The sequence below is a fragment of the Phodopus roborovskii genome, unplaced genomic scaffold (genome assembly GCF_943737965.1).
Source record: "Phodopus roborovskii unplaced genomic scaffold, PHOROB, whole genome shotgun sequence".
NCBI classification, from domain to species: domain Eukaryota; kingdom Metazoa; phylum Chordata; class Mammalia; order Rodentia; family Cricetidae; genus Phodopus; species Phodopus roborovskii.
This window is the reverse complement of record NW_026126459.1, coordinates 6,861,684-7,132,073: the sequence shown is the minus strand read 5'-3', so window position 1 is coordinate 7,132,073 and position 270,390 is coordinate 6,861,684. Positions and strand designations below refer to the sequence as shown.

The window sequence follows — 270,390 nt, the reverse complement described above, 5'->3', positions numbered from 1 at the left end:
TCACAGTCACTGTCACAGGACTATAGTGGGTGGTCTCTGCTTAGGGCAGCCTTAGTTCTTTGGCTACTAGCTCTCACTAACCTGAAATCAAGTTACAGGCAAAACCTGCTCTTTTTTCCCCCTCCTCCATCTAATTTAAAGGCCATGTTCTAGCCTAAGGATGCCTGTGGGATTTCAGGGATGGATTTTTATGTAGTTCAATAGTTTTTTTGGCACACAGCTCTTCCGGGAGAGGTGGGCCATTGCCTCCGCCCAGCCAAGCTGAATGGCATCAATCTGTCCCTCCTAAATGCCTGTGGATGTCATTTGCCCCCTTTGAAAGGGCTTCAGCCCTCAATTGAGACTCTGGAGTCGTCAACATGAGGCTCTGTGAACCTCTGCAGGCTCCTCCTTGAACTGTGGCTATAATTATGGCCCGGAGCCTTGATTGAGCGCTGGCTAAGTGCTGCTTTCTGTGCTTGGCGTTGAATTTTCACTCTGCATATAAGTAGGTGACACAGACACAGAGTGTGGTAAAACAATTCAATTCCAGCAAGGTGAAATTTGCTCTGATGCACCTGTCACCTCCCTGCCCCTCCCTAGAGATTACAACCAGGCTATTGGGAAGGCCTTTCTCCCTTGCTGTTGTTTTTTTTTTTTTTTTTTTTTTTAACCGCATTTACATATTTGGATGGATGAAGTAGAGGGTTCTGAAGAGCTTGTGCAGTCATTCTGTAGGTGTTTGCATTGGCTTTGCTCACAAAGCCCCACGTGGGTGTCTGCCCAAGACAGTGTGTGGATGCTGCCAGACTCTAATTACAGCAGTAGACTCAGAAGGATGGCCCTAATTTAATCAGGCCCCTATCAATGGCCTCTTCAGCTGTTTACAATTTTTCAACTTCTGTGTAAGGTATTGCAGGGAACATCCTCCCATCTACCACCTGGACTACACCTGCTGAACCTTCTCTGTGGGAAATGATAAAAAGAGATTCCTGGGGCTCCCAGTGTGAAGGTTTACTGTTTCAACAGCCAGCAGCAGCCAGCAGGCATGAAGGTTGTAGTGGCTTTTTTTTTTTTTTTTTTTTTTTTTGTATTTGGACTTTTTATCTGCAACATCTCATTTAATTATGAAAATAGACCTGCAAGTCAGGTTGTGTAGGGGTGTGTGTAGGAGGGTGAGGGGTGGGGTGGGATGGGGTTGCTGATCTCTGTTTTACCAAAGCAGAAACTACGTTGAGAGAAGCTGACAAGACAAGCCCAGAAGGGCTAGGGCAACTCTGGGCTGGTTCCAAATGTGAGCATGACTCCATGGGTCAGGCCAAGGAGTGATATCATGGGGAGGGATGGAATAGAAAGAGTTATCAAGGGACCTGATGCTAGGGAAGCCCACCCAAACTCTCTGCAGAGATGGTCCATATTTAAATTCTCTCCCTCCTGTCTTCCTCTCTTCCTCCTCCCACTCTGTGTGCTGTGGGGGTGTGGGGGGGTAGTCCAACCTCCTGGTGGTCTATATCCTTGGTGAAATAGAGGCAGGTCACTGCAGGTTCTGGAGTTATATTTGTCTAGCAGTCTGTACCTGGTAACTTGGACACTGGGATCTCAGGTGACCCCTAGAAATTCCCAGGCCCAGCATGCTTGGAAGCCTGAGCGGCCTCTCAGGAGCTTCATAATCTGGGATAATGCAGCTGTAATTGGCACCCTCTCATTGCCTGAAAACTTACTTTGCAAGTAGCTATGTCTGGAGTGGATATATCTTACCACTCTGTGGACCTTTGGGGGCCCAGCAAAGCTTTTGCTCTGTGGCCTGCCTCCTTTAAAGTCCTTAGGCTCTATGGACAAGATTGTGACTAAACCCCTTGCCTTAGATGAGAACACAGTCATTCTATCATGGGCCTGGAATAATCTGGGGACTGGTTTTCTCCTCAGACCCCTGTCTTCTTTAGCCTCTTCTCCTTCAGACTTTCCCAATTCTGCACCAAATCAATATTTCTATAGCAGTACTTCATGGCCAAATTCATTGTAACAAAGGGGACAAATTCCTTCAATGGGTTAGAATGCTCTTTTTAACAATTGATCCTGGGAGAAATGGGCATCGACATAGCCAACGGTGAGTTACAACGTCACAGTGACCTCTGCTATGTGCAAGATTGAGGCTTGATTCATTTGCCAGCACTCGGGCCTCTTTCCACCCATCAATCTTTCAACACTTGTCAGACCTTTTGCAGAGGATGGGGTAAGAATAGATGGTCCTGGGCTGGGAGATAGCTCATTTGGAAGAGTACACGCCTCAGATGTACAAAGCTCTGGGTTTGATTCCTGGTACATGATGACACATATCTGGCATCGCAGCACTCAGGAATCAGAGGTAGGGGGATCAGAAGTTCCAGATCAGAGCCAATGAGATGGCTCAATGAGTAAAGATGCTTTCAGTCAAGGCTGATGATGTGAATTTCCTGAGACCCACCCACATCAGGGAAGGAGAAAACTGATCCCCTCCCCAATTGTTCTCTAACTTCCACATATGCACATGTTCAGTCACACATACAATTAATATGATTTTAAAAATTTCAAAGTCATTCAAGTTCTTCTATTTCATAGTGATTTCAAGCCTGCCTAGCTATATACAACTCTGCTGGGGTGGTGGTGGTGGTGGGGTGTTCCTGACAGATCATCTGTCTTTGACCTAAAGTCACTTCAAGTCTGACCTGTGGCTGCTGGTCAAAGATGCCCAAGGCCACACCTCTGTGTGCCCCCACCCACCGCCAAGGCCCCTCATCCTATTTTTGGTTGAAGAGGAGGATGTACAGATACCCTTTTCCAGGGAAGCTTCCCTAAGCCCCTCCCCACACCAGGTGGTTTATTTGTATTCAATCAGTTCACACACTCAGGGGCTCCCCCAGGAGGCTCTGAGCTTCCCAGTGCAGAGGAACCTTGTTTGCGTCTCTTTGTCTGGACCCTGACTTATGCTCCAGGCTCAAGAGTCATTTGTTTAAAGAGTAAATGAATCCTTTCCTTTGCTTGCCTCTCAGTGCCTGTTCTTGCTGAAAAGGGAGAATCTTTTTTCCCGGTTTCCAGAAAGTGGAAATTGAATTCATGAAACGTAACCCACTTTACACACATGAGAATTGAGATGGGCATGTTAGGGCATTCACACCCAAAAGAGTCCCTATAGAACATAGGGATTCTGGAGGCTGTACCACCTGCCTGGTAGCTCTAGGTCCAGCCACAGAGGACAGGCCAGCAGTGCTCAAAACTGCCAGCTCACAAGAGGCTCTGTGTCATCTGGCACATCAGATCAGGGGCTCCTAGAAGCTCGTTACTGCCAGGGGCAGCCTCAGATGGCTCAGCAATGTCCTGCACTCTCACTTCACCAGACAGCCTGTCTTCCTGCCTATAGGTGAGGTCAGGCACCCTTGGCATAAAGGGCCTGGGGGCGGGCAGCGGCAGGGCAGAGGATGGTGACACTGAAGAGAAACCCTTCTGAAGTCCCTGTGTTCTGGTAGAACCATAGCCATCCCAGGGTGACTGAAACAGTGTGGGAGGCACAGTGCAGGATCAGCCATGCCCCGCCCCCTCCTGTAGAAGCCCCTCAGCTGTGACTCTGATATCTCCTGTACTTCAGTGGAGCCAGGAAGGCTGCTGGCTTCTCTGATGAACAGCTGAGTCCTAGAGAAATGGGCATGCTCCAGAGCTGGGGCACCAGATACAGAAAGAAAAGTGGTAAATATGGGACTGGGAAGTGCCCTGTGCTTGATCCCCAGCACTGCATACACCAGGAGGGGCAGGCTGAACATGACTACTGCCAGCATGTGGGCCTCCCCTTAGTCCTGTATGTTGGTGTGGTAGGTTATCTTTGTCTCAAAGGACAAAGTGAGGAAGCCGGGTGTGGCAGGGAGGGAATTACCCACTGCAGGCTAGTCTAGCCCAAAGGCTGAATTACTAACTCACACTGCAGAGCTCAGGCTGCTCTGTCTTCCTAGGTCTAGGTCCATAGAGACCTTTAGGCAGTTCCAGTCTATACTACCCTGCTTCAAGGGATGCCTGGTAAGTGTGGGATCTCTTTATAGGCTCATGAGAACTTTCTAGAAATGATCTAGCAGTGGTATTTATACAGCCTTGTGTTGTATGCTGAAGACCACTGAGTTGTATACCCAGAGAGAATGAAGCTTATGTTAAGTGAATAAGACTTCAACACAGCTGGGTGGGCGTTGATGGCAGCACAGGCCTTTAATCCCAGCACAAGGAAAGCAGAGGCAGACAGATCTCTGTGAGTTCAAGGCCGGCCTGGTCTACAGGAAAGGCTCCAAAGCCACACAGAGGAACCCTGTCTCAAAAAACAAACAAAAAGACTTCACTGCAATGACACAAATCCAAACCTGTTTAGACACATTCTATGTCTTCTGTTGTCACTCCCAGAACAGAATTTGTTCATGCATGTAAGGTGAGAGCACACTCCTCCTTTGAAGCTGATGATGTCCCTCTTCACTCCAGCCTGCCCTTCCCTGCCTCCTCTTCTGTCCTTCCTCAGAAGGACCTCTCTTAGCCTCTATTCTGGTAGGAAGTACCCGCTACCTCACAGTTAATTTTGTCATCAGGTAACAAACACTGATCCCATTTTACAGGTGAGGAAGCTGAGGCTTCAAGAGATAAAAGAACTTACCCAAGGCAGCCTAACCAGTGGGTGTTGCAAAGGAGACTCGAGCCTCAGCATGGCTTCAGAACCCATGGCACAGACCACTTTGCTGAATGGACTTCTGTGCCCTCCCAAGATGTCCCCATCCTAATCCTGAGAGCCTGCGATGCTCCTTACATAGCAGATGGGATTAAGTCTCTTGAGATGTAGAGACAATCCTGGATTTTGAGAGTCACAAATGTCCTTATAAAAAGTGTACACGGGCTGATTATAGCTCAGGGAGGCCATGAGGTGAGCAAAGTGAAGAGGGAGGGTAGAAGATGCTTTGTGATGGGTCTGAGGATGGAGGAAGGGGCCATGGCCAGGGAAGGTGACTCTCAAAGGCAACATGGGTTCCCCTTAAAGCCCCAAGAGGAGTATGACTATGCACACCATTTGGTTTCTTTGCATTGATGAGGCTTTAAGCCATATTTGCAGTAATTGGTCACAACAGCCATGGAAAGCAAATGTGCTTTCCCTTCTGGTTGAAGCTCATCTGCTTTTCTCAACCAAGGTGGATGGTGTGCCTGGCTCCGCTACGTAGTCATGTTCCCTGCTAAGCTCTGGATTTGCAGCTCATCTCTGCCACCACTTCTGCTCACCCTGACCTTGGGCCTCTACTCTTACTCCTTTCTTCACCAGATGCTTAAATACAGGCTGGTGCCTGGGACATCACAGCGAGGGAAACTGAGATAGGAATAGTTCAGTGCCCCAGTTCCTCCAGGTGGGGAAGAACAAGGCACTCCCACTAAAACAGCCCCCAGATACCAACCCCAGCACACATCTGAGCTCCTGGAGAGTTGGAATCTCTCTGGAGGGCTTTGGCTTTAGGGAAATGTGAGAGCAAATTCAAAACCTATAAGAGCAAATAAATGAAGGATGATTACTGACAATAGGAGAGGGGACACAGTGGGATGCCTCCAAATAGCATCTCTTCCAGTGCGGTTTAAGTGCTTTGTAGGTCATTAACTACTTGACAGGGAGAGCCTGACACTTAAAGCAACGAATTTGGCGCCTCTGCCAGGGAAAATCAATCAGAAATGAAGAAGGAGCATCAGCAGCCTTAAGATGTACTGGGTGGGCAAACGGGATTCGATTTGCACATATTTTTAAAGGCCTTTCCATTGTGTAAATTGAGGCACACTGGTATTTGAGGTCATTTATAAATCTGGAACTAGAGTTTACAAATACTTAACCTTCCCCTGAGTGAGCTCCCCCTCATCATTAATGAAATATTTTGAAGATGTGGAAATGCACAAGGATAAACGTTTAGGCTCACCGCCTAACTATGTCAAATAAACATTTTGGCTATGGTGGAAGCATCCATTCTAAAATATATCACTTGTTTTTCCTCATGCCTAGCTGGCTCCACCTTCTCAGGGAGACAGACCTAAGCCCACCACCCATTTCCTGCCCAAGACATCATTCCCACCTGAAACAGGAGTGCAATTACTGCCTCTTTAATTAACTTGGTGATTAATCACCAGCTGCTTGTGAAATAGCTTTAATTGTCCTTGTCCATTGGGTTAGGGTGGGGGTAGGGAGGAGGCAGTGGGGGTGGGTGGGAGGATGGGCCAGCAGGAGGACCTTCTCAGAGCACCACATGCACACAGTTGGTTGGAACGTCTGAGAAGCCCTGGTATTCAGAGGGCAGCCTCTCTTCTGGGCTTTGGATAGGCAGTAGCCACCAGGTTCCAGGATCAGAAATGAGCTAGAGAGAGAGCAGTGGACAGCTGGGAAGGGACTGTGTCCCCTGAAGCCTCGGAGCTTCTGCTCTTGCTGTTCACAGATCCAAAGGAAAGGTACAAATGATCCTGGTTTGGAAATCAGGTCTTCACAGATATAATTGACCCAAGATGAGGTTACGCTGGATTAGGGTGGGTCCTAAATCCAACAACTGATGTTTTTATAAGAAGGCCATGTGGGGTCACAGACACAAGAACTCATTCATCAGTCACCAAGCCAGCTTTTCTGTGTGCTGGACTCTGAGTTCACATTATACAGGAAACAGACTCCATTAACCCATCGTGATCCAACACCAGGAGCAGCTCTACACACTCCTTTATCAGGGAAGCCCTTTCCCAATCTCATCTCAAAAACCACTCCTCAATCAAAAAGACCTTTTAGGGAGTCTCCAAGGACATCCCCACCAAAGATCAGCATCCGGGCTCCTCAATTTGCCCATGGTTTGTTCATTCTTGTGGCTTTCCCTTAGCACAGGGCACCATGCCCAAACTGTCAGAGACTGACAACACAGACTGGGTTGAACAGGTAGATTCCCATGGAGGAAAAGGGCTCAACAGTTACTAGCATGTTAGCATGGAGGCAGGAACTACACCATTTAGCTGCCAAGTGCAGCGCTAGGGACAGGGCATTCCTTGAAATAACTCACAGTTTTAGTCCAACCCTCGACACATGAGAAGTAGGTTTTGATACCCCACAAGCTATTGCTGGCTACAAAGCTGGAGCCTACATATAACCATATGTGTAGCCACAATCAGCCCTGTCGCTCCCTCTCTTAGGCGACTGCATTTCTCTATAACTCCGTTTCTTTCCCTCTAAGACTGTTACCAGCACTAAAGATAGCTCCAAAAAACTCATGTGCTCATTTCCTATTAATGTAATCAAATGTGTTTGGCACACCTACTATGAGGCAGGCATTGGGGATACACTACTGGGCAGCAGAAACTTCGAGTCCTGACCTCAAGGAACCATTTGGTAGGGAAGGACAAAGAAATGCAGTTGTCATTCGGGGCGGCATTAAGCGTTATGATTGGGAGCACAGAGGCAGAGAGGAGAGGACTGCAGAGTTCAGGAGGGACCCACAGAGCAGCGACCACCTCAGAGAAGAAAAAGGCAAAGAATAAAATCTACATACCACCACTACGTCTGAGCCTTCTTCGTCTCAACCAATTAGGCATCAGCATCGCATGCCGACCAATCATAAGCTTGGAACAGGAGCCTCGGTCGCCGGCCACGGTTTACAGGCGGAGGGAGGGCCGGACAAGAGACTCCGCCTCGCCCGCCCAGGCCACACCCTTTCTCCGCCCAGGGACACGCCCCCGAGGCCAGCTGTGTCTGCTTGGAGTCCCGCGGCCAGCGGCCGTTGAGGCCGAGTATTGTCCTGAAAGAAGAAAACAAAAAAACAAAAACAAAAAACAAAAACAGAGAAAGGGGTTGGGGCAAACAGCCTCGTGGCTTCAGGAGGATTACAAGATTTCCTTTTTCCAATGACAAGATTGCAAAATGTGTGAACCAGAAGACATAGCCAGGACAGGAGCGTGAGCACGCGAGCAAGGTAGGCACTGGGATAAGGCATCGGGTGAATCTTGAGGGCATCTTTCATGTGCTGGGCAGTGTTGACCTGGAGACTGCCGAAGCTGTGTAGACGCAACCGACCTAAGGGCCCCCGAGGCGATGTAGATGAGCGCAGGTGGTGCGGAGGAGGCTCCGGGGAGGTCTGGAGCGCGGCCAGACTGATCCCCAAGGCTGAGATTCTCAGTGGCTGGAGAGTGTGTGGTGGTGCCGACTTGGGACTCAGGGAACCTCCAGCGACCCAGGAGCAGGGCAGGTTGTGGTCGCGCGCTGATGGTTTGTGGAGCCTCAAAGCCGCGAGCAGGTGTGGACGCCGCTGGAAAGTTTGCTGGAGTGCACTGAGCAGCTCACGGCTGGGAAGGGGCAGCTCGCTCACACGCACAGACCCCTCCGCGTCCCTGGGAGCGCAGGCTTTCCATCACGGCACAGCTGCCTTGCCCCAGCGAAGGCGACTTGTGCTGGAAGGAGCCCTGAGCATTAAGTCCAGCAGTTCCCTTTACCCTAGATCAGCAAGACCAGGGAAGCTGATGAGTTGATGCAGCCGATCTGTCCTTTCGTGCTTGTTGGCTGCATCCGAAGTGTTTGTCTCTTCTGTGAGGAATCTGAGGGCAAGAGAATAAATAACGTGTCCCATCACATTTTGGGAGTCGGAAGAGAGGACTAACACCAAGTGTTCTGGCTGCTTTTCTCTTCCCACTCAGCTTCAGTGAGGAGAAACGCCAGGCTTTTTTTTTTTGGGGGGGGGGATGTAGATGGGACAGAGGGATAGTGTTCGGGTCGGGACTCTGGTTTTGTTTGTCATTACCTCTATTGCTCAGGTGGCCCTGTAGCCTGGATAAAGGGAAGAATGGAGGCTAGTGGCAGAGTTCTGAAGGGAACGCTAATGTTTGCTTTATTCTTCCTCAAAGGTACTGAGCCCGAGGCAGACGAAATGGGGTAGATTAGTGATACTCTTCTATAAGGGAAGAAAGTCACTTTGACCCAGGGGAGAACGGAAGGGAGTCTACTAGAGAAGAGATACAGATACCGACTTGATTTTGGGGGAGGCTCAGGCTCATTTTTTATCACCTTCTTCTGAACCTTTTGTCCCTATGGGACCTTTGTATGTATTGTTTATTCTTCTTTAAAAAAAAGATTTATTGCTAGGCGTGGTGGCATATGTCTTTAATACCAGCATTCAAGATATAGAAGCAGGCAGATCTCTGTGAATTTGAGATCAGCTTGGTCTGCCTACTTAGTTCCAGGACAGTTAGGAAGAACATGGGTCAAAAACCATTACATATTGTTTTAATTTATGTATCTGTGTGTGTGTATGTGTGTGTGTGTATGCGCACACACACGCACACACACACACTAGCGCAGGTGGCTTTATGAGTTTCTGGGCACAGTGTGCAAGCAGGTGACCATACAGGCCAGAAGGCATCAGATACCTAGGAATGGGAGTTACAGGAAGTTGTGAGCCACCTGATGTGGGTGCCTGGAACTGAACCTAGGCCTCCTCCTTCTCCTCTTCCTCCTCTTTTTTAACCCTTGCTGGGATTGAACTCCTGGTCCTTGTGCTGGCTGCAAACACTTTTTACCTGCTGAGCCATCCTGACAGCCCTGTTTATTCTGTCGATTAAAACCAAACAAAACATCTACCATGGGTTAGGCAGCGGCTAAGATACATCTAGTCTCATTCCTCACAGGGATTCCAGACAGTTGTAGAGACACAATGACAAACAACACACAGGAAGGGAATGGGGCACAGGGAGGGAAGGCAGCTTGGGTGGCTGTCAAAGAGGGCCTCCCCTGTTGGCCGGAGAGAAAGAGGTATCATGCTCCTCATCTATCCTAGGCCCCAAGGACCATCGTCACCACCTCCAGGAAGGCTTCTCTGACTTGATAGTTCATGCTGGGAGACTCCTGTAATCTGAGATGACTCCCTATATAGACAATATGGTTAATGTTTGTCATCACCATTAAGCAGAAGCGGGGTGAAGAAAGAAGCCAAATCTCTACTGGGTGAAAACAAAGTGGCTAGTGGGCAGCTAACAGCTCCCAAGGAAAATGGGGCTGTTCAGCCAGATGGGCCTGTGGGAATTTTCTCCTTTCTCCTGGCTGAAGGCCTGGGCTCCATCACCCCACATCATGTTCACAGAAATAAAGTAAAAGAAGCCAGCAAAACCTGGTGAGGGAAAGAGCAGGAGAAGCAGGCACAGATTTAGGGATGAGGCACCTCACCAGGGGAGGTCAGGGAACTCCTGTCCCAGCCCCTGGGCTCAGGCCAGCCCCTCCTTTGCTCCTGCTTCCTGCATGCAGTTCCCTTTAGCACTGCTCTGAGAGAAGGCAGTGACCAGTGAGGGCCCCAAACAGCTTCCCATACCCAGAGTCAGTCAGACCCCTAAATAGTAACTCATAGATCACTGAAACTCTTGGCTGCAAAGTAGGAATCCTGCTTGGAAGAACTGGCTGTAATTTGATTTTTCATGGCTCCTGTGTCCAGCAGACCTGTACTCCTGGCACCTTCTCCATGGCAGGTTGTCGGATTCATGCAGATGCCTGATGAAGCTTTTACAGACTGTCCCTCCAGCCCACCCCACTTCAGGTTTGAGCAGGCACACATGGCAAGAGTCTACATACTTTATTCAGGGTCTGCCAGGGACAGAATCAAAGCAGACTCCCACCCTCCTCCCTGGCCAGCCAACCCTCCTGCCTAGATTAGCTTTAAAAAAAAAAAATTAATTTGCTGTGATTTACTCCCTTCTGTTCTGTGGGGATCACCAGCATTTTAAACGTGTATTTAAATCATTCACTACTCCCAGCTAAACCTCAACTACCTCCTCCTGTCCAGCAGCAAGCACTGGATTCAGAATCAAAAGTTCAGGCCAAATTCTGTTAATGAGGAGCTGTGTAACCTTGGGCAAATGACTTAACCTCTCTCTGCTCCTCTATTGGCTCTTGTAGACACAGAGGTTGATGGTAATCCCCCTCCCCCCTCAAAGGCTGTTGTGAGGATTAAATTAGATAGCATTCAGGAAGAACTGTGCAGTGGCAGACTTGTGGTATTGGCTGTCCCCTTAATTAGCTGGGTGACCTTGGGCAGGCCACTCAACCTCCTTTCCTCATCTGCAGAACATATGGGCTGTTATAGTGGGCACAAAACCCCACCTCTATCCCTGAGCCCCAGCTGGCTCCCTTCTGCTTTCTGCCGGCCACTGCCCCCTTGGCCACCCTTTGGCTTGTCATCTGAGGACTCTGGTTTAATTGGAGTTGCATCCCTCCACAGCTGCCTGTCCTCAGCATTTCTGTGGAAGTCCCTGGGCTGTGGCCCTGAGGGGCCTGCAGTTCCTGGCTCATTTACAGAAGCAATTAGCTGTGATGTCACAGATCTGGGAGGTGACCTCAGTGGGGCACGTGGCCAGGCCACCAGGAGTCCACAACCTGCCCTGTCTGAAGCCTGTCCTGCTGCAGTGGTAGGGAGGCAGTTTCTTTGGCCAAGCTGATTCTATTCCCATATTTTATGACTCCTGGAAGCCCTAGTTGGAGTGTAAATTAGTTCTACCCTGTGCTTTTGTTGGCAACTGTCGGTGCCTTGAAAGCAAGGGCTTTGTCAGGAAGAACAAAGCTGTTGGTGTGTTTTTCTGATTTGGGGGAGGTATGCTCCTGGGGGAGGCTCCTCTGTTCTCAGTGTCAGCCTGAGTCCTTGTTCACAGCCTCCTGGTTTTGTTTTGGGTTTTAAGTCCTATGGCTTGAGTCACATATGGTGTGTGTGTGTGTGTGTGTGTGTGTGTGTGTGTGTGTGTGTGTGTGTGTGTTGGCTGAGGGATTTCCCCCCTCCTTTTGGCTTACACAGTGTACTCTCTGGAAGCTAATTCCAAGGACTGAACTTTTCAAATCACAGCTTCAACAGCTTTTAAAAACCTGGACCTGGTTACCCCTACCATCCCTGTGTAAAAATGTTGAAGGAAAGAAAAAATTCCACCCCTGAGAGTGGGTGAAGGGAGGGTACAGGATGCCCAGCTCCTGGCAGTGAGAAGTCACTGCCGACCTGAGGTCAAAGCTGAAATGCCGAGGGCCTCCTGGGATGGTATATAGTCTGTTCCTTGCCAGACATCTGGATATTAGAAAAACATCTGGATGGCTGGGCTTTCCAGGTTCTGTTTGACATTTACTATCACAAACATTGAGCTTGCCTCTCTTCTCTCCCTGCAGCCAGGCTCCTCCAAACACACCATCCCCCCATCCCCCACTCCCACTCCCCTTCTTGACAGGGAAGAAACATCCATTCTTTCCAATTCCCCAGTGTTTTCTCCCTACCGGAAATCTGATGGGCTTATGACATCATGGCTGGCTGCTGAGCGATGGAGTGGATGCCACAAAGAAATCCGACATATCCGATGGATTCAGAAACCACTTTCCCTCCTGCGGCTGGAGGAACAGGCATGTGCAGGCAGGAGAACCTGAGCTTTGTTTGAAAAATTATTTTTAAAAAAAGAAACAAAAGCAACCAAACCAAGTCTTGCCTGACATTAAAGGCAATTTTCTTAAAGACAAGCAAAGCATTTGGCCATCGTCTTTTAATAAAAATGCTGGATTTTATGAGACAAAGTGGTTAATAAATTGGGCCCACAGCCTCCTGTGAGTTTCTGTTGACTGTGTGTCCTGGTTTACCAATAAAAGGGCAACTAGGAATCTCTCTCTCTCTCCTTCTCTCTCTCTTGTTAATAAAATGAGAGCTTTCCTTTTTTTTTTTTAAGGGCAATAACATTCACAAGGTAAATAGCTGGTTTATGTTTTTGTAGGAATTCATTTTTACGGAGTGACTTCGGACCTGCCCCCATCTGCAAACACTGTAGTTCCTTCTACTGGGTTTCCTTGCCCTGGAGCCCTGAAAAGGTCATGGGTCTGCTTTACTGTCCCAGCTGGGCTCAAGGGTAGAACAGTGGATCGGCAGGGCAGGGCAGGACCTATGGCAGGACACTTCTGAATGAAACACTGCTTTGGAAAGAGTCAGGAGAACAGAGGTAGAGGATCTGTGACTGGAGCTTGAGGGCCCCTGGCAGGGGCATCCATTTCTTCCCCCTCCAAAGGGAGGAAAAAGCAGAATGAATAAACTCCAGGTTGAGGAGCCCCTAGCCCCTGAAATAGGCTCAGATTAAGGAAGTTCAAGAGAAGGCATGGTGCCTGGGAACCCCCAGCTCAGGCTTTTGGCATCCGAGACCTGAATTAGTGTCTTAGGTGAGGGCAAGCTTTGGGGTTCAGGGTTAGTGTCTCTTCCTCTTACTTTCTTCCTCTGTAAGCAGGGTTGGGGGTGGATGCATTGATCCTTCTTTGACAGCTAGAGTAGCCCCAGTATCTGATGCCTGGCAGGGGGACTAGCCTCTCTTGTGGGCAGAGAGCAGGCTCAGCTAAAGAGGCCAATGCAGATTTTTAGAGACAGGTCTACAGTCTGGGCTTCCACCCCAGCTCTGCCTTCTGCTAGCTGCATGATGTGGTTCTGTGCCTTATATTCCTCATTTGACAAATCCAAAAAGTAATAGGACCCACCTCAGTTAGGGAGTGCTGGGAAAATGACATCAGAGGTCAGGGAAGTAGTCGGTGTTCCTCACACGTGTTAGCAGTCCTAACATGTTCCCCTGAGTCCAGCGGCAGGCACTCAGTAGGCCTGGACTGGGAAAGCCCTGTCAAACTGAGTGGAGCACAGTGGAGTTGCAAGCCTCTCACCTGTGCCCAGAAGGTCCCTTGGTTCCCCATTGCTCAATGGGAATAAACTCCCATCATTAGCTGGGCTTCCAGGTGCCTGGTGCTGGCAAGTCTGCATCTACTGTGCCTCCCCTTGCCATGTTTTTCCTGTGTGGTAGTCAGGCTTCACTCCTCCAGGCTCTCCCTGCTTCTTCTCAACCCCTGGAGCCTGTTCTTCACACGGTCACCAAAGCTTAAGTCCGAACTTTCATTCTTCTGCCCAGAGCCTGTAATGGTCACAGTAAAGTCCTGCCTACGGCTTGTTGCACCCTCCACCAGGCCGCTCTCTGTCTCTCTCTCTCTCTCTCTCTCTCTCTCTCTCTCTGTCTCTCTCTCTCTCTCTCTCTCACCTTGCTGATGTCCATGAGTCTTCTCACCTCAGGCCTTTTGCTCTCGCTTTCCTTCTCCCCAGGACACTCTTCCCTGTGATGTCACATCACTTTGTCTCTTCCTTCCTGGAGAGCTCTGACCACAGAGAGACCCTCCCACCCTGCCCTTCCTCACCCTTTTCTGCTCCACTGCTCTTTATAGCACTTATTGTCACTTGACCTCTCTATGCAATAGCATATTTGTTACTACCAGGCACCAGCATCAGAGCAGGGCAGGGCCTGTTTTCTCCCTGCTGTATCCTGGGTCCCAGACACAGGGCTCCATAAACATGACTTTTAAAAAAGTTATTGTCGCCTTTAATTCCAGCATTTGGAAGGCAGACACATCTCTATGAGTTTATCTACATAGTTGAGTTCCAGGGTAGTGAAGTGTTATGTAGAGAGACATACATATACGTGTGTGTGTGTGTGTGTGTGTGTGTGTGTGTGTGTGTGTGTGTGTAAGTATGTGGAGGTCAGAGGATTGAGCCCAGGTCACCAGGCTTACACAGCAAGGCCTTTACCTACCAAGCCTTCTTGCTGTAAAACACGCCCCACCCTCAGGGCCTCCCTCACATTAGGTGTAGTGGAAAGCAGTAGCTAGGAAATGCTCTAGCCAGTTGGTGGGTGCCTAAGAAGTGGGTATATGTGAGGTGGCCTGTTAGGTGAAGAGTTGCTGCTGAAGACTTGGAGGGCAGGAGGATTGTGAAGGGCTGAGCGTGGGCTGGGCCAGTAGGATCCAGGCCAGTGGAGAAAAGGGTGGGTGTTGAGGCTGGGGCTATGGTGTAAATGAAGGAAGGCTCCAAGGAAGGGAAGTACATCTTCTCCTAGCTGCCTCACGTTTCCTCTCTGAGGCTCAGTTTCTCCATCTGTGAACTTTTGACTATGTGCTTTTCCTGCCACACTGTCCTGCCTCCCAGAGGCTGAGGTAAGTTTGGCATGGTGAAGGGTAGAGCTAACTCTGTGGGGGAAGAGTGCTGAGGACCTGGCTTTTTCCCCAGCCACGGCTCTCCCATCCTTCTCTGACTGCAGCCATCCCTGAGAGGAGGGTAGCATGGCTGTTGCCATCTCTGAGGGGGACTGGGCTCTGCCTTAGAAGGTTCCCTGCTTAGGTCTCATGCTGCTGAGCTCTACAGCTCTGACAGACAAGCTTTTCCTGGAGAAGTCAAGGCTCAGACCAGACAGACGATTGACAGCTATATTTACCACAAAGCTGAGAAATGGCAGATGAAGGGCTTGACTCAGACATTTCTGGCCTGGTGCCCTGGTGCCCTTAGCAAGGCTGAGACTTATCAGGGTTGTGGCAGCACAGACCTGTCCCTTTCAGTACTTTGGAGGCCAAGACTGGAGGATCAGGAGTTCAAGGACAGTCTTGACTACATAGATAGGCCAAGTGAACTTGCCAGGCCAGGTCTGGAAAAGCCAGATGGTACAGGTTAGACACCTGTTCCTGGTGCCCCTCAGCAAGGTTGCCCTCATCATAGTATTGTGGACTTTTTTGTTTCCTTCTGATGGGAGAGTGTATTGGGAATCTGGAAAACCCTCAAGCCTTTCCCCAGTGGCTTCTTTGACTTTCAAAGTCTCAGTTCTCATATCTGTGAGGTAGTTATAGAGAGCATTGTCTCCTGCAGAGCACCTGTGGGCCTAACTGCCTCTTCAACATTAGAGGTGAGTGTCCAGACCATGGACAACTATCTCCAGGGCTTACCTTGGCTGCCACATGGTAGAAACAAGTAGCCAGGAATTCTAACATGAGCCTGATGAAAGCAGAGCTTTGCAGCAGACATTGGCCTTGAACTCCCTGGAGAGGCAGAACTCTTTGTGTCTGTGTGTGTTCACCAGTCCATGCATTTGTGTGTGTATACCACAGTGTGCACTGAAGGTCAGAGGGTAAGTTTTAGGAGTCTGGTCCCTTTTCTACCTTTATATGGGTTCTGGAAATCACAGTCAAGTTACCAGGCTTGCAGGCAAGCACCTTTACTCACTGAGCCACATTGCCAGATCTCAATCTCCAATATTACTTTTTCAAGTAGTGTTTCTCTGTGCAGCCCTGACTGTCCTGGAACTCTCTCTGTGGACCAGGCTAGCCTCAAACTCAGATTTACCTGCCTCCACCTCCTGAGTGCTGGGATTAAAAGCTTGTGCCACAACCAGCTGGCAAACATTTATTTATTTGTTTGTTTGTTTGTTTTTTTTATTTATTTCTGTAGTGCTAGAGATGGAATCTAGGGCCTTATCCTTGTTAGGCAAGTGCTCTAACATCAAGCCAAAGGGGGGAATTTTTTTGTTTGAGGCAGGGGTCTTATGTAGTCTAGGCTGGCCTCAAATTAGTTATATAGCCAAGGCTGACCTTGAACTCTTGATCCTACTGCCTCCAATTTTGAAATGCTGGGATTACAGGTATGTACCACCATATCCAGTTTACTTGGTGCTTGGGATGAAACCCAGGGTTTTGTGCATGCTAGGCAAGCACTTGACCCACTGAGCTAATTTCTAGTTGAATAATTCTTAAGGTATGACCTCATTTCCTGAGACAGAAAGCCAAGGTTTGGGAAGAAAGAGAAGCTTGGCTGGAGTGATACCAGAGCCAGTGTTTCAGTCCATAGCTGGAGGACTTCAAAGCCAGTAAGTCCCAAAGGCAGTGGACATTCTCCATCGGGCAGGGCAGTGGACATTCTCCATCGGGCAGGGCAGTGGACAGAGAGCAGGCTTTGGAGCCCTGGGGAATTCCAATCCTGACTCTGTTCTTTGCCCATTCTGTTTCTACTACCACTACTTACCATGCTTTTTTTCCCCCACAAATAAACCAAAACATGTATATATGGGTATCATTTTGAGTGGAGGTCAGAGGACATATTTTGGGAGTAGGTTTTCTCCGTCTGCCTTGTTGAGCTTGCTGAGGCAGGGTCCCTTGTTTCTTCTGCTCAGTGCACTCCAGCCTCTTGACTCACCACAGGAATGCTGAGATCTCGGAGCACACCACTGCATCTGGCTTATTATGTGTGGTCCTGTGCAGACTGTCAGGTTTAAGCAACTAGCACCTGGAGCCATCTCCCTCGGCTGTTTCCCTGGCTGACTCAGTCTAGATTCCCTGTCTCAAGCTTAAGTCTCTCCTGAGGCAAGGCAGTACAGTAAGAAGGGCCGGTGAGTAGGACTCCAGCAGGTCTGTTACTGCCAAGCCTAGAGAGAGCACAGGAACAACATGCAAGATGGCTAGGTGGTGGTTGGGAAGGGGGAGGGGCAGGGAAGGACGATGGCAGAAACTGCAGAGGGGAAGTGGTGAGGGGCAGATACAAGAACCTTCTGGAGCTTCATGAGTTAGAAGGGCAGAGGTGAAGCAGGTCAGAAGTGCAGAAGTAGGACCTGAGCTGCCCTTTCTTCACTTTGGGGCTTCAGCCACGCTGTGCTCATCATTTTACCTATACTTCCTCTTCCAAATTTCTGGGCCCTACTAAGGGTTTGCTTTTTGGTGTTTCCTGAGGGCCTTATTCTGAACCACAGATCCCACAGTCCCATGTACAGCCTGGATCTGAGCAGTTGGTCTCCAGCATACCATCCTAAATGGCAGTGTCGCCGCTGTTTCTGAATGAAGCTCTAGCTGTGTCCATTGCCTGCTGGGTGACCCTGGGTGTGTAACTTCACCTCCCTGTTTCTTCATCTGCTGATGGACAATAGCAGTTCTACTTATAGGACTCCCCAGGGTATTAAATGAGGTGGCAGATTCTAAAGCAGCAAGCCACAATGCCTCAAAGAACCTGCCAGCCAGGACATACACCATCATGCCCATCATTATTGTGATGTGTGAATCCTGGGGGGTGGTAGGAGGCCTCTAGAATGAACATTCAGCCCTTCTGATAAAATCAATAATAATCTAAATAGAGCATTCAATGGGTGATCATAGCTATTCTGACCACCCTGAAACATGCACATTATTAGACCTCCTTCGCTCAGACTACAAATGGGACTGTGTGAGAAGTGGCTGCCTGTCAGGAGAGTCCTTGCATGTTGGGGGTGGAGAATCCTGATTCCAGCCCCCTGGACCATCAGACATACCCTTTGCTCCCTGCTGGAGCCCCTTTACATTCCCAGACTATTTCCTGGGATGCTGGGGAGGCAGGGTGTGGATATAGTCTGTCAATTATTTTGTAAATCCCAGGTCCTGTAATTTGCACACACATGTGAGTGTGCACATAAGTGCACATGTGTGCTCCAGATCTCCACAGCTGCCATGTTCCACTGAGTCTACAGAGGCAAGTCTGACTGTCAGAACACCTTCACCACTGTGAACCTGCAGAAGCCCCTGCTCTGTTGGGTGGGGGCTGTCCCTGTTCTGTTGGGGTGGGGAACCATCACTCTCATTGATTTCTTGGTCTTATTCATGTGGCTGTCAGCACCGAGCAGTATGGGGCTGGGAAACCCCCACCCATTCAGTGACCAGGCACAGTGAACTGGCAGAGGGAGAACCAGCATTGACATTGGGTATTGTCCACGGCGGTACTTGGGGACAGGGACAGCCCATGCCCTCTAAGTTTGTGGCAGCTGTGTCTTCTAGTTTGTTTCTCATTCCATCAGCACCCTACCATCCCTCCCACCCACTCCTGGAAGCTCCTGGAGGAAAATGAGTGAAGAGGATGGAAGGCAGAGAGGGGAAGAAATGTATCGTGGGGGGGCAGGGAGAAAAGCAGCATGGGCCTCAGGGTACATCCTGATGAGCCTGTGGCTGGAGTGTGCCAGCTTGAGAAGGAGCTGTTGGGGTAGCTATGGCCTGGATTATCTGCCATCTGCAGTTGCGCTATGTCAGTGTCTAAGGAGGGGGCATGTAGCTCTTGGATTGGGGCAGTTCCCTATGGGATGGGATCAGGAGAGACCAGAGATCCAGGTAGTCATGGGACAGGTTAACTTGGGGCTCAGGGTAGCCCAGCCCAGTCCAGAACCAAGCCTGGACGTTGGGGAGGTTCGTTTACTCAGTCATTTATTCACTCATTCATTCATTCTACATAGAGATTCACCTCCCTCTGACTCCCCAGTGCTGGGATTAAAGGCTTGGGCTACCACACCTGGCCCATTCCAAACTCATTAGAGAGTACCTCATCAGTGTCCTGCAGGCCCCAGTCCAGTACTGGACACATAGCAGTGAGCAGATGATGTCAAAACCCTTCTTCCTGGACATTCAAAGGCAGACAAACTAAAAGAAAAAAACATCAAAAACAGGGGGGAAACCCAACATAATAAGAAGGGAACATATGTTGTTATCAAGAGTGTTAAGTGCCAGAGAGAAAAATAAAGCAGAGAAGGAATATGGGTGCATATTGTGTTTTTCATTTATAAATAGGTGTCCATGGAAGGTCTAATTTCGAAAGTGTCATCTAAGCAAAGACGGAGGGAGGTGGTACCTCTGCAAGAAGAGCCATTCCAGGTAGCGATTAAATCCAAGAGCCAAAATCCAGAGTGGGATCTGGCCTGGCACAGTCAAGAGGCAGTGTAGCACTGGCATGGCAGGAGGAAGGGCAACAGCCAGGTGGTAGCTGATGAGCTCCAGGAGGCAGTGAGGCCAGATGGTGAGGCCCCTGGATGTACCATTTGGAAGGATCCCACTGGCTGCTAAGGTAGACAGGATTTGGGGAGGGGCCAGGCAGAAGCAGGGAGCTAAGGCAGCTGCTGAAGAGAATCTAACAGGCTCTGTCTGCTGAATGATAGAGAGCATTGAGGGTGTTGGTGTTGCTAAGATGTCTGGTTGGACCCTAAGGGAGGCTGGAGACCTAAGGATGGGCTGGGACAAGGACCAGCATGGTGTAGGGGGTGCTTGTGACCCCAGCCATCCACCATAAGAGGCAGGCTCTAGCATGGCAGCCCATGGTAGATTACAGCTGGGGGTTTTTGTTTCTGTGACTTAGGCGTTCTGAGTCCCATCCCTGGGGATTTCTCTGCTCTGGATGGAGGCTGGAGGCTTAGTGTTGCTCACTGGTTTATATGGATATTCTCCTCCCTCCCACTTATCTGAGCATCTGAACATCTTCCCACCTCCTGTCCCTCCCTCCCTCTCCTTCCTTTCCTGTCCCCACTGTCATCCTCTCATCCATCTTGCTCCACCTCAGCACCAGTTTCCCATGAACTCTACAGCCCAGGTCCTTGCTCTCCTGCACTTGACAGTCACTTATTTGGGCCCAGATCACCTTTATGCAAGGTTGAGACAGGGTTTCTCTGTAACTTTGGAGCCTGCTCTGGAACTCTGTAAATCAGGCTGGCCTCAAACTCACAAAGATCCATCTGCCTCTGCCTCGAGAGTGCTGGGATCAAAGGTATGTGATACCAGTGCCTGGCTAAGGACTATGTTTTATAAAAAACCTTCATTGAAATACAATTTACACACAGTAACATTCTTTCACTTTTTCTAATTTTATTTATTTATTTTCTAATTTTTTTCTTTGACTAATAGTTTTATATATATTCCATTATATTGTTACTGTGATGACATCATGTTCTTTAACAATTACATACCCAGATACAATTAACTCAGGCTGGTCTTGAATTCCAAATCCTTGCCTCAGTCTCCCAAGTGCTGGGATTACAGATGTGTGATAACACTTCTGTTTCTAAATCTTTAGAGTGTGTGATTGTGGCTTTTTAATATATATGCAGAGTTGTACAACCACCAGTACTGTTTACTTCCAGAATATTTTAATCCCCCCCAAGAAACCCTGACCTATTAACAATCATTCCTATTCCTTCCTTCCCTAGCTCATGGCTTGGCCACCTCTAATTTACTAATTTACTTTCTGTCTCTATGATTTTGACAATCTTGATTTAAAAAAAAATACAGAAAAGAAGCAGACAGTCTGTGCCCTCTTGCGGCTGCCTTCTCCTGGGTAGCATAGCATGCTTTCAAGGTTTATCCCTTTCCATAGCTGAGTAATAATCCAAGGATGGACTTATCACCATTTGCTGGAAGTGAACACCTAGCTGTTTTAGTTTTCTCACTGCTGTGAATGATGCTGGTCTTACTGTTCCTGCACAAATTATAATATGGAATATAAAATTATAATATGTCTTCCCCCAGCTCCCATCTCTCCCTGCCTCCTTTCCGACTTTATGTGTGTGTGTGTGTGTGTGTGTGTGTGCGCGCGCGCGCGTGTGCGCTCGCACACACACGTGGAAGTCAGGGATTGGCATCGTCTTCCTCAATAGTGCTTCACCTTGAGAAAAAATTGAGTATGTATTCATATGTGCAACTACATGCATGCCAGGGCACATATGTGAAGCATAGAGGAAGATCCTGGATGTTGATCTTCATCTCTCCTTGTTGAGATGGGCTCTTTGTTGCTGGCCACTGTGTAGGTCAGGTTAGCTGGCCTGGCAGCTTCTAAAGGGTCCTCCTCTCTCTACCCTCCATGTCATCACAGCAGGGCAGGGATTTCAGATGCATGCTGTTGCAGACTGCACTGGGGTTTTGAATTCAAGTCATCATGCTTATGGTAGAAGGGTCTCACTGTGTAGCCCTGATCCCCCGTCCTGGTGCTGTGGTGGTAGATGTGTGCTACATGCCTCATTACACTTTTACTTCTTTTGGGTGTGTATAACTAGGTGTGGCATTGTTAGAGGATATAGTGTTAGAGGATATAGTTAGAGGATTGCACCATTTTTACACTCCCAGCAGCAATGCACAAAGATTCTGGTTTCTCCATATGTCCACCATACTTATCACTTTTGTCTTTCTGAGACAGGGTTTCTCTGTGTATTCCTGGCTGTGCTGGAACTTGCTCTGTAGACCAGGCTGGACTCAAACCCACAGAAATCTTCCTGCCTCTTCCTCTGCCTCCTGAGTGCTAGGATTGAAGGTGCCCAGCAACCAGCACTTATTTCCTATCTTTTAAAAATGATGTGTTTATTATGTGCATTGATGTTTGCCTGCATGTCTGAAAGTATGAGGGTGTCATATCTGGAACTGGAGTTACAGACAGGTGTGAGCTGCTATGTAGTTCTGGGAATTGAACTGGGGTCCTCTGGAAGAGCAGCCAGTGCTCTTAACTACTGAGCTGTCTCTCAGACCCTTCTATCTTGATAACAGCCATCCCAGTGGATATGAGATGATATTTGTTTGTGTTTTGACCAATCACTGATGATGTTTATTGACTGTTTGTATACCTTCTTTTTAAAAATCAGTGTCAAGTAGCCCAGGTTGGCCTCCAACTTGATATGTAGCTAAGGATGACCTTGACTTTTTATTTAAGTTCTTACTATATTTATTTATTTTGTGTCTGTGTGTGGGTGCTACAACCCCCTGTGTGGAGGTCAGAGGACAACTTGAGCTTATAGGAATTGGTTCTCATCTTCTGCCATGTGGGTCTAGGGGCTTGAACCTAGGTTGTCAGGCTTGTTGGCAAGTGCCTTACCCAAGGAGCCAAGTTGACATGACCTTGAACTTTCAATCCTCCTGCCTCTACCTGCTGAGTGTTGGGATGACAGGTGTGCATCTGCCACACTACTGAGGATCCCACCCAGGGCTTTGAACACATTAGGCCAACACTTTACCTACTGAGCTACATTGCCAGAACCCATTTGTATGCCTTCGTTGGAGAAATATCTATATAGACTCTTTGCTCGTTATGAAAGTGGGTTGCTTGTCCTTTTACAACAGCTATAGGGGTTTTGTATAGTTGATATTTCTGGATATAAGTTCTTACCAGGAGAAAGGAGCTGGGATGCCAGGGCCAAGCAACCAGGCTGTCAAAACTGGTACTTGAGCTGGTAGGTGTGGACTCAGTGGTCTTTTCTGGGAACATGGACTATTACCCCACAAACCTCCTGTCTCTGGCTTCCTGCTCCTCTGTCTCAGATACCTCTGGGCTAAAACTTGTGGAGTCTGGGATGGGAGACCTGCCTCCCTTCAGGATGCCTCAGAGAGGATGCCACCTGCTCCCTGTCTGCTATGCCACCACAGCTCTCCTCTGTTAGGTCTGCTGCCTCTGCAGACCACAAGTCAAGGCCAAGGCCTCCAAGGAGGTGACCAACAACAGGAGAGCCACCAGGGCAGTGGCTGCCCCTCCTTGGTCCCCCTCCCTACAACCCCATCATGGCCAGGCTCTCCCTCTCCCATTTAGTTAAACTTTTCTGAACTTTCTACAATTTGTACGCTGAGCTTTTATATCTTTGAGAACCAAGGGAAATATAAGAACCCCCCCAAAACAAACAACAACAACAACAAAACCCCAAAAACAAACCTGATCACAGTCACTGGCTGATTCTACTCATGCATTTGGGAGATTTTCTTTTTTTCTTCTCTGTGGCTACACCCAGCTGTAAATACAGGAGCTTACTGACTCTGTCGTGTGGGTTGTCTCAGTTTGGGCTGACTGTCCCCATGCACTGTGGCTGTGATTGTATTGCTCATCAGTAGGTATCCCTTCTGTGTTCTGGATTCTCTGAGTCACCTCACAGGGGGATGACAGAGTTGCCACCCTTTGGCACAAGGAACTAAGTGGAAAAGGGACTTGATTCGATCAGAGGGTACTCAGAAGAAGCTGGGGGTCCAAGGAACTACCTCTGGATTCTGGGAAGGAGTCTACACTATAAGGGAGCTCTGAATTTTTCTTCAAGGAAAGCTGGGAGTTAAGACAGCAGGGACATTCCAGACAGCAAATAGAATGGAAGGGGGCTTTCATCACTGGAGAGATCTTCTGAGGAGACTCTACAGCCAGCCACCGTATCACAGTTATCTGGATGTGGAAAAAGTAGAGGATGAGAGAAGAGCTGAGGCTGACAAATCCTGGCCGCCAACAGAACAATCTTTATGGTTCCACTACATTTCTTTGAAGACATCCCTAAGTATTAACTAAGCCTCCAGGTCCCCTGTAGTGTTTCCTGGTCCCTTGTCCACCAGCCTCTGCCATCAAGATCTTGTGGCTGCTGGCCCCTCTCCCAATAAAGCTTCTGGGTTGAGACAGCACATTCTGCTTTTGTAGAATTGGGCCTCAGGCTTGCTCCTCTCTCGCGCAGCGCCCCAGCTGGGCCTGCCACCCGCCACCTGCCACCCGCCCACGTGGATCCCTCTCTGCCCCTGCTGGCGCCGAGGCGGCTTTGGCAGGCTCTGGGCCCAGAGGCCTCTCTGCTCAGTGATTAGGCAGCAGCCGGTGGGCTCCAGAGCCAGAGCGAGAGATTTATTGTGGTTTTTAGGGGGCGTTTAGGAGCCGACGTGATAATGTCTGTGAACGCACTTTGTAAACTGTAACGGGGGAGTGCCATGTGCACGAGAGGGGCGGGGAGCTCTGCCCCCACACGACATCCTGGGGCTTAGCTGAGAAGCCCCTCCAGTTCGGAGGGTGAGTAGGCTGGAGAAGTCCGACTGGGCTCTAGAGGGGGGATTCAGGGCTGTAGCTGAGGGAGCCTTAGGCTTCCAGGAGCCTCTAAGGCAGCTATGGAATGAACAGTGAATCAGAAAAGTACCCAAGAAGGCCTGTTGCACTGAGGAGTGACTTCCTGGCAAGGACTCCCCTGTGGTCCCCCTCCCCAGTTCTGCTGCTCTAGGGCTTTAACAGCTCAAGGGGGGCTGTCTCCTAGGAAGGGGGGGGACTGCATACAGGCAGTGGGAGGGACATCACTGACCCATTTGTAGGACTTAATGTCACCACCTGGGGATTGTTTTGAGTTTCTCATTTTTTAGTGTGTGTGTGTGTGTGTGTGTGTGTGTGTGTTTGTGTGTGTGTGTGCACGCGCACGAATGCGCGAGGGTGTCAGGAGTCCCAGAGCTGGAGTTATAGGCAGTTGTGAGCTGCACAGTGCTAGGACTTGAATCCCAGTCCTCTGCAAGTGCTCTTCACCGCTGAGCCCTCTCTCCAGCCCCATCTGAAGATTCTTATTCCATTGCAAGTATTCACTGAGCACCTACTATGTGCTTGGCACTGGCCTGCATGCTTGAGGGTACAGTAAATACAGCAGGGATCAAGATATACTGAAGCCAGGGAGGTGGTCCACCTTTGTAATTCCAGCACTTGGAAGGCAGAAGCAGGAGGATTAGGAGTTCAAAGCCATCTTTGACTACAGAGTAGGTTCAAGGCCAACCTGGGAGACATGAAACTCTGTCTCAAACGAACTCCAAACAACAACAAAAAGAAAGGTAGATCTGAACCCTTGCACTCCTGGATTTTGGGGGAAAGGAGGCAAAGGCTGCTAACAGACAGTTCAGTAAAATGTTAATAAATAATTATTACTACAGAGACAGTAAAACTGGAGAGTTGTGGACAATGCACCCAGAGGGGTCAGGAGAGCCCTCTATGGAGTTTCTGCTTTCCTCTTTCCAGGTGGGACCTCTTCTATGGTCTCTGGGACAACTCTGAGACTTTAGGGGCCCAGCTCGTCTCCCAGTCACCAGCCAATACCCACTACCAAGATCTGTAGCCTAGACAGCCTTGGGTACTCCCACCAGAGGGATTGTTCAGGTGGTTCAAGGCTTGACAAGAGAGATCTGTCTGCAGCTGCTCCAGCATCTCCTCCAGTGCCAACCTGGATGTTTCTGTTGGTCCAGTCCTACTCTGAAACAGAGGATCTGCACCTTCTGGACACTGCATGACTAGGGGTCCCACTGTGGGAATGAGAGCTGTGTGCCCTGAAATGGAAGCTCAGGAAGGGTGGGGAGGGCAGAGGCGGGGGGGGGGGGGGACACTGGGCAGCATTGGAGGTGTCAGCCTCTGCTCTCTGCTCATGTGTCCTAGCTGGAGACTCCGATGTGCAAGTGTAGAATTTGAACATAGGTCTATCTCATTATATTCTAATTTCAAAGCAAAGCCTTATGGTTCCCTGGGGACAGTAAGAAATTCTCATTGAAGTTGGGACTGAGTAACAATGGCATGTTAGTGGGTGTTATTAGTACCATGTGCTATTCTAAACACAGAACCTGAATTACCAGAATTTAATTTCTACACCACCTGGTAAGATGGGGACCATCACCAATAACCTCATTTACAGACAGGATCATTGAAACCCAGTGAATCAGTAACTTACCCAAGGCCATATTGGCTGGTGCAGGGGGCGGCTGGGCTGGGCAACCTCACTGGACTGTGCTTTTAACTGTTCTTGTCCCCAAGTCTTGAGCTTAACTACTGAGTTGTGTTGAACACTCTCCACGCATTGTCCCATGACAGGTTCACTACAATCACTTAAGTAAATTGGGCTTATGGTTGGCACCTACACATTTTAAAAGAAGGCAACTGAGGCAGTGAGCCAGTAAGTCATGGCTGGGAAGTTGGAAAATCAGTGTCTAAGTCCTAGGTGGCCCATCTGTGAGACTCAGCATTTCACTTCCTAAACCTCTCCTCCTTCCTGGCAGCCCACTGTCTTGCTTGATGGTCCTAAAGCTCACATAAGTATATTCTCTCTGAGTCCTTGTTCCCCAAGGCACAGTCACACTGAGGCTCTGTATGAGGTTTTCTGGGCTCTGCCCAACTGTGGCTTGCTTTCTGGTGCTTTCATGAAGGAAGACACCCACAGAGCTGCTGTGTCCAGGGGGTTGTTGAGGAGGTGGTGACAGAGTCTTGGGCATTTGCCTGGGTTGTGCATGGATGGCTCCACATTTGAGACCTGCCTGGGACCAGCTCCTGGTGCAGGTTCCCACCTGTCCATCATCACAGACAGTCTCAATCTCGTGGATGTTGCTCTAGAGCCAGTGGGCAGGGAGGTCTCACTTCCTTGGCTGGTTGAACACTCTGGTGCGAGGTGGGAGTGCAGCTTCCTGGTTTAGTGTTCTGCCAGCCTTGTGATCCTGAGAGTACCTTCCTTGTCTCACCTGTTTTATTTCTGCAAAATGAGATCCTTGTGATGGTGGGTTTACAACATATTTTTCAAAAACTTGTCTCTGGTGGCTGGAAAGGGGCATAGGCTCTTTGCTACTCCTCTGCTCAAAAGTGGTGGAATAAAGGGCCCTAAGATACCTGCCTCAGGAACTCAGAGAGGCTGTGCTGCTCTGAACCGCTATGCTCAAGCTATTTAATTTTCTCCAGACACAGCAGCTAGTGCTCCGCTGAGCCCTTGTGGTTCTGAGGCCTGGGAATGACCTCATACAGACCAGGATAGCACAGCTGGGCCTTCCCAGATGTCCCTGTACATTCCCCAGGTGGGTTGTATCTTCTGGGAGAGACTGGATGCTAGTCTGAGGGCAGTGGCAGTGGTGGCACAGAAGCTTTGGCAGTGGAATTAAGGTGGAGAAAAAAAAGATGAAGCGTGGAAATCATTAGCTTTCTTGGTTGGTGAGAGCCACCCCGAACGAACATTTGGGGTTTTAAAAATGAACATCAGCTGCAGGGACTGGTGCCCTGAGCGTGCAAAGGCCCAGGCAGCCTCCTGGAATCCCAATCCCTGCCATTCTTCAGTTGTGGCTCAGCCAACACTTACTGAGTGCCTACTGTGGGTTAGGCCTGGAGCCAGGATGGAGGTAAAATCCAGCCAGAGAGCAGCAGCCCTGCGGTGACAGGCAGCCACAGATACATTGATGCCAGCCTGTGAGAAAGCAGGCAGGCCAGGCAGCCACCACTAACTCCTGGGGGGTTGTGGGCACTGGGAGGGGGAGTCATCAGTGTGGAGTCTTTACAGAAGGCCTTAAGCGAGGTGGGCATCCTACAGAGAGGGTCTGCAAGGGCTCAGGGACTTGCAGGTTGACAGTGTGGGGGTAAGGGACCTGCCAGTGGGCCTGGTGGGGGCTGAGGACAGTTGCAGACCAGTGTTGTCTGCCCAGACCTCTGCCAAGAGACACTGCAGAATGGGGAGGCATCTGCCCTAGTGTTTTTTCTAAACTACGTGGATATGTGGATTTTTATGAGAAAAGCTCCCGTTTTTAAATCATGGGAATTAATTCTAATAAAACAACAACAACAACAACAACAACAAAAAAAAAAACCCAAAAAACAAAAAACAATCAACACCACTGCATCTAACCAAGCATGGCTTCAGGCTGGATTTGGTACTTGGGCCAAGAGTTTCTGCTCTCTGGTTGCGGTGGTGATGGGGGCACCGGGTGGAGCTGCCCTGTGGAAGGTGGGGCACTGTAGGGGGGCGGGTCCCCCCTCCGGCGGCGTCGGCGCGGGGGGGGGGAGCTGGGCGCGGGTGGGCGGGGGTGGAGCGGCCCCCCCATCCCAGCCCTGCGCTTCGCGGCCGCCCGCCGCCTCCATCCGGGCCTCTCCCCACCTCCCGCCCGCCCCCGCCCGCGCCCCTCCCCCGCCGGCGCACGGCTCCCGCCGCCCCTCCTCCGCCCGCCCTCCGCCCGCTCTCCCCGGCTCCCTCCCGGTCTCTCTTAAGTGCCATCGAGGGGCGCCGGGAATTGCAGCCAGTAAATCGCGCCCCACCACTCAGCCGCGGGGCCACCGCAGCGGCGCCGCCCGCGTCCCGCCGGGAGCCCCGCGCCGCCCGCTCGGGCGCCTCTCCAGGGCCCGCGAGGCCCGCCCCCACCCGCGCGGCGCTGCGCAGGGCCTGCCCCCGGGCCGGCCGGGGCGCGCGGGGGACCGCGCTGGAGGCGAGGACGCGGCGGCCGCGGGGCGCACGGCCCGGAGCGCGCGGCCCGCGGCCCCGCGCGCCCTGCCCGCGCCCGCGGCCCGCGCTCCGGAGCCCGGCCCCGTTGCCCGGGCTCTCCTGCGGGACCGATGCCGGCCCTCCGGCCGCCAGGGTAAGCGGGCAGCGGGGCGCGGCGGGGAGGCGGGAGGGGGGCGCCCGGCGCTCACCCAGTGTCTGAGTCTGGCACGTGGGGGCGTCCCGAGTTCCCTCTGGAGGCTGGACAGGTGGCGACGACGCAGGGGTGTGATGCTCCAAGGCTGGCACTTAGCTGCGTGCCTACTGTGCGCACGATGGGCTGCAGTGAGGGGCGTTCATCCCCATTGTACGGATGAGAAAACAGAGGCCAAAAGGGCAGATGGCTGGCCCTTGGTCTCCAGTTAGGAGCTGGACGAGCCAGGATTTGACTCCATGGTTGCTTGACACCAGAGCTACAGCAGCTCCCTCCAGGCACACACAGACAACAGAGTGAGCATATGAATATTTCATTGTTGCAAAGAAGGGAAAAAAAATATCATCCATTGTCCTGCCACCATAATGCAGGCACTGTAAGCATCTGGGCTCTTTATTTAGGCCGTATTCTTCCTTTTACATGACAGCCTTGGGGTCAGTGGAATCCTGGTTCCTTCTGACTGTGCTTAACCTGAGGCCTGAATCTTCATCCTAGGGAAAAGGGATGCTTCCAGGGTTGCAGAGGGTTAGATGAAGGGGTTGGGGAGGTGGGGAGGAGGGCCTGTGGAAAAGAGACATTCAGTGGGCCTAGTAAGGGCAGGGCGGGTGCCAGCCTAAGGGACTGGGAGCTGGGACAGCCAGGTCTTGTGCCTCTCACAGCTTTGGACATCTGGGCCCACGCATGCCCTTGCCAGGCTCTCACTATTCCTCTACAGAATCTCACCCCCCCCTCACCTTCCCCCAGTTTCCTCCCTGCCTGGGAAATGATCTACTCCAAGAGCAGAAGTCCAGTGCTGTTCACAGTTGGACCAGGAGTCAATATTGAGGGCCTGCTGGAAGCTTCTTCACAGCCCCAACTCCTTGCCCATTCCACCCCTTCTCCACCCAGACTAGAGACTCCAGGCCTCTACTTACCAGATACCCCAGGACCTGCTTGTCCATGCAGTCCTCTGTGCAGTTCTGCTCTGCCTCAAGACATCTGTCCTTCTTTTTCCCCATGACCCAGACATACCTACCACTCCTCCCTGCATGACTGCCAGCCTGGGACACCATTACCAAGCTGTCTTTTAAAAATGCAGCTCTGAGCAGGCCGGCTGAACTCAGCTGTCCATAGATCTAAACTAGGCCAAACTCCTGAGAGTCCCCTGAGGCTGGGCTTCTCAGCTTCTGCCTACTACCAACGCAATGCCTTATGAGCCCGTTGTCCACTGTTCTTGGGTCTTCCCTGCCTAAGATAGTCTGCTTCCCTGACCCCACCCTTGTTCAGCCTCAGCACCCTGCTGTGTCTGCCCCCCCCCCCATCCCTCTTCCATCAGACAGGTGGAGTGAGTGCACCTTCCCAAGGGTACTCCTGGCTTTTGACAACTCCTTTCAGATCTGTCTCCACCAGCAGCCTGCTTGGAGAGAGCAGGTTGATGGGTCTCCAGGGGCCAGTCAGAACAAACTCGAGTGACCAGTTCATAGTCTTTGAGGAATGTACTTGAGTAAGAGCAGAGGTTCTCACGCTTTTGGAGTACCAGCGAAGTGCAGAAAGCCTGCCTTTTTTAGGGTGTATGGCTCCTGTTGTGGAGGGTGCCCAACTAACTGAGGAGCCAGGATTTGTCTGATTGGGCTGCCAGTCACCTTCAGCCCTCGTCAGGTGCCTTGAGTTTTTTTTTCTCTGCCACCTGTATTTGCTGAGGGTGGTAATGGTGGATGCTTAGACTGAAGTCCTCTTCCAGGGACCACCAGCCTATCAAAGCCCACCCCTGATGTCCTCCTCAGGAGCAGGGAGAGTTATGTCAGGCCCTCTGGCTGGGCGCCAGGGCTCCCCATGGAACTATAAATTGACCTGTCGGGAGAGGGAAGAGATTAATGTCGGCCATCTTCATTAGCGCATCCCCCAGGGTGATGGCGTCTGCCCTGAGCTGGCTGATTGGAGAGTGTGAGAGGTGGGGGCTAGCCCCCCCCAACAAAAAGGCAAGAGGGCAGAGGCCAGGGCCTGCCAGAGAGGCTTGGCCTCTTCCCACAGCTGGAAGGGCTGTCCCTGTGGCCTCTGCCTCTGGCAGCAGGCACACGCTTTGATGGAGGACCTGTGTGCTAATTGGGGGCAGAGATGCACTGCCCGAAGCTCCGCGGGGCTGCCAGGCTGACACCGTCAGCTCAGCGGCATCGAAGGGCCTTCATTAGAGGCTTTTCCCCTGACCAGAAAGGAGCCCGCTGCGGGCTGTGGGGGGCTCCCCTCCTTCCCTTTCCCCTCCACTTTTCACTCCCCTCCCCCTTCCTTCTTTATTGCGTTGATGATGGGGGAGGAGGCGGCTTTGGCGTGGGGAAGAGATGATGAGGGATTGGAGGAGCTGTTTGAGTTTGAGACCTTGTATGTTCTGATGACTCTGACCTTGGTCTTCAGTGCTCTGCACTTGAGGGTCCTTGTCTGAGGCCAGAGCATGGTTGTCCCCCTGGGTGTAGTGGGGGATGGGAATCAGATGAGAGCGCTTGCCTTACAAAATGTGGATGGAGCAGACAGAGCCTGAGACCCAGACTGTGTGGGTTTGAATCCTGTGAGGCCAGGGTCCTCTAAGCCTCAGTTTCTGGCTTGATAATGGCTAAGAACTGGGATTACTTTCTTGTAGTAAGAGGTCTTTTCAACAGACAGAAGAAGCTGAGTCTGCTCCTTGAACGGACTGCCCTAGGGCAGTCTCTCTCTCTCTCTCTCTCTCTCTCTCTCTCTCTCTCTCTCTGTCCTCCCTCCCTCCCTCCCTCCCTCCCTCCCTTCCTCCCTCCCTCCCTCTCTCTCTCTCTCTCTCTCTCTCTCTCTCTCTCTCTCTCTCTCTCTCTCTCTCCCTGGAACTCACTTGTCCTGAAGGAGCTTCTGTCCCAGCAGGGTCTTATCCTCACAGTGGTGGCCTTACATTTTGACACTCATCTGGAGACAGATCCAGGAACCAGGCTGGGCATCCCACAGAGCACCTCCCTAGGCTGTCTGGAAGGTTCTGAAGGCTCTACTGAGGCAGGAATGGCATGGCTTTCTCACACAGACCTTGTTTGGATCAGACTCTGAAATGGGGATACGAGCCTGCGTGGCCCCCAGAGCATGCACAGATAGGGAGAGCCCACCCCTTGCCCAGTGTCTTGCAGTCCTAAGCTGGGGTCACTGACCTCAGGTTTGTGCCTTGTTGGTTCTTAAGGATGTAGGTGAATCCCAGAGGGAACATTTCTTGTAGGACGGAAGGGCTTCCACCAGAGAAGGACACTTACATTTTACATATTTATTTATTTATTTATTTACTTTTTGAGATGTAGTCTCATGTAGCTCAGGCTACCTTGATACTATATAGTAGTGTGGATTTGAACCCCTTCCTGATCCCCCTGCCTCCATGGGATTATAAGTGTGCGTGTCCATGCTCAGCTTCTGAGGGTCACTTCTCAAAGCCTGTAGCTTTGTTTCTTCAAGCCTCTGTTCTCTACTTAGGGCAGAGTAGAGCAGACGCTGTTTTGTTATGTTTTGTTTTATTTTTTTGTGGTCATTGCTGGCTTTAGGCTGCCTCCCCAGTGACAGTGGCTCCTGGCAACCTTTGCAATTTACAGCACCCTGGATAAGTGGGGAGAAGTGTGTCTGAACCTTTGTGTCTCTCCAGCTGCTAGCCAAGGGATACTTAGCACTCACTGCACCCTGTGGAATGTTTGAAATAAAGTCCATTCTTTGAAGATCTGAAACACTGGCACTGCAGCCATCCTTGGCCATACCACTTGACATCTCTGTGCCTCTTTTCTTGTCTGAAGACCTGAGATGTCATAGACTGAAATCTACAATGCAGGTCACATTGGCTGTTAAATGTACATCTTGAGGAAAGAGAACCCCAAGAAGAACCCTTACCCAGGGGACTTTGCTATGTGACTTTGGTCTTGACTCTTTGGGGACATCTTTGGGACTGTGTTGTCCTCCTATCCCTACAGAGCTTTCTGAGAATACAAATATATGGGAGTGGTGAGAAAGGCTTAGGGGGCTGGGTGATTTCTGGAACCTTCCTGGCTTCTTATGAGGACCTCCAGGGTTCTCAGTTTCCTATCTGAAAAATGGGACCAGATACCCAATTCTCATCAGCCCTTGGTTGTCTAGTTTTGTTTGACCCGAAGTGTTCCTAATGTGTCTAAATGGAATCCAGCCTGATTTCATGGATGTCGGAGTAGACTGTCATTTCAGTTGTAATATATTAAGATTGCCCTTTAAAAGTCACATGTTGAAAGACTGTGATGTAGAGGTGCCTATTGTTGCTATCTGTGCGTGCCCAGCAAGTCCTGCCTGACAGCCTCCTTGCAAGAGCTGGCAACATGGCTGTCTGCCTCCGCCTTTCTGAGCAGGCAGGAATCACTAACGCGTTAGCAGTTTCATTAAGCCTCTCGCCAGCCTCCCCACCTCCCTCCCAGCCTCCTTGGTAATTATTTCCCCAACCCTTCCACTTGAAGCTCTCTGGGATTGGCCGAGTAGCCCTGCAGCTGGGCTGTTGGGGCTGTGCTGTGCCCAGGAGCCCCCTGGGTACCCCCCTTCTGACTCCCCATGTTGCCTGCCTTGCCATGTCAGCTTTGTGTTCCCCTGAGGCCTCCTCCGTGAGAATGCAGATCTGCTGCCTCACTGGGGTGCCAGTTAACCCATTAGGGCACTCCACATGTGCAGGCCTCCTCTGCACAGCAGACCTCCTCTAAATCAGTGGTCGCAATCTTTGTCCTGGGATTGTCATAGAGTGGGCACTGAGGACCCAGCTGTGGGAGAGATGTACTTACTTGAGGCTTGGTGGGTCATACAGACAGGGCATGTGTGGAGACAGAGTGTGTGCAACATGAACCCAGGTATGGAACATCCTGAGGGCCTGTTTCACAACCAGCAGTATGAACATGAGACACAACCCTTTGGCCTCAGTGACTGACTGGGAAATGGGCACATTTCCCTTCTTTGCTAGTCTAATCACAGGCTTTTCTGTACTTTCCTGTATTTTCCCTTAGATCTGAGTGTGCAGGGACCTGCCACCTGGCACACTGTGCCTTTGATTTGCCAGTGCTTGCCAAAGCTGGTGAGTGTGACAGTGAAGCCGCCTGCCATCCTCTCCCACAACTACTTTGAGGCTGGAGAACCTGGGAGAAGTGTAGGCAGAGCTGGGGCAGAAAGTAGAGGCCATTATTCAGGCCTCTACATTCAGTGGCACCTGAAGCTACCACCATTGTCAGTTATATAAACTAACAAGTTCCCTTTCTTACTGCAGCTGTTTTATTCTCTTATTGCTGTTGCAGGAGAAAAATAAGGAATGGTTTTACAAAAATGATGACATTTCAGAATTGGGTTTTGAAGGATAAACAAGAGTTTGTCCATTAAGAAAGGAGAATTGAGAATTTAGGTTGAGAAACCAGCTGGAGTAGAGGATTGGTGGTGTCAAAGTACAAGGGGACAACAGGTACTGGCTGTGGGATTGTGGCCATGGGACCTGGACTTATGAGCAGAAGCAACAAGGAGGGAGGTGTGGTGTGAGAGCTGATGCCAAGGGAAAGAGCAGTGAGGAGCACTGTGGGAAGGATTGGTGGCAGGAACAGGTAGGTCAGAGGAAGTGTTGGGAAAGGAGAGCATGGTACAGGGACCTAGAGGAGGCTGCAGGCAGGCCAGTGCTTGAGAAGTGGCCAGGGCCAGAGCTCAGGGGCCATCGTTTTAAGGCTGTGACATGTCTGGGGGAGGCCCAGAGTTCCTGAATGGTCAGATCTAACTGCAGCATGGAGACTGGTTGGTTGACACTCTCAGCATTAGTCAGGTTTTGGAGCACCTTCTGTGTCTCAGGTCCTGTGACTGCAGCACTGAGGGGTTCACACACAGCAGCAAGGAGGAAGGCACACGGGAGACAGCCATGTGATACATGCTACTCTGGGCATGTAGCTACCACTAGCTGGGATTCTCTGGAGAGGCCTTTCCAAGGGAAGGCATTTGACCTAGGGCCTCAAGTGCCTACCTAGTGTGGAAATAGAGAGATGGGGGAGGGGTAAGAATCCCGAGACAGAGGCAGTAACAAAGGTCCTGTGGTGGACTGAGCTGTATCTGTCAGGAGACAGAAAGGCCATTGTGCCTAGAGTTTGGTGTTCACAGATGTATAGGTGTGTCAGATCATGTAGGTTGTAGTCCTGGAAGATCTTATAAAGGGTTTGTCAGGGCAGAGAGAAGGAGAAGGAGGAAGATCACATTGGGGCTGGATCTAGGATTGTCCATGAGGTATGGGGAAGCAGGAGAATGCCTGCCAGATTTCCTGAAAGTCGGTGACACCAGCCTGGAGCAGGTCTGAGTTGGGTGGGAGCTCATTGGACATCTAGACCTAGTGGCTAAAGCTGAGATATTCCAACAGAGGGTCTGGAAACCAAGAGTGCCTATCTATGTGGCCTTTCCCACCCAGCCACCTGAACCCTGAAGCCAGCTTTGCCAGCTGGATGCAGCATGGTGTGGGATGGTTATCTGCTGCTACTCTGGTCACAAACAGTTCTTGTACTCGACCAGGTCCTGGCTGGGGTATGTTTGCTACAGCTTTTGGCAGTGGCCCTGCCACTCTGCAGCAGGGCACTCACCCAAGCTTCTCTGTCTTTTTGGCCCATCTGTTTGGCTCAGCTAGAAGGTTCCCCAAGCAGACTAAGGTCACATAGCCTATATGGATGGGAGGCTACCTCCTAGGGCTATGGGTAGGCACAGATAGGAAAGGAAAGTGGTAACTAGTCCTCTGATACTTAATTGCCATCAAGGGCAGCTTGGCTGGGTTATGTGTCACAGGGGAGGTGGACTGGGAGATAGTCTGAGTTCTGGGAACTTTCCCTTCAGGGCCAGAACCCCAATCCTGCCCTCTGCCAGCCCTTCCCCGCCTTGACTGCACTGAGACCTACCAAGCTCCTACAGCCCACTTCTCACCAGGCCTCTCTTCTGTGGAATTCTTCCCCTCTTTCCATTTGACTCTTGCTCAGGGACAGGCTGCCACACTCTGTCCCCACAGTTTCTTGCCAGGCAGCCTTGGATTAGCCAATTCACTCACTTCACAGGGATACTGAGGCCCCATTTTGTACCATCTGTGTGCTGGCATTTGTGAACAGAGCAGATGCAGCCCTGGTCCTCAGGGAGCTCCTGTGACAGTACGAAGGGCCAGTGGAAGGCTAGCAAGCACATACAAGTGTGCCTTGGGTTGTGAGCATAGCTGTATAGGGAAGCTGGGGAGTGTTGGAGAAATCGTGTTTGTTGGAGGGACACTGCTGGAGGCTTCTCTCTGAGAGGAAGGAGTATGTGTCAGTCACAGATGTGAGGGGACAACATACAAAGTGGGGCAATCTACTCTCCTAGCTGTCTCCCTTATTCCTCAAGGCCATCACAGAGCCAGCATCTCTAGGGTTGATGTGATGTGAGCAGAGCCATGGGAGTGGCCGTCACCTCCAACCTCTCCATGGAGCCCATAATCTAGGAGCATAGACAAGAGCAAAGTGAGTTATAAGCTTGTAGGGTACCTCCAGGTACTGTGCCAGCCATGAAGCAGGGGACAGTATGGAGTCCAGGTTCATTTTGCAGCTCTGTAAGGTCCCTCTGTTCAGGTGAGCAGGAAGGGTCTGTGAGGAGGAGGATAACTACCCAAACTGCCGCCAACAGGTCCAACTCAACCTTGCAGCCCCTAGTATGAGTCAGAATCTAGAACCAACAGCTAACCCCCTGTGAGGCTGCTGGGAGGGTTGAACAAGCTGGCATTTCAGTGCAACAACTGGCACCTACAGGCCCTACACTTGTAGTCACAATACTGTTGTGGTTCTCGGCACTGCTGTGTAAGTGGCCATCTTTGGTAAGGGTTCCTCATCCCTGCAGCCATGGTCACCACTCCATGCCCAGCTCCACTACTGCTTGCAGTATACAGTGGGTGTTTGTTGGCTGAGTGATCCCAGGTGGTGGGGAGAACAACACAGAGCATATCAGTGTCCCATCAGGGGGCTTGAGCTGTGCCCCATAGTAACCATGGTGGGGGGATTTCAGCCATCTAATTATTTTCTGGCTCCTCACTGAAGAGTCCTAGGACATTAGGCCTTTTGAAGCCTCAGTTTCTTGCTGTGTCACATGGAGCTAATGATCCTGATACCAAGGCCCCCCTATCCACGAGGCTCTGAAAACCGGGCCCCATTAGAATGCTGGTGTAGTCACCATCTAACTTCCCAAGGCCTTCAAGTGCTTGGGGGTGAGTAAGATGTCCCAGGTATGGCTGAGGGCTGAGTCTCTCAGTGCCTTCAAGCTATCCATGGCAGCTGGCTCAGGGCCTGTCGGAGGCTTCTTTCCCGAGGTTAACTGTAGCACCTGCCCAGGCAGGGTACACATCTTGGCTGCATTCCCAAATCTTCCCATTGAAAAGCTGTCATTTCAGGTTACTGCACCTCCTGTAGGGGACTCTCAGGTTGGTCCTAGCACAGAGTAGGTGAACAGGATGGGCATTCTTCAGAGTGATTCTTGGAGGCCTGGGTCTGACCTGCTGGTGTGTGGCATTGGCAGTGAGTTTCTATTCCAGGACCTACCTTATTTAGAACCAGGAGAGACATTCGACAGCTGTATGTTCCATTCCTTTAGTCCTTCTCAGGTCTATGACCTGGGGCAGGAGGGATGCTGGGGTGTGTGTGACCTCTGAGGCAAGTGGTGATCACTGGACCCTAACAGATCGGGAAACTGGGGGCCTAAGAAGGCCAGAGTATGGGAAAACACATGCTTCATTTTCTTTGTCCTTTTTGGGGGTGGGATGGGGGCCGGTGTACCCATAGCTGGGCTAGAACTGCCTATGAGGATGACCTTGAACTCCTGATTCTCCTGCTTCTAGCTCCTGAGTGCTGGGATTACAGGTGTGGGCCACCCAGTACTCTGCATGCTAAGCAAGCATTCTGCCACTGGGCTATGTCCCCAGCTAGGTAAGCACTGTGTTACTGAGCCTTGCCCCTAGTTGTACCAGATGCTTCTGTGTGACCTGTGTTCGCTCTAAGCCCTGTGCACTGCCTGGTAGTCCTTGACACTGTCCCCATTCTGCAAATGCAAAACCAGAGACAGAGAGATACAGGGATGGAGCCAGGCTTTTGTTCTTAACTCTCTGGAGGCCTAACTCAACACAGGAAGATACGTACACCTGAAGAACAAGGCTGTAAACATTTATGTGCAGATCCAGACCTGCAGTGTTGTCAGTGCCAGGAAGTACCCCCATACCTCCACCAGTCACCACTCACCTGCTGCCCTCAACATCCTGGCGTCTTACCAATAGAAGCTGACTTTACCCATCTGTGCCACATATGCATGGATTCCTAGGATTCCCCCTTCTGAGAAAGCACACTGGCTGTCCTAGTTGTCCAAAGATCAGAAGGCAATGAAGTTAGGATTCAAACCAGCCACTAGTCCTGCTTCAAACCCTCCTGAGGCTCCTGCCACCCTTATGATGAAGACCCAGGTCTGCTCCTGGTCTAGCCAAGTCTTTCACACCCAGAACTACTCTCCAGCCATATAGATGGAGCTCTGTCCTCCAAAGCCCCAAGCTTCTTCTGACCTTTGGGCCTTTGCACGTGCTGTATGCCTTCCATCCCTACCTACCCTGTCTGCCTTCAGCTTTTCTTTGAAGTTTCCAGCTAGCATGTCCCCTCCCTCAGAGAGCCTGCTGGACCTTTCTGGAGTAGGCAGTGGCCCTCCTGGTGGCTGTTTTCTAGCTAGTTTGTTGCCTGTGTCATTTGTAATTAATTATCTGTTGCTTGGCTGTTCCCACTAGACAGACTCCAGGAGGCAGGGTGAGTGTCTGCTGAGTTCACGGCTGAGTCCCTAGCACCAGGCAGCCATTCATGCTCTCAGCCTTGCAGGCATCTGTTCATTCAGCAAGTACTGAGTACCCAATGCAAAGCTCCCATTGTCGTGTGAACTGATGGATGAATGAGTGAATGTGTGAATGAATGACGGTCCTCTGTCTCAACAGCCCATACTTTTTGCTATCTACCATTACCTCTGACCCCCCCCACACCCCCCCCCCCCCCGCTGAACTTTGATTTCCCCATCTGTCAAATAAAGGGACCAGATATGTCATTCTGGCCTGGCTCTGATTGTGGGTAGCTGCCCAGGGGCCACCCAGCTGAGCGGGACACACACACACACACACACACACACACACACACACACACACACACACACACGCTCGCGCGCTGACACTCACGGAACCTGTCCTCACAGCTGTGCCTGCTTGAACACTGACCCCATTACTTGTCAAACTGCTTCCCACATCTCTGTCACCAGAGTCCCCAAGTTTCTGTTGGGGTACAGGGCTAAAGGGTCTTCCGGAGCCCACCAAGCTGTCCCCAGGCCTTAGTGTATCTCAGGGGGAAAGGCAATGGGGAAAAGACCCGGGTTTGTGTCTGGCATTACCCCTCCCTCGGAATGGCCTTGTCACCTATTTCTGGCTGTGACAAAAGAAGTGGTGGTTAGACTAGCTCCACTGACAGCTCTGAGGCTCTCAGGGTCCCAGGGAGTGTGCAGCAGGACTCCCAGGCTGTGTGTCTCCAGGGCCCAGCCCTGCTGCCACCTCCGAGTGAGCCATGCTGCTCAAAGTGGCTCTGCAGCTTAGCGGCTTGTCAGCCAGGCGGGTGGGTGTCCTGGGGCCGGGTTTGATTAGTTCAGGTTGACAGTCGCGCTCGGCGGCGCTGCCGGGAGGGGAGCCCGTGATTACCCTAATGAAGCTTGAACACAGTTTGTCATCCAAACAGCTGGTTTGGAGCTGCGCTGCTGCCAGCTGCCTGGCTCAGCACATTCGGGCACCCAGTGATACTCCAGTCTTCAGCCACCTGCCCACAGGGTGATCCACAGGACCAAGAAGCCTAAAGGTGGACTATGGGGCTGTTCCAGGGAGAGGGATGCCCCCCCCAGGTGTGGGAAACCTGGCAGAGCCTGGAACTGATGGAACAGGGCTGTTTCTCTAACAGTTGTAGGGCAGCCTTTAGCTCTAGTTTTCTCATCTGCAAAGTGGGTGCTGGGGACTTCGTAGCTTTAAGCTTCTGATATTAGACTCGGGATCACTTTCTTTTGGAACACTTCCCATACTGCGTAGATTGAATCAGTGGTTTCCATGGACATATGTGGCTCTCAAGGCAGCTTCCTCACCCTTCATGTTTCCTGTAGTGGAGACATGAGACATTGAGTTCATCTGGGGTCTCAAGAGGGCTTCCTAGAGGAATGGCAGCTAAGCCCAGAACAGCCATAGATGGGGATGGGAGAGGCCACAAAGAATGTTCCAGGCAGGAAGAATGTCTGTGTGCTAAGGCCCTGGGTAGAGGGGAAAGGTGTGAAGAACATGGAGACAGAGAAGGTAGCAGTACTTCCTGAGGAAGGCATGGGGTTCATGGCCTGTGCTGGGAAAGAACATTCCAACACTCTGATCTTTAACATTTCTTTCCACTCTGGGAAGAGGGGGGTACATTTTTTACATGGTGTAGATGGGGAACCTTGAGTCCATAGCATGGGAAGTTGGTGCCCCTGGAGGCTATAGCATGCCTGGTAGCTTCAGAGTCCCGGGCCAGGGGCTGCCTGCTCTGCTGGGGCAGATGAGAAGGAGCAGAGCTGGGATCTGGACCCCATCTGGGGCTTAGGCTTGGCCCTGTGGTGAAAAAGGACAGGACAGAGGCCAGCAGACAACCAGGGTCTTCTGGGCAGTTTGTGAGTCTTCCGTCATCCCAGTCCACAACCTGTATTTGAACCTGGTAGCCTGAATCCGCATTCCTCTACCACTTTGCTAAGCTCCCAACCAATGAACGTGGTTTGGCTTGGAGACAGGGCAAGCAGGGGGATGAAGACGACTTGTATGTTGGGACTGAGTGTTGCTTCCGGCTTTACCCTGGCTCTAGCCCTGAACTGCCTCCCTATTGCTGGGTACCATTTTACCGTCTCAACCTGCATATTCCCATGATGGTCTCCAACATTGCTTTCCATGATGTGTCTGCTGTGGCCAGCCCATTCTCACAAGCCCTCTGCTTCATCACTTTCTCTCTCCTCTAATAGCCATGGCTCCATTTCCATGGCAGAGACCATGTTCAGGCTTTCCAGTCCAAAACTCCCTGGCACACACAGCCTGCATGTCCTTACTTGGCTTCTGAGGAATCACAAATCCATTTGCCCTAAAGAGGGAAGTTTGGAGGCCCAGCCCCCCCCCCATCTTATGACTGTTTTTCCTAGGTGTATATCTTCAGGCTGGGTGCCAGACTGGGCCAGGCTTACCCTGATGGAGCAGTTGGGAGCATCCCTCAGAAGCCTGGGATGCTGGGATGAAGGATGGGTTTATAGCTTCCATTAGGAAGAGAGGAATTCCCAGCACTAGCTAGCTGCCTTTGGTTCCCTCATATCTAAGTTGTGACTGTTCCCTAGGGAGGTGGTGATTCTGGCAAGGAGGTGGCTTATCACATCTCTCACCTCCTGGCTCTGTCTCACTGGGGTGGGGATAAAGCTGCCAAGCAGAGATGTAGAGTTGGGTGATAGAAGGCCCGTGTGGATGCATGGTGGGCATCAGATGGGTGGGGGTGAGGACCCGGCTGGACCAGCTTCAGTGAGAGCACCAGGGCACAGTGGTTTGTTTGCCTCTGCCTGAGGCTGGCTGCCTTCCTCTGGGGCCTGACTTCCCTGAAGGAGTGAGAGTGAAGCTGTGAAAGGTGTGACAGCTCCTGTTGTTTCTGAGACTCTGAATAGGATACTATGTGTGTTATCCTTTAGACCCCACTCACAACCCCAGGAAGTGTCATGGTCTGGTCTTTCTTATTTTACAGTTGAAAACCTGAGGTACACAGAGACTCAGCTACTTACTTACCCAAGGATGCCCAAGGATGGGCTGGAGCTTGATCCTGAGAATTTGAAGTCAGAGACAGGAACTTGTGACCAAGACAAAGGAGGAGTAAGGGGACTAGAAAGATAACCAGACCAGGCTCAAAGGTATGGGTGGAGCCATATTTGAGAATTAGCCTTCACCCATGGACTTGGGTGCTGTTGGAGTGAAATGTTTGCCCCTCAACAGGTCTAGTTCTCAGATATTTGCACTGTGCTGTTAGACACCTGGATTGTGAAGGTACACACCCTTTCCCACCTTTCCCCAAGCTGTCCTTCAGGGTGTCTGAGTAGGTTCACTTGTTCTGGGGGCTGGAGAGATTGCTCAGTGGTTAAGAGCACTGACTGCTCTTCCAGAGGACCCTGGTTCAATTCCCAGCACCCACATGGTAGCTCACAACTGTCTAACTCCAAGATCTGGCACCCTCACACAGACACACATGCAGGAAAAAACAGCAATGCACGTAAAGTAAATGATTTTTGTTAAAAATAAGGAAATATGTTCTGGAACTGGGTATTATGGTGAATGTTATTAATCCCAGTACTGAGGAGGTAGTCAGGTAAATTTCTGGCCAGCCTGGTCTACACAGAGTTCTGGACCACCCAAGGCTACATAATGAGCCTCGAAAATAAATAAATTATAAATAAATAAATAAAATAAAGAAATGAAAAAGAAAGGGAGTATGTTCAGGAGAGTTGGGCACTACAGAGCTATGTATGGCCTGATTGAAATCGCCATATGGTTCAAGGGGCCAGGGAAGGGATCTGAATAGGAGCAGCTAGAAGCCACCCTTGGCTGCATTTAGGAGGGAGGAAATACAGGACCTGGATCACTGACCTTAATGGCTCATCAGACAAATGAGCCTGACATTGTGACCAAGTGACATTGTGGCAGGATAAAGACTTAAAAGAGGAGAGAAGCTGGGGAGACTTTCTGAAGGAGGGGTTCAGAATAGCAATGACTAATTGAGTTAGCAATTAAATAATGCAATCAGGCAACAGTGGCCAAGCCAAAGGAGAGTGTAAAGGCTCTGGGAAGGGAGAACATGTGTTTGAGGAAGTGGAAGAATGTGGTGTGTGATTGGAGCAAGATGATTTGAGGGTAGGGCTGTGGAACCTGATGAGAGGGAACTTCCTGAGAGTGATCCAGTCAGATATCAAATATGGACATCTGGAATTGTTGATTCAGAGTGCCTCTGACCCTGCCAGGATTCACAGACCATGTCCTCCTCTTTCTCTGCCTGCTGTTGTGAATAGAAATAGTACTATTTGTTTGCTTCTTTCCCCCATATGTAAAGTGGGCTAGCTGACCCTTCCATCAGAGTGGGAATGCATATGAATGCCCTTGTGAGGTGCCCCTGCTGAAGGCCCCACCCAAGAGATGTGTGAGTTGCCCATTTTCTAGAATTCTGCTTACCATCTTGGCAAGCGGTAGGTTGATGAGGGAATCCTGCACTTTCTTCAAGTTTGGGGATGGGGAGTTCATGGCCAAGATCAGAGGTGCCTTCCTGAGATGGGGTGTTATGGGGGCATACAGCAAATACTCTGACTACCCCTGTACCTTCTACCAAAGTATCCCCACTGAAGGAGTCAGAGAAAGCCACATTTAACGATGTTGTCTGAGACTGAGCTGCACCACAGCAATGACAGTCTGTAGTCAGATCTGGAGAGACCCAGGCTCAGCATCCCATCCCAGACTCAGACAGCAGAAAGGGCTGCCTTTCCCCTACAGGGAAGTAACAAAGCGAGCACTACAGAGCTACTGACCACAGAGACAGGGGATTGTCACCTGTGGGCTCCTCTGGAAGCACTGTCCCAGAGGAGCCCGAGTGGGTAGATGGCAACCTCTTCCAGATGAGGGTATGGTAAGGACCCCAAGATCCAGAAAGCTGAAGAGCCATATAGGGTGGGGATGTCATAGCCCACCCCCAGAATGGCACCCTTCAGGAAAGAAAGGCAGGGAGTTTGTTGCTCTCTGCAAAGTCTGAGGTGCAAACAAAAACCAAGCAGAGGTAGAGATTCCACGCCACCTCCATCTGCAGCTCACTCACAGTGGCATTGTGACTGGTTGGTTTTTGCTAGTCTGACTGCAGGGTGGGAGAGCCTTGTAGGAAGAGGGTGTTAGAAAGGACACCATGGGGTGAGGAGTGGTATCAATAGGGCCACCCAGCCTCTGGAGCTGTTCACACCAAGCCAGAGGCCAGCATCTCACCCTGCCTTGACTGGTTGGTCACTATTACAGCTGTCCCTGGGGACAGAACACTGAGAGAAGCTTTTGCAAGCCTGGAAGCTGGGGTTCTGGGTGGGATGTGGCTGCCCTGGTATCACAGGCAAAATCAGATGTGTAAAGGGGCAGGCTTCATCTCTGTGCATTGAATCTGTGCTAACCCTGTATCCAATGTGCACCTGGAGGGAAGGCATGGCCCTTCACATTCTGCCTCTTGACCCTCAACCTCATCTCCTGCATTTAGAGATGCCAGGCCTTTTGCTGGAGTGCCATCTCCCTCCTGCTCATGACATCAAGCTCCCTGTACCCACAGCTTCTCCTGGAAACCCAGGCAGGCCAGCGAACCCTGACCACACACCCTCAGGGGCTCTCTGCTTGAGACTACCCAGCTTTGACCCTGCTTTTGATAAGAGCTCCTTGAGGTTCAGGAGTTGGCCCTCTTTGGTCCCCTACCCACAGGGGTCACCTGGCAGGATGCCCAGCTCCCGGCTGCTGCACAGAGATGTCAGATAAAATGAAATCTCAGACCCTGCCCCTCCCTCAGGCTGAGCAGATGGTCCTGGCTGATGGTAGCCTTGCTTTACAGCAATATCTTTGGGGACACACAAAGCACTACCTTTGGGGAAACAAACAAGATTTTCTGGGCAGGACATGTAGAGTTGCTGTGACAGTGAAGTGGACCTGGCACAGAGGCCCCACATGCCAAATGGCAGGAGGAGGTTGATGAGAGGCCAACAGGTGGAAGGGAACCATTTAAGGATGCCTTTCTTTGAAGCCATTGTCACCCAAGCCAGCCTAGGGGCACTGTTGATCTCCTGGAGAGATACATTCCCCCACACATGGCCCAGTTCTAGAACAGCCAGGGACACATGAAGGTGCTGGGAGCGCTGAGTGTCTGGGGCCAGTGAGCTGCATGGGTCCTGGGGAAGCATGGAGTTACTAATGAGGTCTGTGTGCTATCCTCCCTCCCTCCCTCCCTCCCTCCCTCCCTCCCTCCCTCCCTCCCTCCCTCCCTCCATCCATCCTTTCCTTAGCTCTAGCCCTGTGGTGCAAGGTTATGGCTACTTGGCTCCTGCACTGTGAGCCTCAGCCTGGGAATTTTCTGGTGTCTTGTCTTACAAGCTAGAAATTATGTCTATCTCTGGGTGACAGAAAAAGATGTCAGCAAGCCACACTATTCCAAGCAAGCAGACGAGGGGATGGATCTTCTTGTGCTGTCATTGCTTCTGCTTTCTACTGTAATCCCTTCTCCCGACTCAGTGGGCCTATGGAGGTAATTTGTGTTGCCTGGTTGCCATTGTGGGTATGTTGGGCTCCATCCCTTCTAGTAATGGCAGTAGCAGCTCAGGTTCCCATGGTACCTGCCTGGATTCCCAGCGATAGGCTTAGCCTCACAGTCCCTTTGAGCATTGGTTATAGATGTCACTGCCCCCCCTTTCCAGATGAGAAATTTGAGGTTCCATGCTGGTATTCAAACATGGACCTTTGGCATTAACTGGTGACAGGCTCATCTTTGCCATGTTCTTGTCATGTTGCCTGGCTGCCTCTCTCCTGCTGTTCCATTATGCTGGGCTTGACCCAGCTTCCAGGCTTTTGCACCTGCAGTTCCCTGGAATACCCTTGCCCAGGACCATGCATTGCATAGTTCAATGTCACCTCCTCTGAGATGCCACTGCCAACCAACCAGGAATAGGACTCCCTACACTGTCATCCTAATCCCTCTAGCTGAACACATGCCTCCTCTCCATGATGCTAGTCACTTTAACCAGGTGATCTGAGAGCCTCCAGCTGCATCATTCTCAGAAGGCAGGTCTTGCTGGAGTGATTCCCCTGCATGCCGACACCCCTGCCCCACCCCCAGGCCTCTCTGTCTTGCTGCTCTAGGCAGCCTACCACAGGGCTCAGACCCTGCCAGATACAGGACCTGGAAGGAGTTTTTCCACAAGGGCTTTAGTCCGGAAAGACCAAGCCAATTGAATGACTCAACCTGGGTCTGAATATGGAGAGTCCTATCGCTTTGAGCCATTCCCAGTCACCACACCAGCACTCTTCTGTGGCTCAGGCTGCTACAGTGGTTTCTTCAGTTGTGTAAGAATCCTGCTGGCCATGTGCTCCAGGTTCAGGAAAGCCACCTCAACCTCAGGGACAAGCCTCTGACTCACTTCTCCCAAGTGCTTCTTCCCAGGGTTGTCCTCTCCCTACTCCCCCCCCCACCCCCCCCCACCCCCCGGAGAGCCTAACTCATTACTGCCTTTGATCTCAGCATCCAGTCAGCAAGGGAAGGGCTCTCTTGTCACTCTTTCAGCCAGCCTTAGAGATCAGGAAATGGCCTCCATATGTGCTTGGCCATGGTCCCACTCAGCCTGGCATCCAAGAATTAGCTCTTTATTCCCAGCCACCCGTCTAGGCTCAGCCATCCCTCACAGATGCTCTCCCTCACAGAGTTTCCCTCACACAGGTGCCTTCCTCTGTGTTTTGTGTTTTATGGTTCTTGGCTGAGGAAGGAAAACAGTAGTGACAGCACTGAGGGTGGTGGTGACTGTCACTGCAGCTCAAGTCTGCTAAGCATGAGTATTAATTCATCTGAGGTAGGAGTCAACATGTCTGTCATACATGGGGATACTGAGGCACCAACTGAACTAGTGACTCGCTCAAGACTGTAAGTATAAGTCCGGTGGTGCTGGCCTATGCCCATCCCAGCACTGGGGTGGGGGGGCAGAGGCAGGCTGATCTCTGAGTTCAAGGCCAGCCTGGTCTAAAGAGCAAATTCCAGGACAGCCAGGACTATCCAGAGAAACCCTATCTCGAAAACAAAAAACCAAAACCAAAAGATTGTATTGTGAACTCAGCAGGGTCTGGGCCTGCGTTTTCTTCTTTTTCTTTTATATTATTTTACTTTAAATTTATTTTACATTCCAACTGCAGTTTTCCCTCCTTCCTCTCCTCCCATCCCTCCCCCTTTTTTTCTTTTTACAAATATTTATTTATTTAATGTACTTTGGTGTTTTGCCTGCACATATGGCTGTATGAGGGTGTCAGGTCCCCTGGAACTGTAATTAAGACAGTTATTAACTGCCATGTGGTTGCTGGGAATTGAACCCTAGTCCTTTGGAAGTGCTCTTAAACACTTGAGCCATCTCTCCAGTCCTTCTTTTTAAAATTATTATTTTATGTGTATATGTTTTACCTACATGTATGTTTGTGTACCACATGGTGCCTTGTGTTCATGGAGTCCAGAACTCTAGAACTGGAGTTACAGGCAGTTGTTAGCTGTCATGTGGGTGCTGGGAATTGAATCCCAGTCTCCTGTAAGAGCAGCTGGTGCTTTTAACCACTAAGCTATCTCTCTACCCTAAGCCTGCTTTCTTGAATCCATTATTTGAGGCAGGAAGAGGGGACCCCATTATTTGGACAGGACAGAGACACGTGCAGAGTGTTGAGCCCTTAGAGTGGCTAGCTATGGAGCCAGGATCAGGAGTGGGAACAAATGGAGATGCAGCTGACAGGATCATGGGTTAGGGTCCTAGAGCTCCTGCTGGTAGCTCCTTAGTGTCTCCAAAGGAGTGTGTCCAATGAGCCACATGATCTGGGTAGCTAGTCCCTCATGTCAGTGCTAGAAGGACCAATCTGTCTGAGAGGTCAGGGTGCAGCCACTGGGGTCTGCCAGTGGCCGAGAAGGCCTTAAATCCACTCCTGCCTTTGCTCCTGAATTGCTTGTGTGGTTTTTACAGTTGCTTGGGGAACCGTAAGTCTGTGTTGCCTGACTCCTGTGTATTTAAATTCTCAGCTATAATGTTATATTAACTCATTTTTTGCAGTTTCCTGGGAGGCTGTGTGTACATTACTGGGGCAGTGAGGGAGGCAGGCAGCCGAGGTGTGGACAAACACAGCTGTGAGTGCTCAGGGCTCCTGAAGCTGACCATAGCTGTCACTTCTGCAGGCCATTCATCGTGTGAGTGTTTAGTCCTCAGCTCTTTCCACTTCTTGCAGATGTAAAAGATGTTGTCCTGTACTAGGGAGCGGGGAGGAGGGGGCTCTCTCAGTTTAGGATGGATTGGTGCTGTGGTAAGGCCTGCAGGCTCATGTCTTGTTTATTTCTGTGATAACAGGCATTGTCCGAGCTGTCATCCATCCCCACAAACATACTACTACTGTGTGTTCAACCTGGAGATGCAGCAGGACTGTTCACTTTCCATACCTTCGCTTCCCAAATGATTGACATGCCTGAGAGTTGGGGAATTAACTAGATAGACAAATAAATGCATAATAGCCTTAGATTCCTTTCCTGTTGCTGTGATAAAATACTCTAAAAAAGCAATTTAGAGGAGAAAGGCTTTTTCTCTGGCTCACAGATCAAGGCATAGTCCATTACGGTGGGGAAATCAAGGCAGCAGGAGTTTGAAGCAGTCATTTGTGTCCTATCAACAGTCTCAGGAAATGGGGTGAATTCATACTGCTACTCCTCTGGCTTTCTCTGTTTTGTATAGTCAAGGATCCCCTGCCCAGAGAATGGTCCCACCCACAGTCAAGATGGGCCTCCCTGTATCAGTGGATGCCATCAAGACCCCATCCCCAGTCTGGCCATGCCCAGAGGCCTGTTTTCAAGATGATTCTAGATTCTGTCATGTTGACAGTAGCAACTACATCACAGTAGTGCATTCAGGGGCTGGCAGCTGGGGTTGAGTTGAGGGGTGGGGGTTGCATATGGGACATCAACTCTAAGAGTGGTTGTAGTTATAGTAGCTGACTGGCTGCCACACACCAAGCTCTGCTCTGTTTACACCAACTCAGTTAGCTTTGACAAAGCTATGATGCCGATCTCACAAATAGCACACAGGGTCCTGTACCAGCAGGGCTGTGATGAGGTAGAAGGAAAATGGGAAGTAGGGTAAAGCAGAACCTTGGGTTCTGGTAGGGTTGGGGCTGGAAGAGACCAGGAATTGAGGTGGGAAGGAGAACCTGACTTGCTGAGGGGAACAAGGGCAGCACAAGAGAGGCAACTGGCCTTAGTGCTGTAGTCGCTACTGAATGTCCTCTTCCTCCCTGACTACCTCTGACAGTCATATACTTACAGATGTCCTTGCAGCCCCCTCTCCTGCAGCCAGCCAAGGGGCTCCCTGCGTTAAGGTCTGTGCCTGAGCCCTCCTGTGTTCCCAGTACCCCTCACAGGGACAGCACAGAACAAGTGTCTAAATACTGCCTGTAGCCTGAGCTTCAGTAAGGCAAGTGCCACCTTTGACTGACTGTATAGCCTTTGGCCTCAGCCAACCTGTAGGTCTATCATGGGAATACCGTACACCCAGCCTGGCAGTAGCGGGTGGCCTCTATATTTGGCAGCAGGCCCTGACATCTGTGCCCAAACTGTGCCAGCTGAATTAGTAGTGGATTCATAAGCCTTGGAACTTGGAAGAACCAGGCAGGTCCTTCTTGAGAAGTTGAAGCTCCTGATGAAGGCTTACCTGACAGCACTGGGCTGCCACAGGGCAGAGGGCTCTGTGCCTCCTCTGGCTAAGCCTTTGTTTCTCCCAAGTGACAAGCTCCCTTCTTAAGGAGGGAAGCTATCTCCCCACTGCCATCCCCCTTTTCCAAAAATGCTTTTACCATTCTGCTGTGTGACTCTCCTCCCCTCTTCCTCCCTTTGACTCCAAGGGAAGTGGAGGGGGTTATTGTATATTTTAGCTGATTGTTCCCCATATGCCCCAATCTCTTTGGGGTGGGGCTGGGGGGGGTGGGGGAGTAAGTAAATTATATATTGAACTCCTAACTGAAACTGAGGCCTTATGGTTCCCATGGCAACCAGGCTGGAAATAGCTTGGTGTGACATCAGCACGGTACAGGTATAGCCAGATTCAGCCAAGCTGGCTCTAAAGGGAGCAAGGGATGTGTCTAATTAGCATATGCAAAATAGGCTAGACAAACAGGGTGGGGCCTAGGGTGTCCTAGCTGGGCCTGTGGCCATAGCTAGGGCCTGTGACAGGTAAATGCACTGGAGTGCTTGCGGGGTCAGGACCCAGTCCATCCTGGCATACAGCCCTGTACTGGAACTTGCTGGGGCCTCCTGTGAGGGTCTTTGCTGCTTGGGCCTTCCTATTCCATAGGGCTCTGGGAACTTGTCCAACTGGGTTACCCAGGGCTAGGCTGGCACACATGGGGAGAAGCCATGATGATTCCCTGCTTAGGCTCCAGCAGGATCTGGCTCATCTTAGCTCATTGGTGTCTTTGAAGCCATATGCCTAATTGGGTCCTGCTGGCTTGCTGCTGTTTCTCTCATCAGGCCTGTGAGGGTGGATCACCCTGGGCCCCTGCAACTTCCTTTTGCTACCCTTCTCATCCTGCATGTGAGAAGGCTAGAGAACTCCTGCACTCCAGCAGCTCTGCTGCTCTATCCCACCCACGATACCACCTACCCGAGTAGGAAGGACAGGCACAGTGATGCCAGCCTGACATACAGGGGCCTCTGTGGGGCCATCATTTGGCTTTTGTGAGCCAGTGTCCACCTCTGTGAAATGGAGGGGCTTTTCTTGTATCCCCTCTATAATGGTGAAGAGACCCAGGGGAGCATGGTGGGTCCTGTATAGTTGGAGGTTTCCTATCATGTGTGTTTAAACCAAAGCTCACCATCCAGTGCCCCACTCCCCAACCACACACAAATGCTTGCTCCATGGAGCCGCCAGCATTCACAGCACATTTCTAGGTGAGGTGAAATATTGTCACCTTCAGTGTGGTGGTTTCCACGCGAGAGCTCTTGGCTGAATTGCCAACACTCAAGCCAGGCGTGCTCTGTGGCTAAATGAGGTAATTTATTCGTTCCAGCAAGTGTTGAGGGTGTGTGGGGTGAGTCAGCCAGCCTGGCATGCGGAGCACTCTGTCTGCAGCAGAGGCAGACATGTACTGTGGTTGGTGCTCTCTGGGGTGCTCCAAGGGCCTGCGAAGATTGCCAAGGCCATGAGACTTTTGAGCCGTGCCTTTGGGGCACACTTTCTACTTGGCAATGAAGGGGCTCAGGGAAGGAGTATTCCAGGGAGAGAAGCTGTGGGCACAGAGGCAGGAAAGGACATTTTTGGGGTAGGGTGACTTTTGGCTGAGGTTTTGGGAATGAGACCATAAAGTGCTGCTGATGCCAGCATCAGGGTCTGGAAGCCAAGTGTTCTGGCTGTGATTCAGGAGGCAGTGAGAGCTTTTGATGGCACTAGAGCAGGGGAGTGATGTGTTCCATGTCAACTTCAGGAAGAAAAGGACTAGAGAGGCCTAGGAGTGAGGTGGTGGTGATGACAGTGGTGTTAGTGGCATGAAAACAGTTCCATCCCTCTGGAGACCCAGTGTGTTCCTCCCATGGACAGAGGAGGAAGAAGGACCTCTGGCCTCCGCTTCTGCAGCTCATGTGATGATAGCATGACGTTGTGGAGTTACAGTATGTGAGTGTTTGTTCTCCTGGGAGTGGTGGATAGGTGTGGGAGGAAAGAGCTGCTGCCCCAGATATGAGGAGTTTTCTGCTAGGGCCTCTTGTTTTCTGGCCCTGGGTGGGTTGTGGCCTTCTATACATAAAGGGGAGAATTGCCCCTGGCCTCCCTGAGGCTCCTGATTGGGTGTCAATGTTTACATCTCAGTTGCCTTCTAGAGATGAGCCTAGCAGCCTGGAAATGAAGATGGGGGTCTGGCACCAGGCTGTGTCCTCATAATAGATAATATTCGGGGACTATGAGGTTGGGACAGGGCTACTTAGGGTGCAGGGAGCCTTGTGTGGCAACTGATCTTTCTGCAGTCTCTGGATCTTCTTTGAACCTTGTGAATGGGACCAAGCTGATGGGACCAATGGATGAGGGAGATGCTGAGGCCCTTGCTGTATCCTCTGTGTTGGTTCTTGCCTGGTGATCCTTAGAAGTTCCTGGAACAGAACTTGCTTGCTCCCAAAAGGCCTTAGAAGTCATGTCTCCCTCTCCCATGACCCCTACTTTCTTATCACTCACCATGAGGATACTGGGCACTGTTGATGACACTGTGTGGTCCTGTCCTCAAAGGATTCACTGCTAGATCTGGTGGTGTGTATGGGAACCCTGAGAGCCCCTTAGTATTGGTGCTGGAATGGGGTCAGTACTGGGGTCTGTGGGGATTCTGGGAGGTCCTGCCCTTCATTTGGTTAGGCTTCCTGAGTCTTGAGAAACTAGTGTAGTAGTTAGGAGACAGCAGCAGCAGCACCAAGGACAATGAACATGATATCCTCAGCCCCATAGATCCAGGGGACTGAGATGAGCAGAGAATCCTATATTCTTGTGCACTTCTAGATGCCACATCCTCACAGGATATTTCCTTGTCATCACTCAGACTATATTTGTCTCTTATTTCCCATTGGCCCCAGTGCCCAAACACTATTTCATTTCACTGCCCATTCCTGGAAGCACTGGCTCCTGTTGTGCACACTCCCGTGAGCCTATGGGGCTGCCTTCAAGGATGTGAGAATCTCACTCAGTTTTGATCCCAGAGCCAGCTCAGGACCTTGACAAGGAATAAAGTCAGTGAGTGTTTGAATGGATAAATGAGAATTTTTATTTTGTCTGCCTCTGTACCCATTTTATCCAGTAGGTAACATGTCCTTCTCCATCTCTGTGTACCTGGCCTGGATGTGCCAATCTCTCAGTATGCCTACCCTCTGTGCCTTTCTCACTTCAGCCCCCCCCTCACCCATTCCCTGCTTTCTCAAGGCAGAGCCCTAGTGTGTGGATCCTTGGCTTGGCACAGTGCCCTAAAGCTCCAGCTGGCTACTCTCCTGTTAGATGGCTGGTGAGTGCTGAAGCACTGAACTTCTCTGGTCCTTCCTTCACAGGCTGGACCGTGTCCTGTGGTAGTCTTGCTGTGACTTCAGCCTGTCCTCTACCCTGGGCCTCAGGCATCAGCTGGGTGGTTTGAAAGAATTATGTGACAAGTCACTGGTTTTGTGTGTTCTGGGTCAGTTCCCTGCCACCTCTTACCTATGGAAGAAGGTACAGACAGAATGTATGCTGCAGTGTGAGCTGGGGACACTGGTTTGGGTTGGGGAGGTGCTGCTGGCCCAGACTGAAGTGACTAGGTAATGGCACCCAGACCATCATGCTGCTTCTTACCTTCTGGTCTACTTAGAGATCCTGTCTGTCAGAGGCCTTTCAGCACTTCTAAATTATTTATTGGTCCGTCCGTCTGTCCATTCATCTATCCTACTTTGTGGATGCTTGTGCCTCATGAGCAGAAGGAAGGGAACATGGAGTAGTTTCTGTCTTCCTGCTGGTTCTCTGCTCTGCCTCCCACCTCCTGGGTACAGGCCTGTGGGCTCCTCTCCCTGCTAATTGCTCCCTCCTCCCCCTGGGCCCTGGGAAGCAGCTGAGCCAGGTGTGGGCTGCCTGGCTGCTCGCCTGGCCCCCTGCCTGGCTGGCTGCCCACCCTCTGCCACAGGAGGCATTGCTGCCTGGGATTTGAGCTCCTCTGAGGGCCTGTGACGCGGCCGTGGGGAAATCACTTTCTGACAGCGGCCATCAATTTTGCTGAGAGCCCATCGGCGCTCTGGCAGCCTGTCCTTCGGCAGCAGCAGCTGGTCTGTGTCAAGCCCCTTCGTGTCCTGATGACAGAAGTGATTCGCATTAGGCATCTGCCCTGAGCACAAGCACACATCCAGAGAGACAGATTCAGCCAGTTGTAGATGCATACATCACCTCTAAGTTCATCGTGAGGTTTCTGAGCTGGGGCCCTATAGGATAGCCCCCATCAGGATCCAGGGCCCTCAGTAACAAGGCTCTCTCTGCTCCCTGGACCCACTGTGTACAGACTCTGTCCAGACACTGGGCACAGCAGACGGAGTCCTGTTGTAGCTCAGGAAAGTGACACACAGCAAGGAGTCAAACATGCCCAGAGCTTGGGGAAGGACATTCTGGGCAGAGAAGAGTCTTTACAAAGGTCTTTGCTGTACTGATAGAACAGAAAGAGGCTGTTTAGGTTGTTTTGAGCCAGGCTTAGGTGGGTAGGCCAGAGAGAGTTCTAATAGAACTCCAGAGCCATCCTGGGGAAGACAAGATGGATGCTGGCAGGTGATTTGAAAAGCCTTGGAGGAGTTGTGTGGGGTGATGGATAGGAGCTATGAAGAATTAGAAATGGGAGTCTCCCAGGAGGCAGGAATAGTAGAGAGGTTAAGCACCAGGGAGCTTGCCCCCTTGGTTGGGTAGGGCTGCACCTATCACTGACACATGGAGGGTACCGCTTTGGGTTAGGTGAGCTCAGGCCCCATGGGGCCTATAAAGTCAGCACACATAGGGATAAAAGTTGTGCTGTATGCCAGAGAGTTTATTAGGTCCCAGCTGCTGTTTCTGCCCCCTGCAGGCCTACTAAGTATCACCACTGACACGTTTCCTGACTTGGCTTCCAGGTAGGCATTAGCACCTGCCTTCCCAGACAGTGAAGATGAGGCCTAGGGATGTTGTATGGCTTGTCTGGCCATGCCCATCAATCCCTTATCCATAAGGGCAAGTCCAACCCTTACTCCTTTCTGGTGGCTGCATAGTGTGGTGATGGTATGGGCCTTGACAAGGGAGCCCAGACTGGGAAGGTTGGGAGCATTTGAGTTGACACAAAGTGGCCTGAGTAGAGAATATGTGCCTTCCTGACTATTATACCCCTTGCCTGGACCCAGCTGATCTTCTCTAGATATTTTTTCTAGGGCTGTATAGACATGTAGTCCCTAGAAAAGGCACAGGGCCTGGTGAGGTTTCAGGACAGAGGCTAGGCACCCTGCACTCTCAGACTCAGGAGAGAGATGCTTGGAACTTCAGAGATCTGCAGCATGCCTCTTCATGAAGGAATGTTTGGTGCCACCTTTCAAAAGAGGAACCCAAGGCTCAGCAGAGATGGCTAGGTCAGGGTAGCCACTGGTTGGGATAGGAGATGGTTGTGGTGGCTGAGAATGAGGGCTTTGGTCCCAGTGACTATCTTCAGGAGGTGTGGGTTGTCTCAGTTCCTGAATCTGAGCTCTCCAGCACTCATCTTCCCGTATACATATTTTAGCCTCCTCTATGGGTTCTTCTGTGGACTGAGTCTTATCTGGTTAGGCCCATCAAGCCCCCATCCACAAGGGAAAGCCTAGCCATAGAGCTCCTGGCGTACCTATGTCCACCCAGAAAGATTACATTTCAGCCTCCACTCACATCAGGCAGGCTGAGCCATGACTATGTGAGTTTCCCAGGTACCTTTCTGACCAAAGGGAAAACAACTAGGAGGGGTCAGTAATGAAGTCCTTGAGGCTCCCTTCCTACCTCCTCCCAGTGGTTTGTTTTGTCCCTCCCTCCCTCCTCCCTCCTCCCCCCTCTTTCATTCATGATGACACTTTTGAGGCTTCAGAGATTTCCTTTGCTCTATGGTCCCTTTGTTCAGTGTGCTGACCGTATAGTACACTCCTTACCAACCCTCCCTGTGTGTGCTCAGTCTTTGTTACTGTGACAGAAAGAGCGTTTGTTTGGGCTTATAGTTTTGAGTGTGTTACATGCGTGATTCCTCCTATTGCTTTTGGGCCTGTGTCAAGGCAGGACATCATGACAGGAGTGTGGAGTGCTTACCTCGTGGCCAGGAATCAGAGAGAAGAGATTGGTGTCCTACAGCTTCCTCAGAGGGCATGTCATAATGACCTGAAGACTTCCATCTGCCATGCCCTTAAACTTTCCATCACCTCCCAATAGCATCAAGTCAAATGCTCATAAAGCCTTTGGGGAACATTCGAGATCCAAAAGTAACACTGGCCATCTCTGCAAGGTGACTTCAAAGTCCCTCTCTCATCCTCTGTTTCCTTCCTTTCCCTACCATTAGCATTTCTTTTTTTCTTCATTTTTCTCTCCTTTCCTTATATCTGTGAGGCTGCCCTTAAATTCATAATCTTCCTGCCCAAGTCTCTGGAGTGTTAGGATTATAGATAGGTAGCATGGCTGATCCTTCCTTCCATCCCTCCTCCCTCTTCCTCTTTTTCTTTCTTCTTTTTCTCTCTCCCTTCCTTCCAAATTGTGACAAGAGCTTATGGAGTCCAGGCTGGCCTTTAACTTACTATGTTGCTGATGTTGTGTTACATAGTTAACATATGTTACTAAATTGGCTTTGAACTCCTAACCCTGTGTGCCATGGTATTCAGCCAGTTGTTCCATTTCTTCAGCATTACTGTTGTCCTGTCCAGGTTCTCTTAAAAAACTGAACCCAGCAGATGCACTATAAAATCCATCCCATATAGAGTCAGTTTAAGCTTTCCCCCTCTATGAAGAAATGCCCCCATTTCTCTAATAAAGGAAACCAAGGCATGGTGAACACTTCACACACACACACACACACACACACACACACCACACACACACACAGAGGGGGGGAGGGAGGGAGAGAGGGAGAGGGAGAGGGAGAGGGAGAGAGAGAGAGAGAGAGAGAGAGAGAGAGAGAGAGAGAGAGAGAGAGAGAGAGACTGGGAAAGGTCTCTGTCTTGCCCAGGCTTATTACAGGAGGTAAAGCCCCAAACAGCCCCATGTGCTTCCCTGACTATGTGTCCCATCATAGGATAATAGCTCAGCTGACTGTAAGGCCTGGTAGGTGGCAGGCTGTGTGTGGGCAGCAGCTTGGTGGCCCAGTCCCCACCTGTGCCATGCTACTATTCCTGGACCTTTGTGCCCATTTTCTGAGTGCAGTGATCAGTAGACACTATGCTGTTCATCCTCAGCCTGTGGAGCTGTTCCTAATTGGTCTTCCTCCAGGCCATATTTTCTCTAGTATTGATGAGCCTTTGTCACCAGGATGCAGCCAGAAGCTGAGCTAAACTCAAGATGGATTGAGCCTGGGCCTCATCAATCTGTTTGTGCCACTCTGCTGGGGAAGGCATTGAGTGCCTGTGCACATGGCTGTGCTCAGGGCTCCCAGAGGGTTCCTTGAAGGCCACAGATCTACCTGTCTGGTGTTTATTTCCCTGCCTTGGAACATGCAAGGTCATGGGGTTCCAAAACCTTCCAATCTGGGGCTCCTGGCCTAGCTTTCCTGTTGCCTGGAGATGAGTGCACACTGCTAGGCTCAGCCTCAAGACCCAGGCCACTCCAGGTTTTTCTGCCCCAAGGCCACTACTTCTCCAAATCATATCCTTTTCTTCCTCCAGGCTTTGCCTAGAATGTTCTCTTCAAGTCTTGATATTTGGGTCTGGATGAACCACAGTTACTCTTGTGTGTGCACACACACATGCGTGGGAACGCGCGCACGCACACACACACACACACACACACACACAGGTGAATACACACAGAGAGACAGACACACAGACAGCCAGACAGTGGACCCCTGCCATTTGTAATCTCTGCACCTCCTCGCTCCTGCTGACCCTCCAGACATCTGGAATCAATGTGTCATTTATGACATCCCCATAACTGCTTGCCTGTCCTAGAGATGTTATGGGAATGTAGATTTTGTGTCCCCAGGACCCATTCATATTCTCACTGAACCAGTACTTGCTGGCTTATAGCCCCTCAGCATGTGTTTGATGCATGAGTAGCATATGACTGTCGCTGCCTTAAAACTCCTGAGCTTCCATCAGAGTCTGAATAGATGTATGCCACCTTCCCAAGGAAGCTGAATAGATGTATACCACCTTCGCGGCTTCCCCAAGCAGAGTAGATGGTTCTGCCCTGTGGCTCAGCCACTACAGGGCACAGGGAGCCAGGGCTGGGAGGGTTGGGGGTTGGGACCTAGGTAGAGTTAGCCAAGAGAACAGCAACTTCAGAGCATGCTGATATGCTGAGTTTACATGTGTGTTTTATTCATTGCTGTCTTCACAGGTGAGGACAGCAGGGCTCAGAGAGGTGACAGGTCTTGCTGTTCAGTTCCTGAAAAGTTAACCTTAAGTTCATGAGGAGTTCCATCCCAGGCATGGGGGCAGGGAAGACATGGGGAGCATCTCAGAGACTCTAGAGCAAGAGCCACCTCTTCTGTGATAAGAGGGAGCAGAAGGGCACTCACTGCTGGCAGCAGAGCTGTGTGGGTAAGGGGGGTGCTGTAGACTGCTGTGTGTGTGTGTGTGTGTGTGTGTGTGTGTGTGTGTGTGTGTGAAGGTGTGAATGGGAGGGAAGGAGGCTGCAGTGCTCAGGGAAGAAGAGGGGTGGTTAGGACAGAGGCTGAGGAGGTGGCCAGATCTGAGTGGGGGGGAAACCCAGGGCAGGAGTGCCAGCAGGGCTTGGCTGCTGAATGGAACTCCCTGGCACACACTCTTACTGTGGTCCTGGTATAGCGGCTCTGGCTTTTGGCAGCTTCCAGGCTCTTTAGTCCTTTGTTGTTGTCTATTCCCTTAGCAGGTCTCCTCAGGGCTGCCAGGGCAGGCTAGGAGAAAGGAGGATACAGGTGTCTGTCCCTGTGGATCATTGGCTGCATAAAAGTCCTTACCAGGGCAATCATGAGAAATGTGAGGGGCCCGGTAAGTGCCACCCTTCCATGGCAGCATGTGTCACTGCCTTTTCTGATCCTTAGCTACAGCTCCCTCTGGTCTTCCATTGGCTTTCCCAGCATGGGACTGGGCCAGCCTGCTCTACCCATGCATTTTATCAGCCTTCTACTCTCTGCAGGCACCAGACATCTGGCCTGGGGTTCAGTGCTCCTATACCTTCAGTAAGTGTCACTCCCAGGCCTTTGTGGACACACTGTGCAGCTCTCATGGCTGTGGACAGAACTAGTCTGTTTGTTGTCATTGAGGCTCAGAGAGCTGGCTGGGATTAGACAATACCAAACTTTGGACTAGGTCTGACTAATTCCTTACCTGGCTCCCATAGGGCATCAGCATCTGCTTAGCCCCTACCTCCTCCCTGCTTATCATCAGAGGGATCAAATTCAGCTCAGAATGTGTGGAGACTCTCTCTCTCTCTCTCTCTCTCTCTCTCTCTCTCTCTCTCTCTCTCTCTCTCTGTGTGTGTGTTTATTCATTCAGTCATTCATTTGTTTATTCTTAGATGTTTTGTACCTACCCAACACTGTAGAGATCTTTGGGATATTCTATAGAAGTTGAAATTTAAGTCCAGTGAAAGGGCTTGGTAAGTAAAGGTACTTGCCCCCAAGCCTGACAATCTGAGTGTGGTCCCTAGGGCCCACAAGGTGAAGGAGAGGACCGATTACTCTAATTCCTCTGATTCTCACCTGCACTGTGGCACATGTGCACCCACACATACAAAATAAATAACCACAATGAACTTTTTAAAGAAGCTCAAGTCTAGGCTATGAGGTTTGATTTTTGCATTTACCCAGGATCCTCCAGTAAATTACCTTAAGAGTCAGTTTCTTCACTTGGGGTTAGAGGTGGGCAGGGACATCAGCATAACCTGAGTGGCTGGAAGGATAGAGCCCATGGATGTAAGTGCATAACTAAGTCTGAATACAGTAAACCTTACACTCTGAGGTGCTGCTGTCTCTATCTTCAGTCCTCACTGCTCTCCAGGAAGCAACACCTTGACAATGGATCTTACCCTGCTCTGAGCCATCTCATATGGCCTCTGGTTTCAGGAGCAGGGCCTGAAGGTCAGATGGTCCTGGCCAGATTCTAGACACCCTATGGCCCTCTAGCCCACCCCAGCTACCACACCAGGGCTCTGCACATAATAGACACTTAATACATGTTTATGGAATTGAATTAACGATAAAACGAGATAATGGCCTGGAAGAAGCCTGAGTTGTTAGGAGGGAATGCACAGCATAAAAACCAGGCATATTTTTTTAAGCAGATTAATCTGGTCTTAACTCATTCTAATAGCTTGAGCCCCTATTGGCCAAGGCCATTATTATAATATATGGCCAGGGCTAGGGAGCTGGAAGATAGCGGTGCCGCAAAGTTCACTTCCCGGAGGACACCACAGTATGCTGCTTCCTGGCTGACCTAGCAGTGGCTCAGACAGCCTTGGCCCTGCCTAGATGGGCAGGGGAGAGCCAGAAGAGAGTAGGCTTGGAGGCCTTTGGCTTACTGATGAACAGTAGCTGAGCTAAGAGCTGGCCTGGACTTCTGCTGCTGTTGGTGGCATTTTCTGTGCCTGGTGCCGGCAGTGCCAGAGCTGCTAGGTTCCCATCTCCATGGCTGTCTATTCAGTCCCTCGCTCCTGTGGTCCACTGTCCAGAGTAAAAAGTGGAGCCCAGTGTTTCAGAACGCACAGACCCTAGAGAAGGAGGTATGAGGCTGATAGCAATTCTACAGGCTTCGTTCGAAATTTACATTCTAGTAAGGGCTGGGATCTGAGAGACCCGGAGGTCAATGGAGAAAGGAAGAAGTGGTCCAGCTCCAGTGTGAATAGATGGAGCAGATTCCTCAAGCAGTGGTTTGGCCATCACTGTTCTCACACGTCCTCTGTTCAAATCCTGAGTATGGATAGAAGCTGGAAATTAGTTTTTTTTTGTTTGTTTGTTTTTTTGTTTTGTTTTTTATTTTTCCTGTTGCCATGATAAATACTCTGACAAAAGCTATTTAAGAAAGAAAGGGTTTGTGCTGGCTCCCAGGTCAAGGTATACAGCCTCTCATAAGGGGGAACAGGAGCCTGAACTACCTGGGCATATTCTGTCCCTAGTCAGGAGACAGGGATATGAATACTTAGCTGCCTTTCTCCTTTTTATCCAGTCTCCTGACCAGGGAATGGTCCCAGCCACAGCAAAAATGGGTTTTCCCTACCAGTTAACTTAATCAAGATATCTCCCAACAGGCATGCCCAGAAGCTGGTCTTAGGTGATTCTAGATTTTGGCAAGGTGACAGTTAACACTACCACCCATCACAGAAATCTTGGCTGGACTGGGGAAGGAGAATCTTAGGTAGTGACCAGAGGAAGTTCTATCTTTGTCATCCAGGGTCGGAGTGGCTGGGATCCACAATTGTGTGTTACTGGCCACATGATGTAGGTCATAGCTGTGGCAGAGACAGTGCTATGTAACTGTCCTGCAGCTTTACAGAGGCTATCCTGTGCTGTCACCAAGGCCCACTGTTGCCACCAGGATGATTCCAGTTGTGGTTTTCCTCATTTGAAACAAGGACCTCCCTCCTGTACCTCCTTGCCCTGATTAGGAGGCTAGCAACCATGGCCAGTGTGCCTGGTACAGCCTTAGGCACAAGGGATGTTTTCTCCATTGGTGCCATCTCCCTGTTTGTCCCATTTGTCTCCTGTCCCATAATCCATGGGGTACCAAAGGTTACCAAGACAACCTGTGAACCATTCACCTTTAGAGTGATGAGGGGAGAAGGGTGTTTCACTTGGCTGGAGGCCTCCCTCTTCAGAGTTCCCTGGAAGAGGCTGCCTGAGCCTGGGACCCCCTAGTAGTCACCCTTGCTGCTTCACACCTGCCTCTTTAGCAGGCTGCTGGCCCAGCCTGGCAGGACAGCTGCTACTTTTATCAGCCATGGTGCCACTCTCCTTGGAGGGAGAAATTGCAGGGGGCAATTCGTAATTTCCCAGGCTTCTCCCCCTCCATTAATTTCTCCCTGCAAAATGGAGGCTTTCTGCTGAGCCGGGAATTGGCAGCCAAGTGCATCGACTCTGGCCCGCCAGCTACGCTCTCTGCTCCAAGTCGGGGTGGCACCAGTTAGTATGCTCACACTGCTTGCTATGCCCCCTTGCAGAGGTCAGAGGTTTATTCTGTGTTCAAATTGGCTTGCTGAGCCCCACTAGGTCTGGAAGATTGCTTGGTTCACCCTGTGCTTACTGCTCTATCTCTGATGGTAAGAGGAGGCAGGCTCAGTTGTTGGTGAACTGTGAAGGGAGCAGACATCTCTGAGTGCCCAGAATCCCCCTCCCCTCTGTACCTCCATTTCTGCTGTTGTGGGTTTCAGGGATGTTTGTCCCTCACTCTCAAGGGGCTCTTCTGCCTTCCAGTACTTAGGGCCTGCAGGGGAGTAAGCAGAAGAAAGGCAGATAGTGCCCTGATGACCGGCTAGAGGGTAGAGAGAGCAGAGGTCCAGTAACTTTGGAGGCCAGAGTCTGGGAGGATGGACTCATGGTGGTTGCAAAGAGGTCCTACTCCAGGGACAGCCATGGAACAGACAGTCTGATGTCATTAATCCCACAGATGTCAGGTCCTAAGACGAGGGGCTTACAGTGTGAGCCAAGAGGTCCAGAGGAAGAGTTTGATCTTCCTTGGGGACTGAGAAATCCTTGGTCAGATGGGCAGTTTAGAGACACCTGTGGATGACCAGTGTGGAAAGTGAAAACCTTGAAGAATGCTGGGAGCTGAGATTTTTCAGGTGAGCCACTGTGGGAAGGAACAGAGCTAGGGAGGAAAGAGGAAGGCGACTGTCCTTCACAAGAGGAAGTAGTCCCTGCCCAGTATGAATTAGGGAATTGGAGCATCTGGTTCATTCATTCCCACCAGTAGCCTTGAGGACCAAGAGAGCCCTGGAGAGGTGATGTGTGCTTTGCCTGCACTTTGTAAACTGCATGAGGGGGACCTGGATGTATTCAGCCTAAGTCCTGCTGTCTCTTCCCCATGGGTGATCAGGGAGAATTCTGCTATGTGTCCAGGCTGTGTTCTCCACATCTCTGAGCCTCTCTGAATCTGGTTTCTAGTTTGGAAAAGGCACCGATTATGCAGGTAAACAGTTCTCAGGGAACAGGCTGCTGGTGGAAAGTGTGTGTACTCCATAAGCCAAAACCTGTAGCCTCTCAACATGGAGTCAGACACTGTGCTACTATGTTCCTCAGTTTCCCCACCTGTAAATAAGGCACCAAGAACCCATGCTGAGGGCCTCATGCCAGGATGTATGCAACTCTTCTTGGACCTGTAGGGCACCCCACTCCTGCTGGCTCTTGATGACCAGTGCCATACCCCCTCCCTTTAGGCACTACCATGTTGGGTTTTATCTGCCTCTCCCCAAGTCTGCAGTCTATTTATGGAGTTCCTAGGAGAGAATCTAGTGCAGCCTTGATCTTTTCAGAGGAATGGGCAGCTGATGCCGGGAGGGATCTGGCTGTATATTTTTTCCCTTAATGGAGTATTAAGTAGACAGCCCAGATGGGGATCTCCTGGCAGGCAGGCAGGAGGGGGTGGGGCACTGCCTGCTTCAGATCAGCCTGAAATATGGCCAGATCACCGCCAAACCTCAAAGGATGCTACCTTTGGGCTGGCTGGGAACCAGCTCTGATGTTCTTGCCATGAAGGGACTGGGCAGATCTTCCAGTGCTTTGGCCCCAGCTGTAGTCTGCCAGACACCAGGGAGAGGGGGGTTGTCGGTCTGCCACGTGGTCCTCTCCAGCCCTTCCCTTTCATGCCCTTTCTTTTTCTTTGCATTTTTCTCACACTTCTCTGTGTAGTCCTCTCCTTTCACTTCCCTTCTTCCTCTTCCTCCATCCTCCTCCTTTTGGCCAGAGGCATTTCCACCCATAATATCGCTCCTGTTTCAGAACCATCTCTCATCCATAAGGGTCCTCTAGGTGGATGTGTGGGAAAGAGCACTAGTTGTTTTGACCAGCCCTAGTATTAATGAAACGTTTCTCTCCTTTCCTGGTTGGCTGGGTTGGGGAAGGTGATTAGCCGTAGGGCCAGACAGCTTGGAGGAGTCTCAGCCATAGTGCTCATGATCAGATTTGAGAATTCAGTTCTCCATGCTTGTGCACATGTCTGGCCTGGAGAACTGAGATGTGGTTGTCTCACCTGCTGATGAGTTAAATGTGTGAATACTCTTATGCCCTGAGATTCCTGCCCCTCACTGGAGTAATAGTCTTGGGTTGGGGCTTGGCCTCATTGAGCCTCAATTTATCCTTAGAATCACAGTGTGCATAACTTCAAGGGTGAGGGTGGGGAGGATGAAGCCAGAGCCTACCTACATTTCAGGATTTGGCACAAGGAGCACCCAGTAAATGGTTGAGATTTCCTGCCCTATCCTAAACTCAGCTCTGTCAAGGCTGGAGGCTAGGCTTCAGCCAGCTGCCCTTAGCTGGAAATCAGCTGTATCATGTGGGTGAGGCACACATTCGGAGAGTCTGAGCTTCAGGGTGGGAGGGCACCACATGGTCTATGACTTGAGTGAGAAGGGGGTCACCATCTTCCTTTCCTCAGCTCCATATGAAACATCCAGGAATCCTGCCCGCATAGACCTGAGAAGCCGGTGGCCCATCTTTGGTCTCTGCCCCTCATGGACTGGTGATCTTTGCAGAGATTGGTGAGTGGAGTAGGAGTCCATGAGGGATAGAGGATCATTTGGGGAGCTTTTCACCCCTACCCCAAATCCACATGCTTCAGGGAAGAGTATAGGAGGGTACTAGTTTAAAGCTGCTTCTCTGCCCTCAGCCTTCCCCATCCTCCTACCTCTACCTTTCTTCCACCCCTCCATTCCCCCCTCGCCACCTCTCCCACCTCCATCCCCCCACCCCTGACCAGGATAGAGAGGACTCTGTGCCCTCCTTCCAATCACCTTGGTTTCCTTGCAAAATAGCCTTCCCCTTGGTCTGGCCATTCTTCCTCACCTCCAACAGGTGCCCACCCTGGCTGCCCTGACAGCCCTGGTCTCCTGATCTGGAAATGGGGCTCCTGGCATCTGATGGGCCGTCGTTAGTCACTTCTGGGCGATGTGTGTGGGCGATGGCCCCTCAGTTCTGTAAACATGACTCTGCCTGGTGCGGCTTCAGCTGTCCTTCTCTTGTAGACTGGAGGACTTATAGAGACCCTTCATGGGGTTCTCCTTTGTTCCAGGCTCCACATGCCCTTCAAAAGCGCACTTTCTCCAGGATCTCCAGTTGTGGAACTTATCCTGAGTTTGAGGGCCCAGGACTTGGGATTTAGGCCTGCCATCCCAAAATGTGTGTGTAGTAAGTGGTCTCTGGTGGCCTATGAGGCCACCTAGACAGGAGGCTTTATTTCTAAGACTAGACCTTGGTGGAAACACACGTCAGTCAGCCTTGGGGATGGCTGCCAGTGTGCTGGGTTCTGTTCCATAGGAAATCCCAGTGACAGAGAACTAACAGGTATGGTGTACCTGTCTTCACCCTCACCTCAGACCCTTCCTTAGAATGCCCTTGAGACAGGGTCTGGAAGCTCGGCTTCCTCTGTCATGGCTTGTCCACCCCTGCCTGCTGATTACCACACTTAGGGAGACCCTGCTGTCCCTTGCCTCATGCCCTCTGCAGAGAACAGTCTTCTCTCCTGCCAAGGAGTTCTTTGGAGGGCCTGTCACCCACCTGTTGCAACTTGGCTCCCTCACAGACCCCCCCCCCCAGTGTCATCACTTTTGCCCCACCATTACCACAGAGGAAATGCTAGGTAAATATTTAGTGAAGAATGACTTAAAGAAAGAACAGATTTCTTCCAGCCCTGTGTCCTGATCATCCCCACCCCCCACCCCCAGCAAGGATCTAAGCTGATCTCTCTTCTGCTCAAACTCCTCCAAGGGCTCCCCAGTGCCCTGGAAAATAACATCCAAACTTTGGTGTCAGATTTCTGTCCACTGCCCCTGCCCACTGTGCCATGCCTGTGCCTGTTGAGTGCAGATTCTGTGGTTTCTATCTCCCCTGCCAGCGCACTGGGACAGCTGTCTCCTCCATGGAGGGTCGCTGCCAGTTGTGGTGTAGTCCTGCCCTGTCCTGGTCCTCCTGCAGCTGATGGTGGGGTGCTGTTCCAGGCTGGGGTCCCAGGAAGCAAAGGCAGCCAGGACTGGGCAGGGCCCATGTGAGAGAGGTGGTTGGAGGGGCAGTCATGAGGAGTTACTGAGGACTGCATAAGGCCATGCGTGGGGTAGAGGTTGGGGTTGGGTTCCTAAGAACTGTTGCCACCAGCCTCCAAACACTTCTATTCCCCCACAGTCCCTGGGTCTTTGGAACCTCAGACCAACCCGCCTATAGGTGGCCCCAGGCCTAGGAATCCTGAATTCTAATCTTCTCCTTCATGTGATCTTGAGCAAGCCTCTACCCCTCTACAAATGAAACAGGAGGTTGGGGCCTCCATCCCAGCTAAGACCCTGGGGCCTGGTTGGGGCCTGCTGTATTTGGCTCACATGGTGGATTTAAAAAAAAAAAAAGGTCTTTTTTTTTTTTTTCTTCCCCTTTTAAATTTTAAAAGGAGGAAGCTTTTTAAATGAAAGCCACATTTCCAGCTTCTCTCAACCAGGCTGGGCTGGCCAGAAGCTCCATCCACTAGAGGAGTTGGGTGGTCCTTGCCCTTGGCCCCCTACCCAGCCACTGAGCAGGGACCCTTTAGGCTCATGCTGCTTCAGGGGACAGGTTTCCAAACCTGCCGCCTCATCCCGTTCTTAAAACGCCATTCATCCCCTCCACCCCCATACCCCTACCCCCATTCTAGACAATCTGCCTCGTTTTAAAATTCCTTCTGCAGCCCCAGGCCCAGCAGCGTCTCCCAGCTAAGGAACGCAAGGAACGCGGTTGCACGTGACTGTGCTCTGCCGCGGCTGGGAAGGCTTTGATGTTGCAGTGATTGTAGACCGCCCTTCCCCCACAGGTCCCTCCCTCCCTGTCCCCCTTTTCCCTCTCCTCCCTTTCTTTCTTCCACAGCTCTTTCCCTCCCACCCGCCCCCCTCCACTTTTCCCTCCTACCCCTCTTTTTTCCCCACCTCCCTCTCCCCTCCACTTCCTCCTCCTCTTTCCCACCTCCCTCTCCCCTCCACTTCCTCCTCCTCTTTCCCACCTCCCTCTCCCCTGCATTTCCTCCTCCTCTGCTATTCTCTCTACTCTCCCGCTCCAGGTATCAGCTAATTTCCTGGCTCCTGCCCAGCTAGATCTAGATGGGGGGAGGGGACCCCACCATTGGGGAGAAGTACAGAGGTTGGCCAGTTGATGCCTGGGAGAAAAATGGACTGGTTACTTGACTTGGAGTGGGCTCTGAGGAGGAATGGCATCTCTCTACCCTGTAACCCACCTAGTACCATTGAGTTCCAGAGTGACCCACTCTGCCAATCTGCAGTTATTCTGCGAGGATGTGAAGCATGGGTTCTGCCTCGGTTCAGGGCTGTACCCTTTTTATTCCTGTGGGAACAGGCTCCAGGGCCTTGAAAGCTCACCCCAGGAGGATGAGTGAGAGAGGTGTGGGGTATGGGGTGCAAGTGCAGGGTTGATGGGGGAAAGAAGAAAAGACTAAAGATGAGGCTGGGGGAAGGCCTGTGTAGGTGCAACCTCAGGAGGACCACACCCCTGCTTTGCCTTGCTGCTGCCCTCCCGTGAGTGATGAATAACGAGGAATAACATCCTCAGATTTTCTGGGACTTCATGATGTCTGCCTACTACCCAGCACCCTTAGTCCTCTCAGGTCCTCTCAAGGCTTCTCTGGTAAATCCTCCCAGTCCCAGGAGGTGGGATATAGAAACCCTTAAGTGTCTGTTCACTGCTGTTGTTCCCAGAATGGGATTCTGCAGCACCATAGCCTTGTCTGTACTGGCATCATGCGGGGCCTCCCTGTTCTTTCCCATCAGTTCTACCTTCACCAGCTGCAAGGATGGTCCCCAGGCACATAGGAGGTTGTCTCATTCTTGGGAGAAGGGCCCACACCATCCTGGCCCCAGACTCTAGCATAACTCCCCTTCTTTTTCTATGGTTGAATCTGTCCTTCTGTAGGGCAAGCTCTGGAAAGACAAGTGCAGAGATAAGCGATTAGGGCCAAGCTGGCATCTTACCAGCTGGCAAGAGTGCTATGCACCTGGCCATTCACAGGGGGACAGGAGGGTATTATCTGGCCTGCCCTCCCTAGCGCTGACACCACAGGATGAGAGAGGTGCCAAGATTCCTCAAGCATGTCAGTCCTCTGCTGAGGGGGGAGGGCAGGGGGTAGTCTGCTCAGGATGGACTTCTGTGGAGCCTAAGTCCCTCCCCACATGGGGTCACCAGAAGCACCTTTCTTTGGTGACCCTTCCTTGCTCTCTGGAGTGATGCTGGACTGCACCTGCCTCCTCTAGGGTGACGTCTTAGCAGCCACTGTCATGGTCCACAGTGGCCCAGCTGTAGATGAAACCCTCTCCTGAGTCTGTCCTGCATCCCAGCTCTCCCTTAGTCTCCTAGGTTATGTAACTTTGGGAGCCAAGTATCGAGGCCCTGGGCCTTCCTGTAAGATGGGGAATCTGATGGGAGGAATGCTAGGAGCCCTGGCTTGCACCTCATTTATGTAGCTGTGGGTGAGTCACTCGCTCACCTTGGGCATGTAGAAAAGGAGCCTATGGTAGTACCATTTGATTGAATGAGATGAAAAGCTCCCAGTGCTCTTTTTTTTTTTTAAGAAAATGTTTTTATTTTTAATTATTTTGTATATATGTGAGGGACTTGAGTATGCGTTTGTGCATGCGAATGCAGTGCCCCAGGAAGCCTGAAGAGGGTGTCATTTCCCTTAGCTGGAGTCACAGGTGACTGTAAGCTGGAACTCAGGTCCTGTGGAAGAGCAATATGTGCTCTTAACCTCTAGGCTATCACTCCAACGCCCCCCTCAGTGCTTTGACTAGGTATGAGCACCTGGGCTGAGTGTTCATCTCGGCACCCCCATGTCCAGTCTTGAACTCCACACTCAAGGGTACATGAAGCTCTGCCCTATCCAGGTACCTAGGCCTGCTTAAGCCAGTGGAGTGCCAGGGTTGAGGTACAGGTTCCAGTCTCAGCCTATTTTGCAGTGTGCTGTGTGGCTGTAGGTGAGTTATTGCCCCTTTCTGAGCTCAGCTGCTGCATTGGATAGTAATGGCATCCTTCCTCCCAGAGGAGTCTGTGCAGTGGCACTGGGTGCAGAGTAAGTGCTTGCTCAATGTCAGCTGTAGTTGTTGCTGTTTTTATTATTATTTGACTTGAAAATCTCCTGCTCCACGTGCTGCTTCCACAACAGTTGTTGTTTATGAAAAGCTGAGCTGAATAAATAGGGACCCAGCAAGATTATGTCCCTGCTCCCTGCTTAGAGCTGGCATTGATAGGGCCCCCGTGAATGTCTGGTGGGAGGAGGAACTTGGCCCCATCCTGGTAGCCTGGCCAGGGCCCTGTTCAGGGGCAGGGGGTCTCAGCCCTGCCTGGCTTGCTTCCCAGGCACTGTGAGCTGGCTGCCAGCCAAGTTGCTTCCTGTCCCAGCTGGCTGCCATCCAGGGCCTGATGCCAAAGGGCCGGCTGGTGGGCAGCAGCTCCATCATAGTAGGGCTGTGATCCCAGCCAGAAGACTCCAGTCAGGGCTGGGTGTTGGGGTCTTCCCGCCACCCCTTAAAGCCCCTGGAGAGCTGAGCACAACTGCCCTGGCTCTCAGCACTGCCCCTCAAGTGATATCTCTGCAGAACTGACAAGAGCAGATCTGAGGAAGACACAGTGAAGACACCTTGGGCAGAGGGGCTATGGAGCAATATGGAACATCCTGCAGCCTCTGTGTCCACATCCAGAAAATGGAGCCAGTTTAAGCTTTGTGGCCTGTCTCATGGGTAGTTCAGCATGTCCTTATGTTCAGGGCTGTTCTGGGAGCACAGAATGAAGCATCCTGGTAACTGATACCCAGATAGAGAAAGACAGGCTACTACTGAAGATGAAGATGATGATGGTTGCCTGGCAACCCCAGGCACTTACTAGGTACTATGCTGAATCTTAACAAATATAAATTCAGTAGCCCTCAAAACCTGAATCTGAGTTAGGGACTATTCTTGCCCCCCCCCCCCGTGTATATAAAGAAATATACCCACTTACAGCTAGTTCAGGGTCAAGGCAAGCTTGGAATCCCAGCAGGCTGGCTAAGAGCCTGTAGCCTGGGTCTGAGAATGGGTACTGGTCATTCTGTCTGGGTGCACAGGAGTACTGCTGGAGGTTGTTACTGATGGGCAGGAGATGACTTTTGACCTAGAAGTTCAAGGTGAGGATTCCCAGAAAGGTTTGTCTAGAGCCTGTCATCTGTCCCAGTGAAGAATAAATGCCAGAATGACTGAGTGAACAAAGAGTATTCAATGGAAGATCTGGCTGGCTCACAGAGCGGCTGTAGTAAGAGAGGAGTATGGTGTTGTGGTAGGGTAAATGCAGATATGTGTTTCTCTTTGGAAGTTATCTTTGCTCTTGGCTATAGTTATGGGGGTTTGTATGACACTCCTACCTTCTCAGTCCTGCCCCCCAAGTTATCTCCTCATGACAATAAGAAATAATTATTTGGTCTCTTGAATATCTGTGGTGGGTGATGTTTTAGATTCACCCTCCTTAGGCCTTTTGGGAAGCCTTGGTCCTACCTATGCTAGGCTGTGTCCCAAGCACATCACTCTGCCCAAGGCTACAGTTAACACATGGGACATTATTTTTGACAGCCACCTTTGCACACGGCTCCTTCATTCCATATCACAGGTCTGTATTTTCCCTGTGGGCTGCCAGACCCTGTCTGACACCTTGTAAAACTGGACAGTCCAGGCTTGCTGTTGACTGCAAGCTCGGTGCCTTCTCTTCAGTGTGGCTCTGTCCACTGTGTGGTTGGCCATAAAGCTCAAAGATAAAATCACCAAAGTCTGCCAGGAGCCTAACTGGGCCTCCATCAGTGGCTGCTTTGCCTGTAGAAATTCCAAGTCCTGAGGCTACTGGGTCCAGCACCCTGGACAGCACTGGCCTGGCCCTGCCCTCTCCCAAGTCGGAGGGAGGGCCCTTCACCAGCCCGGTGGAGCTTCTGCCACGCCCACCCCAATCAGCCTCCCTAGGCCTCCCTCCCGCTCCTGGAGTCTTTAGTCTTCGGCACAGTCTGGTAATTAAAAACCTTCAAGGGGGACTTTATTGAGTTAGCATTAGTTATTTTGTCAGGCTGGGAGAGCAAGAGAATTATCTATCCTCCGGGAGAGGGGGGCTGGGCGGAGGCCGTGGGCTGAGATTGGCAGGTGCCTGCCTATGTGCATGAATGTGCAAGCCGCGCTGGGGCCAGGCGGCTGCACCTAACCGCAGGCTGGAGGGGAGTGGGCTGGGGGCTTTTCTCTACCCAGAGGCTTACTTTGCCGCATGTGCCCACTGCCTAGGCCCTTCTTGGCTTTTGGATGTAAAAAACAAGCAAATACCACCCCCCCCCCAACAACAAAACAAAAAGCGCTATTCCAGATCCAAGATGACTGCAGGCAATGGAGGGAATGGAGTAAGGGATTCTTCATAGGCTGTTGGCTGTGGGCTAGGCCTCTTGCCTCTACAGTCCAAGGCTTCATTCTGGGACTAGCCAGTGGGTTGGTTTGAGGTGCCCCTGACCCCTCTGTCCATTACTTTCCATAGCTGAAGAATACCTTTTACAACTAGGAAATGTCCACCTGGGGTGAATGTAGCTTTGATCTTGGGCCAGCCCCTTACCTTTCTGCCTTCAGATTCTCACTTGTGAATATAGGGCAGCAGCCCCTTCCTCTCCAGGGTTGTCAGGATCAGTAAAGGAAATAGAGTGTGTGGTCTCCTGTGCAGGACAGCTCAGTTTTTATTTCCCAGGAGATGTCCAGCACCAGGGATGGAACCAACCTATGTCCCTTCTGCCTGTCATTCACTTTATGCAATCACTTTATGACTAGTCACTCCTGGTGTAGTCAGCCCATATTTCAGATGAACAAACTGAGGTTTAGAGCAATAGAGTGGTTTGCTGAGTCAGCCAGGAGTAGGAGGTCAGAGTCATATCTGCATCTTTCCTTTGGCCCAGTGGCCAGAGGGCCAACAGTCTAAACGATGGGATCTTCTGGGAAAACCACTAAGGGAGAAAAATAGCAGTCAGCCTGCTGCAGATCTTGGGCCTGACCAGGAGGTTCCTTCCTGGAGATTGGACTCTTCTACTCAGGCTGTGTCCTGCCCCTGCCTTGCTCCATAGCTAAGTCTGAATCCCTGTCCTCTACTCCTAACGCCTGCAACCCTGCCATTTCTTGAGCACCTGGCTGAAGGGGATAGGAGATCTGGAGCCAGGATTAAGGAGAGTGGAAGGCATGAGGGAACTATGTGTCTGTGCTGTTCATGGTAGAGCTCTGGTGGCACTGGACCTGCTGTGGTTGAACTCAGAAGCACACGCAGCAGGCATGCAAAGCCAGAGGCATAGAGGCACTGGCCCGAGAGTAGGAGGCCTGAGAGTCTCATGGTGGCCTTGCCTTCTCCCATGTCTCCTGCGTGATACTTTGAAACTTGAATAGGCCTCATAATCTTCTAGTTTCCTACCCAAACTGTCCTCCTTTGGGAAGCCTTATGGGACTTGCCATTCACTGCCTGGGATCCTATTACCCACTGTGGTTGCAGGTGACAGGCTTGGGTGCTCCCTTCTAGAAGGCAGGGAAAAGCCCTCGTTGTGCCATCAGCCTCAAAGTGTGTGCTGGGTTGCCAGCTGAGTCTCATCTCTGCTCCATATTCCTTGAGTTCAAAGCAGAGAGATCACAGGACAAGATGAGGGCACAAAGGTCATTTTACTCCCTTGCTCCCCTCCTCCTCGAGCACCAGGGTCTTGGGTGGAGCGGGGCAGACACACATAGGTCTGGACCTGGAAACTATATGGTATTGCCGCCTTCTACCTGTGGAACCTGGATGAGCTCCTACTTGGGAATTGAGGGTATTTACCTAGACCCTGTGAAGCTATGGCCTCCAGCATGTGAGAGGAGCCCACGTATGCTCCTTTGTTTCTGAGCCTCAGTTTTCTTATCTGAGAAATGGAGAAAAACCTTTTGGCTTTCTTGTGTTCATGAGATATGTGTATGGTAGCATGTGAGAGGTGCCAGACATCTCAGGCCCACAGGGTCAGGGGTCAGATGCTGTCCTCAGCTGGGCCTTTACTGGATGTTCAGGGTGGAGCCTCAGCACCCAGGGCTTGCCTGAAGGTCTGCCGTGTATGTTTCAAACTTCAGTTCTGATCTGTACTGGAAAGGAACTGAGTTGAGTCTCTAGATCCTCAAGCAGCCCCCATTTCTGGCTTCTTTTGAACTGGTCCACATTCTTGTGTTCTTACAGGCTCTGCCTCTCATTTCCAGTCCTGGGCCAGAGTTATGACAAGGTTCAAGATGCTTCTCTATGCAGTGGACCCAAGGCTCTGACTTCATCTGGCCTGGTCTAGCCCAGGCTATGGAAAGCATGTGCCGGCTCAGATGACCTGGGTCTGTGGATATCCTGGGCCTCCCTCCACTGACACCTGCCCAGGCTTTCCTGTGCACCATTCTGCTACTGGTCACATTTGATTCCCCAAGAGGATGTATTCATGGCTCTCTTGGCAGGTGCCATCACCCATAGGTGGCACTAGCATTGAGTAGACTGTCCAAACCATGCTGCTAAGGGAATCTGGCCAGTTTGCCAAGACATGTGATCCCCTGAAGCCTTAATACACTCATCTATCTACTGTGGTCCAGATTGTACTATGGCAGTCTCTGCCTGATCTGCACAAATTTCACCACCTCCTGGAAGCCCTTCCTGACTCCCAGGCTGTTGAGAGGGGACCCTGACCCTGTACCTCAGGCTGTATGATGGGGTTCAGTTTACTTTTCTTCTCAGCAGACCGAGTTAAGGAACATGCATTTCTGGATTCCTGGGCTAGACACACAGTAGGCAATCAAGACATTCTTGTACTTGTTTGATAGTCATATGGGAGCTTGACAGACCTTAACGATTATTTCAGAGGGAAGGAAATGGAGTCGCAGAACCAGCTGAAGAGGAGAACCTGAATTCAACTTCTCGTGGCTTGACGGACGGCCTGATTAGGACACTGCCTCATGTCTATTTCCTTAAATGGATGTCTTGAAGCTGCCTCCCATGGTGATTTGTGATTAAACACCTGAAAATGTGGCGTTTCCATGCCATGCTATGGGTGGGAAGGAGGTCTGCCTAGTATCCTCGGGCCCCCTAGGAGGCTGAATCCTACTTTAGATCACCAGGTTTACCAGGAGCTCTTTAAAGACAGGCCAGGGTCTCAGACTGAGAAAAGGATGCATAGCGGTCAGCCTTGGACAGGCAGGTTCCTTAGGGACCTTTCAGCTGCTTCACCTTCTGCTCCAGTCCCTCATTCTTCAGCCTGTGGCATTACCAGTTACACGTAGCCTTGAACTAGCAAGGGCCAGCAGCAGAGCCTGGCTTCTATGGATCCAGCCTGCCCCCTCCAGGTCTGGGTTAGCCCCACAGTGGAAACATCACCAGAGTCTCTTCTGCCACCCATGCTTTTGTATTTCAAGCAGATGAAAGAGTTTTTATTCCTTTTTGTGTGTGTGCTTCTCCCTTCTTGCCCTCCTCCCCTCAGATTAGCTGGTTCATGGCTGCCCATTTGTCAAAGCATTGCTGTGTTGACAGGACATCAGAGAACTTATGATGTGTCGCTTCTTAGGGGCCCTGAACTTACTGCAGGTTCTGGGGCAGGAGGTTTTGGGGTAAAGACTAAGGGGAAAGAGGCAGTATTGGGAGGAAACCTTATCACAGGCAGGAGCCCCCATTACTCCAGCATTAAGACCTTGACTAGGTTTTGGATCACTGGTTCTTGCTTGGCCAGCCTGGTTTCCAGGGAGGGATGAGGTCTGGCCCATCTTCCTATAGGCTCCTGTCCCCCTGGCCAGGCCTGCTCCCCTACCAGCAGCCAGCAGTGCAGGGGGCGCATGCGTGCAGCGGGAGTGAGCCGGCTGTGGAGAATTAATATTCCTAGAACATCGCCCCGGCCGCCTGCACACGCCGAGGAGAATATTACGGCGATTAGCGGTGGGAGTTCGGCCTGCACGCAATATCTGGATGGAGAATTCGGTGTGATTAATCTGGCGCTAAGTAGCAGCCTCCGGGGTCCACGGGGCTCTGGCATGTTTGGAATGGGAAAAAAGCTCTGGAGTGCAGAGATTCTTTGGGGGGCTTTTTAGGGGTCTGCCAAGGTAGCAGCTGTGCCCAGGGAAGGCTGCAGGCTCCTGATGGCCCTGAGTGAGCAGAACACCCCTTGTTTGTGGTTCTTGGCAGGCTGCCAGCCCACAGAATCGTGCCATTCAAATTTGCAGCCCACTGACATCCCAGCCTTTCTCTTACTCTTATGTTGTGGGTCACAAATCCTGAGTCTCAGCTTAGCTGCACACTTTAGGTCACCCTTTCTGGCTTCAATTTTCTCATCTGCAAAATGGGGCTACATGCTTCCTTTTAAGAACTGTTCTTTTCACATTTTATGGAGGAAGAAACCAGTGGTGAGCATCCCTCCCCCCGCCCAGGAATGGTGTTATGCTGTCCAGATGTTGGAGAGCATGGTTAATAACACTACAAAGAACCTACCTGACTGTAACAGCCATCCATTCTTCTTAAGGCAATGACAAGTCTGTTGCAGGAACCTTGGGAGAGCGTACTGATTATCTTATAGATCATGATCTATGACCTCATCTGCAAAATGGGCATAAAATAATTGCCTCCCTGAAATGGAGGCCCAAGTCAGGACATTGATTATTGTTTTATATGCTTCATTCTGGACAGTTTTACAGTCTAATCTTGGGCACTGGTAGGGACAGGATTGAAGCTGGAGGGGTAAGGGTCAGGAAGGAGAAGCTGGCTGGACTCAGTGAGTGCTAAGGCTGTTTTTCTTCAGTGCTCACTTTAGAGGCAAGGAAAGTAGAGATGAAATGTTTGTCCAAGGTTAAGCCAAATCTTTGGTGTTGAGGATCCCAATCTTTGGAGCCAGCCAGACCTGTGTTGACCTCAGACAAGTCTTCCTTCCTCTGAGCCTCAGTTTCTTTGTTTGCAAAAAGGGGTAGTCATGCCAGCCTTTTGGAGTAGAACAGCACAATAGGCCTGGATCACAGTAGGTGCTCAGCCCTTAGGAAGAAAGGTTTTTGAGCTCCAAAACCCAGTGTATACAGTTGGCCTGCTTCCTCTTTCCCAGAGAACTTCTTGCTAAAAGCTCTTGTGGTGGCAGAACTCAGATGTTAATCTCTTTTCATTCAATTGCTTCAAGCCCCTTGGACTGAACATTTCCAAATATGTCTTTTTTTTTTCCTTTTCTTTTTGTTAGTGAGACTATAGACCTCCAAACAACTCATCATTCTGTTCAGAAGTGGATACTGGATCAATTGTCTTTATTCTCCTTTTCCCATGCAAGCAATGTAATGGCCTTTGAAAAGGGGTTGGTTTGTGGTTTCCCAGCAGCAGAGTGCTCTGTGGTCTTGAGCAGCTAAATTTGAAGCCAGGCTTTTCAGGAGGAAGATTTTTAGCAAGCTCTGAAGAAGCTGGGTAGCTGGGTACAGTGCAGAGCTCTATGGGGTTGGCGCTGAATGCACTGTTGACATCTCAGTGTCTGGAACAGCAGGAGCTCAAATAAGCACTACTTGAATGCATGAATGCATGTATGTGTGATCTGATGGATAGGTGCATGTGTGTATGATATGATGGAAGGGTGTATACATGCCAAGTGGGATGGATGGGTGCACACCTGTGATGGTTTGGACAGGTGCAAGCATGCATGCATGATGATTTAGATTGGAGCATGCATGCATGATGGAATGGATGGGTGTACATGTGCAATGGAATGGGTGAGTATATGGATGCCTGATGGAAGCGATCATGCATGGAGGATGGGATAGATGGGTACTTGCATGCATTATTGGATTGGTGGATATGTACATATGTGATAGGATAGATGGATGTGTGGAAGCATAGTGGAATAGATAGCTACCTGAATAGAGGGTGGAGTGGATGGGTACACACATGCAGGACGAATGTGTGCATACAGCATAGAGTGGATGTATATTCTGATGAGAAGCAGTAGAGTACATAGGTTAAAAACACTAATTCTGGTGGCTGGAGAGATGGCTCAGTAGCTCTTGCAGAGGACCAGGGTTCAATTCTCAGCATTCAATTGTCATTAACTCCAGTTCCAGGGGATCTGATATCCTCACACAGGCATACATGCAGGCAAAACATCAATTCACTGAAATAAAATTAAATAAAAAAAAAAACAAACTAGAAAACTAACTCTGGATTTAGCTTTGAGTGGAATTCTGGCTCTGTTGTTATTAACTGTGTGAGTTGGGGTGATGTAGTTCAGCCTTGATTTGGGCCTTGATTTGCTTATCTTTAAAATGGTTGGACAAGATTATTCTAGTAACCTTCTCAACTCAGTTCTTGTTTCTGTGATATTGGCCTTGATCATCAAAAGGATGCCCAGGATGGAAGCTTGGTGCTCTCCAAATCTCCTAGTTCAGACACCGTATTTTCCCAAATCCAAAACTCCAAAATGAGTGAGGTTGGATCTGTCCACCTAAGTGCACCTGGGAGTTGCCACCTTAGAAATGAGCTTTGCCTTTTGGGTTGGGTAGACCCACCATGCCCATGAATTTGCTCCCACCTCCCTTTCCTGAATAGGGTGTCCCACCCAGCTTACTCACTCTCTTCCAGGAAGCCTTTTCTGGTGTCCATTCCATTGTGTTCCCTTCTAAGTTCTTTCTCTGTGTTTCTGCTTTTGCTTGTGACCTCACTCTTGCTGGGTGCTCATGGAGTTATAATTGCACACATACACATGCCCATGCTTTGGAGGACTACAGAGTCCCCACATTTCTTGCATTTCTACTTAGTGCTAGCCATGTGTCTGTAGACTTTTTTTTTTTTTTTTTTCTCAGAAACCAGAGTCTCAGGAAAGTAGAGGGTTACCCTGCTTCAAAAAAAGGAAAACAAGGCATGGTACAGTTAGGTGGAAGCCCCGTCTGTGTGTCTTTCTCATGTCACACCTTTTCTACAGCCCTTTTGCAGAGGCACCTTGTTGGCTCTAATGAGAAAATAACAAAGACAGCTAACCTTGGTCTGGCTCCAGCTAAGAGTCTGAACCCTTCTGAACATTTTGCATCCCTTATCTCATGCCATCTCACAACCTTAAAAGGGAAGCTCTGTTCTTCCTCCCATTTTACAGGTGGGGCCTGTGTGGCTCAGAGAAGTTAAGTAACTCACCTTAGATCTCATAGGAAGGAAGTATAAAAGCCAAGGTTTAAAGCCAGATAGTCTAATGTAGGTGCCTGCCAAAATAGAACTACAAGTCTTCAATCCTTGCCTAGGTTCCTCAGTGTATATTTTTCTTTCTTTTTCTTCTTCTTTTATTTGGAGACAGGGTCTCACTATATAGCCTTGGTTGGCCTGGAACTCCATATGTAGACTCAGACTTACAGATATCCACCTGTTAAAGTGCTGGGATTAAAGGTGAGTGTCCATTTTTTTGTAGGCACTCTGGCAGTGGTCAGAAGACAAAACCATGGCTGAATTTGAAGCTTCATTGGGGGTAAACAGGCAGCTGAACAGACAGACAGGGTCAGCCCTCACTGGGACCTTCCAGTGTACACTGCTGTTATTGTTCCCATCTTCACATAGGATGAATTGGATTCAGGGGAGCCAACTGGCTTATCTGTGGTCACAGTGAATTGCGGCCTGTGCATAGTAGCTTTCTTTTCAGAGCTAGCACCCCTACTTACACACTGAGGGACAGAGCTGTAGTTCCAGGACATATTTCCCTTTACTGCCACCCCTTTACTGCTTGAAACTACTCTCTCCTGCCACTGAAGCCAGCGTGCTTTTGTGTGTGTGTGTGTGTGTGTGTGTGTGCGCGCGCGCGCGCGCGTTGTTCTAGGTATGCCCCCAGTGGCCTCATCTAGCTGCTGTTTAGCCACTGTGACTCCTGGCTCTAAGTAAGGCCATCTTCCTACTGTGTAGCCTCAGGAAGGCTCTTCCCTCTCTGAGCTCACCAGCTTTCATGGAATCAGTCCTCTTTGGCCTTTGTGATCACCATCCAAGGTGCAGGTGCCAGTTCCCAGCACACAGTAGGGATGCTGTGAGTGGACACTCTTGCCTTTACCCCTTGTTCTAAGCTTTGATTCCCCACCTGCCGTGGGCATTAGCCCCTTTTAAGCCATCCACTCTGGGGCCAATTATGAATAGACACATAATCACTCTTATAGAGATAAAATGTATTCTTTGGAGATGAGCCACATGTCCCTCCCCCCCCCCCCCAATGCTGGCATATGCTCTTCGCGGTTGAGGGCGATGGAGGGATGTGGTACTCCTCTCCCTCCTCCATCTACCCATGCCTCCTCCCTGCTGCTCCTCCATTTCCACCCTGCAGAGGTGTGATCCAGCAGGGGCTGTGATGTCAGAGGCTCCGCTGATGTCACCGCCCCAGCCCTGTGACTTCACTTGCTTGCTTGGGCAGGAGGAGCTGTGAAGAGGCTGAGACTGAGAGGAGAAACTGCCCCCTTTCCTTTTTCTTCTGGGTTTCTCGCTTTCTCTTCCTCCCTGCCTCTGCGGGGGGTTGTTTTTCTGCCGGCCTGCGTGCTGTGGGCTGTCAGGGGGTCTGGGGCAAGTGCCAGGGGAGGATGCAGCTGCAAAGGTAACGGCGTGCGCGGGGCTTCTCCCACGGTCGCGAAAGTTTGCTCTGGCGTGTGAGGCGTGCCCGCTGGGTGCTGCACCGCGCCGGCCCTAGGTTCCCCGGGGGCGTGCAGGGGCCAGTGGGCCAGGAACGGGCCAGGCAGGGGCTTCCTGGGCGGCCTTCACTGCCTTTTCCCCATCAAAGGCCGCAGCTGCTCGAGTGGCGACTGCAGCTTTGAAACTGCCATAAAGAGCGATGGAGGGAGGGGAGCGCGGGGGATGCTCAGTGCAGTGCCCAGGAGGGCGGCCGCGAGAGGAGGGGTGGTCGGGGCTGCTGGCCGAGTGCAGCCGCAGCAGCAAGGGGCGTGAAGGGCAAGGCCCCGGGTCAGGGTCTCAGGGGCCAGATCCTCATTACTGTCCCTGTCCCCTCTGGTACAGCCGCCCTCTGTGGCCGGGACCCCAGCAGTGAGGTGCAGAAGCTTTAGAAGGAGGCAGGGGCTGCCCCCCCCCCATTATTTCCTGACATATTCTTTTACCTCCAGCAGGCCATTTGTCAGTGATAATGTGGTACAAAGGAGGGGGCAGTGGGTGGTCTGATGCGAGTTGGACGATGGGCACAGAGCACAGGCCGAAGAGAAACGACAACAATTAGGAGGCAGATTCAGAGCTTTGCTCATTCAGTCTGTCGAGGGAGCCGTCATTTTGTGTTAGCGTGTGTGTCTGAGGTGGGAGGAGGCAGAGTGGGGATAATGACAGGAGGATTATGACATTGTGTTGTCTCTGTTTGTGGTAAATGCAAATTTGGCACCAGTGTTTTCCTGGGAAAAGCAGAGGCAAGTGACCCAGGCCAAGGCCTTGGCCCAGACCCACCAAGGGAGCTGGTGGGCGGTGGTTTGGGATTTTATTTGTTCCTCCCTTTTTTTTCTGTCTGGCGTGTGCTTCTTCCATTTATTTTACAGTGAAGAGCTGGAGATAGACAGGCCCGACATGGGCGGGAGGAGTCCCTCTTCTCTGGTTTTCCTGTACTCCTCATTCTGTAGGTGGTTCAGACACCTTTCTTGCCTCCCAAGTCCTTGCCCCAGGTCATCTGCTTTTCTTTTCGGTCCCTTGCCACAGACCAGGGTCATACTTTGTTCCTTCTTTAGCCTGGATGGCCTGAGATTTCTGAAGGCTACTTCTGCCCACAGCTACTTTCAGATTGTGACCAGAGACAGCACTGGACCAAGACTGATGGGACTGTGACCCCTTCATGCCCACTCCCTGGTTGCAGTGCTGGCCTGGCCTACCAGGGTATGTTGGCAAAATGTCCTAGGACCTTGACTCTTCCCATAGGCCTTGGGGGCAGGGAGTGTGAGCCTTCTCTAGGTCAGGAGGCACCTACAGCTCTCAAGGTTCTGGGCTGCCACAGGGTCAGCAGGTACAGTGATATGGGCACCGTATCATTCTGCTTGGAGCATGCTCTTAGAGAATGCATGGAGTGGGTTTTAAAGGGCTAGGCTGTGCTCAGGTTCTATTTGGCTGAGATTAAGCCAAGAATCCTTTACAGTGGAGGGTCAGGGGAAGGGTGTCACATTCAGAATCTCTTTCTGTGGCCCCTGTGCTAGTTCTGCTTCCTCTAGAGTTTATCCCACTCTGGACCTTACTACTTCCCTTTTAGCTGTTTAAGTCCTCCAGACTCAGTTTCTTCTCTAGGGCTTGGGTCTGTTCCCTCTTACAGCTTTGATCACACTGGTGATCTGTCTCAGTCCTGTGGGTGCACAGCCTAGGTAGGTGGTCTTGAGTGCAGGGACTTTAAGGGCAACTCTTGTAAATAAATTCCTGACACCTACTCAAGGCTGAGCATGGAGACTTGTGCCTGTAGTTCAAGGTAGCAGAGCAACTTAGAGATCCCTAATGAAGTAGGACCACCAAGATGTAACACCTATCCCTAATTCTGTCCTGGACAGTATGATAGGCCTACTTCTTTTGTCAAAGCCACCCAGAGGGGAACTTTCCCAATGGAGCTCAGTATGCCAAGATTGCAGCCTTGGTAATGAAGGAAGACACTAACTGTAAGCTGGGGCAACAGCAGCTGGATGGACAATGCCCAGTTGTACAGCTTCGGACTTGGGGCTTGGCCACCTGATGGCCTGCAGTACTCTAGTGGTTTGTGGAACTGTGTGTCAGATGGAAAAGGAAAGGGGGTGTGGATGGGCTCTCCCCAAAACTGTGGTGTTAGGTCCATTCCAGTCTGTAGGCTCTAGAGCATTATGACCAGGGATGCTCAGAGCACTGGGCTGGCCCCTGGTCCCTGCTAGTCCTCTTTACCTTGCTTAATTCCACAGATGGCCTGTTTGTTCACTTACAGCTGGCATGGAAGCCTCTTCCTCCGTACCTCCATTTGGACCAAGATAGGCTGGAACAGTAGCCTCTCTGGTCCTGTCATTTAACACAAGCTGTAGCCATGTGACCTTAAGCAAGCCTCAGAGCCTTAGAAGGCCTGGGAGCAGTGATCTCCTGTAGACTTGCCACAGGGATTAAAGAAGATGGCAGGCACAGAGCAGGTGTTCAGCTAGTGGCAGGTGTGGCTATTAAAGGTGCCAGAAACTGGGGGGGCAAGATAACGCCAACAAAAAACAAAATGGACACAGCTTCCCTTTGTACCTTGTTAGTTTCAACAGGACAATCAAGAGAGGCTTCACAGGGAAGGTGGCTTCTTAAGATTTTGAAGGGTGAGTAGGAGTCTGTCAGACTAAGGCAGAAGAGAGTACCTGGTGAAGGGAAGGAAGGGAACAGAGCTTCCACAGGCCGAGGCATCTGGAGGCAGGGCAAGCTGGGCCTGTTGGCAGACTGAGCAGGGTACCCATAAATATATCATTGAAACTCATCCTCAGATATGTTTGTCTTACCACTCTCCAGAATCTTGCCAGCTTCTCCGGTCAGGCCTGTCAGGGTGCCTTGGGATATGGGTTCCACACTTGAATTTAAAGACTGGTGTGCATTTTCTGACTTTCCACTCCTTTTCTTTTTCCTGTTGAGCATTGAACCCAGGCCCTGTGCTGCGTTCCTGGGCCAGACAGACCACATTCTGAGCTGGAGGCAACATTGCTGAGGGAAATGATTTGGAGGATTTGGAGACAGGTTCTTGGAGCCATATCTCCAGGCTGGATCCTGGGGTGACCTGAAGCTCCTGCAAAGGCTGGGTAGCTAGTTCCCAGTCCTAGGTTTTACTAAAGTGGGAACATAGAAGGTGGCCAAAGACTCAAGGCCAGGCTTCTTGGATTTAGTCTATGTGTAGCATTCAGACAGGTTACCTGCCTTGAGTCTTGGTGTCCTGGGATAGTAGTGATCCCCAGGTCACAGGGCTGTGATGAAGGTTACAGGACTTAAATGTCTCTCTCAGATCAACCAGTGTAGAGCCAGGCTCTTCAGGGTAGGAGCCACTTGATACCTGTTGGCTTGAAGCTCAGCACCTGGTTATCTGTATATCAACTGCATAATCCCCCCAACCTCAGTTTCTCTAGCTATGAAATGGGGGTGGTTATCATGCTGTCCGATTGTCTACTTTAATAGTCTCTGCCTGCCCTGAGCTCTATTAAGTTCTAGAGACTTGGCCTTTTCTTGATGAGGCTGGCCAGTGTCTCTGGTTATTGTGGGCAAGATTGGAGGGAAGTAGACTGCTAGAGTGTGAGGCCTGAAGATCAGCAAGGACCCACCCACCACTGCAAATGAGCCATTGGTTGGACATATGGCAGAGCCACTGTTAAACTGAAGCACCTTGAGCATGGGACATCACCATCCTAAGCCTCAGCTTCCCTTTCTGTGGAGGAGAACTAAGGCCTGCTTAGGTTTCCTGCTTCTCCAAAGGGCTCTGATTTTCCTGTTGCTGATTTTCTTGGCTAGTTTCCATGTAGGCTGTGCCTTGGGCAATATCATCTGCCCACTGTTTTTTCCAGAAAGGATGCTTTTCTCTTTCAGTCTGCAAGCAGCCTATAGATGGGCTACCTCTGCCTGGTTGCCTACTCCTCCTCTCCACTAGCACTGTACCTAGGTTAAGGGAAAGCCCCAAGGGCTGAGCAACGGAGCAGCATCCAGGAGATGCTTGAAAGAACAGGGCTACCTAGCACCTTGGCCTGTACCACAGGAGTACTTCCAGGTATTGGTACTGTGGGGTTTGGGAGCTGAACACAGCTGGCTCTGGGAGGTGACAGACTGCCATGGAGCATCCCAGAGATCATGAGTGCACCCCTAACCCCCCCCCCCCAGCCACCTGCAAGCATAAGCTTTAGAACCAGCCACTCAGCTCCACTGAGTCTGTTGAAATTGCATGTGAGGCATCCCTCTGAAGTGAGCAATAATCTCCCTGGGATGAATAAGCTGAGGGCCCCAGAGTTTAGGGACTGCGCTGAAGGTTCTTATACCTATTTGCTACCAAAAGAGAGGAGAGGCAGATTATAATTTCGGGAGTCCAGAGACCACTGACAGGATATTCAGGAGACACAAAACTTGGGAAGGGTTTGCTACCATGCAAGTCTGCCACCACTTGCTGCAGGGGATATACTGACATTGGGTATGTAGGAAGAAGGAGTGCTTCATAAGACTGACTTTTCAGGAACATTCATTCCCTCTGCCCAAGGTACACATTCATACACATGGGGTTAAGTGTATTACAAGGGTTCCTGTCTCAGCCACTTACTAGTTTCCTTTTGCCTCTGTTTCTACCCACCAGTGGAAACTAGTATTGGACCTGGATCACAGTATCACAGCGAGAATGTTGTGGGGTTAACACAGGTAATACGCAGAGCATGGAGGCTAGTACATGTGAAAGCTTCAGGCATATTTTCCTTTGTTATTTCAAGTCAGCTCAGATATGTCTGTTTGCTCAGTGTTGACTGAGTACCCTCCACATGCTAGGCCCAAGTGTCTCAGCCTGGGAGCCTGGGAGCTGAGTATACAGTTCTGATGCAGAGGGGTAGAGCATCTGAGAATTGGTGTGCTGGCTCCCACTGCTGGTGTGAATGATGACATCCTGATGAAATATGTCAGTTGGAAACAGTTGTGAAAGAAATGTCTGGAAAGTCTATCAGCCCTAGAGGAGGACCACAGGGAGTCTGAACTTAGGTCAGTGTTGTCTTTCCGGGGGAGAGGGGGAAAGGGGGGTTGTCCTCCTTTCCAGGGCCTTAATTTCCTCATCAAAAATCAGGGCAATAACCAACCTCACATTAGAGGTTGACTGTGGGATTACTTATGTGGAATGTGCATTGTAAGCAGCTGTGACACATCTTTCACTTTTGTTTCTGGTTCTTTGCATGATGACCACAGGTAGATCCTGTGTATGCTCTGCTCTCAAGGACTTCTGGAGTTCTAGCTTCATTGAAAGCTTTGGACTCTGTAACTTGCAGAGAATGAGGCAGGCCCCTCAGGCAGCCTCGTCCCTACAGGGGATATGTGGTCACCTAGGTCAAGCAACAGAGGTTTCTGGACAGCTCCTCATCCTGGGCACTGGGTCAGCAAAATGGGGATGAAACTAAATGATCAGAAGTCAACATTGCCCTTGAGCTCAGCCCAGGAGAAAAGATGTGAAAAACTATCTCCAAAGATCAGAGACAGGGATGGGAGCACTTACAAGGCTCCACCTTTTAAGAAGAGGCTCAGCCACAGCTGAAAAGGTGGGTTAGAGGTGAGCATTCTGCTAGGAATTTGTGACTCCTTTTACCTTGGGATAAAGTCCCAAAGCCTGTGGCCTGCATCTCCCTGTACCTGTACCTGTACCTCCACTCTCTCCTTTGACTTGCACTGTGCCGCCTCCTCCCCACTTTTGCTCTCTTTGCTTCCTCCTACCTCAGGGCCTTTGTCCTTGCACCGTTTCCCTGGAACGTATCCAGCCTCAACATGAAGCCCCATAGGACCACTAACGACATGACAAGGACCCTTTATTCAATGCTTGGCCCATGATAAAGACTCAATCAGTGCTGAGTGAATGAATGAATGAATGGTTAAGGTAGAGCTTTGTGAAGGAGGCAGCATTTGACTCAGACCCAAAAAAGCAAGGTATAATTCAGTGTGTGCAAAGCAAGAAGCACAGGCACCTCTGCCTCTGGGAATAGGCCAGCAGAGGACAGGGACATAACTTGTTTGGTTTGGAAGACACAATGAAACAAGGGCGTAGAGGTTGGCAATGCACTAAGCCAAGAGAGGGCTTTGTATCCATGAGGGTAGGACTTCGGAAACCACCCAGCAGCCACTGTACACACTGTCAAGCCAGGGAAAGGTGCTCATGGGACTGTAGTAAGTTGGTGGTAGGGATGAGAGTAGCTCACGAGAAAAGAGGCTGGAGTCAAGGACTATTTGTGAGTAGGAGAATTCACAGCTCCTACTGCTTTCGGTTCCCAAGGCATTACCCATGTGCTCTGGCAGTTGTCCTTGAGAGCTATCAGGGAGTTAGAAGCAAGGTAGCAATGAAGCTTGTCACACGATGTCTCTTTTTCTGGAAGACAATTGGCTTGGTGCCAGGGCAGCCATTCCCAAGTCACGAGAAGGGAAGTGAGCCATCCTCGATGAGAAGGGAGTTCCTAGCTCTCCACCCCTTGGATCCTAGTGCAACGTGGTGAGACAAGCCCAGGGTGGAATATGAGCAGGGACATTATGCCATTATCCTTTTACAAGGCAGACACTGTAGTCAAGAGTGAGAGTTTGAGGGGAAGGACTTGAGGGTAGCTCCTGGGTCCACCACTTAGTGGCTGTGCACCTTTGAGCACCTTTCTAGTTATTTTGGGCCTCTTTAGCAATGAACGGAGTGAGGATATGATATGGCCTTATGAAGGCTGAGTTAAATGACAGAAACTAGGAAGCCCAAGAACAGTGTGGCTTAGGAAGCAGTGGCTGTCATCATGGCTGCATTTTTCTCCACCGTTTGCATTCTTAGCAGGAAACTTGGGTTTCAGGCTTAAAAATGAAGAGCTTGTCAACAAAACAGGATGGAACAAAGTCTTTTCCCAGCATGCCTCAGCATGTGGCACTGCCTTCCTGTGGTGCCCAAACAATGTGTGGCTAAAAGTCTTGAGCTTTCAAGCAGAAATAATCCCAATGGAAAGGAACCTCCCATTGTTAATGCATGATGAAGCGATGCAGGGGTTTGGCAGCCCTACTCGCCTGGGTCTGTGTTTTAGCTCAGACCCTGCCTAACTGCTATGCCTCAGTTTCCTTACCTGAAAAGGAAGACACTATCCACTTCACAGGTTTGCTGTGAGGATTACACGAGTTAATGCTTAGGCTGTGCCTCCCTTAGTACTACAGCCAGATCATTTATCTTTAACTCTGTAGCAGTCTGAGTGACTTATGAAGCTCTGAAGCCAGAAGGCTGGGAAATAGTCACTCCCTTCTCTGTGTGCTTATTTTCTGCTCAGTATCACGAAGGTGGTACCGGTGATTGGTTCCTCACAGGCTTATAGTGAGGAGTGCACAGCATTACCCAGGAAAGGGACCTTCATTTCCAGGAAGAAGGAAGAACACGTGCTCCCCGTGACCCAAATCTCAATTTATAGATAAAGAAGTTGAGACTCTAAGTCATTAGATGATTTGCTGAAGAATACACACCAGTGAGACCAGACTAGTCCTCAGTTTTATGACCTGGTTTGGTATTGCCATGCAGGTGGCTACTCAGGAAGAGTCCAGCCCACAGGTACAGAGGATTTCAAGCTGGGTGGAAAGCTAATGCCCCCTACTACCACCTGGTTTCAGAGTCCTCCTTCCTTGTTCATCTGTGGGAAAATGAATGCTGCTAGGCGTGAATTCCCCAGACTGTCGCCAGGGCCTCAGCGTACCTGTGGGGAGAAGCTGTTGCTGAGTCCTTTGTTCTCCATGATGTCTTTTCCTGGTCACTTGTAGACTGGACCTAGCCAGCTTTCTGGCCCCCTTTCTAGTAGTCACTGAACACTAGGAAGCTGGATAGTTAGAAGTAGTCTCTGGGGGTCTAGGACCAAATTCCAGCTCTGCCTCTTTCAAGCTGAACGACTGAAGACAAGTTATTGAAATTCCCCTGCATCTCAGAGGCTGCATTTGTAAAGTGGGATATGACATTAATATCAACCTCATCATGTTGTTTCAGACATTAATTAGGGTGATAAAATAAAGTCTGCCAGTGCCAGGTAATTTTTGTGGACACATTGCCTTTTCTTGCATAGTGTGCCAGATACCAAAGGGAGGTGGAAATGTCCAGTGACAAATACAGACATACAAACAGCCCAGTAGGGCCAATGGGAACCATGAGTTTGATCTTCCAGGGCAGAGTGGAGGGGCAAGCTGGTGAGCAGAGGCTACTATGAGACTGTACCAGTCCTGTCAAACCCTTCACAAGATGTACAAGGCCCTGCAGGGCTCCCATCCCAGTCTCCTCTCTTTCTACTGCTCCAGGCAGAGGTCTCCTGTGCACAGCAGCAGGAGTTCCTTCCACCCCCCCACTCCTAGTTTCATAGCTTTCCTTCACCTTGCCTAAGAAAAGAACTGTTCATGGCTTAGAGCCTCAAAAACAGGTGCTCCTGTGAGAGTATGTCCAAAGCATCAAGCTGTGCCTGTGCATGATCAGTATCTCCACCCTTTGCCTGGGGAAGTTACCCGGCTTGGGACAGGCATGGCATAATGTTGGGAGGAATTTCCTCTCCTGTCAACCACTGACTGTAAGCTGCCTCCTGGAAGTCTAGAGGTGAAGACCCAGGCTTATGAGAAGGGTTTTAGGCTCCCTCTTGGTGTTTTAGGGTTGCTAGCAGGTGGCCCCTCCCAAGAGGAAAGAGAGTAGGGGACCGTTGAAGGATAAAGGTGAGGGCTGTTTGTATGCTAGAGAAAGTCAGCCAGTGGTGGGAAGAATACTACTAGCCTGCAGTTGAAGGCAGACACTGTGGCTCAGTTCTCACAAGTCACTGATCTGTCGAGCAGGGCCAGTATCCTCAATCAATCCATGCTGACAGATGGTGGCAGAATCAGTGACCTAGAGGCAGAAGACTCCATTTGTAATCCTAGAGTGGCCCAGGTTCCTGGAGGAGGGCTAAGGAATTTGTAATAAAAGGAGTGACATGGGGTTTCCAAAAGCCATCTTTGAGCCAGAGGAGGAGAGAAAAAGGATTAATTTTGCCTCTGGATTGATACACAGTGATTCTATCAATAAGTATTTTGAAGTGGACTGTGTTAGAAGAGATGGGGGAAAAGAAACAGCTTATTTACTCTGCTTTCCTTAAAAGGCCACAAAAGTGGAGAAGGAAAACTGAGATGGATACATTTGAGACAAGTAGGGGTACAAAGGTTGGGGCAAGCTGGGTGTAGTATTGTCAGAGCTGTGATCTCAACACTCCAGAGGCTGATGCAGGAGGAGAACCATGATGTGAGGCCAGCCTTGGGTACACAGTGAGTCCCTGTCTCAGAATAAAATAACTACCCTAATGGGGTTCTGAGTTGTAGTACTTTGGGCAGTAAATGAATTTGCCTGAGCTTCATCTGCTCAGCTGTTGTAGTGGCCTCAAATTTACAGTACTCTGATTTTAGCCTCCTAAGTGCTGGGATTATGGATGTGCACCACTGTTGTCCTGCAGGGTGGCGAGAGTCAACTGTCTGGTACTGCATGAATTCTTTATGCAGCTATCTTTAGATTCCCGGTAATACCTCTAAGCCAGGTAACGTTAGGGGCTCGGGTCTGGCACTCAGAGAGGTGAAAGGACTTTGGCCATGGCCACACACAGCACAAGAGTACGAATACCTGTCTGCTTGTCACAATTCCAGTGAATGTCTTCCCTCTGTGTGATACTACAAAGGCACATGGTAGGTCGTCAGGGACTAAAAGGGCCCTGGTAGACCTGACTAGAAAATGGGGCAAGTTTCCATGTAGTGATCACCCATACAGTATTCTGTTAAGAGCTGCAAAAGTAGGGAGGTTACCTCAGGAAAGGAGCCAGGGGCTGAGCCCAGTGTCTCTGCATTCTTTTCCTACTGAGATCCGTTCTAGTTTGTTTCTGTCCCCTGTCCCCTTGAGACAAAGTGAAACCTAGAAAGAAGGGAGAAATGGTGGCAGAAGTATGAGGAAGTGGGTGTCCCTTTTCTTCATGAATTGTCTCAAGAAGCTGGGGATGCCCTCAGTATTTACTCTCCAAGAAACACATCTATATTCTCCTTTTTTTTTTTTTTTTTTTTTTTTTTTTTTAAAAATACAGAAAACTTTGGGTTTATCTAGAGTACCTCCCACCTTTCTGCAGTCCTGATAAGAGCTGAAACCAGGCTTTGGTTTCTTAAAAGCCTAAGTGCTCAAGAATTTGAAAATGAAACTCACAGTTAGAACAATGGGAGCAGCCAGAGGGTAGGGCCTGTTGGACTATTCAGCTTTGCTCAGGAAGGCCTTGGCACCTTGCCTGGCATGCAAGAGGTGTGGGGGAATCAAATCCCCAGGAGTAGTCACAACCTGCATTGGAATCAGCCCCCACTTGGTGAGATGGGACAGAAGCCAGGAGAACCCATTCCCTTCAACACATCCTCCTGCCAGGGGCCCCAGAGCCACTCAGGCCTTGCCTGGGATCCCCAGACCCTCTGTGGGTGGCCCGAGGCAAGTGAAAGCATTAAGTGCTCTGGGTAGGTAGAATGAAAGGTGAAAGGGTAAAACCCTGGCCAGATGTATGATCTGGTCCCTAGACTACAACTGATTCCCGTCAGCCACCATTTTAAACCCAAAGCACATTTTGGATCCCAGTTTATTCTCAATTTAGGCTGCTTTAGGAGGGAGAAGCCACATACTCCCTCAACGTCTAGGGCAGATTTGGGCTTAATAATCAGTAGTTTTAGGGACACCTAACCCATAATCTCCTCCTTCCTCTTGTATCTATGGGAAACCGAGGTCCATAGTGGAGAGGTCTTTGGTTTGCCAGAAGCTGAATGTTAACACTCCAAACTTATCCAATCCTTACTGGCCTCACTTTGCATAGCAGTGGGGTGAGCATATGGTACCCACCATGTACGGGACAGTGGTTCTACATGAGATTTTCTTGAGGAAAAAGAAATTTAGTCCCTTGCTCTGTAAAGACACCAGGGCTGGGTGGTGGTGGCCTTTAGTCCCAGCACTCAGGAGGCAGAGACAGGTGGATCTCTGAGTCCGAGGCCAGCCTGGTCTACAGAGTGAATTCCAGGACAGTCTCCAAAGTTACAGAGAAACCCTGTCTGGGGTGTGGGTGGGGAGAAGACATCATGGATACAAGGGCTGGTTAGGGCTTGAGGCATGGCCCTGGAAACCTCAGTTCTGGTCTTGCTATCCAGGAGTGCAGAATCTGAGTGCCACTGCAGTTTACTGGCACAGGCGTTTTTTATTTTAAATGCGAGGTAGGTTGGCTTCTTTCCTTTTTATATCGGAGGAGACTGAATCTCAGAGACTTAAGTTGTTCATTCAGGAACACCCACTAGGCACCAAGGGCATTGACAGCAGGCGCTGGCCTGGCGGGACTCACCAGGCCCGGTGGACTTGGCAAAACAGGAACTATGCTGGAGACCGCTCAACTAACTACATAAATTGCCATGGGCTTCTCTGCCTGCCAAAGCCGCGACTCCGGCTTTGGAGGCTCAGGGAGAACTTCAGAAATCCCAGTGGAAGGTTCTATGCCACCAACTCCCCGGAAAGTTGTCTTAAGGGTACCCTATAAGGTAGCCTCAGGCGCAGGGCTGGAAGTAGCACGGGGCGCATGGTCCCGGACCACCGAGTAGTGTCCCCTCGCTGAGCCTCTTCGACACTGCCGCACGCGGGTGGGCACGCGCGCCGCCCCGCCTCCGGCCCCGCCCCCTCCAGGCGCCCCGCCCCACGCCCTCCCGCCCGCGCGCGCGCCGGGGCCCAGAGCCGCCTCATTGGCTGCGCGCTGTCACCTGACGCTCTGTTATTTCCTGTGTGTTGGGAGAATGGAGAGAAAAAACCCGGAGCCGAGCCGCCTTCGGCCCCTGCGAGGCGGCCACGGCCTCAGCCGGGGGAGTCCTCCCTAAGGCGCGCCAGAGCGAGGAGTAGTCGAGCGAGCGCGCGGGCCGGAGCGAGCCTCTAGGGCCCGCGGCCCCGGCCCGCCCCGCCGACGGCCTGGGCGTCCGCGCTGGAGGCGGTGGAGGCACCCCCACCCCCACCCCGAGCCGCGCCGCCGCCCCCTCCCCTCCCAGCGCCGGCGGAGGCTGAGGGACGGGCCGGGGGGCTCCTGCAGGTAACTGCCGCCCGGCCTGAGGAAAGGGACGGCCTGAGGGGCCCGGGAGCGGGCCGCGCGCCCTGGCGGCTGGGAGCACAGGTCGTGGCCCGGCGCTCCTAGCGAGTGCTGAGCCTCGAGAGTCGCTGAGGGGACCGGCGTGGGCCACCGAGGGGGTCAACGGCCCGGCCCGACGTCAAGGCTTGAGGGGGCCGGGAGTGCTTGGGCTGCGGGCGGAGATACCTGCACGTTGCGGCCTGGGGTGCAGAGGGGTCCGTGCTCCTGGCAGCCCCGCGGGGACCGGTGTGGCTGGCCTCTTGGCTGCGTGCTGGAGGCGAGGCAGGCGCGTTGGAGGGCCGGGCTTGGAGCGGGCCGGGGAGAGACCGCGCGAACACCTGAGGCCATGTGGATGCGGCTGCCGGTCGCCTTCAGGCGACCCAGGGCAGATACCCGGTGGCGGGGCGCGAGCTCGGGGCGCAGGATGTACTTCCTGTGTGGGGCGCTCTCCCCTCCCCCGCTGTAGTGAGTGAAGCAGGGCGTGGGGTCCCGCGGAGGAGCTCTTTATCCGCGGCTAGGAGCGGGTGGGAAGGCAAGGCTCTGAGTTTCTCTTTTCCTAATTTCTCGGGAAAGTGGTGGTTTAAAGGAGAGTTGGCTATCCGTCCTGTGGCGGGAGGTGGAATGTCTAGAGCGCGCCGGTATGGGAGTGGAATTCAGTGTTTTGGGGCTAATGATGCTGAGGATTTCTTCACGGTTTGTGGGTGCAGACACCAGCGTTGCTTGCTTGTTTTGTATTCAACCCCTCTGAGGACGAAACAGAATTAGGAATTTCTCTCCTTTTTCTGCGTTCTTACTCCAGAGATTAGATGACTCTGGTAAATGCCATAAAATGGATGGAATTTTTGAGCTATTATCTAACTGGCTGATCTTTGAATGATAATTGGACCCTTATGCTAACAGCCTTAGTGAAGAGTTTTATAAAATGTTTTACACGGGATGGCATTGGCGGCTGGGGAAACTGCTAAATTCCAGTCTAGGAGGTCAGGAATGCACTTCCAGCTTGGCCACCAAATAAACTGTAGCCCTGGGCAAGTTACCTACACACTCAGTGCCTCAATTACACTTCTGTTAAAGACTCCCTTGCAGGCCAGACATTTCGAAGGATTGTTTGAGTTTGGTTTGGTGGTTCTTTAATTACTGTTTCGTACTCTCATTTTGATCTATGCAACTTTTCTGAGAAATGCAAGATGTACCTCACTGAATTAAAAGTAACTTGGTCCAGGTAGTTTCCCCCTCAAATTTACAGTGCTTTAATGTGCTTCTGAAGAGAAAATGCACACTATTAATAGCAGTCTAGCTTATGTTGAGTGCACATTTCTGTATTTCTTTCTGGAAGCTTTCAGAAAAAAAGATTTTGGACACTGGCTACTTGGGAAATATGAATAAGGTAATTGGGTCTGTTTTTATTGGGAGCCTTTTCCATGTTGGGAAGGGCTGCTATTTCAGGTTCTTTTAGATGGCACTTGGGTAACTTGAAATTTATAATTTTGGTCTTCGGGTAGGGATGACATACAATTTCATGATGTGAGGTAGTATGCTAGTAGAATGAATTATAGCCCACCTCAGGATGCAGTAATTATTTGCATCCCCTGTTTATTCCTTAATGATAGTAGGATGTCTCCTGGCAGATGGTGAAGCATCCCAATTAGTTTCACTGATTTTTCTGGTTTGTGAGGGCCGTGGGTCATATGCTTTTGAATGGTAAGTTCTTGTAAATCAACCTTAGATTTTTGCTCTTGTTTGTCTTAGACTTTTAACATTGTAATATTTGAAGGACATATTCTTAATTTGGTATCCTGTGCCTTTAAATTTTTTTATTTATTTTTATTTTTTTGGTTATTTAGTCCTGGCTGGCCTTGAACTTTCAGTGATCCTTTTGCATCCCATATATATATATATATATATATATATATATATATATATATATATATATATATACACACACACACACACACACACATTCATGTGCACCACACACAGTTCATTATGCCTTTCTTAGATCACCTTTTTATTTTTTCTACACAATTTAAAAATGGTCTTAACATGGATGGGGGAATGGGCTCATAATGTCAGTCTTGTAATAGAGGTTTTCTTTTATATTAACATCAGTCCTATCACAGATGAATTATTTGGAAATTTTTCAAAATAAATAATTCTGTTAGGATTTGAATCATGACCTTGTGTTCAGTGTATGATTTGAAAAGCTCCAGCTATTCAAATTGGAAGCACCTATCACATGCCAGTGAACATTAATTATGCCTGTTTTATAGCTTATGAAGAACATTTACTATAGAGCTTCATTGAGGTGGTTTGTGCATGTATGTATCTGAGAGAAGACTTGATATTGGTAAGATACTAGATTTGCCTTTTTGTTTTAAAATATTTTAGCAGAATGCTTTTTCTTAAACTATATAAAATGAAGTGGTATGTAGTTGAAATGGTCACATCTATTTTGGCCAAGAAGTTAGAATTGGTCTTTTATGAAGTTTTACTTTTCCTTAGAGATAGGAAAGGATGCTAACATTTGCATTAAAAATAAAATAAAAAAAAAACCACAAAAAAACAAAAAACCAATCTGTATTTTCTGACCAAGGATTCTAAACTGTCTTAAAATGTCTACCCAGTAGACCTGAGAGTTGTTTATCATTACTTTTCCTTAGAGTATGTAGAGCTAGTGAGAAGAGGGGCTTCAATATAATTCTCCTCTACTAGACCCCAAAGTGGTTGATGTGACCCTAAAATCTATATCTTTCTGCTGTCATTCCACCCTCCTGGCTTTTATGTGCACATATAACCCCAAAGCCAACAAAACCTATGGTGAATATGAAGTCTGGACTTGGGTAAAATACTGGGAAGTGGTTTTTGTGACCCTTCAAGGTGTTTCTGAACTTTCAGTTTGCCCATGCTTGATCAACTTTGCTAGCATGCCTAAGATTTAATCTGTAAGAGGTTTCTCTTTCATACCTAGTTCCTGCCATTCTCTCTTGAGCTGGAAATATGTATCATCTGAAAGAGCAATATAAGACATAAAGGTTGTCTTTTTGTTGCCTGTGTTACTGGTTTATGGTGTTCAGAAATCATGTGATTGCTGTCACTTTGGCAAAATGAGACTGTTAATTAACATACATTTATGTAAAACAGAACTTTCCCCAGTATTCCTTAAGCACTACTTCCTCTTGGGGGTAGTATTTATTTATTTTTAGTTTTATTTTGTAAGCCCTTGAAAATCTTGTGGAGGTGATACTGGGGATTGATACCAGAGCCTGAATGTTGCTAGGCAGGTACCTCTGCCAACTGAGCTGTATCCTTTACCCTCTCCAGAATCTTGTGACCATGATACCCATAGTATAGGTGAAAAAAATTGTTGTGATTACAAATAAAATCCAGAGTTTCCTGTATTAGGGCCACACTTTGCAGGTAATACACAGGACCAGCAGGATGATTCCTACATAACACATTGGTGGTAAACTGAGGCCTCACCTGGTGGTTATGTGGATTTAAGAACATAGGGTTGAGTGGTGGTGACCATGTCTTCAGTCAGGCAGATCTTTGAGTTCAAGGCCAGCCTAGTCTACAGAGGTAGTTCAGGACAGCCAGGGCTAAACAGAGAAACCCTGTCTGGGAAAACAAACAAACAAACCCAAATAAATAAAAACACAGGGCTGGGTGTGGTGGTATATGCTTGCAGTCTCAGCACACTCAGAGCTAGGCAGGTCTCTGTGACTTTGAGGTTAGCCTGGACCACATAGGGTTCCAGGCTGATGGAAGCTGTAGGAGGCCCTGTCTCAAGAACAACAAAAAGATGGGCTGGAGAGATGGCTCAGTAGTTAAGAGCACTTGCTGCTCTTCAAGAGGACCAGGATTTAATTCCCAGCAGCCACATGACAGCTTCTACCTGTCTGTAACTCCAGTTCCAGGGCTTCAGACACCCTCACACAGACAAAATGCAGGCAAAACAATGAACACAAAATAAAAATAAATTAAAAGAAAAAAAATGAAAAAGAATGAGACTATAATAGCTACTAGGGAAAATATCCCCATTATAAACTGTTCTGTAGGCTAGGGACACAATCATCACGATATGAAGATGATTTCTTTGTTTAAACATCACATCCCTGAATGTTGATTAAGATCCTGTCTATGTCTTGTAATTTGCAATAACAGGTGTTTATAGGCTGCTCTAAGCATGGGCGATGCAGTGGTGAGCCAGATAGAGAAGGAGCCACTCTGAAAACAGAATGTAAACAACAGATAAGTAAGAATGTTATTTAGTAATAGTTACAAATAGAGTAGAAATATGTAGGTGGATATGGTGCCTTCTTATAATCCTGGAACTCATGAGGCAGAAGCAGGGTTGTGAGTTTAAGGCCAGCTTGAACTACATAGTGAGTAAGCTTGTCTGGAAAAGAAAGCTCAACTTGACAGTGACATGGAGTGGCTTTAAAGGTGGTCCCTGTTCTCTTGACATTCTGTCAGAGTAATCTGTAGGGCAAGTAAAAAGGAATGTTAAATAATTTACGTTGGCCTTGAATCTCTGAAAAAAAAAAAAATATCCAAAGCCATCAATAGGAAGTGATGTGCCTTTCTCATAGTCTGCTACCAACATTAAATGTGCTTTCCATAACAAATATGCTTCCCCCCCCCAAAAAAAAAAAGCAAAATAACACACAGAGTATGTCCCAAATTTTATCTGGCCAGCCATGGTAGCAATCAGTTAATTACTTGGGGTACTACACCTGTTTGTTTTGTGCCAAACCCCCAGGCCCCATATGCAGTCCAGGCTGGCCCATCCTCACTATTCACTTGAGGATCATCCTGAATGCCTGATCCTCCTGCTTCTACCTCCCACGTGCTAGGATCAGGTATGAGATATTTGCCATGACAATAATAACCTCTCCCCCCCTTTTTTGGAGGGGGTGTTATTTTTTTATTTTAAAAAAGCATTGCATTGAAATTAAGTGGTTAATCCAAATACAACCACTATACTGTAAAGTGCACATGTAATTGTAGATACATATGTATGATCTTGCAACAGTCATTAACTTCTACTTTCATCAGGTACAGTGAATAGGTTTTTTTTTTTTTTTTGGCTTCCAAAGTAATGGTTCATACTTTGATCATAGAAGTGCTGGCTTGTAACTGAGGTGGGAGCTGAAGAACTCAATGCTGTTGGAAACTTCATTCTTGAATCCTAGAGCCTAATTTTAGCCACACATCAAAAGTTATCCCCACATCTAAGAGACCTCTTTAAACTGAACAGTTGATGATAAACATAATTAAGGGGGAACATTTCTCCATATTTTACTTTATGGACCAGGCATAACAAGATCAGAAGCCAGTTGGGCAGGGTTCATTTTTGTGAAAAGTAACAGTAATAGTTTTTGCTTACAGCTTTATATTGATACTGTGTTTCTTCATTTAAGACTTCCCAGCATAGAGTTTTTGTTTGTTTGTAGATCAGGTTTCTCTTTGTAGCATTGGACTCTTCATAGACCATGCTGCCAGAACTCACAGAAATTCACCTCCCTCTGTTTCCTAGGTGTTAGAATTAAAAGCATGCAAACCCTATCACCCCCTACCCCCTGGTGATGCCTTTTTTTTTTTAAATTGGAATATTTTACAATTCAGAGATGTCTGTGTATTTGTATGTGTGTATATGCAGGTGCACATGCACCTGTTTCAGTGGAGTACAGCTATGTGCCCAGTACTGGGGGGGGGGGGGTCACATCAGAGGCTTGCATGGCAAACACTTTGCCTGGCTGGCAAAGAGCTGGGCCCCATCTTTGACTTTTATCAGTGTACAGTTACCGTTCTTTCAGTTTTTCCTGAGCTACAAATTCAAAGGGTTAAACTAGATTATTCTTTTCAAAAAGATAATATTACTTATTTGTATGTGTAGTTGTGGGTACCTGTGGAGGCTAGAAGAGAGTGCCAGATCCCAGAGAGCTGGAAGTACAGGTGGCGTTATAGCTGCCTGGTGTGGGTGTTGAGGACCCAACTTAGGTCCTAGGGAAAAGCAGCAGGTACTTGTAACTGCTGAGCCATTTCTCCAGTTCCCGCTGCTTGGTCTCCTCTCCCCCAAAATTCTGTAAACATAGATGAAAAGGGAAGCAAAAAGTAGATTAGATAAGTTAGCTGGGAAAGAAGAAGAACTTCTAACTGAAAGCAAGGCCTGTCTCATAGCTACTGTGTCATTCCTGGCCAGAGCCTCTTCTAGCTGCCCTTGCTTTTCTCAACCATCTTTATACCCTAATTCCACTTGGTCATTTGGGACTCTTTTTGAAGCAATACCTAGCAAGATACCAGACATACAAAAGCCACTAGTGTTTACCACCATATCTGAAGCTTTAAATATAAAATACCAAAGGATGTTTTCTGCAATAGGACATTTACCTTTTTTGTTTTGTTTGTTTTTTGAAACAGGGTCTCACTCTTGAATCCCAGGCAGTCTGTGAACTTGATGATGATTCTCCTGAGTGTTAGGCATAATCCACTATACTTAGGTCTTTGCAGTTTTTATTAGAGCAATTAGAAACAGATATTTTTCCTTTTTGAAGCCTTTACAGGGTACCACAAATGATCTCTCCTAAGTTCTTCTGACTAGCACCTAACCACACTGGCTATCCACAGTGCATAAAAACAAAAAGACATCATCATTCTGTTCTCATAACTTTTTCCACAGGTCTCAGGCTCTTTCCCCAATGGTATCACTACTTTCCAAGTTTCCTAAGTCACAGTGTTATTACCAAGTTACTGTCAATATCATTTCCATAATATAACTTTCTTTTTTAAAAATTGTTTTTAGTTTTATGTGTGTGGGTGTATGTCTGTGCACCATTTGTGTGCCTGGTACTTGCAGAGGCCAGAAGAGGGTGTCAGATTGCCTGGAATGAGTTCTAGATGATTGTGAACTGCACTGTGGGTACTAGAAATCTAACTCAGGTTCCCTGGATGAGCAGTCAGTGCTGTCTACTGTGAAGTCATCTCTGTATCCCTGTAATATAACTCACGCAATGACATTTCTTTCATCCTGTTCTCACTACCTGCAGTGCAGTACTCATATTTAGTGAATACTGGTGGCCTTTTAACATGGCCTCCTATTTCTATTCATACCTCCCTTTATCCCATCTTGCCTAGAGCTTAAGAGTCACTTTTCTTTCCTGATTAAAATACTTTAATTGTTTCCCATAGCACCCTCTAGAGAAAACAGACTCCTGCCTGGCTCAGGCTACCTCTCTGACTGTTTATCTTGATGTTTTTGCTGTTTTCCAGCTATATTAACTCTTCAGTTCCTTGAAGATATTACTTTATTTATCCAGAACACTGACTAGCCTAGCCTTTTCTCATCCTATATGGTATTTGTGAAATGAATAAATATCAGAAAATAATCAGTGTAGAAAGTGGAGTAAGACGAAAAAGTGTTCTTGGTATACAGCTACAAAGTTCTTAAAATAGTAGAACTGTCTTTGGGTACCTAAAAGAAAGCTAGTTTGGTTGTATCATAGGTAGAGTTTCTCAGACAGTATATCTAGGAGTGTGATACACTGTTGGTGGGTGTGTAAAATGATGTAACCATTTTGGAAACTTAAATTCTTAGAAAGTTGAACACGTATGTTTTGTGACCAAGCAGTTTCATTTTTATGTATTTATTCAGAAGAAACAAAAATTTCCACAACTAAGCTGAATGCAGGAATGCTTATAGCAGTTAATCTTACAAATCATACCTTGGAAATAGTCCAGGTGTCTGTCCATCAGCAAGATAAACTATTATATTCATATAATGGAAGGCAGTTCAACAATAAAAAGTAACAATCCACTGTTAGTGTAATAAAGATGAGTCTCACAGATATGCTGAGTGAAAAGTTAGAAAATGGATCATCTTATTTATAAGCAAAAACTAACCTGTGATATTAGGAACAGTATTGATAATGCTTTTTTTTGGGGGGGTTGTTTTTTGTTTTTGTTTTCCTATGAGGTCTCATGTAGCCCATGCTGGCCTCAAACTTGTTATGTGGCTGAGGGTGGCTTGAACTTCTGAACTTCCTGCCTTCACCTTCCAAATGTTGGGATTGCAGGTCTTTGTCACAGTGTCTGACTTTGATTTTTTTGCCCTTTGGGTGGATGAGGATTGATTAGGAAGGGAACATAAGTTTCTAGAGCAATGGTTCTCTACTTTTCTAATGCTGTGACTCTTTAATACATTTCCTCAAGTGGCAACCTTCAACCATAAAATAATCATTGCTACTTCATAACTGTAATTTTGCTACTGTTATGAATTATAATGTAAATATATGATGTGCAAGATATCTGGAAAGTGACCCAAAATTGCGCCCCCCCCAAGGTGAAAGGGTCATTGAACCCCTAAGGGTTGAGATCCACAGGTTGAGAATCACTTTTCTGGAGCAATGGAAATGTTCTGCATCTTGATAGACAGCGAACCTGATTAGATCTTGTATTGTTTACAATCTTATTATAAGCAAATTATACTTGAAAACAACTTGGGAATTAAACTAGATTCCAGAATTAATTCTGAATCTCTTTTAACTTGAAGTATCAACATCATCTTTTTTATTTTAATGCTTTTATTTTTCATTGGTTTTCCTACTGTTTGTTTTAGTATCTATGGGTTCTAAAAAGTCAGGAAGCAGAGGTAGGCAGATCTCTGTGAGTTGGAGGTCAGCCTGGTCTATAAAATGAGTTCCAGATCCATCAAGACTACACAGTGAGACTCTCAACAAAATGAAACAAACAAAACAGGCATTGTAGTTTAGACCTGGAATCTCAGTGGTGAGGAGACAGGAATATTCCTGGGGCCTAGCTTGTCAGCCAATTTGACTGAATCAGTATTTCATTAAGGGAGCCTGTCTCAAAAAATAAAGTGGAGAGCAATTGAAAATATCCAGTGTAATTCGCTGGCCTCTAGGCAATCTCATGTTTATACATGAACATGAATACACAACATATACCAAAAGCAAAACAAAATATGAGTTGGGTCTGGAGAGATGGGTCAGTTGATAATGCACTTGCCTCACAAATGTGAGGACCTGAGTTTGAATGGCCAGAAACCAACTTGCTGACCAGCTGTCTTACTCTGCTTGACAAGGTTCCAGAACAATTAATTGGAGACCCTTGTCTCAAGCAAAATGTGGGAGGTACCCGAGTACCCATACCCAAGCTTATCCTCTGACTCTCATATGCCGCCTGCACAAATGTACATGAAACTGCACACAAAAATAAAATATCAAAGCTCAGTTGTCTTTAACCCCAGCATTCTAGAGGCAGAGGCAGAGGCAGGCTGATCTCTGATAGTTGGAGGCTAGGCTGATCTACACAGTAAGTTCTAGGACAGCCAGGTTCAAATAGAAAGTCCCTGTCTCAAAACAAACCAAACAAAGTGAAAATAAAACACCAGAGTGAGACAGGAAACATACCTTGGTTGCTGGACCGTCCAAGCTCTGCAGAAGTGACACAGATGAGGGATTGGGGGGGGGGTGGGAGTGAGGTTCATTCTGCCCCAGCCCCAGCAGAGCAACTCTTCTGTTATCTCTTGGATCCCTACATGAAATTTTTGTTTAAAGGAAAAAAGACTTGAGAAATATTTTCAAAAAGCACTTTACTGGACTCTATGGGCCTAGTTAGAGCCACTTATATTTATATAGGTTTGACAGTGAAAGTACTGTTTTGCTTATGATTCATGTTCTATTGTGACACCCTCACACAGATACACATGCAGCAAAAAACAGCAGTGCACCATGTGGGTGCTGGGAATTGAACCTGGGTCCTCTGGAAAAGCAGTCAGTGCTCTTAACCACTGAACCATCTCTTCAGCCCTGATTTTCATCTTTTGATTGAACAAGATTTTGTGTAAATGGAATTGAGTTCTAGTATATTCCATAGGAGAAATCTGAGTTGGAATGGAAAGATATAAATTGGTATCATTAAGTGTTTCTGTGAAAGCTATAGAGGAGGAGACATTGAATGGATCTTAGAGGACAGATAGGAGAGAGGGCTGTGTGGGAGCAGTGGAGAAGGAACATTTCAAGGACAAGTTTGACTGAGGTTAAAGTGGGCTCTGGAACATGGTCTGGGGTTGACACGGTAGGTGGTCAAGAACCAAGTGGGTCCCAAGCAGCCCAAGACTGAGATGATGAACCTTGAACTTGCATACTTGATTCACATAAATAGAAGAAGGTGTAGTGTATTATTGAGCAGCTTTTTTTTTTTTTTTTTTTTTTCACTACAAAGAAGGTTGGGGGTGGAAAGATGGTGGGAGGGTTGGAGCCAAGAAATGAATTGGTGAGTTTTGACTCCTCCTCTTCTGGTTTTCGCCATGCCCAAAGCCTAAGCCTCATAAGAGGAAGCAGGAACAATAGCATCTGGTTTAATTAAAATGAACTTGTAGGAAATCCTGGCACTAATCTTCTTTAACATCAAAAGTGACCAAAAACTCATTATAAATAACATATTTTTTACATAATAGATTCTAATAAGAGCTAGACATTTTAAATGCTTGACAAATGTTGACTTACTTAATTCTTAGAAAAATTGGGAGGTAATGATAATTCCTATTTTCTGGATGAGCAAAGTGAATCTTGGAAGAATTGAGTAACTTGACCAAGGTCACCTAACTAGTACATAGTAGAGCCAGCTTTTGATGTTCAGCACTGAGGCTCTTAACTTGGCTCTTAACTATATTTGGTGTCTATCTGTATTTAATTTGAATGACTGGGAAACAACTTGGCAAGTAAGTAACTGATACCTTGGAAGAAGAAAGATTGGGTTTTGGGTTGTAGGAAAAGCAAAATGGAAAATTGCCTTTCTGGGACCTATCTGTGAGAGGATAAGGACTGTACAGTCACTATTGCATTCCTAACATGCAAAGTAGTACATGGTATATATTGTTTGTGCTTGGCAAATACTTTTGAGTGAATCAATAAGTAAAATAGAGTTTTGCTGCTAGCTCTCCTAAGAAATATGCTATCAGAAGGGTTGATCCTTTCTGAATTAATAGGTTCCATCAGTTTGTTACTTGCTTATTTTTGTTTTATTTGCTTTATTTTATACATTTCAGTATCTAACTCGTTTCAAAGAGTGATACTCAGTCAATTGTTTCCTAGATTTAAGAAGTCAACTTATTTTCACCATAAAATGTTAGGCTTTATAATTTAGCCAAAATCTATGTACTCAAGTTCTTATAATTTTGTTTTGTCACATTACCTGTATGTAAGATGGACATCTTGAAAAGTTATTATGGAGTGGGAGGGTTAGGGAGATGACTTAGTTGGTAAAGTGCCTGCTGCATAAGCATTGAGGACTGAGTTCACATTTCTAAAACATACATGAAAATGCAGTAGTGCCTGTAACCCTAACTCTGGAGAGGCATATGCAGAAGGAACCCTGGAGCTTGCTGGCCATCTAGTCTTGCCAAACCAGTGAGCTCCAGGTCCAGTGAGAGAACCCCATCATGCTCTCCCCTGAGCATACTCCCCACCCCAAGTGAAAATAGCTGTCATCAACCTCTGACCCCACAAATGTGCACACAGATGCTTGTGCAATAACAACCACATGGACACATACACATGCATACATCACATGGAAAAATTGAGTTGAGATTGAATTCTTGTGATAGTAGCTAAAGTATTTAATCCTTTTTAGAGAAGCTTAGTAAATATCTCTCAACAGACAAAGCATTATCTCCACCCTCCCTCTTTTCATTTTCTTATGAATATTCATAATAATTTGACATTTGCCCATCTGTACATGCTGAAGAGACTTGCTTGTGTTTTATTAGGAAACATTTTTCCAGGAACCTAGTGATAATTCAACTCAAGGAGTGTCTTTGCTGGTGTGAAATCATAGCATTGATCATGTAAAGTTATATATCTGAGCTCATTAACAAATTAATAACTGATACAGAGTTCAGGGGAAGAATAATGTTTTACCTTTGCTTTACTTCATATTAAATTAAGTCATTTGAGAAGAGGAAAAGGGGAAGTTTTGTCTTTCATTTATAAGTGAATCAAGACAATTCTGTAGCCAGCCAATTTATTTGTTGGCTTAATTCAGTGTTTTTGCCTATTAAAATGTACATCTTGTGATATTTTTTCTATTTAAAAATAAGATTTAACTACTAAATAATACAAAAAGTAATCTTAGAATAGTATACTTTTATTCTAGTTAAAGTGGTTATATGAAAATAGTTATTTTTATTGAAATAAGTTATGTATGGAAATAATATGTTAAAGAAAAAAATGCCAAGATTGTTAACCTTATATATATATTTTAACTAAAATAGCTTTTAGAAGTGTTTTTGTGACTGGAAGTGATTATGGTATTTAATGAAATAGTGTTCTATTTCTAGAACAGAAGACTCAAGTTTGATCCTTGTATCTGTGGTTTCTACATCCACTGATTGAGTCAAATGTAAATAAAAATAAAAATTTTTGTTTTTATCATTATTTTGTCAATCATACAGTATAACTATTTTGATAGATTTTGTATAGTATTGATTATGTTAAGTACTCTAGATTTAAAAATTATATGAGGTTATTTTTGTAGGTTATAAAAATGAACCATTTTATGTAGGAACTTGAGCATCTACATGATGTCCATGGAAATTCTGGAAGTGGGTCTTAATCACTACTGAGGGAAACCATATTTATTTCAGACAATTTAGGCTAAATTGTGTATAGTTTTTAGGGCCAGGTGTAATGGTACATGCCCTTAATCCCAGCATTTGGGAGGTACGGGCAGGTAGATGTGTGAGTTTGAGGCCAATCTGTGTCAAAACAAAGAAGCAAAGAGTTGGTTTGTTTTTTTTTTTTTTTTTGATATAGAAGTTAGGGAAGTAGGTATATATAAATGTTGTACTTACTGGTCATGTTTTCTATATATCTAAAACTACTCTATGACTTTTAATAAAAAAATGAAAGGATCAGAGAGATGACTGAATGGTTAAGAGTACTTGCTGCTCTTACAGAGAATTTGAACTCCGTTCTCAGCACCACATGCAGCTCTTAATTGTCTATAACTCTAGTTCCAGGGGATTTAATGCCCTTTTCTGTCCTCCACAGGCACCAGGCATGCCTGGCATATATGCCTGGCACAGGCATATATGAAGGCAAAATACTCATATGTAGTGCAGGGAGTGGTGGCACATGACTTTAATCTCAGTAAAGGCAGGCAGAGTTTGAGACCAGCCTGGTCTACAAGGCATTTGCCAGGACAGCCAGGGCTGTTATAGAGAGACCCTGTTTGGAAAAAGAAACAAAAATCACTCATACACACATAAATAAATATCTTTAAAAAGCCAGAAAGGAGGGAATCAAATCCTACACTTTCCCTCTGACTTCCACAAGCACGCCATGGCATGTGTACATTCACCCATAACATAGTACATAAGTACTGTAATAAAAAACAACTTAAGGGAAAAGGAAAGAGCAAATAATGTCCAAGTAAGGGGGGATATAGATGTGGCAAAGGGCTTGTCTAAATATATGCAAGGCCCCAAGTTCTATCGCCAACACAGGAAACAAAAATTACAAACTGAAGAGATGACTAGTTAAAGAAATGTGATCTTTCACAGAAGAAAGGACATTTGAAAAGTGCCTTGAAATATAACAGCCTCATAAAATGGTTATGGTAAAAAAAATATGGACATGCAACTGAGAATGGAGGCATTTCTGCACACAGAGTAACATGAGGAAGCTCAGAGTTGGGACAACAAAGACAGAGATGTGTCTACACATGATCCACACACAAATAGATATGGCAAGAGCTGTATTTGGAAGGCTTTCTGGCAGGAGATAAGAAGACACTGGGAAAGGAGTTATTTTCAGGGGGCTGGAGAAGTAACTTAGGCAGGTCTTCCTTTATGCCCACTTAACCCACTTCCAACTCCCTGCTGCAGAGGGATTCTAAGCACCACAGCAGGGTACCTTTAACTCCCACACTTTAAACAGATGTCTAGAAAGAAAATAATCATTATTCCTACAAAAATCAGTTATAAGCCAGTATCAGAGGGATATAACCTTAAGGTACATATTCCAATCAATATGTGAACCCATACTACTCTAAAGCACAGGGATGAAGATATTCCTATCCCATGGAGCTCATATTAGAGGAAACAGACGAGGTAATACGTCAGATAATGCCTTGAGAAAACAGAGCAAAAAAAGGAGGCTGTATTATCTCTGGGTAGGAATGGAAGGTCTTCTGCATACAGAGGAAGAAGCAGCACATGGTATGAAATTTTTATAACACATCTTACATAAAAAGAGAAATATTTTGGAGCCACATAAAGCCTGGCCCTGGCTCTATCACACAGTGACTAAATAACTGCTCTTAAATTACAGCTATCTTAAATCTATTTCTTTTATCCTCATTTTACTGATAAAATACTAACCTTGTTATACTGCTATTTTATAAGAAAGTAATGAATATAAACACTGTAATTGATACTTGGTACAAGATCTGAAAGTGCTCATCAGTGATTTATTATATCTGTGGTTGTTATAAGATATTTCACAAACAGTATATATTAATTTTCCTTGCTGTTTTAAAAATTAAGTTGTGTTTTATATAGATGTATATATTACAGAGTCATTTTAACAATTTTTAAGTGTACAGTTAAGTGGCACTAATTACATTCACAGTGTTGTGCAACCATTATCACCGTCTCCAAAAACATTTTCATTACTACAAACAGAAACTCCAGGCATTAAGCAATAACTCTTCATTTCCTGCTCTTCCAGGCCCTTGTAACCTCCAATCTTCTAATCTGTTTCTGAATTTGCATGTTCTAGTTATCTGATATATATAGAATCATGTTTGTCCTTTTGTCTCTGGCTTACTTTACTAGCTTTGTTTTCAAGGTTTGTCCTTGTACAGTGTACCAGAACATCAGTTCTTTTATGACTGAGTAATGCTGCATTGTAAGTATACTGTAGACCCTTTTGTCCATTATCTATTGATGTGTATTTGTGTTCTTTTCACTTTTGGCCTATTTTGAATAATGTGGCAATAAACATTAGCATTTAGTATCTTCTTAGGGTTAGAAATGTAGCCCAGTTTGTAAAGTGTTTACTTAGCTCATGAAGCCTTTATTCAGGCTAGTGTCCCTTAAACCAAATGTGGCGCTACATACTTGTAATCCACAGCACTAGGAAGGTGGGGTCAGGAGGATCAGGAATTTCAGGGTCATCCTTAGCTACATAGTTCAGTTGAGGCCATGCTAGAATACATGTTTTAAAGAAGTGTCTGTTCTGTAGAATTGCTGGTGATATGTTAACTCTGTAGTATTTCAGGAGCTGTGTTCTGTTTCAAAGTAGATAATCTATTTTATGTTCCCATCACAACGTATCCTGTATTTTTTTTTCTTATTTTTGTGTCCTTCCTTCCTTCCTTCCTTCCTTCCTTCCTTCCTTCCTTCCTTCCTTCCTTCCTTCCTTCCTTCCTTCCTTTTTTTTGTTCGAGACAGGGTTTCTCTGTGTAGCTTTGGTGTCCTGGAACTTGCTTTGTAAACCAGGCTGGCCTCAAACTCATAGAGATCCACCTGCCTCCACCTCCCAAGTGCTGGGATTAAAGTCATGTGCCACCACCGCCCAGCTGTTTTTTGAGATACAGTTTCTCTGTGTAGCCCTGGGTGTCCTGGGAACTTGAGGCCAGCTCTATAGTTCTTGAACCCAGAGATTTGCCTGCCTGCCTGCCTCTGCCTCCCAAGTGCTGGGATTAAAGGTGTGTGCCACCACTTCCCAGCTTCAGTAGATAATTTTGGTGGATATGAAGTGGTTTTGACTTGATTTCCATAATGACTATGATGTTGAAGATTCTTTTAATATGCTTGTTGGCCATTTGTGTTTCTTCCTCAGAAATGTCTACAAGTCCTTTGATTATTCACCCTTTTTATTTATCTTTTAATTTTATTTGTTTGTTTTTATTTATTTATTGGTGTGAGTGCATGTTTGTGGAGTACATGTACATTTCCCAGTAGTTATATGTAGAAATCAAAAAGTTAACCTCAGGTGTTGTCCCTTAGATGCCTTCCACCTTGTTTTTGAGGCAGTCTCTGAGAGTAGGCTGGCTGACCACCAAGTCCTAGGGATCTGCCTCTGCCCTGGAATTACAAGTACATGACATGATGCCTGGCTTTTTTCCCATAGGTTATTTAAAAAATTCAGTTGTTTTTGTTTTGGGGTTATAAGAGTTTTGTATATTAAGTATCACGTACTATATGATTAGTGTTGTCTAGGAATTTGGTATTCTTTCTGCTAGTGTCTTTTGTATAAGTTAGTTTAAACATGTGTGAGTGTGTGCATGCATTCCTATGAAGACACATGATGGAGGTCAAAGAACAGCTTTTGGGAATTGGTTCTCGTGTTTGCTGGGGCAGGGTCTTGTCGTTCTGTCATTTACTCTAGGTCAGTGGTTCTCAACTTTCCTAATGCTGAAATCCTTTAAACTATTTCTCATATTGTGGTGAGTCACCCCCAACCATAAAATTATTTTCATTGCTACTTTTTAAACTAATTATGCTACTGTTACAAATCATAATGTATAATATATGATGTGTAGGCAATCTTTTATAATACCTGTGAAAAGTTCATTTGACTCCAAGGGACTCCAGACCCACAGGTTGAGAACCACTACTCTGGGCTAACTGGCCTGCAAGCTTCTGCCTAATTCTTTCTCGCTTATTGTAAGAGTATTGGGATTACAGATGTGTTGGTAACATTTGGCTTTTGGATGGATCCTGGGTGGAGATTAAATTCAGTTATCAGTTTTGCTTAGCAAATGCTGATACTATTGAGCCATCTTGGGCCCCCATGAATAGGTCCTCTGCAGGTTTGGACAACAGTAGAATTTTTGAGGTAGAAGAAATTTAAATGATTTTGAAATCTATTCAGTTATCTATATTTTTAGTGCATTTCTTTCAGGTCTCTTTAAAACCTGTATAGCTCACAGAACTGTGAAATCTGGAAAAGTAAAAGGTTTGAGAGTCAGTTTCAGCATGAGCAAAAATTTGTAAGTTAACTTTATTCACAAGGGAGAGACATTTAGAGTTATATATTGATTATATATAGATTATACCTGTCATGTTTTAGTTTGCAAGTAACATTCCATGCCTAGAACTTAGGGACAGTTCTAAATGGCAGGCAGTCTATCTTGAGAGAGAAACTCTGCTTCTAAAACATGTTGTTAGATGTGTGTCCCCTGTTTCCTTCTGTGAGGATGGATATGCTGATGCTCACCTCAGCAGGTCCTCTCCTACCTGAGTGTATACCTAGCATCTTGTATTGGTACTGAAGAGTATTGGAGTGGTAACAACAGAATCCATTTTACAAGGTAAGTTTTTAAGTGGCTGAAGAATTCCCTGTTTTCCCATAGGTCTTCCTCTGCTCCCCATTGAGCGCTTTCCTCTCACTAATACCTGGTAGAATTCATTTTCCTTATTTAACCTAAGGCTCAGGTTCTTCAGACTGGCTTAAATAATAGAGGAAAAGGTACTCAGGATTATTTATGTTATCTTGAATACTGATTAAGAATTACCTGTTGGGATTTATCTTTTCTGGCTATCTTTTATGGAAGCCAGTGCCCGTATTCTTAGGTGTGTCTTTTTTCTCTGAGCACCTCTCCTTCTCTCTTAATTCCAGTGCTTTCATTAAGTATCTTTATTAAGTCCTCCCACAAAATATTTTTTTTTTAATCTTTCCTTATTAAAAGATTGTTCCTTGAGTTTTTCATGCCCAAGATCTGGGGTATGAGGTATACAAATAGTGGCATGGAGTTTGGAATGTTGGCTAACAGTATAGTGTATTCTTGTCAGTGGTTGACAGGTGTCTGTCAGTTTCCACCTTTATTCCCTTAAAAACCACCTCCATGTGGGCTGGAGAGGTGGCTCAGCAGTTAAGAGCACTGGCTCTTCCAGAAGCTAGGGGTTCAATTCCCAGCTCCCACATAGCAGTGTACAACTGATTGCAAATCCAGTTTCAGGGGATCCAATGATTTCATCTGACCTCTGAAGATACCATGAGTGCATGTGGTACCTAGACATGAATGCAGGCCCAACATCTGTACAACAACAACAACAACAACAACAATAATAATAATAATAATAATCTGTACAACAACAATAAACTTGAGAGTTTTGCTCCCTAGCATTTTGTTCTTGTCATTTTGCTTGATAGTACATAGATGGTGGGATTGTTCGAATTCAACATGCCAGGGCTGGAGAGATGGCTCAGCTCTTTTAAGAGCACTGGTTGTTCTTCCAATAGGACCAGGTTAAATCCCAGCACCCATGTGGCAGCTCACAACTGTCTGTAACTCTAGTTCCAAGGGATCTGACACCCTCACACAGACATACATGCAAGCAAAACACTAATGTACAAAAAAAAAAAAAAAAAAAAAAAAAATTCAACATGCCTTCAAATGCTCATTAATCCAGGCTCCTCATGTGCTCAATCTCTATGCATATACTCCATGTATTCACCATCTTTAGTCTGTGGCTTGGGGTCCCTTATTCTGGAAAAATTTCTGGTGATTCTTTTTACACACTGCCTTGCTGCACTCTCTTGGGCTTTCTTACTGTATCCTTTCTATCACCCTTTCTAGTTTAATTTTTGGTAGTTTATTTTGATCAATCTTTCAATTAGCCAAATTATTTAATCTGCTTTATTTTTCTTTTGGGTTTTTCAGGACAAGGTTTCTATGTGTAGCCTGGCTGTCCTGGACTTGCTCTGTAGACCAGGCTGGCCTTGAATAAGTGATCTGTTTATCTCTGCTGGGATTAAAGGCATGTGCCACCACACCTGGCTCTTTAATGGGCCTTTAATTGGGATTAAGAACACAATTGGTGTTTTACTGGACTTTTCAGTTTGGCCTTTTAAAAATTGTCTATTATATGCTTTTGGATTTCTGTTCTGTACTAAAGTTTTCCAGTGTGGCTTTTATTTCCTAGACAACAGTAAATGTAAGTAATGATGCACTCAGTACATCTCCTCACTCAAGAGATTGTTTTTATTTTATGTGTCTGAGTGTTTAATATGTATGTATGTATGTGCACCATGTGTGGGCAGTGGCTCTAGAGACCAAAAGAGGGCATTGGATCCTCAGGAACAGATGGTTGTGAGCCACCATGTGGGTGCTGACGGTTGGCCCAGGGTCCTCTGGAAGAACAGCCATTGCTGTTGATGAGCCATCTTTTCAGTTCTGGTTGGTTGCCTAATTTTTAAAATCATTATCTCTGTCATTTTTTTTCACAGTATACCCCACAGCAAGTGACTTAACTATTTGGTGTGTTTTTCTTTTTTCCCTAGAAAAATGGAAATAGGGCTGGAAGAATGGTTCAGAGGTTAAGAGCATTGGATGCTCTTCCAAAGGTCCTGAGTTCAGTTCCCGGCAACCACATGGTGGCTCACAGCCATCGGTAATGAGATCTGGTGCTGTCATGTGGTGTGCAGGCATATATGGAGGTATAATGTTGTACACATAATAAATCTTAAAAAATGGAAATAATTGTACTTCATATGGTGATTGTGCTGATTAAGTTAGTAACTAGGTCCTTTAGAATATTGCCTGACTTGGGGTAATGACTCCATATATTTTTAGCTATTCCTTTAACTACATGGAAAATTGTGAACTATTTCATTAAACTTTTTTTTCTCCTTTCTTTTTGGTTTTGCAGATAGGGTCACTGTCACTCTTGTAAGGATTCAGGTATTATGCTGGCCTGCCCCTGTCACCTGGCAGTACCCTGGTCAGTTCAGGGTTCCAAGGCTAAGCAGTCTGCATGCAGTTGCAAAGGACCCCACCTTCACCGGCCCACTTTCTCTCTTTTCCTCTGTTCCCCTGGGGCAGATAGCATTTTTTCTGTGTCCATCTTCTCTTCTGTCCTGCCTTTCTTACCTCTTTTCTCCCCCCCCCCCCTTTTCTTTTCTAATAAAACTTCTCACTAAACTCTGCCTGTCAAGTTTGTCCCCCACCTCGGTCACCCTCAGCCAGACATGGAATCTGTGAACGTTCACCACGCTTTATTCCTAACAACCCTGGCTGGCCTGGGACACTATGTATATCAGATTGGCCTTGAATTTGCAGCACAATCCTTCTGCCTTTCTTTGCCTCCCAATTTCTGTGAATACAGGTGTGTGTTTCTACACTTAGCCTTTCTCCTCATTTTTCATAAAATATCTTTTATGGTTATCTTATTTTCGACTTTTGCTTTGGGTGTGTGTTGGCCTCTAGTTAGCTATTTGTTCTCTGGACATATTTTAGAATGACTTGAAGTTCAGGTGTTTGCTAGTGTTATGCCAATGATTAGGCAAGGAAGAGAAATTCTTGCACCTAAGAGGCCATCTTTTTCTAAGTGTGGGGTTCTGATAGCCAGGTAGTGTCCCTAGGTAGGAAGATTAGCAAATAGGCATGTGGCTTGTGGTTCCTACAGTGTAGAGTGAGATGACCCTTAGCATTCTTAACTGAATTAGAGGATTGATAAGGACTTAATCCCAACATGTTTTTATGATCGGGCTGTAGAGCTCAGTTCATAATGAGGGACCTTTCCTCATTTTGACAATGATATGGAAATTAACTGCTGCTAAGTAGTCTTTGGTATATATTATTTGTAGGGTTGGCTTTTGTTTGATTTGTGGTTAATCTTTTATATTCTCTTATTGCTTATCTCTTAACTTTTTTTTTTTTTTTTTTTTTCTAGACAGGGTTTCTCTGTATTGCTTTGGAGACTGTCCTGGAACTAGGCAGGCCTTGAACTCACAGAGATCTGCCTGCTGGGACCAAAGGCGTATGCCACCAATACCTGGCTAACCTTTTATTTTATTTATTTTATTTTATATTGGCTCAAAAGTTGACTTCAAAGAGGGCTAAGATTAGGGTGGGGATACTATGATGATAATTTACATAATCGTAGCTCTTTACTGGGAGATATCAGTTATTCCATGTTACAAAGGAGGAAAGTAGTATGGGTGGGTTTTACAAGAGATAAAACTAGATAATGTTTAAACTTAGGTTTCTTGATTCTAATTATAGTACTTTCTCCAATGTATTATTCAGAAGAAGCAATAGCACATAAGTTTAATAGGGAAGTAGTCATACCTTGCTAAAATAAAAGTATGTTTTCTCATTCTTCTTACCTGAAATACAGTTCTATTTCTAGATTTTTGTTTGTTTTTGAGACTGTTTCTTTGTGTAGCCCTGACAGTCTGGGAAAGCTTTGTAGATCAGGCTGTCCTCCAACTCACAGAGATCCACCTGTCTCTGTCTGTACCACACCCAGCTTTTAGATTTATTGTTTTGGTTTTTCAAGACAGGGTCCGTCCGTCCGTCTCTATCCACCACCCCTCCCGTGTAGCTCTGGCTGTCCTGGAACTTGATTTGTAGACCAGACTGGCCTTGAACTCACAGAGATACAAATGCCTCTGCCTCCCCAGTGCTGCCACCACTGCCTGGCTTTTTTTTTTTTTTTTTTTTTGGGGGGGGGGGCTCTTTCTTCATTTCTTCTGACAGCAGGTAAGAAAGTAGTGCTCATCCCTGCTTATCCCATGATGGACATGACTGTTCTGCCTAGTAGTGCCATCATATCAGCGAGATTGTTAGTTGAGGGGGTGCTAGGTTTTATGCTCACTGCTTCTCAGATCTCTGGGAGGAGACAGTTAATGGTTACCAGGAATTTTCCTTCATCTCATTGTCTATTATGTTTGCACTCTTCTTGTCCCATTTCTTTAGTAATAACAACAGATTCTAAAATGTGTGTATTGGGAAAGATGGGTCAGAAAAAACTTGCTGATTTTTGGGGATCAATATCAGTCATGGGTCATGTCTTAGTGGCAGACACTTTTACAAGATGAGTCATCCATCTTGTTGGTTCCTTTTGTGTTTCTTTGTGACCTTCTAACTCTAAACTAACCTGCTATTTATTTTTAAAAGTATTTCTTTTAAATTGTAATATTTTAAATGTCCATGTGAGTACTACCTGGAGCTGCTGTTATAGACAGTTGTGAGGTCACCTTCTCCCATACATAGGCTCAGGGACCAAACTTGGTCCTCTACAAGAACACTAGGAACTCAACTGCTTAGCCATCTCTGTCCTCCAAAATGTCAATAGTTAGCATTCTTCTTGGATACTGCAAAGAAACTATTTCTTCTTAATAGGTGTGGACTTTTGTGGGCTTGATTTCATTTTATACAGAGGAAAATTCAATGTTGTTGAAGTACCTTTAGCTTATTGATGCTCATACAAGAGCTGAAGGCTGGGGTAGGGGTGGGGTAGCTTAGTCAGTAAAGCACTTGTCTTGTGAGCATGAGGACCATAGTTTGATACCCTGAATTCATGGTGAAGTTTCTCATGCTTGTAATCCCAGTACTGGTGAGATAGAGACAGAGGATCTTTGGAGTTTACTGGCCATCCACTGTAGCCTAATTAGTGTGCTCTAGTCTAAAGGAAGTCGATATTTCTGAGAATGACATCCAAGATTGTTCTGGCATCCACATGCAAGTCATACATGTACACATATATGTAGGTTCTTGCATACATGGGAACACATACACAATTTAAAAAATAAATTAGATTGAGAGCTAACACATTGTTTTGGAGTTGTGGTGACTGTGTGGCAACAGTGGAATTTTACAATTAGCTACTCATCTCTACTTTTTCCATCTTTTGCATTGTTGGGTTTTTCTGATACTGGTTTTGATGGGTAGTGTTCTACCCCTTAGGATGGTTGAAAGTGAGGGCTGTAAGCCTTTGGAATCAGGGCTGAGCCGCCGCCTTGCTGAGCAAATGATTAGGTTATAGGGTGAATGCACCAGACTTGTTTCAGGAAGGATGCTGGAATGTTAAACTGAAGGGAAGGCTGCCCCCCCTTTTTTTTTTAATGTTGATTATATGCTCTTTTCTAAAATATTTGTGTGTGTGTGTGTGATGTACACACACACACACACACACACAGGTGGTTCTGAATCTTCTGATATGTATGTGCCTTGGGAACTGAACTCAGGTCCTCTGGAAGAGCAGTACTTGATTTTTAACCTGTTATTTGTCATCTCCAGTCTTTTAAGGGAAGTCTTATTATAGCAGACCAACAAGTATTTACTTTGCTTGGCTGCTATAGTGGAAAAGTAGGAAAGGAAGGACAATTAGAAGACCAGGCACCACATAATGGTGTATGGACTAGGGGGAACCTTGTCACATTTAGGTGAGTAGGCAGGATCACTAAGCTGAGTTTTCTAGAGACTTCAGGAAAGAGATCAGATAGTCTTAAAAGAATGACTGCAACTTTTGGAGGAGGAACTCCCCACAAATTTCAGGAGTGCAGACATGGAGTACATTGTTTATAGATAGTCGTGGACTCGGATTGGTCAGTTAGGATAGGAAAGGAAAATGCTATTTCTTTGGCTAAACCTGTTATATACATACTTTGATATGACTGTGATGTCATTATATTACAATTCTTTCTTTTGTAGATGTGAGCTTTTTCAGGACAGGACACTGCCTTAGTTTTTTCCAAGTCCAACTGGTGTTTATTTTATGTATTATTTCAAGGTTGACTACTTGGTAATGGATAATCAATTAGGGGCTCATCCCTGGGGATGATTATTTCTTCTCCCAGCATTCCTTGATTGTTTGTAGTTCTTTTTCTAGAGGTGTAGGTAGTCTATGAGATTTCCCCTTTTCCATGTTACCGTATCTATTGGTGGTATGCCTTTTCAGGTATTGTATAGGCAGCTGTGTTGTTGAGATAGGGTGGGTGAAGGTTCCATGTTGTTTATAAGAAGCACATTCTCACAGCAGATTTCCTGGCCTTTTAGCTCTTAACACTTCTTCTATCCCAGCCCTCGTCCATGATGTTCCCTAAACCTTAGGCGTGGAAGTTATGCTGTAGATGGATTCATTGTGGCTGGGCACCCCATGAATACTTGTTCTCTGTATTTTGATCAATTGTGGTTTTCTGTAATGGTCTCATTGTTGCAAAGTTGTTTCTTTGATGGAGAGCTACTCTTACCTTTGAGGTGTATAAAGGCAAATATTTAGAATACAGTTAGTAATTTTGCAGGTTTAACCAAGTGTTAGAAATAGGTTCTTCTCTAAAAATCTAAAACCTCACTTATTCTATGTAGTTAGCTAGGTTTCAAATGATAGGCATGGTTTTCCTATTGAGTGGGCCTTCACTCCAATTAGATAGTTGTTACCACTGAAATAATGTGTGCCACTATTGTACCCTTAAAGTTATTGTGCTATGCTGATCATTGTTGTGGTTCGTAGGTTTTGCAGTAGGAAAGATCTGTTGGTTGCTTTCCTTACTTGGAAGCTAGCTGTCTTAGTTTGGGTTTCTATTGCTGTGAAAAAGAGACCATGACCATGAATAAGGAAAACATTTAATTGGGGCTGACTTACAGGTTCAGAGGTTTAGTCCATTATCATCATGGCAGGAAGCATGGCAGCATGCAGGCAGACATGGTGTTGGAGAGGTAGTTGAGAATTCTACATCCCAATCAGCAGGCAGGAGGAAGGGAGAGAGACTGGGCCTGGCTTGAGCATTTTACATCTCAATGTCCACCCCTAGTGACACACTTCCAACAAGTCCACTCCTATTCCAACAAGGCCATACCTTCTGATAGTGCCACTCCTATAAGCCTGTGTAGGGGTGGTGTGTGGGGTGGGTCATTATTCAAACCACCACAAACACACACATAGCACCTTCCTGTACTGTAAAAACTAGTCTTCAGAAAAATACTTTCAGGTTAGATCTTCTGGGTCCTGTGTCTGAAGTGCATGGTGCCTTTGTCAAAAAAGGACTTTAAGTTTCTGAATGGTTGACTAAGAGCAACAATAGTAGCCTATATTGTTTTGGAAGTCTCTTAAATTACCCTGAATGACAATTTGAAAGGTAATTTTGATGCCTGGCTTTGTTTTTGTTAGTGTTTTACCTTTTTCCTTTCCTCCCTATGTCCCTTCTGTATTGGCTTCCTTTTCCCTTCCCCATTAAAGAATCCTCTGTTCCCCCCAATTTCCCTCTTCAAACCACTTAAAGATTTTTTTTTTTTTTACTGTTTTTAATTTTATTATATGTGTGCTTTGAGAGGTCACAGCATCAGACCCTCCCTTGTAGTCAGTTGTGGCTTATGTGTTAGGAATTGAACTTGGGTCCTGTAAGAACAATGCATGCTCCTAACCACTGAGCTGTCTCTAATTTTGTATACACATCTTACTCTGAACCATCAATTCTGTTTTCTTATTTCCCTCCTTCCTTCCCTCCCTCCCTTTTTCTTTTTTCCCTTCCTTTCTTTTTCTCTTCTCCTCTCTGTCTCTGTCTCTCTCTCCCCCCTCTCTTTTTCTCTCTTTCCTTTTTTTTTTTTTTTTAAGGTATGTTTAAGATCCTCTAAATTGATTTTACAACCTACTTTAAGTGGTCTCATTTATTCCTGTGGCTTTGAATTCTCTGTGCTGTTGACTTTACCTTTACCCCATTCCCACCTTAGATCCAGTCATACCAGCTGTCTATCTGGTATTTCTCCACTCAGATGTCCAGTGGGAATCTCAAAGGTGGCATGTCAGGTGAAACATCATTCCTGTTGTAATTTCTACAGTGGTGCCCATTTTTGCAGTTTATTGTAGGAGATGGTACTGGAGTACTGCTATACAGGCTCACTGCTAGGGCTCAGATCTGATAACTAGTCAGCTATTTAATCTCTCTGCTCTATTGTCTTCATTTTAATAAAGTGAGTCTGTCAGCTGTGCCCACCTGGCATGATCGTACAGACTTGAGCTTTTACCTGTAAAGGATGTAAAGCACTAGTGTTCAGCTAGTATTGGTATGCAGTTTGTGTCCCTCACATTTACTTCTGATAAACTAGCAATTTCTGTTGGCCCTGAATTTAGAATATGTTCTTTATTTGACCACACCACTTCCATCAACACCATATTCATCTGTGCAGCCAACATCCCCTACCCAAATTACTAAAATAGCTTCTTTACAGAATCTGCTTCTGCTCTGCACCTCCCCTACTTGCTTTCCACAAAACAGTCAAGATATTTGAAAATAGAAACCAGAGTGTGTCCCCAACTCCCAGGGGACTTCTAATAGATTTCCAGTTGTGGCTCTTACTTCCTCAAGACCTTTCATCAGTCTTTGTTAAACAGTACCACACATGTGCCTGATGAGCTGGTTGACATACAGAATATGATTCTTTAGGGCTTTGGTGCCTGAGATCCTGCCCTGAGATTCCAGAACAACAATGCTTCCCCCATCCATGTACTTCACAGTTGTGGTCCACAGAGTGATGGAGTATATCATTTGTTTTATCAATGTCAGACCAGAGGGTCATTTCTGTTCTGTGCTCGAATAAACTGAGACTTAAAGTACATAATACATTGAATATTTAGTAATAGTAAGCTGCAGAACTGAGTTCAGACTGTATTTGTCTAATTCTGAGTCTATGATGCCTGGAATTATAGGGCTGGCAGAAGTGATTAGCTCACTGAAAGACAACTCTTTAAGGGTTCGAGCAGGAGACCTGGTTAGTCAGACTGAACATGGAAGGGAACTGGTATTCAAGACATGGGAGTAGCATGGACATGGCCTACAGGTCTGACACTCGAATATGAAAGACAGACCATGAGAGATGAATGTGGAAATTTTGTTGATGGCAGAAGCTAAAAAAATCTTTTGAGTTACATAAATTTTGCTATTTTAAACAATTGTGTCAAACATACTAGAAAAAAAGTCTTTAATACCTCAATACCTCAATAATACTCTCAAAGGTAGCATGTTATCACCACACTTATGAACCTAACAAATGTTACTATTGTGTCCTGAATACCTTTTTTCTTCCTTTCAAATACCAGGTCCCCTTTCATTTGAATTGCCACTGAGATTTGGCTGGATAGATCCCATTGTTAATCAACCTGTTATAATATTATAAATGAATACACACACACACACACACACACACACACACACACACAAACACGCCTGGTTCTATAGAATGATGATCGTTTCAGGACACTTGTTGGCTTCTTCTCAATCAGGTGGAAAGCATATTCTATGTTTATGGCAGAGTGAAGTGTTACCTACCTTGTATTTTGCCTAAGAAATCTAAACTCTGTTTGATAAGACACAATAGTGAGAAATCTGAAAATGGCTTGTGCTTTTATGAATTTCATGAATCTGAGCCAGAAAGATCATAAGTTAGAGATTACCTGGGCTACTTTGCAAGACCTTTTTATCAAAAAACAAACCTAAGACTGACTGGGCTGCGGGTGGCATATGCTTTTAATCCTAGCACTTGGGAGGCAGAGGCAAGTGGCTCTCTGGGAGTTTGAGGTCAGCCTGATCTACAGAGTGAGTTTCAGGATGTCCAGGGCTACATAGAGAAACCCTGTCTTGAAAAACCAAATGAACAAAACTGAGAAAGTTAGTTTGATCCTAAAGACTAAATGTTTTTGTATTTTCTATTAATTTTTTTTAAAAAGATGATGTTTAGCTTTTAAATTTACCTGCTTTTTATGGATTTTGTAAGGTGAGGTCTATCAGTTATTTTTTTCCTCCCAAAGTGGCATTTTAATTATTTTATTTATGTTAATTATACTTAAGTTTTGATATATGGTTAGGGTAAATATTTCTCACCTTTTTATAGTTTTCTATTTTTTCTTTACATACTTACTGTCTTAGGGTTTCTTTTGCTGTGAAGAGACACCATGACCACATCAACTCTTATGAAAGAAGATATTTAATTGTGGTTCACTTACAGTTCAGAGGTGTAATCTATTGTTGTCATGGTGGGAAGCAAGGCAGCATGCAGGCAGACATGATGCTGGGGAAGGGCTTTTTCTTGCTGCTACATGTTGATATGCAGGCAACAGGAAGACTGTTTTACTGGCTGTCGCCTAAACATAGGAGACCTCAAAGCTCTCCTCCATTGTGACACACTTCTCCAGCAAGGCCATACCTACTCCCAACAAAGCCACACCCACTCCTTTTGTGTGTGTGTGTGTGTGTGTGTGTGTGTGTGTGTGTCATTTTCTTTCAAACCACCACATACATTGTTTAGGTTTTTCTTTAGATGAATTTTGGAATTAATTTATTAAACTATAATGGAAGTGTGCCTCATAGGTAGTGGAAATTCCATGGCTGGAGAGGTAGTAGGAGCAGGGTGCAAAGGATGAGACAAATTCTTGGGAGATGGCTATCTTGAGCAAAAGAGGTAAAACTGTGAGTATGCATTTGTTAAAGATTATGGGTTCTAGGTTTCTTGTTGTCAAGAAAGGAACTAACAAGCATGGAAAGATGAAAGTAACTCATGTTGGGCTGGAATTGGATTAATAAGTATGGTCTTTAACATAACTACATGTGTAGAGATCATTACAAGAATGGTAACTATGCATAGCACTTTCTAGTTAGAAGTATTGACATCTTAATTTCAGTCCTAGCAGCTAAATCATCTTCCTTGAATAGAAATTGTTTTTGAAGAAGTGGGTACTTCTAGAAGTTAGAGCAGGGAAAATACCAGATGAATTTGAAGCTTCTTTTGCCAGGAAATGGGCAAGTTGTTCAAAGATCAGAAAGTGGATGAAGAAGCAATGCTTTTCCTGTTGACAAATGTAGAAGGAATGATGGCTAGAGTATCACTACTGGCAGGCATCATAGAGATGGGGATCAACCTTTTTTTTTTTTTTTTTTTTTTTTTTGGGAGACAGGTTTTTTCTGTAGCTTTTGAGCCTGTCCTGGAATTCACTCTGTAGACCAGGCTGCTCTCGAACTCACAGAGATCCGCCTGTTCTGCCTCCCAAGTGCTGGGATTAAAGGCCTCCACCACCTGGCAAGATTGGGATGCTTACAGTGAGTTGACATTTGACAAAGAACAAGTTATTGACAGACCTTTACAATTGCTCCAGCAAAGTGATTGTTTTGTTTTGAAGAAGAAAGTGTTACAACTTTGGAAGAACCTGCTAGACATTGGATTGACCAGATGGTTAACATCAGCAATGTAGCGAATAATTGCTATTGGTTCTGTTTTATGCTATGTGTTCTGTGTTGCTACCGTCTCTCCATGAGGAAATGAAGACCAGTCTGAGACTGAGGGGTGACCCCATGGAATGAAAGGACCCAGCAGGGACATATAAGTCAGCAAAAGAATGAGGGACTAATTCAGATCAATGACATTAATAGAGACATGACACATGGATGAAATGTTGGACCAGTTGGGGAAAATGTGGCCATTGCCATAACTGAGGTAGGGCCTGTGGGCTGGATTGTAATGTAGTAGTAGTGTTGGCTTCCTAATGAGGAAGCTGTGTGCTGGCTCTAAAGAAGAGTAAGTGCCTTTTTTGTCTTTTAGATTTTCCCAAAATGATCAGAAAGAGACTTGTAGCTTGGAATATATATAGAAAACTTAGCAGATGAGGTAAAGCACTGAGTTGGGTAATCTTGCTAAAAGGTGTATGTAAGCACTTAGAACTTGTGTTTGAAACTATTTCAAAGTGAAACTAATTGTTATTTTATTAAACTAATCTGTTAGTCTTGACTTCTGACACTGGCCCTTTTCATCTAGTTATGCTGTGTGTTCTTCCAGTTCATTCAGTTTTGTTTTTAACTTTTTGGTGCTTCTCAAAAAAGTTCATAGTTTTCCTTATACAGCTTTTGCCCACGTCTGTTTTGAATTAGCCTTTTCACTCTTAATTCAGAATTATATTGAAAGAATTATAGAGACACACTGCTTTTAAGTGGCAGCACTGATTGCTGTTTGTAATCCTTTTATCTATACTGTACTGTATTATTAACATTTAAATAGAACTTTTCATTACCATCCCAAAGTCTTGGGCTTCAATAGGTGACAAAACACTTGAGAGGGAGACCTAGTTAACCCAAGGTGCCACTGGTCCTACTTTCCTGTCCTCTTTCTGATAACTGTTGAGCCATCATGCTCTCCCATGCAGCTATTTGAATCGACTTTGGGATGCCCCTATGTGAAAGATAGACAGCAATGGAGCTAGGATGTGAGCTGCAGGCACACCTCCAGGAGCTTCATTCTGTATAGGTAATTGATGGGATGCTTTGTCTGGGCTCTTGGGGATTATCTCTAAAAATAGCCCTGCCCATTTGTGTATGTAATGTCTAGTGAGGAATCAGGAAGTTGAGCTGTTTTTGAGACTTATCTTTTGATTTGTGTGTGTGTTTGTTTGTTTTTGAGATAGTGTCTCTCTAGATAGCCCCAGCTGTCCTGGAACCCATTATGTAGATCAGGCTGGCCTTGAACTCACAGAAATCCATCCACCTCTGCCTCCTGAGTGCTGGGATTAAAGGCGGGGCATCATCATGCCTAGCTTTCAGACCCGTTTCTTACTAAAAAAAAAAAAAAAACAAAAACAAAAGTAAAACAAAAACAAATCTTTGGGCCAGTGATGTGCATGCATACCTGCTTGGGCACTGTAGTGTGTGTAAGGTATATAGTGTGTTGACTTTGAGTTCCAGGGGCAGGGCATGTCTGTCATCCCTGGTCATCCCCTATGCATCGGGGCTTGTGGAGTGTCTTGTGTCTCTTTCCCTTGGGCAGAGAAATACTTTGCTGTCAGCTGAGATGATGTAAAGTTGAATAATATAAATTTTATTATTTGTATGTGAGGGCATATGAATCCTGCCACTGTAGATGGTCAAAAGCTTTTCATTTATCCACATCATATTTTTTGTCCTCCATATGATGTCTAATTTCCAAATGTAATTGTAGCACAGGTATGCAAATTGTAGGCATACAATTTGCTGGTTTATATGCTATTAATCATTTTCAAGTGATAAAAGGACATAGTTTGTTGGCATTTTTTTCTTACCAGATCCCGCTGGAGCAGTCTTTTTTTTTTTTTTAATTACCCATTTATATGTTTAGAAATTTGTAAGAATGTATGCTGCTTTTGTTGTATTTGTACTGCCCTCAGCTTAATTCACCAGATGGCATACGACCTCTTAGTTTGTTATTGAGACAGGGTCTTACTATGTAGCCCTGGATGGTCTGGAGCTCCACTGTAGACCAGGTTGGCCTTTTAACTCACAGACCTATGCCTACCTGCTCTACCTCCCTGGGTGCTCAGATTAAAGGTGTGTGCCACCATGCTTGGCTCCTTAAATTGTTTTGGAAAAAAACTTGGGGTGGGCTTTTTTGATATGAAGTCTTCTGTGTAGTTCAGTCTCCTGTGTTGACCTCAGTTAGTGATGATCTTCCTTCCTCAGCGGCTGTGATTAGAGGGGAATAGCACTATACCTGGCTTTAGTTTTTAAAAATTTAAAAGCTATAGATTAGTCCCTTCTTTTGGGACCTGCATATATTTCATCATGGTTGCAGGTAAATACTTTTTCATAGCTTTTACAGTTGATATTGTGTGTATTTTTGACCCCGAAAGAGCCAATTTCTTTTTGCCTACAGCATCCTAGTAGGTTTCTTTTTCCCGAGATAACCAAAAAGCTTGTGAGTTTGACTGATTTGGTTCCTTAAGATTTCAGCAGGAGAGATGGCTCAGTGGGTAAGTGCACTTGCTGCTCTTCCAAAGGACCCAGATTCAATCCCAGGCACTCACATGACAGCTCACAACTGTCTGTAACTCCAAGATCTGACAACCTCACATAGACATATATGCAGGCAAAACACCAATGTACATAAAATAAGTAAATTTAGAAAAAAAGATGTTTTTAGAGTTCTTTTTTGGGATTCCCTTGCCAGAGAGCTACCAGTGGCATCAGCATTAATTGTACTGAGGTTCTTGTCAGTCCCCAAGGACAAGCTAGAGTCTGTGTAAACTGGACACAAAATAAGGGGGGGGGGGAATCAAATCACTAGACAGATACACATTCCTAATCTGCTTAGTTTACATGAACATAAAGCAGATGAAACAGATGCTGCTTCCAGGCTTAAGACAGAGAACTCAATATGGCAAACTTGAAGGTTCCTTTCTGTTTCTCCTGTCTTAATATAGCACCATTGTCTTGCTGCTGGTTTGGGTGTTTTTTTTTGGGGGGGGGGGCCAGAAGTGTAGACTGAATTCTGGGGTTGTTTCATATCCTGTCTTTCTGTTTATGAGACACATGATTTATTTATGTAACTTCTAAGCCTTGGTTTATAAAAGGGAATATTAGCACATTATAGATATGGTAAGGAGAGAGTATATTAGTATTTATTTAAAGTGCTTAGTAGTGTGTATAGCATGTGTTAGGCATGCAGTAAATTAGCAATAGCCATTGTTAATCCAGATCTGACCCAAGTTTTGGTCAGAATTCTCAAAAAGTAAATGTGGATTTGGGATGTTTCTTGCTTAATGTATGGTATAGTAAAAGGATCATGAGTTTTAGAATCAAAAGAATTTGAGTTAAAGCATATCAATTCCCAGCGTGTTTTAGAACAGTGTCATAATTCATCAGTGTTCTCTCCCCCGTGTCTATGTATACACATATGAAAACCGGACAGCTGGAATTTGCGTAGTATATAGTCATTATTTTAGTGTTAGTAGCACATTCCTTAGATAATACTAATATTCTTTAGTATTTAATTTAATATTCTTTAGATACAGGTTAAAAGGTAAACACACTTTACTGTTCAGTTCCATTAAATGAAGCAAACCACAAATTCTTTGCTTTAAGGATAGCTTGTAGAGAAGATCAAATTTTAGCAACTCCTGAGATTCTGGGGCCCATGTGACCTGATAGGGTAGGAAAGCATTTCTGGACCTAAGTCAGAGAGCTGAGAAGGGTGATGGCTCAAGGGCACTTCTGAACAAGATTATTGGACAGAAACAGCAGAAACCATCTGGAAGATACCATTGACCATCCGTGACTGTGGGGAATATGATATTGTTGTCAAAATAGTAAGTGGAGGAAAGCTTATTCTTTTGTTCCTATGACTGGTGCTGGAACATAGAACTTTGTGAGAATTTCTTTTCAGATCAGGAAGATGGAAGTTGCCACATCAGAACCAGAGGATAGGACAAATACAAAAGAACAGGTTTGTGATTAAGCAATGCCTTGTAAGGGGGTTGGGGGAGATGAGTTGGATAAGATGTTTAGGTGGTCAGGTAAAGAACAGCATTCATTAACTTTGCTGTTGAAAATAAATTGAGCCATGTGTGGTGGCACAAACTGATGTCTTAGTACTCGGCTGAGGCAGAAGGATTGTTGTGAATTTCAGGCTAGTCTGGGCAATGAGTGAGACCTGTTTCAAAAAGAAAGGAAGGAAGGAAAAAAAAATTATGATTTCCTAAGAATAAATACAAGTCAACTTTGTAGAAATCATTCCCACTATAAATGGCACTACCTACCATCATTACATGAGAACCCTGGCCATAATGCCTAATAGAATCCTGCAGACCTTATGTTCAGATTCATAGCCTACCTCTGGATTGCTACTCTTGAACCTTGCATGTTTTTGCAGTGTTGCTATGTACTTTGTCTGACATCTCTAAGTGTTTTGTTTTTAGTCCCTGCTGTTTACCATATTATATGAAATAGAGGTCTCTCACTCCCCAAGTGATAATAGGGTACTCTGAAATTCTGGGAATTAGAGAACTTTATCATTCAGGTTCCCGAAAGAAAACAGATGGCATATTTAAACTGGTAACTTGAGTGGCATTTAATTGTACCATTTAGACTTCATTCAGGAAAAGCAAAGCTTTGTATTCTATGAAGACTCTAGGATGAGGAATTTTGATACAAGAATTAAGGATTATAGCCAGGGCTTGGTGGCACACACCTTTGAGCCTAGCACTTAGGAGACAGAAGCAGGTCGATCTCTGTGTGGTCTAGACCAGCCTGATCTACAAAATGAGTTCTGGGATGGCCAAGACTATTACACAGAAAAATCCTGTCTTGGAAAACCAAAATAAAGGGGGGGGGGCGTGCAAAAAGAAGAATTAAGGATTAGGCTAACATGAGAAGAACTGGAATTGGGAAAGCCTGGCAGGCTGTTCATAATGACCAGGAACTGAAACATGATATTCTTGGAAGTTTGTGGAAGAACTGCCAGGAGTCCGTAACTATTGCAGTTGCCTCCAGGCAGTATCAGCCACTCTTTTTCCTGTCTTCTTAATCTCCCTTGGGCTTGTGTTTGTACATTTTAACCCTGCTGGAAAAGTCTCCACCGTAAAGTAGCACCATCACCATCCCAGCTCTAGGTCCTGATCTGCTGAGAACGTGGAAAGGGATGTGGACAGCAATACAGAAGAATAACCAAATTGGGAAAGTGATATCTTCTGGCCTGGCATTTGTGGGGAGCTGTTGTGCCTCCTGAGCTCAAGGGCAAGAAGTAGTTTGTGAGCTCAGAAAAAATGGCTAAATGTTTTGGTTGCCAGATAGCTGACAGATTCATCCCTGTTTGTAGAAAGACTTTACTAGCCTCAGTAATTGTTTAGTCAAGGCCAGAAGAATGAATCTCTTTCACTGTCTACAAACCTAGACCAGAAGTCAGAGGGTGATAGAGCCTGTCCATTGTCTCTGGTGTCCCTCCTAGGTTGTAAACTAGTTTTGGGTGAAGAGTGAGTCTGGAGGGCAGATCATATATCCTCACATGGGATCATGAGATTTAAATATAATTATTATCTTAAGGACTGACTTTTTCTTTCTTTCTTTTTTTGGCCTTTGTTTTAAAGCAAGGAACATTCTGTTATTTTAGCAATGGAAGCATTAGTTAAATGTCTTTGGAAGATGCTTGAGAGGACTTAGGGGAGAAAAGAATAGATTGGGGAGTGTAATTCTCTTAGCTGTTGACAGAAAGACAACAAAAGTTAATACTAGTTTTTAATAAAATGGTGAGGTAACCAGCTTTCCACTAGGCTGGAGTTACAGCTGGGATAGTCTGGAATGTATAGGCTCAAAGTCCTGCACCTCCCTGGTATACCTCTGCCTATCTAAAATGTGAAAAGTTAGGAATATGGAGAAAATGAGGAAAGGAAGGGGAAGAAAAGTTTGTTGGTAAATCTCTTTCAGATATGCATGAAAATTCCTCATTGACTTACTTTGGGTATTTCTTTAGTTCATATTCATGTATATATTAATGGTAGAACCATTGAGATAATTTATATTATTAGCTTGTGTTATATGCTGATGGCAGGTTGCAAATACTTCAGGTTTATATTTTGGTTTGCTGACATTTTGCCTTTCCTAATTGCTTTACTTGAAACTTCTACAAAGGATAAACTTGGAGCATATTTGGTAATCATACTTCATGTGCACCAAGAATATGTAGGTACTCTGTAGGAGATAATGGCTATCATATTTTTGCTTTTTCCTTTCAAGTCTATAAACTTTTACTGTAAGAAAAGAGGGATCATTCATGGTAAAGGAATATTCAATGCAATGCTTTGAACAAGACCACAGAGGAATTGTTTCATGTCTGTTCTCTCTGTAGAGATAGGGTTTGAAGTAACCAGGCAGCCCCAGGCCATATTGCTGATGTCTAAAGTGATCTCTTGATAGCAAATGGCATGAGTAGTTAAATATTCAAACCTTCAGAAGCTAGTTTTATTACAGAATAGTTAACTAAACAACATAGATATTATCTCTGAAGGCAACTTTTTCATACCTTCCATTAACTGCTAATTTTAATGTTTTGTTCAATTTATCCCCCTCAGCCACTTAGAACTAAGTCTAAGAACTACAAGCATGCTAGAAACAAGGGAAGTTTAGGTGTTGATGGAATTGTTCTTGACAGTCCTAAAGATTGGAGGAAGCAGAGAACCAGCTAGAACAGCATTGGAGGAGTAGCACTGAAGGGGGGTATGTGCTTTGACCTGAAAGACCCGCGGAGGGCATGGACCCTCACGCCCCGACTCAGGAAAGGCGTCCCCCCCCCCCAAATCACTCATGAGAAGGGGTCTTGATGCAAAAGCATGAGGTCTTTTATATTCCAGTGCACTGGGGTTCACAGCCATACTCCACGTGGGATAGAGGACTGGGAACCCTGGGTACAGGGTTTAGACAGCTTTTATAGGGTTACAACAAAGCCCCGCGCATCACAAACCAATCATCTCATAGCATCCAGTGTGGACCAATCAATTTGAACTATCCAAGCCCGCGCTTAGCCCAGGAAGTCTGCTTTCGTTAGGGCTTCTGGGTAGTGTGGCTCATTTCCTGTTTTCATTCACTCACAGGTGCTGTAGGTAAACCGCCCTGTCCTAAACAGTCAAGAATGATCTTTTGCCTACTCACTGCTAGAGGGCAGAGTCTAGGGAAAATTAGGCTAAATTTTTCCATCCTTACAGACCTTGTTAAAAAAAAAAAAAGTTATGCATAATGTAGTATGACAAATGTGACCTGTGGGGCTCTAATGAAGTTGATAAATTTTGTGCCTCAGTTTCATCATCTGTAAAATTAGGGTTTTGTGAGGATAGAGTTAGTTTGTGTAATTGGTGGAACAGGGTCAAATATTGTATTAAACACATAAATAGATGTTCATGGTTGCCTAGCAGACTCGGAAGAAATGGTGGCTGTTGTAGAGGCATTTGAAGGTGATGAGAAATGGTCCTGACTTTTTTTTTTTTTAATAACATTTAAAAGGATAGCTTTGAGTCATGTGACTATATGTAATCGGACTTAGTCTCATATCTAGCTGTTTTAGTTATAAAGTATTTTAGAAATGGGTCAGGAACCAGGCATGGTGGTAGCACATGCCTCCTTAATCCCTGTACTGAGGAGGCAGAGGCAGAAGGATCTTTGTGCTGAGGCAAGCCTGGTCTTTATATTGAGTTCCAGGACAGCCAGGTCTAAATAGAGAGACCCTGTCTCAAAAACAGAGCAAGTATTCATATCTTGGGGCTAGAGAGATGACTCAGCAGTTAATGTTTGTTGCTATTCCAAAAGACCTGAGTTGGGTTCTCAGTACCCATTTTAGGCAGCTCACAACTGCCTACAACTCTAGCTGGCCTCCAGGGGTACCCTCACACATATAGCATACACTTACACAGATATATACACACAATAAATCTTAAAAAAAAAAATGGGTCGATGGGTGGTGGTGGAACACATGCCTTTAATCCCAGCACTTGGGAGACAGAGGAAAGTGGTCTCTGAGATTGAGGCCAACCTGATCTACAGAGAGCTAGAATATCCAGGGTTGAGTGGGTGGGTGGGTGAGTGGGGTGGCGATGATGGGTCTAGCTTTCAGTTTAGGGTTGATGCTCATCTGCTGTGATCATGTTTACTTTTGAAGTGTTCCCTTATATTTCTCATGTGCACCCAAGTTAAGTGGATTTTTCCATAGAACTGGACCCAAAGGATTTTACAGGTAGCTTTTGAATGTCTTCCTACTCTACTTTTATATTGACAATACTTTCTCTCTATTACTTCCTTAGCACTATTCTCTGAATATGTGAGCACTATTTCTAAGACCTAGTTTTAAAAATCATTTCATTGTTCATTCAGATTTTCTGCTTTTGTTCCTTACTGTTTGAATGACATGAAGATTATAGCAAGGAACAGCAGTCTCTGCCCTTTAGGAACATTTTAGGTTGAAGGGAGAGATAAGACAGTAAACATTCCCTTGCTTTAATTTATTAGGTTATACTGCAGCTGTATTGGGAGTGAGGGAACAGAGTAGGGGAGAATGGAGGAACAAAGGTGTGAGGTAGCTGTTTTAAATGGGATGTCCAGCAGGAGGCCTTGCTAACTGGTAATGTCTGCTGGGAGACTGAAAAAAGGTGAAAAGGACAAGCCTTGTGGTTGACATGAAGGGGGTGGTGTTTGTGTGAAAGAGAGCTTGGTAAGACTAACCAAGTGTTGGGGTCCTGGCCCAGAGCAAGGAGATGGTGAATGTGATTAGTTGACTACAGGCAACTCCATTTTAATTTCCTTTAAGGGAGACTAAGAAATGAACTTCATAGACCATTGTGGGAAAGTATATTTCATAAACTTTTGTAACTTTTTTTTTTAAACAGTTTGCTTTTAAAGTCCTTTGAAGAAGTTTGACCTTATTTTACCTAGTCTTCTCTGATTCTAAGGAAACAAGCCTAAGCAAAGGCAAAAATAAAATCAATTTAGGAGGCTGGAAAGATGATTAAGAGCGCATACTGTTCTTCCATTCCCAGCACCCACTTCTGTTGACTCAATAACCACCTGTGACACTCCAGCTCTAAGGTTTTCAACATCCTCTTCTGGACTCAACAGGCCCCTGCACTCAAATGCACTTATCCATATACACATACTAAAATATTGGAAAAATCCATTTAAGTAAGAGAGTGATAATATTAGTACAGATGCAGAAGTGGCAGCTCAGTCAGATAACACGTGCACACACACATACACATTTTTGTGTATGTATTATATGAATTGTTGATCAGTTTCATATTTATTTTACATATAAGAATGTTTTGCCTATGTGTATATTTCTGCACAATGTGTGGACTTGGTACCTTCAGAGGTCAGAAAAGGTCATCAGATGCCCTGCAACAGGAGTTATAGATAATTGTGAGCCACCATGTTGGTGTTGAGAATCAAACCCAGGTTCTCTGTGCAAGAACAACAAATGTTCTCTGTAGATATGTGTACTACACGTCTGACTACACCCAAGGAGATCAGCACAGGGTATCAGATCTCCTGGAACTGGAGTTACACATGGTTATAAGTCAGTCACTAAACCCAGGTACTTTGAACCTCTGAACCATCTCTCTAGCCCTGGATATTCTTTTCAACTCGTATTTTTTGTTGTTCTCTACCACAGGAATAATAGTAATAACTGAATATTAGATGGCAAATGAAAAGCCACATGGAAAATAGAGGTACTGAAACCTCTCAAAACGCCCCCCCCAAAAAAAACAAGTTTGAAAGACTAGTAATTGCTATTATCTGGGCTATAACTAGCACTTAATACCTGGAAATTGAGGGTTGGTGGTCAAGAGTGCTACTTTGAACACAATTTTATGTCAAGAAGAGGTCAGATCTAATGTTTATATGGGTGGCTACAATATAAGGAATCCGTAGTAGTAAGGAATTGAATGTCTCAGAGAATAGTCATCATAGGCAGTTGGTAATTACAGTCAACTTGAAGTGGTATGCATTTGAATCTGAGGAACTAGCTTGGTCTTAGGATAGTTTTGTTTCTCAGTCAGTGCGTGGACAGCCCCTGAAACAACTGCCTCATCATTATTCGAGTTAGTTTAATAAATGAAAATAAAGAGATGAAAGATGAAAGTGGTTTTTGTCACCTTTCCCCACTGTAACTGAAATGTGTTTTTGTTGTTTGTAATAACATCCCAATATTTACCTCAGTTGGATATGTAAGGCTTGTTTATCTAATGAAGTTAAAAAAAAAAACTATTGAATGTGTATACCTAGGATTTTCTTTGTTGTGTTACAGACACCTTCATTCTTTAGGCATTCTATGCTTATTTGCATTATCAGAAATGGATCCAATAAGGAAAAAAGGAGATGAAATTTAAAGTACTCAGCTTTATCTGGTCATTGGGTTATTTAGGTTTGATTTTTGTTTGTACCAGGCAGATGTATGTCTCATGCTTTTCTATCTTTTCTTTTTCTAGGAGGGCTGTTGGCCTGCTGCTGTGCTGCTGAACAGTATGCAGTCCTTTCGGGAGCAAAGCAGTTACCACGGAAACCAGCAGAGCTACCCACAGGAGGTACACAGCTCATCCCGTATAGAAGAGTTCAGCCCTCGTCAGGCCCAGATGTTCCAGAATTTTGGGGGAGCAGGTGGTGGTAGTGGTGGCACTGGCAGTAACAGTAGTGCACGTCGAGGAACAGCAGCTGCTGCCACAGTGATGGCTAGTGAGACCTCTGGCCATCAAGGCTACCAGGGTTTCAGGAAAGAAGCTGGAGATTTTTACTACATGACAGGCAACAAAGACCCCGTGGCAGCAGGAACCCCACAGCCCCCTCAGCGAAGGCCTTCTGGTCCTGTGCAGAGCTATGGACCTCCCCAGGGGAGCAGCTTTGGCAATCAGTATGGGAGCGAGGGTCATGTGAGCCAATTTCAAGCACAGCACTCTGCCCTTGGTGGTGTGTCTCATTATCAGCAGGATTACACAGGGCCTTTCTCTCCTGGGAGTACTCAGTATCAGCAGCAGACCTCCAGCCAACAGCAGCAGCAGCAGCAGCAGCAACAACAACAACAGCAGCAACAGCAAGTACAGCAGTTGAGACAACAGCTTTACCAATCCCATCAGCCTCTGCCCCAAGCCACTGGACAGCCAGCTTCTGGTTCATCCCATCTACAACCAATGCAGCGGCCCTCAACTCTGCCATCTTCTGCTGGTTATCAGTTAAGAGTAGGTCAGTTTGGCCAACACTACCAGTCTTCTGCTTCCTCCTCTTCCTCCTCCTCCTTTCCTTCACCACAGCGTTTCAGTCAGTCTGGACAAAGCTATGATGGCAGTTACAGTGTAAATGCTGGATCTCAGTATGAAGGGCATAATGTGGGTTCTAATGCACAGGCTTATGGAACACAATCAAATTATAGCTATCAATCTCAGTCTATGAAGAATTTTGAACAGACTAAGATTCCACCAGGAACCCAGCAGGGGCAGCAGCAGCCACAGTCACAGCAGCAGCAGCAGCAGCCACAACCTCAGCAACAGCAGCAGCAGCCACAGTCACAGCAGCAGCAGCAGCAGCAGCAGCAACAACAACAACAACATCCCCCCCAGCATGTGATGCAGTACACTAATGCTGCCACCAAGCTGCCCTTGCAAAGCCAGGTGGGGCAGTACAACCAGCCTGAGGTTCCTGTAAGGTCTCCTATGCAGTTTCATCAGAACTTCAGTCCTATTTCTAACCCTTCTCCAGCTGCTTCTGTGGTTCAGTCTCCGAGCTGTAGCTCTACCCCTTCTCCTCTCATGCAGAGTGGTGAGAATCTCCAGTGTGGGCAAGGCAATGTGCCCATGAGTTCCAGAAACCGAATTTTACAGCTAATGCCCCAACTCAGTCCAACCCCATCAATGATGCCCAGTCCTAATTCTCATGCTGCAGGATTCAAAGGGTTTGGATTAGAAGGCGTGCCAGAAAAGCGGCTGACTGATCCTGGGTTGAGTAGTTTGAGTGCTCTGAGTACTCAAGTGGCCAATCTCCCTAATACTGTCCAGCACATGCTGCTTTCTGATGCCTTGACACCTCAGAAGAAGACTTCCAAGAGGCCCTCATCATCATCTAAGAAAGCAGATAGCTGTACAAACTCAGAAGGCTCTTCACAGCCTGAAGAACAACTAAAGTCTCCTATGACAGAGTCATTGGATGGAGGTTGCTCTAGTAGTTCAGAAGATCAAGGTGAGAGAGTGAGGCAATTGAGTGGCCAGAGCACTAGCTCTGACACCACCTACAAGTGTGGAGCTTCAGAGAAAGCTGGCTCCTCACCAACACAAGGTGCTCAGAATGAGGCCCCTAGACTCAGTACCAGTCCTGCAGCTAGGCAAGAAGCTGCCTCTCCAGGTGCTAAGGACACACCACTGTCTGAGGGTAACACAAAAATTAATGAGAAGACAATTGGGGTGATTGTCTCCCGGGAAGCCATGACCAGTAGGGTAGAAAAATCTGGGGGGCAAGATAAAGGATCCCAAGAGGAGGATCCTGCTGCCAGTCAGAGGCCACCTAGCAATAGTGGTATAAAGGAAGCCAGCCACACATCACATCCACAACCAGATCCTCCAGGAGGAGGGAGCAAAGGAAACAAGAATGGTGATAATAGTTCTAACCACAATGGAGAGGGGAACGGCCAGAGTAGCCACTCTGCAGTAGGCCCAAGTTTTACAGGCAGGACTGAGCCTAGCAAATCTCCTGGAAGTTTGCGCTACAGTTACAAGGAGAGTTTTGGGTCATCTGTACCACGAAATGTCGGTGGTTTTCCTCAGTATCCTTCAGGACAAGAAAAGGGGGATTTTGCCAGCCACGGGGAACGAAAGGGTAGAAATGAGAAGTTCCCAAGTCTCCTTCAGGAAGTGCTTCAGGGTTACCACCACCATCCTGACAGAAGGTATCCTAGAAGTGCTCAGGAACATCAAGGGATGACTAGTGGCCTGGAAGGAACTGCAAGGCCCAACATCTTAGTCAGTCAAGCCAATGAATTAGCTAGCAGGGGCATTCTGAACAAGAGCATTGGATCCCTGTTAGAAAATCCCCACTGGGGACCGTGGGAAAGGAAGTCAAGCAACACAGCTCCCGAAATGAAACAGATCAATTTGTCTGACTATCCCATTCCCAGAAAGTTTGAGATAGAACCTCCATCATCAGCCCATGAGCCTGGGGGCTCACTTTCTGAAAGGAGGTCAGTAATCTGTGATATTTCTCCACTAAGACAGATTGTCAGGGACCCAGGGGCTCACTCATTGGGACACATGGGTGCTGATGCCAGAATTGGGAGGAATGAGCGTCTTAACCCAAGTTTAAGTCAGTCAGTCATTCTTCCAGGTGGGTTGGTGTCCATGGAAACAAAACTGAAATCCCAGAGTGGGCAGATAAAAGAGGAAGACTTTGAACAGTCCAAATCTCAAGCTAGTTTCAACAAGAAATCTGGAGACCACTGCCATTCTACCAGCATCAAGCATGAATCTTATCGTGGCAATGTCAGCCCTGGAGTAGCAGCCCATGATTCCATTTCAGACTATGGCCCACAAGACAGTAGGTCCACACCAATGCGCCGGGTCCCTGGTAGAGTTGGTAGCCGGGAGACTATGAGGGGTCGGTCCTCTTCTCAATACCATGACTTTGCAGAAAAACTGAAGATGTCTCCAGGCAGGAGCAGAGGCCCAGGGGCAGACCCTCATCACATGAACCCACACATGACCTTTTCAGAGAGGGCCAACAGGAGTTCTTTACATGCTCCTTTTTCTCCCAACTCAGAAAGCCTGGCCTCTGCTTACCACACAAACACCAGGGCTCATGCTTATGGGGACCCTAATACTGGTTTGAATTCTCAGCTCCATTATAAGAGACAGATGTACCAACAGCAACAAGAGGAGTATAAAGATTGGACCAGCAGTTCTGCTCAGGGAGTGATTGCTGCTGCACAGCATAGGCAAGAAGGGCCACGGAAGAGCCCACGGCAGCAGCAGTTCCTTGACAGAGTACGGAGTCCCCTGAAAAATGACAAAGATGGTATGATGTATGGCCCACCAGTAGGGACATACCATGACCCAAGCACTCAGGAAGCTGGGCGTTGTCTCATGGGTAGTGATGGTCTGCCTGCCAAAGGCATGGAATTGAAGCACAGCTCTCAGAAGTTACAAGAGTCTTGTTGGGATCTTTCTAGGCAGACTTCTCCAGGAAAAAGCAGTGGTCCTCCAGGAATGTCTAATCAGAAACGGTATGGACCACCCCATGAGACGGATGGACATGTACTAACTGATTCTACACAGTCATCAAAACCTAGTAACGTAATGCTACGGCTACCGGGTCAAGAGGATCATTCTTCTCAAAATCCCTTAATCATGCGGAGGCGTGTCCGTTCTTTTATCTCCCCTATTCCCAGTAAAAGACAGTCACAAGATGTAAAAAACAGTAACACTGATGATAAAGGACGCCTCCACCCATCAAAAGAAGGTGCCGATAAGGCATACAATTCCTACACCCATCTTTCTCACAGTCAGGATATCAAGTCTATCCCTAAGAGAGATGCCTCCAAGGACTTTCCAAACCCAGACAATAGAAACTGTCCTGCTGTTGCCCTCACGAGTCCTGCTAAGACCAAAATACTGCCCCCACGGAAGGGACGGGGATTGAAATTGGAAGCTATAGTTCAGAAGATCACATCCCCAAATATAAGGAGGAGTGCTTCCACAAATAGTGCTGAGGCTGGGGGAGATACAGTCACACTGGATGATATACTGTCTCTGAAGAGTGGTCCTCCTGAAGGTGGGACTGTGGCTACTCAGGAGGCTGAGATGGAGAAGAGAAAAGGTGAGGTGGTATCTGACCTTGTCAGTGCAACTAACCAGGAATCAAATGTTGAGAAGCCTCTTCCAGGGCCTTCAGAAGAGTGGCATGGCAGTGGGGATGACAAAGTCAAGGCAGAGGGACATGCAGAAACAGCTCCTACTGGAAAGGAACCTTCTGGTACTATGACATCCACAGCTTCACAGAAGCCTGGGGGTAACCAAGGGAGACCAGATGGTTCCCTGAGTGGGGCAGCACTACTAAACTTTCCTGACTCTAAGAATGTAGCTCCTGTGGGCATTTTGGCCCCTGAGGCAAACCCCAAGGCTGAAGAGAAAGAGAATGAAACAGTCATGATTTCACCCAAACAAGAAAGTTTTCCCCCAAAAGGGTATTTTCCATCAGGAAAGAAAAAGGGGAGGCCCATTGGTAGTGTGAATAAGCAAAAGAAACAGCAGCAGCCACCACCTCCACCCCCTCAGCCCCCTCAGATATCAGAAGGTTCTGCAGATGGAGAGCCAAAGCCAAAAAAGCAGAGGCAAAGGAGGGAGAGAAGGAAGCCTGGGGCCCAGCCAAGGAAGCGGAAAACCAAACAAGCAGTTCCCATCGTAGAACCTCAAGAACCAGAGATCAAGCTAAAGTATGCTACCCAGCCACTAGATAAAACTGATGCCAAGAACAAGTCTTTTTTCCCTTACATCCATGTAGTAAATAAGTGTGAACTTGGAGCTATTTGCACAATCATCAATGCTGAAGAAGAAGAACAGACCAAATTGGTAAGGAGCCGGAAGGGTCAGAGATCTCTGACTCCTCCCCCCAGCAGCACAGAAAGCAAGGTGCTCCCAGCTTCATCCTTTATGCTGCAGGGGCCTGTGGTAACAGAATCTTCTATTATGGGGCACCTGGTTTGTTGTCTCTGTGGCAAGTGGGCCAGTTATCGGAACATGGGAGACCTCTTTGGACCCTTTTATCCCCAAGATTATGCAGCCACTCTTCCGAAGAATCCACCCCCTAAGAGGTCCACAGAAATGCAGAGCAAGGTCAAGGTTCGGCACAAAAGCACTTCTAATGGTTCTAAAACAGACACTGAGGAGGAGGAGGAGCAACAGCAGCAGAAGGAACAGAGGAGCCTGGCTGCTCACCCTAGGTTCAAGCGGCGCCACCGGTCAGAAGACTGTGGTGGAGGCCCTCGGTCCCTGTCCAGGGGACTCCCTTGTAAAAAAGCAGCCACTGAGGGCAGCAGTGAAAAGGCTGTTTTGGACACAAAACCCTCTGTACCTACCACTTCAGAAGGTGGCCCTGAGCTGGAGTTACAAATCCCTGAACTACCTCTTGACAGCAATGAATTTTGGGTCCATGAGGGTTGTATTCTCTGGGCCAATGGAATCTACCTGGTCTGTGGCAGGCTGTATGGCCTGCAGGAAGCGCTGGAAATCGCCAGAGAGATGGTGAGTAGGAGAAACCCCTTACTTGCTTAGGGTCTGGTTACTTCACTTTGGTTTTGTTTCTTATGACTTAGTCTTTACTCTTACGTTATCATCAGCTTTTTCCTTGACCCAAATGATAAACAGAAAAGGAAGTGTTTTGGAAAGGTATAGCTTATATTTTCATCAGTAATGTATCTATAGATTCTAAACTTATATTTTTAGCTATATAGCTTTAAAGAAACAAGGGCCCCTGTTGTACCCCTTCTCAACCTTGATTGCTGCTTGTTAGGGGGATCATTCACTTCTAGCAATGTACCTTTCATAAGCAGGTCAACTAGTTTCTGAGTAACATTTTAGTGCTATTTATTTAGTTAATTTTTATAAATCACAATTACACTATGATTACATTCCTTTTTTTCAAAAGCATTTTATTGCTTTTAGATTTTGTTTAGTTTTATTTGGTTTGGTAAAAGGTCTTACTATGTGACCCAGGCTGACTTTGAACTCAAAATCCTCTTGGTTTTCAGCCGTCTAAGTTCTCAGATTGCAGATAATGAACCACAAACCACACTTGGTGTTTTCTCTAGGTTACTAACTGCTGTTTCTTTTGTTTGTTTGTTTGTTTGTTTTGTTTTGTTTTTTGAGACAGGGTATCTCTCTGTGTAGTCCTGACTATCTTGGAAGTAGTTCTATAGTTCTGGCTGGTCTCAAACTCAGTGATCCGCTTGCTTCTGCCTCTCAAATGCTGGTATTAAAGGTGCAAACTACCATCACCTGACCTGTTTTCTTATATTAGACTTTTAGTTAGAGGAGCATCATCTGTTATTAGTTTATTTTTGAATGTGTTTTAAAAATTGGGGTGGTTTTTGTTTTTCTTTATGACATTCTCTTCCTTCCTTGTTTCTCTCTCCCCTCTCCTCTGTCCTCCCCTTAACTCCCTTTACCTCCCCTCCTCTTTTAATGTGCTTTGGTGTTTCGCCATGGGTGTTGGGTCCCCTGGAACTGGAATTATAGACAGTTGTGAGCTGCCATGTGGGTGCTGGGAAATTAATCTGGGCCCTTTGGAAGAGCAGTCAGTGCTGAGCCATCTCTCCAGCCTATTTCCTTCCTTTCTTGTTAGAGATTATTTAAAATGTCTCGTTGTTTGTGACTGTCCACTCAGGAGGAAAAGATGCTAAAAATAATTATTTAGAAGTCTCAGTTACAGTGTGAACAAAGCATTTATTGTATAGCTCTTGATATCTTTCCATTTGTTATCAATATACTATGTTTTCTCTTAGGGAATACTGTTTTAATTAAGTTGAGTTGAGTTAGGGAATTTTACTTCCTCTCTGACACTTTGAGCTAGTGTCCCATTTTCCAGCCCTGACTCACTTATACCCTGTAAGGAGTAAGGTTTTTCTGCCAGCCCGCCTGGTCCCACCACCATGCCGGCCCGAAATACACTGAGACACTGTATTTGATATAATGCTGTTAGCCAGTTACTTGTTTCTTACCTGCTAGCTCTTAATTATTAACCCATTTCTATTAATCTAAGTATTTTCCTGTGGTCTCATCTTACCAGAGAGTGCGGCTGGCATTGTTGTTCTCTCCCCGGTCTCTACATGCTGACTCCTTCTTACTACCTCCTCGAATCCTCCTTGTCTCCTAGTCCTGCCTATCTTGCTTTCTTATTGGCCAACAGTGCTTTATTCATTAACCAGTATGAGAAACATATTTACAGAATGATATTTCCCATCATCTCTTCTTTTCTGTCTAAATAAAAAGAAGGGTTTTAACCTTAGCATAGCAAAATATATCACACAACAGTTATCAAATAAGAATCACAGTTAACAATATTTAGTTCATTAACATTTAGCAAGATTTAAAGAAAATATTTTATCATTTATTTTATCTTTTTGAGTCTAAAGTCCTATATGTACCTTATCTTTAATCCTAAGGAAAACTATAATCATAACTATTTGTCTTCAACTCCCTCAAAGACCACAGAAGATAATAGTATAAAGTCTAGAAATGACAGAGACAACTCACTGCCTGGTCAGTCACCTGAAGTACTTTTGTAATCTTTCATCTTCAGCCCATAGGCCATAGTGTCTCTGGCAGACTCTTCAGCAAAGCAGGAAACTTTATAAACTGTCTTCTTGTATTGGCAGTTTGTCAGTCACTTTTCTCTGTGTCCTGCAGACTGTCTGGCAGACTCTTCCATGAAGCAGGAACTCTGTAGCAATGTCCATCTTGTCTCAGCAGTCTCTATTCTGTGGGTCCTGCATGTCCAGTTTATACAGCATGAAGTCAAACAGTCCAGACAAGAGTAATTTCTTGCCCAAATGGCTAGTCTTGCCATATTGAAAGCAAACTTTATAATGCGTTTTTTTTTCGATGTCCATCTTCCTTTCTGACACAGGTGGTGTTGCCAGGAGCATTTATGTCTCATTGTCAAGAAAAACCCTAAACCATTTTAAATGCCATATTCTGTAGGTCTTTGAAGAATGCTTATCCATCTCAAATACATATCTTGAGAAACCTAACTAACTTAACTCTAAGCTTTGACTATCATAGGTAATTATCTATAATCTGTACTACATTTTACATTACATTTCTAAATGAGCTATATAAACACAATACCTAAACAAAAGGAGAAATATACACATCACAAAATTGATCTTAAATTGTATCAATAAATGAAAATCCATTGCAACACAAAGTATTCATATCTATACCATAATCCTTTTTACCTTTAGAAAGAATTGGCTGTGATCATTAACCATTTATAACCAACCCCATTTAAATGAAAACAAACATTTATAAACAATATTTGGGAATTTGGGCATTGTTCTTTCCAGACTGCTTCCTGCTGGTAGAGTCATGGGGATCCTAAGAAGTCGTAGATATCTTGGCTGTAGTCTGCAAGGCTGGTATGTCCCAACTCTTTTGAATGTTGGATCATCTGCGACTCTGTTTTAGGGGTTCTGGCTTGCTCAAACCACATTAGTCTGGAAGGAATGCACAGCTTTTTATTTTCTATGGAAAGAAAAATAGAATCCTTTTCCCCAGTAACTTGTCCTTAGACTTAAATTTTGAAGTATTTTTAAAATATATAAATTGAATTAATCCAGCAGCATTTCCTTTAACAGTTGTTTCTTCAGCAGTCAAAAAATACAAAGACAATATAATACTGTATAGTATCCAGATTCTCTCCATTTGTAGCTTTTTTTATTACTCTGTTTTTTTTTTTTTTTTTTTAACTTTTATTTTTTGAGACAGGGTTTCACTGTGTAACTTTTATCTGTCCTGGAATTCATTCTGCAAACCAGGTTTATTTTGCAATCCACAGAGATATGCTTGCCTCTGTCTCCCGAATGCTGAGATTAAAGGCCACCATACCCAGCTCCTGTCTTTTTTTAAAAACCATTTTATTCCCTTTCTTTCTGTGAATCTGTCCTTACTGTAAATCTTTATCTTTTTCTGGCCACGAGTCTTTATCTGGTAAACAACAACATTGCTAAAATGAAAGTCATAGCTGTGTTAGCCACTGGTCTGTCCAAGATGGGGGCAGGTACTTTTACCGCCAGAACTGAGAGCTGTGCTCACTGCCTTGGTCTAGGCTGCCATCCAGCAGCATGCTGCCGGCTTGGAGATGTGGTCACTGCCATTGCCAGCTCTCGTACACACCAATAAATTGTTAGTAGTGCTTCTTTAAAACCGTGTGGTTTTTTTTGCTGCTTATGCTGAGTCAGGAAACCTCCCTTAAAGGAGCCACGCAAATGTCTGCTTGAATCTAGCAAAACAGAGTCCCATCGAGAAAAATACTGTTACCAAGAAGCCTTGCTTGTCTCTGTTTTTTTTTTTTTTTTTTTTTTTTTTTAACCCCTTTTTAAGCTTTTGTTAAATTTTAGGTGGAAGTTCTTCCACCTAAGAACCATATGTTGGGGCACCATATGTTACAAGTAGGTTTTTCCGCCCGCAGCTGGTCTTGTCCTGCCACCGTGCCAGCCCCAATTAACACACAGAGACTCTGTATTAGATAAGATTCTGTTGGCCAGGTACTAGTTTCTTATTGGCTAGCTCTGTCTTAATTATTAACCCATTTCTATTAATGTAAGTATTTCCATGTGGTCTCATCTTACTGTAGAGGGGCTAGCATTGTTCTCTCCCCGGTCTCTACATGCCGACTCCTCCTCACTACCTCCTGGAATCCTCCTTGTCTCCTAGTCCTGCCTATCTTGCTTTCCTATTGGCCAACAGTGTTTTATTCATTAAGCAGTATGAGAAACATATTTACAGAATGACATCTCCCATCAGTAGCCTTTTCTAAGTAAGCATCCGGGACCTTCTTAGATTCTCTGGCACAAAATAATTTGTCTTGTAGGTGTTCCTCTTTATTTGTTTGTTCGTTTTACTTTGTTTTGTTTTGTTTTGTTTTCATGACAGGGTTTCTGTGTGTAGCAGCAGCCCTGGCTGTCTTGGAATTCACTTTATAGACCAGGCTAGCCTGGTCCTCCTGCCTCTGTCTCTCTAGTAATGGGATTAAAATTGTTTGCCACCTTGCCTTTCTCCTTGATCTTCTTTTACACTTTGCTCTCTGCTTCCTTTGAGTCTTCTGGATCATTTACCCCTTAATCCAATTTTTAACTTTCAGAATTTGTATGTTTTCTTATATTCTTCACATCCTCATTAGCCACATGTCTTAGTTAGGGTTTCTCTTGCTGTAACAAATCACCATGACCAAAAGCAACTTAGGGAAGAAGGGATTTATTTCATCTTACAGTTTATAGTCCATTATCCAGGGAAGTCAGAGTAGGAACTCAAGGCAGGAACCTGGAGGTGGGAACTGATGTAGAGGCCACAGAGGAACACTGGTTACTAGCTTGCTCAGTGGAGGCACCATCTGCAATGAGTCTGGCCCTCCCACATAATAACTGATTAAAAAACATATCAAAGGCTTGCCTGTAGACCAATCTGGTTGAGGCATTTTATCAGTTGAGGTTATCTTCCCAAATGATTCTACCTTTGTCAAGTTGACATTAAGAACTGTCAGTCAGTATACCTGGTAAGTTTATCCACTTGCCTTTGTGGGAAGAGACCATATGTGTAAACTTATATAAAAACTATCAGTATGTATACCTGGTAAGTTTATCCACTTGCCTTTGTGGGAAGAGACCATATGTGTAAATGTATTTCAGCCTACTATAGTAATCAGATTATTGGTCACCAATAATGAGATTGAATCCCTATTCCATGTGTAAATCTCTAGTCAGTGTTAACAAGAAAGTAAAAGGCACTTCATAAATGATGCAGCTACCTTAAATACCAATTAACTCTTTTCTCTAAAGGGTGAGCAATGAACAGCATTTAAGTGAAAACATTAAAATTGCTACTCAGAATGTTAGTTTACTACTTGTCAGATTTGATCCTAAAATAAAATCTGGAATATTGTAATTGGAACAGATACACCAAATTTGGTAATGTCTTTCTTAATTCCCCCTCCTTTTAAAAACAAAACAACACTACCACCAACAAACCTGGAGTCATTTCAGGGCCCATGAGATGGTTCAGCAGGTAATGGTGGTTGGTGCCAAACCTGAGTTCAACCCCTGGGACCTACATGGTGGAAATACTGGAAGGACTTATTTTTGTTTTTTTAGAACTAGAGTTGCAAATCACAACTGTTTCAGGCGTGCTTTAATTTTGTTCTTTAAAGGATAGTAATCTGAAATGCTTCATTGAAGGAGAATGGTGTAAAGAAGGTCATTTGACTTCATGTTTCTTTGTAGTAGATTGGAGCCGAAGCTCTGTTTTTAGATGTGGTATGTCTCTGCTACTGCTCCATTAGGGCTGCATATCTCATTCTGTGACAGCACCAGCTTACTACTCAACCTTTGTTTATTTTACATCTCACCTTAAGACTAGAATGCTAGCTTTATAATTTAAATTTAGCTTTTCAATACACTTGAACATCTGTATTCTTGGTTAGCTACCCAGTAAAATGGGAAGAGGAAGAGAAAACAATGTCATTTTATTATACTTAAAAGTCAATTTACTTGGCTTTCAGGCTAATGCTTCTTTTACTTCTTGTTTTGGAACAAGATCTATGTAGCATAGGCTATCCTTGAATTCCTGTATCTCCTGCCTCAACTTCCCAACTGCAAGGATGTTAAGCATTCACTACCACCACCGACTTGACTGTTTTTTTTTTCTTTCCTTTGGCAGAATCAGGTGGATCTCTTGAGTTTGAAGCCAGCCTGGTCTACATAGTGAGTTTCAAGCCTGCCATGGTAGTAACACCCTATCTCAAAAAACAAGCAAACATGGCTGAGAGTGGTGGTACACTTTAATTCCAGTACTCAGAAAGCAGAGGCAGGCAGATCTTTGTGAGTTTGAGGCCAGCCTGGCGGTCTATAAAGTGAGTTCCAGGACAGGGCTGTTACACAGAGAAACCCTATGTTGAAAAACAACAAAACAACCCAAAATTTGATGAAGCCATTAATCTCTGTGTGTAAGAAGTTCAAGGAACTCTGTGGTGGTGAATTTAAATTTTCAGCTTGAACTCTAATTTATAATCTCTTGAGTATTTCTGTGAGGAGTTTCCAGTGAGTCTGTCTGAAGTTGTTTAACCCAGGGACTCGTACATGCTATGCAAGTACTCTACCACTGAGCTACATTCCTAGCCTGTAATGGATTTTTTTGTTTTGTTTTTGAAACAGATCTTTCTACATAGCCCTGGCTGTCCTGGAACTCACTGTAGATAGACTAGGTAGGCCTCAAACTTACAGAATCCTCTTGCCTCTTCGTCCTCAGTGCTATGAATAAAGGTGTGTACTCCTCCCTCCAGCCCTGTTTTTTTTTTTAAGTAAACTCTTTGGGTCTCCATTATAATGCTAGTATTTTCAAACTAATTAAGAGTATGTGGCTTATCCATGTACTACTTCAGAGCAAACAAACACCTCTCTACCACTTTCTAATCCCTGCCCCTCCTTCAGTTAATGAAATGTGAACTCTAGAGAGTGCAATGTGCTTTAAGGTAATTTTAATGGCTTTCAATTGATGGACATTTCCAGACCCCTATAGAGATTTATAAATACAGGAACTATATGACCTGGTTTGTGTGTCATGAAGAAGCTCAAGAAAGAGGAAGGAAGAAGTGAGTGGCAAGTAGAACAGTTTGAATGTGCACAGTAGCTGATACCATCTGAATATGAAGGCAAAAAGAAAATCAAAAGGGATAGACTTACATGTTTTAGGATTTATAGTGAGTAGATTTTTATGCTAACTAGATAAGGCAGCTAAAGGTAACTGAAGGGACCCAGGGTATAATAAATGTAAAAATAGTAAACTTCAAAAATTAAAATTTTCTTTGAATAGAAGGGAGTAGCCATGGCACTCCTGGGGGAGTTCAGAGGAGCAGGAGTTATTTTTCTACCATATAGGTCCCAGGGATTGAACTCAGGTCATCAGGCTTTGACAGTAAGTGCCTTTATCCTACTGAACCATCTTACCAGCACCAAATGTAAACTTTTAAATCTAAGTCAAAAGAAAAATAAGAAATCATAAGGTCTGTATGGGTAAAAATGTCCCCACAGAGAAAAGCTAGCAAAGAACTTGTTATTCTAATTATCTTATTAACTACATTATAATGTAGTTGGGAGAGGGGGATAGGAAGGGCAATTTATTGTTTACTAGCTGAGGTTTATGTCACATACTCTGCACTTGGGAAGAGAATCAGGAGTTCAGGGCCATCCTTGACTACATAGCCAGCTTGAAGTTAGTGTTGGCAACATGATAAACAGTCTCAAAATACAACTATGGCTGTTTGGGATTTCTTTTTGTAACTTGCGCAAGATGGCTCACAGCATAGTATTAGGAAATTAAGGTTGCATTTAATTATGCTGAGAACTGAAATGAAGCAATCATTTTACTGGCCTAAAATTGTCTCTCTGTTTTACATAGTATCAACCATTTTCCAGAGTTCCTGGAATGCAGGTTAAGGCCTTTGAACATTGAATTAGAACTAGGCAAAGTGTACTACTTTACTGTTCAGTCAAATGGGCTTTGAAGTGGAAATTGATGGTATGGATGCATGCTTTCTCTAACAGCCTGGCATAGTTCTACTTACAGGAAAAGAAGGGATATACAAGGAAATGCAAAAGAGAAGATAGGACTGCATCTGATACAGTCTAGGGTCACATTACCCCTGATTCATTAAGTAAGCCAGGTTTGATAGAGTTATTTGGGCTGTATACGCTTAAGATCTGATGCATAGTTAGAAAATAGTTGGCATATACTGTCAAGAAATAAGAACTTACAAACTGCTTCATGGTTTGTTCAGATGGACACATTTCCAACCCAACTTGAAACTCAAAAGATAAAAGTCGTTGGATAGACCTGGGACCCACCACTACTGGCATTTCATCCTTTTAACATATTTTGCTAAAAGGACAAGGGGAAGTAGATACTAATAGAAGAAGGAAGTGCTTTCTGGTTACATGCTATTTATTTAACAAGTCTCAGGCATGGCCTTTTGTAACTGAATCTGTGGATGTGTCTGGGCATTTTTAGACTTTGAAAACTGAGATTTTGGTTCAGATGTCAGGCTCCTGTTTTGAGTAAAAGTTACTTTATACAGAACTATTTTAATAGGTAGGGTAATAATTGGAAACAAAATGATGATTGCTAGATGATCGATTGATTCCCTTTGTTGAATTCAGTAGAGTTTCCAATTGTGGAAATAAGCATATGTTAATGTTGTGAAAAGAATCTATTTACTGATTGAGACTTTGTACCTCCCATCTCAGAAAGTGGGCCTGGATGCTTAAATTCACCTTTATTGAAAGCACATTGAAGGTGAAGCAAGGTATAATCCTAGCACCTAGCAAACTAAAGCAAGGGAGACTTGGATTTGAAGTTAGCTTGGGCTACATAGTGAGGCCTTGTATTAAAAAAATCAGTAGAGCAACCAAAACCAAGCAAATACATTGACCTCAAAATCAGCTCACATGGTACTCTGTCCCCAGTTCCTGGCAGTAAGTGCTGTTTGGGACTCACATTTTATCAATACCCGTTACACATACACTTAGTCCTTACTCTTCTGCCCAAATCACTGCAGTAGCCACAGGCTTGTCTGCTTTGGGACTGCACAGATCAGGTCTCTTGAGGCTTTGCCAGTCAGGTTGAGTTTCTTAGTGCATATACAGATTCACACATGCAGGGACCACAGCAGTTAAATGGTGCTAATGTAAGATAAGTTGAAGCCATTCTTTAATATATATTATACATAATTTTTGTGTGTGTATGTGCCTTTGTGAATGTATGTCACATGGCCCAAGGAAGCCAGAAGAGAGTGTACTGGAGTTAGAGATAGAGGCAGTTGTGAGTTGTCTGACAAGGGTGCTGGGAACTGAACTTAGATCCTCTGGAACAGCAGCAAGTGTTCTTCCATCTCTCTAACCCTCGAGCCACATTAGAGATAGAAAGATGTGTTTTGGTAATGATACTGTAAGTGGAGATATATAGATATGGTCAGTCATTAGGGAAAATAATGCGTAAGAGTTGGACACCCAATGGTAATCTTAACTCCTTGTCCTTTTGTTTTTGAAATGTAAGTATGTCAGGGACCTTCATATAAGTTCTGCTTCTGTGCAAGGTTTCATTCATATGTTTAATGTCTAATTTTTGGGGAACATTTGAGCCCTAAGTTGGTGATGATGGTGGCAGCAGACTGCCATGTTAAGAGGGTTTTTCCTGTGTACAAGTATGACCTATGAACTCAAGATCTGCTAGTCCAGCTGTTAAAGCTTTGCAACCAGAACATTCAGGTGCTAGTATACCATACCTTGTTTCCTACCTCATCATCCATAAGATTGGAGAAGATCTTAGACTCCTTATCCAGACGGCATGTTCTGTTTCCTAAATAACACATATCTCTCTATCTTAGGTCTCCAGGTACTCCATTGGCTCAAGCCTTCATCCTTCCACCAGAATGACCTCTTAACTGGTGCCTTAGTATTGTCATTTGACTGCATCAGTCCATTCTCTATGCTGAACAGATCTTTTTTTCTTGTGTTTTATTTTGTTGTGTATGTGTGTGCAGGTATCTGTGTCTGTAGATATATCCTTTTTCTTTTCACTTTCTGCCTGTTTCTCTGAGCTTCTCTGAGCTAGGGTCTTTTCTTGAACTTGGTTGGGGCTTATGTTTTGGCTAGGTTGGAAGCCAGCCAGTTGTATTGGTCCTCTTGTTTCCCATCATCCTTGGCACTAGGGATATAGACATTTGTGGGGTTACCCAGCTTGTTACATGGTACTAGGATCCAAACTCCAGTCCCCATGTATACAAAGAAGTACTGTTAACTGCCGAGCCCTCTCTTTGGCCCCTGAGGTGAGCTTTCTGAAGCCTAGGTATGCACGCCCATCCCATGTTAGTAGTACCCTCCTTCACGAGCACAAAAAAAAATCCATCCTCTCAGGATCTAATCAGCATCCATTATGTGCCAGGAATAAATCAGTTCAAATAAGTGAAATGAAGCCATGTGATGAAGACCAGGTGGCTGCTTTAGATTAGGACCAGGTAAAGGTTTTCTGAGAAATTTGAGAGGATGATGAAGAGATTCAGTCTTGGAATCCAAAGAATGACTGGTAAAACAAGCCACTAGGAGGGACTAAGCTTGGTGGATTAGGCAATAGAGGAAATGGCTTTGGTGCAGCAGAGGTAGCTGGAATAAGAAAGAGCACAGTGAGATTGGAAAGGTAGGCAAGAACCAATGCCTCTGGCCTTGAGGTCAAGGAATGGAAATAGTCCACCAGTATGCAGCACTATTCCATAAGGCAGGAAGGCCCGGAGAAAGAACAGTTGGAAAGGAAACAAAGGATTTATATCTTATCTCTGTTCAAAGACACTTCTTGTTTATGTTTAACCATTTCCAAAGGGTTCTTAATTTCTTTTTAGCCAAGTGGCATTGTAGCTTAGTTTCTGTCAGCACCTATGTAAATGCTGTGAAGCATGGTACTTGGATGGTGTGAGTTTGTGTAAGCACCAAGAAGCTTACACATAAATCTATGGGGCCATTCTTACTCAAACTACCACACTCATCAAATATTTCTCAGTAATGGTGATTGTGGCTTTCTATTCTTTCAGATCTATATTATCTTGCTGCTTTGGAAAAAAAAAGTGGGGAGGGGACTATTTAGTGTGAATATAGACAAGACTTTTACTTCTCAATTTCAGAAGACCATAGTTAAGCCCTTTAAGCTCTAGGCATACACTTTGTGGTACTTCCCACCAGTAAGCACCAAGTATGGCCCTTGACTCCTTGAATTTGTATTTCTTAGTTCATTGGTATATTTTTAATTTTGACCGTTTGATTATTTTCATCCTCCTTTTCTTTTTACTCTCACTTATAAAAGAAAACTCATACAATGGCACCATCTTATTGACTCCCAGGGCCAGAAGGAGGGAATATAAAGGCCCTGGGATTTACTAACAATCTTTGAAAACATTAGAGAAGTTTTAGCAGTGAGTGATTATAGAAACTTAGAGACCTCAGATTAACTTTAATCCACACATTCTTCTAGGAATTAGTCTCATAGGAAATGATAATGTCATGTGGCTCTGAGCCTACCTCTTACCCAGAAAAATAGTGCAAGAACTACCTTTTTAGGTTGTTGAATGAATGAGATTTGTCTGGCATGGGAGCCAGGCATGGTGGCATATGCTTATAATCCTAGAACTTGAACTGAGGCAAAAGAATCATCATGAATGTCAGGCTAGCCTGAGCTATATTATGAGTTCCAGATGAGCCTGGGCTACAAGTGAGGCCTATTTCAAAAATAATATAAATAAATAAACATAACACCAGTTTGGCTCAGTGAAATGTTTGCTATGCAACATAGCATGAGGACTTGAGTTTGAATCTCCAGCACCCACATAAAAAGCTGTGTGCAGCCTGTAATCCCAATGCTAGGGAAGTAGAAACAGGCTGATCTCAGGGGCTTTCTGGCCAGTCATTCTAGCAGAATTAATAAGCTCCAGGTTCAGTGAGAGACCTTGTATTTAAAAATCAGGCAGAAAAGGGCTAAAGAGATCTCAGTGGTTTAAAGTACTGGCTATTTTGCCAGAGGACCCACATTTGATTCCCACACGGCTGTATACAAGTTCTGTAACTGCACTGTCTGGGGATCAGATGCTCCCCCCCCCCCCAAAAAAAAAAAAAAAGATGGAGAAAAAGATAGTGAATGTAGACCTCTGGCTTAATACATGTATATGAGTGCAAACCAACAGGCATATACCATACATACAAATGAAAGAAACAAAACAAATGGAGGCAAAAGGGAAACATTTTAATCATTTTGAGTTTCTAACCTTGTCATATTAGAAAACTCAGAAGTTTCCATTTTCGTCACCTGTTGGCCTTTTCTTCACCCTTGGCCTTTTGCTTATTCTCCTGGGGGAATCTAAAATAGAATGAAGTGTAATGGATTCAACTTGTAATCATTACCCTTGGAGCTGGGCAGTCTCCAAGTGTTATATCCTTAGTCTGCATTTGCAATACACCTTTCACTTTGGGCAGGGCAGCTACAGTTGACAAAATTCATACTTTGAGAAAAATTGAGATGTCATTTCAGAGAACATACTGTTGCTGAGTTGGTCACAGACTGGAGCACCAAGCTGCTCTTGAAGATCTAGTCCAAGCTTTTGCCTTCCAATACAGGTTACCAGGAATAAAAGGGTCTGGGGTAAGAATGCCTGAGGTGAGTGCCAGAGTGGCCTGAAATGTGCTGAATGCTCATCACATTATCACTTAACAATCAGGTGACCTTTCCTAAGGCCTGACTAGGAGGCTGGGAGCAATGGTTAACCTTGGAGTGTGGAAGTCATGATATATAGGCAGTTTTATTGGCAGTAGCTTAAATATGCTACCATTTCCATATGGTACAGTGCCCCCCAACATTTCAGTATTGAAATTTAATTCCAGCTGTGAAGTACGGGGAAGATAGAAACTCATTCCTCATGTATTATTTAACTCATATGTTACTTAAGGGTGGGACTTTTAGGAGATGAGTATAGTCTTATTCTCAGAGATGAGAGTGGGGAGAGACAGAGGCCTGGGGAGGGGGGGAAGGAAATTAAATGCAAATGTAAGTGTGCAGAGAGTAAAAAAAAAAAAAAAAGGTTCTTAGTGCAGAAGGTTGGAATCATCTTCAGAGATTTGTGTTTCGATAGTTTCTTCACAGGTTAGAAATCTTATTACAGGTATCTATTGTGGCAGATAGTATGTCAAATCATAAACATTTTTATTTGGGTGCCTCACAGATAAGCAGTTGAGTAACTGGTTTTCTGGGCATGTGTACTGAGCTCACAGGTGGGCAGAGCCCTAGAGAGAACTGGTGCTATAGTCACTTCCCTGGTTAGTGATTTCAGCCAAAGGGTGGCTTTTTAGCTTCACAAAGCACAAAATGTAACTGTTCTTTTTATCCAGCTAGTACACTGTTTGCACAGAGTAAAAGAAACATATGCAGCTTAGAATTCATGTTTTTTAAGCTCTGTCTATAAGATGCATTTCTACACTTAGAAGATGCTATTTATTCTTTTCATCATGGGGCTGCTGCTGGTTCTTGCTCCTGCTGGGTTCAGCCTTTTCTCAAGTTTGCAGAGGAAAAGTGTAATTACTGCCTTAAGCCTAGTCCTGCCTCTGGGAGCCCTTCCTTTCTAACCTCTTAACATGGAAAAAACTTAACTTAGACAAAACATTTTCAGAGAAGTTGTGTGATTTTCTTCTTGGGCTGTAAATGAAACTGTGTAATTAAAATTATTTTTAACAAAGTGTATATACCTGTGGGTAAGATAAAATACAAACCAACTAAAAAGCAAGCTAACTAGGTAGCCCCTGAACATCACTAGTGAAGCCTGTATTGACATGTAATAATTATGTTTCTGACAGTGTATTAGCATAAGAATATGGGTACACTTTGTGCAAGAGAAACATGTTTAAACCAAATCTTGTGAGTAATGTTTTAATACATAGAAGGAATGGAGAATGGATTTATCTTACATTATTGCAAGTGGATGCAGTTTTACTTGTGAATTGCTTTCGATTGCTTTGTTTTGCCTTCTTAAATTATCATTGCTGATCCTGAAGACTATCAACTGCAGAGAATTGGAGTTAGGGGATTGCAGAGCATTTAAAACCCATAGTAAGTGACCAGTACTTGTGTCTGCTATAATGGCAGTTGAAGTTCAGCTCATGTGTGATAATTATCAGCTTTCCCTTTTATGGACAACTTGTTATAATCTCACATATTTGTTATCCCCATTCATAGTGTTCACACTAAAGCAAGATGACTGAGCATAGGTAAAGGTATTGTGCCTGACTTGCAAAAAATGTTTAGTATCCACAAAGGAATGTATTGTGGGACATCATGACTGGGGTTGGCCTAGTCACTGGAAGTAGACCACTTTGCAAACTACCCTTCCTCCCAGCCTGGTCTCTAGCTGTTGGAATGGAAAGTAACAGAAAATGACTAGAAATAATACTGTTAGTTTTTGTTAACCATTGTCTTCATATAACAAAAGATCCCTCTCACTTTTTTCAGTTGGATATTTATCTCCATGTTACTGACTTAAAGACAGACAAATACATACAAGTATACCAGGCTCACAAAGTTAGAGAGAGGCTAATCCAAGTATTAGTTCCTTTGGAGAAGTACTGCTAACCATGGGCAGTGCAGCTTCCCATGTACCTCTGATTCTTCTTTCTGTTCTTCATCTGGTATTACTTTTTTTTTTTTAATGAATCACCTTTATTACTAAACTGTTATTTGATTTTTATTATCTTTTGAGACAGTCTCCCTTTATAGCGTTAGCTATAACCAGGGTGGCCTTGAACTCAGAGATAATCTGCCTTCCAAGTGATGGGATTTAAGCATGTGCTACCACACCTAGTACTTTATCTGTTTAAACTCTATACTTGAAGAAAGGTATCTCAGCACATGTAAGGAAGGCACATATAGGAAATACCAGTTTAAAGTAACTGAAATGCTTGTTTTATGGAATTTGTATCTTCCCACTTAGCGTTTACCAACAAAGATTTAGTTACTTTTAAAAGTAGGATCTCGAACTGTAACATAGGCAGATTTGGAATTCAGTATGAATCCTAGGCTTATCCTCAGACCTGTGGTGATCCTCCTGCCTCAGCCTCCCAAGTGCTGAGATTGTAAATGTGAGCCCCCATGAATGGCTAAAGATTTATTTTAGAAAGCAAGTTTTAGGTTATACCTTGGAGTTACTTGTATGAAGCCTATTCTCTTATTATAGAGTCATAACTATGAGGTGATAATTGGTTTAATTCAAAACATTTAAGCTATATTCTCTAACAGGAAGATAGTGTTTCTAGCTGTACATTTAGTTACCCAGAAAAACTCATTAGAGATTTAACTCATTCCTCACTTTCACTGAGATTTTACTTCCAAGTCCAAATTTGCCCTGGTTGATAATGGAATATTTCTTGAGAAAGAAGTGTCCAGACCAGGTGGTGTATGTGAGCTGCCTCTTCAATATCCTGCTGCACTAATGCTTGAAGGGGTCTCCTTCTACTTGTACTGACTTACGTCACCAGATATCAGGGCTCACCACTGTAGCAGGCTTATCTTTTAGGCCATCAATCAGCTCTCAAATCATGACACGGAGACTTAATAGTTGTGAATGCTCAACCATAGCTTAGACTTGTTTCTTGATAGCTCTTATGATGCTAACTTGTTTCTCTCCTACCTTTTGCCTTTGGGATTTTTACCTTTCTTTCCTTCCATATATCTTACTTTCACTGCTTCTCCTGTCTTTTTCTGGTAGCTCAGGCTTCTGGCCCCAGGTGTGTCCTTCTCTTTTTTCCTCCTTCTTTTCTTTCTTCTTCCCTGTCTCTCATTCTTTCCCATTTATTCTGTCTGCCCACCAGCTCTACCTATCCCTGTATTGCTAATAGCTATTAGCTATTAACTGTTGAGCTTTTTATTAGATCAACCAGGTGTTTTTTTAGGCAGGCAAGGTGAATCAAATGCAACACATCTTTATATAATAATAATAATTACTATTTTTAAATTTAAAATGATATTCCACAACATACCACAGTACATCTCATGGGTCCTATGATCTTTGGTCTGATGTCAGCCTCCTGTGTGTATGTCCACCTCCAGTATCAGGACTCTCCCCCATCCCAAACCTAGTAACTGTCTTTGTTGGTCCTTGTTCCTACACTTTTTTGTTCTTTGAAAGATGATAGCTAGATTAAAACTGGTGTGCAAGTGTGCTGTCCTTTGTTAAAATCATTGTGGGAAACAGATGACTTTGAGGAGGCAGGAAAGGTAGGTAGGTAGATTCCTGGTTGTGTGTAGTACATTTGATCCTTTGGCCCCTGTAGTATCGGGGTTTTCCATAGCTATAGAGGATGCATGATTAGTCTAACGTTAGTGAGTAGTGCTGTGTGACAAGATTGAGGCTGTGGCCGCCAGCAGTGGGAAGGCACTGGTGCCAGCAGCAAGTCTGTTTATAACTCAACACTCGGGTGTGTAGAACTCAGGTTGCCCAGATTGAGCTCAGTAAGCCCTTCTTAGGTAGTTTTTCAATGTTTTTGGACTCCTGTTAATTGTTTCATTTGTTATGTGTTCATGTGTCTTTCTGACCCTGTTTAAACATATTTAAATGCAAACTGCTTCAAGAAACTTGGAAAAAAAAAATCGTAATATGGATTGGTCAACCACAGGAGAACTGAGAGAGGAAGTCCAGTGAAGTAAACAGTATGGGAATGAAGCTGGTAGAAGCTGACTGTTCTCACCCTTAGAAAGATGAAATGCTGAAAAGTCTCACTTAAAAAAAAGGCTGTAACAAAAATGACAGCCCCCCCCCCATACTCTGCTTATTTTAGGCACTGTTCTAAGTGGAAGAAATAAGCTAATAAATTAGTTTATCTTAATGTGATAGACTAGTAGATGCATACTATACTTTATTTTTGACATCAGTTAGTGCCAGTAAGACACCTCTACAAAGTTATATTTTATGTATTTTGTAAATGAAAACAATTACATTCCTTTGTAGCGTATACAATTCTTTTACAGTGATTTCCCACAACTTTATGAGGAAGGTAAAGCAAATTCCCCTTTTTACAAAAGTAAGGTTGATATGATACATTGTGTCCTTTGTTCACTAGACCTTTGCTGTTTTGAGCCTAGATAATAGTTACATTAGACCAACCATGTTTATTCTAACATGCCAGTCAAACCTGAAAACTTGTAATAAACACAAAAGTAACCTTTAACCAAATGCTGCTAATATGACTGGTAGCTGATTTCTCATACTCACAACTTATTAAGGTGTGCATTTAATGAGTTCAGGTTCTGAAATAGACACCAGTACAACAGCTGTGAGACATGAACGCAACTAATACATCTCTGCACCTCTTGGACTAAATAAGTATTCCTGGAAAGAACTCTTACTTCCTTGACCCTCTGAGTTGGCTCTGATATACCAACTCAGGGTATGGTTCTAGGGCTGGCATAAGTGCCATCTTTCAAGACTTAGTGAGCATGACAAAACACAATGTGCTCTCAGATGAGAGCTTTGATGGAGAAACCTAAGGAGAGTGTCTTGCTCCAAGGAATCGAAGACTAAAATATAAATTGTCTTGGCCAATACTTTGAAGCCCTCTGGAAAGAAAATTGATCGGATAGAGTTGAATCAAAGGAAGATGCTGTTATTACCATAATGGATAGTGTAATACTTTGGATAGAGACCATGTTGCGGTCATTTAGCAGGAGTGAATCATGAGATCAATAGATGTTTTTTGCCTAGATATAGGAGGTACAATTAAAAGAGAGTAAACTTCTTATTGGTAGCCAAAAATACTTTCTATATTTTTCCAAGCTTCAGCTTTTTAACTAATATCGGAAGAGCCAGCTTGATTAGTTTGCTCCAAGTCTCTAATGTGTCAGATCTTTCATTCCTTCCATCTGCTTGTATTTTCAATGTGTCTGGTCCAGGAGATGCTAGTATTTACTCCTAGTAAATATTGTGAACAAAAGAATGCAGTGGTAGCTGGACACTGCTGTAGGATACAGTGGGACAGAGTTCAGTCTGCAGGGTTTGCTCAGAATTGATCAGTATTGATGCACTAATAATGTTCTGACTCAATTGCTGCAACTCTCTAGGCTGCTTAAAGATGTTTATTAAGCAGCATGATTATTCAGGTTGCTGTTACATCTCAGATGGAAGTGCTGCTCTGGGAATGAAGAGTCATGCAGTATTCTTCCTTTGCAGCAGGAGAATAAGATGGGTCCTAGTTGATTCAGTCCCTGTAGTTTGCTACTTCAAGTCACCAGACCCTTCCTCCCTAGATAGTGACAAGCACTCGTGAAAGGCCAGGCTGAATGAATGTCTGTTTAAATCTGCTCAGAAACTAAGACATTTTGTAATTTATAAGTTATAGTGTCCAGAAATACAAGGATATTATGTTTGTTTTTGATAGAGTTGCTTAAAAATAATTTTTACTTTTTGTATTAAAAGAAAATTTCAAAAAATCTCCCTTCATCAGTTTAAGCTGCTGTCTTTTTTAAAAAAATCTAGTTGGGTGTGGTGACAACATACCTGTAATCAGAGTATTTGGGAGAGACTTTATGAGTTTGAAACCAGCTTGGCCCACATAGCAGGTTTCAGGACAGCCAAGGCTACAAAGTGAGACCCTGTCTCAAAAAAAGAAGAGGGCTGGTGGTGGTGGCACACACCTCTTAATCCCATTGCTTGGGAGGAAGAGGAAGGCGGATTTCTGAGTTTGAAGTCAGCCTGGTCTACAGAGCAAGTTCCAGAACAGCCAGGGCCACACAGAGAAACCGTGTCTCAAAAACAAAAAAAGAAAAGAAAACATCAAGGCTAGCTTGAGCTACATGAGACCCTGTCTTAAAAAAATCAAACAAAACCCAAAAAAGGAAAAAGTATGTGTCAAGATATAGAATCATACTGAAGTTCCCACTGAGCCTGTTATTGTCTGGGTACTGTGTGCTCATCTCCTCAAAGTCAAGGACATTTGCTATGCGGGCATTTTAAACAATTATAGTATGGAAGAATGAGGTAAATTTTTCCCCAGGTAAAACGAATAAAAATATAGTGAAAATTATACTGGCTTCCATGTGGTGGTGATGCATGCCTTTAATCCCAGCACTTGGGAGGCAGAGGCAGGCGGATCTCTGTGAGTTCGAGACCAGCCTGGTCTACAAGAGCTAGTTCCAGGCTAACCTCCAAAGCCACAGAGAAACTCTGTCTCGAAAGCCCCCCCCCCAAAAAAAAAAAGAAAGAAAGAAAATTATACTGGCTAAAGAATAGGTTTGGGCATAAAATGAACAAATGGAGATTTTTATAGAGTTGGGATTTTTTTTTATATTTTGTCTTTGACAGTTGGCATATGAGAGGTACTTTTATTTATTATTTTTCTAATATTTATATTTGGAGTTTCTTTTTTGTTTGATTGTTTTGCTTTGTTAGGTAGACCAGGCTGTCCTGGAACACAATGCTCCATCATGCTGCCTCATGGATGCTGAGATTAAAGGTGGTACTTGTGAAATGTGGGATGGTTGAATGAATGAAGGGGAACTAATAGGAGCATGGCAGGATGAGGAGTGTTGAACTTGTGGTTAGTAGATAAAAGGCTACACTTCTAAGTTCATTGCTCCCTGGCTATGTGATCTTAGCAGTTCTCTTTGCTTTAGCTTCTTCTTCAGCTAGGGGTAAAAAATACTGGAAACAGACCCAGTGTGCCTCCTTTGGGGATCTTATGAAAAGTAAATGAAATTGTAGTTTTTCCCATGAGGAAGAAATTGGTTATATTAGAGAATGTAACAGAAAAATGAGCAGTCACTTCACTTCTGTCACTATGAGCATCTCAGGAATTCCTATGTACTTGGTGTGACATACTATATACCTGTTATTTTATAGTTCTGCAGGTTAGAAGCCCAAAGCAAGTCCCACTCTGAAATTCAGTTGTCGTCTGGGTTCTGCTCCTTTTCTGGAAGCTTACAGGATATTTTGTTTGTTTGCCTTTTTGAGCTATAACTACCTACATTCTTTGGCTTGTGGCTCTTTCTTCCATCTTCAAAGTCAGCATGTGACCCTGCTCCCATTTCCACATCTCCCTGAAGCCTGCAGCTCTGCCCCACTCTGAAAGAGAGGAATTTGTTTTTATGATCTGTTTGTGTGTTGAAAATAGATTCATCCCCAGATAATTAATGCATTCTCCCCTTCTACTATCTCTGCAAAGTATTAAAGATCTCTGATTCTAGGGATTCAGATGAACATCATGGGAGGCCTCAATTCTGCCTTCACACCCATAATCTTTAGATTGCCATATTGAGTACAGAAGTGTAGTAAATACTAAAGTCTCTCAGGAAACAGATTCTAGCCAGTCATTGTATCTCTGTTGGGTCTATGTTATAAGCGAAGGAATTGATTAATGGTTCTGAGTCTCTATTGTGTGCTACAATCGCAGAGGGCTTTTTGGAACATGGGTTGAGAATTTGTTCTTTCAGTTCCTCCTGGTGCTGCTGGTCTCCAGATCACACTTTTTAAGACCACTGAACTAAACCATTTATAAAGTACTTATTCTGAGGTCCTAATAACCTCTGCAGAATATCTCTTCTTTGGGTATGATATAGTCAACTTATTGTGCTTTTTAAATTTTATTTTATCTATGCAAGTATTTTGGCTACATGTTTGTATATGCATCATGTTAGTAGTGTCTGGCGCTTCAGAAAGTCAGAAGAGGGTATCGCATCCTATGGTACTACAGATCTGGTGTTAGAGATGATTTTGAGTCACCATAAGGGTGCTTGGAGCCAAACTTTAGCCTCTAGAAGAGTAACAAGTGCTCTTGACCACTGATCCATCTCTCCAGCTCCATATCATGCTTTTAGTTGGAAGAAGCAAATACCATTTTGCTGTTTGCAATTTCCTGGTGAGAGGTGATGAGTTCTCTGTCTTCATAAAAAAGACATGTATGTAGAGTAGACTATTTGGGAGCAGGTTGCTTTGAGAAGTCCTGCAAGGGACAAAACAGCTGGTATTGAAGTAGGAAGGGAAAAGGCATCTATGCCTTGTTTTCTCTGTCCTCATCTGTAAATGAGTGTTCAATTTTTGGTCTTTAAGACATATAGTATATCTCTGGCCTGTAGCCATTTTGGGTGACAGTTCTGATCCAGCCACTGTTCTAAGTCTGGATTAGTGCATTCAGCACTCAACATTTCTGTGAGGTAAGTACTGTTAGTACTCGCCTTGAAGATGGACTGAACAAAGGTCAGGAAATTGCCTGGTAAGACATAGTGAGGCAGTGGAAGAGTCATTAACAAAGTAGTTATTTAGATTGTAGAGTCTGTGCACCTAAACCTTTCTTGCTCAGCTTCACCTCAGATAATGGTCTCTTCCTGTATCAATTAGGATATGTTGACTATAAGTTGTAAAATTAATTGAAATAGCAGAAGAATGTGTCTGTGTTGTCCTATCACAAGTCTCGAGATGGGTGGTCCTTGGGTTGGTTGGGTTAGTGCTCAACAGTGTGGTAGGGTCCAAGTCTCTCGTTTTTCCACTCTGCTGTCCCAGAAGATGGGTTTTGTCAGGGTTGTCTTCTTGTGATTAGGTGACTGCTGTCATAGATGCTGTTGTCCTGTACTCAAGAGAGGCTGAGCACAATGGTCTGGTTTTCTGTTTGGTTTTGTTTTGAGGTAAAGTACCAGAGGGACAGGTCTCACTAGGTAGCTCTAGCCGTTCTGAAACTCACTCTGTAGACCAGGCTGGCTTGAAATTAACAGAAATCTGCCTCTAGAATGCTGCTGTTTTCCAGCTTGTCCATATTTAAGGGCAAAAAAAGAAGCATGTTCACTTGCAGACTTTCAAAAGTACTTAATATACCCATTCATCAATGGCTACCATGAACTGAGATTCATCCTTCAAGCTGGAGAGCCCTGAAGCTCAAGCCCTCTGGATAAATGAATGTTTGGGTACCCCAATAAAAAGATAGATAGTAGGAACAGCTGCCAGTTTTGCACTGACAGATTGACCACTTTCTGTTTCTTTGGTTTGGTAATGACCTTTTATCCCAAAGGAGGCATAGATAGTAGATAATCTGGAGATTCTGCAACTGTTCTTAACTGTTCTTGGTTTACTCTAGGCTAAATGACCTTTGCTTTCTTCTCATTGGTACAAGTATACATGTAAACATAGACTGATTATTGGCACCTAAAAGGAGCTTGGTCTTCTGAGAGGGAGGTATAAGGTCCTACACCATTTTTCTCTCTGGGAGACATTCTTAGCTCTGACCTAACTCTAGGTCTTAGCCTCTGTTACTTTACTTGTCCAGACTGAACAGTGCACACGTGCAAGTCCTAACTAGGTGAATGCATTGTCAATGTTCAGAGCTTTCCCATCTTGAGACATGGTGAACATTTAGGCTCTCTAGCTGCCATGGTTCTAGGAGTTTGGTCAACTCAGATGTGAGGATTTAAAAGAAGCACACATACTTTTCATAGAATCGGGAGTGTGTATATGTTCTGGTTAGTTTTCCTGTGTGGGTCATAGCCACACCCAGGAAGTATAACTAATCTACATATTTTCCTCCGTAGGGCCACATGTGGTTACATTTTGGTGATGTTGATAGGATTGACAGGATGAGTATTCACAGCAGCCACATCAAAATTACAGTAGAGATGTGTCCTGCTTTAAGAAAATCTGACCATATTAGGAGGAGCATTGCAATTAGAGAATAGTGTCTCACTTAGCCAGAAATTCATGGCAAGTTTCCTAGTACATTTAAAATAAGATTCATGTATAAAAATACCATTTGCATACAGAAACACATATTTTCTGGAAAGAAAAATATACTTGTATTGGGCATTTGGGATAAGTAGATCAGATCAAAATTAAAAATAAAATCTTACAAATAAAAGAATTCTATTTTAATTGTGAAAGGTCATCTCTCTCTATCTCTCTCTCTCTCTCTGTGTGTGTGTGTGTGTGTGTGTGTGTGTGTGCACGCGCGTGCGTGCGTGCCTGCCTGCCTGCCTTAACTCTCTACCTACACAAGATTCTGTGGCAGATACAGAAGCAGTGTCTATAGGCAGTGCATAATAGCAGAGAGGAATTTACTAGTAGAGAAGGGAGTAGGTAAAACAGGCAGGTCTGGGTGCCACACCCATTGATGTGTCTACCACACATAATATATGTAACTTACTTGCCCTGGTGTGTTCTGTTTGATTTAAAGTCATTCATGAGGCCTGGCCTTAAAACTATCTGCTGGATCTCTTCCCATGGTGTGTGATCAGTGAATGGTGGTTGAGAGATCAACCAACCTATCCAACCACAAAGGCCATGCTGAGTGAGGTCTAACAGATGAGGTAAAGAGAAGCCTGCCTGAGTGGGTCAGGTCTGAAGTTACTGACGTGCCCATTTCTTCCTTTCAGAAATGCTCCCACTGTCAGGATGCTGGCGCTACCTTGGGCTGCTACAACAAAGGCTGCTCCTTCCGATACCATTACCCATGTGCCATTGACGCAGGTAAGCTGGGACCACATACCCTTTTGATTTCTAATGTTCATCTATGTTGTTAGCATGTGTTAGTATTTCGTTTTCACTGCCAAACTGTTTATTGTAAAGGATCTACTGTATTGGATTTACCTTTTATCTGGTTCATGGACATGGGGTTTGTTTCTACTTTTTTGACACAGAACAGTCACTCACAACCAAGTCTTTGTATAGTAGTCATAGGATTTCAGTTCTCTTTGCATGTTAACTCCATGTTTAACTTTTAGGGGAGCTGCCATATGGTTTCCCAAAGTATATACACATTTTACATTTCTTTCAGCAATGTATTAGGACTCCAGTTTCCCAATATCCTTACCAACCATACTTAGGTGTCCTTATTATCACTATGTGATATCCCAGTGGTTGTGAAATGCTGAAGTTTGATTTTGTACTTCTCTAGTAATATTAAGTAAGCATTTATATGTTTATTGGCCATTTGTACAGTTTCTATGGAGAAGTGTCTATTCCAGTTCTTTGCCCCTTGTTAAATTATTTTACTTATTTTGTCTTTTTATTGTGAACTATTAAGAATTCTAAGCCCCCCTCCCCCCAAAAAAAAAACCACTTCTCTGACGGTGTTCTTTCTTTTTTGAGATAAGAGACAAGATCTTATGTAGCCCAAGTGGCTTCAGACTTGCTTATATAGTCAAGGATGATCTTGAATTCCTGATCCAGCTTCTACTTCCCTAGTGCTGAGATTACAGGTGTACACTACCATGCCTAATTTACATAATACTTTGGATAGAACCTAGGAGATTGTGGACACTAGACAAGCACTCTACCAACTGAGATAATATCCAATTAAAAGTTTGCTTTTGATGAAGTCTAATTTATCTTATTTTCTTTTGGTGTCATCTTAAAGTAATAAACACTTAATCCAAAATCAGTTTTGGTGTCCCCCCCCCTTTTTTTTCTTTAAGAGTTTTAAAGTTTTAGATCTTTTATTTCTTTTATTTTAGTTTTTGACTATTTTGTGGAGTAGCAATTCAGATCTGTTCTTCTGTGAGTTGTTATCTAGTTGCCCTATGTGCATTTACAGAATGACCCTTCTTCTGTCATTGAATGATAGGATTCTGGCACTTTGTTGAAAATCAGTTGACCACTATGCAAGGACTTATTTCTTGCCTCTATCCAATATTCCATTATCACAATTACTATAGCTTTGCAGTAAGTTTTGAACTTGGGAATGGTAGAATGCTTACTTTAGCATATGCAAGGCCCTGGGTTCAGTCTCAAAGTATGTTCCCTCTCCAGAAAAAATGGAACAAGAAATTTGGAAAATTTGTGTCTTTTATTCCCTCTCTTCCCCCCAGATTGTTTTCAATATTCTGGGTCCTTCTTTGTTCTGTATGAAATACATGGTCAACTTACACATTTCTGTGGAGGAAAAAAAGACTATTAAAATTTTGATAGGGATTTCATGGAATCTGTACATGAATTAGAAGCACTCTTATGTTATAGAAACGTAGATGGAACTGGAAACTGTACTGACTAAAGAAACCCAGACTTAGACAAATACTACACATTTTCTCTCATTCAGATCTTAGATTCTAATTTATATAGTATGTGTGCATGCATGCATGCATGCATGCACGTGTATGAGGATATGAATGTAGGTTGCAAATGGAGAAGTGGTTTTAGTAGGGAGGGAAAAGGAATTGTGGAATACATGTAACATGAAAGTAGAGTACTGGTTACTGGGGGAAGAAATAAGACAGATGGGGGGAGGACTAACAAAAATAATGGTGGGGGCTGGAGAGATAGCTTAGAGGTTTAGAGCACTGGCTGCTCTTCCAGAGGACCCAGGTTCAATTCCCAGTACCCACATGGCAGCTCAAAACTGTAACTGCAGTTCAGGGAATCTGACACCCTCACACAGACATGTATACAGGCAAAACACCAATGCACATAAAACAAAAGTAATAAATTATTTTTTTTTAAAAGGAAAGAAAATGCTATAATGGAACTTGTTTGTTTTAGGGGGAGCTGTGATACACATTGTTGTACTATGGTGGCAGGTTGTTCTGCTGTATCATGTTCCACTTCATTCCCTTTAGACAGGGTCTCATTGAACTTGGAGCTCACCAATTTGTTGTTTATTTTGAGCTGGGCTGGCTGCTAGCAAGCCCCAGTTTCCTCTGGTCTCTGTTTCCCATACCCCTAGCAGTGGGATTACATGTTTGGTATCCTAGTTAGGCCTCTCTGTTGCTGTGACAACACTGACTAAAAACAAGAACCTGGGGGAAGGAAAGGATTTATTTCACTGTATAACCCTTAGGTTTTGTGCCATTGTTAAGGAAGGTCAGGACAGGAACCTAGAGGCAGGAACTGAAGCTCCAAAAACAGGAATTTTGCTTATTGGTTTGCTTTTAATGGCTTGATCAGCTTTCTTTTTCATTCTTTTCCTTTTCAACCTATTTAATTATTTTATATGTATGTGTGTTTGCCTGTCTGTGCATCCTGTGCCTACCTGGTGTCCTTAGAGGTCATAAGAGTGTATTGGATCCCTGGAACTGGAGTTACAGATGGTTGTAAGCCACTATGTGGGTGCTGGATATTACAGCCAGTATTCTTAACCACAGAGCCATCTCTCCCCCTTAACTTGCTTTCTTACACAACCCAGGACCACTTTCCCAGGAGTGGCACTGTCTATAATGGGTTGGGCCCTTCAAAATCAGTCATTAGTCGAGAAATGCCCCACAGACACATCCAGAGGGCAGTCTTATGAGTCAGTTTGTGTTGAGTTGCCATCTTCCATGTCCTTCTTTTCCTTCTAATGTCTTCTCTCCAAGTTTCTATTAGAGGTACTAAGAAGAACAAGAATTGTATAGGAGGATTTTAAAAAGTACACAATTGTCATAGAGCTGCTTTATAGGCAAGGCATTGACTATGGGGATAGGTAAGAAGGAAGTAAAGAGCCTTGAACCATTGTTTCATGGAATTTGGGTTTTGGAATATCATTTTCCTTTCTCCCTCCTTATACCTTTACTTTTTCTCTTTTCCCTCTTTTCTCCCCACTTTTTTTTTTTTTTTTTTTTTTTTTTTTTTTTTTTTTTTGAGATACAGTCTTATGTAGCCCATGCTTGTTTCAAATTCACTATGTGACTGAGGATAACCTTGAACTGATCCTCCTGACTGCTCCTAATTGCTGAGGTTGTAGGCATGTACCTCTACACTTTGCCTCATTCTCCCAACTGATAAATTTTCATATTGTCTGAGTTGTTCACCCTAGCCTGTACTCAGGGTATTAAATCTTGTTGATTTTCTTCATGTTCATTATGTTGCTTATAGAACATCTGGTTTCCTTCACTTGAAGCTTCTCTTAAATGGGGATTCCCAAGTGTTAAGTTTGGAGGTTGGTTTTGAATGGGGGGTTATGCAATCATTCACTGTTGCAGTCAGTGCTTGGGTGAGCAGTAGTCTCTCACACAGAGACTGTTCAGCAACAGAAGCTTGCACACCTAGATGGTTAGCCACTTAGACTCCAGGCATACCCCATGTGTATCCTCAAGTATCAGCTGTGTTGATGATAACCAGGTTTGTAATAGGAAGGCCCTTGGTGTGCTGCTCCCAGCTCCCAGTCTATTTCCACCTATTTCCTGGTAAAACATACTGCTCATTGGAATGTTCCACAGTAATAGAAATGCTGTAAACTTTTCTGCTTCAGGATGGTAGCTTTAGCCATATGTGACCATTGAGTACCTAAAATGTGGGTAGTAAGACTAAGGAAAGTGGGGCTGTGTGTGGTTTTTCAAGACAGAGTTTCTCTGTGTAGCTCTAACTATCCTGGAACTCACTCTGTAGACCAAACTGCCTTCCACTCAGAGGTCTGTCTGCTTCTGCGTCCTGAGTGCTAGGATTAAAGGTGTGTGCCACCAACAACTGGTGGAAATTAAAATTTTAAACTTAAAATCAAATGGCTGTGCATTGCTCATGACAGATAGACATAGAGCTACCTTAATAAAGCTTAGGGTGAGGTGTTTAGGAGAGGGCAGTAGGAATACCTTTTTGTAATGAAAGCTTGCCAAACCACCTCCTCAGAAGCAAGGCCTGCCACTTTTCTGCTCCTATCTATTGCGTGTGCCTACCCATACCCCTTACCCAACCCTTTCCTTCATTAAGTCAATAAGCCTCTGCCTAACAAACCTAGCCAAGTTTCCAGCAAAAGAGAGGTTCTGGTTGAGAGGTCTGATATGATCCCTGGTCCTCTAGCTTTGCTGCTACAACTGCAGTTTGCTCTTTAAGAGTGCAGAGCTGATGTCAAAGATGCTGCTTTATAAGCTGCAGACACTTTTTTGTGATGATCCAAGAGTTCTGCACTGCCCTGCAGGCATAGATTTTTGTGCTTATTCCATGGTCTCCTCAAGAGCTCTATTCTATGTAATATGACTTACATGTAGGGAAGGTGTCTTCATTGACCTTGACTGGTTTTCTATTCTTAATCAAGATAAGTTACTCTGTTAAGAGGCTCTAATTTATTGGTGGAGTAAGGAACAGTATAATATTTTGATCTCTGCCTTGATGCCAACAGCCAAATTTTTAAAATACTCTTGATCTACGGAAGAACTTTCATTGCTTGGGTGTCTCCATGGAAATAGAATCTTTGTTTCAGGTCCTATGACTCCTGTAACTCCTCCACCTAATGTGGTCCCATATTTCTGACACCATCAGGAGAGTTTGGCTTTAGATAGAGGATACAGTAATAAGAACATGATTTCTGATTCTGGGAAAACGTTTAATGTATTAATACAAAGAACACAATAATTAAGACAAGGAATAAGTCTGTGGTAGCTCATTGATAATTCCACTGTGCATAAAGAATCTTTGCTGGAGGGGACTTTTCTTTAACTCTCACAAAGAACCACAGCTGGAAATTTTACTCTCTGCTGAATACTTTGAATAGTGGGGTCAGAGCCTGGAGTGGGTCATGGCAAAACACAAGGATCTCTCTGTCCTCTCCTGGGAGGGGCTCTGTCAGCATTAAGGATTTATTTCTAGGGCATATTATTCCCTTCCATGTGCTTCAGGAGTGGCCATAGGGCTATAGTGTAAGGAGTAAGGTTTTTCTGCCTGCCGCCTGGTCTTGTCCCACTGCCGCGCCAGCCCCAAATAATACACAGAGACACTGTATTTGATACAATGCTATTGGCCCGGTACTAGTTTCTTATCGGCTAGCTCTGTCTTAAGTATTAACCCATTTCTATGTATTTCCACGTGGTTTCACCTACCGGGGAGTGGGGCAGGCATCTCATCTCCCAGGTCTCTCCATCTTAACTCTCCTTACTACTTCCTAGTTCCTCCTTGTCTCCTAGTCCCACCTATCTTGCTTTCTTATTGGCCAACAGTGCTTTATTCATTAACCAGTATGAGAAACATATTTACAGAATTGCATCTCCCATCATCTCTTCTGTCTAAATAAAAAGAAGGGTTTTAACCTTAACATAGCAAAATATATCACACAATAGTTATCAAATAAGAATCACAGTTAACACTAGTTAGTCCATTAACATTTAGCAAGATTTGAAGAAAATATTCCATCATCTATTCTTTGTGCATCTAAAGTCCTATATGTAACTTATCTTTAAGCCTAAGGAAAACTATAACCATAACTATTTGTCTTCAACTCCTTCAAAGACCACAGAAGGGTAATATATAAATTCTAGAAATGACAGAGAAAACTCACTGCCTGGTAAATCACTGGAAGTTCTGTAATCTTCCATCTTCAGTCCATAGGCCATAGTATGTCTGGCCAACTCTTCAGCAAAGCAGGAAAATTTAAACTGTCTTCTTGTATTGGCAGTTTGTCAATCACTTTTCTCTGTGTCCTGCATTCTGTCTGGCAGATTCTTCCATGAAGCAGGAACTCTGTAGCAAATGTCCATCTTGAATCAACAGTCACTTTTCTGTGGGTCTTGCATGTCCAGTTTATACAGCATAAAGTCAAAGAGTCCAGACAAGAGCAGTATCTTGTCCACATGGCTAGTCTTGCCATATTGAAAGCAAACTCCATAACGAGTTTCTTTAATGTCCATCTTCCTTTCTGATGCAGGTGGTGTTGCCAGGAGCAATTGTGCCTCTTTGTCACAAAAAAACCCTAAACCATTTTAAATGCCATATTCTACAGGTCTTGGAAAGGTTTGAAGAATGCCTATTCATCTCAAATACATATCTAGAAAACCTAACTAACACATAAATTTTGACTATTATAGGTAACTGTCTATAATCTGTACTAAATTATACATTACATTCCTAAATGAGCTATATAAACACAATACCTAAATAAGAGAAATATAGATATCACAAAATTTACCTTAAATTGTATTCAATAAATGAAAATCCATTCCAAAACAAAGTATTCATATCTGTACTATAATCCCCTTTTTACCTTTAAAAAGAGATTGGTTGTGATCATTAACCATTTATAACCAAGTCCATTTAAATGAAAAAAACATTTATAAACAATATTTGGGAATTTGGGCGTTGTTCTTTCCAATCTTCTTCCTGCTGGGGCGCTGTCATGGGGATCCTAAGAAGCCGCAGATATCCTGGCTGTAGTCTGCAAGGCTGCCTTGTTCAAGCTGTTTTGAATATTGGATCACAAGGAACTCTGTTTCAGGGGGTCTGGCTTGATCAAACCACATTAGTCTGGAAGGAATCCACAGCCTTTTATTTTCTGTGGAAACAAAAATAGAAATCCTTTTCCCCAGTAACTTGTCCTTAGACTTAAAGTTTTGAGTCAAAGCATTTTTAAAATATATAAATTGGATTGATCCAGCACCATTTGTTTTAACAGTTATTTCCTCAGCGGTCAGAAGATACAAAGATAATATAACACCATACAGTAACCAGATTCTCTCTGAGCTTTTCATCTTTAAATTGCTTTATTATTACTGTGTTTCTTTTACTTTTTATTTTTTATTTTTTGAGACAGGGTTTCTCTATGTAACTTTTTTATCTGTCCTGGAATTTACTCTGCACACCAGGTTTACTTTTAAATCACAAGAGATCTGCTTGCCTCTGTCTCTCAAACTCTGGGATTAAAGGTGTGTGCCACCACACCCAGTTCCTTTTTGTCTTTTTAAAACCATTTCATTTTTTCCCCCCATGTCTATGTATATTTTAAAACACAATGTAAACCTTTAGAGGTTTTTCTTAATACGAGTCTGTCTTTACTGTAAATGTTTATATTTTTCTGGTCACGAGTCTTTTATCTGGTAAACAACAACATTGCTGAAATGAAAGTCATATTTGTTCCTGCTGTGGTTTACCAAAGATGGCAGCAGGTACTTTTACCGCCAGCACTGAAAGCTGTGCCCACCGCCTTGGTCTGCTCTGCCATCCAGCAAGCATGCTGTCGGCTTGGAGATGTGGTCGCTGCCATTGCCATCTCTCATACACACTAATAAATTGTTAGCATTGCTTCTTAAAAGCCGTGCGGTTTTTTTTTTTTTTTTTTTTTTGCCGTTTATGCTGAGTCAGGAATCTTCCCTTAAAGGAGCCGCACAAATGTCTACTTGTCTCTGTTCTTTTGTTTTTAAAACCCTTTTTTAAGCTTTTGTTAAATTTTAAGTGGAAGCTCTTATAAGCCACGTGGGTGCCATATGTAGGGAGTAAGGTTTTTCCGCCTGCCTCCTGGTCTTGTCCCACTGCCGCGCCAGCCCCAAATAATGCACAGAGACTCTGTATTTGATACAATGCTATTGGCCCGGTACTAGTTTCTTATCGGCTAGCTCTGTCTTAAGTATTAACCCGTTTCTATGTATTTCCACGTGGTTTCATCTACCGGGGAGTGGGGCAGACATCTCATCTCCCAGGTCTCTCCATCTTAACTCTCCTTACTACTTCCTAGTTCCTCCTTATCTCCTAGTCCCACCTATCTTGCTTTCCTATTGGCCAACAGTGCTTTATTCATTAACCGTATGAGAAACATATTTAAGAATTGCATCTCCCATCATCCTTCTATACTAGTATGAGGATGACAGTGCTTTGAGGTAGATTCCAATTGATCTGGTGATTGTCTAGTAACAAGGAACCCAAAGGACATGTTAGACCCCTCTAGTTTTTCCTACCTTATCCTTGAGATCACCACCTTCATTCATCTTGAGTTCTATATTATATGGATGGTATACCTGAGTTTTATGGAGCTTGTTATGACATACTCAGAGAAGTCACTCTGGCCTTTATGCTTTATATCTTTCCTAGGGGTGCTATGGAGTTGGTATTTGTTTCTGGAAGTGATCTTATTGACTATTCCACCTTGTGAGCCTTTTTTAGCTCATGCGGTGAGTTATTACTTTGGTTTCTACCCTATAGGAATTTTGACCAGGCCCTGTGGACTACAAGGTAGTGCCTGGGTCTTAGAAAAAACAAATCAGGTGATTGCCGATGGCTAACCAAGAGGGGACCCAGACACCTGCCAGAATCCTCAGTTGGGATTTCACTGCATTTTGTATTCTTTGCTCTTACCTTGGTAGCACTGGGTGGTTAGATATCATAATCTCTTCTGTACCTTTCCACCTTCTGAGCTTTCTGCCTATGTACTGACTTTTGCTAAGAATGGAATTACAGTACCTGATTTGCAGATTTGTATGAGAAAAGAGCCAATTGTCTTTACAGTGTGCTACAAGGGCAGAGGTAGGTAGTCTATAAGACTTCTTTAGGAGAACTCCATCTCCAGAAGTGTAATGTATATTTACATTGTTTTATTTGTGACTTGTTTTTCCTTTTAACTTGGGGGGGGGGCATTTCCTAACATTAGGAAACCTATTTAATTAATGGCACAGAATACCGAAGTGAGCCAAATTCTCTGAGTGTTTTAACTGATTTCTTCAGGATACTGAGGACCTGAGAAGTTATCATTTGTGTGTTCCTTTGCTTCTTATATACTATTACACTTGAAATCTGTGGCTATATAGGCTGTTAGTCTGGATCTCATTTTAAACTGGTTAAATAGTGAACTTAATAAGGTAAGTGCCATGGCTGCCTCTTGCTGTGTGGTGCCTGAGAGCTCTCTTACAGTGTGTAACCAATATTTATTAACATTCTGCCATCACATCCTGCACCTGGCTGTCGGTCTGTCAGAGCTATGATATACAGAGTAAACTCATTAATTAGATTTATCTGCCTTGGTCCACACACTGTCCTATTCCTTTAAGCTGGACTTACCTGAAGGTACATGTATTCTTGGCTGCCTTCAGGCATACTGTCACCGTGTTAAAAGCTGAAGTACATCATTTTTTTTTTTTTTTCTCCCCCTCCAGGGAGTAAAATCATCCTCATGGGATTTTTTTTTCCCTCTGAAATGATCAGTATGGATCGTGTGATCATGTCAGGAATGTCTTCCTATGTCTCTAGAGGCTGTGTGATGCAGATGACAGCTGGACTTAGGGGCTGGTCATTCTATCTTAAAAATTGGGCTCTCTTGAGTAGAGGCAAAAGGTGGTCACTGTATTTCAGGGGTGTGTGTGTGTGTGTGTGTGTGTGTGTGTGTGTTTAGAAGCTCTGCATTAATCCTGTGGATCCCAAGGGATTAGAGATCATCTTTGATTGTTAAGCATTGTCATTTTGGAAATACAGAGAGAAAAGGTCTTAATGAAATCACCTATTTTCTTCCTACAAGAGAATCACTGATATGTTTCGGGAGGTTTCATTTCAGTCTTTTGTTTTGTTTTTAATGTATGTAAAAATTGTAATGAAATTTGAAGTTTAGTTACACATTTGTATATCCTGATTGTTGGAATGATTTTTATATAACAATACCATGGTTATTTACACTTATGATCAATCACTTTAAAATGCTAGTTTTTTTTTGTGGCTGATTCCATGTTAATTACCATAGATTATTTTGGATGTCACTGATGTTTTCTTATTAGTGTGGTCAAAGAAGAGAAAAACAATTGCATGTCTAAGGTTCAGATCCAAATGATGTTAACATTTTGAATGTTTAATGACTTGAAATCCAGGCAGACCAAAAGCTCTTGGAAATCCTTTATCTAAGAGGGGAGGAAAGATGGCAGGGCAGGGTCTAGACTCCAGCAGCCATGTGAGCACCCCATGGCAGTTCTCTGGATAACCCACTAAACATAACAGAACTGGGAAAAAGTGTGTGTGTGTCTCATGGCATCTAGCTTTTCTACAAGTACTGTCAGTTTTTTTTTCCATATAAATAAATAGTATTGCATATATATATTTAGAAGAAAGGAAATAAATCAGTATTGAGACCTCTTAGGTTCATGTCTATCAGTCCAGCCAGTATGGCCATACTTTGGTTAAGCAGGCACAGGCTCATCACACTGTCTCCTTTGTTTTGTAGATTGTTTGCTACATGAGGAAAACTTCTCGGTGAGGTGCCCCAAGCACAAGGTGAGTCATAGACCTCTACACTCTGAGTGGGGCTGGCTGTGTAGCTGGAGAATAGGGGTAGCTCCCCTTGAAAGATTTAAAGCCCCAGGCATGTCCTAACATATACCTCTAGCTGAAACCTTCTAGCCTTTGGAAGGTATAGGGAAGAAATCCCTGGAGCATGGGACCAACACCCTGCATGGTAGGATGGGAAGAGGTATGCTGTTTTAAGGGTGGATATCTGTTTATTATGAGAAATTAGACGATCAGACTCAGTGAAACTATTACTGCTTTTTTACTTGAGTTTAGTAGAACTCCATCCAGTTCATGGATCAATTCATGATGAGCTGATGCAAGGCCTGGTATAAAAATATTTCTTGAACTAAGAAATAGAGCTAATTTCAGAGCTTGGGGAAGCTCTCATTCTCTCCCAGGTAGTGCAGCAGAAGCAACCCAACAATATATAGGTGATGGTCTGCCACTGTCCTATTTTCCAATGTGTTTAAGTGATGCTTTTATTGTCATTTCTTTTAGGAAAGATGAGGCTAGAAACTCTTTTCTGAAGTACCACAGAAGGTGGGATGGGGTGAAAAGCTCTGCTGCCCATGTCTCTTGCACTTGCACTTGCACCTGTCTAGCTGAGGTCATACTGACATCTGGTGGTCATTGACCACTCAGTCCCCAAATAGGGCTGTCCTCAGAATGTTCCTGGCAGATTCATATGCTTTCTTTTAAGAATACTTTTCAGAGGTGGTTCTTAGGACCAGACAGTATTCTCCTTATTTTTACTTATGATCACATTTTTGCCTCAGAAAGCCAAGTCTGGATGTCTCCTGTTTGTCATTCAGTACTGACTCTGCTTTTTTTATTTCCTTTTCCATGTGCCATTCCTGTCCTTACCACTACCCTCCCTGGTTTCCACACTATATTTTCTGTTTTGTCCTTTTGTCTTGTCACTCCCTTGGCTTTGGCTGGCATCAGCCTCCCCTTCCATGCCCTCTCCCCCCCTTGCAGAACAAGACCGCGAAAGGCAGCCTCAGCACAGAGCAGTCGGAGCGGGGGTGAGGGGGGCAATGTGCACGTGGGAATGGACAGCAAGCACAGGTGAGTTGGGGCCTGCTGGGCTCCCACCACCTCCTCACAAAGCTTTATGTGTGTCCTGGCCTCAGCCTTCTTATGGCCACATACCGCACCACTAGCATTTAGTCTTGTGGGTTAATAAAACCAGGAGAAAAAAAAGTTTCTCGTTTGTTATTTAACTTCCTGAATGTCTACAGGAAGGTGGTAGAGACATCAGAACTGTATACTGCCGATTGGAATCAGGACAACTTTTCCTGAAGTTAGCCCTTTAATGAAGAGCTAACAGATGAGTTCATGAGTGATAGTCCTAAAGGCAGAGCTTCTGGGACAACCCTACAAGTGGGGATCATCTGCTAACAGCCTACTATTTTTACTTTATCTTAGAGGAGTCTTAACCAGAGATCATTTTAAAAAAAAAAAGTGTCAATAAGGCGCATATATATATACATATATATGTTTTCTTTGGGGGGGGGGACTTAGAATATTCTCCAAATTTTATTATTTATGATCCTACCCCCAGTATTGTGGAGAATTCCTTAGTAAAAAGAACAAAGAAAAGGAAAGTTTATTTAGTGGGTTTTGTCATCTAGTCTAGTTACATTTTTAACAGTGTTAAGAGATTAAACTCATTTTACAGCCATGAGAATGCACTTTAGAGGACATGATCTCTGGAAGCGTGGTTCCTCCTTCCTGCTCTGTCACTGACAGGTGAAAAAAGAGAACAGAGTTATCATGATGTGGGGCTTGCTACTTGCTACATTGGGTAGAGGTACTAGCTGTATTGAGGTGGTGTCTGAGGGATTATTCTCTAAATGTGGTTCTTCTGCTCCCACAGACACAACAGGCCTATTCTGTTTGGAGTGTGCCCTCTCCCTGGTTACAACTGGGAGGTTTTTTTTTTTTTTTTTTTTTTTTTTTGTTTGTTTGTTTTGTTTTTTTTTTTTTTTTTTTGCCGTTTTCTGGAAAAATAATTGTTAATTTGAAGAATAGTTGAATTCATCTGAGAATATATGGTTTTCTTTCTCCAAGAAAATGTTTAATTGGTGGTTCAGGTACTAACATCAGAGGAAGCTGTGGAATAGATCTTGATCAGATGTGAATTTCCCAGGACTCCCTGGTGGGGATCCTGAGTGCTTTGCTATAGAGCTTTTTATTCCTGCCTGTCTCTTGCAGGGAATAGGGCTGGCAGTGCCTGGAGCAGAACAGTGTGAAAGGTGAATGAGAACCATTTACTTGTTCTTGGGGCACAAGACCTAAACAGGAGAAGACTATGGACTGACCAAAAGGCATTGTCAGCTCTTCACTTCTAGAAGCTGCTGGGGTGTACAGGCTGTGCACAGTCCTGGTACAGTGAGGTGACCCTCAGGACAGAGTGGTGGGGAGATAAATATGGGTTTTAGAGGACTGTTTATATTGTCCTTCAGTGGGACTCATGGTCTTGAATGACACTGTGTCTAACTAGGCTCTGCAGTCTCTGTAAGTGCTTCCATATTGACCTTGTGGGTTAGAGTCAAACTCTAAGGGGATCATGAGATAGATTCCTGAAGTAAGTGTGTCCTAGAAGGCTTAGCTGAGGTAAAAATGAGTTCATTTGGAATTTGGTTTTGTCCTGAATTCAGGCCTGAGTTTTAGAAAATCTGAATCTTGGTAACCATCTCTTGGGGACCTTGGTAATCACCCCTACTCATTCTTAGACTCTTCCATCTCTATAGACTAGAAGCAGAATGGACTTTGAGCAGAATGGTAAATTTTACCTCCACCCTTCCTGGCCATAGTAAACCTGACCATCATTTGGGGATGGACCTCAAGTCTATTGAGGTTGTAGCAGTCACCTATTGAGTAAAAAAACAGACCCTGTGTCTGGTTTTAATATCTGGAATATTCTTTTCGTAAACTCTTCCTACAATGAAAGTTTTTTTTTTTTTTCCTAGGTTTTTCTGTTCATTTGTTATACTGAGGTCAGTCATTGTCCTTCAAATGCCAAACAGTTGTTGAAGCTTCAGTGGTCAGGGACAGAAACAAACTACTGTCCTCAAGGAACACTTGTGCTCAGGATAGTGAGTCACCACTAAGGGGGAACTACACAAATGAAAGAGGAGACAGTGAGTGTACTTATGTGTCCTGACCTTCTGGTACCCCACTTTCTCACACAAAATGGCGAGGAAGGGGCTGTGTGACTGAGGTTAAAGCCACTTAGTATCTTTATGCTTCTGTTTCCTATGTAAAGAAAAAAATATCAGTGATGAACTAAGGAGGATTTGACAAGGCCTTGGCACTGGCCACTGCGTGCCACCTACTTGTGTGTTTCTGAGAGCTACAACTGCTCTACCTAGCAGAAAATACCCAGTGTTAGGGGCTAGAAGATGTTGCTCCAACATGTGGGGTTTGTGTACTTGCACCCTCTCTCCCCCAAGGCTAAGAATGTATGAGAGGTAAAGTCTTTGTAGGCCACAGTAGGCCTTGTCCCATCCATTTCTGAGAATGAGAAAGTATCCTATCATGATAGGCGTGTGATGTCAAGATTGTTACACTAGCTAGGCAGTGGTGCTGTACACCTTAATCCCAGCACTTGGAAGCCAGGAGCAAGTGGGTCTCTGGGAGTTTGGAGCCTGCATGATCTACAAAGCTAGTTCTAGTACAACCTGATCTATAGAGCCTGTTCTAGGACAGCTAAGGCTAACCAAAGAAACTCTGTCCAAAACCAACCAAACAAATAAATACTGATACTCTCTGGCTTCATAACAGGTTTTTGACAGGAGGGCCCCTGAACATGGCTTCCCTGTTTGGCCCTGAGATGTAGTATACAGGGAACAGAAACCATCATTTGAAGTGATGTACTGTCCTAGGTGCTAGGAATACCACACACACACACACGCACGCACGCACGCACGCACACACGCGCCCTGTATAGAACAGCCATGGAAAGAAAGGGGTAGCATCTTCTCTGCTCCTTCTGAGCAGCACGAAGCCCATGAATGAGTGCCACCCTAATTCTAGGTTCTTCGAAGGATTGCTGCTGGTGTTAAAACTCCAAAAGGAGACTCAGTCCATCACATCTCCCCTATATACCATAATTAAATAATGAGTCAGAATTCAGTCCCTCTTCAGATAGGGATCACACGTACTTCAGAGAAGAGAATGTCTCTGAATCCTGGAATAGTTGAACTGAGTGAAGGTGCCTGCTGCAGTTGCAACTGGGACTTAGAGTTTGGTGGAGGAGGAAGCCCTCTCAGGTTCTGGTCACAGGGTAGGTCCAAAGAGAAACCTGTGCTTTACCTGCTTGAACATCAAGTTGCTTATTGTTTTGCATTTGTGGATGTAGAACCCGAGTCCCACATAAGAGTTCTGCTACTAAGCTATCCTTATCACATCCCCATTCTTAGTGATTGATAGTCATTTTGGTTGTTTTAAGATCCCCTTCCCTTACTCCTCCAACTGCTATGATTACAGATGGTAGCCACATTCCCAGTGAGATTTAAAGAGAATATTGACCATCTTCAGGTTGGAATGGCAGAAAACTCACTGGAAGCCTACTTAACTCTTCTCAGCCATGTCTCAGCCATGTTTCATGTAATGAAACAGTGCCCAGAACGTGGGTAGCAAAGGATTAGGTAGCTGTAAACCCAAATCCTACATTGAACTAGCCACCTGCCTTGGGTGCAAGTGTCACCTCCCTGAACTTGATCCTCCTCATCTTGTAGATGGGTTCAAGGAACCTTAGTGCCATGATAAAACTCCTGCGTTCCCAGAGTTAGAGTCTTGGGCTGCAATATACTGCTGTCTCTGCAAAGTGCCTTCTCCTTACCAGACTTTTTATAAAGCAATTAGCAAGGACAGGCATGGTTATGTGTGCTTATGAACAGTGCATTCTTAGGTCCTGCACACATACCAGCCTTCTTAGTGTTGCTTACTGGTCAGCTTTGTGGATGCAGGTATGAGACAGTGAGCCTGGTATTTCGTGAAGTTATCTGTTGGTGGTGAGAATGGGAGAGACCTGAGGAAGAGACAAACAGGAATCCCAAGAGACACAGATGGAAAGAGTGCTGTGATTGGTAGAAAACAAGGATGAGAGTTCTTGCCATAAACAGTGCCTTTTGGTGTAATTTTTCTGAATTAATTCCTTAGAAACTAGTATGTCTCTGGGCCCTTCTCACATAAGGCAGACTCCTCAGAGTCCCCTGAACAATCCATTTGCCCTACATGGGTTGTAAGAGCAACCTCTGGAATGTGAAATGGTAGAAGAGAAGAAGCCCCCAGGGTTCTTAAGCACCTCAGATTCCTGAGGAGTTAGCAGAATTAAAATTTCCAGCTCTGTGCAAACTCCAGAAAATGGGCTAGGGCCTGTCCCACCTCCCCATCAGAGGTTCTGATCTCTATTTTCATGAAGAACAGACTCAACTAGAGACAGATGAGACATAGTTGTGACATGATCTATTGTAATTTGGATGGATGCTGTATGTTTCAGGAACAACAGGATACTGTTAGTTATTTTTTATGAAGATTGAGCTTTGTCACAAGATGTTGTCAACCACAGGCCCTCATTGCTTAATATGCTGGCTAAGAATCACACGCCACATTCTCAAACATAGCTCAGCTATGGAAGTCAGGGAATCTTGTGTTGTGGTTCCTTCCATGCAAAGCCCATTAGCTTAAATCATTGTTGCCTTTCCCATGTTTTGTCCAAAGTACCTGATAGTGCTGGCATTGATCTTGAATGTGTTCAAAATCAGCAGCCATCTACAGAAAGGTCTGAATGTAAGATCTTTATTGAAAGCCATATCCTCTCATTACTACTACAGCTGTGCTGAGACCGTATAGACCTTCCCAGCACCCAGTGTCTATTGCTTGTTTTCCAGGTGAGACTGTGGAGATGAGAAGGTGGTGAACACACATGATGGGATGGAATCTTCCTGCTGTGCAACCACACCCCCACCCTGCCCTTCCCTGCACCCCCACTGCGCCTGCCCATGTCAGCACTTCCTTCCTGTGTTCTCACATCACACTCAAACTGGTGACACCACAGGAAAGAAAGACACAAGATGTTGGAATGGCTGTTTCCATGGACACAATCTCCATAGTGACAATATGGGGGAGGGGGGAGGGGTGGGCTCATGAGGGAGGGGAGCTAAAGGGAGGGATAAAAATATATATATATAAATCTATTTTTAGTCTGGAAAGACTTTGTTTAAATGAAAGGTGCGCTATCCCTTTTGATTCTATTTTAAAATTATCTAGTTAACTCAAAATTTGTTCCAATGACAATGAAATTTAAATGTGAAATTGAACTGAACAAACTCATCTCATAAAGGATAAAGGATGGGGTGTGGCTTTGATCTTTAGCCTGTCTCACAACAATTCAGTGAACACTAGACCCAGGACTGAAAGAGCAGACCAATGACAACCACCTTTCCTCTGGTCTGTCTGTCTGTCTCACAAGGGAAGTTTGTGGGGGAGGGCAGAATGGGAATGGTCATTTTCAAAAGTGGGGGAATGATGTTTAAACACAAAAATAAATTTTTTTCCTTTCTAGAAACACTATTTATTTTTAATTTTTTTCTTTTTTAGGGGGGTGGTGGAATTGGTAGATGCCCCAAGGTCATGGCTGTCTGTGTCTTGGATCACTGTGGCCCCACCAAGTAGGTAGAATAGCCCGACAGCAACAGGTATACTTAAGGAATGGCTTACCTCTGGCTCCCTCTTTCCTTGACAAATCCCATGTAGCTGGGACCCACAGGACCCACAGGATCCATGGAATCCACAGAGGCCCAGACCTCTGCTGCTGGAACAGGCCAGGTGTGGGTAGAACGTGCAGGAACCATGTGGGTGGGTGAAGCTAACCAGAACCACCCACTTTAACACTTAATTGCTTTCACTTTTATAATGGAAAAGGGGGCTTGTCAGATGTGTGGCCTCATGCTACATGAATCTTTATGTTGTGTTGTTTTGTTTTGTAAATTGTATAATTTTTAAATATATGAGTTTTAAAAAAAGAAAAAAGTACAAAAAAAAAATCTTGTTAAGGCCTTAAGAAGGGATATGTGCATCTTTCAGGGGTCACTCTGCCGTGGGGATAAAATAGCTGTTTTACAAACAGTTTTATTTAAAAAAACAAAACAAAACAAAAAAAAACCAAAAATCCAAAAAAAAAAAAAAAAAATCAAAAACATAATAAACTTCATTTTAACCTTGTGTTCTTTTTCATTTACTCTGAGTGAATGTGTCTGTCTTTTCCATCTCCAGGATCAGCCTCCCAAAGGGGACTGTGGTTCAGTTCTCAGGAGACCACCATCAGTCCTTTGTGCCCTGGCCACTTGAAAGCTAGGTAGTCCTTGGCAGCAGAGCCTGAAACCAAACCTAGGGTTCTTTTCTGCCTCTGGGGGTCATTCTGACTTTTTGAAGTTGACATGAGGACAATATTCCCAGTCAGCGTTAATTTTAAGGATTATGAAAGTACAATACAATGTTAATGGACTTAAAAAAAAAAAAAACAGAAGAAATGGTGTTTTGAATTGGAAGTAAGCAATTATACATGTGCTTTTCAGTTTGGGGCTGCACAAATGGCAGATTAATTTTGCTGTAGTGGCTATATCAAGCAGTGTGATCCATCCCTCATCTCACCTGCCTGGATGGGAGTATGAGAGTGAGTAGTGTGTTGTGTCAGCCGTAGGACCATGCTCAGGCAGCTGGACAAGACCTGAATAGAAATAGGGAATTTTGAGCTCGATGGCATCTCTTGTTGGTAACCTGAATTAACACAATTAAAATGCAATTGATAGATTTTAGGTGTCAAGGACTAAGCCATAAAACTTGAAAAATATGTATTTTGAGGATATTTTACTGATAGCAGATGTTTATCACTTTGCCTTTTGTTTTTTTGTTCCCTTTTCATTCTGTGATGATACTAAACACCGCTTCAGTCATGATCTACATCTTTCCTTAAACTGGATTCAAAAATGACTCTTGAGGTGGGCAGTGGCCCTGTTCAATTCCTCTTGAGGATAGTTTCCTGATGTCTAGCTGACTGTGCCTTTGAGCTCCTGCAGTTTCTAAAGTCAGTGCATGTGTGTTGTCATAGATTTTTTAAAAAGCCTGTCCCATTGGCAATGTTCTCACCAGAGTAGCTTCTGGTGCTGTACACTTCAGAGATTTATACAAATTTATGACACTCATGTATCCCCATTACAGTCTCTTAGAGCACAGTTTGCTACTCTGAAAAAGCTGTGCGAGCTGAGCTGCTCCTCCCTTCTAAAACCTGACAGCCACTGATATTTTTGTCGTCTTCATAGTTTTTCCTTTTCTAGAGTGTCATATAGTTAGAGACATACAGTATGTAGCCATTTCACATTGGCTGCTTCCAATTTAGTAATACACATTTGTGGCTTCTTCATATATGGCTACCTAGCTCATTTCTTTGCAAAACAAAAACAAAAAACAAAACTCTGTTGTCTAGATATGCCCAGCTTTTCCAGCTTTCTGTTTGCCAAAGGACATTTTGATTGCTTCCAATTTGGGCAAATATGAGTAGAGCTGCCGTAAATACTGTGCAGGTTCCTGCATAGGCATAAGTTTTCAGATTAGTGTGTCCTGTGGTAAGGATATGTTTTGTAAGCGGCTGCTAAACTGCATTCAAATGAATATACCATTTAATATTCTCATGACCCGTGAATGGAAGTTCCTGTTGGTTTACATCCAGCATCTGGAGGTATTCTTTATGTTGCCCATGCTGATAGGTATATAGTAGATTCTTTACGCTTTAAAAACATTTAATTCTGCTTATATGGACGGTTTGCCTGCATGTATGACTGTGTCCCACTTGTGTGCCTAGTACCTGTGGAGGGCAGAAGATCCTCTGGAACTGGAGTTACGTACTGTTATGAGCTGATAATGTGGATGCTGGGAACTGAACCTAAATCCTCTAGAAGATCAGTGTGCTCTTCGCCATTGAGTCATCTCCCTAGTCCCTCTTTTAAATGCATATTAACATTTTAGACTTGTGGTCTTTTTAGAGTTATGTACGTCCTAATCGTGAATCATGAATCATGGTTTATATATATTTCATGTTCTGCAGCTAATATCCATAATCTTTTCATCTTACAAAACAAACTGTCTATTAAACAAATCCCTATGAGTTTGGTCCTACTTTGCAGGTTTTCCTTTCTAGTACCACTACCTTTAATCTCTGTCTCCTCCCAGTGATAGTTCTTGGGACTGCAGCCCAAGAGGCTTCCCGCCTTAGCATTCTTAAGGGGAAGGAGCTGTGAGTTTGGGAGTTTCCTCCCAATGTCATAACTGTACCTGACAAAGAGGAAGAAAGGTCAGAGAAATGCTCAAACCTTCCTCCTATTAATGGACCTATGCTGGCTGGCTGCAACAGCTCCAGATAATGGGTTTCTAAAATTCTCACAAAAGGGTTTGGGCCTTATAGGGCTCAGGTATAGACTTAAACCACTTTATTGCTATAGTATTTTGAGATTGAATCTCTCATGGCATTGTCCAGAGGGCCCACCAGTATATTGTGCATTTCCCCCATGGCATAGGTCCCAGATCATGGGCCACTTGAATCTTTCCAAAACAGTAAATCCATACTGGCCATCAATAGACTTACCATGTTCAAGCAGTGCAGAGCTGCAGCTCGGAGCAAGTAATACTGCAGTGTAGTATGTTACTACATTTATTTGACATCATTTCTGCTCTTGTAGCATGAAAACTCCTGCCTCTGGGGAGCCTGGGAAGGACTAATGAGTTGGTGTATGCAATGGGAACAGCAGTGTGTGCATCATAATTCTTGAATCCTTGGGAGACACAAGGCTCCTTTAATTTTCCATATGGCTGGCTCATCCTAACCACAGACCTCTGCCGTAAGGGGAATACCATTTTCCATATCCCCATTAAAGTGACTTTGTGGTGGGCTTGAGCCATGGAGGCTAGTTTTTCTCTCAGCCTGTTTTTTTTCTCCTATCTTCTCCCTCTAACATGACAGTTAACAGCTTGCCTCAACACAAGAGAACAGAAAGCAGTCTTGGCTCCTTTATAAGGAACAAAGTGCCTAGGAGATGATATCATTTCCTTCCTTATCTTAGGTGGCTGGGGTGAGGACCAGGCAGTGTTCCCAAAGAATCCAGGAGGCAGCCATGGCTGGAATCATAGCTCTGTTTCTGCTGCTGGTGGACTTGATGGATAAACTGGTACTATCATGGAACTTTCCCACTACCCTCCAAGCTTTGTGCCACTTCCTGAGCTGGGTAGCCTGCTGCAAGTAGAGTTTGAAAACATCTTAGGGCTAGTACAAAATGGCAGAGTTTGTAGTAGAGGGCAGCAGAGGCCATGGTTCCCTTAGTATCAAACATTCCCCCAAGAGAAAGGGATTACTGGACCTGAAGACAGTTAAAGCTTTCCAAGAGCAGAAGTGTATATAGGAAGACAAGGACCAAGATGTAGGGCAAGCTGTGCTTCTGATTTGTCACACAGTGGACATCATGAAGTTCCAAGTCCTTGATCCCATCAAAGGACTAGGGTCTTGGTGGTGGAGAGATTTCAAGGTTTAGATCAGTGTTTTAGTCGGGAAACAGTGGGAAGAAATGGCTGTGGCTGGCCAAATCTCTTTAATGTTCTGTAAGTTTTTTACCTCAAAGAACTGAGGACAGGTGTACTAGTTGTGGCAAGGTCACTGCTGGTTAATCATATCTAGTATCAGCCCTTTGCTGTGCTTAGATAATATACTTTCCAGCTTCTTGGCAACTGATCTCAGGCTTAGGAAGCAGCTCGGTGATAGAGCATTTGCTTTGTAACAAGCAACACACAGGAAAGCTCATGTGTAAGGTCTGGGTCTGCTGGGGATCTTCAGTTGGTAAGTTTTCTGATCTACTTCAGTTGCAGCATTGCTTCAGAGAGGTGATGAGCCTACAGGTAGCCTGGAAGTCAGTGGCTGTGATCAACAGATAAGAAATCATGCAGGAGGTGCTTGTATATGTGGAAGAGGACACCTTAGACCACCTACCAGTTTCCATCCAAAGGCAAGGGTCTGGGTGGGGGGAGGGCAGCAAAGATAGCATAGAAGGGTCAGTGGCCAGAACAGAGACTAATGGGGTTGCTGATACAGTCAACAGTCAAGTGATATGATAAAAGCTGTTGGATTCTACAGTGGAGCCTACAAAAGAAATGTGGTATGTGAAAGGAATAAGGTGAATGGGAGGGAAGAGGGGTGGTGCTAAACCTGGAAGAGGAGGAGAAATGTTGGGAGTTGAGTGCACTGCCAGGAATACTTGCTTATATGCATACCACATGTAGTACCCTATCTTAGGGTTTCTATTACTGTGAAGAGGCACCATGACCATGGCAACTCTTAAAAAGAAATACATTTAATTTGGGCTGTCTCACATTTCAGAGGTTCAATCCATTATCCTGGTGGGAGGCATGGCAGTGTTCTGGTAGACAAGGTGTTGGAGAGATACGGGAGAGCTCTACATCAGGATCCACAGGCAGCAGGAAGAAAGTGAGACATACTGGGCCTAGCTTAAGCATCTGAAATCTCAAAGCTGGTCCTCAGTTGCACACATTTCCTCCAAGATGACACCTCCAACAACATCACACCTAATAGTGCCACTCCCTATGAATCTGTGGGGAACATTTTCTTCCAAACCATCACATATCCCACAGACCAGAAGTGATGGGAACAGCAGGTATTCTGTGTTGACCCTGAATATCTTCAACCTTGGCAAGAAATCACTGGAGCAGTAGATGACTGAGAATGCTCACTACTTCAATACTGGCTGACAGGCCAGTGGGTGATAGACTAAAGGACACAGGAAGGGGAGGGAGAGGTACCAGAGTGTGAGGTCAACTTAAATCCCATGTCGTCACTTCCAGGACACCCATTCAGCTCTAACACAATCCTGCAATGTGTTTGTCTATTGTTTAGTATGTGCTGATGTTTCATTAGGCTGCTGAAGCTGCTAGAAGAAAACATGGAGGTGGAGATGCGCTTTATTTGCAAGGTACCATACTCACTGGAGTCTTTTGCAGTGTCAGTTCCGTGCACCTAGAACCCCTCCAGAAGAGAATCTTCATGCAAGAGTGATGTGTGGAGCTGCACAGGCAACAGGAAGGTTCCAGAAAGCATGAGTATTTGTATTTTCATGTGGTGGCCACACAAGCCTTTGAAATTTGCAGGCTAGAATAAGTTCTATTGACAACCCAAGACTATAAGGGACTCTAAAAGCTAGAACCTGTGATGGGTCAGGGAAAACAGAGACAGGATACTGGACTAAACTGGGAGCTGGGACAGGTAAACAGTGAACACAGGAGAGCACCCCCACTATTTCTGGATGTCACAGGTGCTGAATACATTCCTGATGCTTCTGCACCTCCCAGGGCTGCTTGGTAAGGTCTTCCTAGGCAGAAGGTGCTCCTGGCCCCTGTTGAATGAGTTAATGACAGAGAACAGGATGGCCTGACACTCTGAATAGCAACCTTAAGACCTTAAGATGTCTTCCTGGATGAGATGGAAAAAGTGAGGGACTGTGGACATCAGTGTCTGGTGGGTTGTTGGCCTATAACTTGTTTGTGATTGCTGACCTGTTAAGCAGGGATGGAAGCCACCTGACACTGCTAGCTTGGGTTCCCTTTGGATATGTGGTGTAAGGCTTGGGCTGGAGGTAAAAGTATGGTTACAATCCCAGAGTTGTGTGACACATGTGGCTCCTAACAACTGACTTGATCCAAATTTCTACAAAAGTGAATGGGCATCTTTCTCACATGGATCAGCCCTCAACACAGATAAAAGAATATTGGGTGAAGACTTTGCACTTCTCTGCTGAGGGAATATGCTGCTGAGTCATGTACAAAAGGAGACTGGTGGTATAATGGGGCAGGTGTGACCTCTACAGATGGAATACCAGGCCTACATGCCCTTTACCACTGCTGTGATCCATAAGGTGCAGCTCTTTGAAGATAAAATACCAGTGAGTTTTCCCCATCTGTCATCTTATAAACTTAAGTATAGGGCTTCCTCATCCCCAAATTAGGCATGGACACTCCTCCCCAGCATAGGCGCACCAAATAAAGACTACCTAGTTCTGGATTCCCAATGAGTGCATGTACACTGTAGCCATTTCAGACAGAGACCCCAGGAAATGAGACGAGGCAAGTGATGGATGATTTTAGAAAACATTACACACAGATACAGGGTTAGGCAAGGAGAACTACAGAGCCCTTTTGAGGTGGCAAGATGCCTTTAGGAGCAGAGTTTATGCATAGCAGCTAGGATCTTGATGTCTCCATTGGCCTCAGGTTTATACCCTGCCTCCGGTTGGGATACATCACCAACCTGTCAGTGGTGCTGAACACTTCTGGAATCCCAGGGCATTTTATGAGGCACAGCCTCCATGTCACTCTCAGCAGGTGTCTGTGGTATGCCTGTATCACTGCCTTTTCCAGGGTGTCTTGGAGGATGGAGCCATATCCTAGGGTGATTGAGTCCTACACTCACTCCCAGTCTGGCTTCACATGCTTTTGGTAGCTCCTGTATAACATGAAGCCCTTCCTTTAGTTTTTTAGTGCCCACTGGACAACCCCAGCACAGTGACCATGGCATCTTCACATTTCCCTTTAGCCCAAACCCCTATCAGCTCTGTAAAGTTGTACACTAGCAGGGATACTAATTCCAGATTGATATATAATAAGCAAGTCTCAAGATGGCCATTTGATCGGAGCGGTGGTGGTACACGCCTTTAATCCCAGCACTCAGGATGCAGAGGCAGGCTGATCTCTGTGAGTTCGAGTTCAGCCTGGTCTACAAATCCAGTTTCAGGGCAGGCTCCAAAGCTACAGAGAAACTCTGTCCCCCAAAAAAGAAAAAAAGAGAGAGAGAGAGAGAGAGAGAGAGATGGCCATTTGGTTTCTTGATCTAAACTCAATTCCTATCTACTGGGTTCTCAGACAACAAGCTACAACCAACTCTTACCAACTGTGTCATCCCTCCACAACACAATGGATGCTATGACAAAAGAGTGCTGTGTTGAGAGCAGTGGCATGCGCATGCACATTCAGCATTGGAGGCCAGCAGCAAAATACTCCAGGTTCTAGGCTAATGGGAGATGTATAAAGAATCCAAGAGCAGCCTGCATGTCAATAGTAACATAAAAATAAAAGGAGGAAGGAAAAAGAGAAAGGGACACTTGTGCCAATTTTCAGCAAGTGCCAGCTAAACTCTTATTATACATAGACACCCATCAGTAGCTGCTGGGTTAGTGAGCAATGGCTACAGGCAGAAGTCAAGACTCTTGGCAAAAGGAATGTTTTGTGGGTTTTTTTTTTTTTTTTGTTTTGTTTTGTTTTTGTGAATTAATACAGTTCCTGTTTGGATGACAGATATTGTTAGTGGTAGTCCCTAAGACTCTGAGATGTCACAAATTGCTGAAAGGACTCACAATTAGAAAAGTTCCTGTCCTTGAAGCTAAAGAGAAAAATCTACAGCAGTAAAAGTTGACAAGTTAACAGACAACAGTCCAGGGAGTTGGCACATTCTTGGATGTCCTGTCTGAAGATTCTGTCCAGACAGGATCATGTGACAGTAGTAAGTGTCGAGGTTCAAAAGTCTTAAGAGTCTTGAAAGTTTGGGGTTTTGTAGGGGTGGGAATAGGGAGGACATTTCTGGAGACATGAAGCACACTACAAGGCTAACCTTGGTCTCCTTACCTCTGAGGTAACTCAAGACTGTGTCTTAAACAGAATGTCATGGCCCACAGCTCAGACTCCTTTTTTTTTTTTTTTAAATCCTTACATCCTGGACACCAGTAAATATTAGATGTCTCACCATAGTTGGACTCCTCAAGAATATACAGGGTCAGCTCCCCGAGCTGATTTAACTTTCCTGTGTGGACCACTCTCCTTGCTTCCTGTAGGAAGAATAACATAATTTTGGCTTTTATCTCCTCCCCCTATTTTCTGGTGCTGGAGCCAAGTCCTCATATGCAGCATGATCCTACCAATGAACCAAACTCCCAGGCTCAGTGTGTGGGGATCTCTGACCAAAATTCTTGAAAGAACAACTCAAGTAGGGAAGATTTGGACATTATAACTGTAATGCATTTGCTTAGACAGAATACCAAAATAGCCAGAGCATATGCATGAGGAGGCTGTTCCCAACATGCTGGACAGGAAGGAGCTAGGACAAGGCCATGCACCCAGTTACCTATTTCCTGTAACTTCCACCACAGCCTGGTTTTTTTTTTTTTTTTCACCATTGTCCAGTAAACCATTATATTTTGAATGTGTCAAAGGATAAATCCCATCTCTCAAACAAAACCCTCATGATTGTATTGTTTCTGGAAAGGCCTTTAAGCATATACTTTACTAACCTCCAAGGGCATTTCTCAAGTCTGGACCCAATGCTGTCAAATCCATTGATAATAATGCAATCTCTCCCAGTGCCCATGCACAGATTTCATCTTCAGCACTGAAACTGCAGGCCAGAGAGGTGGCTCAGCCAGTAAAGGCACTTGTTGCACAAGACTGAAAACCTGAGTTTGATCCCAGAACCCATGTAAAGATGGCAGGAAAGAACCAACTTCTTGAAATTATTCTTTGAACACCACATGTGCTTACAAGTGAAGCACACACAAAAACACAATGTAAAAGGAAAACTTTAAAAATCTGTTCATAGACAATAGCACTCCATTACATTACTAACAACCACAGTGTTTATATGAATTTACATAGTAGTATCCTATATTTTTCATTTGTATGGATGGCTGATGTTTGGCAGCATTTGTGGTCTCTATATTCCAAACAAATTTTAGGAAGTTTGGAATCTGGTAGGAATTACATCGAATGCTTAGATCCTGTTGAATAACCCTTTCCCAGAATTTCCATCCAACCTGTGAACAATAAAGCAAGCCCTCCTGTTTTGATAGTCTCTTTAAAGGTTTCTTTCTTGCCAGGCATGGTGGCCCATTCCTTTAATCCCAGTACTCGGGAGAGGCAGGCAGATCTGTGAGTTCTAGGCCAGCATGGTTTACAGAGAAAATTTCAGGACAGCCAGAGCTACAGAGAAAAACTGTCTCACTCCTGCCAGCCTCTCCATCCCCCAAATCAAGCCAAAACAAAAACAAAAATAAATTTTACTTCTTCAGTGTATTCCATTTACATAGCATTCAAGCAATTCTGATGATTCTTATAGGTTACTGTATAAACATTTTATTCATTGTGTGTGTATATGTGTGTGTGTGTATGTGTGTATATGACCACTACAGAGGGGAACAAGTGCACATGTATGCATGTCCTCATTTCTGTGTGGAAGCCAAAGGTCAAAGTTGAATGTCTTCAATTCTTCTCCACGTTATTTATTGACAGTGTTTGCCTGATTTGGTGGCTTCTCATTGAGCTAGACTGACTGGCCAGCAACTGAGCACCCTCACTTTTCTGCCTCCCTATCCCCTGGAATTGCCCAAATGGTTGGAGAGTCTAGATATTCAGGAATGAATGCATGTCCTCATGCTTATATGGCATGCATCATACTGTGAAAGCCACTGCCCTGCCCTAAAATACTTACTCCTTTGTTGCTATTTTATATAATACTGCTTGTCATTTGATTCTCAGATGACTCGTTGTTAAAGAACAAACCGGTGGTTTTCTTGTGTTGACTTGGTATCTTTTCTGAATTTGTTAGATGTTCTCAAATGGTATTGTGAAACTTTCCCTATTTCTTATATGCACAACTAAATAATGTATGATCAAGGATTGTAGTCCTTCCTACCTGGGATGCAGTCTCAAGTGAATGAGCTATAATCTTGTGGCTCACAGACATGCCCACACTTCTACTACACTCAGAGCCAAGAGCCTTGATTATGCCCACCATATTCCATTTGAGTCTTGTTTTTGTGAGACTGATGACCCTGCCCCACCCACATAGGAAACACCACTATCAGGGAACCTGATTGAGTGGCTGTTGGGCTTTGCCCTACACCCCACCCTTCTGGACTCTGATCTTTGTGACTAGAAGTCATGGACATATCTTGGTTCCATAACAATTTCATCCCACTTCATCCCACTGGTAACTTATACAACTTGGGAAGTGGAAATTGTGGTTGGTTTAATGTGATCTAGTGCAACAATCTCCTTTGTTTTCATTTTGAGAATAAACAACATCATACATCATCCAGGAATTATATATGAGGTTGATTTTCAGTACATTACATGTCATGTCAAGCATAGGTTCTGTGGTTTGTGGTTCCATAGGTAACATCCTATCATGAGGGATGAATCCAGGTGTAAGAGCCTCACCAATACCAAACAATGCCAACCCTTCCTTTGCACAAATAAACTTTCCCAAAGCAGCACTTTCAGAGTCAGTCACCCCAGTGTGTTATATCACCCTTAAGAAACTGACTGGATTTGCTTGTCCCACCATGTCTAGGGAAAGAAAGCACAGACCTAGGAATGGCTCTAGACTCACTGTTGGCTTCACTCCAAGGAACCCAGTAGTTGAAACCAAGAAAGGAATGGACACAGGACAGAATCCAAGAGAGACATGCCCAGGTTCCATTTGTTCTCTTCTAGTAGAATCCAAAGGACAATGATTATCTGTTGACATGTGTACAAATCTGGGAGCACTCATGTACCCTGATGACCAGAGACTCTGTTCCAGGTCGCTCTTGGAGACATGGAACACCTGTGCACCTGATATGAATACCAAGACCACAATTCCCCTGGACTCACACTGATTTTGAGACAGGGCACAATTGTTCAAATGACTGAGGAGGCATGGACTGAGGGTGAAGGGAAGCAAACAGTGGTAGCAGGCATATGTTTACCACAGCATCCCAAGAGCTGATGACAGACCTGGGAACCCTTTACAACATAGTGTGTAACATTCCTCACCTGCTCAGTACATTTACCTCTCAGGGCCTCACTTAGCCTGAAACAGGAAAAACAGACCTGAGTCAGCCCATCCCACACTGGGGCCAGCACCCAGTCAGCACAATTCCTTCTTTCTTTAATGATGTCATACATGACGCACGGAGGAGAGAGGTGGAGACCTAAAGAGTAGCAGAAAGTGTGACAGCTAACATCCAGGTTTAATATAACCTCAGAAGTTACCCTGGGAGAGTCCTGGGATAAACCAGGAGAAAGCTACCAGCCTGAGTCAAGCAGTGACCAGAGCATACTTGTCTCTGTCCCCCCCAGTCCTGTGATGCAGGCTGATGTCCTGACTCCCATTTAGGCCAAATGGGAACTAGAGAAAGACCCTTGTATGTGCCCCAACATAGGGTCACATCATATGTAAATGGGCTGGACAAGGCCAAAAGCCATCAACAGGAACATGGAGCAAGCTTGAGGGCTTCAAGCTAGCTATAAGCATGGAATCGCTACAGGCCCTGGTGACGTAGATGTGGGCAGAGATGGGTGTGGCAGGGCAGCCAAGAGGAGGAGACCAGTTTCTAGTCCTTGCTGAGGTGCTGCATGCTATGGACTGAGCTCCTACCTTCCTTCTAGCACACTGCAAGTGCTGCAGAGTCCCCACCAGGATTTCACTGGGACTTTTGAGCCACTGCTCTTTAGAGGTCTGGATTCCAAACAAGGACAGGGATTGCATCTTTGCTGGCCCTAGAGAGTGATGAGTTGCTATGTGCTGTCTGACCAGCAGTGCCCACCATAATAGTGCCCTCATGGCTACCCACCCTAACTACAGGCCTCTGGAATGAGGAGGACACTGCTTACATATCTCCATGTGAAAGTTTGTTGCAGGAAAAACTGACACACCAAGAAACAGATGGTGAATAAAAGGCTGACACCACATGGCCTGACCGAACCTAATGGCCTCCAGGAACTCTGTGACAGTTGTTAACTCTTAGCTTTCTCAGATCCATGTAAGAAGTGTCAGTTCTGAGTCTGGCCTTCCTGATCAATTCACCAACTTCAAACCTGTCCACAAGACTCGACAGACTGCAGCCACCACCCCACTGTCCCTCACACCACAAAACCAATCAGTGACACATGCTCTCACAGCAAGCTGGTGTATCCTGCAGTGACTGGAAGGTCCTTGTGTCCTGTCAACTAAGTGCTCCTTGAGTCTACAGGGCACTGTTATCCCAGACTTTGGCAATGTCCACAAGTCCCTCAAAATTCTGCCTGTGTAGCATGACAAAGACACCCTTTCCATCCCTACTATGATAGCTGTAGACACAGCGATCCATCCACCAAGAAGCAAAGGAAAAATAAAATCAGACAGAATGACCTCTCTGGAATAAGTACCTGGACATCCTGCTGGTCTCCCCTAGATCCTCTTGAAACTTGTAGATAGTTTTTCTGCTTTCTCAGATTAGAGCTAAGAGGTGCTCGGTCTAGGAGGATGGCCTTCTTTGTGAGTTAATGACCTCACACCTGTACTCTAGGCTCCCCATGCTGTAGCCACCTTCCCCACATTGCCTCTCACTCACTCTCCTTGCTAAACACGCAAGCCACTTTAGTGGCTGCATAGTGACAGTGTCTGCAATATCAGTCACACTTCATGCCCTACTCTCCAAGTGTTCAACAGGTCCTGGTCAATTCTGAGACAATGTCTTTAGGCCCCTCAGAGCTTTGCCTGTGTGACATATTTCTAGCTGACTTCCTTATACCTTGTGATCCTGCACCTTGAGGCAGGGTCCAATGGTCATCTATCCACTATGTTCACAGCCCCCAATCCAACATAAACACTGTGCACAGCTGCCTGTGAAGGAACTGAGCACCTCCCATGGATGAGCACAGGAGAGAAGAAAGGGAGGGACCTAGGAGGCTGATTTTCCTGGCCCTTTTCTTACCCCCCTGTACACACCCAGTAAACAGAGCTACTTGGCTCAAGGCAGAGAACCTTTCATAAGGTAGGTGACCAGTCTGTCCTCATAGTCTTTCCTGACCCTGGGCGTCCGGAGCAGGTTCCCCTATCGCAGTTAAATAAGGATCAGGATAAGCAAATAGGCTGAATAGATGTTTATTCATGGAGAAATAACTTACAACCTAGACAGATGAACACCAGGAAATTCAACCCAATCCTCTTCTGTCCGAGTCACGCCATCAAGAGAGCATTTTCCGGCTCTCTCTCAGACCTCCTTCCACAGGTCACTTCCGCCCATCGCTCCACCCCTCAATCGGCGTGGTCAGTGCCACAGAAGGACTATCTCACTACCACCACAATCAACTAATCATGAAGGGGACCTCTTGCTGCAACTTGACATTTGGTCCCCAATAAAGGAAGCAAGGCTGACTGTCCTTTGTCCTCTTCTTTGAGTTGAGCTCCTGAGTTTCTCTTCAGTCTGCGTGTCGAGAGGGGTCAAAGCAGACTAGGCAGATTTGCCTCAGTTTCTCTCCCCAGGTGCTTTTGCTTACTCAGTGGAGGGCATCAGGTTGTTGGAGCTGACTGTACAGGCACTGTGTTATGTCAGGCTAAGAAATGTGAATACAGGGCACAAATGTCCACTGAAACCCTACTTCCAGTGACATAGAAAGGTCACTCATCAGACATGCCACATATGTAGAGCATAAGGAACTACAGAACATTGCCTCAGGCTAGAGTAAGACCTTTCAGCACCATTGAAAGTGAAAAAGAGGAGGGTTGTAGAGATGGTGAACAGTATAGAGCTGGCTTCTCTTACTAAAGACCCAGGCTTGATTCCCAGCACCTACAGGAGGTTTATACCTAAATGCAATGAAAGTTCCTGGAGATTACACACTCTCTCCTGTCCTCGGGCACTGCACATATGCAGGCAAATGTCCATGCATATACAAAAAAAATAAAGGGTAAGGGAAGAAGAAGAGGAGATGCTGACAAAAACATGTGACAATTCTTTAGGCAGCAAGGGGTGTCTGTGAAGTAGTTACCCCCGCTTGGTGAGTGTTGGTCCTGAGCATCCCAAAAGCCAATATCTGGCTACTCTTGAGCTATGGTAGAACCTCTCTATGTTCCTGTGACAGACAGTCAGTGGGAGGATATTTTCTTTTTAACAAAAGCAAAATCAAAATGAGTGTCTGCACACAGTTGTGTCTCAAAACATTCCACAGGGTCTTGGGATGCTGCAGTCTGACCTCTGGTTATATAGAGACTGAGATGGGCCTTGAGGGGTATTCTATTGTCTGCAGAACTGTTCTGCGTGGCCCCAACAAGATACCAAATTTTTAAAACTCCAAGATCCTTGAACTTTGCTAGTGAGTAATACCCATTTTATCTGTCCCAGTGCTTGACAAAAACACTCTCCTCAGTCTGGAGAGACGGCCCCAGACAGGACAGCAGGATCCTGCCCATCCCTCTGGATTCTGACCTGTCACTTTTGCTACACTGCATTTCCTCCTGCATCCTTTCATTGCAGCAAGCCTGAGCTGTCAGGACAGCAGCTTTTGTAGCAGTGAGAGCCCTATTTACCATTTGTGGCACTTAGGTCTTGGGGACCTATGCCAACAACTGTCCCCCAAAACAAGAATTGTGCTGATTTCCAGCTCAAGCCATTCACATTTCCTCAAGAACCAGTGAGTCTTGACTTCTGTCTGTGATTTGTCCCTGAGCCAGCATCCATGCATGATGGGTTTTTCTGTGTGGCCTAGGGTCAAACACTGAACACCAACCAGCACAGCCACCTCTCTTCCTACTTTGTCACAATGCTTCCCCCTCTCATTGTCCCTTTCGTTCCCTCCTGTGTGTCTTCATCATCCCCTGACCACATGCAGACTCCACCTTTGTTTGAGAAGGGAGCTCATTGAGTAATCCAGGTTATATAGCACAGGCTGGCCTTGAACTTGAAATCTTCTTGCCTCAGCCCCCTCCACTCTATACTGCAGGCATGTGCCCCTGTGCTCAGTAAACTCTTTCCTCACAACATGGAGTTGTTGACAGGGGAGGTCTGAGGAGGAGGAGAAAGGCCGGTTGCAGACTGTGGTCTTAGGACACAGTGAAGATGAGGATGAGACATGGACCAGGAATCTGATTGGCAGCCACACATCTGGTTTATTGGACATCACATAGCACAGCTGGGAAGAAGGAGGGAGCTGCTGTCATTGCTAGCGCATGACTTCACAGAGCTCATAGGGGATGGGAATACATGGCAATGTGAAGACCCCATGGTCGCTGGGCCGGGGCTGTCCAGTGGGCACCGAGAAGCTAAAGCGCTGCAGGAGGCGGGTGAAGAAGAGGAAGAGCTCCATGCGGGCCAGGGGCTCCCCCAGGCATGCTCTGCGGCCTGTGGGCGGGAGAGGGGCTGTCAGTCTGGGGCCTGATGGATGCTCCACCCTGCAAGGCACCCTGGGAAGAGGCATGGGGCCAGGCACCCCACAGCACCTGCTGAGAATGGCATGAAGGCCTCATGCTTCACAAAGCGGCCCTGGGCATCCAGGAAGTGTTCAGGATGGAAGTGGAGGGGCTTCTCCCAGACGGTCTCATCCTTCAGTACCGAGGACAGGTTGGTGATGAGGGTGGTCCCCTGGCAGAGGCACATGGTGTGAACATGGACTTGGGTGGGGCTGCCAATACCCTGGTTATCATGATCACATGCACAAACTCTTTCTGCACACACAGGGTTCTTTCATTCACCTCAACCTCAGAGTCTCTCAGTACCTTTTCCGGAACTATTAAAGGCCCTGTGAGTAAAGTACCATAACTACCCAAATCGAACCTGTGCCAGTGTGCAGTGCTCCCTAAAATACACCGGGGCTTATTTCACTGGACATCCCTCCTCATTGGGGAATCCTGGTTGTTCCCTTCACCATGTGAAAATCCAGGATGTGGTGAACTTGGTCTTCATAGCCTTTGTTTGCCTGGTGTGAGTCTGTGACAAGGGTGCCCATGCATACCTTGGGGATGAGGAAGCCCTGTACTTCAACATCACGGGAGGTCATGTGTGGAACATTCAAGGGGACAATGTCTGCAAATCGCTGCACCTCATGAATGACAGCATTGGTGTAGGGCATGCGGGCCTGATCTGCCATCTGTGGGAGTCGCTCCTGCCCTATGACATTGTCAATCTCCTGGTGGACACGGCCTGGAGAGACAGCATCCCCTCAGTGAAGCAGGTCCTTGGCGGCTCTTCCTTGACCTCCACTACTGGGTTAGTAGGTGAGTTAAGATTCCATCAGACTTATGGGAGTCTGGGTCAAGCTGATGCTGGAGCCACCAGCTTCTCAGAGACTTCCATCTTGCTTCCCTCATGCTCCCTCCCAGCCCCAGTCAGGCTCACTCTGCACATCCGGGTGCAGGATCATGAGCAGCAGGGCCCAGGACAGTGTGGTTGAGGTGGTCACCATCCCCGCTGTGAACAGGTCAGCCACCACCAGGCGCAGGTTCTCATCATTGAAGCTGCTCTCAGGATTCCCCTTGGCCTGGGCCAGACAGAGATGTTGGGCTCAGGGACATGGGGGAGAAAAAACAAAGTTATCTACCATTGTGTTCATGCACCCCAGGTGTTGGGTACATGGGTGACATATAAAATCCAGCTGCCTGGCATCACAACTCACAGTACACTCCATCCCAAAGACCTAGCCCATCTTTATGGCTGTCCTCACATTCTCCATTTCAGCAAGGAAAGCATCTGTCAGGTCTCGGGGTGGCTGTGCAGGATCCCAGGTTGTCTTGTGCTCAATTAACATCTTATCCAGAGAGTCCATGAATGCAGTCACCTTGGGGAAGGCTTTGCCTGGCAGTCCAGGGATTCGGAGGAGCACTGGAACTGCGTTCAGTACCTGTGAAAGAAACCGGTCTAGGCCATCTTATTTCTAATTAAGAATGATTATTGGGCCAGGTAGTGGTGGCATAAGCCTTTATTCCCAGGACTCAGAGGGCAGAAGCAGGTGGTTCTCTGTGAGTTCAAGGCCACCCTGTTCTACAGAGTTAGTTCCAGGACAGCCAGAAGAGCATCACAGAAAAACCTTTTTCAGAAAAAAATATGAAAGAATCGTGTGTGTGTGTGTGTGTGTGTGTGTGTGTGTGTGTGTGTGTGTGTGTGCTTGCATGGGTGTGTGTGTGGGGCAGGTGTCCATTTCTGTGCATGCCTGCATGTACACTCAAATGTGTACAATAGTCTCTTATTTAGTGGACAGAGAACAACATTGAGAATAACATCTATCTTTCCCATGGGTCCAGGCTTGCTTGGTAAGGTTCTTTACACATTGTCCATCTACCTGTCTTGCCCTGGATGCTGTAACTGCTCAGTATTCACATGGACCAGTCTTAGAACCCAGTCTCTTCCACAAAGGACTCACGGACTATTTGTCCCCTCACATAACCTGCTTCTTCCTCAGTTGCAGCCTGAAGGCTGTGCTGTAGGATAAACAAAGTAACTAATCTGTCCTGCAAATCTAACAGGTTTGTGTGGTTTCCTGTAAACAGAGGGCAGTGGCTCATCCCATTTCTGGAGTCCTTGACTTTAGTCGACCCCTTATCTCCTGATATCTGTGGTTTGCCAAGGTCCAGGCATTTCCTCCTACAGACTCTCCCACAAGGCCTTCACCCTATTCATCATTTACACCACAGCAGTGGCCATGCACACTTGCTCTGAGCCTCATACCTCAGCAATGAAGCCAGAATCCTCTCCAAAACTTTCCTGTAACGTCTTGAGCAGCCATTTGAAGAAAGGGTCTTCATAGTCGAAGCGATGGGCATAAATGAGGGATGAAATCACATTGCATACACTCTTATTCAGGAGGGTGCTGGGATTAAAGGGATGTCCTAGGAACAGAGATCAAGCAAGTCATGATAATGCTCATAAGTGCCAGCCCACAAAACCATACCTCACCCATCACCCACCAGCCTCCTGGGTGAAGGCATCACAGAGGTGTCCAGCCTCCTCTGTCACCCACTGCTCCAGTGATTTCTTGCCCAGGCCAAAGTCTCTCATGGTGGACACAGAGAATCGACGCTGCTCTCGCCACTGGGGTCCATAGGGTGCAAACACCACACCTGCAGGGACATCTGTGTGTAACCAAGGATACCTGGCTGTCCTGTCTCCTCTGCCGCCAATATTTCTCTATGGTCAGTCTTAGCCATCAGTGACCAGCACTTTGCTACCACATATCAGCACATACAATTTTGGAGCTCCACCCTCCACTGCAGTCACTTTCCCTCATTTTCTGACCCCATCCATTAGGCCCTGTCCACCTTCTGTTCACTTCTCCTCATGTCTTATTCTCCCCGCCTTGTCCTGACTACAGCTCTTTGCCTTTCGATTTGTGCCCGTAGCCCAGGTGATTAAAGATGGGCATTGGAGGGCGGTCAGCGGTGTCCTCTCCACAGTTCAGCAGCACTTCCCGCATCGCCTTCAGTCCATTGATCACGACCACAGGCTTCCAGGCCATCTGCAGGCTGAACACATCACCGTAGCGCTGTCGAAGCTGAAGCAGAGGGACAGAACACTTAGGAAGTGGAGGGCCCTGGCAGACATGAAGATACAGGCTGAACACATGTCATTGTGTTTGAGTGTGTCTGCATGCACATGTATGCGTGTGTGTGCAAACATGAGTTTGTTGGCATGGTACTCATTATTGAACCTTAGTCCTGCCCTATGCTGGTCAAAGTTCTATCACCGACCTACTTCTCTACACTGAGGTATGGCATCTTATGATTGGGATATCCTATCTTCTGTATCCAGGTAATGCCTCATAATAGACATGGTCATTCAGTGGAGGCCTTACCAGAGCAAGGTCCTTGCCCTTTCATACCCTTTCATACCAGAGGATTTTCAAGATCCTGAGCTGGGCAGTAAGACCTGAGACCACACCGCCCCCAGAGATTATAGCAGACATAGCCCCTCCAACTATTTTCTTTCCTGACTGACAGGCTACATTGGAACCCAACTCCTCCCCTATGTCCTTGAGACTTCAGCCACTGATGGGATACCAAGGGAAATGAGGCCTCCCTGATCTCTGCCCTGTAGTCCAACCATTCTCCAGACATGTTTTTGTGGTCATTTCCATACTGTGTCCCAGTTTTTACAAAGTCCACAGTGTCCTCAGACACAGAAGTAACTGTCATGACCCTTCTTCCTCATGGGGGCATCTTCCTGTCTATCCTGTGGCTTCAGTGCCACCATGAGCTGCTATGGGTACCATAACATCTACTGCCCTCCACCATCTCTCTTACCTTGTATAAACTATATGGCATGTTCTCAAAGTCCACCTGCAGCAGGTTGCCTAGCCCAGGTAGTGACATAGGACCTGGAGGGTAGCGGGCAGTCCAGAACTTGCGTCGGTGCATCAGGTCCACCAGAAGCAGGAAGATGGCCGTGAAAATGACCACAGACCACGGGCCATCTCCAATCAGCAGTGCCATGGCTGAACCACTGCTTTACAGACTGTTTAGGGTCACCTGCTCTGGACACCCAAGGTCAGGAAAGACACTCTGAGGATAGACTGTTCACCTGGTCCTTTATGAAGGGTAGAATGCTGCACTTTGTTCTCTGCCTTGAGCCAAGTTGCTGTGTTTGCTGTTCAGTGGGGTGTGTACGGTGGGGTGAGAGAAGGGCAGGGAAAGTCAGCCTCATGGGTTTCTGCCCTCTCTTCTTTCCTTGTGTGCTTCTCCATGGGAATAACTCAGTTTCTCCACAAGGAGATGTACACTGTGGGTATGTAGGATTTGGCACTGTGAACACAGTGGGCAGATGACCATTGGACCCTGCCTCAAGGTGCAGCAAATCAGTCAGCAATATGCCCCACATGAAGAACTATGATGGGCCTGGGGACATTGTCTCAATAGATGAAGAATTTTAGTGGCTCCATTGAACAACTGGCTAGTAGGACATGAGGTCTGCCTGACTCTGCAGGCACCATCACTCTGTAGTGAGGGACACTGAAGGGCTTGTATGACTAACCAATGAGGATGCATGAACGGAGCCACAAGTGAAGTCACTCAACTCACGAGGAAGGTCAATCTCACGACTAGGGACCTCTTAGGTCTGATCTGAGAAAGCTGGAAAACTGTGTATAATTGTCAAGAGAAGCCAGGGGAGGCCAGCAGGATGTCCAGGTGCTTGTCACATGGAGGCCACTGTGCCTGATTTTATTCTCCCCTTGTGTCTTGGTGGATGGATCCCTGTGTCTACAGCTATCATAGTAGGGATAGAAAGGGAGTCTTTGTCATGCTACACAGGCAGAGTTTTGAGGGACTTGTGAACATTGCCACAGACTGGGTTAAGAGTGCCCTGTAGATTCAAGGATCACTTAGTTGACAGGACACAAGGACCTTCCAGGCACTGCAGGATACACCACCTGGCTGTGAGAGCATGTGTCACTGATTGGTTTTGTGGTGTGAGGGACAGTGGTGGGTGGTGGTGGCTGCAGTCTGTCGAGGTTGTGGACAGGTTTGAGGTTCGTGAATTGATCAGGAAGGCCAGACTCAGAACTGGTACTTCTTACATAGCATCTGACAAAAGCTGAGAAAGTGTCAACAACTGTCATAGTGTCCTTGGTGGCCTTGGTCAGGGACTGTCACATGGTAGTCTCAGTCTTTTATTCATTTGTTTCTTGGTGTGTCCTCCTCATTCCAGAGGCCTGTGGTTAGGTTTGAACCCATGAGGAAAATGAAAAGATGACTCTGAGCCTTCCAATAAATGGCATTTGTGTGCTTGGCATTGTTCAGCAGACTGCATATAGCAACCCATTATTCCCTAGGGGTCAGAGAAGGTACAGTCCCTGTCCTTGCTGGGAATTCAGACCTCTGAAGATTAAGGATTCAGAAGTTCCAATGGAATCTAGGCAGTTGCTCTCTTCCTCACCATCCAGTGGAAGGACGCAGGAAGGAACTGAGTTAGAGGTGATGATCAGAGTCCACACCATGTGGCACAATTGCAAGGACAGGGTTCCTTTCAGCTTCTCCTACCACCTTTTCTGCCCACATCTTTGTCACTTAGGGACTGCGGGAACTCAACTCTTGTGGTTGGCCCGAAGCCCCTGTCCCTCTGTCTCACTTCTTGTTCCTGTCTTCCTCTTGGCTCTGGTTGGCACCCAGCTTCCCCTGCCTCCATGCTGGACTGAATAGAAACAGTGCAAAGTACAGGACCTAACACAAGCATGTCAGGGCAAGGTGTAGGAGACAACTGAGACTAGGTCATTGAGAAGCTTAAACAGATTTCTCCTGGGCTGACATAGGATACTCCCAGGTTCAGAGCTCATTCTGGACAGTTAACCCTGGGGGTTAACATCAGGACATGGACTGGCTTTAGCATCTGTATCTTCCTGTGCCATGTACAACATGGAAGAGAAGCAATGGTGCTGATTGGGTGCTGGCCCCAGTGTGGGATGGGCTGACTCAGGCCTGATTTTCCTGCTTCAGGCTAAGTGGGGCTCTTAGAGGTTAAGTGCACTGAGCAGGTGACGGATGTCACACACTCTGTGTTGTAAAGGGTTCCCTGGTCTGTCACCAGCTCTTGGGAGATGACCTGGATGCTCTGATGAACATCCCTTCACCTTCAGTCCATGCCTCCTCAGCCATGTGAACAATTGTGCCCTGTCAGGATCAGTGTGACTTCCAGGGGAGACTGGGGTCTTGGTATTCACCACAGCTGCACAGGTGTGCCATGTCTCCAAGAGCAAGATGCAACTTAGTCTCTGGTCATCAGGGGCCAGCAGTGTTCCCAGATTTGCAATTCTCTGTACACATGTCAACAGATAATCACTGACCTTTGGACTTTACTAGAAGAGGACAAGGGAAAACTGGGCATGTTTATCCTAGACTCTGTCCTGTGTGTCATTTCCCTTTGCTTGCTTGAACTGACTGGGTCATTGAAGAGAAGACTAACAGTCATGGTGGGAAGTGCAGAGACAGTTGGTCTCAGAAGAGTGATGTCACTCCCTGTGATGTCTGTGACTCTGAGAGTGCTGTCTTGGGAAAAGTTAGTTTGGGTAAGAGAAGGCCTGACATGTTTAGGGTTGGTGCTGCCTTAATACCTGTTTGGTTACTTTATCCCTCCTGGTATGATAGTAAGTTACCTGTGGAATCATAGACCTATGCTTGAGATGAGATATGTACAAATACTAAGAATCAACCTCATATATGATTCCTGGATAAGTGTTGTTTATTACCAAAACGAAAACAAAGAAGACTTCAGAGCTAGATCACCAAACTGAACTAATGTTGTGGAATACTAGCTAAAGATGTGTTACATTCTTTTAAGCTGTGGAATATTTGCTTAATGATGCAAAGGTGTGTTACATTCTTTTATGTTGCATTTTTTTAAAATTCTGTGAAGCTGTGTTACTTTGTATGTCTGAAATACCTGATTGGTCTAATAAAGAGCAGAACATCCAAAAAGCTAGGCAGAAGAAGGATAGACAGGGTTCCCAGGTAGAGAGAAAAAACAGAAGGAGAAGAGAAGAGGGGGGAAAAGTACGAGAGTGTGGAGAGTGTGGAGGGGCCAGCCACCTAGCTACACAGCCAGTCATGGAGTAAAAAGGGAAGAAAGGAACATTGACTAGAGAAAGCTAAAAGTCCAGAGGCAAAAGGTAGGCAGGATAATTTAGGAAAACCTGGGTAGAAATAAACCAAGCTAATGCCAGACATTTCTAAATAAGTATAAGTCTCCATGTATTTAATTTGGGGCGGGGCGGTGTGATGAGTTCCCAAAGTGTAAGAGTTTAAAAAAAATAAACTACAGTTTGGCATTCCAACTTGATCCGAAATTTCAATGTCTGTCCTAAGGAAAGCTGGAGGAAAAAAAAAAAAAAAAAGAGTATAAGGGCCCTTTTAAGAATTTCTTCTGAACAGTGAGCCCCTTAACAGTGGGTATCTTAAGAAGGAACAAAAGCCTAAGTAAAGTTGCCTGCCATGGTGAAGGGCTCTGGCACTCCAGAGGTGGGGGGTTGGATGTAGTTCCTGGGCAAACACTTTCCACTGTGTCTCCACACACCACTTAGTAGTTTCTTGCTCATGCAGACTAAAAAGACTAAAGATGCACAGTAAACACAGATACCGATGGGAAAAAACTTCTGATCAGGCTTCAGTGTGTTTGACAATGTGAGTAGTCTTAAGAAGAGAAAAAGGTTATTGACAGTTGTAGAAAGAGAAATAATTTTAAAATAATAAATCCTTCACTCAGAGAAGTAAAGTAATATATAAAAAAGAATGGGACATATAGAGGTGGGAAATACACAGGGAGCCTGGATTCTGTGTGTTGCTCCATGATCTTGAATTATTTGATTGCTGATAAGATGGGATTGAAAGAGGGATTGATGCATTAAACAAGCCTAGATATTTTAAGAATACCTTAACTTTAAAATGGAACTCAAAAAGTGCATTGCTTTGCAAAAGAGATCTTGTTTTTATTTCCACAGAAAATTAGAGACTGTGGATTCCTTTAGGATTGATATGGATCAGGTCTGGTCAGGGAAGACCTCCTGAATCTCGATAGGTGATACATACCAACAAAGTTTACACCGACCTTTCCCAGGCCTTGGCCATTTTCTCAATTTCCTCAAAGACAACAGGGAACAGTCTGGAGAACATGATGTCCACATTCCCAAGAAGTGTGGGGGTGTTTTTTGTTTATTTGGTGTGTTACATATGTTTGTTATCATTTGGGGGAAATATAGGAATATAGGATAAAAAGACAACTATTGCAGTTAAATAAGGATTAGGATAAACAAATAGGCCAAACAGATGTTTATTCAGGGAGAAATAACTTACAACCTAGACAGATGAACACCAGTAAGTTCCACAAGATGCTCTCCTCTCCGTGTCCCGCCACCAAGAGAGAATTCCCCGGCTCCTCCTCAGACCTCTTTCAACAGGTCACTTCCGCCCATGGCTCTACCCCCAATGGGCGTTGTCAGTGCCACAGAAGGAGACAAAGTTAATATCCCACTACAATTCCCCTTTTAGTCTAAAGAAAAGATTTAGGCTTGATACAAAACTATATACAAAACAGTGAATAACAAGTGTGCTCTAAGAAAAGGAAAATCAAGAACAAAACGACCTACATATCTAGTCCTAGGGTGAAGGCATAACGGAGTTTACAATAGAGTTGTCCTAAGCTGGAAAACGTAAGTCTAGTACCTAATATATCTAACTAGGAAGAGAGAATAATAGTTGTGATAGTTTAATCTTCAACCTCATCAAGACCTGAGAAGGAAATTAACAATACTAGAGTAGACAGGAAATGCAGATGGGCAACTTCCAAAAGGTGCAGCAAGGACAGAAACAGCAAGCTACCTGGACAGTTACCCAAGGTCTCACAGCAACGTTGGTACAGCCAGTTTTGGCTAAGGCCAAGAGTACTTGACAGACCACAACAACAGCAGGGAAATAGAAAGGCTGTCTTACCCTGACTTGGCAAGGTCCAGTTGTCTTCTATATTTGTCTCCTCCAAGCACATAGGACTGCATGTCCAAATCAGTGGTCAAGGTGGGGGCAATTCTTTGCCCAAGAGGCCATTAGCTGAGGCAAGAATGAACTCCAGCAGGAGCAACAACAGTGTCCAACATATTTTTGGGAAAGTGCACGGTGCTGTCAGGAGCAACAGTGTCTCATGTCAATGGAGTACTAATATTAAAACATTTAAATGCCATGTTATGCATGTCTATGAAGTGACAGAAGATTAAGCATCTATATCTGACTAATCTCATAGGCAAAGGAAACATGAGTGAAGATAATCTATAATACTCAGGAACTTAGCTAAAAAACTGATTGAAACTTCCCTGAGTAAAGCAGGAACAAATACCTAAACAATATAACTATATACATATACATACATATAAATCCCTAAAATAGAGGTAGAGTAGAAATGTCAAGACAAGAGGTAGAACTATAAAGGGAAGCATGATAAATATCCCAAATTGTATCAATATACAAAATGTCTTGAATACAAGAAAAGTATACATACATAGAATATGGCAAGAATAAATGTGCATAAATTGTATCAATATATGAAATGTCTTGAACATAAGTAAAAGTACACATACATAGAATATGGTAAGAATAATGTGCATAAAACATCATAAGTGGGAAGATTTCACACAATATAACAAAATGTAAACTTAATTTTACATAGCTTACCACATGTAAGAATACATAACAATGTAAGCTGTAAAATACTATTATCTCACTCTTACTCAATAATTCACAAGAAAATAAGCTAATCTACCTATATCCCATCTAAACCATACCTTTCCCAACCATTCCCTATTCCTGTCTAAAAGATAAATCCAAGTGTAAGCATCTTCCATACCCGATTCTAAATAACTAAAACCAACCCAAAGAAGATGACTATTATCCCCAAATTCCGAGGGTAGGGAAAGGGGGCGTTGTTATCTTAAGGTTACTTCCTGCTGAATTGGGGCAATGATTCCTCCATGGGATCCTGTAGGAAGAAAATTTTTAGCAACCAAATTTCTCAACAGAACTGGCTGTGACATATGTAGTTAGTCACTGTGTGGCAAAAAATGCTTGACTGTAGTTCTATTTGAAACTCTGGCCAGGGTATAATAAGAAGGTGCACCATTACAGCTAGCTAGTCATGAGTTGTCTCGAGCAAAACAGTCTCAAACCAGTTTTAGAGTGATGTTTGTAGTCCAGATGCATCAGGTTGAGTCAAGTGGAAACGATGACGTGGGGCCCCATCTTCTTTCCGGAGAGTTCAAAGACTGCTGTTAGGAATTGTTATTATTCCTTGTGGAAAACTTAAAATCAATATTAAAGTAAAATTTTCAAGGTTTAAGGTATGCATAAGGGAAAGGCAACAATAAACATTAAAATGTATATGAGAAAATTAGGATTTCAGAGAGAAAATTGCATATAAGAAATAAGTCCCCAGATTTTGTTTTCTTCTGCCTTACACCAATTGCCTTCTTGATTTAAGGCAGAAACCGTGAATTTAATCTTAGAAACATGCTTGAATTTAGAGAAGGAAAGCCAAATCCAACTCCAAAGCCAGCATTGGTTTACATGAATTGGGACTACAGGAATACTGGATGGTAAAGAGAAATAGATTTCTGTATAGAAATAGTTTACAAGAATTAAATATTTTTACCATAAGTCAGATTCCTCTTCATTAAGTGATTGTTTCTGGAGAGCTGTCTTATCTTCTGTAGGTACCTACATGTTCCGTGTCTTTTGACTGTTTGAAGATAGGTTTTCTCTGTTTTCCTTTAAGAAACTTCCCTTCCCCTACCTTTGAGAGGTCTCTGCACATCTCATGGGACCTAATTTGTTGAATGACTTGTCATTTCTCTTCATTAAGATGTTTGTTTCTCTTGTTCAACTCGGATCTTGATTAACTTAGATGGTATCCATAGTTTTTCTTCTCCTGTAGATACAAATGCAAGACCCCTACCCCAAAGTAACACATATCCTGGTTTGCATTCTGAGATCAATACATCCTTGAAGTACACTGGCTGATTTAGTTCAGAAGTTTTTTCTATTGTCCAGTGTCTTTCTGCAGCTGTTTTTCTTTTTTCACTAGCATTAAGAAAGTTTAATGTTAATAAAGTATTACATAATCTGTGTTTGGGTGTCTTGGTTCCTCCTGCCTGTTTATGGAGCATTTCTTTTAAAGTACGATTGGATCTCTCAACTACTGCTTGTCCTGTAGGATTGTGTGGTATACCAGTTATGTGCTTTATGTTATAATACTCAAAAAACTGTTTCAATTTGCTGGAGATATATGCTGGAGCATTGTCAGTTTTTATTTGTACAGGTATGCCCATAATGGCCATTACCTCCAATAGGTGTGTGATAACAGAATCAGCCTTTTCAGAGCTCAGAGCAGTGGCCCATTGAAACCCTGAAAATGTATCTATAGTGTGATGTACATATTTTAATTTTCCAAATTCTGCAAAATGAAACACATCCATTTGCCATATTTCATTCCTATTTATACCTTTAGGGTTACTGCCTGGTGGTAAAGGAGTTTGGTTATAGAATGAGCAAGTAGGACATTTCCTTAACTATTTCCTTGGCTTGTTGCCAAGTGATAGAAAAATCCTTTTGTAAACCTTTGCTGTTCACGTGGTGTTTCTTATGAAACTCTGAGGCTTCTAGCACACTTCCTATCAATAAACAATCAATTTCATCATTGCCTTGTGCTAGAGGACCTGGCAGACCCGTGTGGGATCTGATGTGTGTTATATATATAGGATGAGTCCTCTTTCTGATAGTATCTTGTAACTGTATAAACAATGAAGTTAATTCTGTATTGTCAGGAATAAATTCTGCAGTCTCAATGTGTAAGACGACTCTCTCTGCATATTGAGAGTCAGTAACTATATTGAGGGGTTCTGTAAAATCCGTAAGTACCATGAGAATGGCATACAATTCTGCCTTTTGTACAGAATTGTAAGGGCTTTCAACCACTTTAATAATTTTTCCTGATTTATATCCTGCCTTACCTGATTTGTTTGCATCAGTGTAGAATGTATGAACTCCAGAAATAGGTGTTTTTCTTACAATGCGTGGAAGGATCCAAATAGTTTTCTTTATGAATTTGATTCTCTCAGTTTTGGGATAATTGTTGCTAATCATTCCCAAAAATTACTGCATGCTCTCTGCCAATATTCATTATCTTTCCATAAGAAGGAAATTTCCTCATTAGTTAAAGGTACTATAATTTCTGCCAGGTCCCTTCCTGTTAGCTGATGAAGTCTTAATTTACCTTTTATAATCAAGTCAGAGATCTTTTCTATATATGTTTTTAGATTTTTATTCTGTTTATGTGGTAGGAATATCCATTCTAATATGATATCTTCTCTCTGCATCAAAATCCCTGAAGGATATTCTCTAGATGGTAATATAATCAGAATACAGTCTAGGTTTGGATCCACACGGTCCACATGTGCTTCTAGTATCCTCTTTTCTACCCATTCTAATTCTTTCAGCTTCAGCTCATAGTATTTGTGGACTATTCAAGTCCTTGTCTCCTTTTAGGGCTATTTTCAAGATTTTCAAATCATGCCCTTCTACTCCAATAATGGTTTGCAGTTGAGAAATCTCTCCTAGTAATTTTTGAAGATCATTAAGAGTCTAGTAGTGATCTCTCCTGATCTGTTATCTTGATGTCTTCTCTGACCTTTAGATATGGCTTCTCCTACCCATGCTTCAGTCTTATTGTCATTATACTCAATGTTGGCTGTATTTAGGACCCATTCATCCAAGGGTGCTGATCGCATTTTTAAAGGCCAAAGCACCTGTTTGCAGTGAGGATTCACATTCTCATAAGCTAAAGATTCTATGAGTATTTGCCTACAATCTGTCTGCTACCTCTAATTGTACTACCCTAGATAATCTTTCTAGAAACACACTAAAGCATTCTCTAGGTCCTTGCCTTATCTTGGTATAGGATTCTATCCTCTCCCCTAATTCATGGACCTTATCCCAAGCATTCAGAGCTGCTGTACTGCATAGAGACAAGATATGTTCATCATAGGCAGCTTGGGTTTCTGGGTCAACATAAAGACCATCACCAAGAATTTTATCTTGGGGAGCTTTATAACCTTTCTTTAAGCCCTGAAGTTCAAGAGCTTTTGCTTCCTCTCTCCATAAAGCCCTCCTTGAGAGGAGTTTTCAAGGACAGCTGATATTAATTGATCCCAATCCTTAGGGGTTACCTTTTTATTCCTTGCCCATGATTCTACTAATTGCTTCACATCTGGTGAATGCATGCCATAAGAGACTACTGCTTCCTTTATACCTTTTAAATCTTTCATATGTATTGGTTCCCACTGATATGCAACAACACCTTTTGGGTGTTTCTTCGTTGCTGGTTTTTCATTAATAGATACAGGGAAAGCTCCCCTGACCCTAAATGGTGTGGAAAATTTTAAGTATTTTTCATGCCCTGTTACCTGTAGTTCTTCCTCTGATGTATCAGACTGAAGGTCTTCTAAAGCCTGAAATCTAGTAACAATTGTTTCTTTGAGTGTCTGAATTTCTAGGGACTTCATTGCATCAGTCATTTCCTTACTTTCTCCAACTACAAATGATTCCATGTTTTTAATATTCTCATCCTTAGATATTATCTGAATGGCATGTAAACTGCCTTCCAGAAACAATGTTCTATCTACTAGCTTGCCATTATCCTCAGACATGGAAGAGATTCTATCATTTAGTCTTTCTTTCTGATGTTCCAGTTTTTTAAACTTATTAGTAGCTTCCTCCGACCAGGAACGAGCTGTTTCTGCTAGTGTGTTAATGCATTGCATTGTTTCTGTTCTGGTTATTGAGGCATCAGACATGGAACAAATTCTTTTTTCTACTTGGTCATTTTTATGTTCCATGTTTTGTATTCTACCTGTCAGCTCTCCAATGCCATCTTCAATATTCTGAACCTTTTTTTCTAAGCATTCTATGTTTTGAATTCTATCATTTTCAATGTTTCAAATCCTTGTTACTAAGTCTCCTATGGTTTGTACAAGTTCCTTATTCTTTGTTGTAATCTCAAACCATTTCTTTAAGAATATCATGTTAATGATGAAACCCATTGCTATTACAAAATAAATGTACATATTGGTCCAGTCATAATTTTCTTCTGCTAAAATTCCTTCTATATATAAAGTAAAATAATTCCTAAAGTCCTCCATTGTAAAATTATCTGCCATAGGTATGGAACAATTGATCTCAGATATTATATCAGCTTAAATTGAAAAGGATGTTACAATTACCTTAGGTGTAATTCTGCTGTCCTGGAACTTTGATGCTTTTAGTTGTAGATCTCAGCTTGTAGTAGTTACCCCTGGCGGTGTACCACCAAATAGTGTCCGGAAGTGTACCGCCAAATAGCGTCTGGCAGCAGACAATCCTTCTGATCCTGGTCCCTGTTGAATAGCTCTTAACAAACTATGGCAAGCTAAATTTTGTTAGACAAATGAGTAAAAGGAGCCTTGTGGAATTGCTGGGACCACAGGGCTAACTGCATGAAATGCACAAGCAGGGCGGGCGCCAAGTGGCTCTGCGCGAATGCAAAGTGGGAAATGGGCAAAAAATGAGAAGCAGTGAGTGCCTTCTCAGGCCCGCTGTGGAGGCAAAGGAGTTGTAGGGCAGAGGCAAATGTCCCAAAGCTGTGGTGAGTCCACCTGGTTAGGCAAGGGACCCTGCCCGTTGGGGAATGGTGTCTGCTGCCTGGGTGAAACCCAGGTCCCGTGAAAATCCTGATCCTGCTTCTGACACCAGATATTGCAGTTAAATAAGGATCAGGATAAACAAATAGGCCGAACAGATGTTTATTCAGGGAGAAATAACTTACAACCTAGACAGATGAACACCAGCAGGTTCCACCAGATGCTCTCCTCTCCGCGTCCCACCACCAAGAGAGCATTCCCCGGCTCCTCCTCAAACCTCCTTCCACAGGTCACTTCTGCCCATAGCTCCACCCCTCAATGGGCGTGGTCAGTGCCACAGAAGGAGACAAAGTGAATATCCCACTACAGACAACTATTAAATATCAAATATTTTACATCAGTATTTTGGTATATTGATACTAATTTAAAGTTATTTGTGTTACACAGGATGTATGCTTCTATTCTTGTTAGGAATATTGTGTATATGCAGCTCATTTAATAATGCAATGTATAACTAAGACAGTAGGTTAGTAGTTAATCTATAATAATTAAACTTGTAGTCACATTAGGTATGATTTCAAGGTAAACATGTAATTTTAGACAGACAGAAGATTTTCAAACACTTCAAAGACCTACAGAATATGTCATTTAAGATATTCTGTAACATAAGTGTTTTCATGGCAATGAGACTTATCTGCTCCTGGCAGCACAAATTTACTTCACAGAAGGATGATGGGCATTAAAAAAAAGCCCATATGGCGTTAGCTTTCAATGTGGCAAGGCAAGCCATTAGGGCAGAAAACGGCATGTGCCTTGACTGCTGGCAGTATGCTGTATAGACAGGAAAAGGAGGACCATGGGGAAAAAACTGTTGAAGTTTGCCAAGACAAAGTGGGACAGTCCTTTGAGACTCCTGATCACAGGAGTCCTCCAGAAACTCTGCAGAACACAGAGGAAAGCAACTGATGAAATTCCAATAAAAGTAGGACGGTCTTTCATTTTCTGATTCACTGAAAAGTCTGCCAAATATTCTAGGCCTACAGGCCAAAGATGAATGCCCTTCCTTGGGGAGTCCTGGGCAATGGATGTAGTATATTCACACCCAGGTTGGTCCTGTCACCATGTGGAAATCAAGGATGTGGTAGTATTCTTCTTAGGATTTCTGTTGTTGTGAAGAGACACATTATCACAGCAACTCTCATAAAAGAAAACATTTAATGGGATGGCTTACACAGTCAGAGATTTAGTTCATTGCCACCATTGTGAGACATGGTAGCATGAAGACAGATATGGTACTAGAGAAGGAGAAACAAGTCCTATGTTCTGATCTATGGGCAACAGGAAGTGAACTGAGACACTGAGCCTATATAAGACATCAAATCCTGTCTCTAAGGTAACACATTTCCTCTAAGAAAGCATTACCTGTTCCGACAAAGTCATAACACTTAATATTGCTACTCCCTATGAGTTTATGGGGGCAATTACATTCAAACAAATGCCACATGGTATTTGTTTTGCCTGTTGATGATCCTGGGACAAGGTTGCCCATGAATACCTTGGGAATGGTGCCCTGTACTTCAAAATCTCAGGATTCATGTATAAAATTGAATGGGGCAGGACCCCAAATCACTTCCCTAATGAATGACAGCATGGTGGAGGGCATACTGGCCTAGTGTGACATCTCTGGACACAATACCTGTCCTATGACATCATCAAGATTCTGTTGGATGTAGTCTGGTAGGACCCAGCTCCTCGCTGAAGCAGGCTCAAAGGATTGCCCCAGCATCATCACCTACCTCTGTCAGAAGGGCTGGGTCCATTTGACAAGGATGGCCATTGCTCTTGTTGGATATTAGGTCAAGTTACTGCTGGCAGCCCCAAGTGTCTCAAACCATCTCAGAGAATGCAACTTTACCCTCCCTCCTTCCCAGCCCCAGCCAGACTTATGCTGCACATCAAGATGCAGAACTGTGGGCAGCAGAGTCCAGACCAGCATGGCTGGGGTATTCACCTTCAGATCAGCCACCACATTGTGCAGGGGCTTATCATTGAAGCTGCTTAAGGATTCCCCTTGACCAGGTTGAGAGGGTGAGCTGAGCAGGTCATGGATAGAAACCCACAATAACCTTTCACCATCTCCAGAAAGTTCACATACTGGGTTACTGTGTGACACACAGGCTCTTTCCTGCCTGTTCTTACCACAACTATCATCTTTTCCACCTCAGCCTGGAGGTATCAGTCAGGTCTCAGGGCAGCTTGGCAGAAAAGGTCATGCCATGCTCAGGAAACAGGCTATCTTGCAAACGCATTAGTGCCTTGTGCTCTAGGCAGTCTTTGCTAAGATGTCCTTGCATTGGAACCACATTCAACACACATGACAGTCACAGAGAGCAGCTGAGGGCTTCTTCCCTTAGAAGCTATTTAATTAATTTCATTATTATTATGTGTATGAGAATGTATACATAAGAATATATGGACGTGTGTAAGTGTGTTTATGTGTGTGTCTTTGCAAAGTGTTGTTACGGGGAGCTCACCAGAGTCAATCACTTAGATACAATCTATAGACAACTGAAAGTCTACTCCAGCTGGCTGGGACTACTATACTCAGGCATTTGGGACACAAGTGTAGCCCTGTGAATTCAGAACAAGGGCTTTTAAAAAGCAAAAACCACACCCTGCTATATTGTTAGGCAGCTCCAGGAGAGTTTTTGTGCAAGCAAGCTGTTTAGCAGAAGCCAAAATAAGCACATGACTGGAAAGAGAGGTTTGCATAAGCAGGCAGTTGGAAGCTAAAATAAGTTAGCTGGGCCCCCTTGACCTTGAGTGTCCTAGATTTTCCATCAAATGTATCAAATTCTAGTTGAACCTAAAATTGCTCCAGCAAGAATATGAGATGTAGGAACCTCTGTACTGTCTTGCTCTGTCACAGTGTGTATATAGTATGTGCTTATGTAGTATGAATGTGATCATGTGTATGCTTGTATATGTGCATAGTTTGTGTTTGTTCATTGTGTGTTACATATGTGCAAGAGTGTGTGCATGTATATATGTTTGCATATGTGTAAGTATGATGTATGCATTGCATGGTGTGTGTGTGTGTGTGTGTGTGTGTATGTGTATGTGTGTGTGTGTGTGTGTGTAGGCATACTTATCATTGTGAGAATGTAGAAAACAGTAAACAATTTAGGAGTCAGGTCTTTGTATCTGAAAGGAGTTCCAGAGATTGAATCAGGTATCCAGGCTTGCTTGGTGAATTCCTTTACCCACTGCCTATCTGGCACTATGTGCTGCTTCTGCCCAGTGCCACTTGGACCAGTCTCAGTTCCAAGCCTCTTTACTAGGACCAGGGCCTGTTTGTCTTCACCCAAAGCCTGCCTGGTGTGTGATATTTTGAATGTGTTCTGTCAAATAAAGCTAGTTTGGAGTCAGAGGGTGGAGCTAGCCACTATCTAACCACTGTAGAGAGACAAGAAAGGAAGTAGTAAGCTGGGTCTGAGAGAGGATCTTGGTGCTTTTGTTCAGAGAAGTCACAGAGGTAGGAAGTCACTGGTGGCTGCTCCAAGTTCTCTGATCTTCCAGGTGTTTATCTTGATATCTGACTCTGGATGTTTTTATTGATTAAGATTAAATAGCTTAGTGTTTCATCTGGTGTGCAATTCATGAAATATCCATTCGCCCATGGCTTTCAGCCACCAGCACCTGCTGGAGCTGCATACATTGGGGTCTGTTCCTGGTGGAGTCAGCAAACTGCCTGCTGCCTTCTGCTTTCCCTTTCATCCCTAAGCCCTCTGAGTCTGGGATTTGCCTGTTTCAGGCTCTCTACAAAATCTCCACAAGCCTCAAACTGCACAGGTGCCTGGGCTCCAAATGCTACTGGAGTTAGCCCCTCACCACTGGCCAGCTCTGCCTCAGGCAGCTCCCTCTGCATGCTTCCTCTGCATGAACTCTTGTGTGCATTTTTCAGACAACTGGTTTCCTCTTCCCCGTGGTTTGCAGGTTACCTTGGATCCCCTCCTCAAGCTTCTGCCACAATGGGTAGATGCCTTGACACATGCTCAGGCTTCTACTGTTGTTACAATCTCCACACACTCTCAGCTCACAGTTACACCTGAGCAGCTGCAGCTGGGCAATGGCTGTGGTTTCCACGCAGACTGTGACACTGAGGCAGGCAGCCTCATGCTCCATCGTTATCATCAGCAGATTTGATGAGAGAATTGTGACTTCTTAGAGAGGGGAATTAGTTAAAATATATGAGAGAGAGTTTTTTTTCCCCAAGTTAAAAATGGGAAACATTATTACAGTGAGGGAGTTAGGTCTCTGTATGCTTACACAATGGATGGTTTAAATTGGAATAATTAAATGAGGTGATAATTAACTTAGATGGGATTTACTTAATGTCAATGGTAAACATCCATTTGATGTGATATGAGTTGCTTGATATGAGTACCACTCGATAGAGATGAGTGCCAACATACAGGCCTTAGAAAAAGTTACTAGAGAAAATAATGCCATTTTGACTGGTAAGTCATAAAAGCCTTAAGAAATATTCAGATAAAGCCAGAGGATTTTAAAGAGAACCGACCTTAGTGTTCATTACATTATAAAATTAGAGTGGAACAGCCCAAGGTTATCAAACAACCAACCTTAATTTATCCAGTCACCTTACAAGAACAACTGCCAAATGACAGATATCTCTAAGGCTGTGGAAGAGATGACTGGATTCCTGTGGAAATGTTAGACTGGAAAGACTTGGTTACACCAGTATTAGAGTCTGGTCTTCCCTTGCAACGGAGGATCTGGTGGAAAGAAGAGGCTAGGACCATTGAACAACTAAGGAGTGCTAAGGTATTGAATTTTCCCAAGGCTAAAGTCTTGATTAAGGTGATTATGCTGATGTACAAAGACACACTCTATATGATGACCACACCTTGGCTCTATGCATGCAGCAGCTTTGAATGCTTGGGACAGAATTGAAGTAGTCTGAAAGAGAACTGAGCCATTTTCTAAAGTTGTAACAGGCCCAAAAGAAACCCCCACTGATTTTTTTTTTAGACAAAGAGTGACTTCAGCTGTAAATAGATTGAACAAATTCAGGAGCTAGACAAATAATAATTGAATCTCTGGCTTTTGAAAATGCTAATTCACAATGCAAAAGGATCTTGCCTTTAAAAGCGAGACAAATAACCATTGAGAACTGGATCTGAGACACAGACTGAACATCATAACCATGATGATAATTGGAGAGGAGAGGTTATTTCTAGAGACTTGAAGAAAAGCCAAAATTCAGGTGTTTTAATTGTGGCAAACAAGGTCACAAAAGGGGGGGGGAGGAGATTGTAGAAAGGGCAGTCCTAGAATCAATGTTTTTCTAATCCAAATAGAGGGCCCTTGCCTTCTAGAGTATGCAGAATGTGTGTAAAGGTAGACAATGAATGCAAATCAACAACTGGTAGACAAGGTACCCTCTACTATCAGGAAATGCCTTGGGGGTGGCATCTCATAGGCCCCCATGTCAAATTTAGTTCAGTCATTCCCTGTCATCGTGGGGAAAATTCCTCCCAGAGCAATTAAAGGCCCTAATGCCTATTCATTGACAAAAACCATACTGCTCTGGATGATAGCACAGATTTAAAAGATAAAACAAAATTTTCAAGAGAAACCATTAAGCAAATATTATAAAGACCAGATACAAACAGAAGAGAGACATCTTGATTAGAGGTGAGAGTTCATCAAACAGTGTGGCCATTCAATCTGAACTAATGGATAAGACTAAAAATGCTTTTCTTTTGATCAGATATAACTTGCAAAAAGGGAAACTTTCCCAAATTAGGGTTGGGGTGATATGAGATTTATTCCTGCCATTCTGGGCCCACTGCTGTGTCAGCCCCAAACGAACACACAAGCTGTTAGTGTTGGCTTATTGACTAGCTCTATCTTAATTATTTAATCTATTTCTATCGATCTGTGTATTCCTACATGGTATTAACTTATTGGAGAAAGAGTCTGGACCCATTATTCCTCCTGCATCCTACATGAAGACCAGCTCTGCCTACTTTTCCCCAAATCCTCCTTGTCTTCTAGTCCCACCTATTGTCAGGCCTCATTGGCCTTAGTGCTTCATCAACCAATAAGAGAAACATGTACAGAAGACATTCTCATCATTGGGGCTGGGTTTTGTATTTTTCTTTTCAAGGAGAATAAAGGCATTCAGCTAAGGAATACGAAGATCACTGATCAAATGAGACATCTGGTGAAAAATGATAACTCATCCATAAAAACTGTCCCAAGAAAAAGAGTAATAGGCCTAAGGAATTTCACATCTCTAACAGGATAAAATTTCATAACTCTTCCCAAATATTGTTTCTGTTACCTCTACAGACATATAATGCAAATGGTCTTTATGAAGTTCCAGTTGTAAGGTCAGGCATTATGCTGGTCTGCCCCGTTACCTGGCAAAATGCACTCAGGCAGTACTCTGGTCTGCCCAGGGTTCCATGAGTACTAGTCTGCACAAAGGTGCAATGGACCCCTTTAAAAGAAAGACCCCTCCCACCCATGCTCTTTCCAGCTCTCCTCCTCTGCTCTCCTCCTTTCTACTCCTTTCCAGCTCTCATCCTGCTCTCTTTCCACTGTATCCCTGGGGCAGATAGGACTTTTCTGTCCACTGTATCCCTCTTCTCTTCTGTCTTCTCTCTCATCCCTATCTGTCTCTTTACCTTCCCCACCCCTGCTTTGTAATGAAACTTCTCATTTAAACTGTCTCCCTGGTGTGTCTGTGCCCACCATGGTCACCCTCACCTGCCATAGAATCTATCATGGTTGCCAAGGACCTGCTTTATCCTAACACCAGTCAAATTAAAAATTAAAGCTGGCTTTGGAGTTTGAGTGTAGCTCTCTCCTTCTCTAAAACGAAGCATGCTTATTAAAGGGAAATCCAAAATATCTGTATCATGTCAGAAGAGCCACCTGATATGGGACAGAAGAAAAAACAAATTCTTTGATATTATTTTGACCCTTTAAAACTTTTCTTAAGGTATAAATATTACTTCAAAATTAATAAGATTAATATATATTAAACCTTTTCATGATATTAATGATCATATAGAGTACACACTATTATAGAGAAAGGCTTCATCTAGCTTCCTGTACATGATCTTGGTTTGAGTCCCTACCAGGTAACCAGGAATTAAGAAGTTTTTGTACTCTCAACGTACATAACGAATTATGTTTATATAGAGTCTTGAAGATCTGCTGCATATGGCATTTAAAATGTTTTTTTATTTATTATTTTTTTATAACCAAGTCCATTTAAATGAAAACAAACATTTATAGACAATGTTTGGGAATTTGGGTGTCATTCTTTCCAAACTACTTCCGGCTGGTAAGGGGCGCTGTCATGGGGGATTCTAAGAAGATGCAGAAATCCTGGCTGTAGTCTGCAAGGCTGCTTTGTCCAGCTGTTTTGAATGTAGGATCACCTGATACTCTGTTTCAGGTGGTCTGGCTTGATCAAACCACATCAGTCTGGAAGGAATCCACAGCTTTTCATTTTCTGTGGAAACAAAAATAGAAATCCTTTTCCCCAGTAACTTGTCCTTGAACTTAAATTTTGGAGTCAAAGCATTTTTTTATTTAATTTATTATTTTACATGTCGATCCCAGTTCTCCCTCCCTCCCTCCTTCCCTCCCTCCTTCTCTCCCTTTTACCCTCTCTGCCCTCTCACATGCACTCTAACCACCCTCCCCTCCCATCCCCCCACCCCAATTCCATATATAGGGGAATGCCATCCATTGGGGTCATGTAGATCTGAAAGGTCATGTGAACTAGGGACTAGGGCTTCTCTCCTGTCTCTAGGTTAAGGCAGTTATCCCTCCATGGGGGATGTGTTCGCAAGGTCCTTTTGTGCACCAGGGATACATCCTAGCTCCACTGTCTGAGGTCCCTTAGACTGCTCAGTCCTTCTGGCTGAGACCCATATTCAGAGGGGCCTGAGTCAGTTCCATGCTGGCTTCCCAGCTATCAGTCTGGAGGGCCCGTTAGCTCCTCCTTGTTCAGGTCAACTGTCTCTATGTGTTTCTACAGCCTGGTCTTGTCCTCTCCATCTGCATCTGGGTTCTAGTTCGACTCAGTGTTTATGTATGGGTATTTGCTCCTGTTTCCAACAGGTATTAGATGAGGGCTCCATGGATAAGTTAGTTGTTGATCTCACTATCAGGGAAGGGCATTTATGGTAGCCTGTCCACGGATGCTCAAATTGTTAGTTGGTGGCAGTCTTGTAGTTCTCTAGACCTTAACTTCAGGAGACATCACCATTCCTGACTTTAAGCTCTACTACAGAGCTATAGTTCTGAAAACAGCCTGTTATTGGCATAAAAATAGACAGGTAGACCAATGGAATAGAATTGAAAATCCTGATATTAACCCACACACCTATGAACACCTGATTTTTGACAAACCAGCTAAAATTATAAAATGGGAGGAGGAATGTATCTTTAACAAATGGAGCTGGCACAATTGGATGATGGTATGTAGAAGACTGCAGATAGACCCATGTCTATCGCCATGCACAAAACTCAAGTCCAAATGGATCAAAGACCTCAACATCAATCCAGCCACACTGAACCTCTTAGAAGAGAAAGTAGGAGGTACCCTTGAACAAATTGGTATAGGAGACCACTTCCTGAACATAACTCCAGGGGCACAGACACTGAGACACTGAGAGAAACAATTAATAAATGGGACCTCTTCAAACTTAGAAGCTTCTGTAAGGCAAAGGACACAGTGGACAAGACAAAATGGCAGCCCACAGACTGGGAAAAGATCTTCACCAATCCTATATCCGACAAAGGGCTGATCTCCAAAATATACAAAGAACTCAAGAAACTAGTCAACAAAACACCAAATAACCCTATTTAAAAATGGGGTACAGAACTGAAGAAAGAATTCTCATTAGAGGAAATCAAAAAGGCTGAAAGACACTTAAGAAAGTGTTCAACATCCTTAGCTATCAGGGAAATGCAAATCAAAACAACTTTGAGATACCATCTTACTCCTGCCAGAATGGCTAAAATTAGAAACACCAATAACAACTTATCCTGGAGAGGATGTGGAGAAAGGGGAACACTCCTCCACTGCTGGTGGGAGTGCAAATTTGTACAGCCATTTTGGAGGTCAGTATGGCAGTTCCTCAGGAAAATGGGAATTAGTTTACCACAGGACCCGGCAATCCCCCTCTTAGGCATATACCCAAATGATCCACATCCATGCAACAAAGACATCTGTTCAACTATGTTCATAGCAGCACTATTTGTAATAGCAAGAACCTGGAAGCAACCTAGATGCCCCTCAATTGAAGAATGGATAATGAAGATGTGGCACATCTACACAATGGAATACTACTCTGCAGAAAAAAATAATGGTTTCTTGAAATTCGCAGGCAAGTGGATGGCACTTGAAGAAACCATCCTGAATGAGGTAACCCAGCCACAAAAAGAGGAACATAATATGTACTCACTCGTATATGTATTTTAGACCTAGATCAAAGGATCACCAGCCTATAATTCACACCACCAGAGGAACTAGGATACAAGGTGTATTCTAAGAGATTCATATAAAGTCCCTCACAGAACCGGGAAGAGACAAGTCCCCAGAGCACAGGGGAAGTTAGTGGAGGCAGCCAATGGAGAGAGAAGTAGGAGAAAATGAGGGGGGGGGAAGAAAACACGTGCGACTAGGAAGATTGCGTCCATTTAGGAATAGAAGATGTAAAGATGGAAAAAATTTAGCCTAATTTTCCCTAGACTCTGCCCCCTAGCAGTGAGTAGGCAAAAGGTCATTCCTGACAGCACCTGTGAGTGAATGAGAACAGGAAATGAGCTGTGCCATACTACCCAGGAGCCCTATCGAAAGCAGACTTCCTGGGCTAAGCGTGGGCTTGTCACACTACCCAGGAGCCCCAGTGAGTGCAGACTTCCTGGGCAAAGCGCGGGCTTGGATAGTTCAAATTGATTGGTCCACACTAGATGCTATTAAGAGGATTGGTTTGTAATGCGTGGGCTTTGTTGTAACCCTATAAAAGCTATCTGAACCCTGTACCATGGAATATGGCTGCGGACCCCAGTGCACTGGAATATAAAAGGCCTCATGCTTTTGCATCAAGACTGCTTCTCATGAGTGATTTGGGGGGGCCGCCTTTCCTGAGTCAGGGCGTGAGGGTTCAAGCCCTCTGTGGGTCTTACAAAGACAGGAGAGAGAGAGAACATAAAAGAGGGAGCCAATATTGGTTTGAAGATAAAATTGAACACAAAGAAAGGTCTAGAGAATTACATTTAAAATGTTAATGAGATCATTCAAGTTCCAGCCTTGGTGCCCTCTCAGGATCCAGGTTAGGGGCTAGACAGCAGGCAGGTAGGGTTTTCCTAAAAGCTTCTGAGGGTGAGAGGGAAATAAGCTGGCTCACACATGCATTCTTCTCATGGCTCTTTATTCTTTAAGAAAATGTTCTTCCCAGAAAGTTATCTCTCAAAAGCTCTAAGATTTCTCTGTAAAAGCTCTCCCCTCAAAAGTTCTCTCTCTAAAAGCTTTCTTAAATTTCTTAATATGTAAAAGTTTCTTCTTCTAGAAGTTCTCCTGAGATCTCTTTTATCACACAAGGCTTCTAGTTTTCATACCCACTGGTCCCTTTATTAACTCTCTGACAATAGAGCTTGCATATCTCTCAGAGCCAGCAAGGCTGGTAGGTGCCTCACTGTCTCTCCCCTGGATGTGACTTGCAAAATGTCCTGGCAAACTTAAGTCACAGGGGGGAAGTGACTTGCAGGTCATGCTGTTAACTAATCAAAGGGGGCTTCTCAGTGCTACATCAAAGGGGAAATCTAAGACTATGTAGTGTGAGACCCTGAGGCTGCAGCTCTCACTGCTGATGCCCCAATGAGAGTTCCTTTCTCTGGGGCCTATTTGAGAATACAAAACACCAAGTATATATTCTATATACAGCCAAATTCATAGTAACAAATACTCTGGATTTGGTACCTAGAATAGTAATTGCTACTTCTCTAATAAATGATATAGGCTTCCAACAAAATGCGTAAGTTTTCTGCAGTAACCTTTGAAGTGTCCAAAAGGAGGATGGCTGGTTCCTGATGTCCTCCTCTCCTTCCTCATTTCTGCTTCTCTTTCTACTCCCTGCCTGCCAGCTCTGCCTATCCTTGCTCCTGCCTTGCTATTGGCCATTCAACTGTTTATTAGACCATCAAGTATTTTAGACAGGCAAAGAATCACAGCTTCTCAGAGTATACTAATACAGCATAATTCAAAGTCACACACCTTAAAATAATATTCTACCACATGTCCCCCTTTTGTCAAAATAAAAGGAAAGAGTTTAACTTTAGCATAGTAAAACTATATACAACAAACCAGTTATCAAGTAAGAATTAATTTATAATATTCCATCCATTTGCATGTCAGCACATCCAGAGAAAATAATGCATTCCAAAGTTTTATACCTAACTTACTTTCTATCATATCTAGGGAAAACTGCAACTATAACCACCTAGTCTTCAAGTGCATCAAAGGCACCAAAATTATATAACAGTATTTAAGTTAGCAAAAAGTGCATTGCAAATGACTTCCAAAAGCTCTAGAAATGACAGAGACATCTGACTGCCTCTACAGTCCCCCAAAGATCCTATGCAACATTGGGGCATCCATCTTCACCCTTTGGACCATATTATCTGGCAGATGTTTCAGTGAAGTAAGAAATTAAAAAAACTGCCCTGCCTATATTGACAGTTTGTCAGTCACTTTCCTGTGTGTCCTGCACAGTGTATGGCAGTTTCTTCCATGAAGCAGGAACCCTGAAGGACCATTTTGCCTTGTTTTTGGCAATATTTAGCAGTCACTTTCCTGTGGGTCCTCTTGTCTGCCCACTTTATACAACATACTGCCAAGCAATCCAAGCAAGAGCAGCTTCTTTCCCAAATGGCTAACCTTGCCACTATAAAAACAAACCACATAAGGAGTTTCTTCAATGCCCATCGTCTCTGGAGTAAATTTGTGCTGACAGCGGCATATGTGTCTCATTGTCATGAAAATCCCTAAGTTAACAAAACATTTTAAATGCCACGTTCTATAGGTCTTTAAAAGGTTTGAAGACCATCTATCTAAAACATATCTCTATGTGATCTGGAAAACATAGCTAGCACATCTACAAATTTGATTGTTATAGATGACTAATTACTGACCTGCGGTTTTTGATTATTCTAAAAAGTTTGTAATAATAGCTTTCAAAAACTAGAATGTACCTTACATGAACTGCCTAGGTACTACTATACTTTAAACAAGAGCAGAGACATATATACAATATGTTGTAACAAAAATAACCTTGAATTGGTATCAATACACAACACTCCTTTAAACAAGAGTAGAAACATATACAGTGTGTTGTAACAAAAAACAACCTTAAAATTGTATCACTATACACAAGTACACAAGTCCTTTAAACAAGAGTGTGTGTGTGTGTGTGTGTGTGTATTTGAATTTGTAGCCACACACCAAAATTCCTGTCAAAACTACCTAAGAGTAATAATTTCTATATTCCTATAGTTCTCTAAATTATAACCCACAAAAAAAAAAAAAAAAAAAAAAAAAAAAAAAAAAGCCTCCCACAATCAAGCTGTTGGGAATGTGGACTTCATGTTCTCTAGACTGCTTCCTGCTGAATTAGGTGAAGACATCTTTAGAGTCCCAAAGAGAAAATTTGAGATAATGGCCAAGTCCTGGGAAGACCAGCAGTAATCTTCATTGAAAATACCTCCTGTCAAATTTCAGAGGTCTCCCCTGGTCAAACCAGATCCATATCAACCCATAATGAATCTACAGCCTCTTGTTTCCTACAGAGACAAAGGCAAAACCTCTTCACTAAGGCATTTTTGATTTCCATTTGATAAATACATTTTTCACCCTTTTAAAGTTAAGGAATTCTTAAAATATCTAGGCTGGTTGATTTCCTAAGTCCCTCTTTCCATTCCAGGTGTCTTAGCAGCTGTCCTTTGCTTTTTAGCAACTAAAAATTAAAAATCAACATGATAGCATAAGGGATCCAGACTCCTTGTGGATTTCCCATAGTTACATGACTTATTCCTTTTTACTGCTTTTACTCTCTCTTTAAAGACTCCATGTTAGTTTTTAAAACTCTTTCTTTCTGTGACTGTCTATGCTCCTTTTCTTTTTTTTTTTCTTTTTATTTTACATATCGATCCCAGTTCCTCTCCCTCTTTCCCCTGCTCTTACCTTCTCTCCCACACTCCCATGCCCCCCTGACCACCCTTCCCTCCCATCCACCCTCACTCCACATGTAGGGTGATGCCTTCCAGGAGGGGTCATCTAAATCTGTCAAGTAGGGACTAGGCCCTCCCTCCTGTCTCTGGGTTAAGGGAGTATACCTTTATGGGGGATGTGCTCCCAAAGTCCTTTTGTGCACCAGGAATACATCATGGTTCCACTGTCAGAGGTCCCTTAGACTGCCCAGGCCTTCTAGCTGAGACCCATGTTCAGGGGGTCTGAGTCAGTCCCATGCTGGATTCCCAGCTATCAGTCTGGGGGCCCCTTAGCTCCTCCTTGTTCAGGTCAGTGGTCTCTGTGGGTTTCTGTAGCCTGGTCTTTTCCTCCCTCTCTGCATCTGGATTCCAGTTTGGCTCAGTGTTTAGTTGTGGGTGTCTGCTTCTGTTTCCATCAGCTACTAGATGAGGGCTCTATGCTTATGGATAAGTTAGTTGTCGATCTCATATTCAGGGAAGGGCATTTATGGTAGCCTTTCCTGTTGCTCAAATTGTTAGTTGGGATCAGTCTTGTAGGTCTCTGGACATTTCTCTAGGTTCAATTTTCTCTTCAAACCTATAATGGCTCCCTCTTTTATGGTCTCTCTCTCTCTCTCTCTCTCTCTCTCTCTCACACACACACACACACACACACACACACACACACACACACCTATTCCTCCCCTGACTCAATCTCCTAGTCCCACCTGCTTTCCTCTCCTCCCCTTCTCCCTCTCCACTCATTGCTCCTCCCCCATGTGCTCAGGAGATCTTGTCCCTTTCCCCTTCTGTGAGGAACCTTATATGAATCTCTTAGAATCCTCCTCATATCCTAGTTTCTCTGGCAGTGTGAATTGTAGGTTGTTGATCCTTTGCTCTATGTCTAAAATCCATATATGAGTGACTACATACCATGTTCCTCTTTTTGTGACCGGGTTACCTCATTCAGAATGGTTTTCTTTCTTAAGCATACACACATTGTAAAACACACTGGAACCTATTTAGAGGTTTGTCTGTCTGGACCTCTTTTACTGTACATCTTTTAGTCTTTCTGACCACAGGAGCAAATTTTAGACTAATATGTGAACACTGGAATCTCCACATGGCAGCTCTCCACATGGCAGCAGCTCTGCCTGCTTCTCAGGTCATGAAAGCCAAGCCTAAGCTATGGAAGCCTGTATCGGTGTTGCCACAAGCCATGTTTACCAGCTTGCCATTTCTGTTTCTAGTTAATACTGCCAGCTGAACAGCAGCTCCTCTTAAAGCAGCCATGTCTTCCTCCCAGTGTTCTCAGGCTCCAGATGTATATTCGAGCCCCACATTAGTACACCACTATGAAGTAAGATGTTTTGTCTTTTTGGGTCCCATCACCCAGCTCCCAAAAGAATCACACATGGAGGTTTATTCTTAGTTACGAAAGCCAGACCTTAGCTTGGCTTGTTTAAAGCCAACTTTCTTAAATTATCCTGTCTACTTTTCCTCTGGGCTTTTCTGTTCTCTTCTGTAAATCTTAATCTTACTCACTAGATTGCTGTGTAGTTGGAGGTTGTGTAGCAAGCCCCTGACATTTTCCTCTCCCTCCTCACTTCTTCTTTTCTTTCTATTCTCTGTTGCAAGCCCCATCTGTCCTTGCTCCTGCCTGCTATTGGCCATTCAGTTCTTCATTAGACCATCAGGTATTTTAGACAGGCAAAAAAACCACAGCTATACAGAGCTAAACAATTGCAGCATAAGCAAAAGTCACATGCCTTAAAATCATATTCTACCACAAGCCAAATGATTTTTCAGGATCCCCAAATGATGCCATTGCTCCCAGACAGCAAGAAGTAATTTTAAGAACATGATGCCCACATTCCCAAGAGGTGAGGCAGGTGGTTTTGGGTCATTCATAGGATTATGTATATTTGTCATTGTTAACGGGGAATTGGTTATAAGTTGTTGGTAATGTTTGGGAAAAAAGCTGAACAAAAGAGATTAAATTCAGAGTTCTTTTTATGAAAAGAAAAGGGGGTATAGATATGATTGGTTAGAAAGGTAGATTAGTAAATCTACTTTTAAAGCAAACAGGCAACTACTAGTTTTAAATATTTTTTATTGGCTTAGATTTTTGTATATTGGCACAAAACTGAGACTACTTTTGTTACTATATCTATCTATCTATCTATCTATCTATATATATATATATATATATGGAAAAGTAGAATAAAAAGATGATTACTAAATATACCTTTAAAACAAAATAGCAACTATTAGTTTTACACAGTTTATATTGATATGGATTTTTGTATATTGATCCAAATTTGAGGTTATTTTTGTTAGAATATAGTGTACATGCATTTCTACTCTTTGTGCAAGGTATTGTACCTTTACAGATCATTTACTAATATAATGCAAATTATATAAGTCCTTGAAAGTTATTATTAAAAAGTATTTATGATAATAAAGAAATGCAGGTAAATAGTCACCTATTAAAATTGAACTTGTAATCATGTTAGGTGTAGGTATGTTTACAAGGCCAAACAGAGATGTATTTTAGGTAAACAGGAGGTCTTCAAACACTTCAGAGATCTACAGAATTTAGCATTTAAGATGTTTCAATAACATAGGTTCTTCTTTTTTTAATGACTTTGGAATGTGTCTGTTCCTGGCAGCACCAATCTACTTCAGAGAACATGCTAGGCATTGAAGAAATTCCACATGGAGTTTATCTTCTTTGTGGTAAAGCTAGCCTCTGGGCAAGAAACAGTCTTTTCCTGGACAGGTGACAGTGTGTTGTCCAAATTGGACAAACAGGACACAAAAGAAAAGTGACTACTGAACTTTGCCAAGACAAGGTAGTACAGCCCTTCAGAATATCCTGCTTCACAGAAAAGTCTATCAGATATTCTAGGCTTATGGGTTAATGATGGATGCCCCAATGTTACAGTGGACTCTTGAATGGCTGTCCAGGTAGCCAGCTGTTTCTGTCATTTCTCACATATATGGAAGTCGCTTCCTTGCGTTTCCTGTTACTCAGATAATAGTACTTCATTCTTTGGTCTCTGATGGAGTTGAAGACTAGATACTTATCGTTTTCTTGTTAAAACATTCATAAAGAAACTCAAAAAAGAAGTGTAAAGTGTATAAGGTTAAGAGACATTAAAAAGATAGTTTTGGGATGATGATGCAAATGAAGATGGAAAGTAAATTAAGTATAACACTTTGAATTCACCAAAACCGCATAAGCAATGGATTATTTTCTCTGATTTTGTCCAATACTAGAACACTAAACATTGATAAAGTAATTATTGCCTGTATATAGTTATTTTACTTATTGTATATAGTTTTTCTATGTTAGCTATTACCTCTTTTATATAGACAAAGGGGGAAATATTGTGATGTTTCATTTGTGTTCTGATACATAAAGCTTGCTTGGAGATCAGAGAGTGGAACTAGCCACTAGTTAACCACAAAGGTCTGGATGTCTGTACAGATAGGAGACAGGAAGTGATAAGGCTTAGCAGAGATAGGATCACCCCTTCTTGGCTAGAGGATTAGGAGAGGTAAGAAGTGAATGTGGCTGCTCTTTTGTTTCTCTGATCTTTCAGCACTAACTTGATATCTGACTCTGGGTTTTATTGATAAGACTAATTAGGATCTTGCTTCAGACGTCTTCAGTACCAGTTGTACCACTTGAATTTCCTGTGAAGAAGTCACAAGGCTCCAAAAGCTCTACCTCCTTATGCCCTGTGTTTCCTATAGTTGTTTTGATGGAGGCCAAACTAATGAGTGTGAAGTGTCTTAGTGTGGTTGTGGCTTCATTACCCTAATAATGAGTGTCACTGAGCATTGTTTATGTGTTTTTTGAAGGATGGTCTGTTTGCTTTGCAGAAATGTCTATATAAGTCTTTGGCTCATTCAGATATCTGATACACATATGGTGTTTAGTTTTTGATATTTGTTTCCTGGGTATGAATGTCCTGTCAGACCTGTGGGTTGTCAGTATTTTCTCTGTCTCTCATGGTTTGTTTCTCTTCCCCTCTTTTGACACCATTTTAAAGAACATTTATTTTGAATTTGGGTGTGCCGGTGTGTGTGTGTGTGTGTGTGTGTGTGTGTGTGTGTGTGTGTGTGTGTCTTCTGTGCATGTAGAGGTAAAAGGGAGTTGGCTCAACAGGAAAATGTTGGAACTCCCCCTCCACCATGTGGCTTCAAGAGATTGAACTCAGACTGTGGGACTAGGTTGTAGGTATTTTATCCACTAAGCCATCTCATGATGATTTGTATGATATTCTGTGGCCTTCAGCACATTTCCTATCAATAGGTGATCAATGTCATTATTATGTTGTGCTAGAGGGCATGGTAAACCCATACAGGATTGAATTTGTGATACACATGAGAGTAGGAACCATCATATATATATGTATATATGTATATATATTCTTTTAACTAAATAAATTCTAAAGTAAATTTTGTATCATCTTGTATAAATTCATCTGTTTCAATGTGTAAAACAACTCTTTCTGTATAGTGTGAATCTTACATCTGGAACACTAATAACTATAGGATGTAGGGGCTCTAGTTATTAGTGTTCCAGGTGTAAGATTCCAGACGTGATGATGGTCTGCTCCTGTCACCTAGCAGAATGCACTCAGGCAGTAACCTGGTCAGCCCAGGGTTCCAAGGTTGCATAGTCTGCACACAGGTACAAAGGACCCCTTTAAAAGAAAAACCACTGCCCACTTCCCTGCTCCTCTTCTCTTCCCCCTTCCCCTGGGGCAGACAGGACTTTTTCTGTCTCCCTCTTCTCTTCTGTCCCCCCTCTCTGTCTCTCTGTCTCTTTACCTCTTTTCTCTTTACTTCCTCCTTCCCTCCCCTTTGTAATAAAACTTCTCACTTAAACTGTCTGCCTGGCATGTTTGTCCCTCTGCCTCAGTCAACCTCACTGACATGAAATGTGCCAAGATTCCCCTTGTGCTTTATCATAACACCGGAAACAATACAAGGAAGGATCCAGAGACTTTTCTTGATGAATTTCTTGCTTTTGGAATAATTGTTCTTAATCTCTCCCAAAAGATTACTGCAAGCTCTTTGCCAAGGTTCACTTTCTGCCCATAATTTGTCAATGTCATTCTTAGTAAATGGTACTGAAATTTCTGCTGGGTCTATCCTGGTTATTGACAAAGTCTCAATTTTCCTTTTAGAATCAACTCAGAGGTTATTGCCACATAAATTTTTCTAAGATAATATCTGACCTCTGCATTAATATTCCTATAGGGGATCACTTAGCATTTAAAATAACTGAAAGACAATCAAGCTCTGTATCCAAATGATCCACATGTGCATCCTGTAATTTCCCTCCCACCACAGCCAATTCTCTTTCAGCTTCAGTCACTAAGTCTCTTAGACTAATTAAATCCTTGTCACTCTCTAAAGACTTGAAGAAATTACTAGTTCATTTCTGGGGCCCATAGTGTACCCTAGATTGGAAATAACCCTAGGAATCTTAGAAAGGCATTAAGACTCAGCAATCGATCGCTCTTAATCTGCACCTTTTGGGGGTCTAATGTTCTGTGGACCTAAGTAATTAATGTTCTGTAATCCTAAGTAATTAATAGAATCTCATCTTTGTATTTTTTCAAGGACAATTTGCAATCTCCCACTAAAGCAAACATTTCTTTACTTCTTCAAACATTCTTTTTATAGGATCTAAATTGAATCAGCTAGTAAGATGTCTTCCATGAAATGGTAAACTGCAGATTTCAGAAACTGCTAATGTATTACTTCCAATGACTGTCATACAAAATTTTGGCACAGGGTATGGCTATTTGACATCCCCTGTGGGAGAATCTCCTATTCATATCTCTTAAAAGGCTGAAATTTATTGCAAGCAGGAAATATTAAGACCAATTTTTCTCTTTTCCTTGTAAAGGTATAGTTTAAAAACAAATTTTAAATCAATAATTATAATAGGTCATCCTTTAGATAATAAAGAAGGCAAAGGAATCCAGTCTGTAGAGACCCATTAGCTAAATCACTTTTAGATCTGTTACCATTATGCATTTTCCAGATTTTTAAAATAACAAATGCAGGAGAATTCTAAGTGCTGATTGATTCTTCAGTATGCTGAACATTTAGTTGTTCCTATACCAGCTATTCTCAAGCCTGCCTGCAGTTTCTCTGTTGTTAAAGGTCATTGCTCAACATATACAGTTTTGTTCATCAACAACAGCAAGGCTGTTGGTACTTAGAAAGTATAGCAACTGATGTGCCCTGTACTTGTACATCCTGAATGGCTGATGACTGTTCTTTATAATACCTTCTAATATTTTTTCCAGAAACATGCATTAATGTACAGATTGTTTCTAAGACTGTAGGAATATTGTTTCTAAGACTATAGGAATATTAATCTGAGTATCCCATTGCTGTGACAAATCATGTCCCCATCAATTCATTGATATATTTGTCACACATTGCTGTAATTTTTCTCTCTGTACTTAAAGCTTCTCAAGCTCCATTTTACCTTAGATAAAGTTCCAGTCCATAAAAGCCGAACATTTACCTCCAGAAAAGGCCATTTTGAATGGCAAGATTCTAGTGCAATTATTGTTACATCTGTACTGGTATCTATAAGTCCTTAAATGATGACATCATTTATTTGTAGTTTTAATTTTGGTTCATTTTTTGATGCTTGCCAAAATATTTGGTTTACAGTTTCTCCTGAATTTTTTGTTCTCTCTTTATAGCTTTTCCATCATTCAGAGCAGTATGGTTTCTTATAATAGGCATTAGGTTCTTTAATTGCTCTGGGAAAGAGCTTTTTCCATGATTAAAGGGTACAACTGCACCAAATTTGGCATGGGGGCCTGCAAGAGACCACTCAAGGTATTTCCCAATGGCAATGATTACCTTGACTACCCCTTGTTGATCTACATTCATTAGTCCAATGCTTGCCTTTGCTACACCTTCTACATAATCCAGAAAGGAGGGTAATTCTGTTATAATTATGCTTAGGAACACCCGGTTTACAGCCCCTTTTTGGGTAACCTTGTTTGCCACAATTAAAACACTTGACATTTCAACTTTTCTTCTAACATCTGGATATCACCTCTCCTATCCAGGCAATATCATGGTCATGAGATTCAATACTGATTTTACCTCGAATCCATTCCTCCAAGGATGCTGATGGTGACTTTGATCACCTAATTACCCTTTTGCAGTGTATATTAGCATGTTCAAAAGCCAGAGATTCAAATTTTTTTGGTCTGTCTTTGTAACAATGTCATGAAGGCTTACTTTGGACCCTGTTAATCCCTAGTAAATTACTTAATTTTCCTTCCTACTTCTTCAGTTCTGTCCCAAGCAACCAAAGCTGCTGCATGGCATAAAGCCAGGGCATGATCATTATATAGAGATTGCCCTTGTACATTAGCATAATCTCCTTCTCCATGAATTTTTTCTTGGGAAATTTCCATACATCTAGCCCTACTTTGCTGTTCAATGGTCTTAGCCTCATCTTTTCACTGGGTCTTCCTTTCTAATTGAGGACCAGGCTACAAGACTGCTGTAACCAAGACTCTCCAGTTTGTGGGATAATTCTATACAAGTTGACCACATGTTTAACATCTGCTGAACAAACGGTGAACGCATGCCATATGAGGGTATAGCTTTCATGAAGCTCCTTAAATCTAATATTTCCTCAGGAATCCATTCAATTCTTGCCCAGCCTTGGAGATATCTATCATTTGACAGATGCTCCTGTAAGGATAAATTAAGTGGTTGTTTGCAAACCTTAGGCTGTTCCACTCTAGCCTTGTAATGCAATGCTGAATTGATTCTTCATTAAATTCCTCTGTCTGAGATTTAGATGACCCCTCCAGGAAGGCATTGCCCTACATGTGGAGTCTGTGGGGGGTAATGGGATGGGAGGGTTTTCGGGGGGCATGGGAGGGTAAGCTTAAGGCTGCCTAGCACATCTGATCAGAGAACACAGGCAGTGAACAACCTGGCTGAGGACAGCTGCAGCTGTTGGCCTGCACATGAGCTGAGAGTGGCAGCCCAAGAAGAGGGCATCTAGGGAAAGCCATGGGGCAGAGGGAGCCAGCTGCCTGCAAAATGCACATGGGATTGTGTGGAAGAAGCCTGAGGGTCAGGAGCTGCCTAAAGGCAGAGCCAGCCAGTCTAGGGTGGGTATGTCTGCCTGGTACTTTTGGAGCCCAGGAACCTTAGGAGTTTGGGGACTGTTGTTGCATAGAGGTTGTAACACTCACTTAGAGGCTTAGGAAAGAAGAGAGAAGAACCTAGCTGACTGGGCAGTAACTCTGGTGGGACTCCTCTGTGCAGCTCCGGCTTGTTCCAATGGCTGCCAAGCCAAAGGAAGGTAGCTTTTTTTGTGTGAATCCATGGGTTAAAATGGGCAACAAACATAACATGAGTTCTACTAGGTATTAATGATTAAAATCTGGAGTCAGATTTAGGGGTAAATACTGAAAGATTAGAGAGGTAATTGCAAACCACAGCCACAATTATCTCCTCAACTTCTCAGCTAAAAAACAGAGTGAGCTCCTGTCTCCTCTCACCTACATTCCTCTCTCTAACCAGCCACATCACTTCCTGTCTGTCTGTACAGTTCCCCAGACCTCTATGGTTAGCTAGTGGCTAGCTCTGCCCTCTGATCCTCAGGCAAGCATTATTTGTTAGAGTACAAACAAGATATTATCACACAGAATATTGGTGTGACAGGAGTTTTTGACTGCATTGTATCAAAAGTGATGCAATCCCAGTGGTAAGTAAACCTCATATGTTCTTACTCTTGTTTGAGTTATGTTTTGCATGCTAAAGTGATGTCTCATTAGGTAGCCCAGGCTGTCCTGGGTATTCTCAGGAACCTGAATTTCGTCTTATATGGATTTGTGTGAAGGGGCAAAGACCTTGTTCTGGTAAAAAAAAAAACATCACTGAATGACCATATCTAGTACGAGTACTTTTTGCTGGATTCAGATGATATGGGCCCTCAGTCACAGGTATCATACCTCAGGGTAGAGATGTAGGTAAGTGATAGATCATTTGTCCAGCAATAATGAGTAACATATAAATAGGCTCATGGGCACCTGTGCATGTGACATGTGTGAGCACACTCATTCACTGTGGTGATATCTTGCTTGTAAAAATAAAGCCTGTCTGAATATCAGAGTATGGAGCTTGCCAGTAGTAAATCACAGATGTCAGGAGATCTGTACAGATAGACAGGAAGTGAGATGGCCGGACATAGTCAGGAAGTGAGATGGTTGGGCACAGACAAGAAGATGGGCAGGATCCTGCTGTCCTGTCTAGGGCCATCATTCTAGACCAAGGAGAGTTCTCCCTTCCACAAGTTGCCAGATTTCAGAAAGAATGCTTGTTTGCCAAGCCTGGTTCTTGCATTCTCATGGACCTCTAACTTGGAGGCACTCTGAGCCTCATCTTCAGTTCCCAAACTACTGCAGAGATGTGTCCCACTTACAGTTTAACATGGGGGTTGTGATCAATGGACAGGTGTCTGTGTTGGAGATATCTTTGTAAACCATCTGCCAGTGTTCATCTTTGACCACCCAGGCTTCATGCTCAGATCTAAAGTCTAAAGATTGTTGGTCAGAGGTCAGCATCATGCTTAATGAGCAATGGTGGTGGTATGTGATCAGGCAATGAAAGGGAAAGTCACTGACTTTCAAGTGGAACACAAGGGACGTGTGCTAGTGTGTAGTGGCAACATTTTGGAAGACCCATTTGTGGAACTGTAGCTAGACAGAAGAGGAATTTGGGTAACAGAGGACAGCATAACCAGGTCTCCTTGGTTACACTCTGACTTCATGTGTTCAGATGTGTTCTTCTCATCTTATGGATCTGAATGGTAAGAGTAGACATGATTTTGTGAACTCCTGCCTGGCCAAGAAATCACTGGAGCAGTGAGTGACTGAGTAGTCCACTGACTTCCTCTCCCTGTGCCTCCTTCACCAACCAAGGTGGTAGGTGGTGTGTAAGGAGCCAGATGTAGGCAAGGAGAGAGGCACAACATCTTGATTCACTCCCAAGACTTAAGTTCAGTCCCAACACCATCTTTGCTGGTAATAAATATCATTTATTACAAAAGTAGCAATTAATATTCTAAGTATGAATTTGGCATATAATCTTGATATATAGAAAATATAGTGGGTGCTTGATAGTCTCAAAAAGGCCCCAGAGAAAGGAAATTCCTTCTCACTGGGGCATCATTAGTAAGAGCTGCAGCCTCCAGATCTCACACCAATTACCTTAGATTTTCCCTTTGATAAAGACTGAGAAGTCCCTTTTAATCACTTAACATCACATTTTCCAAGTCATGTCTCTCCTCTGAGATGTTATAGGTGCCCTGCTTTTGTCAAGATTTTACCTTCCATGCTGGGCGGTGGTGGTGCACGCCTTTAATCCCAGCTCTCAGAAGGCAAAGGCAGGTAGATTTCTTTGAGTTCAAGGCCAGCCTGGTCTACAAAGCTACACAGAGAAACCCTGTCTTGAAAAACAAAAACAAACAAACAAAAAAGATATTACCTGACTTCTTGGCTCTGAGCAATATATATGCCCTATTGTGGGAGAGTTGTTGCATGCATTTGTGGGTATATAACTACAAGACTTGTGGGAAGAAAGAGGAAATTTTAGGGAATTTTTAGAGGGAAACTTTGGAGAATTTTTAGAAAGAAATTTTGGAGAATTTTTAAGGAGAACTAAAGAAAACTTTGGGAGAGAACTTTTAGAGAACTTTTGAGGATAAATCTTAGAAACTTTTTTGAGAGAGAACATTTGGGAAGAACATTTCTTGAAGAATAAAGAGCCATGAGAAAAGTGATGTTTGTATAAACTGAGCCAACCCTAACACAACCGCTGTAAGCCTCCTGCCTAAACCCTTGACACCTCCTGAACAAAGTCATTTGCAATATGATTGTGTCTGTCATTTGTGCCAATCATTTTGAGCATAACATGCTTTGATCCTGCAAGATGCTGAAAATGTTTGGGAGAGAACACTGGCTTCCTTGCAGAGGTAGGAGGTTCAGGGAAGCCTACAGAGCCATATCCATGTTGTTCATCCTCCCAGAGGAAGCTGTGTGCCAAGGCCATGGGAGAGGCCTCCTGGAACTTGACAAAACTCTTGACAACAGGAGGGGAGAAGTGAACCAAGATCAGGGATTCTAGAAAGGTGTGTCCTCTATCTACATGGAAGCCACACAAGCCTATGGTTTCTAGGGTAGGATCTTTCTTCTGTTCACCCCAGGGAAGGAGTCTAAAGGCAGGTAAGAAGTGGGGACAAGTAGCCCCTGTACCAGGCTTTTTCTTTTAGGGTCACCAACCAGATCTCAAATCATGACACAGAGACTTAGTAATTTTGAAAGCTCAGCCTAGTTTAGGCTAGTTTCTGGCTAGCTCTTTAAATTTAATCTGCTTCTCTTTATCTACCTTTTGCCTTGGTGGGGGGGGCTTATTACTTTCTTACTTTGAATGCCTTACTTTGACTGCTTCTCTATGGCTGGCTGGCTGATGCCTGCCTGACTTTTTGCCCTGGGCATGGCCCTTGTTCTCTCCACCTTAATTTCCAGTTCCTCTCCTGAGTCTAGGTTTCTCCTTCCTGTTGATTCTCTTTGCCTGCCACCCCCAACTATCCCTCTTCTGCTTAGCTATTGGGTGCTCAGCTCTTTATTGAACCAATCAGGTGCCTTAGGCAGGCAAGATGAAACAGATGCAACAATCTCTGAATAATTAAACACATAACCTTACACCATTACATAAATGCAGTATTAACAAAAGTAACACACCTTTACACTATCGCGGTTTAATAAGGATCAGAATAAACAATTAGGCCGAACAGATGTTTATTCAGGGAGAAATAACTCACAACATAGACAGGTGAACACTCTTTAACAGCTTTTCATAAGGTATAAATACTATCTCAAATTTTATAACATTAGCAAAATATGTATTTTACATTTTGTCATGATATTAATAGTCACATAGACTGCATTACACAGTTAGAGTAATATTCCACAACATAAACAAATGTAATAGACCTTTGCCTAGTGAAAACAATAATAGCCCACAAGGCCCTGAGTCCATAATGGAAGAGACTGGTCCATGTACACACTAAGCAGAAGCAGTACCAGGACCAGCCAGACAATGGACAGAGGAATTTGCCAAGCAAACCTGGACACCGGAATCAATTTCTGGAACTCATTTCAGATGGAAAGAACTGACTCCTTATGTGTTCTCACAATGACAAATTTGTCTACACACACACACACACACACACACACAATGCAACACCTACACTATACACTCTTATACACATAGTAATAATAAGGAAATTAATTTTGAAACTTCCAAAGGAAAGAAGCACACCAATGCTCTTTGTGGTTGTCATGGATCCCAATGCTTCTACTCATCCCAGAGCATCTTGGCAGACTTCCCAGAGTACGAGGTACGGGTTCACAGGATACACCTGGGATATCCTACCCTGAAAGCTGACTGATACCTTACTAGTTAAGGAGGAAAAGATGAAAGTTGTGGGTTATAGTGTTGGGTAATGACAGTCACGTGTCACGCAGTAACCCAGTATCTGAACTTCCTGGTGACAATGAAAGGTTATTGTGGGTTTCTATCTATGACCCACTCAGCTCACCCTCTCAACCTGGCCCAAGCCAAGGGGAATCCTTAAGCAGCTTCAGTGATAAGCCCCTGCACAATGTGGTGGCTGATCTGAAGGTGAACACCCCCGCCATGCTGTCCTGGACCCTGCTGCCCACAGTCCTGCATCTTGATGTGCAGCACAAATCTGGCTGGGGCTGGGAGGGCAGGAGGGTAATGGTGTATTCTCTGAGATGATTTGAGACACTGTGGCTCAAAAGAGTAACACCCAACCAATCAAACAGGAAACAAAAATACAAACCAAACCAGAAAACAAAGAAACAAACACCAACAAAAATAAAAAAACCCAACCCTCGCATAACCATCCTCCATTAACTTCTCTCCCTAGACAGAGCAATCTGTCTCTGTCTGAGAATACAGTGGTGCCAACCAACACAAGACCAAGTCTCAAAATGCTGCAGCCTCTTTGAACCACAACTTACAACTTTTCCTCAGGATTCTGCTCTTATACCTTGGTGGACCTTATTCACCGTGGCTGCCTAACTGTGGTTATCTCAATTTCAAGAGGCAAAAGCATGACTATGAACAGACTGAAAAAGCAAAACACATCAAAAAGCAGTGTGAAAACTCATGATCAATTTCCTGACAAGTAATCACTTTAAAAATTGTTTTAACTGGCAGAATACTAACAGCCTTTGGAAAACTATTTCTTTTATTAAATATTTTATAACTTTGGAAGCGTCAGAATTCGAGTCCAAAGCAGCGTCCTCCCCACTAGGTCACAGCAGGGGCTCCAAAAAAAGCAGGTGCAATACAGGGGAGCCAATGACCCATGGCTATCCTTCACCTCAGTGCCACAACCGGGAAGGCAAGCCTGTCCTCCTTGACTTCCGAATCTCTCCGTTTTCAACCAAGTGCGTGATTGCTGGGCCGCGGTGACAGCGTGAGGTCCCATCACCCACTCTGGGCGAGGAACAGATCCAATCTGGCCAAGGGCTAGTCCCAGAACGATCGCTGTACCCCGAGGACACCCAGCTGGTTACTGCCCAGCTAACAGGGCCAAGCCAGAGGCCCAGCCCACAGACTCATCATGTTGGGAGCAGGGTTTCCTGCATTCCCAAGGCTTAGTAGATCACATCTTGCTTTCAGGAGTGCCCTCAGCTGGCTCGCACTGTACATTTTCTCCTCTAGGCTTCATACCCTCCCTGCCATTGCAATGCTGCCTTCCCGAGCTGTGGGTCCCAGTGTCACTGTCTCAGCCCTGTTCTTCTGGCCTCGGCTCTGCCCTGTTTCCTTTGGTGAGTGACGATGCCACACTGTTGCAAAGGTTCGTTCTTCTCTGGAGTGGGCCTGGGCTAGGAAGGCTGGAGGGCAGATGTGGACTGCTGGCTGCAGGATTCTGCTGTGCTCCTATCTGCTACCTACTTCCAGTCCCACACGAAAGCACCCACCATTCTGCAGGCCTTTTTGGGCTGTCCTCGGCCTTACATTTCTTTATATAACAAGTGTACATCATCTTAAGTATTGGTTTTGTGGTTTGTGTTTCCATAGGTAATGCCCTATCCAAATTGACCACACTCCCACTGTGGCCTCAAACCATGAGGGGACGAGTAACTATTCTGGTTGTGAAAGTTTACACAGCACCAGGCCTTCCTTTACCTAAACTAAGCTTTCCCAAGGCAGGGGTTTCAGAGTCCCTGTCACCACAGTGACTTACTTCACTCTTCCCAAGCCCACTATTTTTGAACTTCCCACCAAGCCTAGGGAAAGAAAGCGCAGACCTAGGAATGGCTCTAACTAACTGTTGGGCTTCACTTCTATGAACCCAGGCAACTGAAGCCAGCAAAGGGAAATGTCACACAGAACAGAGTCCAGGAGAAACATGCTTAGGTTCCATTTGTCTTCTTCTTGTGGAGTCCAAAGCACAGTGGTTAAGTATCTGTTGACATGTGTACAGAGAATTGTGAACTGGTGGCACCCCTGAACCCACATGACTTGGCACTCAGTTCCAGGTTGCTCTTGGAGACATGGCACACCTGTGCAGATGTGGTGAATACCAAGACCCCAGTCTCCCTGGAAGTCATGCTGATCCTGACAGGGCACAATTGTTCACATGGCTGAGGAGACATGGACTGAAGATGAAGGGAAGCAAATAGTGCTAGCAGGCAGATGTTCACCAGAGCATCCAGGTCATCTCCCAAGAGCTGGTGACAGACCAGGGAACCCTTTACAACACAGAGTGTGTGACATCTGTCACCTGCTCAGTGCACTTAACCTCTAAGAGCCCCACTTAGCCTGAAGCAGGAAAATCAGGCCTGAGTCAGCCCATCCCACACTGGGGCCAGCACCCAATCAGCACCATTGCTTCTCTTCCATGTTGTACATGGCACAGGAAGATACAGATGCTAAAGCCAGTCCATGTCCTGATGTTAACCCCCAGGGTTAACTGTCCAGAATGAGCTCTGAACCTGGGAATATCCTATGTCAGCCCAGGAGAAATCTGTTTAAGCTTCTCAATGACCTAGTCTCAGTTGTCTCCTACACCTTGCCCTGACATGCTTGTGTTAGGTCCTGTACTGTGCACTGTTTCTATTCAGTCCAGCATGGAGGCAGGGGAAGCTGTTGACTGTTCATCAATCCAGGGTGCCAACAGTACCATAAGTCAGTCCAGCAGGAAGAAGAGGGACAGGGGCTTCAGGCCAGCCACAAGCATGAAGTCCCCCGCAGTCCATAGTGACAACGAAAGGGGCAGAAAGAAGGTGGTAGGGGCAGCTAAGAATAGGAAACACTGTCCTTGCTGTGGTGCTACATGGTATGGACTCTGCTCATCCCCTCTAACCCAGCTCTTGCCTCCATTCTGCCACACTGGATGGTGGAGAAGAGAATACCTGCCTGGATTCCACTGGGACTTTTGAGCCCTTGATCTTCAGAGGTCTGGATGTCTAGAAAGGACAGGGACTGTACCTTCTTTGACCCTAGAGAGATGGGTTGTTATATACAGTCTGCCAAACAGTGCCAAGCATACAAGCGCCATTTGTTGGAAGGCTCAGAGTCATCTTCCACAGGGCACCTTGCTTCCTCCAAGAAGCAAAGGAAGAATAAAATTAGACACAGTGACCTACATATGACAAATACAAGGACATCTTGCTGGCCTCCCTGGGATTCTCTTAACAGTTGTAGACAGTTTTTAGCTTTCTCAGGTCAGAGCTAAGATGTGCCCAGGCTGGGTGGTTGGCCTTCATCATGAGTTGAGTGACTGCACTCTTGTATTCATGGCTCCCCTGGCTGTAGTTGCCTTCCCCACACTGCCCCTCACTCACCCATTTTGACTAAACACACAAGCCACTTCAATGTCCTTTGCTGCACAGTGGTAGTGCCTGCAATGTCCATTACACTTCATGTTCTACTAGCCAATTGCTCAACAGAGCTTCAACAGGATCTGATCCATTCTGAGACAATGTCCTCAAGCCCCTCTGAGCTCTTCCTATGTGGCATATTTCTGGCTGACATCCCTATACCTTGTGATCCTGCACCTTGAGGCAGGGTCCACTGGCCATCTGTCCAATGTGTTCCCAGTGCCCACCCTTATAAAAACCACTGTATACATCTTATAGAGAAATTGAGTTATTCCCATGGAGAAGCACACAAGGAAAGAAGAGAGGGCAGAAACCCATGAGGCTGACTTTCCCTGCCCTTCTCTCACCCCACCGTACACACCCCACTGAACAGCAAACACAGCAACTTGGCTCAAGGCAGAGAACGAAGTGCAGCCTTCCCCTCATAAGGTACCAGATGTCCAGTGTGTTGTCAGAGTGTCTTTCCTGATCCTGGGTGTCTGGAGCAGGTTCCCCCAGTCTGTAAAGCAGTGGGTCAGCCATGGCACTGCTGATTGGAGATGGCCCGTGGTCTGTGGTCATTTTCATGGCCATCTTCCTGCTTCTGGTGGACCTGATGCACCGATGCAAGTTCTGGACTGCCCGCTACCTTCCAGGTCCTATGTCACTACCTGGGCTGGGCAACCTGCTGCAGGTGGACTTTGAGAACATGCCATACAGTTTATACAAGGTAAGAGAGATGGGGGAGGGCAGTAGATGTCATGGTACCCATAGCAGCTCATGGTGGCACTGAAGTCACAGGATAGACAGGAAGGTGGCCATCAAGATAAAGAAGGCTTGGTAGTTTCATTATGGAACTTGTTAGTGTGTCTGAGGACACTGTGGACTTACTAAGGGCAGAGGCACAGTATAGAAAAGGCCATGGAGACAGGTGTGGAGTCTAGTTGTACTACAGGGCAGAAGTCAGGGAGGCCACCTCAGTGCCCGCTGGACAGCCCTGGCCCAGCGACCATGGGGTCTTCACATTGCCATGTATTCCCATCCCCTATGAGCTCTGTGAAGTCATGCGCTAGCAATGACAGCAGCTCCCTCCTTCTTCCCAGCTGTGCTATGTGATGTCCAATAAACCAGATGTGTGGCTGCCAATCAGATTCCTGGTCCATGTCTCATCCTCATCTTCACTGTGTCCTAAGACCACAGTCTGCAACCGGCCTTTCTCTTCCTCCTCAGACCTCCCCTGTCAACAACTCCATGTTGTGAGGAAAGAGTTTACTGAGCACAGGGGCACATGCCTGCAGTATAGAGTGGAGGGGGCTGAGGCAAGAAGATTTCAAGTTCAAGGCCAGCCTGTGCTATATAACCTGGATTACTCAATGAGCTCCCTTCTCAAACAAAGGTGGAGTCTGCATGTGGTCAGGGGATGATGAAGACACACAGGAGGGAACGAAAGGGACAATGAGACGGGGAAGCATTGTGACAAAGTAGGAAGAGAGGTGGCTGTGCTGGTGTTCAGGGTTTGACCCTAGGCCACACAGAAAAACCCATCATGCATGGATGCTGGCTCAGGGACAAATCACAGACAGAAGTCAAGACTCACTGGTTCTTGAGGAAATGTGAATGGCTTGAGCTGAAAATCAGCACAATTCTTGTTTTGGGGGATAGTTGTTGGCATAGGTCCCCAAGACCTAAGTGCCACAAATGGTAAATAGGGCTCTCACTGCTACAAAAGCTGCTGTCCTGACAGCTCAGGCTTGCTGCAATGAAAGGATGCAGGAGGAAATGCAGTGTAGCAAAAGTGACAGGTCAGAATCCAGAGGGATGGGCAGGATCCTGCTGTCCTGTCTGGGGCCATCTCTCCAGACTGAGGAGAGTGTTTCTGTCAAGCACTGGGACAGATAAAATGGGTATTACTCACTAGCAAAGTTCAAGAATCTTGGAGTCTTAAAATTTTCGGGAATGTGTGTGGTTTGGGAGAACAAGGAGGCATGTAGCAACCCTCAATGATCATCTTAGTTTCCACATAATCTGAGGCCACACAGCAGTATCCCAATACCCCAATCTCTATGGCAATGCTTTCGAGCCAGCTGTGTGCAGACACTGATTTGTTTTTGCTTTTGTAATAAAGAAAATCTCCTCTCAGTGACTCTGTCATAGGAGCATTAGAGAAGCTCCCATGCAGCCAAATGTAGTCAGACATTTCCCTTTTGGATGTACAAGATCAACCCAAACACTCATCAAGCTGGGGTAACCATTTCACAGACCCCTTCCTTGCTGCCTATAGGAATAGCCACATCATTTTGCCCCTTCTCCTTTATCATTATTATTATCATCATCATCATCATTATTTGTATAATCGTGGACATTTGCCTGCATGTGTGCCTGAGGAGGACAAGAGAGAGCATGGGATCTCTGGGAACTTGCATTGCAGTTAGTTGTAAACCTCCTGTGGGTACTTGGAATCAATCCTATGTCCTTAGGAAGAGAAGCCATCTCTTCTCTGGGGACCCATCTCTACAACCCTTCTCTTTCCCCCTCCAATGGTGCTGGAAGGTCTTGCTCTAGCCTGAGGCAATGTCCTATAGTTCCTTAAGCTCTGCATATGTGGTCTGTCAAATGAGTGACTTTTCTATGCCCCTGCAAGCAGGGTTTCAGTGTGCTTACAGTCCTCAGCCTGACTCAACCAGTATGCACAGCTCTTGTGGTGTCAGCTCCCATGTCATCATGCCCTCCACCGAGTAAGCACATGTGGAGAGAAGAAGAGGTGGGAAACTAATGCAAACCGACCTTGACAGCTCTGGCCCTTCCAGACACTCAGACTGAAGAGAAAACATAGGAGCTCAAATCAAGGCAGACGACAAAGGGCAATCTTGCTTCCTTTATTGGGGACCAGATGCCAAGTTGCAGCAAGAGGTCCCCTTCATGATTAGGTGACTGTGGTGGTTGATGTAGGATATTTCAGAAAACCCTGGAGCAGTGATGTGCCCAGGAGTCAGCTGAATGGAGGTGCACAGTAGCCTGGTGTCATATTCATGGCCATCTTCCTTTACTGGTGGAGTTGATGTACTGATATAAGTTCTGGAGTTCCAGCTACTTACTGGGCCCTGAGCCAGCACTGGGCATGGACCAGAAGAACATGTGGTATAGCTTGTACGTGCACGCACACACACACACACACACACACACACACACACACACACACACACGTGGGGGGGGTAATTAATGGCAACAGCGATCATGGCACCTCTAGTGGCACACAGTGGTACTGAAACCACTGGACAGACAGGAATCTGGGCTCCCAAGGTGCAGACTTAGATGCTCTCTCATGATAGGCTATGGAGGGTCTGAGGATACTTTGGACTTTCTCAGTGAAATGTGTGCATGGAATAATCAAGAAGTAAGAAAGGATATGGCAGCTGATGTGGCATCTGGCTGCATAGGACACAAGTCATGAAGACGCAAGTCTCCTCTGATCCTGCTAATGGATGAGGTCTTGAGGGTGTGGAAGAGGGATCAGAGTCTAATGTCTCATTTTCATCAAGAAAACAAATAGAGAGAGATGCTGTATGGTGTTGACCTCAGCACCTGTCTCAAGGAACTGACTTTATTTGCATATGGTAGGAGGCTAAGAAGCCCAGTGGCAATTCCCAGGCTCTGGCAAGGTCACATCTGGGTGCTCATATCTGATGGGAGTCCTTTGTTGAACTCACAAGATGTGACATCCCCAGCCATAAAGTACCAGATCTCATGCTGTGGACATAGATCAGTGATCCATGGGAGGGCCTAGGTACAATAAGTACCAAACTCCCAAGACACAAAAGCTTGTGTGCCAAGCCTTGTTCTTGCAGTCGATGGATCTCTACCTAGGAGACATTCTGATCCTCATCTTCAGTTCCCAAACTACTACAGAGATGTGTCCCACTTACAGATGGCTTGAAGCTGGAGGTCATGATCGATGGATGGAAATCCATGTGGGAGTCACTGGTGCAAACCATCTACTAGTGTCCATCTCTCACATCCAGGTGTCATGCCCAGCTCTAAAGTCTAAAGATTTTGTGGGCAGATGCGGACATGGGCTTACTGTGCATCAGTGGGAACAAGATGGAACAAAAGGGACATGTGCTAGTGTTTGATGGCAACATTTGGAAGACCCATTGATGGAACTGGACCCAAATGAGAAGAGGAATGTGGGTAACAGAAGACAGCATAGCCAAGTGTCCTTGGTTATACTCTGATTGTGTGTGTTCAGGTATGGTCTTCTAGCCTTATGGATCTGAATAATAAGAATAGTAGTGATTTTGTCATATCCTACCTAGCCAAGAAATCACTGGAGCAGTGGGTGACTGAGGAGTCCACTGACTTCCTGTTCTTCTATCTCCATTACCAACCTGGCTGCTAGGTATTGTTGGAATTTTCTTTGGGCCCCCAACCAGATCCCAAAATAAATACATAGATACTTATTAGTTATGAATGCTTGGCCTTAGGTTAGTCTTGTTCCACTAGCTCTTTTAAATTAATTTAACCTATTTTTATTCATTTTGCCTTGGAACTTTTTACCTTTCTTTCATTCTGTGTGTTCTACTTTCATGCTTCCTCTGTGTCTGTCTGGCTAGCCCTGGAGGTATCCCTGTTGTCTCCTTGTCTTTCTTCCTTAGGACAAAACTCTTCCTCCTTATTTTCCCAACCTGGAAATCCACATATACCTCCACCCTCACTATTGGCCATTCAGTTATTTATTTGATGGATGAGGTGCCTTAGGCAGACAATGTAAAATAGCAACACATGTTTACATAGTTAAATACTGCAACACATCTTCATATAGTTAAACAAATATTCTGCAACATAAACAAATGCAACATATCTTTGCGTGATTAAATATTCTGCAACATTTCCCTCTTTTGTCTAAATAAAAAGAAAGGTTTTAGCTTTAATATAGAAAGAATATATACAGTAAGAACAATTATCAAATAAGAATTGTATTTACAACATCCAGTCCCATTTGCATTTGGCAAATTCAGAGAAAATACTCCAATATCTATCTATCTTGGTGAATCCAATTTGGTGTGTATATAATTTGCTTTCTATCTTAACTTGTATTACCAACCCCAAATTCTTTTTAGACTATACAAGTAAGGTTTTTCTGCCCACCGCTGGTCTTGTCCCACCGCCGTGCCAGCCCCAATTAACACACAGACACGCTGTATTTGATATAAATGCTGTTGGCCAGTTACTAGTTTCTTATCGGCTAGCTCTGTCTTAATTATTAACTCATTTTTATTAATTTAAGTATTTCCACGTGCTTTCATCTTACCGGGGAGTGGGGCCGGCGTCTGGTCTCCCCAGTCTCTCCATGCTGACTCCTCCTTACTACTACCTCGAATCTTCCTTGTCTCCTAGTCCCACCTATCTTGCTTTCCTATTTGCCAACAGTACTTTATTCATTAACCAGTATGAGAAACAAATTTACAGAATGACATCTACCATCATCTCCTCTTTTCTGTCTAAATAAAAAGAAGAGTTTTAACCTTAACATAGCAAAATATATAACATAACAGTTATCAAGTAAGAATCACAGTTAACAATATTTAGTTCATTAACATTTAGCAAGATTTAAGAAAATATTCCATCATCTATTTTATCTTTGTGAGTCTAAAGTCCTATATGTAACTTATCTTTAATCCTAACCAAGGAAACTATAACCATAACTATCTGTCTTCAACTCCATCAAAGACCACAGAAGGATAATATATAAACTCTAGAAATGACAGAGACAACTCACTGCCTGGTCAGTCACCTGAAGTTCTTCTGTAATCTTCCACAGCCCATAGTCCATAGTGTGTCTGGCAAACTCTTCAGCAAAGCAGGAAACTTTAAACTGTCTTCTTGTATTGGCAGTTTGTCAGTCACTTTCTTTGTGTCCTGCAGACTGTTTGGCAGACTCTTCCATGAAGCAGGAACTCTGTAGCAATGTCTATCTTATACCAGCAGTCAATTTTCTGTGGGTCCTGCATGTCCAGTTTATACAGCACAAAGTCAAACAGTCCAGACAAGAGCAGTATCTTGTCCAAATGGCTAGTCTTGCCATACTGGAAGCAAACTCCATACGTGTTTCTTCGATGTCCATCTTCCTTTCTGACATAGGTGGTGTTTCCAGGATCATTTACATCTCACTGTCAAGAAAAACCCTAAACCATTCAAAATGCCATATTATGTAGGTCTTTGAAAGGTTTGAAGAATGCCTATCTATCTCAAATACATCTCTATGTATCTTGAAAAACCTAACTAACTTAATTCTAAGCTTTGACTATAATGGGTAATTATTTATAATCTGTACTACATTTTACATTACATTTCTAAATGAGCTATATAAACACAATATCTAAACAAAAGTAGAAATATACATATCACAAAATTGACCTTAAATTGTGTCAATAAATGAAAATCCATTCCAACACAAAGTATTCATATTCCCTTTTTACCTTTAGAAAGAGATTGGTTGTGATCATTAACCATTTATAGCCAACCCCATTTAAATGAAAACAAACATTTATAAACAATATTTGGGAATTTGGGTGTTGTTCTTTCCAAACTGCTTCCTGCTGGTAGAGGGTGCTATCATTGCGGATCCTAAGAAGATGCAGAAATCCTGGCTGTAGTCTGCAAGGCTGCCTTGTTCAAGCTGTTTTGAATATTGGATCATAAGGAACTCTGTTTCAGGGGGTCTGGCTTGCTCAAATCACATTAGTCTGGAAGGAATGCACAGCTTTTTATTTTCTGTGGAAAGAAAAATAGAAATCCTTTTCCCCAGTAACTTGTCCTTAGACTTGGATTTTGGAGTCAAAGCAATTTTAAAATATATAAATTGGATTGATCCAGCAGCATTTGTTTTAACAGTTATTTCCTCAGCAGTCAAATGATACAAAGACAATATAATGCTGTACAGTATGCAGATTCTCTCTGAGCTTTCCATTTTTACGTAGCTTTATTACTCTCTTTCTTCTATTTTTTTTCTTTTTCTTTTTCTTTTTGAGACAGAGTTTCACTGTGTAACTCTTATCTGTCCTGGAATTCACTCTGCATACCAGGTTTACTTGGAATCACAGAGATCTGCTTGCCTCTGTCTCCTGAGTGCTGGGATTAAAGGCATGTGCCACCACTCCCAGCTCTTCTCTGTCTTTTAAAAACCATTTTATTCTTTTTCTCTCCCAAGCCTATGTATATTTTTTAAACACACTGTAAACCTTTAGCTTTTTCTTCATGTGAATTTGTCTTTACTGTAAATCTTTATCTTTTTCTGGCCACGAGTCTTTATCTGGTAAGCAACAACATTGCTAAAATGAAAGTAATAACTGTTGTTAGCTGTGGTCTATCCAAGATGGCAGCGGCTACTTTACTGCCAGAACTGAGAGCTGTGCTCACTGCCTTGGTCTACGCTGCCATCCAGCATCAAGTTGCCGGCTGGGAGATGTGGTCACTGCCATTGCTAGCTCTTGTACACACTAATAAATTGTTAGCAGTGCTTCTTCAAAGCTGTGCGATTTTTTGCCACTTATGCTGAGTCAGGAAATCTTTAAAGGAGTCACGCAAATCTTTGCTTGTCTCACGCAAAACATAGTCCAACCCAGAAAAATGCTGTTAGCAAGAAGCCTTGTTTGTCTTTGTTGTTTTGTTTCTAAAACCCTTTTTTAAGCTTTTGTTAAATTTTAAGTGGAAGTTCTTATTAGCCACGTTGCGGCGCCATATGTAAGGAATAAGGTCTCCCCCCCCCCCCACCGCCACTGGTTCCCACAGCCGCACCAGCCCCAAATAACACACAGAGATGCTGTAATAGATATAAATCTGTTGGCCAGGTACTAGTTTTTTATCAGCTAGCTCTGTCTTAAGTATTAACCCATTTCTATTAATCTAAATATTTCCACATGGTCTCATCTTACCGGAGAATGGACCTGGACTTCTGTCCTCCAGTCTCTACTTGCTGACTCCTCCTTACTACTTCCTCTAATCATTCTTGTCTCTTAGTCCTGCCTATCTTGATTTCCTATTGGCCAACAGTGCTTTATTCATTAACCAGTATGAGAAACATATTTACAGAATGACATCTCCCATCATTAGACCCAAAACATTTTTAGATAAACCATTTAAGAGTTTATGTTTCTCCACCTTATAAACATTACAACTCTTATGTAAGTTTCTTTTCTGAATTTGGTAACAAGGAAAAATATAGCTGTAACTACCTTGTCTTCAACTCCATCAGAGACCAGAAAAAGATACATATTACCTGAGGAAACAGGAAGTGCAGAGCAAGCAATTTAGAAATGACAGAAGCATCTGGCTACCTGGACAGTTACCCAAAGTTCCCCTGCACCATTCGGACATCCATCTTCGGCCTCCTGGCCTAGAGTATCTGACAGACATTTTTGTGCAACAGTAATATTGAAGGACTGTTTCACCTTGTCTTGACAAATTTTGGCAGTCTTTTTTTTCCTCTGTGTCCTTATTGTCCAGTTTGTAGTGTATACTGTCAGCAGTCAAGGCAAAGGCAGTGTCTACAGCCCAAGTGACTAGCTTTGTCACATGAATGTGAACTCTGCATTGAGGTTCTTTGACACCCTTCATCCTTTTAAGAAGTAGATTGGTGTTGCCAGGAGCAGATGTGTCACACTGTCATGAAAAGCCTTAGGTTATTAAACATCTTAAGTGCCAAATTCTGTAAGTCTCTGAAGCATTTGAAGATCACCTCTCTAATATATAACTGTTTAACCTTGAAAACATATTTAAAATGACTACAAGTTTGTTTGTTATAGATGACTAAGTACTAACATTCATTTATTATCTTAAACAGTTTGTAATAATAGCTTTCCATGACTAGAACTTTATATTACATTTTTAAATGTACAGCATAGGTATACTACCTTAAACAAAAGTATATAAACTATAAGAAAAATAATTCTGAAAATTTATATCTCTATAACAATATAAAATATTTGAAATGAATAGTTGTCTCTTTGTCCTACATTCATTCCTACATACCAACTAAATGATAACAAAAGTCCATTACCCATCAAATGACCAAAACCCACCCACCCACTTCTTGGGAATGTGGGCATTGTGTTCTCTAGACTGCTTCATTTTGTTGGGGGACAATAACATACCCAGGGGAACCTGAGAAAATTGAGATAATGGTCAAGTACTAAGAAAACTATAGGTATAACATTTGTTGTCCAGTCTCTGTGTAATGGGAAAGCACAAGGCTTATCTGAAGTCCTGGCTAGAACAATCTGTGAGGCTGGACCATCTCAGCCAGCAGCCTTGAAGCTGTTCTGAACACGGAACTCTGAGGAAACTGCAACAGAGACACTCTAAAAGTCTGACCCATTTTTCTTGGTGTCTGGTCTCCTTGCTCTGAAAGCTCACAAACATTCAAAGGTAATAAACATCTGCATTAGCAGAAGTACGGATTGTGTGTTGCACACAAGCCAGCCAAAGATGATATTTTTGTTTTATGTTTGAACAGGTAAAAGACATCTGTCAACTTTTTAAGTCTGTTTGGACTGTATAACCAAACCTCTATCCATGCCATAGGAAAGGATGGCATGTAATAATAAGTCATGAGGTCTCTGTAACCAATAAGACTTATCATGTCTCATCCAGTCTCAGAGCCGTTCCAATGTCAAGGAATCTTATATGCATCACCTATCCTGTGGTTTTTCTAGGTTTATTTCTTTATATCCATAGCCAAGATTTTCAGGGAGTCTCCCCTAATCAAATCTAGACCCTATTAATTTTGAAGGAATCCACGGCCTGTCATTTGCTGAGCAAACAAAAATAAAACCTCTCCCCAACACAATATATTTTCTGAATTTCATTTTAAAGTTAAAACATCCATAAAGTACCTAAATAGGTTAAATCCAGCAATTCCTTTTATAATCTCATGTCTTTTGGTAGCTGCCATTGCCTCATCAGCATTCAAAAAGTTAAAAATCAACAAAGTGCCATACTAGATCCAGACGCATCTGTATTTTCTATCTTTTAGTGGCTTATTCTTTTTATATTACTTTACATAATTATTTTTAAATTATTTTTTCATATGACTGGGTATACCCATTTTCTTTTCTTTCTTAACACCTACACACACTGTAACTGTTTTAAAGATCTTTTTCAGTCAGACCTGTTTTACTGTGGAGCTGTAGCATTCTCTGACTGCATCATCCAAACCTTAAACTGACAAGTGGCAGTTCGTACCACTGCCTTGCAGCTCTGTTGGTTTGCTCTGCCCCCTCCTCAGGCCATGTGAACAGAGACTTATGCCTGCTCCTTTTAATAGGGAGCTGTGTTTAACCAAGAGCTGCATTTAACTGCCCCAGCTCTAGGAAGTCAGTGCCCACAGTGGTAAATGCTTTTCCTTAGCTTGTGCTGTTCTATTTATTGTGCCAGCTGCTCAAGTGCTCTGATGCACAGCAGCGCCTCTTGAGGTGCAGCATCCTTTGCCCTTCCTTTTTTATCCAACTTTCTCAGGCCCTATGGAGAAATTTGGGCACCACATTGGGTGCCATATATAGTTGAAATTTTCTTTGGGCCTCCAACCAGCTCCCAAATAATGACACAGAGACTTATTAATTATTAATGCTCAGCTTTTGCTTAGACTTATCCAACTAGCTCATTTAACTTCTTTGAAAACAACAGCTGAAAATATTAGAAGAATGTTTGAGAGAGAACACTGGCTTCCTTGTTCAGGTGGGTGATTCAGGACAGCCGGCAGTGCCACTTATAAGCAGCCCACCCTCCCAGAGAAAGACACATATCAAGGACATGGGATAAGCCATCTGGGAGTCAACTGCAGGAAGAAATGCCTTGAGCTTGACAAACCTCTGAAAACAGGAGGGGAGAAGTGGACCAAGGTCAGGTTTATAGAAAGGGAGAGAACCTGTGCCCTCTGTCTACATAGAAACCACACAAGCCTTGCTGCCACAGGGTAGCAAGAGACTAAAGGCTGGAACTGAGGAGGAGGTAGGTTTATGGTGGAAACAAACTCTCTTGGGTCCTAGTAAAAGATACTGGGAACTGAGAGTGGTTCTGGTGGACACTGAGCAGAAGCAGCACACAAGGCCAGGCAGATAGTCAGTCAATGGATAAAAGGATTTGCCAAGCAAGCCTGGAGACCTGATTCAATCTCCAGAGCTCATTACACTTGGAAAGAACAGATTCCATCAGTGTTTACTGTCTTCTACATTTTCTTAATGTCAAGAGTGCACACACACACACCAAACCACATCTATACCATACATACATACATATGCATGCACACTATGCACACACTCTTATACATATATACACACACTGTGAACAAAAATGCACCACACTTATATGCATGCATAGACATGAACACATTCATACAATATAAGCACATATTAGATGCACACTATGACAGGGCATGACAGTGTTAAGTTCCTCCATCTCATATTCTTGCTGGAATAATTTTAGATTTAACTAGAATTTTATTTTCTTGATGGAAAATCCCATGGAAAATTATCCAACTCTATTCTAGGGGACCAGAGGTTAAAATGCCACAGCTATCTTATCTTCGTGTCTATTGAATTGCCTCTTGTGCAAACCTCTCTCTACAGCTCATCTTGACTTCAGTTAAACTGCTTACTTGCACAAAACCTCCCATGGAGCTGCCAAATAGGATAGCAGGATATGGTTTTGCCTTTAAAAGCCCTTTGTTCTAAATGCACTGGGCTACACAGAGAGTCTGGATACTGTATTGTGTTGTCTTTGAAATTTTGGAATGCTGAGGAAGGAATAACTGCTAAAAGACATTTGATCATAAATGCTGCTGAATTAATCCAACTTATAAATTTTGAAAATGTTTTGACTTCAAATTTTAAGTCTAAGGACAGGTTACTTTGGAAAAGAGGTTTTGTTTTTGTTTCCACAGAAAATGAAAAGCCTGGATTCCTTCTAGATTAATATGATTTGATGAAGCAAGACCCCCTGAAGCAGTGGCCCAGCATCCAAGACATCTGGGATGATGCACACTTGCAGACTACTATAGCTAGGATTTGGCCGGGTTTCTGTGTCTTCTCAGGATCCCATGGTACTGACAGTGTTCCCAATCAGCAAGAAGCAGTTTGGAGAGAACGATGCCCAAATCCCAAAATATTGTTTATAAATGTTTGTTTCCATTTAAATTGAGTTGGATATAAATACTTTAATGATCCCCCATGGAAGGCCTCATCCTCCCTGGGGAATGGATGGGGGTGGGATGGGGAGGTCAGCGAGGGACATGGGAGAATGGGAGGGAGAGGGAACTGGGATATGTAAAATAAGATTGTTTCTAAATTAAATATTTTTTAAAAATAGGAACACAACCAATCTCTCTCCAAAAAAAGGGAGGTGTGATATAGAAATGAATACTTTGTATTGGTATGGATTTTGGTTTATTGACACAAATTCAAGGTCAATTTTGTTATATGTATATTTCTCCTTTGTTTAGGTATTGTGTTTGAATAGCTCATTTAAAAATATAATATATAATTAAATACAGATTGTAGTCACCGATAGTAGTCAAAACTTATAGTTAGGATAGTTAGGTTTTCTAGATATAGATGTATTTGAAATAGATAGATATTCTTCAAACCTTTCAAAGACCTACAGAATATGGCATTTAAAATGGTTTAGGGTTTTTCATGAAAGTGAAACACAACTGCTTCTGGCAACCCCAATTACTTCAGAGAGGAAGATGGGCCTTGAAGAAACTCATTATGGAGTTTGCCTTCAACATGGCAAGACTAGCCATTTGGGCAAGAAACTGCTCTTGCCTGGCCTGACTGTATGCTGTCCAAACTGGACATGCAGAACCCACAGGAAATTGACTTCTATATTTGAAAAATCAAGATAGGAGAGTCATGGAGAGGTCTAGCTTCATGGAAGAGCCTGCCAGACATTCTGTAGGATACAGAAAAATGACTGACAAACTGTCAATACAGGCAAACAGTTTAAAATTTCCTACTTCACTGAGAAGTCTGCCAGACACACTGTGACCTATGGGCTGAGGATGGATGCCCCAACATTACAGAAGAACTTCGGGGCCTGTGTGGAGCCATGGTTGTGGGTATCTGTTATGCAGGATGGGGTTCATGAAAGTTGTCAAGAATAAGGCCTACTTTAAGAGGTACCAAGTGAGATTTAGAAGGCAGTGAGAGGGTAAAACTGACTACTATGCTCAGAAACGATTGGTGATCCAGGACCCAAATACAGGATGATAGTTTGTGTAACTAACAGAGATATCATCTGCCAGATTACGTATGCCTGTGTAGAAGAGGACACGATAGTCTGTGCAGCATATGTACACGAGCTGCCAAATATGGTGTGAAAGTTGGCCTGACAAATTACACTGCAGCCTATTGTACTGGCCTGCAGGCTTCTCAATAGGTTTGGTATGGGCAAGATCTCTGAAGGCTAAGTGGAAGTGACTGGAGATGAATACAATGTGGAGAGCATTGATGGTCAGACTGATGCCTTCACTTGCTATTTGGACGCAGGTCTTGCCCGAACCACAACTGTCAATAAAGTCTTAGTGGCCTTAAAAGGAGCTGTGGATGGAGGCTTGTCTATCCCTCGCAGTACCAAACGATTCCCTGGTGATTCTGAAGGTAAGGAGTTCAATGAAGAAGTGCACTGGAAACACATCATGGGGCAGATTATAACTGTTTTGTTATATATAATCTTACTATGTTAAAGTTAAGATCTTTCTTTTTATTTAGACAAAAAATAAATGATAGGGGTTGCCCTCTTGTATATAAGTTTCTCTTATTAGTTGATTAATAAAACATTGATTGACTGATTGGCCAGGCAGGAAGTATAGGCAGGGCTAGGAGATGAGAAGAATTCTAGGGAATGCAGGCAGACAGATTTTTCATGTGAGCCACGAAAGGAGTTAGAGGTCAGGCCCGGACCTTTCTCTGGTAAGATAAAACCACGTGGAAATACTTAAATTAATAGAAATGGGTTAATAATTAAGACAGAGCTAGCCAATAAGAAGCCCAAGCCACTAGCCAACAGTTTAATAATTAATATGTTTGTGTGTGTTTATTTGGGGCTGAGAAGAGTGGCATTCCTGGAGAAAATGGAAGGTTATTGTGGGCTTCTATCCATGACCTTCCCAGCAGTAGCTAGACCCAAGATCCAGCAAGAATGATGACCATCCTTCTCAAATAGCCCCAGCCCTTATCACAGAGGTAGGTGAGGACCCTGGGGGAGTCCTTTGAGCCTGCTTCAGTGAGGATCCGTGTCATACCAGACCACATCCAACAGAATGTTGATGAAGTCATAGGGCAGGTGTGGTGTCCAGAGATGTCACACTAGGCCAGCATGCCCTTCACCACTCTCATGTTCATGAGGTTGAAGTGATTTGGGGACCTGCATCCATCAATTTTATACATGACATCCTGGGATATTAAAGTACTGGCTTCCTCATCCCTGAGTTATGCATGGGCAGCCTTGTCCCAGAATTGTCACTAAGCAAACAAGGGTGGTAAAGACCATGTGGTAGTTTAATTGCCCCCCAAAATTCACAGTGCCTCCTAATAGTGGTACTATTAGGAGGTGTGGCTTTGTTAGAGTAGGTATGGCCTTGGAGAAAGAGTGTCACTGTGGAGGTGGGATTTTAGGTCTCATATATGCTCAATGTCTCAGTTCACTTCCTGTTGCCTATGGATCAGGATGTAGAACTCTCAGCTCCTTCTCCAGGGCCATATCTGCCTGCATGCTGCCATAAACCATTTTGATGATAATAGACTAAACCTCTGAAACTGTAAGTCAGCCCATTAAATATTTTCTTTTATAGCTGCTATGGTCATGGTATCTATTCACAGTAATAGAAACTTTAACTAAGATAGTCCAAGACCACTAAATCCTTGATTTCCATGTGGGTATAAGGCTAACCTTTGTGGGAGTACACTGCAGCCATTGCCCAAAATTTCCCAGTGAATTGCAGTGCCCATGGAATGGGGCACAGGGGATTTTCAGAAACACTGCACACGAAGACAGGTGCTGATTTGGGTACCCTTTTCAGCTTTCTCATAGGGCCTTGATTGGTACCAGAAAAGGCACTGAGAGGCTCTCGGGTTTAGGTTCAATGAAAGAATCAAGTGTATGAAGTAGAGTTTGTGCATGTGATCATGGTAACCAGGGTATTGGCAGACCCATCCCAGTCCATATTCACACCATTTGCCTCCTGCCAGAGGATGACGCTCATCACCCACCTATCCTCAGTGCTGAAGGATGAGACCATCTGGGAGAAACCCCTCCACTTCCATCCTGAACACTTCCTGGATGCCCAGGGCCACGATGGCATAAGGGGTGACAATGGCATAAGGGGTGGAGTGTGAATGGCTTTTGTTGGGAATTAGCACAGTTCCTATTTGGGAGACAGATGATGAAGTCCTCAAGATCCTGAGCTGCCACAAATTGCTGATATGTCTCATACAGAAATAGCTGTTGTCCTCACAGCTTAGACTTGTTGCTTTTGGTGGATACAGAGGAGAGAGACAGCAGTAGTAGAAACAGGTGACAGGCCAGAGCCCAAGAAGATTGGCATGATCCCTACTGTCTAATAAGAAGAAAATGCTCTCAGCATGACATGTGTAGTTGATATCACTGTAGGGAAGCATAATAACTCTTGTCTCTTCAAAATCTTGGTTTTGGTGAGTACATTGGGAGATCCATTCTGATTAAACAGGGCCATCCTTAGATATGAGATACTCCTAGATGGGTCTCCAGAATCACAAGGCCTGGTCTAAACATCATGTCAGAGAGGAGAGCCCCAGCTGCATGTGCTTGGCAAGTGCTCTACCAGTGAGTTAAAGCCCCACCTCTTTTTTCTTTTATTATTTTTTTCTTCTTTTGAAAGTCTTGCCTAAACCTCATTACCTCTTGGTATGGATACAAATAATGCCTCTCCCACCATATTCAAGTTGTGTAGTAACAGACTTATTGGCCACCTTGCAAACAATCACTTTGTAGAAGGTCCTATTGTCACTTTAAATATTGTGTGAGTATATTTCCTATAATTTTAAAAAGCACCACAGTAGAGGATTGACATGTCACGATCCCATGTCCTCCCTCTCATCTCACCTCTTCATGTAGATAGTGTGTCCTATTTAGCTTTGATTGTCAACTTGACATAGCCTAGATCATCCAAAACGAAGTCCTCAGATGAGGAATTTGCCTAGAAGACTTCCCTGGAACTACAGCTACAGATGATTTTGAACCATCTTAAGAGGTGCTGGGAACTGAACTTGGGTCCTATGGAAGGATAGAACATAGTCTTAGACACCGAGCATCCTTCCAGCCTAAGTATTTTATATTATTTATTTTATAGTCTGCATTTTAACTTTGTATTTTATATTATGATATTAACATGAGATTATAGTGAACAAGGAAAGAAAAGTTATGGCATTAAAGGGTTGTATTTATTAGTCAAGTTGACAAGAGTTAGTGTGTCTTAGTTAGCTTTAAATGTCAACTTGACACAGCCTAGAGTCAGCTGAAAAGAAAACTCCAGTTGAGGAATTACCTAGATCAGATTGGCCAATAATGTCAGTAGGAAGTTATCTTACCTATATAATAGATATAGGAGGGCTCAGCCCACTTGCTGGAACCAAACCTTAGGTAGATGTTCTTGAGGAAGCTAGAAAAGCATGAGCCTGAAAGTTAGCCAGTAAATTGCATTCCTCCATGTTTTGTTTCAAGTTCCTGTTTGAGTGCCTGGCCCAAATTCCCTCAGTGATGGACTGTGTCCTGAAAGTGTAAATGAAATGAGAGCTTTACTCTCTCAGATTGTTTTGGTCATGTTTTATGGCAGCAACAGAAAGGGAAGTAGAATGTGGTGTATCATCTCCCTTCATTCCATAAGAACCATGTACATCATGGAGGGCTATGTTCTGGAACTCCCATTATCTCGGTCATCACCATTCTCTAATAATGCTATTAAGTTCTCACTGCTCTAATATAGCACTTAATCTTTAATGTAGCTGTGTTAGCATAGGAAAAGCCATAGTATGTTTATAGTTCAGTTCTATCAGCCATTTTAGGATGGTCTTGGAGCTTAGTCTCATGGAAAGGAAAACTACTACTACCCCATGTTTTGTTTGCTCACCCATCTGTCAGTGGACATTTGTGAACCGTGGATCTGTGAGCATGATGTCCTTTCTGAAAATGACCCTTCCAGGAATCTCCTTTCATTCTATATGTATTCTCAGAGGGAAACTCCTGGGTGATGGCATCCTTAGTGGTTGTATTTAGAATTGCTGTATAGCTGTGTATTGTGACATCTTGTTTAAGTTCTGACAAATAAAGTTTGTCTGGAAATCAGAGGTTGGAAGTAGTTAACCATCGAGATCTGTACAGGCAGGAGACAGGAAGTAATAAGGCTGGGCATAGACAGGATCTCCCCCTTTTCAGTCAGAGGATTAGGAAAGGTAAGGAATGATTGTGGCTGCTCCTTTGCTTCTTTGATATTTCAGCATTTACCTCAATATCTGACTCAATTTTATTAATGAGATTAGGATCACACTTTACCTGGCATCCAACTTTGGGGGCGTGGATTTACAAAAAAAAAAAAAAAAAAAAAAAAAGCCATGCCTGAGTCACTGTCATGCTAACTAGGTTTTCTTTTATTTTTTCCCAAGCCCTCTGAGGGAGTTTGGGATTTTTATGTTTTAGCCTCTCTGCAGCAAACTCCACAGGCACTTGGACTCCAAACATGGCTGTAGTTGGCCACTCACTACCAGCCATCTCTGCCTTTAGGCAGCTCCCACAGAACCTGCTTCATCCCCACAGTCCACTATGTGCATTTTTCAGACAGCGGGCTCCCTCTCCCAGTGGATTGTGTGTTTTCCCTGGACCTCCTCCTTGAGCTGCTGCCAAACTAGGTAGCTGCCTTGAAAAACCACTCAGGCTTCTACTGTCTATGCAGCAGCAGTCAGCCTCACACCTCACCATCATCTTCACTGTCATTGTCATCAGACTTAGTGAGACAACTGGGAATTTCTAAAGAGGGTGTGTGTGTGTGTGTGTGTGTGTGTGTGTGTGTGAGAGAGAGAGAGAGAGAGAGAGAGAGAGAGAATTTTTCAATGTTAAAAATGGGAAACACTATTATGATGGAGAGAGTTAGGTCTCTGTATGATTACATGGATGGTTTAAAATGGAACAATTAAATGAGAGGATACTAAACTTAGATGGGATTTGTGTAATGTCAATTAAAAACATTGTTTTAATCATTCTTGTCTTATCCCTAAAAAAGTTGGTTGATATGAGTGTCAAGATATAAGTCTTAGAAAAAACATATTAAAACAGAGCATAGAGATATTCAGACCCAGACCAAAAAAAAATTAAAGGGGAACCAATCTCAGCATTACATTATAAGGTAAGAGAGGAACAGCCCAAGTTTTTGAAACAACCAAAATTAATTTATACAGTCACAGTTCAGGAACTTCCAAAAAAAAAAAAAAAAGTATCCCCAAGGCTATGCAAGAGTTAAATGGATTCCTGTGGAAATGTTAGATTTGAGGAGATTTAAGGAATTAATAATCTCATATGGTATGCATTCACCTTTTGTTAAGCAGCTGTTAAACTCATGGCCAACTTGTCACAGAATTATCCCACAAGACTGGAGATACTTGGTTCTAGCAGTATTAGAGCCAGGTGCTCAGTTACAATGGAGGACCTGGTAGAAAGATGAGGCCAGACCATTGAACAACAAAATAGTTCAAGAGGTATTACAATATCCCAAGACCAATTTATTCAAGAGGGATATTCTGCTGATGTACAAAGACAGTTTATATATGATAAGTGCTCCTTAACTCTACACCAAGCAGCAGCTTTGAATGTTTGGAACAGAACTGGAGAAGTAGTAAAGTTATATAGGGCCCAAAGGGAGCTTTCATGGATTTCTCACAAAGACTGACTTCAGCAGTAAATAGTATGACATCAAATTCAGAAACTAGACAAATAATAATTGAATCTTCAGCTTTTGAAAATGCTAATTCACAATGCAAAAGAATAATTAGGCCATAAAGGCAAGATAAGAACCTTTGGAGGAATGGATCCAAGATACAATCAATATTGAATGTTATGACCATGATGATACATGGATAAGAGAGGTAATTTCCAGAGGTTTCAAGAAAAATTGAAATGTCGAGTGTTTCATTTGTGGCAAACAAGGTCACTTAAAATGAGATTGTAGACAGGGTGTTTCTAGAAATAGTATTTTTTCTAAGTATAATTCAAACAGAATTCCTCTCCCTTCTGAATTATGCAGAAGGGATGACAAAGGCAGTCATTGAACAAATAATTGTAGGTCAACAGGGAATAGTCAAGGCAACCCTTTGTCATCAAGTAATACATTGAAGGGCCTCTTGCAGGCCTCCATACCAAGTATGGTTCAGTCTTTCCCTGTCACCGTGGGGGGAACTATTCCTAGAGCAATTAAAGAAACTAATCCCTATTGTAAAAATACCATTCTTTTCTGGGTGATAAAATAGCTTTAGAAGATTAAAAATTCAGGAAAAACTGTAGTGCAAATATTTTGGCAAACTTCTATAATGACCAAAGACCAAAGTTAAAAATATGAATAAATGTCATTGTGATTGAAGGAAGGTCTTCTAGATACAGATACAGATGTAACAATAATTGCACCAGAATCTCAGCATCCAAATTTGTCTCTTCAGAAGGTAAAGGTTTAGCTTTTAGTGACTGAAGCTTTATCTCAGGTAAAATAGAGCATGAGATGGGTCAAAAATATAGGGCCAGAAAGAGAGAAAGGAAAATTAAAGCCATATGTGGCTAACATAACAATGAATTTATGGGTATGTGAATAATTACAGCAATGGACTACCCAGATTAACACTCCTCCAACCTCAGAAACAAACAAATATTAAAAGGTGTTATAAAGAACAGTCACTGATCATTCAGGTTGTACAAGAACAGGGAAGAACAGCTGCTGATCTTCCAAAGGTACCAATGGCCCTACCTTTAAAACGGTTAATAGACAAACCAAACAGACCATTGACAATAGAGAAATTACAGGCCTTGGAACAGCTGGCACAGAAGCACCTAATGCCTCAGCATGCTGAAGAATCAACCAGTCCTTGGAATTCTCCTATATTTGTTATAAAAAAGAAATCTGAAAAATGGAGAAAGGTAACAGATTTGAGAGCTGATGGGCTCTCTGAAGCCTGGAATTCCTTTGCCTTTTCTATTACATAAAGGATAGTCTATTACAGCTATTGATTTAAAATACTGTTTCTTCATTATACCTTTATAAGAAAAAGATAGAAAACAATTTGACTTCACAGTGCCTGCTTAGAATAATTATCAGCCTTTTAAGAGATATCAGTGGAAGGTTCTCCCACAAAGAATGTTAAACAGCCTCATCCTGTGCCAATATTTTGTACCAGCCATTAGAAATGATAGATAAGCAGGTTCCTCAATCTATAGTTTCCCATTATATGATTGATATTTTGCTGGCCAATTCAAATGTAGATGCCTTGGAGAAAATGTTTGAAGAAGTAAAGAAAATTTTGCCTTGTTGGGAATTACAAATTGCTCCTGAAAAAAATATAAAGGGGACATTCTACTGATTATCCTAATTATCTAGAATATAAAATAGGTTTACAAAAAAATTCAACCCCAAAAGTACAAATCAGGAGGGATCAATTACAGACTCTTACTGACTTTCAAAAGTTACTGGGAGACATTACCTGTCTACGACTCACTATTGGAGTAAAAACTAAAGAACTGAGTAATTTGTTTCAAACTTTAAAAGATGACAGATACTTAAATAGTCTATGAGAATTATTAACTGAAGCTGGGAGAGAATTGGCTTTGGTGGGAAAAATTTGCAGGATGCACATGTAGATCAGAGCTTGGTTGCATTCTGGTTTTTATCCTCTATGCACTCCCTTACTGGAATATTAATGCAGAGGGGAGATATTATCTTAGAATGGATATTTTAACCACAGAAACAGAGTATAAAGGACCTATGTAGAAAAGTTTTCTAGGCTGATTTCTAAGAAGAAAATTGAGACTTTGTCAATTAGCTGGAATAGCTATGTAGTACCCTTTACTAATGCTGACATTGACTCTTTATGGGCAGAAAATGAACATTGGAAAAGACCTTGTAGTAATTTTTGGAATTGATTAACCACAGATATTCCAAAAGCAAGAGACCTCAATTCACAAAAACATCTAATTGGGTCCTTCCTCACATTGTACAGGGAACACCAATCTTTGGAGCCCTTACATTCTATACTGATGCAAATAAATCAGGAAAGGCAGGCTATAAATCAGGAAGTTTAAGCAAACTGGTTCAAATCCCTTATGATTCTGTGGAATACTCAGAAATACATGCCATCCTTATGATATTAGCAGATTTTACAGAACCTCTCAATATACCTACTGATGCTCAATATGCAGAGAGTTGAAACTGCAAATCTTTTCCTGGTGATTCAGAATTAACTTCAATATTTATACAATTATAGGAAATAGCCAAGAATAAGAATCATCCCATATATTTAAAGGCCCTGTAGCACAAGGAAATGATGAAATTGATTAGCTATTAGTAGGAAATGTGCTGGAGGCCTCAAAGTTTCATTAAAAAAAAAAAAAAAAAAACACCATGCCAATAGCAAAGGTGGCAAATCCAGATGTTCAGGAATGGATGCATGTCCTCATGCTTACACAGCAAGCAGCATACTGTGAGAGCTACTGCCCTGCACTAAAATACTTACTTCTGTGTTGCTATCTTACGTATAATACTGCTTGTCATTTGATTCTCAGAAGGTTCATTGTTAGATTAAGAACAAACCAGTGGTTTTCTTGTGTTGATCTTGTATCTTTGTTGAATTTGTTTGATATTCTAAGCATGGTATTGGGAAACCTTCCCTGTTTCCTACATGCACAGTTAAGTAATCTATGATAAAGGATTATGGTCCTTCTTCCTACCTGGGATGCACTGTTTCAAAGTGAGCTATAGCCTTGTATCTCACAGACATGCTCACACTTCTACAACACTCAGAACCAAAAGTTTCCCCTGGGACCACCATATTCCACTTGAGTTCATGTTTTCATGAGAGGGGCAACCCTGCCCCACCCACATAAGAAACTGTGCCACAGGGAACCTGATTAAGTGGCTGCTGGACTTTGCTCTATACTCTACCACTTGGGCAATGTTCTTTGTGACCAGAAATCACTGGCTTATCTGGGCCCAGAACAGTTTCAGTCTACTCTATATCTTGGAAAGTTGAAATTGAGGTTGGTTCAGTGTCGTGACCTAGCTCAGAAGTCTCCTTTGTTTTCATTTTAGTAATAAATTTATCCAGGAATTATACATGAGGTTAATTTGCAGTATTTTACATATGTCATGTCAAGCATAGGTTCTGTGGTTTGTGATTCCAGAGATAATATCCTATCATACCATGAGGGAAAAAGCAACCATCCACTTATGAGAGCTTCACCAACATCAAACAATGCCAGGCCTTCCTTTACCAAAACTAAGTTTTCCCAAGGCAGTGTTCTCAGAGTCCCTTTCACCCCAGTGAGTCACATAACTCTTCCCAAGCCCACTAGCTTTGCACATCCCACCATGCTGAGGGAAAGAAAGCATGGACTTAAGACTCACTGTTGGGCTTCACTTCTATGAACCCAGGCAACTGAAGTCAGCAAAAGGAAATGGCACACAGGACAGAGTCTGGGAGAGACATGCCCAGGTCCCATTTGTCCTCTTTCAGTGCTGTCCAAAGCACAGTGGTTAAGTATCTGTTGACATGTGTACAAAGAATTGTGAACTGGTAGCACTCCTGAACCCACATGACCTGGCACTCAGTTCCAGATTGCTCTTGGAGACATGGTACACCTGTGCAGCTGTGGTGAATACCAAGACTCCAGTCCCCCTAGAAGTCATAGAAGTCACACTGATTCTGACATGGCACAATTGTTCACATGGCTGAGGATACATGGACTGAGAATGAAGGGAAGCAAATAGTGCTAGAAGACATATGTTCACCAGAGCACCCAGGTCATCTCCCATGAGTTGGTGACAGACCAGGGAATTCTCTACATCATAGAGTGTGTAACATCCATCACCTGTCCAGTGCACTTACTTCTCAGGGCCCCACTTAGCCTGAAGCAGGAAAACCAGGTCTGAGTCATCCCATATCACACTGGAGGCCAGCACAATTGCTTCTTTTTAATGATGTCATACATGACACACAGAAGAGAGGTGGAGACCTGAAAAGAGGCAGAATGTGTGACAACTAACATCCAGGTTTAATTATCAGGCCTCAAAAGTTACTCTGGGATGGTCCTGGAACAAACCAAGAGTAAGCCACCAGCCTGAGCCAACCAGTGACCAGAGCATGGTTGTCTCTGTCCCCCCCACTCTTAGAAATCTCCTAGTTATGTGTCTGGCCTTCCTGATTAACTGAGTGACCTCAGACATGTACTGAAGATTACATGGGATCTGACTACCTTCCCCACTACCCCTCACTCACCCACACAGTCTCCAACTGCATTCTCCATGGTCCCCTACTCACAACAAGTGCTCCAGCTGCCTCTCGCTCACCCCCAGAGGCTGCAGCCTCTTTCCATCAACTGCAAGAGACACCTTTCCACTACTCACACACTCTTATAGTAGCTATTGATTTATACTGTCAGCTCCTTGTCTTGCAAAAAAAGTACTGCACAAAGCTTCAGGATGTCTTATTCCTCTATGAAACAGTGTCTTCAAGACCTCAAAACTTTGCATGTGTGGCATCTGTGATGATTTTCCTATAGGTCATGATTATTCACTGTAAAGCAGGGGTCCCTAGACATCTGCCTACCGTGCCCAGGCCCACAAAACCACTATCACTCTTGTAGGGAATGAAGGTCTCTGGCCACTTACTGAACTTGGCCAAACAAAACACAAAAACTAGACAAAGAACAAAGGGCAACCTTTGTTCTTTATAAGGTGACCAGTTCCCAGCAGTGGGACTCTGATCCCAGGTGGCTATAGTGAATGTTGCTCATTGTTCTCTAGGAGGCCTGAGGAGCAGTGGGGCAGCCATGGAATTGCTGACTGGGTATGGCCTGTGGCCTGTGGCCATATTCACAGTCATCTTCATATTACTGGTGGATCTGTTCCACCAACGCCAGCGCTGGACTGCCCACTACCCACCAGGCCCTGTGCCATTGCCTTTGCTCGGCAACTTGCTGCAGGTGGACTTCAGGAACATGCAGTACAGCTTGCACAAGGTGAGGGAGTCAGTGGTGGATGGTAACTGAGGTTACAGTGTTTGTGGCAGCACATATTTGGGGTGAAGCCACAGGTTAGACATAGTCATAGGTCATTGCCCACCCAGACAAGATTGTCTGCTAACCATTTCAAGGTTAGGGATTTTAGCCCCTCTATGAGTTCAACACTTGTTTTATTCTGTTTTATACAGCCTGGATGGTCAGTGTCTGTTTTATATAGTGCCTTATAACATTTTTCCCATAAACATGAGTTGGTTTATGGCTCATTTTTGATATTGGAGGAATATTAATTTAGGTTTTAAATTGCTGCAACAGATCATAACCCCATAGAATTACCACTACATTAACCACATATGACCTTAATCTTCCTCTTTGTTCTTCTGGCCCTATACATTCAACCCATCTCATGCTTTGTTTTACATGAGATAGAGTTCCAATCCCTAAGAATTGAAGATCTACCTCCTGAAGAGGTCAATAGGATGCCAAGATTCTGGGGTGATAATGGTGATGTCTGCACCTGTGTCCAGTAATCCTTCAAGCATAAGATTATTGATTTGTACTCTTAGTTTTGGTCTTTGGTCACTTATAGAAGTCTGCCAAAATATGTTTTCTGCTTCTTCCTTTAATTTTGACTCATCCACAAAAGCTATTCTACCATCCAGAGCAGTACCATTTTTTTTAACACTAGGCACTGAATTTCCTAATTCAGGACTGGGCATGCCTGAACCACATTTGACATTGGGTTCGTCAAGAGCCCCCTTCCCACACACACAGAGTTTCCTGACATTAAAGTATTGCCTTGTTTATCTCTTGTCAATCTACATTCATTTGTCCAGTGACAGCCTTTGCCACATCTACATAATCCAGAAGGTTGGGACCTTCTATTTGGTTATTCCCAGAAGAAGCAATATTTCTAGGGATGCCTTGTCTACAATTTCTTCTCAGATGGCCTATTATACCACAATTAAAGCATTTGGCTTTTTCTTTTTTCATGTCGATCCCTGTTCCCTCTCTCTCCGTTCCTCCCTCCCTTCTTCCCTCCCTCCTTCACTTTTACCCTCTCTGCCCAATCACATACACCCTAACCACCCTCCCCTCCTATGCCCCCACCCCAATTCCATATGTAGGGCAATGCCATCCAGTTGGGGTCATGTAGATCTGACAGGTCATTTGAAGTAGGGACTAGGGCTTCTCTCCTGTCTCTAGGACAGGGAGATATGTTCGCAAGGTCCTTTTGTGCACCACGGATACATCCTGGTTCCACTGCCTGAGGTCCCTTAGACTGCTCAGTCCTTCTGGCTGAGATCCATATTCAGGGGGCCTGAGTCAGTCCGATGCTGGCTTCCCAGCTATCAGTCTGGGGGCCCATTAGCTCCTCCTTGTTCAGGTCAGCTGTCTCTATGTATTTTTGCAGCCTGGTCGTCCTCTCCATCTGCATCTGGGTTCTAGTCCGACTCAGTGTTTATGTATGGGTGTTTGCTTCTGTTTCCAACAGGTATTAGATGAGGGCTCCATGGATAAGTTAGTTGTTGAACTCACTATCCGGGAACAGCATTTATGGTAGCCTTTCCACGGAAGCTCAAATTGTTAGTTGGTGACAATCTTGTAGTTCTCTAGACCTTTCTTTGGGTTCGATTTTTCTCTTCAAACCAATATTAGCTCCCTCTTTTATGCTCTCTCTCTCTCTCTCTCTCTCTCTCTCTCTCTCTCTCTCTTTCTATTCCTACCCAGACTCGATCTTCCTAGTAACACATGTTTTCCTCTCCTCCCCCTCTCTTTCTCCTACTTCTCTCTACATTGACTGCCCCTCCACTTCCCCTGTGCTCTGGGGGACTTGTCCCTTCCTGCTTCTGTAAGAGACTTTATATGAATCTCTTAGAATAGCATTTGGTATTTTTTATGTCTCTTTATGCCTTTAGAGATACTTCTCCTACCCAAGCCTCAGTGTTATAATCAAAAGACTCAACATTAGCTGTGTGCAGGATCCACTCATCCATTGGTACTGATCTGATATTTAAGGGCCCAAGTACCTTTTTGAATTCTATATTAACATTTTAAAAAGCTAGAGATTCAATGAGCATTCCTCTAGCTTATGGGTCTGCTAGCCCTATTTGTACCACTTTAGTCAATCTTTGCAAAAGGTCATTAAAAGGTTCTTTTGAGCCTTTTACAACCTTAATATATAATTCAACTCTTTTCCCTGGTTCTTGAATCTTGTTCAAAAGCATTCAAGGCTGTTGTATGGCATAAAGACAAGATGTGTTCATTGTGTGTAGCTTGAGTATTTGCATCTGCATAAGGACCCTCACCTAGAATTTGATCTTGGAAAGCCTTATAACCTTAATTCTGCCTTGATGTTCAAGGGCTTTAGTTTCCTCTCTCCAATATATCTTCCATTGCAGCTGTGGACTAAGTTATAGAACATAAATTTTTTAAAATTTATTTTATATAACAAAGTCCATTTAAATGAAAACAAACATTTATAGACAATATTTGGGAATTTGGGCGTTATTCTTTCCAAACTACTTCCTGCTTGTAAGGGGCACTGTCATGGGGGATTCAAAGAAGATTCAGAAATCCTGGCTGTAGTGTGTAAGGCTGCTTTGTCCAGCTGTTTTGAATGTAGGATCACTTCGTACTCTGTTTCAGGCGGTCTGGCTTGATCAAACCACATCAGTCTGGAAGGAATCCACAGCTTTTCATTTTCTGTGGAAACAAAAATAGAAATGCTTTTCCCCAGTTACTTGTACTTGAACTTAAATTTTGGAGTCAAAGCATTTTTTTAAATTTAATTTATTATTTTACATGTCGATCCCAGTTCTCCCTCCCTCCCTCCCTCCTTCCCTCCCTCCTTCTCTCCCTTTTACCCTCTCTGCCCTCTCACATGCACTCTAACCACCCTCCCCTCCCATCCCCCCACCCCAATTCCATATGTAGGGGAATGCCATGTGGGGTCATGTAGATCTGACAGGTCATGTGAACTAGGGACTAGGGCTTCTCTCCTGTCTCTAGGTTAAGGCAGTTATCCCTCCATGGGGGATGTGTTCGCAAAGTCCTTTTATGCACCAGGGATACATCCTGGCTCCACTGTCTGAGGTCCCTTAGACTGCTCAGTCCTTCTGGCTGAGACCCATATTCAGAGGGGCCTGAGTCAGTCCCATGCTGGCTTCCCAGCTATCAGTCTAGTGGCCGTTAGCTCCTTCTTGTTCAGGTAAGCTGTCTGTATGTGCTTTTGCCGCCTGGTCTTGTCCTCTCTATCTGCATCTGGGTTCTAGTTCGACTCAGTGTTTATGTATGGGTGTTTGATCCTGTTTCCAAAGGCATTAGTTGAGGGCTCCGTGGATAAGTTAGTTGTTGATCTCACTATCCGGGAAGGGCATTTATGATAGCCTTTCCATGGACGCTCAAATTGTTAGTTGGGAGCAGTCTTGTAGTTCTCTAGACCTTTCTTTGTGTTCAGTTTTATCTTCAAACCAATATTGGCTCCCTATTTTATGTTCTCTCTCTCTCTCTCTCTCTCTCTCTCTCTCTCTCTCTCTCTCTCTCTCTCTCTCTCTGTTTCCTGTCTTCTATTCCTAACCAGGCTCAATCTTCCTGGTTGCACATGTTTTCCTTTCCTGCCCCTCGTTTTCTCCTACTTCTCTCTCCATTCGCTGCCCCCCCCACTTCCCCTGAGCTCTGGGGGACTTGCCCCTTACCAGTTCTGTGAGGGACTTTATATGAATCTCTTAGAATACACCTTGTATCCTAGTTCCTCTGGTGGTGTGAATTATAGGCTGGTGATCCTTTGATCTAGGTCTAAAATCCATATATGAGTGAGTACATACTGTGTTCCTCTTTTTGTGGCTGGGTTACCTCATTCAGGATGGTTTCTTCAAGTGCCATCCACTTGCCTGCGAATTTCAAGAAACCATTATTTTTTTCTGCAGAGTAGTATTCCATTGTGTAGATGTGCCACATCTTCATTAACCATTCTTCAATTGAGGGGCATCTAGGTTGCTTCCAGGTTCTTGCTATTACAAACAGTGCTGCTATGAACATAGTTGAACAGATGTCTTTGTTGCATGGATGTGAATCCTTTGGGTATATGCCTAAGAGGGGGATTGCCAGGTCCTGTGGTAAACTAATTCCCATTTTCCTGAGGAACCTCCATACTGATCTCCAAAATGGCTGTATGAGTTTGCACTCCCACCAGAAGTGGAGGAGTGTTCCCCTTTCTCCACATCCTCTCCAACATGAGTCATCATTGGTGTTTCTAATTTTAGCCATTCTGGCAGGAGTAAGATGGTATCTCAAAGTTGTTTTGATTTGCATTTCCCTGATAGCTAAGGATGTGGAGCATTTTCTTAAGTGTCTTTCAGCCTTTTGATTTCCTCCATTGAGAATTCTTTCTTCATTTCTGTACCCCATTTTTTAATAGGGTTATTTGGTATTGTGTTGACTAGTTTCTTGAGTTCTTTGTATATTTTGGAGATCAGCCCTTTGTCAGATATAGGATTGGTGAAAATCTTTTCCCAGTCTGTGGGCTGCCGTTTGGTCTTGTCGACTGTGTCCTTTGCCTTACAGAAGCTTCTAAGTTTGAAGAGGTCCCATTTATTAATTGTTTCTCTCAGTGTCTGTGCCCCTGGAGTTATGTTCAGGAAGCAGTCTCCTATACCAATTTGTTCAAGGGTACCTCCTACTTTCTCTTCTAAGAGGTTCAATGTGGCTGGATTGATGTTGAGGTCTTTGATCCATTTGGACTTGAGTTTTGTGCATGGCGACAGACATGGGTCTATCTGCAGTCTTCTACACACCCTCATCCAATTGTACCAGCACCATTTGTTGAAGATGCTGTCCTCGCGCCATTGTATAATTTTAGCTGTTTTGTCAAAAATCACGTGTTCATAGGTGTGTGGGTTAATATCAGGATTTTCAATTTGATTCCATTGGTCTACCTGTCTATGTTTATGCCAATACCAGGCTGTTTTCAGAACTATAGCTCTGTAGTAGAGCTTAAAGTCAGGAATGGTGATGCCTCCTGAAGTTCTTTTATTGTATAGGGTTGTTCTGGCTATCCTGGGTCTTTTTGTTTTTCCATATAAAGTCGATTATTATCCTTTCAAGGTCGGTGAAGAATTGTGGTGGGATTTTAATGGGGATTGCATTGAATCTGTAGATTGCTTTTGGCAAGATTGCCATTTTTACTATGTTTATCCTACCTATCCAAGAGCATGGGAGATCTTTCCATTTTCTGGGATCTTCTTTAATTTCTTTCTTTAGAGCCACAAAGTTCTTAATATATAGGTCTTTTACTTGTTTGGTAAGCATTACTCCAAGGTGCTTTATGTTGCTTGTGGCTATTGTAAAGGGTGATTTTTCTCTGATTTCTTTCTCTGTCTCTTTGTCGTCTGAAAAAAGTAGGGCTACTGATTTTTTTGAGTTTATCTTGTATCCTGCTAGTTTGCTGAAGGTGTTTATCAGCTGCAGGAGGTCCCTGGTAGAGTTTATTGGGTCGCTTATGTAAACTATCATATCATCTGCAAATAGAGACAGTTTGACTTCTTCCTTTCCAATTTGGATCCCCTTGATCTCCTTTTATTGTCTTATAGCATTAGCTAGAACTTCTAGTACGATATTGAAGAGATATGGAGAGAGAGGGCAGCCTTGTCTTATTCCTGATTTTAGAGGAATTGGCTTAAGTTTCTCTCCATTCAGTTTGATGTTGGCAGTTGGTTTGCTGTATATTGCTCTTATTATGTTTAGGTATGTTCCTGTTATCCCTGACCTCTCCAAGACCTTTATCATGAAAGGTTGTTGAATTTTGTCAAAGGTTTTTTCTGCATCTAGGGAGATAATCATATGGTTTTTCTTTTTCTGTTTGTTTATATGGTGGATCACGTTGATAGATTTTCATATGTTAAACCATCCCTGCATTCCAGGGATGAAGCCTACTTGGTCATGGTGGATGATTTCCTCTGATGTATTCTTGAATTCGGTTTGCCAGTATTTTATTGAGTATTTTTGCATCGATGTTCATCAGAGATATTGGTCTGTAGTTTTCTTTCTTAGTTGTGTCTTTGTGAGGCTTGGGTACCAACGTTATTGTGGCCTCATAAAAAGAGTTTGGCAATGAACCTTCTGTTTCTATCTTGCAGAACAGTTTGAGGAGTAGTGGTATTAGTTCTTCCTTGAATGTCTGGTAGAATTCTGCATTGAATCCATCTGGTCCTGGACAATTTTTTGTTGGCTTTCGATGACTGCTTCTATTTCATTGTGGGTTATAGGTCTATTTAAGTTGTTTGTCTGTTCTTGATTTAATTTTGGTAAGTGATAGTTAACCAGAAATTTGTCCATTTCCTTTGAATTTTCGATTTTTGTGGAATACAGATTTTCAAAGTATGACCTGAAAATTGTCTGGATTTCCTCTGTGTCCATTGTTATGTTCCCCTTTTCATTTCTGATTTTGTTAATTTGCATGTTCTCTCTCTGCTTTTTCGTTAATTTGGATCTTGTTGATTTTCTCAAAAAACAAACTCTTTGTTGCATTGATTTTTTTGTATTATTTTCCTGGTTTCTATTTTGTTGATTTCAGCCCTCAAGTTGATTATTTCCTGGCGTCCACTCCTACGGGCTGAATTCGCTTCTCTCTGTTCTAAGGCTTTCAGTGGTGCTGTTAATTCTCTTATGTGACTATCCTCTGTTTTCTTCATATGGGCACTTAGTGCAATGAACTTCCCTCATAGCACTGCTTTCAAGGTGTCCCATAAGTTTGGGTATGTTGTGTCCTCATTCTCATTGAATATTAGAAAGTCTTTAATTTCTTTATTTCTTCTTTGACCCAGGTATGGTGCAATTGCACATTGTTCAGTTTCCATGAGTTTGCAGGTTTTCTGCTATTTGTGTTGTTGTTGAATTCCATTTTTAAAGCATAGTGGTCCGATAAGATACAGGGGACTATTCCTATTCTCTTGTATCTGTTGAGGTTTGTTATGTCACCTAGTATGTGGTCGATTTTAGAAAAGGTTCCATGTGAAGCAGAGAAGAAGGTATATTCTTTTGTCTTTGGATGGAATGTTCTATAGATGTCTGTTAACCCCAGTTGAGACATTACTTCTGTTAATTCTTTTGTTTCTTTGTTGAGTTTCTGATTTGTGGTCCTGTCTAGTGTTGAGAGTGGTGTATTGAAGTCTCCCACTATAAGTGTGTGAGGTTTTATATGAGCTTTGAGTTTTAGTAGTGATTCTTTTACGAATGTGGGTGACTTTGTATTAGGGGCATAGATGTTCAGAACTGAGACTTTGTGTTGATGGATTTCTCCTGCGATGAATATGAAATGACCATCTTCATCTCTTTTGACTAATTTTGGTTTGAAGTATAACTTGTTAGATATTAGGATAGCTACGCCTGCTTGCTTCTTGTTTCCATTTGATTGGAAATCTTTTCCCAACCCTTTACCCTGAGGTAATGTCTATCTTTGAAGCTAAGATGTGTTTCTTGTATTCAGCAGAAGGATGGATTCTGTCTTCGTATCCATTCTGTTAGCCTGTGTCTTTTTATAGGTGAGTTAAGACCATTAATGTTGAGGGTGAGTAAGGACCATTGATTGTTGATGCTTGTTTGATTTAGGTTTGTTGTTGGCAGTGGTATTGTGAATATATTAGTTCTGCTTTACCCTTGGGTTCTGGTATAGTTGGATTATCTGTTGCCTACATTTTTGTGGGCATAGTTACCTTCCTTGGGTTGGAGTTTTCCTTCCAATACTTTCTGTAGGGCTGGATTTGTAGATACGTATTGGGAAAATCTGGTTTTGTCATTAAATATCTTGTTTTCTCCATCTATAGTGATTGAAAGTTTTGCTGGATATAGTAGCCTAAGCTGCCGTCCGTGTTCTCTTAATACTTTTAGAACATCTATCCAGGACCTTCTGGCCTTGAGGGTTTCCATGGAGAAGTCAGGTGTAATTTTGATAAGTCTGCCTTTATATGTTACCTGTTCTTTTTCCTTCACTGCTCTTACTATCTTTCTTTATTCTGTATGCTAGGTGTTTTGATTATTATATGTCTAGGGGTCTTTTTTCTTTGGTCCAGCCTATTTGGGGTTCGGTATGCTTCTTGTACTTTCATGGGCATGTCCTTCTTCAGATTTGGAAAGTTTTCCTCAATGATTTTGTTGAATATGTTTTCGGCACCTTTGAGCTGGGCTTCCTCACCTTAGTCTATGCCTATTATTCTTAGGTTTGGCCTTTTCATGGTGTCCCACATTTCCTGGATGTTTTGTGTTAAGGATTTGTTGGATTTATGATTTTCTTTGGTTGATGAATGTATTTCTTCTAGTTTATCTTCTGCGCCTGAGATTCTCTCTTCCATCTCTTGAATTCTGTTGGTTATGCTTGTGTCTGTAGTTGCCGATTTTTTGCCCAGTTTTTCTATTTCCAGCATTCCTTCAGTTTATTTTCTCTATTTCAGTTTTCAAGTCTTGAACTGTTTCCTTCACCTGCTTAATTGTTTTTTCTTGGCTTTCTGTACTTTCCTTAAGGAATTTGTTCATTTCTTCCACTTTTTTTGTTTGTTTTTCCTCCATTTCTTTAAGGGATTTTCTCACACCTTCTTTGAGGGCCTCTATCATTTTTATGATGGTAATTTTTAAGTCATTCCCTTCTGCTTCCTCTGCTTTGTTGTTGTGTTCCATTCTAGTTGGTGTAGATTCCCTAGATTCTGGTGGTGTCATGCTTGTCTTTCTGTTGTTAGGTGTTTTCTTGTATTGCCTTCTTCCCATAGCTTCTTCCAGTAGGTGTTGATGGGGTCTCCCCCTCTCTCTATGGTACTTCCCCGGTGGGCTTATGTGGGTCAGAGATTCAATATCTGTAGCTCTGTGTGGTCCAAGCTCTCTAGGAGGTTTCTCGGCAGACAGGGACCCAGGGATAGGTTCAAGGATGAGGATCCAGTAGAAGATGCCAACAGGTACTCACAGTGGTCCCGCAGAGATAGGCAGATCTCTGGGAGGGGCCCGGGACTCCAGCAGAGGACTGGAAGCGGGGTCAGAGACCAAGCAGGTGGAAATTACGGGTGGTCCCGCGTGGATAGTCAGGTCTCCTTTGTTCAGAGTTGCTCCGAGAAGTCTCTGAAGTAGGGTGGACTGTTGGCTCCACCCTCTGTCCCAGTGCTCAACCAGAGCGGCAGGACAGTGGGTAGGGTAGGGCACAGGGTAGGGGGGGTAGGCTCGTGGTGAGGATGGGTGGGGGTGTATCAGAGCTCCAAGGGTGCTCTCGATGGGGACAGGAAACAGGAGCAGCAGGATCAGGGGCCAACCCAGGGAGTTCGGGTGGGGAGGGGGG

General features: G+C 44.6%; 2 protein-coding genes and 2 long non-coding RNA genes across 9 annotated transcripts; 2 read left to right on the top strand and 2 right to left on the bottom strand.

Moving 5' to 3' along the window:
• The first annotated feature begins 7,878 nt into the window (after positions 1–7,878).
• Positions 7,879–12,432, top strand: LOC127225866 (uncharacterized). The gene is made up of 2 exons (XR_007834837.1): positions 7,879–7,949; positions 12,252–12,432. It is a non-coding gene; the product is annotated as an uncharacterized LOC127225866 (long non-coding RNA).
• On the bottom strand, positions 8,495–13,574 carry LOC127225867 (uncharacterized). Its single transcript, XR_007834838.1, has 3 exons — positions 13,496–13,574; positions 12,266–12,376; positions 8,495–8,568 (listed from the first exon to the last, which is right to left on the bottom strand). It is a non-coding gene; the product is annotated as an uncharacterized LOC127225867 (long non-coding RNA).
• A 15,001-nt stretch (positions 13,575–28,575) lies between these two features.
• Positions 28,576–176,602, top strand: Tcf20 (transcription factor 20). 6 transcript variants are annotated; one of them, XM_051189487.1, is made up of 6 exons: positions 28,576–28,702; positions 130,728–136,514; positions 159,966–160,059; positions 170,399–170,448; positions 171,409–171,531; positions 176,364–176,602. In XM_051189487.1, exons 2-5 carry the CDS (start codon positions 130,764–130,766, stop codon positions 171,490–171,492), a joined length of 5,979 nt encoding a protein of 1,992 aa, XP_051045444.1. In that variant the 5' UTR covers positions 28,576–28,702; positions 130,728–130,763; the 3' UTR covers positions 171,493–171,531; positions 176,364–176,602. The 6 variants fall into 6 exon arrangements, with proteins under 6 accessions (XP_051045444.1, XP_051045445.1, XP_051045443.1 ...); XM_051189488.1 differs by lacking the exon at positions 28,576–28,702 and adding an exon at positions 63,872–63,961; XM_051189486.1 differs by lacking the exon at positions 28,576–28,702 and adding an exon at positions 78,740–79,020.
• A 15,856-nt stretch (positions 176,603–192,458) lies between these two features.
• On the bottom strand, positions 192,459–196,827 carry LOC127225863 (cytochrome P450 2D20). Its single transcript, XM_051189484.1, has 9 exons — positions 196,604–196,827; positions 195,684–195,855; positions 195,272–195,424; positions 195,033–195,193; positions 194,032–194,208; positions 193,707–193,848; positions 193,324–193,511; positions 192,812–192,953; positions 192,459–192,713 (listed from the first exon to the last, which is right to left on the bottom strand). The coding sequence occupies exons 1-9, from the start codon at positions 196,790–196,792 to the stop codon at positions 192,535–192,537; spliced, it is 1,503 nt and encodes a 500-aa protein (XP_051045441.1). The 5' UTR covers positions 196,793–196,827; the 3' UTR covers positions 192,459–192,534.
• Between the last annotated feature and the right edge of the window lie 73,563 nt (positions 196,828–270,390).

Bases quoted from the DNA above. Each gene is read 5' to 3' on its own strand.
- Tcf20 (XM_051189487.1), top strand. From the start codon at position 130,764: ATGCAGTCCTTTCGGGAGCAAAGCAGTTACCACGGAAACCAGCAGAGC. The intron at 160,060-170,398 runs GTAAGCTGGGAC...TTTGTTTTGTAG, and splicing joins CCCATGTGCCATTGACGCAG to ATTGTTTGCTACATGAGGAA. The intron at 170,449-171,408 runs GTGAGTCATAGA...GGCTGGCATCAG, and splicing joins TGAGGTGCCCCAAGCACAAG to CCTCCCCTTCCATGCCCTCT.
- LOC127225863 (XM_051189484.1), bottom strand. From the start codon at position 196,792: ATGGCACTGCTGATTGGAGATGGCCCGTGGTCTGTGGTCATTTTCACG. The intron at 193,849-194,031 runs GTGAGGACAGCC...TGTCTGGCCCAG, and splicing joins TCCTTGCTGAAATGGAGAAT to GCCAAGGGGAATCCTGAGAG. The intron at 192,954-193,323 runs GTATGCATGGGC...TGCCTCTGCCAG, and splicing joins AGGGCTTCCTCATCCCCAAG to GGGACCACCCTCATCACCAA.